The sequence below is a fragment of the Acinonyx jubatus genome, chromosome E4 (genome assembly GCF_027475565.1).
Source record: "Acinonyx jubatus isolate Ajub_Pintada_27869175 chromosome E4, VMU_Ajub_asm_v1.0, whole genome shotgun sequence".
Lineage (NCBI taxonomy): Eukaryota > Metazoa > Chordata > Mammalia > Carnivora > Felidae > Acinonyx > Acinonyx jubatus.
The window spans coordinates 33,930,968-34,216,135 of NC_069395.1; the positions used below are offsets into that span (position 1 = coordinate 33,930,968).

The following is a 285,168-nucleotide window of genomic DNA, read 5'->3' on the forward strand; positions in this document are numbered from 1 at the left end:
CAAGGCAAATAAGCCAGTCTCCCTGGCAGCGCAGCGCTACTGTCTTTTGCTGGTGGTGCCCTCTGCTGGCCACTGCCAGAATTTCAACACCACATCTTCCACCTCTCCACCAGGAACGAGCTTTCCAGGCTTTGTGCCTATGCCCTGTGCGAAATGTTTTGTTAACATGGTCTCATTCAATTTTTGCAACAATCACTGGATGACAAGACTGAGCTTCAGTGAGTTTAAGTGCAGGCCCAACCTCTTAACCACTGGACTCTCCTGAGTTAGCAGGCTAGGCCTTGAGTAGCTCGTTCTCCAGCTCTGGGCCCAGGGAGGAGTACAAATCTGCTCTGTGATTAACGACCATGCTCCACAGCCTTAATGGGCTTATTTGGAAGTGCCCCTTAGACTCCAGCTTAAACCTAGCAATCTCTCAAGTGCAAGTCCTTTGAGGGTGCACTGGGTCTTTGAAATGTATAGTATTTATTCTACGATCTCGTCGTGGCCCCTGTGCATTCAAATACTGGAAGTTACACCAGCTCTTCTTTCTTTCTCACCTCATACCCAGGAAAATCTGTTGGCCTCACCTTCAAAATATATCCAGAATCCGGCTTCTTGTTTTTGTTGAATATTTATTTTTGAGAGAGAGAGAGGGAGCGTGCCCGTGCGTGCGTGCGTGCACGCGGGTGGGAGAGAGGCAGAGAGAGAGTGGGGAACAGAGGAGCTGAAGCAGGTTCCGTGCTGACAGCAGACAGCCTGATGCGGAGCTCGAACTCGCAAACCATGAGATCATGACCTGAGCCAAAGTGGGCCGCTTAACCGACTGAGCCACCCAGGCGGCCCGATCCAGCTTCTTTTTAACCGCTTCCACCATTACCATCTTGGTCTAAGGCCTGCCATTGCTTACTGGTGTTATGGCGACAGCCTCCTGATGGACTTCTATAGCAGTCAGAACGAGTCTATGAGGACACAAACCTGAGTGCGTTCTTTCTCCTTCTCATTCCAGGTAAAAGTCAAATGGTCTCCCAGTGATCTATAGAGCCCTACAAGGCTTGGTATCTGGCCATAGTTTCCACCTCTCTCCTGCCCTTCCCTTTTGCTCACTCTGCTCCAGCCGATGGGCCTCTGTGGAATTCCTTGAATATGTGAGCCAAGCTCAGCCTCTGAGCCCTTGCACTGGCCGATCCCTTTGTCTGGAATGCCCTTCCCCCAGATATCCTCATAACTTGCTTCCACACCCCCTTCGCACTTGGCTCAAATGCCACCAACTTAGTGAAGCCCACTTTGATCACCATATTTAAGATGGCCACCTCCCACACCTCCCTGCCAATCTTCCTTCCCTGTTTTGCTTTCCTCCATCCATTTCTAGTATGTTCTATAACGTACTTACTTAGTATGTTTATTGTTTATCTCTCCACTCGAATGCAAGTTTCCTGAGGGCAAGTGTTCGGTTGTTGGCATCTGCCCGTTTCCAAGCCATCTGGAGAGTGTCTGGCATGCTGTAGGTGCTTAACAAATACTTGTTAAATGCACAATGTTGCTTTCTTGTCCCCAGTGGGTGGAAGACAGAGTCACCAACTGTCCTGGTTTGCCCAGTACTGACCTGGGTTTAGCACTGGAAGTCCAGCATCTTGGAAAACCCCTTAGTCCCGGGCGAATAGGGACAGTTGGTCCCCTGGATGACAGGCAAGGAGAGTATCAAGAAGAAGGGACAGCTGTCCCCAGGAGCCAGTCAGGCCTTCCCCCCGCCTGGGAGTCTGGAGGGGGCGCCTGTCCTCACCACATCACTGGAGGATGGCTCTGTCTCAGAAAAAGCCTTTAGAGTTATTGAAATTGCAGCTTATTAAGAAGAAGAAAGTGAGTTTCTATTTCCCTGTAAGTGGCACAGGAGTAGAAAAACGATAGTGTAATGATGTTCCAGTGGAACAATTATTTTCCTGAGACGGAGGAACATAAAATATCACTTTGATTACACTCTCTGCCTTCTTACCCCACGCCCTCCGGCTGAGTTCAGTGGCCAATAAATCTTCCTCGAGCCTCCCTGACCTGTGGTTGCCGCCTCCTCAGGGACTCGCTGGCTGGCTCGGTCCTCGCTTTCCCCACCGACCCCTGCTTCTCCTGACTGTGCTTTAGGGTGATTGATCGGGGCCAGAGCCGAGGGCAGAGGTGAAGGGAGACTGAGGCAGAGGAAACGGGGGGCAGCTGGGACGCTCAGGACATGACCTTGAACCAGAGATGAAGGCTTGCCCTGGGGCAGGGCAGGGGCTGTGGCAGAGAAATGGAGAGAGGAGCGGAGATGAGAAAGCGCTTTTAAAGTCCTCCTTGTTAGGATTGTGCGGGAATGCAGGCAACGGAGAAAGTTGGGTCAGAGGTGAGGGTGGGTCTGGACGAGCAGAAACCACAGGTGGGCTCGTCCGTGCGGCCAGCTCGGGAGGTGTACGTGCAGACCTTTCTCCCTCTTTCTACAAAGTCTCAGTATTTACTCGCGTTGTTTGGTCCCTGAGTCTGCCTGACTGAGTCCGCTTGCGTGGCCATGGCGGAACACCCCAGACTGGGGGCTGAAATAACACACTTGTATTTCTCACAGTTCTGGACGCTGGAAGTCTGAGATCAAAGTGCCGGTGAGAGCCCTTCCTGGCTTCCAGATGGCCTTCTTGCTGTGTCCTCACAAGGGAGAGGGGTGGAGGGGAAGGAGAGGGAACGTGTGTTCTGGTGTCTCTTCCTCTTCTTATAAATGCACCAACCCTGTTGGATTAGGGCATCCCGCCCATGACCTCATTTAACCTTTATCACCTCCTCACAGCCCGGTCTCCAAATACAGTCACATTTGGAGTGAGGGCTTCAACACACGAATTTGGGAGGTGTGGAAGGGACAGAAGAATACACACGTTCAGGGTACAACATTACCTTGGGTGATTTCCTCTTGGCTCCCGGGTTGTCACACGCTTTCAGCCTGAGGATTATATCTTGTCCCCAGATATTTAAAGCAGTGGTTCTCAAAGCGTGGTCCTTGTACCAACAACATCAGCATCCCCTGGGAACTACCCAGAAATACAGATTCTCAGCGCTCCCCCCACCCCTAGACCTCCTGAATCAAGGACTCCAGCATTCTGTGTGTGTGTGTGTTTAAATGTTTATTTTTCAGAGAGAGAGACGGAGTGTGAGTGGGAAAGGGGCAGAGAGAGAGAGAGGAAGAACAGATAGAATCCAAAGCAGTCTCCAGGTTCTTAGCTGCCAGCACAGAGCCCATCACAGGGCTCGAACTCACGAACCACGAGATCATGACCTGAGCCGAAGCCGGACGCTTAACGGGCTGAGCCACCCAGGCGCCCTCCGCAGTCTGTGTTTTAACAAGCCCTCTGCGCAATTCCGTGCAAGGCAGAGTTGGAGAACAGTGTAGGACCCTGTAGCCAGGATCACAAGTTGGTTCTCTGCCCCTGGCCAGGCCTCTTTTATCACCCGTATTTCTGGACCTAAGCCGGACCCTCATCAGGGCGTCCACGACCCACGTCTGATCTCGGCCAGGTACCCTCGCTGCTGGCGGAGCCTTGCCTAACCTGTGTTTTGATCTCCTTCCCTAGCACCCAGGTCTTGTACATCACTGGGTCCTTGTTTTAATTTCTGTCCCTGAACTTAGATGCTCAAGCCAGGGCCCTCCTACTGACTTCCAGGCCTTACTGCTGGCTTTTACTCCTGCTTTTCCTGACTTATTCTGAGTATGGCCTCCTGGGAGTTGTCCACCTGGGACTTCCTTCCTCTGTGTTTCCTGAAGACCTGGGCCGAGAGCTGCTGCCATCCCCTCCACACACCCCCCCCTCCCCCCCCCCCCCGCCCCCCGGCATCCACACCAGCCCCAGGCCTCACAGGGCTGGCTCACCCCCGGGGCAGTCCTGGCCGCAAGTCCACTCACCTCTTACCTGCCCGCCAGCTGCATTATTCTTCTGGGCTGGATCATGTCGTGGGCCGGGACGGGCCCCAGGTTGTTCCCGGGGTGATGCTGGCACTGGGAATGCAGCATTGCGCAACTCCACGTTGCTGTGGCCACGGAGGGGTGGGCCGAGGTATTGGCCGGGCTCCCAAGTCCTTAGGAGTAAGGACAGGTGGTGGGGTTTTATTTCATTGTCATCAATTATAGGGGTCCTTCAGCAATTGCTGGCTGGGAATGAGAGGGATGAAGAAGCCTATGGTTTTTGTCCTAATTTGTTTGGTTTGGGGCTGGACCCCAAGCTCGGGAACCACAGTAATTAGCCCAGCTGCAGAATTGGGCAAATGTAGCACACGGCTGTCGCTGCTCCAAGGGGCGGGGCTGGCACCAGACCCCTTGGCTCTGACAAGGCCTTTTGTCAGCTGGGGGTGGGCTGTGATTGCAGCAGCGGATGTGGAGGGGGCCGGGGCTCTGCGTTCCCAGCCTCCCCTCCCTGCTCCCTCTCCCCCACCCCTTTTGGCTTGTGGAGCCGGCCCCCCCCCTTTGCTGAGTCTGGGGGTGGGGATTAGGGAGGGAGACGACCTGGTGTTGGGGGGCAGAGGAGAAGGGGCGGCCCAGCCTCTGAGCATCATGGAGGCTCATTTGATGGAGGAGTTGGCATCTGGCGCTGGATGAGCAGGAGAGAGCTCAGAGAAGGGGCATTGCAGCCACGTGCACATGGAGACCGTACAGAGGCCCGGAGCTCTGGGAGACGGTGTCTGCAACTTGCCGAGGCAACCAGAAGGGCCAAAAGATAGCTCGCCATGCAGAGCCCTGGTGGGAGAAGGGGAGGCAAGAGTCAGAGAAGCGAGGGGGGTGCTGGGCTACGGAGAGGGGCTCCATGTCAAGCACTGGCAGGGCTGGGCCAGGGAGCTCCCATCGTGGAGACTGTCACTTTCACCCAGAAGCGCATTCACGTGGCCTGTCCACGCGCCTACGGGCTGTTGGGAGATGTGTTCACTGACACGCATCCCTCGGCTTTCCTGGAGCCCCAGGGCCTCTGGTGAGGCTTCCCCCCACCCTGGCTTTCCTTCTGTCCCCCCGAAGTCCTACTCGACAGGCCACATCCTCAGCTTTCCAGCGTGAACGGTTAACGCCTTCAGGCTCTTGACCTCTGTGTGCTGCAGAGTGTCCAGAAGCTGTGACCTTACGCTGACTCCCGTTCTTTGCCTTTAATTGTAGAAGGAGATAAGAGCGGGAGGGATTTAGGGCGGAGACATTGGGAAGAAAGTCTTACTCATAAAAGTAGGTGAGGAATGGAAAAAATGGGGGTTATCTCAACAGTCGACTCCAGAGCTGTGATAGCTGACCTCTCCAGAGGCTGTGGAGGAGGCCAGCAACCAGAGACGTCTCGGGTTCTCTGAGCAGACTTAAAGCCAGATGCCTACCTGGGAGCTAAAGACTCACCAGCTGCCATTTTCGTCCGTAGCTGAGTTGTCTTCCTTGTAGTATGCCCGGAGGGTCAGCCCTCCTAGTACCACAAGCGAGCGCAGTGCCATTAAGAGAGGAGTAGGGGAGAGCGGACGCTCGGCCTCTGCTTATCTTTGGCCAGATGCCCCTCGACCTCGCCCATGTAGAGTTCTCTTGGACCTACCTCCTTCCTTTGTCAGCAAGACTGGAGGACATAGCCTTTCACAAACCCATGGCAAATGACAGCCGTTGGCTTCTTCTCTTGCTCTTGCTGCTCCCAAAGATTCTGGGTGGGCAAGGAAGAGGCAGGGAAAGGATGAAAAGGCCCATATCCTGAGAGATGGTCAGTGTAGGGAAAAGCCAAGGGAGAAATGAGGTGAGTTAGGGTGGGAGCCCAACGCTAGGTTTTAGGGATTGTGGCCCAAAGCCAGGGCCCAGGTTTGGGGTGAGAAAAGTTTGGAGGGGCATTTTCCTCAGGCTGGGTCCCCTATAGATGGGCTACAAACCAGAAGGCTGCTGTGCTGGTGGGGTGGCCTCGATATGTCTGTCGGTACAGTTTCATCCTAAGGGCCTGATGTCCTCCTTGTGAGCCTCATTGTCCTGCCTCTATTTCTGTTTCCCCTCCAGAGTGAACTTTGGTTGAGTAGCAGTGATGTCCATTTTGCTCATCCTTGTGTCCTCTGGGCCTAGAACTTAGCAGGAAGTCCCTAACATTGGTTACATGAATTTGCCCATGAGAGAGAGAGATGGCTGCTGGGCCCGGAGCTGGGCGTGGTGGCATTCAGACATTTCTGCTGTGGGCTCTCCCATCTAGTTTCCTTCTCTTCTTGTACGTCCTCCCTTCTTCATACTCTAGTGCTGTCAGCTTTTCTTTTCTCATTTTCTCTGTATCCTCTCCATAAACTTGACCCGGTCCCTGGCTGTTATAACCATATGGGCAGATGTATTTGCAGTGTGCCTTCTCAATAGGGACTTCCCTGAAAGCCCAGTCCCCGTGTGAAAACATGGAGCCAGGGTCCCACTGTGCACTCCTCTCAGGGTCCTTCCAAGGATCCACCTGTCACTTCTCTCTCCAAGGCATTCGGATGAGTCACACTTCATCCAGCCGGGCTGGGCAGGCCCAGAATATGACTTGGTTAGGTTTCTCTGACCACACGTCATATCCCAAGGTCCCACTCGACCTGTTGGTGTCACACTCCTTTAGAAGAGCGGAAGCCTTTCACGCACCACCATCAGAAATAGACTTCGTCCTCCCGATGCAACTGACTAGGTATTGGAGCTCGGCTCCCAGAAAATTTATCAATCAAGGCAGCACTGTGAGAAAATACAGACAATTAGAGGTTAGTGCCTTTTAGAGAAGACGCTAATTTGTAGCACAGACAATAGGAATTTTTGAGGAGGGATCTACGCGATGAGAAGGCAAGTGTCAGAATGACGTCAATGAGTTGGGCAAAAGTCGACTTCCAGAGAATATCTGGAAATCACTAAATAGTTACCTTAGCTGTCTATACCTTCTATCTCAACATCTGCTGCCATGGAAAACAATAACCAATATGGATGATGAAGAAGCCAGAAATTTTGCGATGTTCTCATCCATCAAAGAAATTGCTCCACATGCTGGTGTCCAGCCCGTAATGTCCCTTTAAATGAACCAGGCTTGGGAATCTTTATGATGGCCCTCAGAGGTCCCTGCCTCTTGGTTTTCACCTGCTTGTATAATCCCTTCCCCTTTGGCATGGGCTGGATTCTTGATTTGCCTCTAATGAATAGAACATGTCACTTCCAAGATTAGGTTATAAAAAGACTGTGATCTTCATCTTGGGGGTTTGCTGTTTCCTAATTTAATCTCTCGGTTTCTGGTTTCTGTCTCTCTCTCTTTCTCCAGTCATCAGCGACCATGTTTTGCGGATGCTTAGGCAGCCTATGGAGAGGCCCATGGGAGGAGGAATTGAGGCCTGCCAGCAACCACAGGAGGGAGCTTAGAAGTGGATCCTCCCCACTGTCCTAAGAAAGCCTTTAGAGGAAGCCACAGTTCGGGTCTTCAGCTTGACTCCAACCTCATAAGAGGCTTTGAACCCCAGTCATCTGGCTAAGACATGCTCGGATTCATGATGCACAGAAACTCTGAGATAGCAAATGTTTGCTGTTTTAGGCTACTGAGTTTTGGGGTTTCTTGTTACACGGAGCGATAGATAACTAATAAAGCTGTATATCACCAATCCTTGATCTCGGGGATTCCTTCAGACTCCCTCTTTCACCACTGTCTCCACTCACCATTCTCTAGCACCTTGACTCTAGCTCCCTAACCCCCTAACCTCTCATTTTGACCCTTTCTGTCTTTGGCCTCTTGCCTGGCTTCTTGGGTTGATGGTCAGGTCTTGGCCTTATCATGTAGCTTTGACCTTGGTTCTTCTCCAGACACAGCGTTGAGGATCTGCCTTCTGGCACCATGCTTTATAATCTTGTGTAAGAAACTATAAACTCCTAAACTCTGCTCTGGCCAGGCTCACCTCTCACCTGCTCCAGGTCTGTGCAGAAGCAGGATCAGAAAACCAGCTTGACTTAGTAGAACAGGAGAGCTTAACCAGACACTCTGGAAAGATTTTCAGTGAAGGCTGAAACAACCTTCTTATCATGAGAAAATCCATACATCGTAGCCCTTCGTCCCCATTCTGCTAGCGTTCTCAATCCGGACTTTCCTGCATTTGTTAGCTGATGGATGGCAAATGACTGGTCCATTGCTTTGTAAAAACAAGATGTTGTTTTCAGATATTTATCTTTCCCCCCTCTCCCTCCCTCCTCCGCTTCCCCTGAAAAGCTTTCATTTGTTAAGTCTAGTCGGTATTTCATTCATTATTATTATTATCTTTGAAATTTAGACGTTAAAATGATCGGGTGTGGGTTCCATTATGGGGCTCTGGTGACTTAGGGTAAATATGTAAATATGCTCTGAGACTGAGAGAGTCTGTGGCTACTTTTTCTCAGTCACCCTGCTTTCATGATAGCTCAGGCCTCAGAGTGAACCCACGGGTGACTCAACGTTGGGTACAGAACCAGAATTTGATCCACATCCACTGGATTGCCTATGATAGATACTAGTGATTCAAAATAAATTCGACGTGGGGTGCCTGGGTGGCTCAGTCCGTTGAGCATCCAACTCTTGATTTCAGCTCACGTCGTGATCTCATAGTTCTTGGGATCAAGCCCTGTGCTGATGGCACAGAACCTGCTTGAGATTCTCTCTCTCTGCTCCCCCCCCCCCCACACACTGAGTCTCTCTCTCTCTCTCTCAAAATAACATTTAACATTAAAAAAATAATAAATTTGACATTTCTGTGGGGGTTGGGGAACACCTAGCCTAGGTTGGAAGTTCCTCACCTCTTGTCATCAAGGACATAGTATACTAATAGATAGAAATGCCTGGTAACAAGACGTAAGTGCCTTGCCCAGAGAAGATGCATGGTGTTTGATGAGAGGGTGAACAAAGATTGTTAAAGCCCACTGAGGACTTGTCTGGCCCCTCTTCCCACTCCCCCTGGATGATTTCATCTGTGGCTACACAGGAACCGAATGCGCCTTATGTCTTTCACTCAGAGCAGCTTCTCATCCTCTCTTTCCCATCTTCTAGCATCCCTCCACGTTGCTCAAGCCAGAAAACCGGGGTCGGATGTGACTCCTCCCACTTCCTGATGCAGCCCCCGTGTTCAGTCGCTGACCACATCCCTGTTGAATGGAGCCGCTCCTGTCCCTCCTGCACTGTCCCTAACTGGTCCTTTGCTTCCAGGATAGACTGTAGCCAGGTAATCTCCACATTCCTGCCAGAGACATGAACACAAAACGCAGTTCTGTTCACAGCACTTTCTGTTTAAAATGATTCAAAGATGTTTCAGTTGCCCTTGGGTAAGCTGTGCCCAAGCTCTGAGGAGAGGCAGCAAGGCCTCACCTGATGTGATCTGGCCCTGCTTCTCTCTTCAGCCTTACCCGGTTTTTCATTACACGCCTTGAATGTTATCTTCCAGGCGCAGCTCCTCCCTCACGCCTTTGGACACGGGATTTCCTGGCCTGGGTATCTCCTCTCCCTTGTCTCGCTACTTGGCCTGGGTTTCTTCCAAGCTCAGCTTAGATGCCGTGTCCCCCGAGGAATCTCCGCTATCCTCCAAGTCTGGGTTGGCTATTTCTTGGTGTGGTCCTACGGCACCCTCTGCTTTCTCCGCCATCACGAACGCCTGCTCTCCTCCCCAGCGCGGGGCCAGCCACGTGGCCCGGGCCTCAGACAATGCCTGGTCCACAGCACAGGACTAATCAACAAGTCGCGGGGCCACAAAGGAATGTGCCAGACCTACCGAGGGCAAGTTTTCCACCTTCCAGGTACGGATACATTGTGAAAAACCTCCACCCGCCCCACCCAGCCAGCCAGGAAAATCAGCTCCTGTAACGTGACGAGTGCCAGCCTCCGGGTCCTGAATCCCGCTCTGCCTCTTCTCAGGGGAAGTTACTGAACATCGAAGCCTCGGTTGGCTCAACTGGGAAGCAGGAACCATGACAAAACCCAGACAGGGCTGGTGGGAGGAGCACACAGGCAGTGTATGCCAAGGTGCCCAGCTCGGTAAGTGCCTGGTGAGAACGGAGTCCTCCCCTCTGTTCCCGTAGGAGCCTGCACCCAGGGCAATGAACTTGTGCTTTCAAGAGCAAGGCTGACAGAGCAGACTTGATAAGCAGCCTGGTTGTCGGATATGATAATAACAGTCTCATTTATTAATATAAAGGCCCGCTAATAGAGGCGGCACTTTTAATTAGCCAACACGGCCACGATATTAATTTTTATCCACAGTTATTTAAGTCCGGGAGCCTTCCTCCCCTCTTCTATTAGCACTTAGCTGCAGGGCGATTGAGAACATTTGTAATTGGATTTCTGTGCAGGACTTAATTATAAGGAGACAATAAAGCCCCTGAAATGCGCAGGTTCTACCCTGCTAACTATTATTTTCCAGAGACACGCTCAGGCCAATGAATGCACAGATTTATCTAAATTATAATTTTTAAACTTAACAAAGCTTTCCTCTCCCCGCCCCCCCAGGACCGAGAGGAATCTGCCGGGAGTACAGATTTGCAGGGAGGAGGGCACAGAGGCGGCATGCTTCATTCCTGTAATCAAGTGCCTCGCTCCATGGGCCACTGAGCGGCTTCCCCGGGCCCCTCGGGATCTCAGAAGTGTATTTTCTTCCCTTGGCCAAATGGCTTATTAATAGAATTGGCTTATTTATATCTCACCCAGAAAATCCCAAAGTGATACACCAACAGGGAGATATCGAGCCAATTAGTTGTGGGACTTGTTGTCGTGGGGGGAAATCTAGTTATTAATTTACTGCCCTTCACCAGCGGCAGAATCGATTCGCAGGAAACCAAAAGGCAAAGAAGAAGAAGAGGAGGAAAGCCACGTGTTTCGGACCATCTGGGAAAACTCAAAGAGACGAGGCGAAACCATCTATACCTTCAGCAAAGCTCTCTCACTGCAGGCAAGCAGGGAGCCGGGGGCCCCGCGTGTGGTCAGCTCGGTGCGGGGTGAGCACTGGGGTCTGAAGAGCGTCCGCTGGGAGGGCCTGTCACTCACGTGAGTGCATTTGCTTCTCGCAACACTCCGCGAAATGGGTTGATTTCCCGCACTTCACAGAAGAAACGCCCGTTCGCTCACTCATTCGTTCAGGAGGAATCCCGAATCTTTGGAGATACAATAGCGGACAGGAAAGAGCCTGCCTCCCTGGAGCGTACTTTTGGGTTCAGATGGCGAGCTGCCCAAGGTCATCAGCCAGCATTTGTACGTAGGTAGTAGGACTGAGATTATAGGTTCTGCCAAGGGCAAAGTCTGAAGCATTACTTTGCCTTCTCCTGGGGGCTGGGTCCCGTGGGTAGCTTGGCTGACCACAAAGCAGACTGTGTGAGGGTCTATCTGTCCTCCTAACGTCAGAGGAGGAACAGAGGTCACCAAGGAGTGCAGTTTAGGACCTGGAAGAAGAGAGTCTGCTGGGAGGAGGGTCTGGGAGTACCTTCTGCTACCCTACGAGAGGGGAAGATGAGTCCAGAAATACAGTACTTTCTTTAAAAGAAAATGAAAACCAGGGCATCTGGGTGGCTCAGTTGGTTGAGCATTCGACTCCGGCTCAGGTCATGATCTTGCGGTTCGTGGGTTCGAGCCCCACGTCGGGCTGTGTGCTGACAGCTCGGAGCCTGGAGCCTGCTTCCGATTCTGTGTCTCCCTCTCTCTCTCTCTGCCCCTCCCCCGCTCACACTCTGTCTCTCTCTCTCAAAAATAAATAAACATTAAAAAAAATTTTTTTACGGGGCACCTGGGTGGCTCAGTCAGTTAAGCGGCAGACTTCGGCTCAGGTCATGATCTCACGGTCCGTGGGTTTGAGCCCCGCGTCGGGCTCTGTGCTGACAGCTCAGAGCCTGGAGCCTGTTTCAGATTCTGTGTCTCCCTCTCTCTGACCCTCCCCCGTTCATGCTCTGTCTCTCTCTGTCTCAAAAATAAATAAATGTTAAAAAAAAAAATTAAAAAAAAATTTTTTTAAGCGACAATCATCATTAGGCTTGTAGAAACTGTTCAGATCACATTGTAACATATTATGAACACTTTTCCAAATCATAAAAACATTTTTGTGGCTATAATTTTATTTTATTTTGATTTTTTTAGTGTTTATTATTTTTGAGAGACAGAGACAGAACATGAGCGGGGGAGGAGCAGACAGAGAAAGGGAGGCACAGAATCCAAAGCAGGCTCCAGGCTCTGAGCTGTCAGCACAGAGCCTGATGCGGGGCTTGAACTCACAGACTGTGAGATCATGACCTGAGTGGAAGTTGGATGCTTAACCAACTGAGCCACCCAGGCACCCCTAATTTTATTTTAATTAATTAAAAAAATTTTTATGTTTATTTAGTTTTTGAGAGAGAAAGACAGAGTGCAAGCGGGAGAGGGGCAAAAAGAGAGGGAGACACAGAATGTGAAGCAGGCTCCAGGCTCCGAGCTGTCAGCACAGAGCCTGATGCGGGGCTCGAACTCATGAACCATGAGATCATGACCTGAGCCAAAGTCGGATCCTTAACCGACTGAGCCACCCAGGAGTCCCTATTTTAATTAAAAATAAATATGCTTATTTATTTATTTTGAGAGAGAGAGTGTGAGCAGGAGAAGGGCAGAGAGAGAAGGAGAGAATCCCTGGCGGGCTCCACATTGTCAGCGCAGGCCTGATGAGGGGCTACATCTCTCCAACCGTGAGATCATGACCTGATCCGAAATCAAGAGTTAGACGCTTAACCGACTGAGCCACCCAGGTGCCCCCGTGGCTGTAGTTTTAAACGATAATATAATATTCCATCTTGCAGGTACACTATAATTTATTTAACTTTCCACAACTTGTGAATATCCAAACCTCGGTGAATATTTGTTTGTATTTATTATTACAAATAAAAGAGATGAACACGGATATGTGTGTCCTTATGTTTTACTTGCTCGAAATTGAATAACAGAATTATTCCAATAAAATTAGAGTAAAATATTCCAATAAAATGGAAATATTGCAACAACGAGAATGAATATTTTAAAGACCCTTGAGGCTTATTATATTGCATTATATTGCATTCCAGAAACATTGTATGAATTTCTACAGTGCTAGCAAAGTGTGAGAGGACCTATCGTTGCAACCGTGGCTTCCTCGATACTCTGCATCGACTTTTACAAGTATTTGCTAATCTGGTAGGGCAAAAAAAAAAAAAAAAAATGTATTTCATTACTGTGTTTTCTTCCTGTGTATTGATTGCCAGTGAGGCTCAACGTTTCTTTGTGTGCTTAACCATTATTTGTGTATCTTCTGCAAACAGCCTATTCTTGTTCTTTGCACATTTTTCTGGGGTTTAGTGGTTTTTGTCACGTATAAATGCTACTTTATATTTTAAGAACATTAATTTTTTGATGTTTTTGTTGCAGACATTTTTCTCAGGTTGATTTTGCTGTTTATTTTTATTTTCTATGATTTTTTTATAGAGATGGTTTGAATTTTTATGCAGCCAAATATATCTGGGTTTTTTTTCCTTTGTGATTTCTCCAATTGCTTTTGTGCTTAGAAATTCCATCTCCACACTGAGATAGAAATAGTAATCTATATTTTATTCTAAGTATTTTATGGTTTTATTTTATTTACCCTTAACCCTTTAATTCATCTGACATTTATTTTGTTCTATCTTGTGTGATAAGGGTTTAAATAGATTTCCCCCCTAAATAGTTAACCATTAATCCCAGCATCATGTATTAAAGAATGTTTTCTTTCCCCATTGGCTTGGATGCCACCTTTGTCACATGTTGAATTTTTTTTTTTTTTAATATACAGTTCACTGTTCTGAGCTGTCTTATTCTGTTCAGTTAGTTCTTCCATTATAATCACACTGTTTTAATTATTGCATCTTTATACATTCACATATTTTAAAATATGACATATTTGTATATGAAATGTAGCATTTTATGATCTGGTGGAACAAATCTCCCACAATTACTCTGTTGAAAAAAAAAAATTGGCGTTTCCTGCTCATTTTCCAGATGAATTTTAGAATCATGCTGTCTAGCTCCAGAAAAAAAAAAAAAAATCCCATTTGGGACTTGGAAAGGGATTAGATTCAACATATATCTCAATTCATGAACTGTTTGCATCTTTGTACTATTCAGTCTTGCCGTTCGGGAAAATGACATGTTCTGTTTCCCCCTCCCCGCCTCCCCCCCCCACCCCCACCCCCCGCTTTTCTTTGTTTTTGCAGGTTTAACTCTTTGATCTGAGTGAGATTTTAGTGTATACTGTGAGATGAAGATCAAAACTGATTCCTTTTCAAATAGCCAATTTCCCACAAGCCCAGCATTTGCTTCACTCACACTTTCTCCAGTGAATTGCAAAGCTCTGTTCTCATTTATTAAGTCCTTAAATATATATTAGGGTCTGTTTCGAAGCTGCCTAATCCCGTTGATCTGTCTGTTCTTGGGCTAATGCCACACCATTTTGATTCTTGTCTGGTCTTTCCCAGGACGAGTTGGAAACGCTACCACCTTCCAGATGGCTCTTGGAGTCTCCTCCCGCTTCTCCCAAACCAGGATTCATTTCCTGAATACAGAGAGTCAGCCCCTTGATCTGGGCCTCTGGTCAGAAGCTTTTCAGTGCCCAGGGGACTGGGATGGGGCAGTTTGAGGCCAGGTTTTTGGTTTTTAGTTGAGAAAACACTGAGGACGGTGATGACCGAGGCCTGATCCCTGCTTCTGTCCTTCCCACAGTTCAGCTCGGCCAGATGTCGGCTGTGGGGGAGTTCCAGTCTCCAGGGCGGACGAGGGAGAAAGAAGGGCCAGAACGTTGCAGGGAGGCGGTGCGAGTTAATACTGCCACAGGAGAGCCCTCCTCATTCCTCAAGGGCCTGCTATGTGCCCGGCCTGGGCTGAGGACATTACATACGCTTGTCTAATTTTTCTCCAGAGCACCACATTTTCTACATTAGAAGTTGGGCTCTGGGGGAGTGAGAAACTCCTCACGTCACCCAGCTACTAAGTGGCAGAGCCTATGTTTCGCCCCCATCGTGCCTACTTCCTGTGCTGTGGTTGACTCAGCAGAGCTAGACTCTTCTGACTGGGGAACGTTATCACCTGGAGAAAATGGTTGAGGCTACCTTGAGCTTCGAGGGGTCTCTAACACAGGGGGTCACGGTGATAGAATCTGGTCATGCGAGGTCCAGGCGTTTGAAGTTGGTCACCTGAGTGCAGACTCAATGGTCACCTCTCCATCCAGGCTAGTGGGGTCACCTTAGGGTCCATGGCATTCGCAGCCACGGCAGAAGCTGTACTTCCGGTCCTGCCCTCCCCCCCCCCCCCCTTAACAGCCAGGCAGGCAAGTTTGCCTTTTCAGCTGCTGACTTCTAAGACTCAGTGTGTGTAGGGCAGAGCCTGTGTGCCCACTGAGGGTGGGAAGCAGAGGTCTGGGGCATGGGGACAAAGCTGGGAGAAGGGGGTGGGGTGGGGGAGCAGAGAACCTGTTGCTTACCAGAGGGTTCTGGGGCCCCGATCACATTCTGTCCGAACCAGTGGCTGAGGTGGCTAAAATTTAAGAATAGCAAGCATTCATTCTTTTAATCTGTATAAATAAAAGACTATAATCTAAACTTGCCTCTAACCTTGGTCAACACGGTCACTTTACCACTCGCGCGGTCAGTACTCGCTTGTCCCCGCGGAACCTCCCCTTTTCCACTTCCATGCACCGATCCAAGTATCGATATATTTCCCCCATTTAGTTTATTATGGCCTGTCGCATTCCAGCATGCCAACGATCCATATTTTAGCAAAACATATTTCAAATGCTGTCTGGAATAGGCAATGCATGAACAGACGTAGTGTTCATGATAGTGAAGGGTCTGGTCACAAGGAGATAAAACACATTTGCTTCGTGGGGGATTTCACCTTTCGGGGGGCATGGGGAATGTCATAACGCAGATTATTATTCTGAAGACCTTCCTCTGAAGCGGGCAGAGCTCTGGGCTAGGAGTCTAGGTACCTAGGTTCTGAGCCTGGCCTTTTCTGGTATTTACTTTGTGCATCTTTCATACTTTCTTCCCCCGGTTCTCAGATTTTACTTGTTCCCTTGTGGCACTCACAGCAATCAAGAAGCCACAGAGACGGAAGCACATTACAGATGACTTCGTCGAATCCTCTTGTTTTACAGATGAGACAAAATGAGCCCAGAAGGTCAAGTGACTTGCTCAAGATCACAGAGTCAGCCATGGGCCTTGCAGATGCACCCCCGCCAGCCTCGAGGCTCTGGGAACCACGTCAGAGACGGAAGGCTTGGCACCGCCTTGAAGAAAGACCCTTCATTATTACTCACGCCAGCTCTCCGCACCCGCCCCCCGGGGAACCTTTGGAGTGTTTTTCCATCTGAGCTGTTGGCATGTACCTCCTGGACTTCTGTCTCTTGTTCTGGACACCCCGTGGGGCTGACTTGACCAGACTTGATGGAAAAGGAGACAAGGGCCATGAGGTTTCCACCTGAGCCCCGGGGCTCCCTTGTTTCCTTACAGGACCCCCACCCCCCCTCGTCTCACGGCTCTTGTCTTTTCCATCCGTATGAGCCGTCCTCCAGGCTGCTTTTGGAACAGCCCAAAGCAGCCGCAGCATTGCTATTCTGCACTGGCAGAGCCTGTGAACTATTTGGCTTGTCATAATTATCTCACCATCTTGCTATATTTCTATCTCGGTTCACAGAAAGCTCAAAGTGAACAAAGACACAGGCACAGCGGGCGAGGGGGACGGGGACAGGGTGGGGTTGGATCAGAAAATTGACAGCTAGGAAGTCTCGGGTTCTGGTGGAGCCTCCCCTAGGGAAACTGTTCTGCTGTGTGGAAGGGACCGGAACGAGGCCCTAGGAGCAGGTCTCGTCCATGTAATGTGTTCATAGAACAAGACCAAGTCAGTGATGCTGCTGAACCAGCGATAGGGCGGCTCCATCCAGAAAGGAGTGAGACCAGGTCAAGGCTGAGGAGGAGGGAAGCATGGCCGTCGGTGGTAGGTGGGTCCGTGTCCCTTTCCATCGCCTACAGGGACCAAAAGAAGGAGCCCCTGAAAGGAGACGTGGGCATCCTGGGAGGAGTGAAGGTGGGGCACCGAGAGAATAGAGAAGCACATCACAGCTTTCCAAGTTCAGAATTTTCTAAAGACTGAGATCAGAGAACATCAGAGGAGGTTTCCTCAAAGGGGATGTTTTGGACGAGAGCTCTCTGAGCTGGGCACTCTGTCCACTGTCCTCCTGGCTCTTTTTTGTGTCTCAGATAAAATGCGGTTTTAGTTCAGGGCAAAGACACACGGGGGGGGGGGGGGGGGAAGGGTAACGGGAGCAGAAGCATAGGGGGCGGGCAGTGGTGACGGGCAGGCTGGGCTGGTGGGAGGGGACTGGAGTCCAGCCTCCCCAACACTGAGTGCAGGGCTATGTTCTGATTCCTTCCTGCCCAGGGTTCCTTAAGATGGCGACATGGAGGCATTGTCCCTGGAGGTTTCTCATTGCCTGGGTGGACAGAGAGGCGGAAGGGGGATAAAAAGAAAAGGGAAGTGCCTCGTTTAGTGCCCCCCGTGGCCACCCGCCATCACACATGTTCCTGTGTGTCTTTCTGGTCCTTTCTCTCTTGGTTTTAGAGGAGGAACTTGGCCGGCTCCTCTGTCTCATTACCAGCTGTCCTGTTTGCAGGTCAGCTCTGGTTGGGAGCCTGGCTCTCGCCAGCACAGTCCCCATGCATTCTTAAGACCCTCTCAGCTCTTCACCAGATGAAAACAGGCAGGGTTTACAAGAGAACAGACCGGGGGCCAGTAACGGTTAAATAAATCTCAAAACCCTTCCTCGTGGGTCTTCATTCAAGTGTAAACAGATTGGTTGCAGCAACCTCGGAGTCCACGTCTCTCCTTCTTCCTCCTCGGGTGGTGCCTCAGGGTCTCTCTCAACCTCCCCCCACACCCAGAACCACCCTCCCCCCCCAGGCCTCTCCCTTGTTCTCTCTCCCTTGCTAAAGATTCCTCGTTCAGCAGGAATCTTGTTGGTTCTCCGGAGATAGGAAACAAGTGGCCCAGGACTCAGTGACTTTTGTTTCTTTGCTCAGAAGGCTTAAGGGACTCTGCCCCTGTGCTCTATGGACCACTTCCTGACACGGGGACACTGCTGAGGATTTGGAGAAAAGAGCCGAGGCTGGATTCGGGGACGTGGATGCTTGCCCATGGAAGCTCTTGCAGGAATGCAGAATTCCCCTCCTGGGGGGCTGGAAGTCTATCAAAAGCAACTTCATCCTTCACTCTCAACTCTGGAGTTGCTCCAAGCCCCTTGGACTGTTGTCTCTTGGCTATTCCAGCTTTACCCTATCTGAAATCACTATTTCCATGTTGGCTCCGTATTTGGCCCTTGCTCTCCTCGCAGTTCCTTGGATCTGAGGTTGAGGTTTGAATTTGGATTCTGCTTTGATCTTTGGCACTTCCCTCTACCTGGTCGACACCTCGGTTGTGGGTCAGAGGCACCTCTGTCTGGTAGGGAGGAGGGTGGCCCCTTGGTGGTCACCTTCTTCCTTGGAGTCCTTACAGTTTGCTCAGGGGGCAATTCAGGGTGCGACGTGGGAGGCGGAGGTGGGGGGAGACCTGGGGCAGGAAGGGGAGGTGCAGGGGGGTGGGGCTTGGCTCCCCGTCTCTATCTCCACCAGGGCCACTCCACTTGGATCTGGATTCTGTATGAGCCTTTCTTTGGTAAAAAGTTGAAAACGACTGATCTTTTCTAAGCCCCTTCAATTTATAAAGGAGAAAGCTGAGATGGAACAAAGGCAAAGGATTTGTCAAGGTCACCCAAGTGAGTTAGCGGTGGATTAGGGCTTCAGGAGGGGACAGGCCCAGTGGCTGGGGTGGACTCCTGAGCACGCTGACTCGGTGGCCTGACCCACCCTTCCAGAAGTCTTGTGGGTTGCTGTGGGTTGCCCTTGCTTGGCTGGCACAGGACTGAGGACCCAGAAAACTTGAGTGCTGTTGTCACAGGCTGTCTCTGGGAGCGCTCTGTGCTGGAACAGATGAGGCCCATTTAATAAACCCTGAAGACCACTGATGCCACAGCTTGTGAAGACCTGGGGTCAAGTCCCAAGGATGCCTCAGCGCGATTCTGGATTTGTTATGTATTCTCTCTGAGCCTCCATTTAGCTCGCCCGTGTGTGCACATCTCCTCCCCTTGTACCTTACCTTACCTCATTCAACAAGGTTGACGAAGAACTCGGGACCCCAACACTGGGGGAACTGGCCGAGAGGAGTGACGACGTCTGCTTCTGTTCTCTGTCTGTGTCCTTACCCTCCTTACAGGGACACCGAGTTGCGATGGAGGCTAAGAGCTGCCTCTAACGTAAAAGAAGAGGAGGAGAGTTCCTGTAGTTCCCGAAGCTCGAGGTTTGCTGTTGTCAGCTGGGATTTAGCTCCCATTGTGGTTTGGGGCCCTTTAGAATCACTGTGGGTCGTCCTGGGTGGGGGTGGAGGCAGACTGTGGCAGCGCACGGATGGAGGGCTCCCTTCCTACCCTCCCGGGCCCGCCCCCTCGGGTTCCCCTCCCGGGGAGCTGGGGGTGTTTCGGACCCACCAGAGCGCCAGGCTCAGCTTTTCTAAAATGCATCCTCAGAGTCAGGGGCACTTGAGGTGACAGCCAGCAACTGAGAAGTTGAGCCAAATGAAGATGGGGAGCCAAAGGAAAGATGAGACTCGGAAGACGGACCTGGAATCACGGAATTCCGCACTACTCTTGGGGATTAAACAACTAACTTTTTTGGTACTAGTTCCTGGGGTATGCTTCTTGGTGGGGCTCTTATAAATGGACTAGGATGACGGACATTTATGAGCATTCAGGAGAAAAGCCAGAAAACGGAATGGTTTCTGGCTTTTCCCACTTTCTATTGTTCCCTGTGATGACTCAGAGAGTCAGCCCCTCTTCCCCAGTCTGGAGTTGGAACCCTCACCGTCCCTTTGCCAGGCTTGGCCTCGAGGTCACTGCCAACCTCGTTGACGTTCGTCCCTTTTCTTCTGTGCTTTGCCAGCAACGATTGGGATTTTTCAAAAGCAGTTTATACCAGGAAATTAAGAGTGAAAGAAATCAGATTAAAAAAAAAAAAAGCATCACGTTGTAAAATAGTGGACGTCGGGGGCTTGGGGAGAGGAGCACAGGGAGTTATTGTTTAATGGATACAGAGTGTTGCAAGATGAAACGAGTTCTAGAGATGGATGGAGGTGATAGAAGCACAACAATGTAAATGTACTTAATGTGCCTGAACTGTACGCTTAACAATGGTTAAGATGGTACATTTTCCGTTATGTATATTTCACCACAATTTAAAAGAAAAAAAAAAAGCATCCAAGTAGATGGATTTAGAGATTCCCTTACACGGAGTTTCGCCTCAGTGTTTGACAGGAAGTGGTTTTTTCCTCATTGTGATGGTTAATTTAACGGAGCAGCTCAGCTAGACTATGGTGCCCACTTGTGCGGTCAAACACCAGTCCCAATGTTGCTGCAAAGGTTCTTTTCAGGGGCGCCTGGGCGGCTCAGTTGGTCAAGTGTCCAACCCTTGATTTCCACTCAGGTCTTGACCTCATGGTCGTGAGATCGAGCCCTGCGGCAGGCTCTGCGCTGGGCGTGAAGCCTGCTTAAGACCCTGTCTCCCTCTCTCTCTCTCTCTCTGTGCCTTCCCTACTTGCTTGCATGTGCGTTCGTGTTCTCTCCTTGTCTCTCAAAACAAGGGGGGTAGTTTTTAGATGTGAGTAGGATTTATAAACAGTAGACTTTGAATAAAGCAGATTGCCCTTCACAGTATGGGGAGGACTCATCTAACAGCTGAACGCCTTAAGAGTCACAGTGAGGTTCCCAAAGAAGAATAAATTCTGCCTCCAGACAGCGTCTGGGCTCGAGACTGCAACATCAGCTCTTGCCCGCATTGCCAGCCGGCCTGCCCTGCAGACTTCAGACTCGCGTGTGAACCAGTTCCAGAAAGTCTCTGTCGATCTACCCTCCTCCCCACATACATCCCTATGCATACACGCCAATGCCTGGACCCGCACCGTATTGCTCTGTTGGTTCTCGTTCTCTGGGAAACCGTGACTCATACACTTACCTGGATCCAACTGGGGAGGGAGGTGTCCAGACTTGTCCCTGATGGGAGATAGGAAAAGCACCCCTCCCAGGTCTGGTGAGCACTTCATGTCTTCTCCTACTCTGCTGCCCTGGCTTCTCGCTGGGAATCGGCCCTCCTGGGATCTATGTCCGCTGCCTCTAGCCTATGTGCCCTTCTCTGGGCCTGTGGGCCTGACCTGCCCCTTGGCTCTCTGGGTGAAGGCTCATCTTTCCTACTAGACCCCAAATACTTTTTGGACCCGGGCCCTCCTCAAGCTCTCAGGAAGCCACCTACTGACTCTGGAACCTGCTGGACTCTGTCCGTAGCTTGAGTACATGGGGGTTGGCTGGAGTCACTTCTCTCTGCTACTTTCTATCTGCTTTTAGCAGATTTCCTGGCTGCTTCATGGCTGTTTTTGCCTTTGGGTAAAGCCTTGATTCATCTCCCATTTTCCTTGGTCAGCATCCATGCCTAGGCTCCTAAAGGCCTAACTCTCAGGCTCCAGTTGCCTTTGTGAAACGTATGAGCATTAATTCAGTTTCTTCCTACAGCCAGAGACTCTCCTTTCCTCCTGCCTGTAGGTCCTACTGGACGGCCTACAAAAGAAGGATGGACGCTTAATACTTTCCCTCCTTTATCTATAATAGCATCTATGGAGTCCATTATATACATTATCTTACTTAAGCCATTCAAAAGCCCTATTTAATATATAGTATCCCCATTTTATAGATTGGAGAATTGATACACAGGTTCTGCAGCTTGTCCCAGATCACACAGCACGGGAGGGGAATTCAACCCCAGGCAATCTGAATCCAAGTCCTATGCTCTTAGCCCGGGATAGATCCGGGAACTCTCTCTCGAAAGGAGAAAAGGGAAAAGAAAGGAGAGAAGAATGAGGAATAAGGATAGATAAGACCGAGATAAAGCAGGATCAGGAGTAGGATGAATATCACAATCGCATATGCATCGCAAGGTCCTGAATGTGGGCCACGAGTTTGGCTCCAAGCTTCTAGCAGCCAAATAAGGCGGGAGCCTCCTCTGTGTTTCCGCTCGCTCGCTGAGCCGAGAGGTGTGATCGGCTCATGGTGTCATTGTTGATCAGGCACAGATTGCCAGCAGTCCCTACTTCCCCGGGTGCTCTCGAGTGGCTTATGGATCGCACAGGGGTTTCCTCAGTTGAGGGGCCCAGCTCTCTGATCATCCCATGGCTGTAGTTCGGTGAAATTCTTTTGCACTTATAGTGAAAATGGTATGTCATTCCCACTAAGAAAAGGGAGGGGTCCTTCTCTCTTAGAATAATGATTCGGTATTGACATTAGACTGTACGTTCTGGGAAAGTTGCAACTTAAAAGCTTAGCTTTCTTTTCCCGTCTACACGTCTGACAGTGCCTAATCCAGTGTCGTGCTCCCTGCGAGTGATGAATAGACAGAGGCTGTATTGAACAAATACGGATGTTAGCGAAGGCTGACGAGTGCTCCCACAGCACCTGCTTGTGACAAGAGGGAGGACTCGTTTCTGGGGAAGACTTCCGAGTATTAAATGGTCTAGAGCTAACGAAAGGCAGCGTAGTGCTGTGGAAAGAACATGCAGTCCGAACTCTGCAGTCGCTGTGTGACCTTCAGCAAATCCCTTAACCTGTCTGAGCATCAGACTACAAAAATGGAACACGCCTACCATAGGAGGAGATGTTCTAGTACCTGGAATACGGTAGGTGGTCCCCAAACCGTATTTGTTCAATCATTCATTCTTTCCGAACATTCTTACTGGCATCTGCCGTGGGCTGGACCCTCACCGTGCTCTGTCCTGGGCCTATGACAGAGAGTGGGACAGACAGACACCTGTAGATTCCCTGTCGCTTCCTTCCCTGACAGGCACCTGTAGGTTCCCTCCTCCCCCATCTCTTCCTTCCCTGAGGAAGGTAGTTCCTGCAGCAGATATTTAATAATAGAGGTGCCTGAAGTCCAAGTTGCTGAGGGAAGAGACGGGGAGGCGCAAGAAGATTGGGGAAACAGAGAAATGGCCCCCTCCATCGAATCCACGAGGCCCAGTGTCCCAGTGCAGCCGACCCCATCTGACTGCCCCTGCCCCACATGGGCACAGGCCATGGGGCCCACCAGGGCCGCATGAAATGATTGCACCTTTCCCCCTGTGGTGGAACAGAGGGCCTCCAGTGCTCTAGGCCTGCGTTTAAAACAGAAGCGGAGGATGCTTTATGTTGGTTTCTGCACTCACCAACAGAACCCTCTGTGCAGTGGAAAACAGTGTCCTAATTATACACAGGCCCCAGCACTGTGCTCTTCTCCAGGCTCTTCAGGGTGTTGTGTTTGCATTTCCTCACCCTCGGGACGACCATTTGCATCTCTCCTGTCTCTCAGGGAACAGTGTGTGTGTGTGTGTGTGTGTGTGTGTGTGCGCGCGTGTGTGTCCCCACGTGCATGCGCACAAACCTCATAAACTCGGACGCTGCGGAGAAAGGACTGAAAACTCGTAGCAGAGATTCTCCCTTTGAATCCATGACAAGTCTATAACCCCAGCAGGCACTGTATTTAGGTCCATGCACCTATTTATATGACTTGGTGCTTTGAGTCCCAGGCCCCATTCACCCACGTGTTGGCATCCGCATGAGACGAGGCTGTATTTGAGAGCAGGGTCCGTGTCTCCGCTGTCAGGCTGGAGGCGCCTTGAAGGCAGGGGCTGTCTCCCCCCCAGCAGATTGGAGGCCCGCTAAGGGCAGGGCTGCACCTCATCCTTCAGAAGCCTCTACTCTTGACGGGAGCTCAAGCCTGTGTGCCCGGAAAAGAGTTCTGACCTCAACATCGTAAAGAGAGCCCTCAGTGGTTTCCTGGCACACAGTTTTCTGAGATGTCAGATTGACAGTCTCTTGGGCTAACTTCATCTCCTCCTTTTACCTGCCGAGAGTGGACATTTCGGGGTACCAGAGAGAGAAAGAGAAAAACGGAAGCACAGAAGAGAGGAAGGGGTGTGGCATCCTCAGGTCAACCCATCAACTCCCTACCTCTCAGGCTATTTGACTGGACTCCCCATCAGCCCAACTGATCCCGGGGGCCAGGGCCCACCCTCTCCCTCCCCTCCCACACCCTGCCCGTGCTGGATCTAAAGGCACACACTTTCTGGCATCATTCCCTGATTTATTCTTAATCTCTTAACTGAAAATGAAAGGAAAACCACAAAAACACCCTTCTCGTGGTGTGGCCAAGACATTCCTTTTTCAGAATCCTTGCGCTTTTCACCCCCCTAGAAGGTTGATGAGGGGAAAAGGATCATATGTTCTTCATTTATGATTCCCACCCCACCGTGCCACGATGCCATACATCACGCTCAATAAATGTTTTGTACATATGAATGAATGTAAATTTCAGGAAGGACTAGGGATGGATCTCCTCATTCTCCTGAGACCTCATTCTTCCCTGGCAAATGGTCTCAACCCAAAGTGTCTGCACCATCTGTCTTTTGTTGGAAAAAAAACCCTGTATTCTGGGGTCTTGGGGCTAGGGGGCAGTGTTCACCTATTGGTACAGGCTGGAGCAGAGTGTGTGTGTGTGTGTGTGTGTGTGTGTGTGTTGATGATGATGACTGGACATTACTAAGCTCTGGTTCCAGAGAGAATTCTAGAAGTCCGTTAAAACAACTTAGCTCATCTTCCCATGAGTAACTTGCTTCTTGTATATGCCTGTGAAATGTTATTCGGCGTCTATGTGGCTGAACAACCAGGTTTATTTGAAGATAGAAGGTGGTTTTTTTTTTTTTATCCAGTAAACTTTATTTATATATAACAACAGTACAAATGGTGTCCTTGGCTTGCAAAATAGGAGTGTTTCGTATTTACAATAGGTACACAATAATATATTAGAATAACCAAAAAAAACCCCATTTTATTGGAACATTTTAAATACTTAATTTTCTTACAGTTTTTTTTTCCACAACACCTGTAAAAACAACAAAACCAGACAACTATCATTGTATTTTCTTAAAAATATATATAATACAGATTCCAGTGTGTCAAGAAGAGTGAGTTTGGGTAGGAGAAGTTGGGGGGAGAGGCAGGTGGGCTCGGGTCCCTAGTTTCGTGGGCTTGTCCAGACTTGCTAATGTCTGCCCTGTATGGAGGGGGACCACGTTCCACTATGTTCTCCACTTGAAATGTCAACATAGAGGGCAAATAAAGCCAAAGGCAGGGCCTTGACTGATGTCCAAAGGTGCCTCCCATCTTCCTGGAGGCTAGACAGGAGGAGTAAGCTTCACAGCCGAAAGAACAGAGCCCCGTCTGAAGGTGGAGCCCTGTTACAGCGAGGAGAAGGAGACAGACATCCACGAGAAGCCCAGAATCTCCAGTCTGCTTGTTGGGCTGGGGCCCTGTTTGACAAGCAGTGATCTCGATCAGTCAGCAACTAGGGCATCCCTGATACCAAGAGTGAAACTTTCATTCATGGTAACACTGAGGCCCGGGTGCTAAAACTTCCTCCTCTGGGGAAACCAGGAGAAAGTCAGGAGACCGAGAAGAGAGACTCTGGAGTTATGAAGGGGATCCTGCCATTTTTTCAAAGCTTGTTCCAGAGACAAGGCCCTGAACTTCATCTCCCCATCTTCCCGCGAGATCTGCTGCCACAGCCCTGTAACGATGAGGCTGTTTTGCATTTTCTCACCGCTCCCCTTCCCCCTGCCCCAAGAGCCTCGGCTCTTTCCCGTCAGTAGCCAGGCTCCAGGCACCTCAGATGCAGCACAGTGTGCCTGGGGGAAAAAATGGCCTCCCCCAGGGCGGCTGCTGGCCCAGTGTTTACCTGCTGCAGGTTAATGGGGGCCTGTGTGGCAACTGGGATGCACCTGGAGATTTCTCAGCCAGAGGCTTTCAGACATTCTCTTTTTGTTCTGCCCGGATCATTTTTAGTCCAGCACACCCATCCATCGCTTCTGCTTCATGCTCAGCAGGGCCAGAGGCCTTGAACGCTATTTCTTGTCCCCATTTGGTGGAAATGAAGAAAGGTCAGGAGCTCAAGCAGCAGGGGACGCGCCACCAGAAGGGACAGCGGCAGGAGAAATGATAGAGCCTCTCCCTGCACAAGGAATGTCCCCAGAATAAGGTAAGGCAGCTGGGTTGGTCCACTTTCTTCCTTCTTCCGGTCCCTTTTCTGCACAACTCATGCCCTCTGCAGGTGGTGGGGGAGAATCTACCTACTAAGTTGGTGGCAGGGACCAGTAGCCTGGAGAGTGTAAATCTGCTGGAAGGTCCTTCTTGGTCTTGTTCGTGGCTGTGTTTCAGCACCCAGAACAGTGCCTAGCAGATAGCTGCAGTGTATGAAGGTTCCCTGAATGGACGAATGTAGGAACCAGTCCCCACCCTGCAGCGAGGTTAACAGCTGATTCACACTTTGAATGACTGAGCTCTGCAAGGAAGGGGAGCTCTCTGCAGCGGTGGATCAGAAATGATTTGAGAGCTGTGCTGCGGGCAGAGGCAGCAGACCAGGTGAAGTGACCTGCTCCACCAAAATGGACATCTCGCCCATCTTCGTCTTGTCTGTTAGCACCTTCTGTCTTGCCAAGCACATTGCTGGGGGCCTTTTCCAGAGAACTGTCGCTGGTGCAGATTAACGAAACACAACGAAGCTGGGCTGGTTTTTGAGAGGCATTGCCCTTCCTGCCTCCCTCCAAGATGGCTGGCTTCGTGGGGGTGGGGGCTGTGACTTTTTCCTTACATGAGCTCCAAATAGCTCCAAATCGGATAATAGGGAGGAGAGAGGCCAATCGACTCCCCGTTCTCCCCATCCTACAGGCACGGACTCCATCGGTTCTTGGTGACCCAAAGCCAAGAGCTGGTGGAGGAGGGACAGAGGGGAAGCTGGAGAAGGGCCAAGGCTTGACAAGTGTGCACCCTCACGGCCTGACTTGAGTCGCACGGAGTTGTCCTTTCTTGAATTCCTTCCTCAGAGACACCCCTGTGCCACTTCCTTTGCCGTCCCCACATGCCCCACCCTCTTACGGAATCCTGAGGAATGTGGCCAGACCATTCACGCCAGCTCTGGTTCCTCTCCTCTCCACTCTCCAGTTGGCTTATCCCCCATCCTTCTCCCCACTCTCCAAACACCTTCAAGGAACAGCCCCAGGGCAGCAAATAGTCACCCAAAGTAGCTCCTGGTTGACACTCGGGTGTGCACCCGAGATGCATAGAGGTAAGTGTTGGTTGAGAAGCTGTTGAAACGTCAAACTTCCTTTTCCTTCTTGGTGGAACAAAACCCCGGATGCTGGTCCGTGCAGGGGCGTGATCAGAAAACCTTCACTCGGAGCTCACATGTAACAGGAGGGCGGGCTGGGATTTTTCTGTGGGTGGGATCAAGTCCCCGGCTCACATGCCTCTTGCTCACATCCTCTCTCCTTTCATCGCCCTAAATCACAGGCTCCAAGCTGAGAAGCTTTGGGTGCTATGAAGAGCAAACACTTTGGCTTAGTGCGGAAGGCCAGTCATTAGTATTTCTTTCAGGCTATTAATAGGGTCCAGAGAAACTTTAGCAGAAGTGGATTATCGGAAGAAAGTGGGCTTGGCATGGCTGGTTGTGAATTATAATGAAAAGAGCGAGTTTCCTGAGTATTTTGCTGAAGGCTTTTCTCTTTCCCTCTGTCAGCTGCATTCATTCAGGCAAGAAACTGGAGCTGAGGAGCCCGGGCGATGTCTGCTGTGTGGTTAGCACGGCACTCCACAGCCACACGCCGGGGACGGAAGCCAGCCCGCAGAGCTCCCCCTCCCCCAGTCCTTTCCTGGGAATCCAGTGTGGTCAGCAGAGCCTTTGGAAATTGGAATTGTTTGGAGGTAAATCATGGCACAGAGAAGCTGGGGCCCAGAGTTAATTACAGAGGAAATGACCCTGGTCTGGTCTCTGTGGGGCTGCCTGGTCCAGTTTCTCAGCACCGCGGGCCCTTGTAGAAAGTAGGAAGGGAGCGGTGGTCCTCTCCTGCCTGCCTCCTTCCCACCCCTTGGCCTTTCTCTCGCCCTCCTTCTCCTTCCCTCTGATGCTCTGACAGAGAAGCTGGAGCTGCCTGCTTGGATCCTTGCCAGTGTGGGAGGCCTGGAAACTCTGGTGGCTGTCCCGGTCACCTAGGTCTTGCCACCAACAGAGCCATGACTCCCGCTGGCTTTCGTGGCGCCTTTGGACCCGGGTGTGGAGCTTTGGTCTCTTGGTTTAGAAACTACACTCAGGAGAGTGGGTCATCCATGGTTTTAGGTGTCAGCAGAAGAGAGTGAGAAAGAAAGGAGCCCAGTGAGAAGCCACCCACTCGTCCTTGAAACTCATGAGGACAGGAGAGGCAGAGAGAGAGGCAGGAGACAGTAACGTGGGGATGCTACAGTCATTTCTACTGAGGCCAGGGCTCAGCCGACCAGGAGCTCCCACACAGGAGCGGAGGGCCGTCTCCCCTCTGCAGGCACAAGAAAACGATAGAAAGCGTCACAATCAACACGGCAGCATCTTTAACCTACGCTCTTCAAGTATTGCTTGCTGTAAACAGTGTTTGATGTTTGCTTTCTCTCGAATTGCCAAGAAACCACGGGCAGACTGGAGTGCAATCTAAAGCCAGATACCCATGTCGCCCAGTCAGCTCCCAGATGGAATCTCCCGGGGGGGGGGGGGGGGGCACACACCTCCAGGCCCTTTCCCCAGGGTGCCCGGTTCAGGACCGTGACTGATGTAGGGCAAAGCTGCCCGGTGTCCGCAGGGAGGCCAGGCGTCGGGTCTGGGAGAGGCCCGGCTCTCCGCCGCGTCTCCTAGTAACTTTACAGGCATCCAAAGGGAAAAGTACCAAAGGTCAGCTCCTCGCTTCTTGAGGTTTGAGATGAAACAAGAGGAAAACGAACACAAAAGCAGTAGCAAAAAAGCACTGGTAACTCTATGGACACAGAGCTCCTCTCCAGGGATGAGAGCCCACGGGGATGTGGTAGGTAAAGCTCTGCACCCAGCCAGCCGGGCTGAGCCCCCTCCACGGCGCTGCCGTCTGCACCGCGCTCTGTAGCTCCCATGCTCCTGTGGCTGCCGGGGTAATTCCAGGTTTTCCTGGCCTCTGTTTCGGTGAAGCGTTCGGGGTGAACTTGTGCTCGTTCTTCTCCTCCTCCCCATTTTCTCGTAATTTCCAGGGGAAGGGAATGATCGTTTTGCCTCCAGTTTCTCTCAGGTTCTCTTTGCAGGCTTTTTCTGGCATGTGGGAAGAGGAGTCACTCGAGGAAGGGGGGAGGGAAGAAGGAAGGGGGGCAGAAATCAGAATGAAACAGAAGTTGGACGGGATTAACAGGGAGGCTTTTTGTTTTATTTCTGTGTTTTTTTTTTCCTTTTCTTAAAAAAAATTAAATAAAGTTCTCATTATTTCCCCAATATACATCAAATGAGTTTTCATGCAAAGCAGCAGTCACAGAGGCAGAACTGTCCCCAGTTCGTGCCTCTCGGCTTGAAGAACCGCCTTCTCTGGGCCCCTGCTTCTCTCTGGTTCTCACTGTGGAGGGACGGCGCCCATGGTCTCTCCCTGCGGGAACCGGCTGTGACGAGACGTGGCTGGCGTGGGGAGAGGGGCCCTCCCCTCTCCCCGTGATGGGGTCTCAGGGGACACCAAGCTCTGGGGTCTGATCCCCTTCACTTGTCCTTCTTCTGAGACTCGCAGGGTGACGGCTTGCATGGGTCCCTCTTCCCGGGAACGTGAGGCTCCGTCTCTCAGCTCTCAATGGACAGGGACATGGCATTTATGAGCTGTTCTACCTTGTACGCCAGCCGCTGTCGCCGGGCTTGCTCGTCCTGCTCTAGGGCCCCGAGGAGCTGAGGAACAAAAACAGAGGTGGGGGAGACTTCAGAACTCAGTTTAAAAGAAGCCATGTGCTGAGTCTTTCGTCCTTCTTTCTGCCTTTCCATCCCGCCCTAAGGAGCATGACCTGAAATCATGTGAATGATTAACTGAGTGTATATATGTACGTGGATATATCTTTAAAATTTTTTTTTAACGTTTACTCATTTTTGAGAGAGAGACGGACAGAGCACAAGCGGGGGAGGGGCAGGGAGAGAGGGAGACGCAGAACCCGAAGCAGGCTCCAGGCTCTGAGCTGTCGGCACAGAGCCCGACACGGGGCTCGAACCCATGAACCGCGAGATCATGACCTGAGCTGAAGTCGGACGCTTAACCGACTTAAAACAACATATTTAAAACAATATCTGGCAAGGGTGCCCGGGTGGCTCAGTCGGTTAAGCGTCCGACTTCAGCTCAGGTCATGATCTCGCGGTTCGTGGGTTCGAGCCCCGTGTCGGGCTCTGTGCCGACAGCTCAGAGAACCGACTTAAAACAACATATTTAAAACAATATCTGGCAAGGGTGCCCGGGTGGCTCAGTCGGTTAAGCGTCCGACTTCAGCTCAGGTCATGATCTCGCGGTTCGTGGGTTCGAGCCCCGTGTCGGGCTCTGTGCCGACAGCTCAGAGCCTGGAGCCTGCTTCGGGTTCTGCGTCTCCCTCTCTCCCTGCCCCTCCCCCGCTTGTGCTCTGTCTCTCTCTGTCTCTCAACAATGAATAAATGTAAAAAAAAATTTTTTTAAAGAAATAAAACAATATTTGGCATATACGACGAAGTGCTAAGTATTAGCTATTATCATTATCATTATTATTATTACTAATGCTAATTTCAGGTACAGTGTCAATGCAGGTCTTGTAAATCCTCTGAAGCTGTCTTATTCAACCTGTCCTCATGTTAAGGTCTACCTGCGTACCTAAAATGTAACTGACGGATGTGCCCAAGTGCAAAGAATAGTCTGATTCACTGTTTAAGAAAGAATGAAATTAATTGTCCAACACTTTGAAAGGAAAAATAATTACATCATCAAAGTCTTGTTTATTATGTTGCCAAAGGGTGAAAGACAATGGAATGTGTAAGAAAGCACTGGATGAGTTGGAGACGATAAGGCTACCTTCTAAGGGAATGGTAATGATTTTTGAGCTCATGGGTTTTTGATTCCATGAGTGTTTTCTCTAAATTACCCTCTGTCACTGTTACTTAGAGGCTGGACCAGGCGTTCTGTTTAACTGCCTTTCTGGCTGCGTGTCAGTCTCTGTCCCCTCCAGGGCCCTGCCTTACCTCTTCGCTATATTTGCTGACGTAGGAGTAGATCTCATTGAGGGCACTCAACATGTTGAACTCCACAGCATGCAGACGGGACTGCTCAGCGAGGTAGGCGTTCATGTCCTGGTCACTGATGGCGGGGAGCTTGGCAATGTCTGCATAGTATCTGCCATAGAGAGGACAGACTCCGTAACGGGGACCTGGCACACATTTGCCTACACTACTCCGACCTCGGGCCCCTCGAGAGCACTGGATGTCCCCAGTTACTCCTGCCTCCAATGTCTCTTTCGACGTGTTTTCCTCTGGCCTCTTGCCTCAAGCTAAGGGCGAGGCCTGGAGACTGTTGCTCAGGAGGCCAGACTCCATCTAGCTCTGAGCTCCCACTATAGTGTCCCCCCGCCCCAGAATGCACAAAAGCCCAGACTCTGACCAGACTCCAACCAGACTCCTTGTATTCCAATCCCAGCTCTACTACCTGCTAGCTGGGTGACCTTGGGCAAGTTACTAAGCCTCTCTGTACCTCAATTTCCTCATTAGTCAAATGGCGATGACAACAATACTTACTTTGCCACTCTGTTGGATATTATAATGAGAGGACACATAAAAAATCTTTATCACAGGAATGGTTGCTTAGCATGTGCTCAATAACAGGTAATCAGAACGATAATGGTCTGAGCTCCAAGGGCACAGGGCTTCCCCTCCTTCCTCTACCCAGAAAGCTTGGACAAGGGGGAAGGAGGGGAACCTGAGATCCGAAGGTACCTCAAACACGGTTGTGAGTCCTCAGTGAAGCCCACAGCGTGGGGAATGGAGCAGACAGGCAGGGGTGTGGGCCTGTCCCAGGGAAGCTACTGACCTCTCCACCCAGCTCTTGTAGCTGGGGATGTCCTTGGCATAGAGCAGCTTGTTAGAGGGGGAGTCCTTGCCCAGCCGGTGCTCTGACGTGGAGCAGGAGTCCATGAAAGTCTGGGCCACCACGGACAGGCAGGCGTCCGTGATGCTGCCCTTGTGGATGTCGAATACAAACTGGGGGTTCTTGATCACGTTCACCCAGAAGCGCAGAGGGAGGCTGTGGGTAAAGGCAGAAGGGACCCTGAGGGCCGAGCCTCCGCCGCGCCCCTGGTGTCGTCCACTAACACTCCTCTCCTCCTTCTACAAGTGAAACCTCTCTCGCCCAAGGGCAAGGGAATGTAATCACAGAGGACTGGGCCAGCCAGGGCTGCTAATTTAGCCTGATTCTTGACCCTGGGAGAAGCGGAGAGGCGCCATCGTACCCTAACAGGGGGGCCAACCCTGATCCCTACCGAGAGGTAGACAGACGGAGGTGGGTTCTGTTCCCTCCCGGCAGCCTTTGCCAAAGGCTCCCAGGCCCCCAGGGAAGCCTAAGTACAGAGAACTGCACAGTTTTCTCAGAGCTTCGAACAAAGCCCCCAGACTCCTGGAGTCCCTTTACACAGTGCCATGGCCGTTATCCGGAAGGACGCAGCCAGCAGCCCCAGGCGCTGCCTCGGAGCCCCACAAAGGGCGCCACCTGCGCTCCCGCCCAGCCTGGCCCCCTGCGCCACTTCCCAGGGCAGGCCAGGCCCGGTGGGTGGGGCTGAGGAGTGGGCCCCCCAGGGGGCGCCTCTTTCAGGGCTCTCCCCGGGGCTCTCCTCTATCTGGGCAGGGGCAGAGGGAGGAGAGGAGGCCATTGTGGGCATGCTGGGAACGACTCAGTGTAGCTCAGCGTTTTCCCACCCCAAGAGGAACTGATCAGTCGTTAGGAGTGTTCCTTCTGCGGCTTGGGAAGTTACAGTCAGAGGAGAATGAGTTTTCTCTGCTCCTGAGGCCATAAGGAGGAAAAGCCCATTTACTCCCCTTCAAAATCAGAACAGCTGCTGTTTCTGTGCCTTTTCCAGCTTCGTCTTCTCTTCCAGCTGCCCGCAGGGCCTTAACTCCCGGGCTCCTGTGTGAGTGAGCTTTGTTCCCGGGCTTGTCCTTCTGGCCTGAGATGGCGGTCCAGAAATCCAGCCTACCTTTCTTCTCTCCTTCATCTTCTCTTGACCCTCAAGTGCCCCAGACTTTCCCAAACGCCTCAGTCATGCCAAGTCTTGGGAAGGGCAACTTTGCCCACTCCAAACACTTCCATTACGATTTCTGCTTATCTTCCAAAGGACGACAGGATCAGACACTGTCCTGTAGCCAGGAGAAGCTGCCTCGGCTGAGAGGTGACTCATCTGTTCCACTCTCCCCTCCTCTGGCAGCTCTGGGGAGCATCTAATATTCTTTCCTCGGACATTAGCTGTTTGAGGTCTGGAGAAGGGGACTCTTTCTGCCACAACCCCAGGGCAGGGCATTTCTATGACGGGGGCCTGTTTGGCAACAGAAGGCAGAGAGATGGGGATAATCCAGAACTTTCTCTTCATTTCCCTGAAACCGCAGCACTGGGCTGGGGAGTCTTCCAAAGCAAAGGAGACAGGCAGGGCTCTGCCCCCGGGAATCCAGACGAAAGGCCTGCCCTGCTGAGGCGTGCCGTGGGCTTCTCCCCCGCGACCACCGGCCACCGGAATCTCCCCATTTCACTATCCTGTGATCAAAGCTGCGGGCTCCAGAGGGCCAGCAACCACAGCATCTCGGAGAAGAAAGGATTATATGGGATGGGGGTTGGTTTTTTCCAAAGTGTTTTGCCGGTTGCTAGGATTTTTGATTCCCAAATAACAGCCGGGGCCCATCTGTGTCGGCTCTGTTTTCTGAGGAGATCGCTGACTCCAGACAGCTGTGCGGGCTGCCTGCCCAACCCACATGCCTGGACCTCCGCTCTCCCCTCTCCGTGCTCTTTCCTGGAGGAAGGTTTTTGAGTCCGGCTCTTGGCCAGGCCCCGTCTGACCTGAGAGCCAGTCCTTAGCTTGGCTGGCGATGCGGGTCTAAAACCGAGGAGAGAAAAGTCCTTTGCCAGGGGCCTGCTGGAGCCGCTTGTCCCACCGCGGTCTGGCTGCCGAGGTTACCTTAGGGAAGAGTCACGCCTGTAGGACATCCTGCCCGCTGCTTCCTGAAAGCCATGGCGCCGGGGTAATAACTTGGCCTTAAGGGATCAAGTTTGCAACGACATCCTCCCGGTTGGTGGGCTCAAATCTATAGCAGGTGCAAGCTCTCTCCCCGGGGTCTATGTTCAGTTCAGGGCTTCCCCGTCTTCAGGAAGGGCCGTGGGTTCTGCCCCCCTCAGAATGCCTGACGCTGACTGGCTCTGTAGCTGTGCAGCTCGGTCCAAAGGTGGCTCCTTATGTAGGTTCCTCCAGCATCCTTTCTTGAGAACCAGAGGTCTCAGGGTCAGGGAGGAAGTGCTCCCTGGGAAAGGATCTCCACCTGAAAGGGCAGAGCTCAAGCACGCGTCCTGGTGCCGGGCCCTAAGCCAGGCAGGCCCCACTGGGCGCTGGCAGCCCGGGGAACGTGTTGGGGATGCAGAGCATATGTGCGCTATTTGTTCTAGGAACCTCAGAGTACCCGGCCCCGCGAGGAACGGGCTCCCCGCATCTCCCGGGTCCGGGCCGGTCCCACCTCCCACACCTCGCGGCCTCGCCAGGCCGCAGCTCCCCCTGGGCCCCCCGAGGGGTTACCAGTTGCTTTTCCAGGTGTGCCGCACATCTGTGTCATGGATGCCGTGTCTGTCCGCCTGCTCATCCAGGAAGTCAAACATGTACTTGATGGCCAGGGGGAGGGCGCTGCCCCGGTGCACAGTGCTGAACAAGGTCTCAAACAAGTCGTCCACGAACTTCTGCAGGGTGCCCTGGGGGAGGGACGGTGGGAGAGTATGAAGGGGAGGGTGGGGGTGCAGGCAGCAGACGGGCAGACCAGATGGTGCCTTGGACTGATCCCGCCTTGGAAATTTGTCTGCGGCACCAGGCTGCGCAGACCGTGTGGTGGGGGGTGGGGAGGGAGGGGGCTGCGGGGGTGTCGGGGAGGGGGGAGGGGCTGGAGAGGCTACAGATTCCTGGGAAGAACCTCTCCTCCAACTGGCAGCCACATGGCACATGTATGCTTGTGTCTGTGCCGAGCGGGCGTAGGCACAGGGTGTTGGGACGGGAAGACCGTGAGTGCTTGGAGCCCAGGCTGCCCACAGGGGATGGTGGGTGCACGCTGGGATGAGAGGGTGTCTGTGGAACAGCCTGGAGGACGATGAGCCTCCTGGCAGGACGGCAACGGGTCTGACTGAAAGGAGTGAGGAGGTTTGTGGTATCAGTGGCCTGGGATCAGTGGTGTCTGGGAGTGGGTGCTGCGGGTACAAGGGTCCAGATCCAAGGACAGCCAGGCCCAGCCTTGACCCACGGGGCCCTGGAGGATCTCTGGGCAGGGACAAGGCCGGGCCTGCATCCCACAGTTGACAGGTTCAAGGAACACTTCTGATGGTTAGGTAAATGTCCAACCTTTTTTCTGGTGTCCTGTGTTCGTCTCTTATCAGCATATTAGCAAAAGCAAAATTTGAGACACGTGGTCTGAGGGTGTATTTCTATGTCATCTTTGGGAGCAAGTCTGAGAGCTGCAATCTGGATGCCACTGCGTCAGAATTTCAGCGGCATTTCTGTGGGGTCTGTGGTGGAGAGCATTTGAAATCTGACCTGTGCTGGCAAATATGAGCCACATAATTGCCATCCTTACAGGCGTATTTGTTCTCTGCGAGGGAAGCTGGAAGACGGCTTTTAGATCACAGCTTCCAGCACCGTGGCCCCCTCACTTCCATCAGCACTCGGGGGCAGGTGGGATGGGATGGGGAAGGGGGAGGCTTCTCTCCAATTATTGGCAGGTCCAGGCCTTTATGCTTTCCCTCCCGATGTGGCCAGAAAGCGGGTAGAAAAGGCAGTGGTGGTGGAGGCTGGCATATCCAGCTGACATCGATAAGAAAACCCTAACATTTTCCTAAAAGGTACAGGCACCCAGAGCCGAGAGAGCAGTTCCTTTGCAGAGTAATGGTGGTCTTGATGGGCCAGGGGCAATGATATTGTTGCAACCGTTGCCAAAGGGTAGGGGAAAAACAGCAGTGGCCCGATCCTCTGGAAAGCCTGCTCTGGGACCTGGGTCTGATTGTCTGAATGGGTCCCCTTAAAGCACAGACTCCATGAAAGTCTTCTTACGCTGGTGGGCGGGTGGGGTGGGCAGGACATACCACTCTAAGGAGCCCTCCCGGGTTGGGGAGAGCAGGAGTTACCTTGGTGGCCAGTAGCCGGGTCAAGTAGATCTCAGACACCATCTTGCTGCCCCGGTCACCCTCCTTCTGGTCCCCATGGTCATGGTTCTTCACCAGATGCCACACCTTAACCCCACTCTCCAGGTCTGGGGTGATCATAGGGGCTCGGGACCGCAGGCTGTCGGGACTGCCGGTGTACCTGAAGGAGGAGTCTGAGGAGAAGGGGGCAGTGGAGGCCCATGAGACACTGATTTCGCCATGCTTGCTTGTAGAATCCTTCTAGAATCTCTGCCCACCTACTGCACTCACTCAGAAGAAACTACTTGCGATTGGACGGGGACCCTTGGGACTTCATATTTGGTGGGTTATTGTAGGGATCCTTGGTTGGCATGATGACAGAGGAGACTGAAACCCTTTCTTTTAAAATAAAATTCAGGGGCACCTGGGTGGCTCAGTAGGTTAAGCATCCGACTCTTGATTTCGGCTCAAGTCATGATTTCATAGTTTCATGAGTTCAAGCCCTGCATCAGGCTCATCATTGACAGCTTGGGATTCATTCTCTCCCTCTCTGTTCCTCCCCGACTCGTGCACGCTTGTGTGTGTGTGTGCACGTGTGCACATGTGCGTGCGCGCTCTCTCTCAAAATAAACTTTTAAAAAATTTTTAAAAATTAAATAAAAACTTAAAACAAATTCAAAATAAAAAGGAGTTTGGAAATTCTGTGAGTTGGAGACAGCCTTGCAAATATGGGAGCTCTCCTCCCCTGATGCTTGCACGGCAAAGAATAATCAACAGGTAATATGTCAGCCGAATATTTTCATAGGGGCTTTGATTAAAACTCTGGGTGCTAAGAAGCTGTAACTTATAATGCTCCCTCTTGGGAGTCAATGGGTCCTTCTTACTTGGCACCTAGAATATGGGATTGCCTAAGCCATTTTTGGAGCCACTGGGCTCGGTCCTTGAGCTGGAAAACCCAAAGCCTTCCTGCATATACAAAGCCAGAAGAAATGGAGCAAGAGAGGGTGAAGCAAGGTAACCTCATGGCCCAGCAGGCACTGGGGGCCCTTGTGCCCTCGGGGGTGGATAGGCCAGGATGGTCAATTACTTGCCAAATTGGGACCCTTTTGAGAGTAAAGGGGGGCTAGTAATAACTCAGCCAGGACAACAGGTACAAATTGGGACTGGACCAAGGACTGGCATGTGGGAAACACCACCCAGGAGCCTCCCTGATTCTGGGCCCCTCAACCTCCTTCAGCAGGTGCAGGCTGTCAAAGGAAGGGCACGTGGTGCGCCAACTCCCACAGCTCTGAGGACGCAGCCGTGCCGGGAATGACTGCACTAGGGGGGAGGGAAAGAAATGAGCGAACGTCCTTGACTGGACAAGGGCAGCTGCGAGGGCCGCCTGCTCGTCCAAAGGGCTGGTGAGAGGTCCGTGGTAGATCACAGAAGCCGCCTCCAGGCTGCCCAGGCTGCCTTTCCAGGTCCTCACCGTATCTGCTGATGGATGTGCGCGAGATGCTGGCAGACGCAGGGATGTTGTAGGAGGAGGTCTGTTTGGGGACCAGAGCCACCACCGATCTGTCTGACACCTGAGAAGGGTAGGAAAGGTAGAGTGTGGTTGAACCGGTAAAGCGAATTATCAAGTACTTCTAGAAGGTAACGAAGGAGGTGTGGGGTAGAGCACAAGGAGTTCAGGAATATTGAAGATACCATGGTTGCTACTCGCCAATACGTCCAACACGGTAGTTGTTCGCCACCTGTGCTAATCGCGCACTTGAACTTCAGTTAGTCCGAAGGGAGATACATTGTAAGTGTCTAAACTATAACACGAGCTATTATGCTATAAACGCATAATATACACTGCGTTTCAGTAGCTTAGCATGAATGAAAGAACACAAATTATCTCATTAATAATTTTCATATTGATTCCATGTTGAAATCATATTTATCTTAGAATCTATTAGGTTAGAGAAGATATATTGTTAACATCAATTTCATCGGCTCATTTCTAATTTTTAAACATGGCTAGTAAAAAGTTTTAATTTACACATGTGGCTGGCATTATGTTTCTATTGGACAGCCTGGGCTAGACTCAAGCCTCCCTTCAACGCCGTGAGTTCGCACGATCAATACCATTTTACAGATGAGGAAATTGAAGCATAGAGGGGCTAAGCAATGTCTTCAAAGCCACACAATGAATGAATACATGGTACAGCCCATCTTTGTAGCCAGGTCTGTCAGGCTCCAGAGCACATGTTCTCCTCGTTATATCCTAATTTGGGATTTCATTTCAAGTCACACTGGTCTGCAGCCCATTTTCCCTTTTGGCTCTGATTTCTTTTCTGGCCAGGGTCCTATAATGCCCGGGCCACTTTGAGGGGTTCCACCAACAGGGCAACTGCTCTCGGGGAGGCAGAGAGAAAGACGGCTTGTCGCTCTGTCCTCTGTGAGGGTACCCAGGCTCAGCACCCGGCCTGGAGGGAAAGGGCTGATAAATGACAAGCCATATTGAAGACATTTGGGGCCATTTTGATTTAAGATTACCCTCCATCCAATAAAAACGGAGAACCCCCAGAATTGTGGCGATCCAATTAAACCCCTAACGCAGAGGGAATAAAACAGCTATAATAATGTTATGGGCCATAAAACATTCCTATTAAACCATTTTTTATTTTAACAATTTTTATGAACTTTATAAGTTTGATTTATAGCTGCACCAGTCGTAAAACCATCTTTCTGGGTCTTAAATTGTCAGTCCCTCTCTCCCACCAAAAAAGAATTAAATGTTGGGAAGTCAAACTATAAATGAACATTAGTGCTAACGAGATTCCCTGATAGCCGGTTTTAGTAGTGGTGTTTAATTTTACCCTCCCTATAAATCTGCGGGAACCCAGGAAGTTTTTTAACATCTCTTTGTTAATTAAGATTATGCAGATTTTCTCCTGGAGGGACTTCCAGGACCTTTGACTCCAGGGAGAGTAACAAGGGGGCGATGCTTTGACTTGATGGCATAAAGCTGAAGGGCCCTTTGCTCTTTACGGCATCTGGAAAGTTCCAGTGCCCCGTTAACTCCCCAGGCGGGGTGGCTCCCTGGACTGCCAGTGGTCTGCACCATCAGTACCGGGTCTGGAACTGAGGGGAACCTCTCCACCTCTGTCCTTCAGGAACTCTCCTTGCAACTGGCAGTCTAGAAACGATACTCTGAAAGCCTGGCAGGGGCAGGGGTTTCTACTCCCAGGAAGAACAGATGATGCTCTCCATGTGTGGTTTGTTGTCACCTAAAGGAAGATTCACAAGGTGACGCGAATGACCACAGTTCAATTCAGTTCCAGGTCTCGTCACTAAATCTCTCTCGTCTTCAGTGCTCGGTCGTTCTTTCTCTTGACTGACAGGCGGTGCAAATCCACGGTCAAAATGCTTGGCTGGGTCCGACCTCGGCTCTGCCATTTACTAGCTACGTGACATCAGGAAAGTCGGTTCACCTCTCCGTGTCTCTGTCGTCTCATTTGTCGATGGGGATACTAATGGCATGTAGGTGTATCATGAGGATTAAAGGGGTCAGGACACATAAAGGCCGACAGCAGTGCCTGGCACCCAGTGGGCACTCGGTAAGTATCGGCATTAGTGTGGTTATTATGGGCATCACCATCATCATCACAGTCTCCCAAAGGGAAGAATGATGGCTGGTGTTTCTCATCACTCTGGGCCAGCATGTGGGAAGTACCTTGCACTCGGCAAAGCTCAGTAAATATTTGAGGAACGAATGAATACATGAATGATAAATGACATCGGGGAATTGGAAGTGCTTTGTATGATGAGCACTGTAAGAACAGAACATTCCATTCTGATTGGAAGCCTTAGGACGGACGGCTCAGTAACAACCGTCAGGGCATCACAGACAGAAAAGAAAGGGCTCACTCCTGCCCTTGAGAAACTGATGATTTGAAGGCACAATGCTATTCTCTTTTGCGCTTTCTTGTGCCGTTATAACCAGCTCATTGCAAGTGCTCTACAGGACGCATCGGCACCGTGTGAGCGGGATGGGGGCGGAATCAACAGGGAATGGCTCTAAGTCTACCTCCCGTGTCCCTCACCCGTTATTTCTAATTCTTCCAACCACCCTCACAAGCCCTGGCTGTCATCTTCATTTTACAGATGGGGAGCCCAGGTTCTGAGAGGTGAAAGTCACACACCACCAGTGAGTGCAGAAGCGGGGGTTTTAATACAGCTTGAAAAGCCTTTACTCTTCTCAGACACCACACTTCCTCTGTCTGGGGCTGGGTGTGGTCAGGGACCCGGCACAGCTTACGCAGACCAGTAAGGCAGATGGAGCCTGCAGAGGAGCGTTTCTGGGGCTGCCCCCAGTGTCCCCCACTAGCTTCCTTTGTGCTTCGGAGCCTCCCAGCCAGCTCCTATTGGCCTTCAGGACCCCCAGTGGCCTGGCTGATGGCAACCCGGTGCCTGCCAGTCCCTCCGCACCCTCCCTGTGCGCGGCGTGGACCTGGGAGGATGCTATTAATCAGGCAATCCCTTAGGGTCTCACAGCCTGCGGCGCTTCCTCTGGTTGGTTTAATTTCCCTCGGTGTCTCTCATTTCCAGCTTCTATTTCAGTATTTTTCCTGAGTCCCAACCAGCCTACCTGTGCTTAATCTTACAGAGACTCCCAGCCACGAGAGCAGTCGTTACAATGGGAGGGAAGGGGAGGCAGGAATAGATACTCCTGGATCTTTTGTTCTTTTGCCGGAATTTTTTTTTTTTTTTTTGACTGTTCATTCATTCAGTGCATCTGCCTCTGTGCTGAACACTTTACTGCACTGAACCGACTTCACACAACTTTATGGGGCGGGGATCACTTTGAACTCCATTTTACAGATGAGAAAGAAGAGAACTTAAGTAATTTCCCCAAGGACACCAGCTAGTAAGTGGCAGAATGCAAGACCCGGAAGACAAGTCTACCCAATTTCTTGCTCCGTGGCAAGTGAGACGTGTAAGCTGCGTTGATGAGATGCTGAGGACAGAAAGCAGCAGGTACCCACGGTCAGTGTCCTTTCAGAGGACTTCACAATATGCCATTTTTTCGGTGGAGGTAGAGACACACAGAATAGAAATGCCTAGCCTCACCCAGACCACTTAAGTCAGTTTCTTGGGGCGGGGTCGGGGCACTCGTCTTTTTGAGAAGTTTCCCTAATGATTCTCATAGGTAGTCATGGCTGAAAATCTCTGTTTTATACTCAGAGGGGAGGAGGAAGGGGTAGATGAGAAAATCTCTTCTAGGCTTCTGAGGGCCTGAGAGCAAACCCTGGAGTGAAAGGAACGTTTTGGGGAGTCAAAGGTCGCGGCTCAAAGCCCCTGCCCTCACCTGATAATGCATCAGCGTGTTCAGCCGCTTCCAATCGCCCTCGATCTTGGTGGTGATGTCTTCGTCTTGCAGCACGACCCGGGCGATCCGGCCTTGACGCCACTCTGGGGAGAGGGGGTGGTGTAAGTGAGGGGGCGGGGGGGGGGGGGGCTATGAACCAAGGTCACCCAGTCCTGCCTCCTCTAGGGGCCTGGCAACCCCAGCTGGTGCCACTCATAGTGCTTCGAGACTTCAAGGGCCCCATGGGGTCAAGGCAGCTGGGGAGAAGTGTGGACTTCACCAGAGGTGGCCACATCAGAGCAAGCAGTGCCCTGGGAGAAGTATTTCCTACGGCCCCTTGCCTGGGGCAGGACTGTCCCCAGGAGGGGCCTATGCAGGACACGGCTTCTCATTTTCTCACCTCATTCCATGCCATGGCCCAAAGGCCCTCCTGGAAGCCACTTTCTACCCCTTGCCCACACACTCCAAGCCCAGGCCTCCTACCCAAGTCCATGTCAACAGCCCTTGGCCGTTGGGAGTAGGGCACGTTCTTATAGACGGCATCGAGGATCTTCTCCTTGACCTGCGTGATGGTGTCACAGTTTAGCACCTTCACTGGGATCTCGGGACTGTTCTCGTTGTCGGGGTTGACGCAGTTCAGGATCTACAAGTGACGACGGAGGGGGAGCAGGATAGGAGTTCAAGGGACAGCTTGAAGGAGTGGGAGGAAGCCCTTGGACTACTCCCCTTTTAAGACGTACCCTCCCTACAAGAGAAATGTCCATGCCTCGGGTTCTCTCGCCTTCCTGCCATCTGCCAAATGATAACCTGAGCCATGCCTACCCTGCCCTTCTCAAAGAATTGGGACTCCACTTTCTAGTTCCTGGTTGGCTTAGGAGCCACTGTAATCCCGGAACGAGGCGTCCTAGGGGTTCAGAGATGGCTCCAGGTGTATCCAGGGCTGGCCACCCACCTCCCAAAGCCTCTATATTAGGAATTAGCAATTTCATATTCTTCCCCATAATGCTAATTTCCCCATACCTAATGGAGGGGGTCTCACCCCACCCCCACCATATCATCTAGGGTAAACTGAGACAGACAGGGCTCTTTAGGCCCACCAGCTGAGATGGGGAGGGGAAACAAAAGCATTTCTGCCACACTCTTGGAACACTTGGCACGCCCCTTAGACTTGCCCCCAGGCCATATCCTAGCCTCTTTATTGATTGGCTTTGTGCTTGGAGAGCAGAGGATGGATCTGAGACAGGAGGTTTGCTGTGTCCCCTAAGTTTCCAGCCTCCTCACCAGGGTCTTGTACTCGATCTGCTGCCGGATGAGCTTGTCCTCGCTCAAGGAGTAGCGGGCCTCACCCGTGATGGCGTCGATGGGACCCTTCTCCATCTGCTGCTTGATGGCGCAGTAGAGCATGAACAGTGGCTCTCCCGCACACTCCTGTGGACACAGGCAAGGGCATGGGCTGTGCCGGGGCACCAGTCTCCTCCTCTCCCTCTCCCGGCCATGTTCCCAGGCCTGCTTTGCTTTGGAGCACCCCCGCCAGGCAGGTTCCTACTCCTGAGGGGTCCCCCTGCAAGCCCCGATGGCCAGGCTTGGAGCAGCCCCCCTCCCATCTTACTCTCAGCTCTAGGTCCCAGCTCGCTCCCAATCTCACCTTCAGGAACTTGTGCAGGAGGAAGGCAAACCAATTGGTCAGCATCTTCTCGGCCACAGACTCTGTCCTGGGGAGGGAGAAGGGGTGAGGGGCAGTCCTTTGTGGAGGGGGTCTCGAGAGGGGGGTCGTCTGGCTTGTACGCACCGTGGCCCAAGAGAACAACAGGGCATCAAAGCATGCAGGGCTGGGAGCCAGGACACCAGAGCGAGAAGTGTGACCTCAGGCCAGAGGCTTCTTCTTTCTGGGCCACAATTCCCTGTGGAACTGGCACTACGGGTCTGCATAGGAAGGTGCCAGGTACCCCTTTCCACAGGGCTATCAATGACCAGTTCTCCTTACTTCCTGCTGGCCTGAGGATGATCAACTGAGTTTCTCTGTCCCTCTGGGATTCCTTGCATGCCTAAATACTCCATTTTCATACCCCAAAGGCCCCTGGTACCTGCCCCTCCAGCCACTCAGAATCAGACTGCCTGTATTCCAAGTCTGACTCTGCCACGGACTGCCTGCGTGACCTCGGGCAAGTCATTTCCCCGGGCAAGTCATTTCTGCAGTCTCTGGGTTCGTTTTCCCCATCTTTGAATAGGGACCATGATAATATCTATCCCACAGGGCTGTTATCAGGATTGAATGAGTTAAGTATGTAAAGCGCTAAGAATAGCACCTGGCACCCGTGAGCACTGTTCCGTAAGTATTAGCTGTCGTTACTGCTATCGCGTGGGCTTGTGGATCCCAGCCACTCAAGTGGAGAGCGGTGTGCATGAGTGTTCAGCGCACAGGGGATCTGCTTTTGCAAGCACCGCCCCTCCCCATCCCCCAACCTGGGCTGCAGATCTGGGGACTGGGGGAAGGAACAAAGCGGCTGTAACAGACCCTCCGTGATGGGGATGGGGATGCCGAGGGGTATTTTAACACCCTACATGTAGTGCAAATTATACCCTCTGGCTGCGGTAAATCCCAGGCATTTGCCAGGGCTGCTCTGCAATCTGGGCCTAGGAGAGAGTGACAATGGCAGAAGAAATTGTAGCTTTGTCCCCTGGCCCCTCCCAGCACCCTCTCCCTGCATTGTGCCTGAGATTAGCTCTAATTTAAATACAACAGTTCTTAATGAGAGTTTCTAATGCTCAGATTGGCAGGATGGGGGTTCAGAACTCATAAAACAAAGCCATTCCTCCTCCCTCCTCACCCCACGTGGGTTCTGGAAGCCTGCGACCTGGCTGGGAGCAGGCTAAAGAGGAGGGTGGGGAAATGGAGATGGTGCATTCCAACCTCTGCTGCCAGAGGGGCTCAGGAGTTCTGCTCTGCTCCCTGGGGCCTCCAGGGAGGGTGGCCTTGGGGGATGGATGCCAAGGTCTCCAGCCCTCTCTCCTGCCAGTAAAAATGGCAAGGGCGGAGGGAGCCTGTGGTGGCTGCTGGTGATTCGGATCCTGGGAACTGGGCGCGGAAGGGAAAGGCTGCAGCAAATCTCCAGCCAGCCTCTGTCCCACAGAACCTTCGGGGAGGATGGAACGGTTCCCTAAGTGCGCTGTCCAATATGGTGGCCAGCATGCGGTGACTGAGCCCTTGGCATGTGGCTAGCGCGACGGAGGAACGGAATTTCACGTTTTAGTTCATTTTAATTCACAGTCACGTGTGGCTACCACACTGGACAGTGCAGCTCTAGAGGCACAAGGAGGGACAGAGACTGGGAGACAGTGTTACCGATGCCATTTTGTCAGTGAGGAAGATAAACAGCAGAGAGGCCGCGTCATGGGCCCGGGACCACACCGCTAGCAGGTGGCAGGGCCGGGATTCGAGCCGGGGTTCGAGCCGAGCTCTGAGCCGAGGTCCGGGCTCCTCCTTCACACTTAGCAGGTGCAGACACAGCCTCCCGGGGCCACGGGGAGATCAGACTCTGCGCCGCGAGAGGCGTGGACACAGGCCACTGCGCGTGGGTGTCATGTCTGCGATAGGGAGCCTGTCATGCTGCTCTAGCAGGGCCCGTGAGCCCGCTGCGACCCCGGCCCCCCTCCCCGCCCCCTGCCGCGGGGCGCACCTGCGGAGGAGCAGCTTGGGGTGGTTCTTGTTCTCCAGATTCTTCTCGATGAGGTCGGACAGCAGCTGCTTGAGGACGTCCGTGGCGTACTCCAGGCGGCCCTGCAGGCCGGTCATGATGAGCGAGGCCACGTTGCCGCGGTCGCGCATGGAGAAGCTGCGCTGTAGCTCCAGGGTGCGGATGAAGGTCAGCAGGAACACCTTGTTGTTGATGAGCTGGGCGAAGAGCTTCAGGGCCTTCTCCACGTGCTGCTGCCCATTTCCCTGCACCTGGGGTGGACGGGACGGGCGCCCCCTCAGAGGACAGGCTTCCGGCCTCCTAGCCCGGCCTCTCCCCGAGGGTCTGGCGTGGCGATAGCTGTAGGACTCTGTCCATGACGCCTACAGCCACCCCGCCCCATCTCCCGCACCTGCGATGGGGTAGGAATGGCTGGGCTCTGAGGTCCACCATCTACCCTGGCCGCCCCCTCAGTTGTGGGGGTTGGCTCCAGGCAGAGCCCTCGCAGGGGATGCCGTCCGTCCGCCTGTCCCAGGGGTACCACAGGAGATACTCCATCAGACTTGCTTGGTTTGCTAGTCTCCCTTTAATCCTCTCTGCCCTGATTTATTATCTTTGGCAAAACAAACCAACAAATGAGCAAACAAACTTCATAGAATCGTAGGTCTTTCCTTAAGCCCCCTTAAATCCATTTGAGAATGTGGCAGAATCGTAGTTAATTAATTTAGTCATTAATTAAAAAATGACAATCAGCCTTTCCCTGGAATCATCCTAAAGAGCCTGGGTGCCCCCCCCCCCACCTTGGCCGTGATCTGCCTGATGAGAAACATCCCTGTGGGGGTGATGCTGTTGTAAGCCGTTTCTCCTCCTTACTCCTGACCTTTCTCTGAGCTATTGGGCCCCATCTGCATTTCCCAGGTCCTGCGTTCCTGCCGGGTGGCTTGGGGAGAGAGGCAGGCCCTACCTCCAGCTCCCGCAGCACGGGATGGTCCTCGATGCCGGGGAACAGGACTCGCATAGCATAGGTACGATAATCCAGGTAGGGGATTCCAGAGCGGTCCAGGTCGCTGGTCAGCTCATTGATGTCTGTCTGGAGCTCAGCAAAGGCTATGAAAATGCAGGGAGACAGGGAGGCTCAGGAGAGCGACCAGGGCAGGGGAGGGGAAAGGCGGGAGAAGACGTTTGTGAAGGCCTGGGGTGTGGAGACAAGGAGGGTTGTTGGGCTGCATCTCCAGAAGGTGTGAGGTATCTCCGGGCCTCCCTTCTTAGGTGGTAGGCACGTGGGCGATTTCTGTATCATTTCCTCCTGTCTGCCAATGCCTAATTTTGCCTTTTCTTTCTGCGTATTACAAGTGTAGTTAAAACAAAGAAAAGGGAAGAACACCATGACTAGTATCATGCATGGGGCTGCAGGTTCTCGAAACAGCGGAGAGGCAGCGGCCAAGGGGATGAAGCCAAGCGCAGAACAGGCAGCCTCCCTCCCCTTTTCTTCCAAGCAAGAGAATAATGAATCAAGATGCAAAGACCTTGGACAAAAATGAACATGAAAACCACCATGAGATCTCGCCCATTAGGGTGGCTATTATAGAAAAATGGACAACAGTGAGTTTTGACGGGGATGTGGAAAAACTGGAACCCTGTGCTGACAGCTCAGAGCCTGGAACCTACTTCAGATGCAGTGTCTCCCCCCTCTCTCTGCCCCTCCCCTGCTCACGCTCTGTCCCTCAAAAATGAATAAATGTTAAAAAAATTAAAAAAAAAAAGGAAAGAGATTCTGACACTTGCAACCACATGGATGCCACAGCACGGATTATGCTTAATGAAGTAAACCAGACGCAAAGAACAAATACCGTGTGATTCCATTTATATGAGAGTCCTAGAGAAGTCAAATTCATAGAAACAAAGTAGAATGGTGGCTGACAGCAGCCAGTGGGGAGGGGCCATGGTTACTGTTTAATGAATACAGAGTTTCAGCTGGGGAAGAAGAGAAAGTTCTGGAATGGCGGTTGTGGTTCCATAACAATGTGAATGTACTTAATGCTACCTAGCTGGAAGGAAGAGCCCTAGGGTGTGGAGACAGTGAGGGTTAAAATGGCAGATTTTATGTGATGTTATGTGTACTTTAACACACACACACACACACACACACACACACACACACAGGGAACTAAGAACACCAAAGCCAGCCTTGCAGCGCCCCAGCCATCAGGCCCTCAGCTGACAGGGGAGCGTTCCTTTGGTGGCAGGTCTGTCTGCCTGATGCCCTTCTCCTCGCCCTTCCCCTGCCCTGGCACCGGAGAAGCCATTCCCCACGTCGCCCCAGCCCAGCCGTGCCCTTTAACCCAGCAGAGAGGGCTTGTTCCTGATCCTGATGTTTGTAGCAAAGGGAGAAATGTTTTGATTCTTAATTGCAATGTTTACCCAGAGAGCCCGGTGGGTCCTCAGCCCGAGGGGACACCAGATATATGTGTCACCTCGAGGCTGTGGTTGCGTGGGAGATGGAAGGAAGCAATCGCTACTCCCACGTGTGTCCACGGCCGAGGACACCAGCGAGTGGTGGCCTTCAGAGCGCTCGGCCTGTGGCACGGGTAGAAAACAAGCCCTGGGGGAGGGGAGGGGATAAGGCCGGAGACAGGTGAAGAGCTTCCTTGCCTCTCCTGCTGTTGCTGCCTCCACACGCTCTGAGAGCAACTATGCAAGAAACAGGAGCCGGATTCCCATCTGGGGGACCTATAGCAACTGAAAGCCGAGCCTGGGAGGCTCTGACTGTGGGGAGACCGAGGCCCCGAAAGGGAGAGAAAGGCTCCCAGACTGGGAGATGAGTCAGGGCTCAGGAAGGCCAGGAACAAGATGGTCAGACCTGGGGCCTCGCCCTGGGCATTCTTAATGGGACTTCTCTAATGCTAAAAGCAAAGTAAGTTTCTGGGAAAACAGGCTGAGGGTGGGAGGGATGGAAACAGCGATAAGAGCAGTTTCCCGGGAGGCAGTAAAGGACTGGTGACGAAAGATGGGGCCAGGAAGCGAGACAGTGCCTCCACCTACCTTCCTTACACTCCAGGGCCACGCGGGACTCCAGGTTGTCCATCTGCATCTGGAGCCTCTTGAGAGTGAGGTCGTTTTCTCGAGACTTCCGCTTGTAGGCAATGAGGACGATGATGACGATGATGAGCAGGAGGCTGCCGCCCGCCGCGATGCTCACAATGGCTGGCAGGGTCAGCAAGCTGTCTGAGATGACACTCACCGAGCCAGGAGAGAACACCATCCCGCCCACGTGAACCTGTGCATTGCACACACACAGACGCTGTAGAGCCCTGGCATGCCATCGATCCTTATGTTTCAGAAAGGGCAATGAGTGACCACGGCCACACAGTACAGACTTGGACATGAAACAACTTCCTGCTTATCGTCTCCCTTTCCTTTCTTGGGTTCTCAACTTCTACCCATCTCAATGTAGAACATGATGAAGAGGGGCTATGGAGGAAGTAGACGGGACAGCCTCATTTTATGACAGATCATGCATGCACGGCGAGGAGGTGGGGGGAGTCATAAAAGGAAGCGGGTTCACTCACCATGACTTTGTGCTGCCCCGTGAGGTTGGGAGGCTCGCAGAGGAGCTGTGTCTCCGACACAGTGACAGCACACGGGGTCTCTCCAATCAGCACGGTGTAGTTGAGTTTGGCACCTCCAGAGGCAGGAGGGCAGAGGTTTTTGCCCTGGGGAGAACAGTAATCTTACAAGAAACAATTGACGCAGGGACGCAGAAGTTAACTGCCTAAAAAAGAGATGAAAGCCGTGGGGGAAGGGCAGCCGTGCAAAAACCAATAGACGACTCCGTGCAGGGTTTCTGGGGAAAACTTCAAACAGCCCCAATTTCCAGAGAAAGAGAGAGAAAATGCGGGGAGGAGAGAAAGCAAGGGAGGAAGGGATGGGAAGAAGACTGGAAGGAGAGACAGACTCCAAACCAGGGAGCATTTGGAGGAGAGCACGTGGGATATAAAGGAAAGTAACAAAACAGGTGGACGAATCGTTCTGGGGCACCGTGACCCCTCGGAATAGGCACACGGGCTACGGTGGCCACGGGAGCGGTCAATGAAAGGAAGTGTTTGCTTCCAAGGCGCTGCCGAATTTTGGCGTCCCAAAGCTCACAAGAACAAACAGCAACATTGTAAAGTGTTCCTTGAGAATCCCAAGGGCCAGATATATGGCTGGATGGGTCAATATCTATAAACAAGCTCCCTTTTCAGGGAGATGGCAGCTTTGCGAGGCTGTGAGCACAGAGAGGCGAACAGGAAAGGCCGGGAGTGAGGGGGGCTGTCACCATCACGGCACGGGCCAGGCACTGCTCTCTGCCCATCCTACCTTCAGAATGATGGGGGATCCTGGCTTTTGATCCAACACTCCGGTAGGACTGAGCAGTTCGAAGGTTGGGTTGGGGTAGTAGATGAACTTGGTGTCGTTGTAAATGAGCAAGGACTGGACGTTATTAAAGACGAATCCAAACTCATCTGGCCGTTCCACAGTGTCCAGGCCGGGCCGGTAGTCCGTGGTCAGAGAGGGTGCCAGGCAGGTTAGGGTGGTGGTGTTCACAACTTTACAAACCTGGGAGGGCCAGAGTGCAGCATTTAAATGCAGATCGAGTGAGAGGTGGGGGGGGGGGTCACACTACCACCTCCCGCCCTCTCTTTGCTTTGGCTTGTCACCCCCTGATTACTTGGTTGTCTTCATTAGATGGTGAGCCCCTTGAGAAAAAGGACTGTGAAATTTGGGAGACTGGGGCACACATGTTAACCTCATTCATTCATTCACCAACGTCGTTTGACCGCCTGTTCTGTGTCAGCCGCTATGCTAGCAGCTGGGGCCATTTAGTGACACTGTCATCGTCTGGAGGAGGAGACAAATGACCAAACACGCATTATAACATAGTCCCAGACGGGGACCGGACTGCAGTAGGGGTTTGAGCACCGCTAAATACATGAGTGCCTGTGTGAAAGGCCCAGTGGGCAAGGACCAGGCAGGGTAGGAGGGTGTGTGTGTGAGACAGAGTGCATGGCCGTGGCCTGAGGATGACTCAGGGACACTTTTCCTTGCACAAAAGGAGTGAAATGTAACCTGAAGAACGAGCAGGACTCTCCTAGACAAGGAGGGGGAGGGGTGGGGGCAACGAGTCCCAGGCAGAAGGAAGGGCAGCAAAGGCCTGGGGAGGAGGGAGTTTGAGGACAAAGCAGGACAGCAGTGTAGACAGGGTGTGTATGTGTTGGGGAGCAGGGAGTAGCATGAGATGAGCACTCTGCCAGCACATAGTAGGTGTTCAGTTAATGTTTACTGAATACACTGATGAGTAAAAAGAATCCTTCAAGTCTTGAAGCATTCTGTTCAGGATCTCTCTCTTCTGCAGCCAGGCGCCCCCTCACTCTGCACAAGGGAGTAGCCCGCGTACGGATACTGAGGTCATAATGTCCTTCCTTTTTGGGTAGACCCTGGTGTCTGTACTAAAATCCTAGCTGAGCTGGCCTCGACTTAGCGTGAGCGGCGCCATTCCCTTCTCTGGTGGTTTAGTTCCAGGGCTGTCCAGGGCGGTGGCCGGACCGAAGAAACCGCCACAGGACCCTGCGTGGCATGTGGACAAAACCCGATTCCCACGCGCTCTCCTCCTGGCTTGCGCTCAGCACGGTCCTGGTTGGGGCTCTGGGTGTCCCAGCAACAGCCAAGGGCATCTGGGAGAGCTCAGCCTGCTCAAGTACACGCTGTCCTGTCAGGTTCACATGTGTTGTGAGTCTGGCCAACATACACACACACACACACACACACACACACACACACACGAGCTTCGTGTTCCGAAAACAAGACCCCGTGTGAAATCGCAGAGAAGCTGACCCTGGCACAGAGATTATGTCAGGCCCCCAAGTCCAAGTGTTAACCCCCACTTTCCAGAGGGAGTTTAAGAGTTTCACTAGAACAGCCTGCTGAGGGCTGCATGCCCGGGCGGGGGAGGGCTCCCTAGACCAGACTCCTCTCTGAATAAGCAAATCACTCCCAAACAAGCAGGCTCTGTTCGTTAACTGCCCGGTGCTGCATCGGCACTTTATTTGCCAAAATTCCTGGGGGTTTTGCGGCCTTTGCCTTGGCCCTTCTCACGTCTCACTGGGGATGCTTCAAAATCCAGAGGCAAGAGGTAGACCCAGTGGGCTGAAGACGTGCCTGTGGGGGCGGGGGGCAGAGTTCTTCTGTCCCCACCGCTCTTGACAGAGAGCTCCCGACAGTAAAGGCAGGGGGCAGAGGTCACCACCTTCCCGTTGTGGAGCCAGGCTTGATGAAGAGACCACATCCAGGTGGCTCCTCCAGGCCTGTCTGTCTGCAGGCTCCAGGCAGGTCACTACTGAGCCTGAGGACCCCCAGCTCTCAACAGGGAGGAACCATCACTTAACTCCTTGAAACACGGAGGGCACAGTGGGTGGGCTGGGGAGCTGCTGGGGAGATTCCTGCCCAGGGTTGCAAGACCTTAGCCTTTGCAGATGGATGTCAGGTATAGGGAAGGCCTTTCCAGACCAGTCTTCTCTTCAAATGGCTTCGTGGGGACTAAGGCCGCAGGCTTTGGAGGTTAACCTCGTCAGTCACATACTTACTCTGTACTGCCTTAACCATGTCTTTTACTTCCTGTACTTCTACTGCTGTGACATCTGGGGCCTTACGACCTGGAGGGGTCCCCCTCCCAGGACCAGCCAGTGCCTAGAGACCGCAAACAACCTGCCTGCTAGAGCATGCTGTTGTGATGCAAACCAATCAGTCCGGAGCCCAGACCCCGGACTGCCTCCTTTTCCACACTCTGAGCACCCATCCACCATCCCTAATCATACCAGGCCGGGCACCGGACAATCAGGAACAGCCCCCGTGCCCCAGAGGCCGCTAAAACGATTCGGACTGGGCACTCCTAAGCCTGTTTACCTTGCCTTCATGCTTCCTTCCTGCAGAAGCCATAATAAAGGCTCTCGCCACAGTGCCCTTTCCTCCCTCTGCTTCCAGACACCCCCCCCCCCGCCCCCGCCGCCGGCTGCTTCCCCCTTGGTGTGGAAGCCCCCTTCCCTTGGGGTCTGTGAGTATAACAAACTATCTTTCCAATGACAGTTGCCTCCTGTGCTGTTGGCCTTGACATACCTGAGTAATAGTGAAACCTTCATTTCAAAACACGTACCTAATTTATTTAGGGGTTTTATCCTTCCTGAGTGTCAGGCCACTGTTCCCATTTCCACCCCTCATTTTCCTTCCTTCCACTTAGTCCTTGGAGTTTGACAAGGTGGTCTGTGAGCTACTGGGAACACTGGCTTCAGTCTGGAAGTGGAGTGGGAGCATAGGTCTTTTTACCCCCGGATCAGGCTCTCCACTTGGGATAAGGAGGCACGTGCTCTCCTGGCCCAAAGAGCTGTGACCAGGGTGGAAACTAAAGGTGTGATACGGGTGTCCCTGCATGTCTGCTATGATGGAACGTCATAACCAGATCACCAGCATCTCACGGGGTCTGGTAATGAAGAGTCCAGGTTTTGGGGGGATCTAGTTGCTTCTGCCTCCAGCTACCCTCGTGGCTGGGGGCAAGCCGTTACTCCTTTCTGGCATTAGTTTCCTCAGCTATACAACGAGGGGGGGGGGGACCAGATGATCCCTGTAACTTTTCCAGAACTTGCCTTCAAATGCTGTGTCATTTTGTGCCTTTCTGTGTTTCCTAAGGAAGCTTCCAGCATGCGGGGGGTCTGTCAGGGATAAAAGGGTAGGCACAGTACCATCTTTCCTGTCTTTATCACAGCTACTCAATCCCCTGAGGTCAAAGCAGCAATAATAGCAATTATATGAAAAATAACGGCCATAATAGCATCTCCTGGACTATAATTACGAATACAGCAGTGTTTCAGAGAATACCGGCTAACAAGACTGAGGGGGAAGCCACCAGAACTAACTAAAAAATGTGTAATGACATCTCAGACATTCTACTTTTATGATAGGGAACTTCTTTAAAAACCACAAACGTCCGTAGAGAAAAAAAATTAAGTTACATGGCTCCGCACCGAGGAGTAAAGTAAAATGTTCGACTGATCACCTTCGCAGCCGGGGTAGGACTAGCTGCTCGCAGTGACTGCCGTTTCTCAAGCGCTAACCTAGTGCCCGCCAAGGGCTTTGTGTTACAGATCTGCGAGGAGAGTCTTATCGTCAGCGTTTACACAGTCAGAGAATAGTGGATAACAGAGGTTAAACGACTTGATCGTGGTCGTACGACTAATGGAGGGCAGCGTCCTGCTTCCAATTCAGATGTGTCTGCCTCTGGAGCCAGCATTTCTTCACCCTTCCACACTGCTTCTTACGGGACCTCAAAGCAAACATAGCATGAAACCAGGAGCCCTTCTGTGCTCTCTCTTAAGCTCAGAAGCCAGGACATTTATATACTCGCCCTCTGACGAGAAATGATTATGCTGTAATTGCAAGAGTCCTTGGAAGGTTCAGGTGTTTGGGGCCATGATTCCAAGCTCAGGGTCTTGAACTAACTTTCTTCCCCCATAGACGGCTGCTCCAGTGCACCTGGTTGGAAGAGGGAGCTAACACGGACCTCATCACATTGCAAACCCAGACGCAGAGCTGTGGTTATAGGGAGGGCCAGGCGGACCAGCGGTTACTCACATTGACAGACTCCTTGCCATTAAACTTGACTCGGACCCTTGGCTCCTGAATGACATCCAGGTTGAAGCCTGTGATGGTCAGGGGTGTGTGGCCACTGGGAACAAGCAGAGGCTGGGTTAGGTTAAAAGCCCTCTCAAACGGCTACCACCTCGACCCCGGCCCCCTCACAAGACAGGGGTTCTGTCAGGTGGCAGCTGGGCGTTATCCGTCCCACCTCTGCCTCACCTGGCAATGCTCCACTCCGGCTCAATGCGCTGCACCCGGGGGTCATCTATGTACTCGAACTGCAGGTTGTTATCCACGCGGGCTCGGTCGACACTCACGGAAACGGGGACTGGGCCCAGTCCGTTGGATGACGGGGGTGAGACACACACGATCTCGTTCATTGACCGCCTGACAGGGAGACAGCAAGAGGGTTGTAAAGAAAGGCATTGGCAATGAGGAGAGCTCTCTGGCTTCAGAGGCGATTTTCCTCAGTCTGAGGGTATGTATGGCCCACGAAATGCTCTGTTCCTTCATACTCTACACAACGGAACATATCCCTTATCGGTGTATATCAGTGCCTCTTTTTACTGGAGATCCGACTCTGGTTGGACGAGGGAGGGAACACGTTGAAGAAGGGGACTGGAGAATGTGGGGCAGGGGTCAGGGCTTTGTGGGCTTTGGGTGATCTTTTCTGGATTTTTCTAGAATAGGCTAGTTAGCCAGTGCCTAGAGTCTGGTCAGTCATTCAGTAAGTATTCACTGAGCACCTACTATGCAGAGAAGGGAACACAGTCCTTGCCCTTAGGGAGTTTATAACCGGAGGAGGAGATGATTGGCTGATACTGAGCACGTTGGGTTCTCACCCATGGATTCTCTCAGGATTCTCTATATCCCCAAGGCCTCATCGGAGTATCCGGCAAATAGCAGCTGTTCAGGTTTTCATGCACAAGAGATGCCCTGAGGATAAGTCTGTGTGCTTGCTGAGGACTGAGGTCATGTAGTCTCCATGTTTCTCGAGTCCCCATAGTGGGGACCTAATGAATGCTGGGTCCTGATGGTGACTGGAGAGTTTCTGGGAACTTCCCCATCAGCAGCTCTCACGGCCCTTGTTCTCATTATTTTTAGAAGTATCTAGCCCCTAGATATATTGACTAAGTGGTCTATATTGCTATAAACTGAGTAGTGGGATGGATTGCTCACAGGGACTGGAATGGTGTTTGGGCCCAGGACGTGGCCCACACCGTGGGAGTAAAGGGGCAGGCACCTGTGTGAACACGCCCAGAACAGGCGCGCACACGCCTCACACGTACAGCCTTCCAGTGCTCCTTTGAGCCCATCTCACCCATAGAACTCGCAGGTCTGGTTGCCCAGATATACAGCCACGCTGCTGCCTGCCCCGAGGTAATGGCCTGTGATGGTTACCATGGTGCCTCCCGATTCTGGTCCTCGGATGGGGTTGAGCGACAGCACGGAAGGGTTCTTTGGAAAAAAAACAGAGAAACGGTCACACTCAGGTTTGGGCCAAAGGGACAGACCCACGATGGACGTAACGACCAAAGGAGGAGCTGTGTCCCTGCTCAGAGTGCAGGTACTTTTTCTGCCCTTTCTCAATCTCTTCTCCTGGAGCTGAGGCCCTTTCTAAGAAGAGGCTCTTGGCATGTCCAGGGAAGGCAGACGGACCGAGCTTTAGAATTAATTAACTCCCTGGGGAGTCTCATGCTCATAACACCAATGGGAAGGCAGAGGTAACACCGACTAATCTATCAATTAGTTTACAAATTGAGAGCAATTTGAAAATGCTTCTCTATCTAGAGCCTGTACTGATTTTTTTTGGCACAAAATCGATTAGGTTGAATAAAGCATCCTTGTCTGGATTGGGCCACTAAGGGGCCAAAGTCCTCCATTAATGGCCCTTGCACATGTCCTGTCCCTTCCTAAGCACATGAGGGGCACGGCCGGGGGCCTGTCAGTGTTAGATACAGCTTCCCCGCCACCTTCATCAGGAGGATGTCCTATCGATGGCCAGCACATTTTAGTCAACTCCCTAAGCTGTAAAATAAAATCCGAAGCTTGAAAGAAATGTCATGTGGCCTACGGTGCATCCGGCGGCTGACCTAAATAAGAAAGGAATTGCTCCTGTCTGGAAGGCCAGGCTGGGGGAGTGGGAAGTGCTTTTAACTGAACAACTATACCTGCATGAATTCTAGACCGCATTAGCCGGTCACTGTCCATTGGCCCCGAAGCAAGCTTCTAGATCACTCTGGGCTTTTGTTTGCTCCAATGTCAAGAGAGAGGAGGGCGGGCTAAATGATCTCTAAAGCCTCTCCCATCTGGGACATTCTACGGTTTTCTCTCCCCTCCCCCCTCCCCCGTCTTTCTGTGTTTGCTGCTCACAGGAGACCCTGTCTGTCCTGCGTTGAAGATAGGGGAAGCCGGTGGCAGGCAGACAATGGTACTCTCCAATCTGAGGAAAAGACGACTATGAGAAACGGACAGAGATGCCAAGATAAGAAGGCAGAGCCTGGAAAACCTAAAACAAGCAGTAAAATGCTTTAGAGAGAATAAAATGTTGTGGTCTAATGATTTTTTCAAAACTCTTAGCAAGGCTGGTTTGACCCCATCTGCTGGTGTTAACACTTTTTAATGAAGAACTCAATGTGGCAATATAGAAAAGTGTCAGCAAAGGGACTCCAGAGCCCCAGAAGCAAGTTATTGATTCAGCAGGAAGGTAGCCCCAGCAGATTCCAAGGCCCCAGAAGCACGCTATCGATTCAGCAGGAATACAGTGCCGGCCTTCGAGAAAGTTGTCGTGATTCTACTACCCGCCGCCCGAGCGCGAAGAGATGTCTTCAGCTGTGAGTGTGCATCAGTGTGCCTAACCACACCATCACACGGAGCAACTCACTCAGTACCCCCTGCTCCCATGGTCCTGCCACAGACACTTGTCTCTGCAGGATTTGAAGTGACTTCTCTAAACTCCCACTCGAGATAGCTTTGGCAGAAAACAAAGCATGTGGATAAATATAGACCTTTTTAATTAGGTCCCTCAGGGGATCTGTCCTCATTAGGCTGGAATGAGACTAAGATATCACACTGGCAGGACAAAGGGTGGCCCCCTCCCTCCCTTACGCGCAGGATCCACTTTCTAAGAAAGACCTGATCTTGCCTTATTTAGAATTCTGGCCCGTGACTCTCTGAGACTCTAATAGCATCGTCAGTCACACATCCATCCTACCCCCGGCTTGAGGGGGGTGTGGGGCCTTTGTGGGAGAAGCCTAGAACAGGCTGGGAGCCCCGTAGCCCACAATACTCACCACAAAGGTGTACTGTTGATGGGACTTGGTCATGAACTCTGGCTTACACTCGCCAATGCATAGGCGTACAGGCCCGGAGGTGGTTCCCACGAGGGCATGGCCCATCTCACAGACGATCCTGAGGAGAGAGCAAATCTTCCCGTGAGAGGCCTGGCCACAGCCCACATCCCTGCCTATACTTCTCATCTTACCTCCCCCGTGCCCCCCACACCCCCACCCCCGTCCCAACGAATGACTCATCACACACTTGCACTGGTGCTGTACCAAGACTCAGCTTGCTCACCCATCTAGCTGTGTGACCTCGGGTAAAGTGCTTTCCCTTTCTGGGCTTCAGCCTCTCAACTGTACAGTGAGAAGCCGAATGAGATCACCTCTAAAGTTCGGAGTGCCTCCAAATGCTATGCTGCTTAATTCTCGGAATCGACCTGCATTCCCAGTGCCTCTGAGGTGCCTAGCACAGGGTAGTTACCCAGTATTTGTGGGAAAAAACCCAATGTCCAACAGAGAGACCCAGGGGCAGTAATTTCGCGTTCCTTCCTGTGTGACAAGCCAAAATGGCAACTCGCCCTAAAGGAGTGAGTGAGGGCCTGTCTGCCAAGGTGACTCAACAGTGGTTTGTTTCCTACAGTGAGGTTTAAAAAGGGAATAGATAATCTGACGAGATAGTGAACGCCCAAAGCAGGAGCTCCCGGCCAAAGGGAGGAGCGAAGTCCCTCGGCAGCAGAAGGGGTGGATGGCGGATGAGTTCATTAGGACAGCAGTTGACAGTGGAGTCCCACTTAATCAAAGTCTGAGCGCCCTAAGCTGGTGGGCGAGGCAGCGAACCAGCCGTGGGGTTGGAAGTCACGTCTCACATTAAGAGGCTGGGTAGCTGGAGGCAAGAGGGGGATACAGTGTTTTCTCTCATGAAGTGCAGATCAATACCCCCAGTGATGACCTCCCTGGTGCCTGAGATCAGTTACAACAAGCACATTTAGACACTGGTTGCCTTGGCCACAGCAGCCTTCTCGAAAGGGCGGGCAGCTGGAGGATACGGGAGAGACTGAAGAAATCAGGTTCTCGGGGGGCTCTCTCGCTTGGAATTAGAAGGCACGGGGTCCCATGAGGCTCCGCAAAAGAGAACCCAAGGACGGAAGAAAGGACTTTCGATTCCTTCCAACACTGCACAAGAGTTCGGAGCAGTCTGGTGCCCCCGGTAGGTTTGCTTAGCGGGGAGGCAGGAAAACAGACCCCGGTGCACTCATCCCCAGCATTACGCCGGCACCATGGGGGTAGATCCGCGTCTAGCTGGGAGGCGCTTATCGCCACGGCTTCTCCAGGAAGGAAGGTAACTAAACAGAGATTTCATTTCGATGTAATAAAACTTGCATTAAACAAACACACCACACGCTCGCACACACGGCATGCCACAGATCTCCACCTCCTTCATAACAGTTAATCCCAAATAAGTACTTTAACTCCTGGTGAATATTTACTTAACATGCAATAACTGTCTTATCACGTTTAGCATATTAGATTCAACAAGAAAGTACTGAATGCGCATGGAAGGGTAGTCTCCCTTCCCTTCCTCCATGAATAAATAAATTAATTACGAACCCAGAGTAAAGCTGATAGGGATGATCAATTAGTATTTTACACAGAACTGTCTTCTTAAACCTCATTAGCAGAGCATTTGAGAAGCTTAATTTAAGGTACTGTGTGTGGTTATTTTCAGGCAGCTACCTGCTCGGAGTAACAAATCTCTCATCCTGTTTCCTGGGCCCTAGTGCCTGCACCTGTTTGGGGTCCCTGCCGTCCTGCAAACCATATGCCCTGTACTCCTGAGACGCTTCAGAGGAGAATCTGTCATCCATTGCAGGAGAAGAGGAGGACAAAGAAGAAGGGGGAGCAGATAAATCTCTTTCCTTCTCTCGTCTCTCCCTCACCACCCCCTGGACACTCTGTGCTACAGTCATCCTCCAGAAGAAAGGAGGAAGAAGAGATCATGGTAGGCTTGATATCACGGAGGGAGGAAATATGACAACCTGTGAAAGCCATGGGCATACTTTTTCCTCCTGGATCCAGGGGTCTGTGCAGGAGAGGAGAAGGCCTAGAATGGCCCATTCAGCTGTCTCTGTAGGGTGTGAACAATGGCCTAGAACCCTTTGGTGCACCGTCTTTTCTAGAACATTTCCTTATGTCCCAAAACATAAGCTTTACATATCAGGGACCTGGGAGAAGGGGGACAGATGTGAGAAGAGTACTGCCCAAGTGTCCAAGGCTGAGTGCCCGCGGTTGGCCCTGAATGCCCCACCGCGAAGGGCATGATGCAAGGGGGGCAGGGGTAGGCTGCAGCAAGGTGCCAGAGCACTACCCTGGGTTCCCTTCCTTGGCACTGTGACTGATGCCTCTCCCCACCCATGGAATGAGGTTCACCTTCACCTGTGAGTGGGAAGCAGGCAGGGGGAAGCTGTGGGCTGTAGCAAAGGGTTTGGGGTGGTAGGGAAGAACTGGGAGAGAATCCTAAGGAATTGAGAAGCACGCGGAAGAACCCCAATGACCTCTCACTCTCCTTCCTTTTATTCCCGGTCCACCCCCCTCCCCCGCCCCGTGCGTGCTCGCACTGAAGGTTGGAATATACAGAATACAATTGTATCATTTGTTCTCTGAGCTCAGGGAGAGAGGAAGGTAAGGAAGAAGCAGGGGAGGCTGCGGGGAGTAAAAAGGGTTATACTGAGGAATGATGGTCGGGCCATGGCAGATTGGGTACCTTAATAATAAATAAGAGCTACAATTTACTGAGCTGTGATCACAGCAGGCACGGTACAAGATAGGCTCTCGTGTCATCTCGAGCTCCCCTGCAGGGCGGTCCTATTAGCTCCATTTTATGGGCAATGAAACCAAGGCTCAGAGATGCCACGTGACTTGTCCACGGCCACAGCGGCAGAGCCACGGTTCAAATCCAGGTCAACCTGACTCCAAAGCTTGAGCCTTTGACCATTCTGGTCTACTGAATGCAGAATTAATGGAACGCTTTCTATGTATTTTGGGGAGGGGACAGGGTGGACGTGGCAGCAATGTCGGGGTGCAGTTGAGGTTGCTGGGGTGTCGGGAGGTGCCCCCTACCTTCCCGGGTGTCGATGACCACAGGCAGCAGTGTGTGCACCACTTCCTCCTTCAAGCCTTACGAGTTGGCAAAGTTCCTGTGGTTCGATTTCTGGGGGCCTCCTGCCTTCCTGGCCTCCTCCTGGTGTCTCTGGTGGCTCTAGGATCCCCAGTATATCACAAGGAGACGACAGCTGGGGGTGCCGACATTTTTCCCTTGCAAAATGAGGGGCCTGACTAAACAACTATCCACGTTCAACATTTGGAGGTTCGACTCCTCCCTGGTTGACAGGGAGCTTCTGGGGACACATTAGTGACACCGACAGGCTTTCTAACGGCGGGAAGTGCGGTTCCCTGGGGCATACAGTTTCCTCCTCTGACATCCTAAGGATGTCTATTTCTCCATTTCTCTATTCCCCGGATGAGACTTTTGAGAATCTGGGAGCAAAGTGATTTGCCCCAAGTCACCCGGTTCCCCAATAGCTGAGCTCCTGGCACCCAGCCCGGTGTCCTCATCCCCCACACAGTACCGCCTCCCACAGACCGGCAGGGATGTCACCTTTCTCCGCACGAGGGTGCACCCCTGGGGGGTGGGGAGCTTCGGCCCCCACCTGAGTCTTATCACCCAGGAAACATCCTGTGATGGAATCATCCGGCCCTCCACAGACCGGTGGGGTGCTAATTGCAAGACTAAGCGGGGCCTTTTAACCAACATTAACCTAATTGCTGAGTGATAGATGGTGTGGCACAAGCATATGGCGGGCCATTACCGTGCCCGCTAACCCTGCCCGCACCCGGGACACTGCACTGGCCCGTGTAGCCAAATTCATCTCTCCCGGACATCTGTAATGATCATGCCTGCTGCTGTCTGCCCGGGCGGGAGGCTTTAATGATGCTGAAAACTCTGAAGCCTCGAGAGTGGTAAGGAGCCTGGGGAGGCTGGAAACCAGGGCTGTACCAACTGAGGTGTGGAGGGCCTGCTCCCTCCTGCCCACACCGCGCCCCACACGAAGGCAGCGTTGGTTTTCTGGGGTGCCGGGCCACCAACCTCGACCGGTCACCTCCCCGGGCTCCCTGCATAGCCTCACTTGTGGATTCTACGGGCGCTTTCCCCCCCGGCCCTGGGTGAGGGTGGTGCATTTGATTCCAAAGATAGAATACTTCCTCACATTCCTATGGTACATCGCAGTCTCCATTTTCTCATCTTACTGAATTTCCCCCCAAAACCCGTACCGTAGGAATCACGATTTCCATGAGGTTGACGAAGGTCAGAGAGACTGACAGTCTGCTAAGGCCTCAGGGCTGGTCAGTAGAGCAGGCAGGACTAGAACACGTTTGAATTCCAAATCTCATGAGCTCTCCGTGTCCAGCTGCCCAAGAGTTTGCACTTCTCAGCTCAAAGCCATACCCAGTGGTCCCCCAAACCCTTTCCTTTGGAGTCCTGTGGCATCTCACCAAGTTGGAGACTTGACTTCTGTCCGGAGGCCCAGGGCAGGTCCTTAAAGCCAAGGTGGATTCGGGGTAGGTGGCACCGAGGGTCTCGCCCAGCCTGGCAGGGCTCTGACCCGGAAGGACTCCACAGACTGTCCCGCCTCCTGCCCCAGATGCGTCCACCCCCCCTCTGGCCCCACAGGCTCTGTAGTTTCCCTCTTCTCTCCCTCATCTCTTTCCTGTAGCCCCAGCCAGTCCTCCCTCCAAGATTCAGCCCTTGCAGGGAGAAGGTTGTCAGGGGAGGAGCCGGTCTGAAGGATTAGAACGGCTCCTTCTCCCCCGAGGTAGTGAGCGGACATCAATGGGGTCCTCAAAGCTGGGAAGTCACTCCTCTGACTCTGACCCTGCTCTGGGCCCACACCGGAATCGTGGCCCCTGACCCCGGAGGATCATGACATTTTCAGGCCATTCGTGTCCGGGAGTCTTGCCCTATCCTCTTATGAGACAGGGAGACCTGGAGTGGAAGTCAGGAGACTCGGGTTCCAGCTCTGCCTTGGCCACTTGTGCACTGAGTGAACTGGGGAAGTCATTTCACTTCCCCAAGCCTTTTGCCTTCTCCTGCTTTGTAAAGGGAGATAACAGTCTCCACCTCTGAGTCCTTTCCAATTAAAAATGAGAAAATGGATGAGAAGGGGCAAGGGCTGACAGAAGAGAAAGTGATGTCATTTTTCTGGTGGTTACTAAAGGCTGGGTCTGGGCAGGTCAGGGGGAGGGCCTGGGGCTGCGGGGGGGTGGAGCTAGGGCAGAGAAGCCCCTCCCACAAGCCCTGCTCTGGGGCCCCCCCTCACACTCCTCCCCCTCGCACAGCACAGCTGTGTTCCCAGCAGGACTAGGGAGACTTGACCCCACTTTACATGACAAATCATCCAGAATGATCTCCTTTCCGTCTCTCTTTGGGATTGGGGTGGGGGGAGCATCCCTCCTTCCAGGCTCCTGCCCCCAGTTTTGTGCCCATCTCCTGCCCACCAACTCCACAGCGGTCACCACTGCCAAAGGAACACCCCAAATTGCAACATATGTCACTCCTGGAGCCCCGTTCGCCTGTCCGCGGCTACATGCCTATTTTCTAATTTCCAGCTGACATTTCCCTTAGTGAAATAAATGAATTTGCTCCGGCGGAGGCCCTGCTCGGATTAAGCTGCTGTCAGAGCCCCATGAGCCAAACAAATTGTTGCCCGCAGCCCACTGTGCGGGATGCATTCCAATGGGGGCTGGCAGCGGAGGGGCCGGGGAGACCGAGGAGGAACCTGGGCTGGCTGGGAACGTGGCTCGGTGGCCAGGGCAGGTGAAGACTGAATGAGAGACAGTGTTGTGCTGGGAGTTCTGATGCCACAGGAGCCAGGGGACAGGGAATCACACACACAGGAGCCTTTGAAAGTGGAGGTGGGGTAGAAGAGGGCCCAGGGAAGGCTTTTGGGGGCAGGGTCCACGGGAGCAGAGGGGTGGGAGGGAATCCTGGAGAAATCCCAGAAAAGGGAAAGGGGCAGCCCCTACCCTGAAGCTCCATGGGAAAAGGGCGGGCCAGAGCGGGCTGGACTCACTGCTCAGCGATGATGTAATCCCCCGGCAGGGGGGTGCAGGGCACCCCAGCCACCTGCACGTGGTGGGCGATCTCAGAGAAGTCCAGGCCCAGGTTCACGCCATGGATGGTCACTCGCGTCCCTCCTTCAGGTGGTCCAGACACCGTCAAAATCTGCGGGAGGGAAATGGGTCACAAACCTGCTGGGCCACAGAGGCAGAGACAGCCGTGCCCTGTCCTTCCGCGAGGGAGGCGGGGGGACTTCACGCACACCTGGAACGTGGGTGCACACGGCATGTTTTCTCCACTTTATAGCCTCTCTAGGGTCCTGACATCATTTCACATGACTCCCTCAGTTCTTCAGGTCATTAATTCTTTCAAGCATTCATTTATTTAAAAACAACAACAACAACAACAACAAAGATCAGAAAGCACTGGACCTGAGACAGAAAATCCTTGTTGGGAGATGTGCTGCCTGAATGTGATCAAGTCACAGTTGCCCTAAGTCTCAGTTCTTCTTAGTTGTGAAGGGCGGGGTAGTGGCACGGATCATCATCTCTGCCAGCCTCGCTCTGGAGCACCAAACGGGGCATGTTTGTGAGCTTTTTGTAAACCAGGGAGGGCTTTGTAATTGTCACGTGCTATTACTGCCACTCCTACAGGCTTGACACCATAGGGGTGATGGTGAATACCCAGGACATCAGGAAACTTGCCCTCCAGGAACTTCTGGTCCAGGAGGAAGAGATAAAAAGGGAACCATACCTAATGCTCCCTGATGCAGGGCACGCACACAGTGGTAAGGTAGATTTGGAGGGAAGCTGTGGGAGTCCAGAGGAGTCCAAGATTAGGTGCTGCTTCAGGGGTAAGATTCAAGATGGAAAGTGTGTTGGACATGGGCTGCAAAAACACAGCCCAGGATGCATGGCAGAACCATGAAAAAGATTACTCTGGATCTCCCAAATTTTCCTGGCTTCTCATTAACGAGGATCATGTATCTAGTTATTCATTTCCTAATTCAGTCACCAAATGCTGTCTCATTTTGCTCGGGCCCAACGGGCAAAGGAACAGCAGAATCAGGCTCTCCCAAGGTGTAAACTTCTCTCTGGGATTAGATCAGGCTCTTGGAAAAATGCCGCTCTTTGGGACAGAACAGATAGATCCCAGCGAGTAAGTTTATCCTTTGTGGTCCACAGTTATCTGAAGTAGGAGGAAATTAGAAGTGAACTCAATCACTGGAAGCAGGCTCAGAGTATCTTATACGCAGATTCTCGTACAACTTATACATACAGTTATAAAAAAGTCCAAGGCTCTTTTCACTACACCGTAAGAAAGGCAAGACAGGGAGGGAAGGCGAGAGGGAAGGGTGGGTTGGTCAAGGCCAAGAGTCCACCAGAATCTCCCAGATGGAGCGTCTGGGCAGAGTTGCAGCCCGGGACCTTCTGTGCTTGAGCCCCACTGGGAGCCTCCCATTAAACCCTGTTCATGCTGGTGGGGCACCCAGTGGAGCCAGTGTGCCCTGGGGCAGAGATGACAAGTCAATACAGTGAAATGCTATAAAAGGTTCTGGAGACTTTTCCCTCCTCTCTGTTCCCCAAAGGGGCACTGCGCTCTTCCTGCGAAGTGGGAACCATGAGTTGTACAGCCATCTTGGCCGTGAATCCCCAGGTGACAGTGGGCAGAGAAGACACGATCGTGGGTAGGAGGACTGGAACAGGCCTCCCTCTCTGCCAGGCCCACTCCTGGGCTCTTGGGAAGTCGGCTGCACAGTCAGGATTCGAACTCAGACTTCCTGACCCCCACCCTCTTCTTCAGTTCTTATATGGTGGAGCCTCCTTCCCTCCCTGGGGGGAGGAACTCTCTCATCGGAGGGCCCATTTCACCCAAGTCACCTTGTCTGAGGCTCTCACTCCCTTTTCTGGGAATAAAATATCCCACCTTAGGAATAAAAATAAACAAGATTCATGAAACGAATCAAGGGTGGGATAGTGGAGGCAGCTCAGAGGCATCTCTGTGTGTTGGGCGTGAGTGCGGGGAAGCAGAACAATTTGGAGAGAGAGAAGCTGGCAGGAGGAACAGGTAGCCCCACAGCTTTCCTGTCCCTGGGGATTCTGAAATTAACCAGAACCGGATCTTGGCTGTTGCACCCTCCCCCGGTGCCGTTTCCTCTGCAACCTGGGCCTCCCGGGCTCTGTGAGATGGACCCTTGTTAATGAGGACCAGGGAAGGGGATGTTTCCACGCCCCTGCAGGAGACATCAGTAGGAAAGAATTTGCTTTGAGCAAATCTGACTGCCCGGTTTCTCCTTTGATCCACTTGAATGAGCCCCACTGGCCCCTCTCACCCCTCCCCCAGCCACATGGAGGACAAGAACCCACCTACCAAAAGTAACTGGCAAAACTGTGGGGATTGGTTTGCGCTCCTTCCCCCACTCTTATTTTTAAAAATACATTCTTTTGCTCGCTGCAGTTAATTACAACCTTTCAGAAAAACTGTGAAACGAAATCTTTCTGGAAAAGCTAAAAATATTTCCATCTTGCAGGTAGTGCGTGGGGATTGGATTGTGGATAGTTGGCGGCATTGGCAGCTTCTGCGAGGCCGCTTTCTTCAGCTGGTAAGTCGCTGCAGTGTCCCCTTCTGACATTCAAGGGCTGGGGTCCGAGACATGACCAGGGTCACTTGGAGGGGTTTGCAGGATCCATTTGCCAATACAGAGGTGCTCAGAGGCATATGCCAGCTTATATTGTTTAGAGATGAAAGATTATTATTATTGTTATTATTTTTTTTTGTTATTAGCAAGTGTTATAATCTTGGCATGAAGACGCATGCCAAAGAGATAGCTAGTCTGGGGTGTGGAGACACCAGCCTGATCACTTTTAAGCTAGCTTACCAGCTGCTGGGATCCGAACGTGGAGAATCAGAGTCCTCCTAGGTCATTGGCAAATACCTGGGGAATACTGGGTCCCCGGGGTCTTCTTTCCCACATAGCTAGCATATGCTATGCGCCATGCTGCCAGCACCTGGGGCAGGTGGCAAAGAAGTTAGGGGTCAAGGCTCTAAGTAAGCACCCCGTTCTAGGACTTACAAGGGACATAGCTTATATCTTCCTTGCTTCGAACAAAACTGATGTGTTAAAGTCAGGATTTTCCAAACATAGATGAGGTGGTGAGCATTTGATTTGCAAAAGGATTCCCAAGGTCTCCATTAGGGATGACTTTCAAAATCTATATCGTTGGCACAGACCTCTCTCCTGAGCTCCATATCCATATATCCATTTGCTACTGGACATCTCTACTTCCCCATGTGTGTCCCTCAGGCACCTCAAATTTCACCATGTCTAAAAATGAACTCTTAATTTTTCCTCCTTCCACCCCCAACCTGATTATCCTCACAGATTCTCTTTCAAGGTTAATGGAATCACTGTGCACCCAGCCAGGAACCTTCCAAGTGGTTTCAACGGATTCCTTTCCCTCCCCTACCACGTACAATAAATAACAGTCACCAGGCACTATGAGATCTTACTCCCTGGCATCTTTTGAATCTGTGCCCCACTCTGTCTTCCTGAGTCGGTGTTGAGCACAGCTCCCCGACTTCCCACTCACGCTAACGGCGAGGGTTTCCATGTTCTCCCATTAGATCGAACTTCCTCTTACCACCAGGTGACCTTCACGAACACATACTTGGGCAGGTTACTAGTTGCTTGCTTTGAAAACCTGTAATGGCTCTGACCACTGTTAAGGCAAAGTCCCTAATTCCTGGCTTGGCACTTGTCCTTAAAGGTTTTTTTTTTTTTTTTTTTTAATATATATTTTTTAATGTTTACTTTTGAGAGAGAGAGAGAGAGAGAGAGGATCCAAAGCAGGCTCCAGGTTCTGAGCTGTCTGAGCAGAGTCTGAACTCATGAACCACAAGATCGTGACCTAGCCAGAGTCACATGCTTAACTGATTGAGCCACCCAGGTGGCCCTGTCCTTCAGGTTCTGATCTTCATTAATTCTTCAGTCACATCTGCTCTCTTATACTATGTCCATGTTCTACCCAGACACCAGTGGTTCCTGTCCATGCAATGCACTTCAGAAATCTCCGTGCCTTTGCACCTCACTTGCTCTCCCCCAGCTTAAAATCAGAGTGAGTCAAGGTGGAGGTCTGGGCTCAGGGCATAAAGGCGCAGAGAAAGGTATCCTGTAGGAAACGTGCCCTAACACCCGAGGGCTTTGAGGAGACTCTGAGAATGAGTACAAGGGCCTTGATGTCTGTGTGGTGGTCTGGGGTGGTAAAAACCCAGGCATCCTATTTTCCTCGTTTTTCCCAGGACCAAGTATTGGGGAGAAGCTACAGAGGGGAGGCTTGGTGGAAAATGACGTATTCTCCAGAGAGAACGTGAACAAGAACTTTTAAGATACCACTTCAGGGGCGTGGGGGAGAGGGGAAAAACGGGGGATGGGCTTTGAGGAGGGCATCTGTGGGGATGAGCACTGGTGTGGTATGGAAGCCAATTTGACAATAAATTATATGAAAAAAATATGTACCACTTTGGACCAGGCAACGGGGTCCCAAGTCTACCCTGGAGATTGCCCACAAAGGCTCTCTCTCCCAAGCAGCGTTAGATTGCAGAATGGTCAGTGTAGCATCTGCAGAGCTCGATTCTCTTGGGAGAATGACACGGGTCTATAATGAGGCAGGTTGGTGGAGTCCTCTGCTGGCAGAACTACAAGGAAGGCCTCCCAGATCAGGCAGTAGTGGGGCTCCAGCAGAGGTGAGGGTGAAAAGGCAGGGCAGGAGTTAGATAGATCCCCCCACTGACAGAGGGGAATCAAGACAGGGCTGGGATGGTGACCAGATCCACAGGTCTTGGCTTCTGGTCTCAGATGGCTCTTGGGCTGCTGGCTACTGTGGGGCAGGGAAGACAGCCCATCTGAGACTTGGGTAGTGTCTGTGCAGGGAGAGAGTAAGACAGACTAGAATTTGAATTTTCCCTCTGACGGGCATGAGCTATGTGACCTTCAATCTCCATGTCCTTATCAGAAAACAGATAACAATGCTCCACCTCACAGGGATGTTCTGAAGGTTAAGGAAGACAACATCTGGAAAATCCCTAATATGACGGTGGTTTTAGAGGGCGGGTCTTGACAATTGCAATTTCCTCCCTGGTGTTCCCCCTGCACCTGTGCCTTCCCAGATCACAAAAACATGGGATTGGTGGTGTTGGTAGGGAGCTTAGAGATGATGGGAATCTTTTCTGTTCCTCTGGAAGGAGGCCAAAGGGACCTGGGAGCTTAGATGCTGGAGTGATGGGGGTAGAGAGAGCTGCCCGTGGGCTGACAGCAGAGAGCCTGAGCTTGTCCATGCTGCTGAGGACAGGACCTTGGCTTTGGTGGACTCTGGGCCCTGCACAGAAGCTGACTCTGAGCCAGACATCACCCTTTCACCCAGAATAAATTGGGGGAGGACACAGGCCCTGTCTGGAATGGTCTTCATTCTTTCTTCCCTCTCTCTTTGCCATTTCTTTTTCCCCTGGCAATCAGCCATTCTGGGGTAGGCACAGCATTTCACAGTGAACTCAGTGAATTCTTCCAGGAAAGTAATTCTGAATGAGACACCCACACAAACAAATGGTTTGACAGTCTGGGATGTGTACGAGTGTGTGTGAGTGTGGGTAGTGAGGGTGTGGAGAGATGGGGAGAGGAGCTGGGAACCTGTAAAATCAGCTGGGATCTTGCGATATGGACCACTTCAATCCCATGCTTTCCAACCCATATTATACCGTGGACCGGAAATCTGGCTTCTTGCCTGTGGACCTCAGAAGTAGGTGATGAGGTAAAGATGTGCCCAGAAGCAAGTTGCTCTTGCTGGGTGGGGGTGAAGGGGGTTCTCTCACCCCTATGTTCTGTGCCGACTCCCACTGTGCACTCCTCCCCGCCTACTCCCCAGAACTCCAGTTCTCTTAGGTATCTCGTATGCTCCCGGGGACAGCTAAGGATCCCCAAGCCCATAGGGTCTAAAGGCGATGTTCCATTCCCCCTGCCGGTCCAGCAAGTCCACTGACAAATGCTTACCTCTCCTGCAAGGCTCTGCTAAAAGATGCGCCCCTGGGATGCTTCCTCGGACCCCCTCGGGCAGATTCAGTAGCACCTTCTCCTACACTCCCTAGGCCCTTTGTGAACACGCCCAAGAAGGTAATGGCCCCGCCGGGCTGTAAGCTGCTTCTTTTCTCAATGAGACAGTAACTATCTTGGGACAGAGACAGTCTCACTTTTGCTTAGCAACCTGACACTTAGCACACGGCCTGCAACATGGCAGCCTTCGGTAAATATCCCCCGTTCTCTGTTACTGGGAAACGCTGGTCCCACCAGATTGTAGAACAAACTGTGTTCTATAATGACAGCTGGAAGAATGGAGGTGTCTGTGCGGCTTGGGAGTGATGTAGTATTGTAACGGAATCTCGAGAAGTCCTTCCTGCAATCTCTCTTCCTTCAATTTAAGCCAATTTCTGGTGTGATTCCTCATTGAGTGGAGGACTGAACAGCTGCCTCCTCATCAGACATCTTTCAGATACTGAAGACAGCAATTAAGTCACCCCTGGCCTGTGCTTCTGTAATTCTGTTAGCCCTTTGTTGGAAGATCTTGTTTTCTAAACCCTTTGATCATTTCAGCTGCTTTCCTTTGGACCCTTGGACGTCCAGGCATCCTCTGAGAGTGTAACGACCCAAAGTAGGCTTGTGGCTTGAGCAAAGGCCTGCCGGGTGTGTAGTAAGGAGGGCCTGCGCAGGTGACTTCCCTCCGCTTGTCACATACACCATTAACCAGGCCAGCCCTGGGCAAATCCCAGAGGGAGGGGAAACCTTGGTCTCTTTCCCAGGTGTCTTTTCTGTTCCCCCTCCCTGGGGTCCCTTCCCCTATTTTAGGTACCTCTCACCCTGCTAGTCTCTTCTCCCTAAAGAAACCTTCATTTGCATCTTAATGGGAACTTAAGTTGTGTTATTACCTTGCCTTAAGAGTACTGGCCTTTTAGCCCATTGTAGAATGAGAAGTTTGTCTATGCACAGCATTCAGAAGGAGAATGTGGGAAAGGTGTTTGAGCACAAGGCTCGGTCCAGCAGCCTTACACGGTGCCCCGGAAGCAGTCCCCGACTGTGCCTGGGTATACAGGTGACTGATCCACATCTAAGCCAAGTACTCTACCCGCTGATCGCAAGCCAGGATGAGCAGGCAGTGGGATGTGGGATGTGGCTGGCGTGTGCTCATCGCAGGGGGCTTCCCAGTCTCCCGCTGGGCCCTCTCAAAGCCTCCCAGCACCTCTTGTTGGGGAGCCACCTCCGCACCCACCCAGACCCCACCTGCCAGCCGCACAGCCCGACTGAGCCCCACTGAGCTCCAGAGCACCCCAGCCGAATCTGGGCTCCTGCCAGACTGCGACATGTTTGTTTTCCACCGTGGGTGCCGTGACCTGGAAAGCAGCCGCCGCGACGCTCCCCTTGCCCTGATTCTCACAGCCACTAATTGAAGGTTCGGAGGGAACTGTGCCACAAAGCCGCCCAAGGGCGACGGCAGATGCAGCCGATTAATTACAGCTGGGGAGCTCCGAGGGGCTGCGCCGGGGAGCGGAGAGCGAGGTGCCCCAGGCCTCAGGGCTTGGCAGCCCGGGGAGTGCTGCCGGGGCCACTCCGGAGGGCGGAGCTGGGAGCTCCTGCGGGCTAGGGGTTCGAGGGGTGACAGGATGACCCCTTCTTGGCGGGAGCCTCACAAGGCCCGGCTTCCACCCGAGAGAACCCGTCTTCCTCGGCTCGGATCTCCTGCCTGATAGACATGCGGAGCGAAGGCAGAAGCTGAACGTGGGCTCCTGGTTATTGGAGATTCTGATAATGATGGCCGCCGTCCTTTATTTCATTTCCTTTGTCATCGCATATTCTTACATCGCTTCATTTATTAAGTGCTTATCATGAGCCAGGACGGGTGCCCAGGGCTTTACATATTTTATCCCACTTAGGGCTCCAAACAAGCTGAGAGGGAGGTCCTTTTTACAGATGGGGACTAGTATCCAGAGAGGTTGAGTAACTTGCTCAAGGTTACACAGTGAGTGGTAGAGCCCACCGGGTCCAGCTAACCTGTGCTTTCGGCTTCTACGCGACACGGCCTGAGTTGACCATCCTCTTGTCCGGGAAGAGACCCCTGGGTCATCAGGCGTGGGCACTCATGCCCTAGCCTGCTCGTGGGTTTCCCTCTGCTGAGGTCCCCCAGCCCCTCCCCCTTGGCTCAGGCCAGAGCTTGCTGCTTTCCAAGAAGCTCTGCCCCTGGCTCTGCTGGTCACTGCCTTGTCTCGGAGCTTCTGGGAGCTTCCCCCTCGCTCTTCTCTGTCCCTGCCCCTGCTGGTCACTGCCTTGTCTCGGAGCTTCTGGGAGCTTCCCCCTCCCTCTTCTCTGTCCCTGCCCCTGCGAATGTGCACACGCCCCCTTGGGCCCTGCCCCTTCGTCACCTTGCCCCGGGCCCATTCACGTTCAGCCTCTCCACATGATACCAGGCATGGGGACCACTGGCTTTCTTCCCATCTCTGCAGCAGGCTGGATAAAGAGCTGGGTGCCAGCCCCTTTCCCCCCTCCAGCCCCGTGGACCGAGAGTTCTGTTTTCCTAAGTGAGCCCAGGAAAAAGAGTATACGGGTCACACGTGGGGCCTCTAGAGCCAAGTAGGTGAGGGTTAACTGCTGGTTCTAGAACTTTGTAGCAGTGTGACTTTGCTAAAGTTGTCACCCCTCACAGTGCCTTGGTTTCCTCATCTGTAAAATGGGGCTAAAGCTCCTACCTTATAGGTTGTCATAAGGTCTACACGAGATAACGTAAGGTGCTAAGTGCAGTTCTGAGCGCCAGATAAGCGTTCAGTGAAAGTTAGCTATTATTTTTCTTATTGCTATTTTATGATGAAGAAATCTGGGCAGAAGCCAGGCTAGCTGGAGTCCAGAGAAGTGGCTGGTTGCTGTAGAGGTGGCCCAGCATGGTGTCGGCTGCCTCTCCCCTGGGCCAGTCCAGTGCTTTGCAGGTTTCCGGTAGGCTGTCAGCACCCTAGACTGGGTCCTTAAGAGGACATGGGAGAGAGTGACATCAGAATCTCCCAGAGCAGCCCGGGGGGCGGGGTCCCAGAGAAGTTGCTCCAGGAAGGACCTCCCCCAACTGACGGACCTGCTTTGTATTAAAAGCTCCTGTGTCTGAGATGGGGATCAAGAGGGTTCTGCCCCAAGTGGCCCCCTAATCAGGACAAGCCAGTGAGGACACGTCAGGGGTATATAGACAGCTAATCCTCTCCTGGCTAATCCACTTTACTCCTTTCCTGTTGCTTAGAGTTTTCCTGACTTTCGAGGGCAGCGGGGCCAACTTTGTGCCTGCAGATTTTGATGGCCTCTGGGCTCTTGGCCAGAGACACCTGGAAGCTGGATTCAAGACGGCAAATCGTCACATCCTTTTCCAACTTCGGTGTGTGTGAGTGTGTGTGCGTAAGCACGCGTGTGCATGTGAGTGTGCACACTCTTCACGGTAGGCCAGAGCCCAGCTGATAGCTCTGAGTCTCTGGCCTCGGTGGCACCAGCTCTTCTACCCGGCGCGAATCCTTGCTGGCTCTGTCTTAGCTGATAGTACATTCAAAACCTAATTGTTATCTCAGCAGAGTAACTCCATTATTCATCCTGACACCGTCCCCCGTTAGCTGTTTGTTGCAGTGATGTTATATTAATGAGGCCTGCAAATAAATGAACGGGGAGATCAGAGCGCTGACTCGTTTCTCAGGAAAGCTGGCTGACGTATTTATTTATTTGTTAGGAACTTGGCAGCGACTCTTCCTGGCCCTGGGCAGGTGGCTTTTGGCCTTTCCTGCAGAGATTTGGTGCAGCCTTACAGATAAATGCTTATAAATGTCCAACTCCCTGAACAACTTCACAAATGCATTCACAACAGAGAGTCCACGGTGGGGGTGGGGAGAAATCTACTTTAAATTATTTGGGCCAATGGAGAACAGAAGGAACGCAAGAACAATGGATCATCTCAGACAAATATTGTCTCAACTATTACTTAGGTTTGGTTTTAGAGAGGATGTACATGGTTTTCTACATTCGCTTTTCTTTCCCAGGTACACACACCTAAGACAGTGTTAAAGAGAATTTGTCCTCCCTGAGCGTGAGCCAGTGAGGGGACTGGGTACGCCAGTGACACGGAAAAATTCACAAAGTAAAATCTACGATGTGGTCAGTGGAGAGATGACTGCAAAAGCAGCATCCCTACAGCCTGGCACCAGTGTGCCCTTACGGGGCGACGCGGCAGGTGACTTCAGACACACACAGGGATATTCTCTGGTACCCAGACGGTGACGGGTTCCTGGTCAATCCCTGAGGACCCCAACACTGGAGATGGGTCCCTGGCGTTTCAAGCCAGCTTTGTTTATTCTTCACCGTGATCTCTACTGTCACCCGCAGGTGCGAGCCACCTGGCCTCCATCCTCTGGGCTCTCATCCAGCTGAGATGCTTGGAAAGAAAGAACCACCAGGCTCGGTAATTTCCTGCTTTCATCTCAGCCACCATCCCGCTGACAGGCACCATCAGAAACCAATGAAATCAAGTCTGATAACTCTCATAAACATACACAGTTAAAGTCACATCCATCCCGTACAGGTAAGAAGGAGTCACCCTAAGTTTAAACACAGCCCAAAATGCACTTCCTGCCCCCTCACCACTCATAGGATCAAGTGTAGACCTAATTATGTGTAGGAAGACAGGTTATTTTAAGGCTCAACACAAAGGGTAGCCAGTGCTCCCAGCTTTTCTGGCATCTCCTGAGGCCTTCCAAGAGAATTCCAAGATATTTTTGGTACACTTGGGGTGGAGTGAGGTGGAAGAGTGTATAGCCAGGGAAGATCCCTTTATCCCTCTGACCAAGACAGGCGGTATGTGTGGTGGGGAAAGTCTGCATTCTGGAGTCGGAAGGTCCTGGTTTTGAGTTTGCTTTGCCACTAACCAAATGGGTGACTTTGGGCAAATTATTTACTTCCCTAAGCACTGTTTCCTCAACTCTTAAATGAAAATAATTGTAGGATCAGTTGATACGCAAAGGTCCTGGGGCACAGTCGAGGCTGGCTGTTATTATTAATACTCCCAGAACTAGGATATGGATCATCTGTTCGGGTCCCTGGCCTGAGGTAAGTGTCCTCATTAGCTGTCAAGACCTTGATCCCCGGTGCTACCCTCTTTCGAAACGGGAGACAAAAGCAAAGGGTGTAGATTAGAACTTTCTGTCTTAGGCCCTTTGGAGGAAGCAGAGTGGCCTGCAGGACAAGCAGATGCCAGCCTCTTCCAGGTGGCCCATGTTCAGGGATAGGCTGGGGCTTTGCAGCGAGAGGCTGCAGCCCCTGCCTCCCCTCCCAGACCTCGCCTATCCATGCGATAACTTCCAAGGCCAGCACAGCACATGGTATTCAGTAGTCGCTCATCACATGAGGATTTATTTACTGCAATGCTCTGTTATGTGTTGAATTTTACCCTCCTCAAATTCAAGTGAAAACCCTAATTCCTGTTACCTCAGGAAGTGACGTATTTGGAGACAGGTACTTTCCAGAGGCAATCGGGTTCAAATGAGGTCACTAGTGTGGGCCCTAATCCAATATGGCTGAAATCCTTATTTAAACAAATAAAAAAAAAAATAGAGACAGACACCAAGAAGGAATGTCATGAGAAGATGCAAGCAGAGATGTAGACGATGTGTCTACAGGCCAAGAACACCACAAGCCCCCAGAAGCTAGGGGAGGGGGCACGGAGCAGATTTTCCTCACGGCCCTGAGAGGGAACCCACCTCCAGCACCTGGACCCGGGACTCCAGCCTCCAGAACCGTGACACAATTCGTTTCTGCTGTTGAAGCCACCCAGTTGGGGGTGCTCTGTCCCCGCGGCCCTCGCCGACCAACGTACCCACTTGGAGTGGAGACCTCTGTCACCTGAGCTCTAGATCCCCTTGAACCTTCCTAAATTTTTCTTCCCAATTACATACTCGGTCTCTTTCCCCTTTCTGCCCAATTCTCCCCTTCGCAGCTTCTCCGAAAATGCTTCTTCTGAGCCTTCCTTTCTAGGGGGTGGCTTGCGATGTCCTCCCCTTTGGGGTCCTGGCAGGTCTGGAGGCGCAGCAACGGGGTGGGCCAGGCATGTCGTGGGCTTTCCCTAACCTCTGCGCGTCTCCTGTTCCTGGGGTTGAACAGGTGACATGTGCACAGACGCCAGGATGACGGTGAGGACGAGAGCAGCTTGGGATGCCTCCCACGGGGGACAGCATCATTATCACACCACGGGCTGACTGGGAAGGAGCAGACGCTGGGTCCTGAGGGGGTCTCTAACCTGAAGTTTATGTAAACTGGTAAATTCGGGAGGCTGTAAGACTTGTCCTACATGAAGCTGTCACAGGAGACGGGTCTCTCGGGGTGGGCTTGGTTGCCATGGACACAGTTGGGTAAGAAAGGGTTAAGGAGGAACACAGCGGTCCGGTCCGCTCAACTCAGCTGGAGCCCACTCCTTTTCCTAAAGCAGGACTCACTTGAGGTCATCTCATTGATTTCCAGGCCCCTGAACAGGGCAGTGCCCGTTCGGGTCCCCACTGGTTTCCAGCATTGGGAATTCTGCTGTCTCCAACAGACACACAAGGCCGTCCTAGAATCCTTCCCCTTTTCACCCCTCCAGAAGGATCTTCGTCGTAAATGGCTCTTGCACGTGGGCCTGCACATTGGCAGGCACACATTTGCAAGGACACACATTTGCAAGGCAACGGCCAGAGACAAGGGGGGAGGAACATATAGAAGGGCCTGGGTCTCACAGAATACGGATTATTAAGAGATTAAAAGATTAAAAGATCTGTGCCAATGTCAAGGAAGTAGCCCAGGAAGCTACGGTAAGGAAAAGGAGCTGATTGTTCTTCAAAGTTACTTTTAGCAAAGGATACCTTTTTGGTAAGAGATGCCACAGACACATGAGGCTGCCTTTTTCCCATTACTGGTGACATTATCTTTGATCACCTCGTATAGGTAGTGTCTACCAGCTTTCTTCTCTGTAAAGTTACTATTTTTTCTTGTTGTAATTAGTACATACCTTGGGAGGCGATGGCTCAAGACGGCCGACATCCTATTTTTCACCCTACTTTCATTCACCAATTCATTGGCCTTTTTTCCTGAAATAATTATTACTGTGAATTTGCCAACTGATGATTTTCTATTTCCCTAAGTCCTTTTACATGTTTCAGTTAGACTTCTAATAAGAAGAGTTTCCTTTCTCCCCCGTTAATTGTTTATTTATATCAATAAGGACCATAGATTCTGATTTTATTCTATTGCTAAAGTCAACTAGTATCATTATGTATTTTCTTGCACAGACGGGCCCAGATTTGGCCCCTGGGGCCAAATCAAGTTGGTTCCTGTGCCCTTTTGACATGTATTCCACATTTTTTTTTTTTTAGTACTCCTTACCAACAGTATATACCCTAAATTAAATCATAAGGAGACATTAACCATACCCAAATTGAGGGATATTCTACAAAACAATTGTCCCGTACTCGTCAACAGTATCAAGGTCATGAAAGACAAAGAAAGACTGAGAATTAGAGCACTAAGGAAACATGATAACAGAATGTCACATGTGACCCTGGATTGGATCCTGGACAATCAGTGGGGCAACTGGCAAAATGTAAATCAGGCATGTATATTACATGGCATTATTGTATGAATGTTAATTTCCTGATTTGGATAATTGCACTGCGGTTATGTAAGATGTTAATTTTGGAGAATCTGGGTGAAGGGTATATGAAAGTTCTTTGGACTATTTTTGTACCTTTTTATAAGTCTAAAATTATTTCAAAACTGAAAAGTTAAGAAAAAATTGAAGATGACTTTTACAGGGGAAGGAGGGTAGGCTGAGGGAAGGAGACACAAAATGAAAGAAAATATTCCTGATAATAGTGAATACGATATTCCAGGCCTGGATCCTCCCTGCTACATGTCCCGTCCAGAATGATGTCCCCCTGCGTGGCTTGAGACACAGCAGGGATCTGTCTCTCCTTTTCCCCAAAGAGTATCTTTCATTTCTCTATAGCCTCTGTTTGAAAAAAACGCCAACAGGAGACCCCACTGCTTGGGGCCTCCAACTCCTGCTGTTACGTTCACTGGGAAAATCAATTACAGCCTAATTACCTCAGGGGGTTAATTAGCATCATGTAGCTTGGGTGTCCTCTGTGAAGGGAGCAGCCCGTCAGTCCCCGGTCAGTGAGCAGGGGCAGCACCGAGGCAGAGATTTCCCAGGGAGAAGCCTGCCTCAGGGCTGGGAAGGCGCCCCTGCCAGTCGGGGAGTAGACGGGACGGCAGCAGCCAGGGTTAGCGGAGGTGAGAGGTGCTGATGGAAGCAAGTCCCTGCCTAATTTAAGCTCCCCTGTACCACAGGCGCAGAGACGCAGAGACGCAGAGACCGACAACGGCAGCTGCAAGATTTACAGGGCGGAACATGTTCTCAGGCCAGCAGTTGCTGGAAATCACTAGAATCAGGGAGAAGGCAAGGAGCCCTGAGCAGCTCACGGAGCCGGCTATCTGAGGGCAGAGGCTGGGGCACCACCAACCAGAAGTTCCTATAAGCCCTTGCCCAGCGAGGTAAGGACACGGGATGGAGCCAGTGGGCACTATCACGGTCGTGCCCAAGACAGAAACAAAACTGAGGAAGCCCGATGCTCGACGACAGCGTCTACACCGTCATAGCATCTTCCCACCAGGATGACTGAGAACCTAGGTGGTGCCAGACACAGTGCTGTGCTTTCCCTGGGGCACGCCGCCACGTGGGTGGATGGCATCTGCCTGGTCTACGTCAGCTAGGAAGGAAGGTTGGCTCTCAAGGAAGAGGACACCTTGCTTCCTGTTCCACATCACTTGGGCAAATCAGAGACTTTACAAATGGCTCTATAAGGAAATAAATCTGGACTTAGATACTGGCTCTGCCACTTATCTGGGGCAACCACTCTACTCCTCTGAGCCTCATTCTCTTCATCTGTAAAATGGAGGTGAGACTATATGCCTCCCATGGTAGTCACGGGATTAAACGAGACAGCCCCTAGCACCCTAAAGAAACACTCCATCTTCAACCATCTGTAGGTTAGCAACACTCATTTGATCTTGAGGGGTGTCCTTCTACTGATCTGGAGTTTCAACATGGTCGCAGGGATGAGCCAGGAACTGCACAATACCCCGTGACATAGGCGAGGACCCAAGGTGCTTTCTGCGGCTAATAAGGAAAACGAGCCGGGAAAAAGGGCAGTGAATCCCACTCAGGGAAGAGGCAGGAAAGGAGCAGCCTGTCGCTGCTTTCTTAAATGAGCAGACCACAGTGCTACCTGCCCAGGCCTTCTTCACTCCTCATCACCATAAGGAATGTGCAATAAGTTTCAAACCACGAGTGACAGTCGGTGAATAGGGAGCCGCGAAGAGTGATGAACGCGTAATGCACCCAAAGTTAAATACAACTGTTCCTCTCCCAGGCCATTCAAACCCCGAGCAGCTGCATTTTCATCCGCATCATCTATTCATCTTCCTTCGCAATTCGCTATTCAGGAAGCATCATTTTTTTCCCCCCAGGATAATTAATTACCTATTTCCTTCCATTAAAATGCACAAACAAATCGGGACAGGGAGTAAATCCTGGGAAACGGCACCGTGGCCAATGTAGCGCCTGCCTTGACTTTCTTCTTCCGTGTTCAACTTTGCAACTCTGAGCTAATTGCAGCTCCCCAAATCGCATTTCTGCTGAGAAGAGCTAACCCTGCTCTCTAAAACGTGCACCCATCAGGCAGCCAATTTCCCGTCCCCACCTGGCTCTGCCCGCCTGGCAGTGGGGGCTGGGCTGGCTCTGCCTCCCTTGTGTGCACGTGCACACGACGTGCACGCACATTCAGGCACTGGCCCGAGGACACACATCCAGAGGCTTGTCATTTGGGCCTGGACACGGGCCATCGTGGCGCTCAAGAGAGGCTTCCCACATTAAGTGCTCTACACTTACAATTCTTCCATTTGAACTCCTCTCCCGCTACCCCCCACCCCCACCCCCACCCCGGGCCGGCGCCTGGCCATCCCTCCCAGCTCTGGGAACTTGCTGGACTCACCTCGGTGATTTGGGGGTTGGAGCACTTGACGTTGTGGCTGGACCAGTCGAGCCAGGGGCTGGAGAGGCTGGCGCAGTGGGGCTGGAGGGTGCACCTGCGCTCGCCGCTGCACCAGCCGCACTCGAACTTCCGGTCGGCCTTCAGGCAGAGGCCGCAGCTCTCCCGCTGGGCCGCACACTTGTAGAGGTGGACTGTCAAGACAGGGGGTGACACGACGGGATTCGGGAGTGCTCTCACAGCCGGGCCTCTTCTTGGAGGCAAGACAGAAACCGCCCCCCAGCACAGATAACACCAACGATCACCATTATCATCGAAAGAATCACTGATGGCAGATTAATACTAAACGGAGCCTCATAGTGGCTGAAAGGGACTATAGAAAATGTTATTTAAGAGTTCTGGCTCCGAACCGAATTGTGTCAGGGCTTTGATCGTGGCGTCACCACATTCCGTGACACAACATAAACTCCTTGAACCTTGTCCACTTAATGTGTGATGGGGGTGGGGGGTGATCGTTGCTTTTTTGTGAGGTTTGACTGGGGTGCTGTGTATTAAGTGCTTGGCACAGCGCCTTCACATACCTGATGTGGCACATACACTTATTCTTTCTTCTGTGAAAGTCACACTACATTCTTATGCACAGTCTTTCTTCCTCACGTGTGGCCCTCATCACAACAGGTAAGGACTCATTTCCCCATTTCAGATACAAACGAAGCTCCAAGAGGTATATCATGACTCTCGAAGCTTCCTAAGATTAGTGTCCCAAGCTGGGGTTCTGATATTCCAACTCTGTGGGCGGCTGGACTATAGAGCCTGAGAAGAGAGAGGCATCCCGCCCATACTCTGGGACCTGGCTGGTCTGGGAGAGAGGTCAGCCTGGCTTCAAGGAAGACCGGGGGGCCTGCAAAGTACAGGCAGAACTGACGAGGAGAGAAAGTCCACCCAGTCCTGTTCCTGGTCCCCAGAGAGGACAACCTGGCTGCATAACAGGTCACTTTGGGAATCTGCAGACCTTCTGCCTTTGCTTTTGTCTCTTACTGATTTAGAAGCCCTTGGACCAGCCAGTCAGCAGAAATGTGTTTTGGGAGCCTGGGGCTCAGCTGTTGCCTGCTGATGTTTTGAATTCAGAATCTTGAGTAGAATGCTCAGAGACTCATTTTCAACGCTCCTGGTCAAGCAGACATAAGCTTTCAGGACTGGGGCTTGAGTGCCTGTGTTGGAGGTCAGGTTCAGGCCCCAGGAGAGGGGCATTTTTTACTCCTCTAGTCCTCATCTCCCTCTGCGATACCAGCTGTGGGGAATACATTCAAACATCCTCATGCCCGCGGCTTCTTACGGTAAAGTGCGGGGAACAGGACTCTTCAAGTGAACCACGACGTGGTGAGCATTTATTAACGTGCACAAATGGTCCACATCTAACACCTCATTTGGTCTTCATGATGACCCCAGAAGGAGGGCATCCCTTCCTGCCTTTCCCAGATGAGGAAATTGGGATCAAGGCAGGGACAGTAAATAGTCTGAGTTCATCCCTCACTAAGTGAAAACGCCAGGAGTTTGAATCCCACTTTCTTGGATTCTAGAACCCAAGTCTGTATACACCATGGCCTTCTCCACCCAACATGGTGCACAGCTTCCAGAAACACTGGGCTCTAGGAGGGATGAACGTGGAGATGGCAGTGCCCGCACACTCCCAAGTTGTTGAGTGCCACCAGGGGGGGTTCTGATGAGAGAGCTTGGATGTGGCTGTTTTCTTCTAAGCTCCAGGTGCAAAGCCAACCTCTGGGAACTAAGCCCGGATCCTCAGCAGGGAGAATGTCTATCTCTCAGCAGTGAGGAAATTTGGCCTGGGTATTGAGAAGTAGAACAGAAATCTCCCTGGTTCCATTTCTTTCTCCCAGCCAAAGTGGTATCGATTTCCATGACAGCCTGTGGGTGGGGGCCTCTGGTGGCCCTGGTTCCCTCTCTGCACCCATGGGCGACCGTCAGGCTGACGGAGAAGCTGGGGCAGCCCTAGCTACTTGAAGTGCAGTGAGACGTGGCTCATGGTAAGGGAGAGGGGTCTCGGGGGGAGAAGGCTTCACGCCCTACGGTGGTCTGAACCACTGGAAGGACAGTGGTCTGTCTGGTCGAGCACGGGCACTCTGAGATTGGACAGCCTCGCTTTGGATCCTGGCTCTAACTTTCTGATTCAGCCTATTTTTTTTTTTCTTTCCTTTTTCCGTTTTACGGAGGTATAACTGACAAAGAGAAATCGTAAGATATTTAAAGTTATTATACCATACCGTAATGATTGGAAACACATATACATAGTGAAAGGGATCCTCCTACCTAGCTAATTAGCATACCCATCACCCTACACATACATAGAGAGCAATTACAAATATGTATTTAGGTTTTACTCTCTTAGCAAATTGCAATTATACAAAGCATTGCTCTCAGCTACAGACACCGTGGTTTCCACTAGGTTCCTCAGACTTTGATCACCTTAGAGCTGAAAGTCTGCACCCTTTTACCAACTTCTTTATTTCCTCCCCGCCCCCGGCAACCCCTTTCCTACCCTCTGCGTGAATTCGACTTTTTTTTTTTTTTTTTTTTTTTTTTAAGATTTCACTTATTTGTCTTAACAGTCTGGAATGCTTTGTGAATTTTCCCGTCATCCTGCTCAGGGGCCGTGCTACTCTGCGCACCTGTCCGATTTCAGTATATGTGCTGCCGAGGCGAGCACTTTGGTCCATTTCTTAGCCTCTTTGGGTCTCAAGTTTCCTTATCTGTAAAATGAGATTCATACTAGTACAAACATCTCAGGGCTGTTACGATTAAGGGAAATAATCCCCCCCAATCGCGTAGTGGATGCCTCCCCACCGCAAGTGCTCACAATATCGGAGTCGCCTTTGTCACTCTTGAGAGCAGGGTGGCATGTTGATATTTGCCGTGTGGCGGGTACGGCTGGCTACCTGACACACGGGAGGAGCCGCCCATGAGTTTATAGGGCCATAAATAAGGGTGGTCCTCATGGAGTGTCCTTCTCAAGTCAGCCCAGCTCCGCCCTGAGCTTCCTGGCACTGTCCCCCCTACCCACCTCAGGACCAGGGGAGCAGCCTTAGAAACCTTTGTGCAGCGAAGGACCAAGGACAGGGGAACCAGACCCGAATTGGAAACAGAATCTCTATTTCTCTGGAAACTGGCAGGACATTCCTGCTTGCTGCTCTCCTAGGTCAGGTTCTACAGACACTTCAAAGTCTCTGGGAGCCGAAGAGAAAAATGCGATGAGCCGGCAGCTGCCTGGCGTATGCTCTGGTTGTAATAAAACAGGGTTCCCAACAGGACTCCTTTGATGGCTCCAAATGTTGCTTTAGGATCCTCTGAAGAGTTCCGCTGACAGAGGGAGTGTATTATTCATGGCACCTCGGCTGGCTGGCTCTGATCCCTCCAGCCCCGGTCTTTCCCGGGGTCACGAAAAGATCAAAAAACTCTGCCCGGAAGTAGCCGCTCACCTTTCAGGTCCTGCGGGTTGTCGATGATGAAATTGCCATTCCACACGACGGCGAAGTCCACAGCCAGGTTGCTGATGTCCATCCCGTCGTACTGGTACTGCGGGGAGAGGGGCAGAGGGCACATGGCTTGTGAGGTTCCCTATCACACGGGGTTGCTGGCATCTCGGGGGACCAGGACTATGGCAAGAAAGAAACCAGGGATTCTGGCTCCCTCTGGGCTGAGGAAGGAGCAAAGGGAGAATCAGGGGAACCCCTTCTGCCGCTCGAATTATCCCTATGGCGCCCTCCCCGACTCCCAGTCACTAATGCCAACAGGATCCAGCCCAAACCCCTTAGTTTGGTGTTCGGTGCCCCCTGTAATCCAAATGCAAGCTTACTTCTCTTCCACTGCCCTCCTGCAGAAATCTTTGATGCCTGTCTCCAAACACACCTGCCCCGGCACCTCTCTGGCTCTTTTCAGTTCACATCTTGTGAAGAATGCCTCTCTCTCCCTACAGCCTCCACCCTTCAACTTGCCTGTATTCTTCGGGTCCAGCCCACACTTGCCTTCCCCAGGTGTTTGCTCTGACATCCCTGCCGGCCCTTCCCCACCCTCTCTGTCCCCTGCCATTGCCAGTCCCTGTCTCTGTCTTCCCAAGAGCTTGTCTGCCTCTTCACATACAAGTCCGGTCTCTGCAGCAAGTTCACATACTGCTCTGCGAACCCCACCAGAGTCCTGAGGAAGCATGTGCACAACAGACAGGGGTGCAGCGGTGGAGGGGGGCTGGGCACCGCAGGGTCTCCTGGCTGCACTTGAGCTTTATTTCGGCCAACAGCCCACCAGGGAAGGTGCTCAGAGCTTCTGGTCACAGATCTGATCAGCCCGACCATTAAAGGCTCAAGCTGTAGCCAGGGGTCCGCTCTGTCTCCCATGCTGGTCCCACAGGGGACTTGTAAGCCCTTCACACGCTTCAGAAATTGGCCCTCTGGTGGCCCAGCCCCTGCCTCTAGGTGAAGAAGACCTCTGGGAATCCCCTTCAGAGACCCGCCCAGCCCTGGCCACTCGGGGCATGTCATGTTACTGTCCGCCCTCTTGACCCCGGCCCTTCCTGCCACCTTCCTCCCTTTGTCCTGTTGCATTTTTTTTTTTTCCTCATCCCACCTTCCCCTTGCACTTGGCGGCCTTCCACCGATTACAAATTCTATCAAGCGCCTGTGACCTGGGAATCTGACAGCCGCCTGATAAGAAGCCCAGATTCTCTTTATCTCTCCCAGGCGAATTAGCTTCCCTCAACACCTTTGTCACATCGCCCCCCCCCCCCCATCTCCAGCTGACCCCCCATAGTCAGAGACAGGAGTTGGCAGATAAAAAGATCTTCTCTGGGCTAGTATTATAATTAAACACCTCGTGCTATCTGTCTGGCATGCAGGATTGGTTTAACCCTTGCTGCTCTGAAGTTCACCGCTCTCTCCTCCCCTCCCCCCCCTCCCCTCGCGCCATTCTATTTCTGCTGAGCTCCTGGCCCAGTTTCCTCTGGGTTATTTCTAAGTGGGGAAGGGGGTTTGCGGTGGAGTCCACCGGCTTTGGCTGAAAGTTCACTGAAGGCCCAGAGGTCTCCTTAAACTCAGAAAGGACACAAAGCTCTCAACTTACGCCATTAGGGCCGGCACAGAACCCCACCTCCTCTGTCACCATGACCCTGCCCTGCTCTGGTTGAGGGGCGCTAAATGCTTGCACACTCCTCTGTTCCTGGGGCCAGCCTGTGGACCCGGAAGGTTTCTGGGAAAGGGGGAGGGTGAGGCCTCGGCATGGGTGTGAGAGAAAGGCCTGCTCCAGGCGGGGCCCGAGCACGAGTCCTCTTACCGAACTGTTCTGGCACTGGACGCTGGAGCTGTTGAAGCGCAGGGCGGGGACCCGGTGGACCGCCCCCTGGATGTTGAGGACACATTCATAGCCTCGCTGGCCCGACTGCGGCTGGGGCAGGTTTCGAGCCTTAAGCGTGATTGGCTTTACCTCCCCGACTGGTATCAGGATTTCCTCTGTGGGCACCAGCTGGGGACAGTCCTGGGGAGCAAGCAGAGAGGTCCCGTCTGTCCTGGCTGACACCCTTCTACTCACCTGAGCCGGGGCAAGGGACGGGACCCGGATGCCCAACCAGACCCTCTCGTGGCCGGGTGGGCTGCCCGCGAGACGGCTGTACCTCATCTCAAGGGTATGGGGAGTCAGCAGGGAAAATAAAATCTATCTCTTAGCTCCTGGGGCTTTGATATTGTCATTCCCCAGCCCACAAGTTGTCCCGGATCTGGTGTGCATGTTACAATTTAGGAATTAATTTCCAAGCGCCGGTGTGGCAGGCTGTGGATTTTATCTCCTGCCACAGAGGATAAAAGAGGCCCCTGTGTGTCCCTGTCCCCAACCTGGAACCCCCACCTCCCGGTTTCATCCTTTCCCGGGCTCCTGTCCCTCATGCATTGTCCGGCCCGAGGCATTCTGTTATCGGCAGCCTCAGCTTCTCGGCTCCGACTGAGTCGGCCTTTCCAGGAGGGGGACCAACCCTCCTGGCAATGCTCTAAACACTTGCTCTGGCTTTTTATCTCATTTCATTACCAGGCCCTGCGTGAAAGCCATGTTGCTTCGGAAAACAAAACCGAAAAAAGAAAGTCTTGGTGGGGAGGGGCTGTGGGAAGGACCATGAGAGACCACGGAAGTGGGAAAGCAGGATCCATTTTCCTGAGCTTTACGGCTAGGTGTTGCTTCTCGCCTGAAGGTCACACTGTCACCTTCCCACAGTTCGGACCCCTTGCCCACTCTCTCCCTCTTGAGGAAGACAGAGCCCAGCAGTCTCTGGCAGGGAGGACGGTGAGGGCCCAGTCACCTCCACATGCAATCACTTCCTGTTTCCAGGGACCAACCAGGGAAATTCTTGAAGAAGCACCTGGTTCCCCACCCCCTTCCCCTCTACAGTGCTTCTCAGAGGGAGCATTTGGGAACACGTGGGGGTTGATGGAGCTCTCCCGCCAAGGGTGCCATTGGCATTTAGTGCCCTGCTCAGAACTGCCTGCAAGGTGTGGGACAGAAAAAGTGTCCCCGTCCCGTTGCTAGAGGCTATTCCTAGTAGGAAGCCTTTCTTTACACAGGCAGTGTTGAGCAATGGACCGTTCAGCTATGGGATTGGAAGGCCTGCTAGACCACAGATGGGGCTGAGGCATGCTTCGCTTCTCAGGGCCTCAGGTACAAGCCCTCTCCACCTGGCCTCTGCCTCCTTCTTACCCTGTAAGAAGGTCCTCGTGCATCCTGCTCCAGTCACATGAGACTTCAGATGAGCTTTGAGAGACAGTGTCCCTGACTCATGGGCCTCTGGTCCTTTGAAGATGCTTTTCTCTCCATTAGAACCACTCACTACCACCTCCTGGCCCTCTTTGTCCTCCCGGACCTCGCCTCAGCCTTTCTGTAGCTGAATGCCTCTTAAGTAGCCTTCAAGTTCAGCTCCGCAGCTCCTTTTCTGGAAAGCTGTCCCTGACCCTTTCCCTGCCCTGGCCTTCTGGGTGGGTTACGAGTAGGCTCCCATGATGGAGTTTTGCCCTCAGAATTGCAACATCTTGTTAACTTGTATTCCTCCCTGGTGTGTGAGCCCTGAGGGGATCAGACTACATTTTACTCGCCTCAGATGATAAGATCTCAAACGTTTCTTTCTACCTCCAGCTTCCTAGATTCTTCAGAGATGAGGGGAAAGCCTTGCCTTCTGAACACCAAGAGACCTGAGAAGGAGTTTGATTCCTAAAGCTTGGGTTAGACATGGCTGCCGTTTCTGGAGTCACATGATTACTAAGTGGACATGTCCAAATCTAGTAAGGAGTCCTCAGAATTTATGAAAAGCTGGGGCAATTTTCCACAGACACTTCTCTGGGAGGACCTGGATGAACTTCTGGGGTCACTGGTGCCCTCCCTCACCTGTAGGCTAACTGCACGTGGGGACGCCAAGCGGGCGAGGTTGCTACAAGAGACAGGATCATAAGGCAAGCCCAGAGCAGATGGGTCCCTGTCGAGAAGCCAGTCAGTCAAGCTGCCAACTCATAAACTTGCTCTTTACTGCACTTTCACTTTCACGCCCTGAGGGCATTCTTGACAGAGTCTTTCATATATTTATAGCCAAGAAAAAAAAATGAACACCACTCTAGGGAAATCCAGGCATCCCCTGGAAAAGGAGATACTTCTTGGTGGCTAACAAATCCCTGTCACGTCTAATAAATTAGAATTTTAATTTAGACTAGAAAAAAGGCTGAGGCATAATGAGGTGTGTGTGTGTGTGGGGGGGGGGTGTGGGTGTGTGTGTATCTGTGACAGAGAATGAGCTCAGAGAACAAATTCAAATTTCACCAGCAAGGTCTTAAAGATGTGTTTTTGGAAGTAGAATGTCTTGGGTTAGTAAACAAGATTGTAGAATTCTTTTAACTTTGACAAATATGCACATATATAATATACGTATTTATAGACACGTTTATTGTATTGTATACATATTTACATATAATATACACACACATGGGTGGGCACCTCCTCATCTTTTTTTGTCTGGGCTAAGTCTGGTCCAACCTGGAGGTTGGAGAATCTTTTTTATTTTTGTGTTAAAATTTTTTTAATGTTTATTTTTGAGAGAGAGAGAGAGAGAGAAAGTGTGCATGCGTCGCAGGTGGGGGAGGGGCAGAGAGAGAAAGGGACACAGAATCCAACTCAGCTCCAGGCTCTGAGCCATCAGCACAGAGCCCCACTCGGGGCTGGAACTCACTAGCTATGAGACCACGACCTGAGCCAAAGTCAGGCACTTAACTGACTGAGCCACCCAGGCGCCCCTGGAGTTGGAGAATCTTAAGAAGACACTTTATGAGTACTCTTGGGAGTTTTTTGTTTGTTTGTTTCTTTTTTAAAGGGATTCTAAAATTTACAGAAGATACCCAGGGTCTGCTGTTTCAGACCTTCTGGGAGTAAATTTAAAGACAATGATTAGGGGCTTCCCAAATGCCTATACAGGTTCCAAAACTGCCTCAGTAGAAAACAGATGTCTTATCTTTTGTTTGTTTTTGGCTATTTCCCTGAGGCCAGACAGAGTGGGATTCTTTCTCTTATTCTCTAGGGCAAAGGAAAAAAAAAGGGGTTGGGACCAGGTTATACTCTTTTCTTCTTGGAAAAACAAGGGTAGATGCAGAACCCTTGGGTTATGAATGGCTCTGGTGAATGTATTAATGAGGAAGCAGCGAGTCCTGGGTAGCAATGGCAGTAGGGAAGGCTGATGGCAGGTGTGGGAAAGCCAGCAGCCCAGAAAACCGCCAAGTTGTGGGAACTTCAAGGGCTCTGGGCCTTGGGGAAGGCGATGGGTTTCATCAGATACAATGAGGCCACGTCTATCCTGATTGCTTCTGTGAGCATGCGCGTGCACGCACACACGCGTGCACACACACACACACACACACACACACACACTTCCTGTCCTAAGAAGAGAGCACATCATCACATTATTCCTTTTCTGCAGGGTGTTACTACTGTTGTCAGTGTTGTTAAAATGCCCATTGCTACTGCTGGTCCCCACTGTCGTTAGGTCATCTTACTCCTCTGTCTCTCAGCCAACTGGCAACAGGATCACCTCCTTGGCAGCAATTTGAGTTTCTGTCAGGATGAATAGATGTCCTCTTTGGGAACATCCCAAGGGTGGGGGTAGGCGGGGGAGGAGGAGCCATGGCTACGTAGGACCCTGGCGTGGGAGCCCCGTGAGCCTTGCCGCCGCATCGCCCCCTCTGTTTAGCTGTGCTTCTCCGGCTTGGGGCGCGGGGGACCCTTCGGCCCTCGGAAACGACTTCTCCCATGTGGAAATGGCATTATCTTCACCCACTGGACTTCAAAGAGAGAGAGCAGCCAGTATCCCGGGAAGCTAATCGGATTTATTTGGTTCTATCTTTCCCCGGGGACAGGGCGTAAAGAAGATATTTATGTATCTACATCTCACTAGGCCTGGTTTAGCCGTGGAGAGAGATGAGCTTTTAAAGCTGAAAGCCATACATACTCCTGCGCATACCTGCTTGCTAACACCATGTCACAGCTTGATCCAGCCCAGGGAGGCAGAGATTTGGGGGGCCCCATCAGAGATCGACTGTGCTCTGAGCAGTGGGAAGGTCTGGCTCATAACCTTAAAAGAGCTCAAGAGACTGAATTTCAGTGCGACTGAAATTCAGCTTCCTCATCGATAAAATGGGGCCAGTCATACCCAACAACCCTCGACTGCATGAAAGAGGCATATGACCATACGTTGTAGGGGCGCCTGGGTGGCTCAGTTGGTTAAATGTCCGACTTCGGCTCAGGTCATGATCTCACCATTCGTGAGTTCGAGCCCCGCGTCGGGCTCTGTGCTGACAGCTCAGAGCCTGGAGCCTGCTTCAGATTCTGTGTCTCCCTCTCTCTCTGCCCTCCCCCGCTCATGCTTTCTCTCTCTCTCAAAAATAAACATTAAAAATTTTTAAAAATTAAAAAAAAAGAAAGTATGTTGTAAACAGCAATAAACTGGATTAACACCATTAATACTACTGCTTATTTCTTGTGTGTGTGTGTGTGTGTGTGTGTGTGTTGTGTATGTAAATGCAGTATCAGAGGACTTCAACTTATCCAGGGTCAACTTGGGGACATACATTCTGAGTCATGGCGTCTGCATTTATCTGATGATCTTAAGACAATTGTTTAATTTATCTAAACCTCAGTTTATTAATCTGTAATAGAATCCATTTCATAGAGTAGTTTAAATGAGAATATATGTGTGTGTGTGTGTGTGTGTATACATTTTTTTTTTTTTTAATTAGGTACTTTATTGTCAAGCCTAAGTGTGGACTTGGTCCCTCAGACCTCTGGAAACAGCAGGCAGATTGACCTCACGTGCTGGCTGGCTGTGTATCTGGAAGTGGGACTACTGACCCATCCTCCATGGGTAGTTTCTCCATCTGTGAAGGTGGATTTGCACCAGCTGCACACCCTGAACCCTCATGACCAAACAGCACAAAGCCAAATGGGGATCCTGCCGGCAAGTGTGGCCATGGAGACAAGGAAGCTAACCGGCTCTGGTTTTCTGCAGAAAGCATGCTGTACTCAGCTCTTTTGGATGCCTGAGTTCTCTGTAGCCTTGGGCAAAAACCCCTAAATTTTTAGCATCTTGGTTACTACATATGTCAAATATGAATTATGTGACACCACAGGTCTGTTTCAAGAATCAATTGAGATGCTGTATGTCAGTGACTCTCAATCTTTAGACTCATTGGGGAGGGGGCCCAAGAAATTGAATTTCTAACAAGCACTCAGGTGCGGTTGCTGCTGCTGGCCCCCTGCGCTGACATAGACGCTTTGAGACCTCTTGTCACAAGTGAGAGAGTTACAAACGTGTGTACATTAATGTTGCTCTCTAGATCAATGGAGCTAATTGGTTAGATATTGTTTCTAGGAAGTACACAGACAAAAGTTTGATTTTTGGATTCACCGTTAGGGGGCTCTTACTGGAAGTATAAAAGAGATATTCTAGGGCTCTCAAAGAGGCAGTTCATGGATTTCCAGTCCCCAGAACAATCTAACGACGTCCGACTGGACTCTTAATACAGCAAGGAACACCGCCCCGCACCCCCCCCAAGCTGGATACGTGCATCTTAGCTGTCCTCTGCATTTTCAGGAGTGGAATTCTCCAGAAGCAGAGCTTTGGACAGAAAAGAGTAGGGCCTGGGAGCTAGTTGTTGGGAAGAGATGTGTGAATGGCTGTGGCCAAGAGCCTCAGCAGTATTTAAGGCAGCTGAGGAAGTGGCCCTCACAAGCTTCCTGGGAACCCACACCGCTCATCTTTCCTGAGTGAAGTTAGGAGCCGGCTGCAGACCAGGCTTCCATCACCGGGCCTCCAGATGGCCGATCCCAGGGCCCACGTCAGGGGCTGACGCACATCAGCAGTAAGAGAATGGCAGCCCATTCCCATCCCACTAAGCAGAGGTGGGAGGTGAGGAAGGGACAAAGGGCACCTCTTCCCCGGAAGCCACAGACATTCGGGAAAGTGACACTGAAAGGCGGTGGGAAGTCTTTGGGTTCGCCCCCAGGGTTCTTTGAATATTAACTCACTCCTGAGTTGCCTGGTGGCACCCTCTTCTCTCAGGTCCAGCTTTCTGGAACATCGGAGTCTCTCCCCCGTGGCTGAGAGGGAACCGTGTTCCAGTGACTTCTAAAGGGCATGAGGGAGGCCGGCATGTTTCCAATTAGCCTTCTGGCTTCCACACCCCGGCAGAGTTTATTTGTCTTGGTCCTTAAGCCATTCCCCCTGCCCTTATTCCAGCTGCAGGCCGCTTTCAGGCTTGGCTTTGGGTTTCTCTCAGCCCGAGGGGGAGCCCCTGGGAGACAATGAAGCAGCTGCTCTCTCTTGTCTAGACCTGCACTTCACTCTCTCTCTCTCTCTCTCTCTCTCTCTCTCTCTTTCTCTCTCTGTGTTTTGTGGTCTGCCTCGCCTTTTTTTTATTAAGGAACTCAGAAGCGTAGAAGCGGCCCATATGAAGGTCAGTTTCCGAGACCCTTTATCACCATCTCCGCACTGCCAGGCCTTTGCCTCTGAGCAGCCCCGTCTGTGGTTTCTGCCGTTCCTGGTCTGCCCCGCCTCCCTTCGCCATTCTTTGGCTGAATCCCAAGCTGGGGGACCACCCTCCACTCCGTACCCTCGGCCCTTGGGCCGCTTCCTCTGAATGAGAAGATTGGCCTGAAAGCAGTTCCATACTCTTGCAGAATCCCAGGGCTGGGATTAATTTCCAGTGTCCACTAAGACCAGATTAGTGCTTTCGGGTCAGATACATCAAAGCACACCAACTGGCTGCGGGGAGATCTTTTTCTGAAAGGTTTTCAGGGCACTAGATAACTGGTTCCAGCACGCTAGGGGCACCAGCGGATGGCCTGTCTTCAATACCACCTGTGGACACCCTCTATGTTTCTCTCTTTCAAGACCGGCAAATTCCATTTTTCCGGCTGAATAGAACACATATTATTTCAGACACTGAGCGGAATTCACGGCCATGGGTGTGCGTGTTTGAGAAACGGGTCAAGGCCTACTATTATTTAATTTGTTTAGCTTTTTGAGGTATAATTGACAAATAACATGGCAAGACATGTAAACGTATATGTCATGACGATCTGATATGTGTACATTGAGTCTGACTTTCTTATGTTTATTCAGAGAAGCAACTAGCACTGTGGTCAAGACTCGGAGACACGTAAGACTCTATTTCTTGACATCTTGGACACGTAGATCCAAGGAACCCTTCCTATCAATGACATTTGGGCAAAGCGGTCATTCCTTCCTTCCTTCTTTCACCCATGCATTCTGCAAACATTCCCTGAAGAAGACTGAGGATTTAAGATTAATACAGCCCTTGCCTTCAGGGAGCTTCTAGTCTAGTGCAGGAGGGCCATGTGTATAGAAAGAGTATAGTAGAGTATGAAAGTGCTACACTGTCCCTTATTGACATTTGCAGGTTTTCTAAACGGTGGAAGAAGAGGGGAATTGCACATGTATACACACACGTGCGATTTGCATGAATACTAGGTCTTTATAGTCATTCAAACCCAACCAGCTGTCAACGTCCAAGTCAATGTCAGTGAATAACTGGATGTGATATTCACGGAAAGACAGGCAATTTGATATTTCACTGTGTGAATAACAAAGGTAAGTCGGGCTCTAGGGATGGAACACTGCCTGTATGATAAACTGGACTTTTAGCAAGGCCTGGTTCTTTCCACCAGCTGAATTTCCTTCTCTTTCTATAAGGCCACCCACCCAGTCATACATCAGAGTCAAAGAATCATTGAAACTTAGACTTGGAAGAGAGGTTGGCATGAAAGAATGGTTGAGAGTGAATGTTCTATTGAGATGGACTATGTCTGCAGCCAAGCAAAGGGCTTAGACTCAAAGAATAAATGCCATTCACTGCACTCTTCTGGACAATGGAGTCTGGTTGGTCGGATATGTCCCCTTAGCTTTCAGTCTCAACCCTCAGTTCCCCTCAAGCCTTTGAACGTAAAGAATCTTAAGAGTCTAGAAGACACAGCCTATTTCTCGGCCTCTGGGGTATTTTCTGCCACTTTTTTTTTTTTTTGAGTTTTATAATAACGTGGTTTTCTAACATGTCGAATCTCCAGGAAGAAGACCAAGATGGGTCAGGGCAAGGAGACGGCCAAGCCATTGGACTGCCCATCTGAAAAGGGAGGGCCACTCAGCTTTACTGGGAACATCACATGCCAAAGCAAGCCTTGCTTACCTCTGAAATGTTGATCCGGCCCTCCTGGAAGGAGCAGGTGGTGGGGTCATGAGTGCAGAGGTTCCGGTACTTGCACCAATGACAGCGGAAGGCGCTGTTGACACAAGACAGGCACCTGCAAGGATGGAGAAAGTAAGGGGCAAAGAGAAGGGATCGGACAGGGAAGGTAAGGGTTCCAGGTAGCCCATGGGTCATGATGGAAGGCTGTTCTCCTAGTCTGTCTCTCAGGAGGGTTGATTTGTGGGGGCATCCTCCAGCACTGAGAACTGTGCATTCTCCCTTGAAGACGTTGATAGGAGCAGAAAATTGGAAGGAAAAAAGGAATCCAAAGTGGAAATAACATAACTTATGAAGCAATGATGTGCTAGAACTGGCCTGCATTAGCTCATGACAGCTGGTTATTTACATTTTCATGAATTTTGCAAGTGGGTTGGCATCATGTTAGTAGCTTGAAACCAGCCATGGGCAGAGTATTTACACCGTAGACATCGGAAAATGCTACATACTGGGTCCCCCCCGCCCCCCGATTGCTAGCAGTGAAACATTTATCAGCCTACCACCACTTATAAGAGAACAGCTTATAATACAGAAAAGCACCGGGATAGAAACTGGGCAGATAGGATTCCAGTGTTGCCACTGCCACTGGGGTCACCTTGAGTAAGTCACTTCACTTTATGCACTGGAATTTCTTCATCCATCTGTCATAAAACTTTCCTGTCTGCTCCACAGGGCTGTTTAGCATCAAACAAGATAATGTGTAGGAAATGGTTTTGAAAGGTACAATGTTAAATGTGAGTGTTATTTTCAAATGCGTAAATTACCTGTGCTTTTAAGCTCTTAAGTCACTTTCGAGTGTTAACAACTAGTTCAGTCACCTGTGTTTCCGGGCTTTGGGGGAGTTGACGATATTAGGTGGTAATTTTGTACCACTCTCCAAGTAGCCAGGCATAGGTGTGTGGCCATATGTGTGTGGCTCATCAATTTCTTGCCAGGGTGAGCCCTTCTTTCCTCTGGTTTCACCTGAGGCTGTGTGTATCATGCTGGCTGTGTGTGACCCGCCCATTACAAAGGAGTCGGGTTTTGTAGGGGGAGGGGTTGGTCTTCCTGCTCCTTGTCAGCTCCCCTGGTCTACCCTTCCACAACTAGACCAACCTGGAAGGGACACCGCTGGGTCTGCAATCTGGCGCCACCTGGTGGGTGCTCTCTTTAGATTTGGGCCGATGGGTGTCCGTCCAAGGGGTGACTGGCTAATATGCCACCCTATTGTGGGTGCATTAGCCCAATGACACCTCATCTTCTCCGTGCCGATCAGTTTCATCCCCTTCTGGAAATGCCCAAAGCTATTTTGTTTCTGAGCTTAGGCCAGATTGGCCGGTTCTTGCTAACGTGCTATGCTTCAGCAAGTAAATAATGAAAATGGACAGAGAATGATGAGAGGGGTTGCAGGCTCCTCTACTTGTGATTTTGTGATCCTTGCTGTAGCCTTTATCCCCTGGGGGCCTTAGTTTACCATATTAAAGGCAGAGGGTTGAACTTGATTCTGTGACTTTTTGCTACGAATGCCGGGAGCAGAGAAGGGTAAGACACATAGTGTTTGGGGTAAAATGGAATCTTTGCTGTCCAGGAGATCTGCTTTTTTCTTTTTCTTTTTCTTTCTTTTCTTTTTTTTTTTCTTTTTTTGGCTAAAACTTGCTGCCTATGACTGCATTTCTGTTGCCATAGCAATGCAAAGTGGTGACATCACAGCAAACAGCCATGGAAATGAGGGTGCTTCTCACAAACAATGAATTCCATCACCGCTGTGTTGGAGTTTGAGAAGGCGGTTGGGAGTTTCTTTCTCCAAGATGCTTGCATTTCCCCTCCAAACTGGGTTAGCTGGGATTGGGACACAGTGGTCAGTGGGCGACTGTTCTTCAGCTTCAATACTTACTGCCCTGCGCCCCCCCTCCCCCCCGCCCCAGGCCATTTTTACCACTTGTCCTGTCGATCTCGGCACAGCTATTGATTGACTTGTCCCAATGGGACTCAGCTGCGTCTCCTTCCTTAACTACTGCAGGGACCCTAAAACTCCAAGTAGATGATTCTCATCATCAAAATCAAGATCAGAGGAGGGGAGAGACTAAGGAGGACTGGCTCATTTGTCTATGTTAATGGCTAATGATCCCTTTTGGGCTTAGCCTCAAACAGGCCCTCTTCCCATGTGGACTGCTGAACTCCTCATGTCCACTGCTGGGACCCCACAGACTTGACACCTTGGAGTTACATAGACCTCAGGTTGTTCCTGTTCTGGGGAATGGAAAAGAGGGTCCATGGAATATTCCCAATTATTGCTCTGCTTGGTATGGAATTGTTGCTTGATCTCTCTCTTTGTGGAATGGCCATGGTCACTGGTCCAGTGGCCTTTACGTGGCCCTATTATAGAGACCTGTTTCCCTCTTTTTAAATTAAGTAGCATACAAGTTCCCAGTTTGTATGGAAGGAGCCTCAGTTTTTCTTCCAGAGAAGATTGTTAGAAGCTAAATATGGGTCTTTCTTCCTGCACAGCTGCAGAATCTCATACCTTGTGGGCACCCACTGCTGGAGATAGCTGGTGAGGTCAGCTGGGCTCTGTCAAGCCCTTCTGGAGGCTGCTGGTTTGGTCTCTACCCTCTACCCTCTCCTCTTTAAAAAGTTGAAGGCTAGGGGTGCCTGGGTGGCTCAGTTGGTTAAGCGTCTGACTTTGGCTCAGGTCATGATCTCACAGTCCATGAGTTTGAGCCCCACGTCAGGCTGCTGTGCCGACAGCTCAGGGCCTGGAGCCTGCTTCAGAGTCTGTGTCCCCCTCTTTCTCTCTGCACCTCCTCCACTCGCATTCGATCTCTCTCTCAAAAAATAAGTAAACATTAAAACAATTTAAAAATTTGAAGGCTGGATTTGGACCACAGTGGAGTTAAAGTCTCCTCTCCCCTCCCAGCCTGGGGTCATTACATCACATCCTTCTCTAGGGGTAGCTGTGTGCGTAGCTGCCTCTTAATGAGTCCCTCTCGACTTGGTCGTGGAGGATGTGTCTAAACTCCATTCACTGTCCATCTCCGCGCTCAAAGCTACCACCCGCTGGTCTGAAATAGAGAAATTTTCTTACGATCCTTGGGCCATGACCACTGCCTTCACTTCACACTTTGTTCTTACTGTCCTGGCTTGAGAACTGGGGGAAGGGTGGTTGGAGAGCCAGGCAAGGGGGTCTGCATGAGATCAGAGGCCGTAGAGAGTGAATGCCATTCCATTGACTCTCACTGAATGAGGCAGACAGAACTGAGGGCCTGGGGGGAGACTGGGAGGTGAATACAACCCGGTTCGAGCTTGGAGAAACGCCACACCCACAGCCAGGCCCAGAGTAAGACTCCCTCCCGGTAAGTACTTACAGTTGGTGGGCGCTGCAGTTGTAGAACTTGAACTCAGTGCTGACAAACATCTTCCCTGTCTCCTTGGATCTCAGCTGCAGCTCTAGCCCAAACCAGTCTGGGGGGGGAGGGGAGGGAGAAAGGAGAGGGTAGCAATCTGGGGGCCCAGTGGAGAATCTGGGTATAATCCATTAAGCCACTGCAGGGCTCTCTTGGGGCACGACGCTGCCTGAGTTGTCTTTGGTCCCAAGAGAGTCCCTTTGGTCCTGCTGAGACACCCATCACGGAGGCCCAGACTGCCCCACACCCCTTCTTAGGGAAAACAGAATGAATCCGATCCCACAGAACCCCTTGCTTTTGCTGAGGCATGTTCAGTTACTGAAAGCCTTTCAGAAATATTAGGCCAGAGCCCCTCAAGCCCCCAGTGCCATGGGGAGAACCCCGCTGAAAATCACTGGCTGCAGCCCTCGGAGGGAAGTCTGGGAACACTCTCGGCACACTGTGCAGACTTAGCCCAAATGGGAGCAGGGGATTTCCTTCTTCCGGAATTTCACTTCGGGGCATGAGAAGCAGCTTTCAAACTCAAACGAGTTATATCATAAGCCCGTATTAGGGTCTGCAATATGAAGACGTGGTCAGGCAACTTTTGTGCTGGTACTCACCACCCCCCATCCCCTGTGCTCTGTACTCTTGGCCGTTCTGGTAAGGGCAGTCCCTGGCATGTGACTCTCATGGCACACGCTTCTTACCTTGATCCAGAGGGATGACAGGGACATCCTTGGGCCCCGGTGAGATGCAGATGACCTGGCTCCCAGACACCTGTCCGTCCACCTCTGTCAGGTTCCCAAAGGCACAGGAGATGCCCGCAGACAGGTCTGGAGCATCACTCACAACCAGGCTGAGCTGTGGGAGGAGCAAAGAGGCCGAGGATCAAAGAGATGATGCTGCAGGAAGAGACCCAGGGGCTCAGGAGACCTGGCCCTGCCGTGGCCGGGTGCTCACTAATCTCCCCAGACCTCATCTGTTAAGGCAAGACACTGGTCCAGGTGATCATCCGGCTTTGACACGGAACAGTTACAGCAGCCCTGACAGCAGCCAGTGGTCTTTATTAACATCATTATTAGTTTATTTTTCAATCTTGCCCCGCATCAGAAAGGACTGAGTGAGGGGCACTGGAGGGAAAGTTGCCGCAGCCCATCTCGGACCCTCATCATTCTGACATGAAACCATGAAACTGGAAAGCAGGTCATGAGCTGAGCCCTTAACAAACAAGTCTTAACGCTGGCTTACCAATCTGGAGGTTTACCACGTTAGGGGAAGACAGCCTAGCTGTTATTCAGGGGCTGCTTATCAGGTCGGTGGGTGTCCTAGGAGCTTCTGCTTCTCTGTACCCCCCTACCCTGGGTGCTCTGCTCACGGACAGCACCCCTCGAGTAGGGCAGTGGCTCCACAGGGAGCTGTGGGGGTCAGAGAAAGCAAGGGACTCGGACACCAGCCTCTCGGAGGATGTCTGCTGCTGTCTACGGGTTCCAATGATCTAGGCCAGCACCTCCCAGCCTTTGCAAGTTTGAGCCCTCCTCGGAAGGGTAACAATTCCTCAGACTGCCAGAAATGAGTTTGTTCTCAATGACCACAATAGAACATCTAAGCCGTATTTGAAACAACAGGTGAAGGATCTGAAGACCGGCTTCCTCTAGCAACAGGGAGTGACCACAAGGGTTCATGGGGACAATACCCCCACCACCCCCGCGGTGGCCTCCAAGTTGGGAGCCACTAGGTAGGTCTCCCTTTGTCTTCCTACCAACACCTGGCTGCATTTATTTGCAGTGGTTTCTTAGCACAATGAGTGTCACCTAGCCTCTCCAGGCATTTGTTTGCTGCTGAATCTCTGCCCCAGTTTCGTTTCCATGGGGCCAGGGACTTAGGTACAAACGCCCCTATTTGTTCCCTCAGCTCCATGGGAGCCAAAACCTCCTGGTGGGGATGAATGAACAGAAATCTTGGAAGGTTCATTAACTAATTAACATCCGTAAACGCTCATAAAACCTTCAGAAGGAAATGATCGTGCAGGGCCTGAGGACATGAAATATTTTGGGTTGTACCTCGACAGGTGGTTAAGGGCTATTTTATTCTCTTTAATATTCTCTTTAAGTGCATACTGGCTGTGAATTAAGTCTCAGTCTCTTTGTCTCTGTCTCTCCTCTCTCTCTCTCTCTCTCTCTCACACACACACACACACACACACACACACACAACTCTAAGGTCTCTGTGAAAAAATGGTAGGTGGAGGAATGTAAATACAGCCTACAGTGAAGAAAAATGCGTTATTTTGTATTGGGTTGCGCCATATCATAGCTGTTACTAAACGCAACATCTAGATTTACAAAACAGATCAACGGGTGATGAGTTTGCAGGGAGTGTGGAGAGGGGCTGTGCCCTTTACATTAAGAGTTATCATAGGGTTTCTCCAAACACAAAGTTTCCTTGGAGCCTTTAAAGTGTGCTCCAGTCACAGACACACGTGCAAGTGTTAAAGGAACACACGCACACACGGAGGGGCGCTCTGTGCCTGTCCCCTCCACGAGCTCCCTAGGTAGGATGAATTACTTACCAGGCGGCTGTGTTCAGACACTGAGATGCTGCTGGGATGCACCTCGAGGCTCATGCACTGGCTGATGCTGGCGGCAAATCGATTAGGTTCCCAGGCCCGCTGGCACTTGTCCCTGCGGGAGCACCTGCCGTACACACAGATTCACGAGACGTCAGGCCACGGAGACCCATCTGTTTGGTTCCACTGTCCCCTGGGGGGTTGTAAGAGGGGTTTGCTGCTCTGAGGCTTGTGGCTTGTCTTCTCATTATGCTTTTCACTTACCCCAGAGGGCTTGGGTGACTCCCAGATGGTCCTGATGGCAGTTAAACACAGACTAAGAGGAAGTGGGATTAACTCTCGATACAGGAGGTACAATTTTGGCATAAAGAATAGCTCCTGACAGATAGTATCTTTATAGGATGTTCGGTGAGCAACGGTGGGACATTTGGGGAATGTGAGAATTAGTGCACAAGAGGCTGAGGATATGAGCTTTGGAGCCAGTTTGCCTGGATTCTACCCCCTCCCCCCACCAACCCATCAACTGCATACTAGCTGTGTCCCTTTGGGCAAGTTACTTAGTCTCTCCGAGCCTCAGTTTCCTCAACTATAAAATGGTGAGGATAGTGACATTACCCTACCTCATAGGGCTAGTGTAAGGATTAAATCAGTTAGTGCTTAGAAAATGGGTTTTAGGCCCTTATGATAATAATAATGATGACGACTCTTCGTGTTATTATTCTACTCCAAAAAAATGGAAAAATCTGGACAAGTCTTAGCTGTATCGGGCGGTGCACATGTGATCTTGGGGCTGGATTAATGGCTCTCTGAAGGCAGGGACCATGTTTTATTCATTGAGGTATTCTACCTGTCACATGGTATATTTTAAATAAATATTTGCGGTGTGCAATAATGCCTGGAGACAGAGAGACAGGCCAGCAGTCTCAGCCAGGGCTGCCTCTGTCAGAAAGCCGTGTGGCCATTTCTCCCGACAGCTTCATCCCTGGCTGGAGGCTCTCTGCCCAGTGTGGCAGGTGGGCATGGTGACGCCTGCACGCAGGAGCGTCGGGCTGTCACCTGTGTCACATGGGAACACGCTGTAGGGCCCGGTGCTTCTCCAACCAAGTAGCCACCGAGATACAACAAGATGCCACAATCCCACAATCCGGCAGTGATTCCCACCAAACTCCCCGCCCCCGCCCAAGCCCCTCCCCTCTTCCTTTCCAGGCACATAATGGATCTAAATATGAATGCTGTCAAAGAAAAGAATTATTGAGGTTTAAGTGAATCCTTAAGATAGCTCTAAAGTGAGCTCTTGACTGGAGCCTTTATCTCATTGACTCACTGAAATGGCTCTTTTTTATCATACTATTTATGGCAACAGCCCTAACAGAGATAAATAGCCTTGGAGACAATAACAGACTTGCAAGAGCAAGGCATACAGAAGAGACTGGAAGGTTTCAAATCCCCCCAGACCCAGAGCCTCTTCAGCAATCTCCCTCGGCCTCTGCCTCCGTTAAAGTCCAGCGGGTGGGCCTGGGAACTAGAATGGGCCCATCGTCTGCTTCCCTTTACCTAGGCCGGCCGCCAGTGGCAGGTGGGAGGGCACTGTGGGGGGCGTGGGTGACCGTGAGAAAGACCTAAGGGGAGAAAGCTCTGGAAAGAAACAGGAAGAAGCTTGTTCCGGAGTGCTCCTGGGAGGCAGAGGTGCCGGAAGAAGAGATGTGCCCATAGTGGGGAGGGACTGATTGTCTGCCACAGGTAGAGGACAGAGGAAATCACAGGCAATCCTGATGTGGCTTGGCCCTTCTAGAAGCCACAGCCTACCCAGACAGGAGGATGACAGGGGTGGTGTGAGGCCACCGGGAGACTCAGGCACTGTGGTAGATCAGTGGCCTCCGGCACAGGCTGGGGAGCACGGTTGTCCGTGCTGTTGAATAAATGATGATCCCCCATCTGTAAGGGGTGTGTTCCGTGTGACAAGTGCACCGGCACAGAAGCGGGGAGGGCCAGGCAGGGAGCAGGGTGCGGATGGTGTGGCTGCACGCCCACAGCACAGGGAGAGGACAGGTAGTCTAGGACACTTCCACAGAGCGGGGGCAGCTGGCAGGTTCTCCGGAGGAATCAACCCTGCTGGTGGGAGATTCAGCTGGCTGGCCGCTCGGCCTCACGGAGGGGAAACAGTTTTAGCCGCCTTTGCCACTCCTGGGGCGTCGGAATCTGTACCACTTGTCTGACCTGAATGGTGACTCCCTCACTGCCTGGGTCCTGGTGAGAGCATCGTGTGAGTGTGTGTGCGTGTGTGTTAGCGCATGCGCGCAAAACTTCTGGAGGAGTCTCTTACCTCCAAACCCAAGCAGGGAACCCGGTATTTGTGGGCTCAAATCCAGTCCGGATTTTGCATCTGTGAGGCGCCCGCTTCCCTCCCTCCCTCCATAGCCCTCGCAACACCTGCTGCAGAGGCTGGAAGCCAAGAGCTATTGTGCAGGACCCTGAACTCTGGCCCCCCGCCTCCGCCTCCACCCCAAACCCGGCACATTTCATGGAGATGCTTTGCTGGCTGGCACGAAGCCACAGAGCTTCCAGCTCCATTGGGGAACAGAATTCCTGGCCAGCTCCCGCCTTTGGGTTGTCACCCTATTCCCTTCCTGGGGGCTCTTGGAATTAGGAAGTTTAAGTGTGATTTTGCATTTCTATGGAGCTGGGATTCTACCTGCAGGGATGCGTCTGAATAGGGGTGTGAGGCAAGTTAGAGTGAGGTGCAGACTTCTCAAAATCTTGAATTAATGAGGCCAGAAGGGTCCTCCCAAAGGTTCAGAGCTCATGATAACTATTTTGATTCGGAGAGCCTGTTCTGGGCTTCCGTACTTCCAAAACATTTATTATTTCATTGAATCCTCACGGTTTACCTTCCAGGTAGGCATTATCCCTATTCAGCGACAGGAAAGTGGAGGCCCAGGGCGGTCAGTACACCATGCACAGACACACAGCGGCTCGCTGGAGTCCGGGTTCCCCCACCCTAGCGCACTGCTATCTGCACGCTGACGGCAAGAGGCACCTCGTTCAGGGTGCACCGAAGAGGTTCTTGGGGGTTCTCCACCCGCCCTCGTGAGTTTTGCCCGTACCACTACCCTTCCCTGTGTTGACAAGGTGCAGCTTCAGAGAAGCCAGGAGGGCAGAACTCGGACATGAAAGCTAGGCAGAGGCACTAACACTGGGAAGGAAGGACCCCCCGCCCTTGGCCTCTCTTCCTGCTCTGCAACCTCGATGAGAATTACTGGAAATTCCCCTCTCCCTGCGCAAGCCACTGTCACAGCCTCATCAACCCTCCCAGGAAAGCACCTGGTGGTCTACACCCCGGGCCCTTTTTCAGAACGCTCCCCAACTTACATGTTGTGCAAAGCACACCAGCCACAGTGAGGGTCCCCCGAGCTCAGACACTCCCCACAGGTCGTGTACTGTTCACAGGATTCCACAGGGACCCTGGTGATCTGCCAGAGGGACGAAAGAGAGCACGGTTAGATCAGGTAGGGATGACACCTACCCACACCTGCAAGGTCACTGCCCCGAAAGAGGTGACGCTAGGGGATAAATCGATGGCCGTTCTGTGTTCTCATCTGTGTGCCTGGTGCGGGGTGGGCGGGGGGTGGGGGGGGGGCATGTGTTTCTGGGGTGGAAGACGCAAGGCTGCTTCTTGCCATCGCCAGAGGCAGAAGCAAATCATCCTGCGTCCTTCTGCCTGCCGCCCAAGTCCGTGCGGGAAATGGGCTTGCGGTAAGTGCTGAAAATGGTTAACTCTGCTGAAAGCCTATTGAGTGCCACCAACTTGTCTCTGAAGGGCTTTCAGCTGGGCTTGGGCTGAGACATCCTGCCTGCACAGAAAAATTTATAAAGGGAGAGAAGGAGAAACTTTTCCTATCAAATAATATTCATTGCATGGCAGTCTCTTTACAGCCAACCAAACATACCACCTGGATCCAATTATCCCATTCTCTGATGTCTGCATTCAGTTTTTCTAGTAAATCTCCCATCCTTTGAAAAGTCTGGCTACATGGGAACATCCACGGAGATGAGCTGCCTGCCTGATTCCGCCTTGCTGGGGAAAGTGACAATTTACCGACCAAGCCCCTGTCCCCCCACTCCAAGGGTGTAGCCCCGCGAACTCCTGCCAGCTTCCCCAACAGGGACTTGAGCCAGGCCTGTTTGGACCGGACACCTCCACCTGTCCAGCGTGTGTGACATTCAGGCCAGGTAAGGGGGCCAGAGGACAGAGTCTTCCATTTGTCACGCTAGGTACCACCACTGGCTGGGGCAGCAGGGCTGCTGGGCTGCGAAAACCACTGGCCGGGCTGGGGATGGGTTGTCCTCTGTCGGGGTACAGAGGTCCCCCCCACCGGATGCGTGACCTCAAGTACAAATGCGAGCCAGTGTCCTATCGCATGGTGCTCTGCCTCTGGCAGAGGGACAGAGGATCTGCGAAGGCACTTTCACAGCATCATCCTGAGAGGCTTGGGATACTTCTAACGTGCTTATCTAGCAAATGTTTATCAGATGTCATTAGAGGGAGGCTCGGATGCCGGGTGAGAGAGAAGTGCCAGCCATCAGAGCATAGATCCTGCCCCGCAGAGCTCAAGTCCAGGGGGAGCGTGTCACTGCAAAGATGGAGCTCCTCACATGGGACGGGGGTGAACTTATAGGCGGGGTGCAGGGTGCAACCTGTTTGGAGAAGGGGCCACTGGGATAAGCGGGAGTCAGGGTAGTAGTGGGCCCACGCACAGACCCAGAAGGGCAGCGCGAGAAGTGATCATCACGAGCAAAAGTAATCGTGGGTAAGCTCAGCATAACTCAAGGGTGTACCCCGGATGGGCCGGGATGAGATGCAAGGAGGGGTGCACTCGGGGGTCAGACGATGAAGGGTCTCGTGCACCAGCCCCTGGGGGCCAGACGATGAAGGGTCTCATGCACCAGCCCTCAGGAAGCATCCTTTCTATGTTGGGTGTCCCTCCTTCCTACACCTCATAACACCTAAGAGTCACATGACAAGGCTTTCCTAGAAGTGAGTGGAATAATCAGCTCTAAACATTCCTAACCTCCTTTTAGTAACAAAAATATAGAGGGGCGCCTGGGAGGCTCAGGCTATTAGGTGTCCGACTCTTGGTTTTGGCTCAGATCATGATCTTGTGGTCCGTGGGTTCGAGCCCCGCAGCTGCTTGGGATTCTCGGTCCCTCTTTCTCTGCCCCTCCCCCATCATGCTTGTGCGCTCTCCCTCAAGATAAATAAATAAACTTAAAAAAAAAAAAAAAAAGAGGGGCACCTGGGTGGCGCAGTCGGTTGAGCGTCCGACTTCAGCCAGGTCACAATCTCGCGGTCCGTGAGTTCGAGCCCCGCATCGGGCTCTGGGCTGATGGCTCAGAGCCTGGAGCCTGTTTCCGATTCTGTGTCTCCCTCTCTCTCTGCCCCTCCCCCGTTCATGCTCTGTCTCTCTCTGTCCCAAAAATAAATAAAACGTTGAAAAAAAAAATTAAAAAAAAAAAAAGAAGAAATGCAGGAAGGATAATCGTAAAGCCTTGCAATTCAGTTGAAAACACCGGTACTGTAAGTGGAGGCTGGTCTGAAATAGCTCCTGTGTACCCGACCTGAGGGTTTGCATCGACTCGATGCCCAGCGTGCCCTGACGGGGTGATATAAGAGCTCAAGGGGCTAATTTGCTCATGGGCTGCAGAAATAATGTCAGGATGGAGGCAGGCCACCCCACTCTGGGGACTTCCCAGCTCAGGCCTCTGCTCCAAGAGCGGCGTTGTTCAACCGGGTAGATCCTTCCCGGAAGAGTGGTTAGGATGTGGTCTGATCTAGATGCAGCATCCAAGGTACAGCTTATGGATCTGGGATGTTTATTTAGAGGTGGCCGTGGAGGCGGTTTCCCAACGTTCGGAGGGCGGCGCTGTGGCCGCAGGACGACTCATGGGTAAGAAGTTTCAGGAAAGCCCAACCTAGGAAAGTCAAGGTTGTCCAATAACACAAAGCCCTCACTTCCGGAAGGGACTCCCGTCACTGGGATGCGTAAGCAGAGTCGAGGTGACAGGTGTCTGGAAGGCTGTGAAAGCCATTGCTGCCCTCCCTCCGAGGGAGGCCGCATTTGTCCTTCGATTCTGATGTTTGGGATTTGATTTCCCACGGTTTACCTAACTCCTCCCCGAGACTGTTAGGATTTCTGCCCTGAACGACTTGGTACAGTTAAAAGCGAATATCCAGCCATTGCCACCAGTCACTGGCATCACATTGCCTTAAGAAGCAACCCTTCCCCCCTGACTCATGGCCTGTGATTCCTACAAGGAGCACCTTTCTGGAAGGTACCTGCCAAGCACTCTCCTAGTGTGCCTCTCCTGGGCCTGAGGCTCTCAGCCCTTCAGGATATCTGTGACCCCACTGCCGGGGATGGCTTCCGCCCGCCCCCTCCAGCCCTCCCTCTGAGGCCTGAGCGCAGCAACCCAGCGCCCAGCCTCCCTTTCTTGGGTTTCGGGATCCGCGTGAGTGATGTCTGCATCTGGCTGGAAATTAAAACAACTGTCTGCATTGCATTCGGCCCGTCTGTCAAAACACAGCCCGGCTCTCAGCAGCTGGGAAAGGGGGCCCTGAATGGGAGCAGTGTCCCCAGCAACAAAGCCCACTTTCACGCCAAGTGCCACGGAGATAGTGAGAACCCTGTTCTTCTCCAAACATGAAACCAAGAGCACAACTATTTTTCCTGTTTCCTGGGCCCTCCTGGTGGGAATTTCTCTCTTTTTTTGTAATGCACTGAGTGGAAGAGAGAAGTGAAACAGGAAACTTACGGGGGGGGGGGGGCGGTTTAAGACTCGAATGATGCCCTCCTCAAAGATGTAATAGCCATGCACAAACCAGAAGCCAGAAATGTCACAGGGACCGGGAGGAGACCCTCAACGTGACATGTTTCTGTGGGTTCTCTGTCTTTGCTACGTTCATGTGCTTCTATATTCATTCATCAACCGATACTCACGGACCACATCCTACATACAGGCCAGCACTAGGCACTTCAGGGTAATGAAAACAACAGCCGCAGTAAAACACAGCCATCACCTTCAAGTTGCAAACAGACTAGCAATAAAACAAGCAAACAAACAAACAAACCCCAAGAAAGTGATGTGTGTTCTAAGAGAGGCATTGCAAGAGAGCTGAGGGAATTCAGAGCAAAGAGAAAATACTTTTACGTCTTCTGGGTCCAATGCGATAGCCACTCTCTCTTGTGGCTATAAGCATCTGAAATGTGGCTAGTTCAAACCGAGATGTGCTATCACGACACAATAAACCCTGCGTTTTGAGGATTTTTGTATGGAAAAAAAAAAAGGAAAATATCACATTAATAATTTTTTATTGAGACGTTAAAAAAATGAAAAATTTCAAATATTGGGTTAAATAAAATCGATTATTAATGTCACTTCTTTCCCTCTTACTTTTAAAAATATAGCTACTAGGGGCGCCTGGGTGGGTCAGTCGGTTAGGCATCCGACTTCGGCTCAGGTCATGATCTCGCGGTTCATGGGTTGGAGCCCCGCGTCGGCCTCTGTGCTGACAGCTCAGAGCCTGGAGCCTGCTTTGGATTCTGGATCTCCTTCTCTCTCTGGCCCTCCCCCACTCCTGCTCTGTTTCTCTCTCTCTCTCAAAACATAAATAAACATTAAAAAATTAAAAAAAATACATAGCTGCTAGAAAAGTTAAAATTGTTCACAGAGCTTGCACTTGTGGCTTGTGTTTTATTTCTATGGGATGGTGCTGCTCTAGAAGGGGGTCCCAAGCAGGCTTTGTGAGAAACAAGGCACGTGCCCGGGTCCTGAAGGGTGACTAACATAGACGCAGATGAAGAACGTTCCAGGCGGGAAGACCCCTGTGCAAAGGGGAAGCAGAGTTTCTTCAGAAAACCTTGTGTGAGAGCAAGGGAGCACTGGGTAGAAATCTGGAAGGGCAGGTGTGGGTTCAGCTGGAAAGGAGGGAGAAGACCACAGAACTGGGGACATATGAAGTCTCTGAGCTCTCCAGCCTGCCACCTCTCAGCCAGGAGAACATCCTCCAGAAAGAGGCGGCCCTGGACCTCTCTCAAGGAGCAATGACTCTCGATGCGGGGTCCTGGACCCAGCAGTGCTGGCATGACCTGTGAGCTTAGGAGACAAGAAGATCCAGAACCCGCTGAGTCAGAAACTCTGGGATGGGGCCTGAGAAATGGTTCTGACAAGCTCTCCCACTGGTTCTTCTGTCCTAGAGACTGCGAGCCACTGATACGGATAACCTCGCTCCTTGGGGGAGGCTTTTGAAACGTCAGGTCCCAGGGCCTGGAAGAAATGGGTTAGAACTCTGCCTTGGGGCTGTGGAAGGGAAGAGGCCCGATTGAGGGGGAGGGGGAGAGGGGGCTGGGGGAGAGGGCACTGCTTTGCGTCCAGGGATCAATTGCCCCTAAGAATTTACTCTGAGTCTATAGAAGCCCCAAAGGACCAAGGTTGAATCCCTGATGTCTGGGTGCCTCACCCTGCCTCCCAGGTGACAGGCACCCTGCTCTGGGACCTGGTGGCTGGGGTGGGTGGGGCAGGAAGGGGTGGGGCTGGGAGTTGTTTCTGGAAGCTTTAAGAAGGAGGGACAGCTTTCTCCTGGAGAGCGTCCACTGAGTCAGGAGGCACTTTATCAGGACTGACTCAGAGTTTAATGGGACACTCTGTGATGCTTTAATTAGTGTTTGTTTATTATGATTGCATTTTAATTATGCCTGAGGCTCCCCCGCCCCTTTCGCTGAGTGCTGGGATCCCAGGGTAGCTGGGCTGGGCGGTGAGTGTGGCAAGGAGAAGCCTACAGTCGGGAGAACGCCCTTCCTCTGACCCCTCCACCGCCTTCTCCCAGCGAACCCAGAGCTGCTTCGGACCCATTCCGCCCTCACACTCCGCGTTCTTTTCTGCTTGATCTTATGTCTTGTAATTATACCTCTAATGAACATAACTGTCCTATTAAGTCATTTACTTAAGAAATACTCTTAATTAAAGGTGACTCATACTGCGTTCTTGGCTTCTCTGGCCCTGGGGCCCTGTATCTCTAGTGCCTTCCATGGCCTGATTCAGTGGGATTGGAGCACTCGGTGGGAAGGGGTCACCGGGGATGTGCAGAGTTTGGGGTGGCTCCCCTCACTCTCCCTCTTTCCAGCACAGTGTGTAGTCCACAAGTTGGGAGGCCCTGTGAGGGACATGATATCAGATTATTACTGGCTGTGGGGACAAGTCACTGAGAAAATGGTGGGAACCAGCCTCATTCTTGAAGATCTTGAAGAACATGGCAGACCTGTGGGGCCTGGACCACCCAAGGTGAGGCCAGGAAGGCCTCTGAGGCCCTGGACAGTGACTTCCTCAGGTGCAAACACATCATCACTCTTCAGTGACAAGTGTTCTCCAATGGCGGACAGAGGAATAAGAGCCCTTTGCCAAGCGAGCTTGGGGACAGAGAAACCATGTTTCTGCCATCCTGTGTGGACACCTGGAAAGAGCTACATGGTTCTGAGAACCCAGATGGGTCTACTGGAGAAGGACCTGACTCAAAGGAGCACAAGACATAGGATTTTGACAACGGATTGTGCCTGGGTCCCTGTGGTCCTTAAACATTTACCGAGCACTGTGCTGACAGGTCAGAGCCTGGTGCCTGCTTTGGATTCTGTGTCTCCCTCTCTCTCTGCCCCTCCCCGACTTGTGTTCTCTCACTCTCTCTCTCTGTCTCTCAAAAATAAACAAATAACCTTAAAAATTAAAAAAAAAAAAATAAGTGAACTCTGTTGGGCACTGGGGCTCTATAATCTTTGCCTTCCTGGAGCTCTTGGGTTTGTTTGAGGACAAACCAAGGAAACAGATAATCTCAATACAATGGGATAGATGTCACAATAAAGGTATAATCAAGACACAGTCATTGCTCAAAGGCCAGAGAGCAGAGGTCCGCCTCAGGGGCCATGGCGTCCAAGAGGCTTCCAGGATTCTTCTGCAATCGTGCGCAAGAGACCCAGACAGCAGGAGGAAGTAAGAAGCTGTTCTCCAGGCCGGGGGAGCCCCTCAGAGAATGAGCATTTAATCCCCTGCCCTCCTGGAATCTGCTGCCCCCTGCCAGATGGTACACCTGTCCCCACACGTGTCCCCAGCCTCCTGACACAAGGAAAGAAACAGAGGCCTTCTCAGTGGCCCGGAGCCAGGTGGCGGGGGTGGGAGGTGACGCGGCCTGGCTGGAGCATGCAGTTGGCCTCATCCACAGCCTCCTGGTCCCCAGGGCCTGGCCAAGCGCACAGCGCAGCTGCTGAAGCACAGCTGCCTCCCTGAGCCTCATTCTTTCCTTTGCGCCTTCTCTCGGTGGTCCCACCAGCCGACCCTCTCTCCCCTTCCAGTTAGTAGGGTCTCAGACCCACCTTCTCCTTTCCCACCAATCAAAGCTGTTTTCCAGCAAAGAGCTGAGGCTCTTTTACATCCACAGCTGCAGGCAGGCTGAGGAGAGCCCCGGCCAGGCCTGGGGTGTGGACCCAGATCCCTGGTGCTGTCCCCACAGTACCCGGGGGAGGGTTCCAGCTTTTCAGAGTGCTTTCACACACTTGATCTCACTTGATCTGCACAACTCCCCAGGGAGGAAGCCAGGTTAGGCATTGTTATGTATTATGATTTCCATTTGATCCACCAGGAAATAGAGGCCCCCGGAGGGCTGGCTTAGCCCTGGGCTGGGTCTTGCAGTGACTGGCAAAGTGGCCAACTGGAGAGTCCGCCATTGCCAGAGTTGGGGGACGTACCGTATGGGACCTTTTCCTAAGCTTTTTTTTTTTTTTTAGATATTTATTTATTTATTTTTGAGGGGGGGGGGGAGAGAGAGAGAGAGAGAGAGAGAGAATGAGTGGGTGAGGGGCAGAGAGAGAAAGAGGGAGACAGAGGATCTGAAGCAGGCACCGCACTCTCAGCAGCCAGCCTGACGTGGGGCTCAAACTCACGAACGGGGAGATCATGACCTGAGCCTAAGTTGGACACCTAACTGACTGAACCACCGAGGCTCCCCTGTAAGGGATCCTTTTGAGGATGAGGAGGGACGGCAGGTTCTGGGGGCGTTCCAACAGATGACGTTTGAGGTGAGGTCAGAGCAGGGTTCAGGAGGCAGGAAGCAAAGCCGGGGGCAGGTGGGCCTTTGCTTCTCTGTCCCCACAGTTCTTCGTAGCTTGCTGGCACCCCTAGTTGTTCACTGGTGGATGTATGGGTGGTGGGGGGGGGGGAGTCTCTCTTCACAGGCTTTCCCCAAATCCCAGCAGCCCTGGGGCCACGGGTATAATCAGTCTTGGGAGGCCTGAGTGCTTGGGGCTCTGTCCTTCCCTTCATTCCAGATGGGGCCAGGGTTCAGAGACTTCACAGGGAGAGGGACATGGGCAGCCGGTCAGAGAGGCCTAACCCAGTGGCCAGCCCAAGCCACAGCGGACCCTCCAGGGACAAGATGGGCTGCACTGGCTCCTAACAGCCTCCTATCACCCACGGTTCTGTACGTTTCCACGGAAAAACACAAGTTGTGTCTCCTGTCCTTTACAGGTAAAAAGAGCTAATTGTCGACTGAATGCCTGAAACCTCATCTTCATCGAAAACTCCCTACTGCGAGTGGGTGGGGGCAGAGGCAGGGGATCCCCTCCTTGGATCTGCTCCCCAAGGATGGAGGGGTGAGGAAGTGATAGGGACTGAGGTCTCCTGCTGATGGCTGGCAGGCTCCTGGCTGGCATCACCCTGCTCTGAGCCGGGAAGTTGGCTGAGCTTGTGGAACAGAATGAAGCAGCAGGAATAATAATAATGATGGCTTTCATTTATCCAGTGCCTAGTGCATGCCAGGCACTTTGGGTAGATTATCTCATTTAATCCTATGCCAGCTTTGCAAGCAAGGTGTTCTTAGGCTCACTTTACTTATTAGAAAACAGTCTCAGGTTAAATAACCTGCCCAAGGTCACGTGCCCTGCAGGTAGCAGAAACAGAACTGGAGTCCAGGTTCGTCTGAGTCCCGGGCTGAGGTAGTAAGGTCGAGAGAGGCAGCACGGAAGACGAAGCACCTCCCCCCCACCTCCTGAAGTTGCCCCAAGAGCTGGCAGTCAGGGGCCCCTTTCGTTGTCCTAGAAATCAGGTGCCAGCCGCAGTGCCTAGCCATGCCCTTGGACACTGCAATTGCAGACAGCCCCCGACTTACAATGGTTCGACTTGAGATTTTTTGACTTTAAGATGGTGTGAAAGCGATACGCGTTCAGCAGAACCCGTATTTGGAATTTGGAATTTGGATCTTTTCCCAGGCTAGCAATATGTGGTACGATGCTCTCTCCTGATGCCCCGCAGTGGCAGCGAGCACAGCGCCCAGCCAGCTACGTGATCCTGAGGGTAAACACCCGACATATTTAGAACCATTCTGTACCCACACAACCATGCTGTTTTTTTTTTTATTTAAAAAAAATTTTTTTAATCTTTATTTATTTTTGAGAAAGAGAGACAGAGCGCAAGTGGGGGAGGAATAGAGAGAAAGGGAGACACAGAATCTGAAGCAGGCTCCAGGCTCCGAGCTATGAGCCCAAAGCCCGATGCGGGCTGGAGCTCACAAAGCATGAGATCGTGACCTGAGCCGAAGTCGGACGCTCAACCAACTGAGCCACCCAGGCGCCCCACAACTGTGCTGTTTTTGACTTTCAGTACAATATTCGATCAATTGCATGAGCTATGCGACACTTTATTGGGAAATAGGCTTCGTGTTCGATGCTTTTGCCCAACTGTAGGCTAACGTAAGTGTTCTGAGCATGTTTAACGTAGGCTAGGCTGAGCTACGACGTTCGCTAGGTTAGGTGTATTAAATGCATTTCAAGTTAGATGGGTTTACCAGGACGTAACCCCCTCCTAAGACCAGGAAGATGTGTGCATTCACCCACATGACCACTGCATGCCTCATAGCTCATTTTACTCTCCTGTTTACTAGCAACAGTTCAGATGGTGAATCTGGAACTACCAGATGCAACAAAAGTTCGTCAGAGATCGAACAGAGAAAAGATCGTCAGAGAGTCAAAAGGAAGAGAAGCTGGTGAAGGTTGAGGATCCCCTGCTAGATTTTTCTTTAGGCTGGACAGGACCAGCACAGTAATGGACGGGGTTCTGAAGGGCTTGCGCATTTTCCATCCCCAGCCTCCTAGGAATGTCCCGGAGCCCCTCAGCACAGCCCTCCCCACGGAGGTGTCAGGGGCTCTTCAAGCCTCCATTCTCTGACTTTTAAAATGGAGACAACAATACCTGCTCTTCAGGGAGCATAGCGCCTCTGAGCTCACGTTTTCAGCTTTGATCATTCCTACGAATCAACTCGCCAGTAGTTAATGTGAAGCACTCACTATGGTTTGTTCTGAGTGTTAGATCCGGTTTTTTAAAAATCAATAGCCACGTATGAGACCTCCTTGAATCCTTATAAAGTAAACACCAGCCCAGCCTCCTGCCTGTGCTCTGAGCTGTGAACAGTCACGTGATCAATATCATTAAGAAAAAGGAGGCACCACCCCCAGAAAACCAGCTAGAGGTTCCGGAGCCTGTGATTGCAACTAAAGCCACACGGAACCTTCTGGCCACGAGCTGACCCTGGGGCTATCTCCTAAGAGCTCCTGACACTCTGGAGACCTCGGGCGGAGTGGAGTTCAAAGAGAAAATCTATTTTTAATGACTTGGGGGAGAAGAGTGGAGTGGCTGAGTAATTCGGAGTAATTAAAGCTATCTATCACTCAGAGAGTGGAATCCAAAGTTGGTTGAACTTTTCAATGACAGTTTTTCTCTCCTCATTCATAAAACTCAGCAGAGACCTATGCGGGAGACAAAGGGGAAAGGGTGGTGGGAAAAGAAACTTCTGGCCCCTAACAGTGACGACATTTATCCTTTTGAAGAACACTAAAGCAACGGCCTCTTGCCTTCTCCTGGATCCTTTTTTTTTTTTCTTTTTCCAGGTAGAGGCCATATTTTGTGCCAGCTAAGAAGGCGTTCTCTGAAGAAGACAGTCCACAGTTTCAAAGCCAGTGCCTATGCTTATCGGCTGTATGACATTAAGTTGTCAGCTCTCCTTATGCCTCCGTATTCTCCTCTGTAAGATGGTGACAATAGTGATATCAACTTCACAAGGTTGTTTGGGGGTTTCTGCAACACCTGTATACAAAGAGCCTTGCACACAGTCGGTGCTAAATAGTGGTAGTTATCATGCTCTGTCTTTATTTGCAGACCCCACTGAAGGTGGCAGTGTTCGCACGGGAAAGCTGCAAAGGACGGGCACCCAGGCTCCGCACTCCTGTGCTGAGTGACCTTGAGCAAGCCACCTCGCCTCTTCGGGCTGAGACTGCTGGTCTGTCATACGGGGAGAATTATGTCTGCCCTTTGCAGGAAGAGCAGTGCAGCCACTCAAACTATTGTCCTTAGGAATGACAGAATCCCTACCTGAGGCCAAAGTGCACTGAGACTCACGTTCCTCTGCTGAAAGAAGTCAAATCAAGCTTAGTCTCCTAAGGATCAAGGTAAAACACTGGCAAAAAAAAAAAAAAAAAAAAGTACAAAGAGGGCAGGAAACTCAATGGGCAAAGTAGGTATTCCAGACGCCATACCATATTTTCTCAGGTAGGAGCTCTGGGCCAGAAATATGAGGGGAGTGGACGTAGGGCCTTTCTAGTTCTTATTTTCGGAAGGATCTACAAAGAGGCAGAGATGTAGAGACTATGTTGTCTCCATGACAACCGTGGGTTTATTCCGTTAGGGAAAGCAGGTGGGATAGGAAATACGGGACGAGTGGGTTGGAGAAATGGGGCCTAAGAAATAACTTTAACAGATAACCCCCCTGGGATCCAGATGCCTGGTATTACCCAGGTCCCACAGAGTTCCCCATGGAGTCAACATCAACTGCTCTACTCCAAGAGGGGAAAGGTGATGAGGGCAAGGGAATGGGGTAACGAGGCAGGGATGCCATGGCATTCACCCATTCCTGTCCATCCATTTCACATTTCCACCTGCCCAGGTGGTTCCACTGAGGCCCCTGGATGCACAGAGCCCAAGAATAAGCTTACCACATGGAACCTGATTTTAACTAAGAGCTGGGCATCTGCCTTAGGGCCTCTAGGTTCCAGGCCCTCCAGTTCTGCTCCCCCTGCCTTCCAGTTACCCGCAGAGCAAGACCAGAGGGTCTGGGGCACCAGTTAATTCCAAATTCTCTTTGAAGCCTCTATGGTGCATAAGCTTGGGAATGTGAGATTTGGGGTGGGAATCATCAGGGCCCAAGAAGAGGCTGGTCAGGACTGGGAGTAAGAATACCTTTGCAGTCATCTGGGTAAAGGGTGGGGCCTACCTTTAGTGTTTTTTGGGGATGAGGACTCAGAGAATCTTTTTTTTTTTTTAAATATTTATTTTTGAGACAGAGAGAGACAGGGCATGAACGGGGGAGGGTCAGAGAGAGGGAGACACAGAATCCGAAGCAGGCTCCAGGCTCTGAGCTGTCAGCACAGAGCCTGACGTGGGCCTCGACCTCACAGACTGTGGGATCATGACCTGAGCTGAAGTCGGATGTTTAACCGACTGAGCTACCCAGGCGCCCCTCGGAGAATCCTTCTATAAGAGGGAAGGTGGAGCCTTTAGGACATCACTGCTCCTGAAGGGGATCATAAGAATGAAATATTAGCTCTATGGTTGACATGTGGTAGAGCTACAAGAGCAAAGAGGAAGGGAAAATCACAGAGGGTTTCCAGGAGGCAGTGTTTTATAATGATGGCCTCAGTGAAAAAACCTAAAGAATACCAAAAAATTTAAAAATAAATAAATAAATAAAAAACAACAAGAAAAATTGCCTCTTGGATGAAGTTTATAGTCCAAATGCCCCCCCCCCCCCCCCCCCACCGTGTTTGTGTCTTTTAACCTCTGCCCTCACCAGGTTGACATTTCCACTCCAGGCTCCCTCTGTCAGTATCAATGCCCACTCCCGCTAGGGCGGCCTCTCATGCTCTGGTCCCCCCTCCTCCTTAACTTTGCTTATACATTCCTGCTAATCAGAATGTCCTCCCCTCTTCTGATCACGCACAAATCCCCGGGCTTCCCCTCCTCCGTGCAGCCTTCCCAGATCAACCTCTATGATGTCTCTTTCCGAATTTAGAATCTGACTACCTGCCCAGTTGGCAGGACTCTAATACACTTTGTAAACTCTTCTTAGGACTCTATCTTTTTAGGTTACTCATACGGTTCTGCTGTTTACTTCCTCGTATGAGATATCCCTCTACGCTCCAACTTCAGTTTCTTACACAGAATAGGTCTATAAATACCTGCTGAGAAGCTAATCACACTTGCCCAGTGATCCAGGTTTTATTTTAAGCTTCTTAAGCAAATGTACTAAGAACTATGCGAAGGTTCTCTAGGTGTGGCTGACGCCCCTGGCATTCTGCTGGGATCCATTAGGTGATGTGAAGGGTTTTTTTGGTTTTTTTTTCATTTTCTTTTTAAATAGACTTAATGTTTATAACCCAGCAGAAGTGCATGGTGTCCTGGAAAGGACATGACTGTTAAAGTTAGAAGAACTTGGTTCGGCCTCACCACATACTCAGCTGTGCTGGGTGAACCTCTTAAACTCTCTGAGCCTCAGTTTCCACATTTGTAAGTATTATCAGATATCAAAGCACCAAGGTCCCATGAACGCTGTAGGCTCACTAAGGTGGCTGACTATCACACAATTTTTCAGAGTTAAGTCTCAAGATTCTTCTGGCCTTCATCCTGGGTCCTGGTCTCAGATCAAAGAAATACAAGAGTCAAGGGATGAAAAGGAGGAGACATTGTGAGACTTTGGAGGAAGCCCTTGGCATCCTTTAACAGGACCCTTACGAGGAAAGCTTGAGATGCATGCCCCAGACTGTAGGGGACAGAGTGGACAGGGAATCCAGAGAGTCAGCTGGTGAACTCTTGGGAGGCAGAATGAAGGCAGGACCTTGGGGAGTCCTTGAGCACCCTCACCCTGGTGACAGTGGTAGGCCGAGGATGTGCAAATGCTTCCTTGCACCAAATCCAGATGTGGTCACCTCGGGAAGGAGAGCTGGCCTGGAAACATTTTGTGACCTGTCCAAGTGAAACCCCTGGAGCTGAGCTCTATGTGGAGTGAAGTGCTGGGAAATCAGGGCTGAGAGGAGAGGGCAGGAAACACTGCCCAACTGCCCGAGCTTCAGCCAGAGGAGCTCAGCAGGGGGTGTCCAAGGGCCCATGAAGGACCCAGCCTCAAAAAAGTCAGAAGCATTGGCCAGCCCTGAGAGCAGGAGGCTATCTTGTGACAATTCTAGTTCAAGTGCGAAAGGGTCTCTCTGACCCTTCCTCTCTGCTTCCTCGAAGGGTTCAGTAACAACAGCTCTGCTAGGGAGCAGAAACCCCCCTCCCACCCCTTGTGGCTCCCCATGGAGAGAGTCCACGAGGCCCAGGCCACGGGATGGGGGAGATCTGAGCTTTGGTCAAGGCCAGAATTTTCTTCTGGTCTGGAACTGGACATTATAACTCTGAATTAAGACTGTGTTTGAGACCCGAAGGCCTTGGTATTAATATCCAAGAGTGAGCTGATGAGCTGTGCAGGTATCGGACAGAGGCGAAGGGACCGCAGGAGACAGAAAAAGCAGTGGGATTTGGTACCATCCCCCAACGCACTGGGGGACACCAGAATGGGAAGGACCACATCCCCGTCTCACCTGTCTTGGTGACAGTCACATGAAGTGAGAGCCACAGCACAGCCTGGTTCAGGACCAGGCTTATTATACACATCCGGGGAGAATTCCTTGTGTTACTTCTTCTTTTTTTTTTTTTTTTTTAATTTCTTTAACTTAAAAAAAATCTATTATTTAGAGATAGAGCATGAGCATGGGAGGAGCAGAGAGAGGGGGAGACACAGAATCTGAAGCAGGCTCCAGGCTTTGAGCTGTCAGCACAGAGCTTGACGCAGGGCTCGAACCCACAAACCATGAGACTCGTGACCTGAGCCGAAGCCGGATGCTTAGCCACCCAGGCGCCCCTTCTGTGTGTTACTTCTGGGGACAAACTGATACGTTCCCGATAACGTGATGTGAAATAAAGAGAAGGCTCAGGGCGTCAACTCTCAGGTGGTTCCGCTGACCAGACGTTCTGTCTGAAACCCTGGTGTCCTTCCAGGAAGTATACAGAAGGCGTGCCTTCTCTTTTTCAAGTCAAGTGGCTTGTGAGTCAACAGAATTTGAAAACTGCCCCACTGGGATGCCTCAGGAGACGCAAGTAAAGTCACTGAATGTGACATCCCAAGCTGGTCTAATGAAGATAAGGGTGTTGCCAGGAGCTGGCTCCCGGTGAGAAGCCCTCTGGGTGCCCCTGTGTCCCTGCTCCCCCAGGCCACAGCTCAATCAATGGGGATTACCGCTCTGAACCTCCCCCCAGCACCCTGCCTGGAGGGTGGTGGCGGGGAATGTTTGAATCTGTACTTTCCGCCCTGCTTTCCATTCCTGGCCTCCTTCAGTGGCTGCCTCAGATGTAACCAATGTCACGGAGCCGCTGGGGATAGAGAGGGGTGGAGGAGAACTTGAGGAAACGGATGAGAAACAAAAGATTCTTTCCCCCCGCCTTTTTTTTTTTTAACAGGTGCTTAGGAAATGAATTAGAGCAAATAATCACCAAGTTGTCTGAGTCTCTATTTTATTGGGTGCATGCCGGGTCTGCTGGAAAAAAAAAAGGGGGGGGGGAATTTTAAATAATTTTGGAGTTATAACTGATGTAATTAGGTGCTCAGTGAACACTTAGCATCGAGCTGTGCTTATTAAAATTACTGTTTTAATCAGAACATTGCTGGAGAATCATTAATAATACAATGGCTTGATTCCCTGGAACTCTAATTAGACCTGGACTTTTAACCACCTGAGCGTAATCTGGCTCCGTCTGGATGCGCACCACGGGTGATGCATTATCATTTCAGGGCATGTGGGGACGGAGCATCAATACTGCCATTTAGCGACTGCCTGAATGCTTTATTTTGGAGTGTGAGAGTATGTTGAGGAGGCTCAGAGGCACCGATGCTGAAAAGCTGGAGATGGAAGTGAAGGGGGTCAGCCAAGGGCTCAGGGTTGGAGGTCTTCAGGAAGGAAAGGCAGGAGATACTTGTCCTGCCGCAGGACATGCCTTATACATCGTTCCGCAGGGGGAGCAAGCAAGCCATAATGTCACAGACTCAGCTAAGGGCCGTTTCCCTTTCCTGTTTCCCGGGATGCTCTCTCTGCCTGTCATCCAAACCGAACGCGGGTCCAGACAGGTACAGCTCTAGTCCCAGGCCAAGCCACGGTTATCAGAAATCCGATCGATCTTTCACTAAGGGATAACTAAAAGTTAATCTGGTGAAGGGTTGGGACCACTTCTTAAGTTTTCCCCAAACCCAGAGCTCTGGGTCACCCTAGAGAGAGACAGTGAGATGGGCTGAGCTTTTCCAGAACTTTCCAGTCCTTACGGACATTTCGTGGTTAACTAGGTCCAAAGCTTGGAGGGAGGCTAGGGGGATGTGTTTGTGTCCCCTGAGCCGTTTGGCTGAGCTGGTGTTTGGGGAGCGGGATCACCGCCCCGGCTCTGAGTACAGAGCTTTGGTTTCTCCTTAGCGGGCGGCTCAGTTGTGTCAACATTGATTTGGCCCCCACTGGGGGCAGAGTCCTTGGATAGATGTCACAGGGGTGGCTGAGAGCAAAGGAAATGGAAACACGCTCTCTGCCCTCCTAGAGCTTGCTAGCTAGTTGGAAGGACATAACAAGGATGTGAAAACAAGATTTAGGACACTTAAAAGGCAGATACTGAGAAGGGAAAATTAAGCTGGAGTGGGGCAAGGGCACTCAGAGTTAAGTGGTGATCAGAACACGACGGGATTCATCAGAAAGGGGGTAAAGGCCTTCCGGAGGAGGACGTGGGGCCAGGAAGGGGAGGCAGCCTTCTCCGTGCCCTCATTAGCATTCTTCTGGCTGCTACTGGAGGCCTTGAGACCACAGGCTTGAACTCTCTGAAGCTCCCTCTCTGGGCCATCTCTAGCCAGGTCAGCACAGTTTGTGCAACTGGAAAAAGGCGCCCCCTCTAGGCGCATGATTGCTGAGATGAGTGAGGACTCCTTTTCAGCCTCCACTTGCTGCTCAGTCAGATGCCTTTGTGGAGTACACAACCTGAACCATCATATCTGGCGGCCATGATCCCCAAAGTCTCTAGGGGAATAGAGAGTTGAAATGGATAGTGTGTCTACCGGTGTTTCAGCCTAGCTGAGCTAGAGATAGAATATTTTTTTAATGCTTAGTTTTTTATTTGGAGAGAGGGAGAGAGAGAGAGAGGGAGGCAGAGGGAGAAGGAGCGCGTGCGCAGGGGAGGGGTGCAGGGAGAAGGAGAGAGAGGGAATCCCAAGCAGGCTCCTCACTGTTAGCGCAGAGCCCGATGAGGGGCTTGATTCCATGAACCGTGAGATCACGACCTGATCTAGAACCAAGAGTCGGATGCTTAACCGACCGAGCCACCAGGTGCCAGAGACAGAATATTTTCAAGTGGTGAACCCAGTGCCTCTTATAAGCCCCGTCGGAGCTCGGTGCTCAAGAATTCCCGTACTTCTGAAAAAGAGTGCTATGACACGCTCACGTGCCCCATCGCCCCACGGACTCGTGTTCTCACGCAAACACACTCGTGAACACAAACACACGTGCGTTCCACACCAACACACTGACCCCCCCCCACACACACTTCACACATACTCCCTCCCCATGCTCACGCTGACATTCCGTAAACACGTTCGTGTCACACACACTCACAACGTGCTGACGTTCCTACCACGCTCACTGCCCCCCCCCCCCCGCCCCACCCCTGCACGCAGCTGTGGGTGGGGAGAGCCGTCAGGAGCCGTCTCCTTCGGGTGTATAGTGAAGAGGGATTAGGGCTGCCCAAGATTAAACAGAGGAGTTAAAAATGACAAACGGACTTCTAAACAGGATTAGAGTCTTAATGAAAACCATAATGAATAGAAGCGCCACACAGATACCATCCATTAATGGCCGTAAATATCAGACCAACAGATGAGATTTCAGATACTGGAGTTCTGAACCCCATCAAATTACTTCTATTGTAATTCATCAATAAATAACCAAGCCCAGCCTCATATGTGAGGTCTTATCGTGCTTCAAAGAATAGACTCTGAGGCCGGACAGACCCGGGCTTGAATTCTGGCTTCGCTCCCGACAGGCGTGGGCATATGCTACTCTGCTTATGTGAGCCTCAGTTTCTTCATCTATAAAATGTGGATAATTATCCCCCTTAACAGGGACGTTGTAGAGATTAAATCAAGTCCCGCACAGCTCTGATAATAACTTAGAATAATATTAATAATTTATTATTACAGTTAGGATGAATTTTCGCCGTTATCTCTCGTTCCCTCCCCTCCTCAGCCTCCTGGGGTCAAGGAGAGCCAATTGGCTGGTGCGGGAGGGAGAAAAGGAAAAGGGAGAAGGGAGGGAGAAAGAATAGGAAGAGCAGGAAACTGAGGCAGGAACAGAGCAGGGAGAAGACAGGAAAAGGACAAGAAAATGAAGGGAGGAGGGCACATCTTCCGGATGCTACAGCCTGGCACGACCCCGGGTGGGCTGACCCTGCCCTCCAGGGGGAAGGTGAGGTTATGGAGTGGCCACACTGGTCCTGCCTTCCTAATATTTTTTGAATTAACCGCTTCATCGAGATAGAATTCACTTCTCATAAAATTCACCCACGCGAGGTGTACCATTCAACGGTTTTCAGCATAGTCACGGAATGGCACAACCATTACCACAGTCAGTTTCAGAACATTTTCATCCCCTCCAAAAAGAAAGCCCACACCCATTAGCAGTCCCTCCCCCTGCCCCTCTCTCCCACCCCCTGAGGATGGCTCCAGCCCTAGGCGACCACTAGTGGACTTTCTGTCTCTGTGCCTTTGCCTGTTCTGGGTATTTCATATAAATAGAAACATACAATATGAGGCCTTTTGTGGCTGGCTTCTTTCACTTAGTATAATGTTTTCGAGGTTCATCCGTGTTGTAGCATATATTAGTAACTTAATTTTTTTTAGTGCTTATTTATTTTTGAGAGAGAGAGACAGAGTGCAAGCGGGGGGGGGGGGGGGCAGAGAGAGAGGGAGACATGGAATCCGAAGCAGGCTCCAGGCTCTGAGCTGTCAGCCCAGAGCCCTACGCGGGGCTCGAACCCACGAACCGTGAGACCATGACCTGAGCTAAAGTCGGAAGCTTAACCAACTGAGCCACCCAGGCGCCCCAGGAGCCCCTTAAATTTCTTCATTCAAAGCCAAAAAGGTGAAGGAAGACAGCTTAATATACCCACACATAAGCAAGTGTTATAATGGAAACTGGCCAACTGTTCACCCTGAGAAATCTCACTGAATCAAGGTTAGTCACTAAGTTAGTTATAGACTTAGAGGTCAGTCGGTTGGAACCTTCGTTTTTACCATTGGGGAAACCAAAGCGTAGGGAAATGATAACGTTTTTCGAACGTGTGCCTTTTGTACCCTCCATATGCTTCTCACGAACAAAGGAAAACAAAGTAAGCTCCAATTGTAAGAGTCTCTTGTCTATGGTTTTATGATTTAGATTTAATGTTAAGAGGCAAATGAGAGTCTCTTGGTATTCTGCCCATATGTCTCTCTCTTATCTCTTAAAAGTGACAATTCCCAACTCTATTTTTACAATGTAAAAGGATGACTCTCCTCTAATGGTTATCTGTCATTGTTTGTGTTTAAAGTAATTTTATATGTTAAGACTGTAGCCTTAGGATGCAGGAAAGCGACACCCGTGGGCCGACGGCAGTCCCTGAGGTAGGAGGGGCTTGTAAGCTGGAGTGAAAAGGACGAGGCTAGTCACTGGACTCAGGAGATGTCAATCACCTTTGTTCTGTCACTGAAGGGAGCTGTGTCCCCGAGGGCAGCCATTCTGAGAGTTTCAGGAATGACAGGGCCGTCTCTATTCCATCTGGCTGCCCCTAGAGACAGAGAGTATTTAAAGACTAAACTGCGTGTGTGGCTGGCTTCACTCTCCGTGCTGGTGCGTATCACCATTACCCCACGGCCACTAGATGTTAGTCTAGGGCCACAGGTAAAGAAACTGAACTTCACGCAAGATGGAAGCTGACGCACCACTGACTGATACTTACGCTTTAGGCACGCCCAACGACAGAGGCTTTCCTTCCTACAAATTCCAGTACTGATCTAGCTTGAATCGCAGGGACAGGAAATCGTCCACAGGCAGGCCCAGACAGTGCTACGAGCTACCGTGTCTTCGTTGTATTTTTATTTTTTTTTTAGTTTATGTATTTATGTTGAGAGAGAGCAGACCCGAGCAAGTGGGGGGAGAAGCAGAGAGAGAGGAAGACAGAGAATCCCAAGCAGACTTCATACTGTTAGCGCAGAGCCCGACGCGGGGCTCAGACTCCCGAGCTGTGAGATCATGACCTGAGCGGAAATCAAGAGTCGGACGCTTAACCGACTGAGCCACCCAGGTGCCCCATACAGTGTCTTTAGATGCCAGGCATGGAGGCCGTGGTGGCAGCCACAGCTGGAGAATCAGGGAAGGACTCACATAATGAGGAATGCCCTCGAAGTTCAGGTATGATTGCTGGTCACTTCCTATTGGGGCTGTTCAAAAAGTGATCGAGATGTCCAGTGATCTCAATGGGTACTGTGAGAGTCGCAGAACTCATTTTTAGAACTAAATTCATTTTAAAATGGAACAATAACTATACCAAATGGCCTGTTGTATGGGGCCCTAGTTCATGAAATAAAACGACACAATGTTGCCACTCTAGAAAGGTCAGGCATTGTTTATTAACAATGCCCAAAGAATCTCATTAAATCCGGGAGCGTGAGGACAGAACAAACTAATGTCATACATGTGAAGTGATCTGCATACCAAGCAGGACCGCCCTGGGACCAGATCAGCAGTTTAGCTCTCCCGTGGGTCCTGTTCAGAGGACCCCACGTTCCTTGGAGGGGTGCCGTCCCGAGCTTAGCATCGGTCTTCGTCCCGTCTAGCACCAAAGAGACCCCGGGCAGATGCGTCCACCCAGCGTTCCTTCCTCTATTGCAGTCTACTTCTCAGTGCATTGCAAACAAACGGGTGATCCCAGGTGAGGGAAATGGGATTCTGCAAAAAGTGAGGCGGCTAGAATTTTCTCCATTAATCTGGGCATGCTCCAATTTGCACTAGGAGCATACATTTGCATGCTGAATTCCAGAGGCCCTAAGTCTAAGAATATTAGATAAAATAAAATTAATTCTTGTAATCCTCTGTGATCATAGTCAAACCCAATATTCTCAGCCTGGGCCACGGAATAGGTTCGCCTGCCCGCTTTCCTCCTTGCTTTCCTATTAAAATTATCTTCTCAAACGCCGTTTGAGTGTGGGCTGTAGTCGATGCCGGGAGGGGACAGGGTGCCTGTGACCTGCATCCGGTCTCCTAGAAGCCTAGAGCCTAATGGGGGAGACGGTGGACATTTAGCAGACACATCATTTTTACCACAAAGTTAAAGAAGCTCAGAGAGAGCTGAATTCGTTCTGACTGCAGTGAACTGGGATGGATTTGAGTTCTTTGGGGGGCATAAGGAACAAGGACACACGGAGGTGGCAGCAAGGGGACACTCTTACCTTTCTATAAGTTCAAAACACCTGCACGGTTCTTTAGCCTCTAGTCTGTTTCTCCTTCATCTGGGGAGGTTGTTAATGAGAGACACAGCTCCTCGAGACGAGATGGCTGAAGGCTGAGCCTGGCAGGCCTCAGAGGCTTGGGAAAGGCCCACGACTATGGATCATTGCGGGATGGGCCAGACAGTGAGCGCGGCCGGGCCACGGCAGAGAGCAGGATGCCAGCTTAGCCTGGCTTCCTGCAGAAATCTGCTGGGCCTCAGGAAGCGATCTCGATCCAGGTGGTGGCTTGGCTTTTTTTCTGGCTCCTCTATGAGCTTAGGCTTTGCCTGTGGTTCTGGAGATGGCATCAATCACGGGATACGTGGGCCTGCTTGTCGTGGAGCAATCAGACAGACTCCCTGCGCACCAGTCGCTAGTGGTTAGTGAGCTAACGACTGCACAGTACTGTCAGGGTTCGACCAGGACAATTGAAGATCTTTTTAAAAAGCTACTGTTTATTGAATGTTTGCTGTGCATCAGGTACCGTGCTCAGGGTTCTCTGTATATCGCCAATTTAATCCCTGCCACCACCTGATAACGTAGAGTCTATCATTATTGACAATTTATCTAAGAGGAAACCAAGGGCTTAGATTAGATAATTTGGCAAAGGTCAATTCAGTGAGAGGTGGGGCCGGGATTCCAGATGTGCTTAACAGAGCCCGCCCTTCCCCCATGTCCCTGGGCCTCCCACCAGCCAGCGGGTACCTGCCCTGCCTTCCTGGGGAGCCCTAGGCTCGGCTTTGACTTTCTCCTCTGCTACTCCCCTCCCCTCCCCACCTCCAGAGTGCTCCTGGAAGGAAGCTCATGAGAAGGCATGCAGGCACACTGTGTCCTGGGCCCAGGGACAGGTGACCTTTCCAATTCAGCACCTTTATAAATCTTACCTAATGAAGTTAAGGGGAAAAAAGAATTAATGAATAAATGAAGGTTAAATCACTCCCTGCAGAAAATTGATGCTGACGGCGAGGGCCAAGAAGAGAGCTTGGAAAGCAGGGAGCTGACTTGCACAAGAGGCTTTTAAAATTCCTTTCCCCAAATTCGAGAGAGATGTACGGCCGCCCAAGTCTGAGAGGGGCAGGGAAGGCTCTGGGTCATCCAAGGCAGGCGGTCTGAAGGCGATGGGGTAAGAAAGCCATACTCTACCTTGGGTAATTTTTTTCTGGAAGCCAGTATGTGTGACACACATATGTGTGATTGTGCACCACATGCGCGCGCGCGCACACACACACACACACACTGTTCACACAGTTAACTCCTGCAGCTAATCAAGGCACGGGTTGGGTAGTGTGGGTCTGCCCAGCTCACTCTTGGCCTCCGGGAACCTCTGGGGATTGTCTTCTTGTAAGTACCCACTTGTTAGCCATCTCGGTCTCCCTGTCACCACCCTCAACTGCCACCACCATGTCCCCGGGGCTGCACACCGCAGCCCGATTGGCTCGGGGTTGGGGGGGGGGGTGGCATAGGTGAATGCGTGGCTGGGCCAAGGGAGAGAGAAGAAACAAGAGTAGACATAGCTGCCGGCCAGCATAGGCCAGAGGGTCAGAAGAGGTGCAAGGAAAAGGGGGGAGGGGTTTTGAGGAAATGGATGACGGAGGAGATGCGTGGTAGAGGTCAAAGTGCAAAATCTGGGTGAGGGCCTGGGCGAAGCATACGCTCTTCTAGGCAGTGCTGCGACGTACGGAGTCATCCTCGGGCAGGTCACTTGCTGGCCTAAACTGACCTCAGTTTGGCTCTTCGGTGAAATGGGAATGAAGAGGAAGCCCGCAGAAGACGTTCAATGGCAAAAAAAAAAAAAAAATCCTCCCTGGCGGAAGCATCGGGCGGAAAAGATCAATACTTCCGGTTTTCCTCTTGTCTGTGCCCACAGGTTTTTAAGAATCTGATCATGAAGACAGGGAGGCTCAGAGGGACCAGCCGAGCGTGCCCACCCTGCAGCGGGATGGGGCGCGGGAGGCAGGAAGCCAGCGCTGGGCTGGCGGAGGGTGGGGATGTGGAGGGTGGGCTGGAGGGGGGAGGCAGAGAGACCTGCGCTGACTGGATCAACCAGTAAATAAAAGGTCACAGTGATTTTTCCAGGCACCCAGGGAGAAGCAGACAGAGAGCTCTGCTGATGGCGGGCGCTGACAACTGGCAAATGAGCCTCTGCAGCTATCTGTTTCCCTTCCTTATTCTCGTCTCACAAGACAGAGGCTAGAAATAGACGCAACTGGCAGATGACTTAAGGATGAAAAATGAGCAACATGTTAGTTAGGGGGGTCTCCGTGGCAGTGAACCAGGGAGCTCACGAGTGAACCAGAGAGAAGGACGAGGGCTTAGCTGGGGCTGATTCCAGGGTTGGGCTCTTGCTCTGTCCCAGGCACTTTGCAGGGATCATTTATGCTCAGCAACCCTATAAGGCCGGTATTGTTATTATCCCCACTTCACAGAGGAGAAGACTGAGGCTTACGGAGAAGAAGCCAGGCCCTACCGAAGAGTGGGAGAGCCCAGATTTGAACACGGGCCTAACTGCCCCCAAACGTGAGCTCTGCACACTATCCTACAATGTCTCCTTTGTACACCTTCTCTCTTTTCCTGTCTCCCGTCTTCCCTGCCTGTCTCTTCCCATCCCGTGACAAGTGTTTGTTGAGCACCCACCAGGGCCAACCACTGCAATATCTCCTGGGGACACAGAAGCAGCCGGGAGGGCAAGGTCTCTGCTACCAAAAGATGTGGTTGGAATGGCCGAGTGAACGAATGGGACCGGGCACACGAGCTCCCTTTTCCCCTTCCCTGAACCTGAAATGAGCAGGGGGTGTCCTCACCGTACAGGGAAGCAGCTGTCCTGAGGGGCGGGGGGCGGGGGGGTTGGCGTGATTACAGAGGGCTTTTGGTGGGAGACCGTGACCCGTGCTGGCGTCCTTTTTCTTGACTGTGCCTCTTAGATCCATGACCTGCTGGGGGGGTGGGGGGAGGGGGGCGCTGCCAGGGAAGGCAAAAACACCGGAAGCTTGCTGCATGATCGTCTTCTCCCAGGTTCTCTGGTTCAATGGTAGGGGCTGAAGGAGCCTGAAGCACCTTCTGTTTGGGCCGAGGCTCCTTTCGTCTTGGTAAGGGAAGGTGGGTTGAGTCCACCTGCAGTCTGCTCACTGCCTGTGTGCTGTGGATATTCTCCGAGGCCAGGTACCTCTCCACCCTTGCCTTCTGCTCCAACAGTACCAAATCTAGGGAAAAGCTCCCCTGCTTTTCATGATTCACCTAGAGCAACACCTCCTCCGGGAAGCCTTCCCTGACTGACAGACTCTGTTGGGTAGCACCCCCTCATGCATTCCCAGCGCCCTGCAAACTGTCTCACAATACTCTTTTCCTGGTGTATGTGTGATTTTGTCAGGAAGGGCTCTGTGCTCACAATAGGTCCTCAAGGGTTGTTTGATAGATCGCCTGGAAGCTGAGTGGTTAACGAAGACATTGTTCTCAGCTCCGTTCACTTTTCTCTTTCCAATCTTCCTTCCGCCCGACTCTCATCTCTGCCCATCTCCCTCCACTCATTAAACATTACTTGAGGGACAGAGGCTGAACCCAGACTGTTTGCTGAGCCACCAACAGCTGATGACACAGGCAGTTCTGCCTCCACCTGGTGCAAATTTCAAACCCCAGGCTGTCTGCAGAAGGGGGGGGGGGTGGGAATAACCAGGAGGGGGAGTGAGACAGGTCGCTCTGTGCAGAGAGGCAAAGGCCCCGGGGCATTTAACTGTGGGGCACGCAACCCACGAGGTGGGGACTGTGACTGACGTTGCGTCCCTGAGCCGGACGGGGTCCAGAAGGCTCAGAGGGCAAGCCTGAGGCGCTGGAACACAGACTGGCTTTCCCTTCAGCGAGCACAGTCCTGGCCTGGCGTCTGAAAGTGCCGTGCTGGGGTGGATGTGCTTGCACACTCAAAGAACACACAGGAATGCTTGCTCTTGTGGGCCTCATCCTCCACGAACGCTGTTGTCACACGCACGCACACTCCCAGACCCGGGCCAGCCACTGTCCCACACAGGTGTGCGGCCAAAAGGATGTGCGAAATGTCGTGGTTGCGGGGGACGTTCAAATAAATTTTATCGATGGGGAAACTGAGGCTCCACGTGGCCTTAACTCGGACTCCAGCGAGCGGTGAGGCTCCAGGGGGTGACGGAAGGCAGAATCCTAGCTTACCACTCCCCTTGTCATTCTCCTGTCACCCGTCACCCTTCCCCCCCCACCTCCTTAGCAGCTCACCACTGAATTCTCAACTTCGTCCCTAGGACCAGCCCCTGAGAGAACAGCTGTCTGACAGGCAGCGTGTGTGACTGGTTGGCCAGAACCCCCGGGCGTTGAGGAAAGCCCCCCCCGCCCCCCCATAAGCCATAAGCCTGCACAGCTGCTCACTTCTGGCTGAGGAATGCAGGGGCCATTGTCTGGAGAAAGCAACTTGTGGTCAGCTTCCGGTCTCATGGGAGCCCTGTGTTCATGGAACCTCTCCTGGGTAAGAGGCCCAAGCCCTCTGTACGAGGAACCAGCTCCTTCCCCTTCCCGCCTGGGCACCCAGGACCCTGGCCTGCAGAGGAAGCAGCTTCATCAAGTGGCCTCAATGCCCAGCACCCACCTCCTACCCTCTCTTGCCGGGGAGTGGCGTGGGGGGGGTGGCGTGGAGAATGGGGGGTGCACCCCAGAACTTCAAACCGCGCTCCTTGTAGGGTTCACCGCCTTCCCCTGTCCTCCCTCCCCCCGCCCCCTCCCCCACGCCTGGTACAACTCTTGGCATCTCCGAAGCTGTATCTTCACATCACAAGCAACTGTCCTAGTCATCGGCGGATGGAAATAACTTTTCACGACGGCTCCTCTGATGTTGCCATCTTTTGTGTTGATCAAAACAACAAAACGAATCAGACCCTCGGCGTTTGATTGAAGCCTAATTGGAAATCCAAAGTGGCACTAAATGTTATGGTCTAAATAAAACACATTCAATTACAGAAACTCAACATGGGGAGCATGAGGGAGAGCTCCGTGGAGGAGCTAAGGAGCAGGCTGCAGAGTTCTGGGGCGTCAGTCACAGCGGGGCCGGAGAGATCTGGAGGCGGCAAACGCAGAAGGCTTTCTAGAACCCTCCAACCCCCATTTAGGGCCGTGACTGCAGCCGTTCCTGTTTGCCTGGTTCACACAGGAGTTGCACAGAGAGGCTGAATCGGGGCCTACCTGTGTCCCGTTCCTGCCCTCCTTGCAGAGACGGGCCAGCTGTGGATGGGGGGTAGAGAGGGTGCAGGGGAGTCATGACGTCACCTGCTCGGCCTCCAGGATGGTGGGGTGAGGGCACACAGGCCTGCGTCTCCACCCCAGCCCTGCCTCCTGAGAGTGTTATGAGGCCCTCGCTCAGGTCACTTCACCTTGCTGAGCCTTGCTTGCGCGTCAAGTAGGGGAGATAAGACCTCTCAAGCTTGTTGTAAGGAGTCGAGAGGCTGCTTGGGAAGCACCTGGCCCACTGCACAGGCTAAACGGCAGCAGTAGTAGTTTCCTTTCCTCCATCCACTCTGACGACCGGAGCCCCTCCTGTGACTGTGCACCTAAGGCCCAGGGGAGTGCTCGCTTTCGTTTATTGTTTTTTGTTTTAAACAAAACAGTGGTGGTGGGGAGGCATCTGGGTGGCTCAGTCGGTTGGGTGTCCGACTTCAGCTCAGGTCATGATCTCCCAGTTTGTGGGTTTGAGCCCCGCGTCGGGCTCTGTGCTGACAGCTCAGAGCCTGGAGCCTGCTTCAGATTTTGTGTCTCCCTCTCTCTCTCTCTGCCCCTCCCCTGCTCATGCTCTGTCTTTCTCTGTCTCTCAATAATAAATAAACATTTAAAAAATTTTTTAAACAAAACAGAGCACTGCTCCAGTCTCCTTGGGGGTGTCAAACTAGGACCTGTGAGTCTGTGCTGGTCTCCTGGAGCCCTGAAAGCCGCTGCTGAGCCCTTTCCTAAATTCGGAGCCAGGTGGAGAGCCGGCAGGAAGGGAGGTGCCCTCTGCGAACACGCGGCAGCCAGGGGGCGCTGTCTCGAGAAGCCGGAAGTGTGGATTTGGCTTCCGAAGGCTGGGTGGAGTGCACACTCTGCCCGTTTCCCAGCTTGGTGGCTCTGGGCAAATTCCTTAGCCAGACTGAATTTCAGTCTTCCTGTCTCCAAAAGAGGCAAGGACAATACTACTTCTCCCATGGCATTGTTGGATTAGCCGAGGACGTGTTCGTCAACTAACATAAGAAAAACCGAACCTAAATGTTAGCTAGATTTCAACACATCTTAAATAAAGTAGAGCTGAGAGGCAGGGCGAGGTGGTTAAGTCTCTTTTTTAGGTGCGGCTACGTGCGGAGAGTGATCTGCAGGGCTTGGCCTGGTGATTATGCATGGGGCACAACCAGAAAACTACAATTACGACTACCAACATTTATTAAGCATGTATAACATGCGCCAGATACTTTTCAGATGCTTTTTAGGTATTCATTCATTTGATTTCATCCTCAGGCAGATGCTGTAATTGTGCCCATTTTCCAGATGAGAAAACTGAAGCACCGAGAGGTAAAGCAACTTGTCCGAGGTCACACAGCAGTAAGTAGCAGAGCCAGGATTTGAACGTAGGCAGGCAGGCAGAGTTTAGAGCCCACACTCTTCACGGGGTCAGGAAACTGCCCATCACAGTCACTATCTGCTTCCTCACATCCTGGTTTGGCAGACCTTCCCCTCTCCAGAGCTGCTTCCCCCTCAGGTCTCCTGTCCTCACGCATAAAATAAAAGGCTGCGCCTCACTAGATAATCTCTGAGCCCCTCACCAGATAAGCTCCGAATTGCTGCGTCAGAGAGAGAATGAGTCCTCCGTCTGAGTGACCCCAAGAATGGAAGGACGAGGACAGGTCTCTCCCTGGTCGGTGTGACTTACTTGGGTCACGGAGCACACGGTAGGTCTCTGTGACGGCACTGTTCACTTTATATTGTAATTTATCTATCCATCACTCTTCCCCACCAGAATGAGACCTCCCTGAGGGCAGGGATTCGATTTTATTTATTGCTACACAAAAGCACACTCAACGGTGCTGCTGCTAAACATTGGAAAGAGCAGAAAGAAGTCAAGAAGGTACCAATGTGCAGACAGCCGGGTTTATAACATTTTGCTGGAATATTACTTAGAGAGACTGCCCTGCCTAGATCTGCATATGCAAATGACTTGTCAGTGGACAGCTCTATGCATTATACATGGTAGACACTTAACGGTCTGGTGAGTGAATGAGTCCATGTATGCAAATGATATGCAAATCTTTCCCTATTTTAATTTGACCCTTGGGAACATCTTCAGTGACTCTCTTGGGCCCAGGTTGTTTTTAATTTTTTTTTTTTTTAACTGCAAGTGTTTAAAGACAACCAGTTTCCTTTCTTGCCTGTGCGGAGCGAGGCTGTTCTCAAGTTGGGGAAAGAATGCCGGGCTGGACCAGGTTAATATTCTGCTTTTCCTGGTAAGTCAGGGGAAGACGTCGGCAAGTGACTCCCCTCTCGGGGCATCTGTTTCTTCACCTCTAGAAAAAAGGGAGTGGGTTTCCTGCTGGTGTGGAGACACTATGATTTCCCATCTCTCAGTCACAGGAACATCATTCTGGGCAGTCAGAGCGTCAGTGTTCACACGACCTGCCTAGAAAGAGAAATCGAGTCCCTCGCCAAGGATTAGAGAAAGTCTCCAGCCCCCCTGCCCATTTAGAGAAATGAGTTTTTTTGGCACCAGTCCTTCCAGCCTGGGCATTGTGTTCAATCATTTCTTTCCAAACCAAAGGATTTTAAAATAAGAGGCTGGAGTTTTCTCTCTTAAATACAACAAGCCAAGCGTCTGATTAATAGGGTGGGTTTGCATTTCTTTTCTCTCATGTGAAAATATTTATTAGAAAAATGCTCCAGTGAGAATATTAATAGCCAGGGAATCAGGTCTGTGTCAGCCTCTTTGTTCCCTGACTTTTGAAATGGGGGATGTGGGGAGGGGGGAAGAAAGAAAGAAAATCAAAACCCAGGCTTGGGGTGGTCACCCTTCCCCGCACCCCCTCCCGCTTGGGGAAAGGCACTGATATGAGCAGCTTAGCTCCTGGGCCACACTGGGGTCCCAGGCCCTTAACCAGAAACACATGTGCATCAAAGGCTTGGATTGAAAGTGACACATTTGAAAACAAAAGTGCAGCCGAAATTCGCTTATCCTCACTTTCCTAATCCGCAAACTCTGTAATTCTCCCCGAAGCCCCTCAGGCCTTGCTGCAGCCCGGGCCTCCTCACATCCTCTCCTCCCCCACGGCTGGGCCCAGGCCTCCCGCCCCAGCAGAGGGAGGGCTCCAGTCACTGAGACCCAGAGCGCCTTGTACAAATACACCTTGGCACGCTCTGCCCGCGCCCTGGGAAGCCTTATCGCCTGGACTAAACAAATGTGCACAATCAAAATAATAGTCTGAGATGTCAAAATAAATGAGCAGGGAACATCTGGAAGTGTGGTTCCCCACATTTTTTTTTTTTTCTTCCTTTGCCTTCCTCAAGTCTTTAGCTGCCTTAGGGGTTTGGCAGCTCACTGGCTTTAGCCACAGGTAGGAGACTTACTATTGCTTCTGAGTCACAATAGGCCCTTTGAAAATGCTCATTTTGGGGGCTAGGTCCAGGTTTGCAGTAGATAGGCCCTCCCCCAAACCAAGGAAACCAAAATGAGCTCTCGGGCGAAGCTGGCTATATACTCCCGGATGGCGCGCTAGAGGGTCTGGTCTGTCTTCCCACCTGTCTTCCCCACCCAGCACATCTTCAACCAAGGCAGGGGACTGAGGGCCTGGGAAGGGGTCCCTCCTGCCCGTGAGACACTCAGAGAAGGATGGCCTCACAATCCTTCCAGATGACTTTTCTTTCTTTTTCTTTTTTTAAGTTTACTTCTTTATTTTGAGAGAGGGAGGGTACACAGGCAAGGGAGGGGCAGAGAGAGAGAGAGAGAGAGGGAGAGAGAGAGAGAATCCCAAGCAGGTTCAGCACGGTCAGCACAGAACCTGACACAGGGCTCGAACCCATGAACTGATCCGAACTCAGATCATGACCTGAGCCGAAACCAAGAGCTGGACCCCAACCCACGGAGCCACCCAGGCACCCCATGAGTTTTGTTTCTATTAACTCCAGGCAAAAGTTTTTCTCGTTCCAACTCTCTTAATGTACTTACGGAGGGCAGTAGTTAAAAAGTCAGTTTCCTGCATGTATCCACCGGGTAAATCACCACTGCCCTGCATAGCAAAAGTGGGGCACCTCGGAGGCCCGCCTTCTCAGTGGGCTGATGCAATATTGCCACAGAGACATTGCGAGGGGCATCCCTTTAAAATTGTGTGCCACCTACTAGGTATGTATCCAAAGGATACAAAAATACTGATTTGAAGGGGCATATGCACCCCAGTGTTTATAGCAGCGCTACCGACAATAGCCAAAGAATGGAGAGAGCCCAAATGTCCGTCGACTGATGAATGGATAAAGAAGATGTGGTATATATATTCAATGGAATATTATTCAGTGCTCAAAAGGAATGAAATCTTACCATTTGCAACTACGTGGATGGAACTGGAGTGTGTTAGGCTAAGCGAAGTAAGTCAGAGAAAGACAGATTATCATACGATTTCACTCACTTTGCGGAGGTTGGGAAACAGGATGGATGAACAGAGGGGAAGGGAAGCAGATGGAAGAGGAAGACACAGGGGGAGACAAACCATCAAAGACTCCTGAATACAGAGAACAGACTGGTGATTGCTGGTGGGGTGCTGGGTGGGGGATGGGCTGAATGGGAGCTAGGCATTGTGGGAGGGGACACCTGTTGGCATGAACACTGGGTGTTGGGTGTGGGTGATGAATCACTAGATTCTATTCCTGAAATCGTTATTGCACTGTATGGTAACTAACTTGGATTTAAATTACAAAAAAAAAGAAAGAAAGAAAGAAAGAAAGACGTGGGGTACCTATATAGCTCAGTCAGTTAAGCGTCTGACTTCGGCTCAGGTCACTGTCTCACGGTCCGTGAGTTCGAGCCCCACATCGGGCTCTGTGCTGACAGCTCAGAGCCTGGAGCCTACTTCAAGTTCTGTGTCTCCCTCTCTCTTCACTCCTCCCCCGCGTGCACTCGGTCTCTCTCTCTCTCTTTCAAAAATATATAAACGTTAACAAATTTTTTTTAAATAAAAAAGAAAATAAATAAATAAAATTGTGTGCCACTGTCTGGGCAATTTCCTGGCAATGTGATCCTGTTCCTCATGGATTCCCTCAAAGGCTTCCCGGATGCACTGTCAGAGCCCACACTGGATGTGGGCTTCATTTAGGACTTATGCAACTTTTACCAAATCAGTTGTAGGCTTAAAAGCTACCGGAACTTCCCCGTGAGTTTTGGGAAATCAAGCCAGTTTCGATGACTCTGACACTGAAGGGGCAGGTACCCTGCTCAGATGCCTTCTGGACCTCCGAGTTCTCGTGTGGGGTTATGATGGGTGAGCCCCGAGGTCCTTCCCAGCTCGGAGGTTCTGCGCTTCCATGATCCTGAAGGGTCAGGAAACCACGTATTTATCTTCCCTGAGCCTTGTCTCTCCACATGTGCTCATGGGCGTCCCAAATCAGAATCACCCGAGGTGACTGGCAGTGGAGAGGTAAAGAGGCAGGCAGAAGAGACAACCTTGTGACTTCTGAGGCGATGTCATTAAAAGGCAATAGTTCTACCTCATTTGTGGGAATCCTCACTCTTCGAGCCCTCAGCTGCCATGTTTGCCAGGATCTGCCTTGTTCCAGAAGTCCGGCTCTCCTGCGGTCACCGTGCTGTGGGCGAGCCCGTGTCACATGGGTAGGCCTTCTCCTAGGCACTCTGATCACTAGGCACTCTGGGGCACTAGCCCCAGCTGGGCCCGGTCTTCTAGTTCCCAGACAGACAGAAGCTTCTAGATGATTCTAGTCCTTAGACTTCTAAGCGCCCCAAGTCATTTGTGTTGTAAAGAAAAGAAAAGCCCTCTTCAGTGCACCATGGCTGGAACCCTGACTTACATAGTTTGTGAACATAACAAAATGGTTGTTTTATGCCCCAGAATTTTGACACAGTTTATTATGTAGCAGTAAGTGACCAGAATGGTATGCCAACTATAGACAAACGTTGAGGGCATTTTTGCCCTCAAAACTGGGATCCGAGTGCCCGCTCCTTGGAGAACAGCAGCCCTATCTTTTGGGACCTGGTTTCCTTACCTGGAAAGGCCAGAAATGAAAAGCCCCATGGGTAGCCCCTTTCTGGCTACGTGTCCACACATGCAGCCAGACAAGACCCTGAGGGCTTGGGGCCTGACCCCCCTTCTCTCCACAGATGCTTGCAATACTGGCCTCCTGGGCCTCACATATGGGCCCAGGGCTGCCTCAGCCTGTATCAAGGGCAGCGGGACTGTTTAGTCTGCTGGGCACATTCCTGGATTTTTAAAATAAATAGCAGATTATGAGCAACTTAGCCTGATGCTGTCATTCGGCCAGGCCAGAGGCTTTGGAAGCGTCCCTTGGGAAGGAGCAGCAGGAATGACAGGTTGGGGTCAAACACTCGGGAACTCTGTCCCAGCCATAATTTAAGTGGAGAGGCTTCTAGCCATTTCTGGGGTGCAAAAGAACTTCTGACACGACCGATGGCAGCAATGATGATAACAATCACACCTCACGCTGAAAGCACTGTGTGTCAGACGCAACAGTTACCATTATTAGGCCCGTTATACAGACGAAGAAACTGAGGTTTAGTGACGTGCGATAACTTTCTCAAAGCCGGACGTCTAGCACATGGCTATGGGTTAAATGGAGCTCCGTCTGACTCTCATGCTCCAGCTCTTAACCATTATGCTATCTTGCCTTTCCAGGCCTCGAAATAGAGAGCGGCATCCCATGCCCCCACCCGCCCCCCAAACACACGTGCACGCCCCTGTCACCAGCCTTTCTGCTGTTCCCAAGGCCCTTTCCAGCCTGCACGGAGCCATTCTCCACTGTGACTCCCTTTTTCTATTTCACCCTTCGCTGGATCATTTTATGCCTCTATTCCCTCTGCTAATTCAAACTAATTAAAGTATAAAATAGAATAATTGCTTCCATCCCCATACTCCTTCCCATCCATGTTGAGTACAGAGTTATATTCTTTATCGGGGAGTGGCCAACCTGACAAGTTGGGTGGAAACGGGGGCTATCAAGTTTCTTTTCATCTTCTCGCTCAGTTTTGCACTTGGCTCGCAGCCTGATTTTCCCTGGACCTGCTGTCTGACTTCCATTAGACACTGAGGATACGGGAGAACTTGTATTCACACCCATAGCATCTGTCGATTTGCTGTTGAGGAAGCAGGGGCGGACTTTCTAGGGAAGAGCCAGGCATCCTGTCCGCGGGGCCCCCGGGCAATTAGCAGGATTGGGGAATCAGTTCCCAAATGCTCCCCTGGGACTGGCCGGCCCTAGATCTATTAACAGTACGTTAACATCGGCTTGTTAGGCGGTGGCACTAGGACCCAACACTTCTTACTAGTCCTAGTTCTTAATTAGGTGTAATTAACCGAGAGAGGGGGAGGGAGGGAGAAAGAACGAGCTGGACTGGATTGTTCTCGCTCTGTAGGGAGATGTAAACCTCCCTTAGCAGAACTTGAGACCAGAGACTTGGTTCTCCACTGACGTGGTGCTGAAGATACAACAGGTGCCATGTTTTGGGGGAACAGGAGGGGGACACAGAGACAAGAGGTGGGGAGGAGGGGAAGGCGCGGATGACAGCAGGTTGCTCAGAGGTTTATTATAAGGTGAACGGGAAGCCCCCGTCCCACGATGTCTTATAAAGGTCTTCGGACTTTTAGGGAATGCCGAAGTCTTAAATCACGGCCTCGAAACAGGAATATACTTCTCCATAGCCAGCCAGCATTTCTAGCCTCTCCGCAGCGTTCATCTTTTGGGGAAGGCGTTCACATGGGCACCCACAGCCTCATAAAACTCTGGTTCCAAAAGCTTTTACATTTGGTCTAACCTCAGGCCTGTCTCTCTACTGTCCTTTTGGTGTCGCCTTCTAGAGGTGTTGAAGAGTCTCCATCCCAAGACCTCAGCCAAGCCTCTTTAACATGAAAGGGGCTCTGGATTAGATCTGTTAATTGTATCTTTGAAGGGGAGCAAACGGAATCCCTAGGAACTTAAGAGTCTAGTCCACCCAGCTCGTTAGAGGTGGGTCAGGACCGGAACACAGGCTTGTTGGCTCCGCCTGGGGACCACCGGTGGTGCCACACGGCCACCTCACTTCCTCTTAATCATCACTCACAGTCACCACCCTCCAGAGCCGGAATCATGAGGGCCTGAGAGCTGGAAGGGGCCATATAGAAAGTCAATGACAAGGGGTCATTGCACACGAGGCAGTAGGAAGGAAACTCCCCTCTGCTGAGCGGAGTGTCTATCGAGCCTCACGTCGACTCTTGTGGGGCACACTGAGGTGAAGTGACCGGTGTAAGGCCATGTGGCTATGAAATATTGAGACGGGATCCAAATCAGAGTTTCGGACTGCAGAGACAACCCTGTGATCTCGTTCGACTCCTCCATTTCATGAGGGGGGGGAACCAGACGTGCGAGGGGGTCACGCCTCCAGATACAGCAACCGCTGGACTAGAACCCACGCCATCCGACTTCATCTTTGTTGGCTGTTCTCTTGCCTCACATTAAATTATTATTATATTTTTAATTTATTTATCTATTTTGAGAGAGACAGAGATAGCGCAAGTGGGGGGAGGGGCAGAAAGAGAGGGAAAGAGAGAGAATTCCAAGCAGCTTCCGCACTGTCAGCACAGAGCCCGATGCGGGGCTCGAACCCACAAAGTTGTGAGATCATGAGCTGAGCCAAAACCAAGAGTTGGACGCTTAACTCACTGAGCCACCCAGGCGCTGCCATTAAACTGTTTCTTAAATGACGTCTGAGGGGCACCTGGGTGGCTTAGTCGGTTAAGTGTCCGACTCCTGATCGCCGCTCAGGTCATGATCTCGCGGTTCGTGAGTTCAAACCCTGCGTAGAGCCCGCTTGGGCTTCTGTCTCTTGTTCTCTCTGCCCTTCCCCCGTGCTCTCTCAAAATAAATAAGTAAATAAATAACCTTAAAAAAAAAAAAGACTTCCGAGCTGTCTCTGAATATTCTGTACTCATAGTTGCTCGGCCTCAGACAGATGGGCCCCCTGAGCTGTTCTCGGACCTCATTCCTGGACCCAGCCCCAGGTGAAATCACCTAGCTACCTACTTCTACACGGTTTACAGCTCTCAGGGTGACAGGTCTCAGAGTGCTACCACAAATCCCCCTTAGACTCTGCCCACTGATCACAGCTCCACCTGGCATAGGGAGCTCTCCGGACTAATATCTCACCGGACTGGAGACAGCCCCGTGGCTTCGAACCCAAACTCTTCCTGTATCCGCTCGGTGTGACTCGCTACCACGGAACCCCTCTGTTTGGTGAGGTTGTAGCAAGAACTGGGCGGCTGTGGCCGAAGATGAGGACGAAGGAGAGGATATTTATAAATAAGCCATGTGGACACTTAGTTGAGCCAGTGCTGATGCTTTTGGAGGTGACACAGGATAAAATCTCAGGAGGACACCATAGCCCCTGAAGGCCACTCACCAGCCTCCGGCTCTGGCTCATGCCCTCTCCTCTGACCACATTTTGAATGCAATTTCAGAAAGCATCCCATTTGAGAAACAGATATGCAGCCAAAATACGAGCCTTGGCATCTTCTTTGTTCCAGTAAGGTTGCATTGGTTCCTTCTATGCGCTCTCTATGCTTTTCCACTGCACTGCCTTAGGGACCCAGGAAGGAGCTTCTACCCAGAGCTACCTGCCTGGTCCTTAGCCCTACACAATGCCTTCTGCAAATACCACATATATCATGGGTCTATTTGATTCCTCCGACCATCACTTTATCCACCCATCTATACTGCCACTGACCGATCCATCTGTCCCTCTGATTATTTTCCTGCCAAAGTGTCCAGAATGGTGTTCATCAAATGTTAACATGGTGTTACAAACTGGGCAGTCCCATCTGGGAACTCGTTGCTATTTTCTTTTCTGTATATATTGTTTGAATTTGCACAGGGGGCAGCTACTGTTTTTGCTTAAGAAACAACCTTGTATCTACAAGTAAAGAACAGGAAGAAAAGGCAGAACATTTGTAGACTTCAATGGGATGTTCTAGATAACTGGCTACGTGTCTCCTTCCCTTTTTCTCCCCCGTCCCTTGTTAGACTGTAAGCAATGTGAGGGCAGCGGCCGAGGCCCATTCATTTTGAGGTTTTCCCAGCACACTGTTCCCAACCGATATGTCCCCAGTAACGGGTTTTGTTAGGGCTCGTGGACAGTTTTAGTAGAATGAGACATCAGCGTTTATTTCCAAGACTACTCTACCACTCTAGGTTAGGCAAAGCCTCCTCTAGCTCCACCAAGTTCCCATCTGCACCTGTTTATGCCTCAGCCGCAGGGGCCACATGAAAGGAGGTGAAAAGACAGGTGGGTTCAGGAGGACCTGGATGCAATGCATGCAATCTGCATATGATTTGTGGCATTTATTCCCAAGAAGCAATTTTTGGGTTAGAGCTGCATCACTGCTTCCCTTATGCTGTCCATGTGCCCATTTTGTCTCTTCCTTCCTCCCTCCATTCCTCCCTCACCCCCGGATTCAGAATTCCTACATTCGAACAGAAAGGAGGAAAAGACAACGCTGGGAGAGGGGGTGCTCCTCAAGGACCCCTGGAAGCTTGGCCGATTATTTTGGGAATGACAACCCCTCAAGAGCTGGAAGGCACCTTGTGAAAGCTCGCTGGTCCTCCAGCCCAGCATCTTTTTCTTGCCTAAATCAGGGGCGTCAGCCAAGGCAGGTGCACAATACTTTTTCTGCTCTTCAGCCTTTACCTTACTTGTCGTGTTCAGGTCAATGCCAAGACCACTGCTCCTGCTGAACACCTGTACACCCACTGCCATAAACGAATGGAAGTAACCAGCCTTTCCCAAGAGTTTTGCTTTGCTTCCTGCGTCTGCATTGATTTGGGAATCCCAAATCCACCTTCTACCCTGTGTCCCTTGCCCATCACCACGGCTCTCCTGAATTTACCTTCTCTCTGCCCACACGTACTCAGAGCAAATACAATCCGGGGGGAATAATGCTCCATCGGAGAAGGTGGGGAACCTACTCGATCGTTAGCCCGCAGAGGGTGGAAGTCTATTTCTCAGGCAGACTTTGGCTTCCCAGAGCTGGCCAGCTTCTACTGGCATCAGTCTGTGACTCAGGCCAAGATTTTTATCTCCTTCTGGGGCCCTATCTTGGGTCTGTCTCTCCCAGGATCAGGCCCAGCCAGGAGGCCTGGATTATTTACACTTCTTTGGCTCCCTTGAGCAGCAGACTCTGTGGGCCCGGGAGCTGTAAATCTACTGCTTAATCACACCAAGCTGCTCCAAGCAGTCTGGCCCATTCTTGCGGGGCTGTTCATCACGCACCGAGACAGGGGCTGTGGCCTAGAGAGAAGCCTCCGGGAAGTGGCTGGCCCCAGCTGCTTCTCTCTGGCTCCCCGCAAAAGCCTCCAAGGACTCTGCCTCTCCCAGGACCCCCGAGCAGCAAGCCCAGACAGAGGGCTCCCTGGTTAGATGAAACAGCTTTTGAACAAAGGTCAGGCCACAGGTTATCAGTCGCTCCTGGGCTTTGGAAAGAAGGGCTGGGTGTCAGCACTTACCTGTCTCTCAGACATGATGTACAGGTAACGCTGGTCAATGGAGAAGGCCATGTCCCGGAGGATGGGGCTCCCGTCTTTGAGCACAGAGACCATCTCATACTGGACCCCTCCATGGGGGGGACCATCGGCTCGAATCTACGAGAGAAATAATGCATCCTCAGCATCTGTACTCAGCGGTCCCCTACGGGACTAGAGCAGGTCGCTTTACAGAAGATATTTCCCGGCCCCCTCCCTGCCCCCGGTTGTGACTCTGAACCAGACCAGGCTTCAGAGAAGGTAGAGGTGCTTCTCTGTTCAAACAGCCCGGCTTTCCCCGAGAGAAATACTTTCCCAAGTGGTTTGAGTGGACCACGTCTGGGAATTCTGACGGTGGGTTTATTTGCATGTGCATATGTGCCAGTAGGAGCGATTCTGAATATCCCAATGTGGTTATTTCTGCGTGTGTCTACAGATATTTATAGCACTGATGGGTGTGCGTGTGCTGCCACACCCTTATTGGTGTTTGGGGTAAGAGAGTCAACACCTGTTCACAGTGTTTCTGCCTCAGGCACGTAAGGAAGAACGGTAAAACAATCATATAAACTATCAAAAAGCTGGTCCTCAAGAGATGCAAGAGTTTAGGATCTCGGGAAGGTCTTCCTTCCCCCAAACATATCCCCTGCTTGTGTGCAAATTCACCCCGTGATTTGGGGGAACCAGGAATCCGGGCTCAGACTGTCAGAGCCCAGCTCTAGATAGTAAGTCAGAAAGGACTCGGATACCGTCTAGTCCACGGCTTCTCAGCCCTGCCTGCACACCAGAATTGTCTGGGGAGTTTTAAAAGATACGAATGCCAGGGCAGGATGCATTAATCAGAACCTCCGCGAGTGGGGCCTGGGCATCTTCGTCGGGATTCAAAGCTCCCCCAGGCGAATCTGACGAACAGCCAGGGTCTAGAAGCCCTGATGTCGTCTACTGGTTTTCAAGCCGGCATGCTTTGAGAATCACCTGGGGGGCTGCATGGCTGAGCCGCCCCCAGAGTTTCGGATTCAGTGGAAATGAGGCCTGAGGTTTTTTTCACTTCTCATAAATTCCCAGGTGATGTGGGTGCGGCTGGCCTGGGGGTTCGCGAGGGATAGTCTAAGTTCTGTGCAGAATTCTGAGACTCGGTAGAAGATGGTCTCTGAGGTCATATAAAAAAGCTCGTGTCCAGGAGTCCTCAGTGTGAATATGTTCCTGCATTTCAGATTTCTTGTTCTCAACACAGCAGCTGCCTATTTTTAAAAAAATGTTTATTTATTTTGAGAGAGAGAGAGAGAGAGAGAGAGAGGGCGCTTGTGTGAGCGCATGAGTGGGGGAGGGGTAGAGAGAGGGGAAGAGGGAGAATCCCAAGCAGGCTCCGAGCTGCTCACGAACCATGAGATCATGAACTGAGACGAAATCAAGAGGCAGATGCTTAACCGACTGAGCCACCCAGGCGCCCCAGCAGCTGACTGTTGACCAATAATCCCTACCTTGGCTTGTTTTCTCTGTCTCTCTGCCCATCGAAACCCCGACTAGCTCGAGCCCTGCCTCGTTCGTGAAGCCTTCCTTGATCTCCCCTCCACACTAATTACTCATCACCCTGATGCCTTTTTTTTTTTTTTTTTTGCCACTACACATTTTGTCTTAGGATTATAATCAATTGATTTGTTCACTGCATATGGACTGGCTAACATGTATTGACTACCTACTCATTGCTTCACATGTGCCTAAACCTGTCAACATTTTGAAGGCAGGGATGTGTCCTCTCTTTCTCTAAGAACGCTCTGAGCACTAGATTGGGGCTGGGAACATAGCTGGTGATGGATAAAAGGGGATGCTTGAGAAATACTTTTGAAAGGACGTGAAGCAGGTGATAAAGGACTGTGGCCTCTAGCACCAAATCAAAGTGAGGTCAAAAGGCATTTTCTCTGTAAGGTTTTAAGATTCAGGCTTCCCCTCCACATTCCATCTGGTTTTTCTCTTGTACTCGTAACCATGCCCTTCCTTCTGCCCATCTCTCCCACGGCACCAGGAGCTCCTAAAGACAAGGACCACGACTTTTTCATCCCAAGGGCCAAGTTTGGTGCCTGACACCACAATAAACTCTCCTTTGCCCTTTTTTCTGCCTTGCTCGTGGCTTCCTGCGTCCAGAGCTGGGGCATGTGCAACTGTCACTAAAGCCCCTCCTTCCACGAGAGGGGCTTGGGGGTCATTGAATTCACTCTCATAGACTGGAGGAGGACTCTGGGGTCAGCAATGAGGTCACGAGGCTGAGGTGACCACCCTCTACCCCAGTGCAAATCTCATAGTGGATTCAGTCAGAGGGAAGGGTCTCTTTCTGGGCAAATGGCCCACAGTGAAAAAGGTTCCCCTTGGTATCTGAAGCAGCATTCTCTGTTAAATGGACAGATCTGAAATTTCCTCGAGATCCTTCCAGGAATGTAGTAGCTTTTAGTCACAACAGTACTCAGGCTATTCCAGAAAGTAAAGAGAAGATGTGATAGTTGTGACTTCTGGCTGGCTTGACCTCAGTTTTCTGTCTCCATCATACAGGGAGCTCAGGCCCTGTTTGTTTGAAGGGCCAATGGCCCAGGGGTTGTCACCACCCTCCCTATGATAGCTGCTCCTCTCCAGGGAGATTTAAGTCTCCTCAAGGTGCCGGCTCATTCCCGGGAGCTGTGGAACCAGTACCCTCCTCCCTCAGGCCTGGTCCAGGATCTCTCCCTGCCTGGGGAGGCTAGTTAACCTTCCGCCAGCTGGGGCAGCCTCCTTCCTGTGAGCCTGGGCACCTGCCTGCAATCCCGGCAGGGCCTGCACACAAAGTCAGAAGGAGGAACGCCACACGTCTGGCCTTCCCCCCTGTGGTCCCTGGGACTAGATGGTACCCATGGCCGGGTGGGAGCTGGAACTGAGCCAAAGACAACTTATCATCACACACTCTGCTGCATCCCAGTTAGGACCAATCCCAGCCGTTAACTGTCTCCTGAATCAGAGATCTAAGCAGTTTTTTTTTTTTTTCTTTTTTCCATCTGCAACTCCAATCTTTTCGTAAAGCAGTTGAAGCCAGAATCAAACCTACATAACTCTGAAACGTCAAAGCCAAAAGCAAACCAGAACAGAAAATGTTCTTGGTGCTGAACCTGAACTAAGCTATCCTATTTCATTCAGTCGAGATCCCTGGAGGGAAGAGCACTATTGCCCAAGAAGTCGGTGTCTCCCCACTTATTCCCTCACCCCATGCTATCTGCCTCGGGCTTGCTACCCACCGAGATACCTACAGGAGGGCAGAGAAGGTGGAGAATGGGGCCAGGAGGCCAGGGGGTCACAGGGCTCGGGGTGAGGATAGGGGCAGGCAGGCAGGTGGCAGAGGAGAGAACTTTCCCCTCCCTAACGCCCCGTGCTCCCTTCTGGGCAACGCACCGAAGCGGACAGAGTGTAGGCCTGGGATGCAGGGTTCCTGGGTTTCTCTTGTGACTCTGCTCAGGCCTGGGCTTGACTTCTGCCTAATGGTACAATTTGAGTCTAGGTACCTCACCTGAGCCTCGGGTTTCCTTTCTGGGTAACAGGCAGAGGCGGTCTGCTCAGTGCCTGCCACAGGACAATCACGGTAGAAAGTGCTGGAACTGTAAGGACGTTGGAGCCCCCCTCCCCTAAGCTCTTGGGTTCCAGGCACACAGCTAGCCAGCGGCAGAACCGGGGCTCCAACTGGCTGCAGCTGGGGTGAGCCAGAGGAGAGCACCAGGCCGATGCAGACAACGCCCCACGACTACTGATGGGGGGACGAGGTCCCTGCTGCAGTTCAGGCACACGATTTCCCGGACTGCTCTGCTTTGGATCGGAAGTTCTGAGTTCAAGGTTGTCTCTGTCCTCGCCAGACACAGGATGGTAGTGGTGAGACGACCGTCAGGGAGTCCCGAACAAAGGTGGGATTTTCAAATCTGCCTACGCGAGTCTAGCCTGTGGTGTCCCAGACTAACTCCACTGCTGTGACACCGTTTTCAACTTTGAAGCTTGTGTCCCCGGGGCCAGGTTTCAGTGACCACAAGGACAACAACAGACCGAAACAGGTCACAAACCAGCCCAAGGGAAGGGCGTTGCCAGCCCAAAATGCACAGGGCCCGGGACACCCATTCAGGTGGGTGAGGAGGTGGGGCAGAGGAGGGAGGTGCCGCATGCGGGGCAAGCGAGTCACTCGACTCTGTCCTTCTAGTTGGGCTCCCCCTCTCCTGAGAGGGCTAGGCCTCAGTGGACCAGGGGCGCCGGGGTGGCTCTGTCAGTTAAGCATCCGACTTCAGCTCAGGTCATGATCTCAGTCCGTGAGTTTGAGCCCCGTGTCGGGCTCTGTGTTGACAGCTCAGAGCCTGGAGCCTGCTTCGGATTCTGGGTCTCCCTCTCTCTCTGCCCCTCCCCTGCTTGCACGCATTCACTCTCTCTCTCTCTCTCTCTCTCTCAAAATAAACACTAAAAAAAAAAAAAAAAAAAAAAAAAAAAAAAAAAAAAAGAAAGCCAGTCTGCTTCAGAGGAGGAAGACTGTATTTACTGAGACCAACCAAAGACAAAATGTGCCCATACTGTCGGAGAAGGGGATTTAGGTAGTTCTAGTAAGAACTCCTGCCATGCAGAGCCCCGACTGTAGAAAGAGTGGCCACAGGACACTCCAACCTCAGGACGATTTTGCTTCATGGTTCAGTATGGCCCTGCTTGAAGGCGGTAGCATAGACATGGTGAATTTTCAGAAGGCCCCGTTGGCCTCGAGAACTGAATAGTTAGTATCTACCCTGCCATCACTTGCCCCATGTGCTCAGTGCTGTTGAAAGTACTTAACAAAAATCAACTCTCTTCTCCTTACAGGAACCCCCTGAGGTAAATGTTATTGTTATTCCATTTTACAGATAAGAAATTTGAGGCCTGGGAGAACCGGGCGGCTCGCCCGAGATCACACAGCTGAAGGGTGGCAGAGCTGGGATTCCCACACAGAGCCCGATTTCTCGGACGCTCCGTGACCCCCTGAAGAGAGGCTAATGACAGGCACACAGAGCTGTTCACGGCCGCCAAGACCCGAACAGGTGGGAAGACGGAAAGTCCAAGTTCTGTCCTCACCCGCTCTTCCTCTTCCGGACCCTAAGGCCCAAGTGGGGCAGTCACCCACTTCCGGGAGTCAACAATCAACAGAACTTAATTTTGAGGGACCTTGGTTGTGGGGGGGGGCAGTCCGTTTATCAGGGTGGGCTCTGGGACAGGAGGATGTGAGGTGGAATCAGGGGAGAGTGACTGCCTGGTCCTCTAGGTGGGAGGGGCCTCTGTGAGAGGAGAGGGAAATAGTAATCCTATTAGCACCTTCCTTTAAACCACAGCGAGGCCTGTGCAGAAATTAATGACCGCCTCTTTACTTGAACATCCAATTCAAATCAGCATATCCAGTTCCAATTAACTAGCTTTTACCTGTAGGCCCCTCCAAACCCTTTTTTCTCGTGCATCAATTTCTATCGTTAGTCCTAAATCATGGAGCCCTAGCTTGGGATCTGTCACTCTTAAGAGCACTTTATTTGTAGTCCTAGTAGTATAAGAGGTAATAGATTGTATACATGTATGTATTCTGGCAAGAGCCACTGGAATCGGGAATCTTCTTTTTCTGGGGCCTCGCAGTGGGAAACAGATTGGTTTTGAGAGCCATCGCCATGCAGGGGGAGTTCATGTCTGGAGGGTTGGGACCTAATCCCAACGTTCTCATTAATTGGCTCTGTGACTGCAGGCAAGTCATTTCCCTTGTTTGTGCAGTGGTTTCTGTAGCTGCCAAATAAGGTGGGAACTCCTGTCCTTATGAGCACAGAAGGGATGGAGAATACAATGAGTTATTAGCTATATGAATTTGTCCCGTCCAATATCCGTTTATTACATGCCTGCCATGAGCCAGGCCCACGCTTCGCGTCGGGGACACCGAGGGAAAGGGTCCCCCGAGGAAGCCCGAGGAGGAGCTGGGAATTGATAAGCCATCCGGTCTCCACAAACACGCGGGCTGCCCCTTGTGGCAGAGCTTGCATGGAGATCCCAGGGAGGCCCACACGGAGGTGGGGCCCGAGGGAGGCCCAGAGAGGGAGGCTTCCCGGGGAAGGTGATGCCTAAATGGACAGACAGGCGTGGAAATGTGAGTTCTCTGGCTAACTCAGAGTGTGACGTCAGTAGACGAGTGTGATTGTTATGTCTGAGCCTGGATTTCTTGGTCTCTCAGGCCTGAGCGCTTGGAGAGGATAAGACTTCTGATGTGCCTTTATTGAGGGCTCGACAAGAATTTCAGTAGGTCTGGTCACTTTATGTCCTAAAATTCACTTTGGAAGAGGCCTTTATTACCTGATTTTATCTGTGCCCCGGGACTCAGGGCTCCCGTGCTATATAAACGTGTGTGCGTGTGTGTTTGCACGTGCATGTGCCCGTGCACGCGCGCACACACGTAGACTTTTACAGGGGGGAAAGGTGAGGCGGGGCTGGTGCTGCTCAGACTGATCTTGGGGTGAGTTAGTGAACGAGCGTATCCACAGTGTGCATTTAGTGCTGCGCGGGAGAGGGTTCAAGCTGGAGTTTATTTTTGTAGAGCTTCATGACCCAAATTATTTATAGATTGAAGTCTTTGGTAAATTCAGCCTCTGAGATTCTTCTTCCCTCTTTCCTGCTTATATACATGCACACGCGCGTGCACACACACGCACGTGCACACACGCCTTCCAGGGCGCTTCTGTCTCCCTCTCTGCCAGAGCTGTGCAAGTGTTAACTAACCATCCAGAGTCACAGCCCAGCAGGCTGAGGATCCCCGGAGGACAGATGGGAGCCTGGCCCTAAATGCTTGGACAGTTGGAGAGGGACACAGGAGCTGGGAAAACTGAGGCTGTGGGCTGCAATAAAGCAGGAGAGCAGAGGAAGAGGGGAGACAAGGCCAAGGATCCCTCCCATCCCTGAAAAGGAAGGAGGTCACTGAGATATGCTAACCTTTGAGAATTTTGCCCCCGTCAGTGCATGTGCATAGACACACGCCCACACACACGCACACACGTGCACACACACACACACACACACACTCACACAGCCTCCCACACATATGCAGATGTTTCCAGCATTGGTCCCCAGTGAGTTGTCGGTCAATCACTGGGGCTTTGACACTGGAGATTGACATTTCCATGTACAATTATTTCTATTTCTGTGCATGTTAGGAATCTGCCCTAGATATTAAACTAGGGGGTGGATGAGCTAGCACAGGGGTTCACGCGGCTTGAGGCTCCTGCATTTCTTCCTCATGGAAAGCTAAGCCATGGAGGGCTTTCTCCTGGAATGTGAGGAGGGGGTCCCAGGAGAAACCATTGGTTCTCTGGACTTCTGCATCTTCGAACAGTGAGAATTAAGAGCCTGGCTTATGATAAATGATGGAGTGAATATTTCTTGAGCACTTGCTATAAGTAAAGTGTTCAAAGATGAGGTTGAGGAGGTTGGCTGGAGTGAGGGCCTTTCTTCCCCCAAATTGTGGCTTCCTTGTGCCTCATCAGCCAGGGGTAGATGGCCAGGTGACCAGTGATCCATGCGGCTCGCAGAACTGAGAGGAGCTGCCTCTGTTCCAGACCTTCCTGTGGTTCATAACCAACTGCATTTCACAAGGGCACCGGCTTCCCTCTTCCAGGGGCCTCTCCCTTTATGACTCAGCAGAGAGTGACATGGAGATCTAGAAGCCAAAGAATCCAGTCTCTTGGTTCTAACTTTGTCAGGGGGAGTTCTGAGCTGCCAGGCCCAGGATGGGGCAAGAGCTCATAGAGGTGAATACACTGGGCAGTTCAGGGCACGGGGCGCTGGCCTTGGACCAGCCCCACCTTTCAACCCTGCTTCAGCTCTGAAACGTGGGCCAGGCAGGAGGACCCAGGAACCAGATGAAGTTGTCGGGGGCAGCGGAAGCATTGGATTGTTCTGGGAAACAATAAGATAAACACTGGCGAGGGCCAACAGCAGCATTAAGTGGCCTCAGATGAAATGACATCACATAGCAGCAAAGCAGTAATTCACAGGGAGCACACGGAGTTGGTGGGGGGGGGTAGCATTGAAGGGTGGGGGGAAGAATCAATAAGGAATAATGAGCAACCTCTGTGAAAGAGAAATCTCCATTTACCCAAAGTTCTAGCGACTTGGGGCTCTCAGGATCTCCATTCAAGTCACCGTACACACGTTCCTTGCCTGGGGACCCCAGCCTGTTTCAGGATAGCAACTAACCTCTTAGGCTGTCTGGACTGGAATGACTTAGAAGCACCCCTGAGGGCCCACGTGGAGGGTGGTGCGGGCTTCCTCACCAAGCTCTGGAACCGGGTTTGGTGACAATCAGGCACAGGGACACCCAGGTTAAGTACTTGGGAAATGCTCAGCCCCACCCCACTGGGACTGGACACACCTGGCTCTGGAATCCCACATCTCCCTCTACCAATGTAGTTCAATGTATTTATCCAGCGTCCATGGAACGTGCCAGCCAGCGTGCAAAAGGTTGGAGACGTAAACACGAACGATCTTGAAAACTATGAGGCTGGCCTCCCCATTTCACAGAATCAGAAACGTTACGAGTCTAGAACAAGTTAGTGGCAGAGCTGAGCTCAAAGCTGAGTCTGCTTGACTCCAAAGCCTGTACTCTGTCTCTTTCATTCAGTTCCCTCTGGGGCCTCGCTCTTCCCTAAGTCAAACAAGAGGACAATGCCTGCCCTGGTACTAAAAATTACATCCCAAAAGTGCTCGCTGCCCCTGGAGATAAGTCCTGGGGAACAAAATAGATCATATAGCTGTCTCCTCCAGGGTGACAAAGAAGGCCACCTGCAGTCTGGAAAAAGAGCAAAGGGTGGGGCGCTTAAGAGGGTTATTACCCTCTTTAATTAACTCATTCCTTTCAATGGCCTAAAATTGCCCTGCATTTTATAATCTGGAACAGTAATCTCTTGCTTTCATTAACACCGAGGGTGACATTTCAAGCTGCAAGGATGGGAAGGGAGGTCTAGACTTGTGAGTGCGGCTATCTGACACTGGGCTCGCGCCTAAACGCAGAAGGCTTCCTGAGCTTTTAAAAGGAAGAGTCATTTAGAAAATGCATGTGGCCCGCGTACACGCTGGTGCAGAAAGTGTGCAGTAACGGGGAGGAATGAGGAGCCCACGCATGTCACTGTATTTCTCTTCCCTTTGCCAACGGGCAAGGTCTGAGTCTTTATTGCCTCTTATCTGTGCTACTGCAATAACCTGAGAAATCTCCCTGCCTCCAGCATATTCCTGCTCTAATCTGTTCTACCAATACCGCCAGATTAATCTTCTTAAAACACTTATTTGATCCTGCCTTTTCTGTATGCAAAATCCTTAAGTTTCAGGTGTTTGTAATTTTCTTTCTCTTGCTTATCTCACTCCTAATTTTTTTTTTTTTACGATGAACACAGACTACTTTTGGAATATGAAAAAAGCGCAAATCATCGCCTGCACCCATGCACGTACGCACAAGGCACGTTTGATTGCCCCCCACCGAAAGTTTAGAAAAGTTCACAGCCCTTAACTGTCATTCAGGGGTCTAGCTCACATGGCCTTATCCCCATTTTCCAATTATGTCTCCGGGTTTTTGGTCTTCGTGCCTTTGCTTGGCAATTTATTGTCCTTCCCAGATCCTGACCATCCTTCAGGGCCCAATCCAAATGCCACCTCCTCTAAGAAGCCCATCCTGAGCTCCCCTTTGAACTCCCATGGTCCCTGGCACGTCGCTTGGCAGTTACTTGTGAACACACGCGGTTATGGTTCCTAAGGTTGTAAGTTTCTAGAAAACAGGCACTGGTACAGCTTCCTACGCCTTCTTGCATTCAGTACTACTGACACATAGTAGGGCTTCAATCACACCCGCGATGGGATGAATGAATCCCTGTTACTGAAACTGGGTAGGAACAGAACACTAGGCATAGGCACAGCTCACGTGGATGTAACCCCCGTCATTGTTAGACGTTGTGCTCAGGGGGCTCTCTCCACACTCTCTCATTAATTCTTCACAACAATCCTATTATTCCTCCGGTATCGAGGAAGAAACAGAGGCACAGAGGCGGGAGGGAATCTCAGTGTCACGTAGCTGGTGGGCAGAAGAGCCACGATCTCACCTCTGAGAGGCCTTCACGTTTCTAGGCCCCTGTTTTCCCATCTCTGGAAAATAACGAGGAGAGAAAGAGAGACTCTTGCTTTACACATCCTCCCTCTGCCCTCCGCCCAATCTTCTGGAACCTGACGCATAAACACGTTGGACACATCTGCTTGTGTTGACACGATCTTTCTGGCTCCCCATTGGGCTGCTAAGAGCTCTTGGGAGGAAAGCGCTACAACCTTTCAAGGTGCTGCTACGGAAAGGACGCAGGGTGGCTACTCTGGAGCTCAGCTGGCTCAACAGCAGGTAGAAAGCAAGGGTTAAAGTTGCAGTGGTGGGCTCAGAGTTGGGGGCCGAGAAATAGCGGAGGAGGAGGAGGGAAGTGAGGCCAGAAGGCCTCCACCCCCACCCCCCCCTGGAATCCTGAGACAGCAGAGCAGGTACCCCTGTGCTAGGCATGTCTGAGTTCCCCGCAGAGCCCAAGGGCAGGACAGACAGCTGGGGGAAGGTCTGGCTCTTTTAAAAGATTCTGTTTGACTAGCTGTCTTCTTCACACCTTTCCCCATCCCCCCCCCTCCCAGGAGAGGGACTTTAATAATGAGCTGCTTCATGACAACAGACCCCTAATTAATTCATTGCTATTCTTCTGGGGCCAGATCATTCTAATCAAGGTGGGGAGGGGTGGGGGCTGCCTCCGACTCCAGCTCCGCTCCCTGACATCGCTGCCCCGAGGTCCTTCCCGGTCACCTTGTTCCCTTTAACCGGACACCTGCTTCTCCTCAATGCCCGGCCCCTCCTTGCGCGGACGCCCCGCAGCTGCCGGGCACCGTGCCAGCGCGCAGACCCCGCTGGGGGCCGGCTAAGAGGGCACAGCTGGTGCCAGGGTCTCACTGGGGAGGGGGAAGGAGGGAAGAGGCGCCCGGTCTTGGGAGGAGCGAACTTTGTACTGCCTTGCTCTGAGCATCAGCAGAGTACCCAGTGGACCCGGGGTCAGCAGAGTCCTTCTCCGCCTTCTGTCCTTCTCCGCCCTCCCCGCCTCCTCCGCGGCCCAGGGTGCCCTGTGTGCTGCCGGACTGGGGACAGCCGACATCACCTCCTCCAGGGAGCGGCGGCATTTCAAGCAGCGGATGGAATTCTTTGCAGGAGGCTGTGGGCGGACGACTGCAACCAAGACCGACGGCAACTACTCTGGGGGCATTTGGGAACAAAACAACCTTACTCCCCGCCCCCACCATAAAGCCAGATCACACGTGGAGATGATGGAAATGAGAGAGCACATGGGTCTGGTCTCCAGCAGCCTCTTAGGTTTCGCGGTTTCCCTTCTCGGTCTTTCAAGCCCCACACTTGGACCTTCCCTGCTGATAGGTGTTGACTGTCCAGTCGGGGCTGGCGTCCTAACTCGCTGGGGGGGAGGTCACGGCGGGGGGGGGGGGGGCACTCAGCCAAGGGAGTTAATTCGCACTTTCCTCATCTGCAAAACTGGTAGGAACAGTACTGCCTAGTGACGAGGCTGGAGGCGCCGTGGGGACAGATTAGATAAGGGATGTGAGAGCATCTGGGACACCGAAAAGGGCTGCAGGGAGGTGAGGACTTTTTGATGGATTTTCTTTTGATCCGTAGACTTGGGTGGGACCAGGCTGAGGAGGAAAATTGGGCAGGGAGGAAATTCTTCAAGCGCCTACTGGGGTAAGGGCTCACCACCCCCCTTCTGTCCTTTCCAAGGGAGCAGGCTAGGGGGGAGGAGGAGGAGGGGGTGGGGAGGACGAAGGTGGGGCAGGAGGAGGAGAGGGAGGAGAAGAGAAAGGAGGAGGGCAAGGAAGAGGAGGGGGAGGGGAAGGAAGAGGGGGAGGAGGAGGAGAAGAGGAGAGGAGGAAGGGCGAAGGGGGAGGAAGAAAGGGAGGAGGAGGGGGATGAGGGGGAGGAGGAGCAGAAGGAAGTGGGGGAAGAGGAAGGGAAAGAGGAGGAAGAGGGGGAGAGGAGGAAGGGAGGAGAAGGAGGATGAGGAAGGGGTGGGGGGAGGGAGGAGGGGTAGAAGGAGGAGAGGGAGGAGGAGGAGGAGAGGAAGGAAGAGGACAGGGAAAAGGAGGGGGAGGGGAAGGAGGAGGGGGAGGGGAAGGAGGAGGGGGAGGAGGGAGTGGGGGAGGGAGGAGGGTTAAGAGGAGGACAGGGAAGAGGAGGAGGAGGGGAAGGAGGAGGAGAAGAGGAAAGGAGGAAGGAGGAAGGGAGGAAGGGGGAGGAAGGAAGGAGGAGGGGGAGGAAGAGGGGGAGGGGAAGAAGGGAGGAGAAGCAGGATGAGGAGGGGGTGGGGGGGAGGGAGGAGGGGTAGGAGAAGAAGAGGGAGGAGAAGAGAAAGGAGGAGGGCAGGGAAGAGGAGGGGGAGGGGAAGGAAGAGGGAGGGGGGAGGAGAAGAGGAGAGGAGGAAGGAGGAAGGGGGGAGGAAGAAAGGGAGGAGGAGAGGGACGAGGGGGAGGAGGAGCAGAAGGAAGTGGGGGAGGAGGAAGGGAAAGAGGAGGAAGAGGGGGAGGGGAGGAAGGGAGGAGGGGAGGAGGAAGAGAGGGAAGAGGAGAGGAAGGAAGAGGACAGGGAAAAGGAGGGGGAAAGGAAGGAGGAGGGGTAGGGGGAAGGGAAGGAGGAGGGGGAGGGGAAGGAGGAGCGGGGAGGAGAGGGAGGAGGGGGAGGGAGGAGGGGAAAAAGAGAGGAGAAGGGGGGAGGAGGAGGAAGAGGAAGACAAGGGGGAGGAGGGGGAGGGGAGGAGAAGGAGGATGAGGAGGAGGCGGTGGGGGAGGAGAGAGGAGGGGAGGAGAAGGAGAGGGAGGAGGAGAGGAGGGAGCAGCAGGAGCACGGAGCAGGAGCCCTGTGCATCATGGGAGCCTGTGGCCGGCTTTGAAGGCAGCCTGTGAGCGAGGAAGGATGGTTTTGCTAGGGTCTCCACAGGACCTGCGCTGGGGACAGAGGGCTGAGGCCACTGGGGCCAAAGGGATGGTAGTTTTCTGATGCAAACCCTTTTTACTCGGTGCGAAGGAGAAAAGTGAGGGGGAGGCTCCAGGCTTTTCCCCACAGAGAGAAGGCCGCTGGGGCAGAACTACCCACTTCTAATCGGCTCCTTACAAAGAGCTGGAAGGAGCTACAGCTTAGCTTTTGTACAGAGTACTAAAGCATCCCCCTCTTCTGCCCCTCCCACACCCCCACTCCTCTCTATTTTTTTCTCTTAAAAGAGCGCTCCACCTCTCCAGGGACTGGAAGCATTAACTGAACAGCACTTCGCGTCTCATAGCTTTTGACAATTTGGCAGTGAGCTGGAAAGCACAGAGAAACTGCAACGCAGCGGGCAGGAGAGAGGGTGGGCGAGAGGGGTGTGTCCGAAGGCCTGGCCTGGTGTGGTCCTGGACCCTGGATTGATACCTGGAAGCCCTTTACCTGCCTCTCTCTTCCCCGCCCCTGCTCCGTGGCTCGGGGGAGTTCTGGGTCCCCAGCTGCCAGGGAGGTGTGATGGGGCGAGTGGGGAGCTTCCCACGGCTTCCTAGCCTCACCCCCTTTTGCCATCACCTAGAGGCTGCTGGGGGTGAGCTGACATCCAGTCGGGACCAGGGAGGACTTCAGGAGCGGAAGGAGTTAATGCTCCTCATTCTACTTGAGCCCTGAGGTTCCCCATGACAAGCAGAGGAGGGGCACCTGAGGGCTGAGGTTTGAGTTGACTGGAGGGCCGGGCAAGGAAGGAAGGACACACCTAAACAGTGACCGTACAAGGTCCCAAAACCCAACCCTGGGCATTTCCAAAGAGGTTAAAGGAAGAGAGAAAAGAGGGTCACGGATTTCCCAGTCAAGCTGTAGCCGAAGCAGGGCAAAGAGAGGGAGAATTCTGGGGCCTCCTGAGAAGGAACCCGGGTTGGAGCATAGGCAGAATTGGCTTCGGACAGTCCCACCCATTAGGAAGCCGATGGTTCCGAGGGAGTTTCTCAGAAGGGCCCGTGGGTCCCCAGGCACCCTGGCAGGGATCAGAGAACTCCTTGTCTTCTCCTGGTCTTGCTCATGGCTCCTCTCCCCACACCAGGAATGTAGCCTTCTTTAGTAATTCTAGAATGGAGTAGAGTTACCACGTACTGCACGTACTGAGCACATACTCCATGTTGAGCAGGGCACCAGGCGCCTTACAGAAAATATCTAATTTCATCTCCACAACCCATCTCACCGATGAGGAAACTGGGGCTCAGAGAGGTTAGGTAGCTTGCCTTAGATCACAATAAGTGGTAGAGAGAGATCTGAGCCTGGGCCACTTTGATTACACAATCTTTTATTAAGCCACATGCTTCCTGAAAATGCACTCACCTTTGTCTTGTGTGTGATGTTACCATCTTCCTGTCTATCATTTTAATGCTCTTATTCTGCTGTCTGAGCCCTTGTACAAGTGCCAACAAAAATTATAAATTCCCAGATGTAGAAGCTGAATCTCTACAGTTCATTTTATTCAACTTTTAGCAGAGTGCCAAGCACAGTGGGGTGCTTAAAAAATTGCATTCTATCCTTGAATCAAGTTGCAGCATTAGAGAGCCACAACCTTGGACTACAAAAGCTTAACCAGCAAGCTTCACTTTCCCAAATGGCCTTATCTACTTGCTTTTTCTTGTTGGTTCCTCCATGAGAGGAATTCATGGGATATTGATTGTTACATGCATGTTGCAGCCTTAGCACATTAGCGGGAGTTAATGCCTGAAATTGTCATATAAAAGACACTTCTGATTTTGATGTCAAACTTCTGTCCTGGTTTATGTACCTGGTCTCACATGATAAATCATTTATAGACGGTAATGCCTGGGAATCGTCTCTCCCGAAAAATAGGTTTACTTCTTTCTATCTGAGGGGAAGGATTTCTAGTTCATCCCGTTTCCCTTTTTGATTTGGCTACCAGGATCCTCAGGCCAAATCTGGTGCTGGGTCCTGTTGCTTATATTTGCTTTATGGTTAGCCCACTTATTTCCACTCCCCTCACATGATGTGGATTTTTCTGGTTCCATGCTAGTTTTCATTACATATGTTTGCCGAGTTTTTGATTGTAAGTTACCTAATTCCTCATTTGGAAAGAAGAGGGATGGGAATACATACAAATAGTTGTACTCACACACTCACACGCTCTGTTTACACTTTATACGTTTGCACTCTGTTGTTCGTTGCCGCGATACGTTCTCAGTCTCTGCACTGTGTGCTCATCACACAGTGCCCTCTGAGGAGGAGTAGGAGTTGTGCCCTCTGAGCGAGGGCCTGGACCACTCCTACGATGGTTTAAGGACAGGTGACGTCACATGGGAGGAGAGGGAAGAGGTAGGGAGATACCACTAAAAACCCAGAGACTGATTTGAAGTTGCACGATGCCATGCTACTTACAATGGGTCTTGCCCACAGCAACGTCCTCTATTTGCAAAATGGAAGAATGAGAAAATAAATGAGCGAGTGCATGTTTCTGAGCCAGGAGATTCTCTCGCGTAGGAGAGAAGGCAAGGACTGTGTGGCAGAAGGCCCCATCTTCGGGCCACAGGAGAAACTCAAGACCACTAGGAGCCCAGTGGAGTCCGGGCTCCCCATCCCATTCTTGCCCCTGGCCAGGCCAAGAGCATTCGTCACCTGCACTGCGTGTGGCAAAGCTGGGTCAGTGCTGGACATCAGGAGAAGGCGAGTGGGAAGAAGGCAAGGAGGGGGGTAAGAGGGAAACCTCTTTTTGCGGTTTTCTGTTTTTCCGCCGTGAACGGGAAAGCGGCCCACAGCGACGGTGGAGAGAGAAACGGTGGTCTCTAAACGCATCTGCCTGTCTGTCTGTCTGCCCTGGCAATCTCCTTGCACCTCTAATCTTCTAGTCTCCTAGTCTCCTAGTCTCTCGTCTCCTTCTCCTGCTCTTCCTTGGGTCTCTCCAGTTTCTGCTCATCTGTTATCTCTGTCTTTCTCTGTGCTGTCTCCCTGCCTTTCCAGTTCTCTTTGGCATATGTGTGCGCACGTGAACACATACACGTCCCTCTCCCGGATCCCCAGGAAAGAAGCCCTTGCCTCCTTCCACCCCTCATCTCACAGACTCCGGAGACAGTCAGGAACAGAAGACGCCAGCCCGGAGCACAGGACACTCCCACCTCCCTAGCTGACCTGTGTCCAAACTTAGATTCCAGTTCTAATCCCGGTGGCCTTGCCAACATCAGTTGGGCTAATTTTTCCTGTAATTAGAAGGGAACCCCCCCCCCCCCAACTCCATCTCTAATCCCAGATAATTAGCTGTCTGATTGCCAGTGCGGGGCAGGAAACCTGGTGTTTGGAGAGGGAGTTTGGACAGACAGATTAGGCAAACACCATGCAGGAAGCTGCAGCGGGAGACAGGCTGTTCGCAAAATTTGTTGTCGAAAGAGATCTGTGGTGGGGATGGGGCCTGTCTCCCGCCTGGCCATCGGAGCTGCCTCTGACCCTATCAGGTCCTCCGACAGACGGGCACCTTTCCTCAGCCTGCAGGCTCCTCCCTACAGCAGGTCATCAGGTCGAGGGGATTCCCAGGGAAGGTATCCCTCCTGCTCCTGGGGGGGAGTGCATGTCTCTGTGTGAGGGAGGGAGGGGCAGCCCCACAGGTGTCCACCCTCACACGCTGGATGGGTGACGAGACCGTCGGGACTCCCTGACCCAGGGAGTAGGAGAGATGCCAGGCAAATGGAGAAGTAAGTCCCTTCCCTCTCTTCCAGGCTTTGGGGAGGACTCCTGAGGCAGGGGATGGGGGCCCTGGGGTCCGATTTTCCCAGCTGAGGCTGGCACCTGATGCAGGCAGCCAGCACTGCATTATCATCGCTCTGCGGAGAATGTGCCCTGGTAAGGACATTTCATGTTTGTGTCTGTCACCTACATTTTCCTTCTGCGACCCTCATGACCAGCCGGCGGGGGTGGGTATCCTATGACAGAAGAAAAACCTCAGAGTCCCTGAGAAAGCAAATGACTCCCTCAAGGTCACCAAGCAAACCACCGTGGCACTGCCGAGGGAAAGGTCCAAGGACGCGGCCGGTCATCTCCCTGGCCTTTGCACGACCCCACGTCCTCCAGCTCTGAGATCCTTCTGTTGTGAGTTTGGGCATTTAGGCTACTGGGATGATGGAGGATTTGGGACGCCAATATCCAGGGAGATTCAGGGCTCTGACAGCCGAGGGCGGGTCGACTCCTCCAGCAAGATTCTGAAAGGCGGGCGCTACCTAAATGTTCATTCAGACTTTCTCCTGCCATGGAAGGGGGCTGGCATTCTCAGGCCCCCTGCATAACCCTCGTGTGGCCACAACTCTGAGGCTCCTTCCCTTTTCTTCTGCACCACTCCGAGCCATAAGACTAGCTCACTCTGGTTCCAAGAGCAAAGAGCAGGAGTGGAAGCCGGGTCTGGAGTGTGGGGGACCCGTGCTTTCAGAGCCCAAAGGGAGCAGCAGGGGCCTGTGGGCTGGCACCTGGGGGATTTGCCCAGCCTGCTGGTGGAGGCGCCTGGCCCTGCTTCCCCACCGTGGCCCCTCCGAGGAGCTCCGGGTGTGGGGGAGGGAGGCAATCCATGGATGGATTCCAGATGGGCTAGATCAGGTTTGCCCGGAGTCGACACTGAGGCTCCTCTGGTCTCAGCAGCCCCTTCAGCTCTGATTCGGCCGCATGGCAAAAGCCTGCTGTGGAATGTCAGTGAAACCCAACCGGCCTCTCCCCCTGGCTGCCCCCTCACTCCCTCTGCCCCAGAGATAGCGCCGGTTTCTTCCTGGTCCCTTCTCTCCTTCCTTAGTACACTCCCCCGCGCCCAGAAGTAGAGAGGGTGAGAGCTGGGGATGTGGCTGACGGCTGGGCCCCCAGTTTGAGATCTTTGACCGATTCTCCCCCGAGAAGGAGGAGGCCTGTAAGGCTCTGGGTTCAAGTTCTGGATATTTGAGAACAAGGTGCCTACACGGGGAGCCCGGGAGGTAGAGGGCAGGGACCCCTTGGGTCCCTCTGATTGTCAGATCGGTCTAGTTGGCTCTGATCCAGCCATGGGAGGGGAGAAAGGAAAACTCAGAACGAGACAGCCAGATACGGGATATCACCACGGCAGCACACCATGGCCTGGCTTCCAGAATAGCATCTCCTTCAACCCAACGGGCTGGAGGACAGGGAAGCTGTCTTTATCCCTGTCCTACAGATGAATATACGGAAGCTCTGGGAGGTTTGGAGCAAAAATGTATTTTTGGTCTCTTGAATCTGGCCACAAAGAAGTATTTTTGACGAGGGTGCTTATGCTTTGGGGATTCAGGAACAAATATAACATAGAGATCCTGCCTTAGAAGCCAGTGCTGTTTTCCTTATGTCACATAATTAATAGATTAATTATTCTCATAGAGGGCCCTCAGGGTCTCATAATATAATAGACTTTCACACGTCCTCACCCATTCACTGTGGTTTAAACAAGAAGATCAGGTTCATGTCTGCCTTGCAGAGAGAAGAAGGAAATACTGCAAATCGAATGAGGGGATTACATCAGGATTTCCCGTCTGATGAAATGCACCTCAGTTTCCCTTTTGGGGTCAAGGGTCCGCTCCGCGGTGATTTGACTTTGAAGTTTCTAGAACCTTCCATGTTAGCCTCCTCCACCCGGGGCTGGCACTCCTCTTCTCTCAGGTCTGCCTTGGGTCGTTTGTTAATGACTGGCAGGCTGGAGGTGATCTGCCCTGTCAGGGTTGATTAGTTGGGCTGAAATTTGCATTTTGCTTCCCAAAACCAGTTTGGGATCAGGCTGGCAGAAAGCAGCAGGGGCTCCGGCTTCAATAGAGAATGCCCCTGAGGCCAGGCATTTGAATTAACCACAGAAGCCTTTTCTCCCCTCTCCCTCCACTTCCTCAAGCCCCTTCCTCACCTCTCCCCTCACACCAGAAGGCTGGTTAACTGCGGCAAAGGGCTCTCTGAACATCCTTGCAGAAGAAAGGCCTTTTTTTTTTTTGCTGCTTCAAAGAAGCTGCGAAGCTCCCTCCAGCCTCTCTGGAGAATCGGGGAGGGAACAGGCTGCCTCAAAATGCCATTAAAACATCTCTCACATTAAAAACAGGCCCGGAATGTGAAAACTTCACGAGAGAGTGGCTCGGTGAAACACGAATGGTGGTCTCCCACGCCCTGACAGTGTGGACAGGTGTCAGAGGCGCTGGCCTCCGCTCGGGTCCCTGGCTCTGTCCTGGGACATGAGGCGTCCTTGGGCAAGACAGCCTGTCTGAGTTCCAGGCTTGCTCTTTCTAACCATAAATAAATAAATAAATAAATAAATAAATAAATAAATAAAACCGTTCTCTTTCTCCCCCCCTCCCCAATTTCGGGGTGGGGGGAGCGGCCCTGTTATTCTCAGAGATAACAGTCTTGGTTCTCATCGCACGCCATGCCATCTTCCCAGCCTCCCTCGCCTGCCCTTCCTCTCCCCAGTCCTGGTGCTATTTTAAGTTGAGGCTCCCAGCCAAAATCTGTACTTTATTAATTACGCGTCAACTACTCTGTGTAATGTTTAATGCGTTTTCCAGATTGTATCAGATCCACAGTGAAGGGAGGAATCTGCAAGAGGCCTGGGTGCCTGGCAGGGTGGGCTCTGGGAGGGGGCGGGGACCAGGGGCTGGCCAGCCTGGGTCTGCTGGACTTGGCCGCCCCTCCTCTTTGCCCTTGGAGTCTCTGTTAGGACCAGTCCGACTCAGGGCTCTCTATCTGAACAGCACACAGCACCCTGAGAGGACGTTGGGAAAACCGGCCTCGTTAGGAGGGGTCAGGGCGGAGGACAACTGAGATTCATTTGCAGGGTGGACGGAGGGCTGGCGGGGGCCATTTGAACGTGTGGCTCAGTGATCTGCCCAGCCAAGGCTGGAGACGACATTGACCATCTGTTCTTCTCTCAAGAGAAGACAGAAATAGCATTTGTATTGGAGCAAGAAAGAGCGGAGTTAGACCCAGGCGGTGGCATTCCTGACCCCTGGGTTTCTAGCACTCTTGTTGACCAGCTACCTTGATTCGCCCACCTCCTCCAGCTCATTTGGGCCTCAGTTTGCTGGTCTGTAAAACTAGCGTTTGCTCAAGATGACCTCCGGGGTCCTTTCTAGATTTTCTCTCTGGGGAGACGTTATGAGAGATTACAGGGAGAAGCAGAATCTCTGGGGGGAGTACGTTTTACACATAAGAACAATTAAATGCCCACAACGGCCCTGTGACACAGGGTCTAGGTTCTATACTCTGAGCCCTGTATTGCTGATGAGGAAAGTAAGGCATGGAGAGGTTCAGTTCCTTCTCTGAAGTCACACTGCCAGCAAAAGCACAGACCCGATTTTGAACCCAGCTAGCTCCAATCCAAAGTCTGTGACACTCACCCCTCTGCACACTGCCTCGGGGAAAGGACCTTAAGTGGTTTACATATAAAGCTCGTTCTGCCAAGCGATGTCACCAATGATAAGGATTCAGCTGACTGGGCAAATCCAGGAAGGTTCACTGAGGAGGTGGGATCTGAGTGGGGCCTCATGAACAGCTTGAGCCAAGGCACAGGCATGGACTGAGAAGGGGCACCTAGGGAAGAGAAGGGAACAGGCAAAGCTAGAACCAAGGGTGTGAGTGTAGCCGAGGTGGAATGGGGAAGGGACGTGGGAAGAGCAGAAGCGTCCCTGGTGGTGGGGTGACAGGACCTTGCTCAGCAGCCTGGGCTATATCCTAAAAGCTGGGGGGAGCCTTTCAGGAGGGGAAAGAATGTGATCACTAACTCGGGGAGCGGGGAGGGAGCAGAAGCAGGCACCCTTCCCCACCCCCAATGGCCCTGGATCCCTGGTGACAGGGTCTCACCTGCTTACGGGACCTTGTACATCTCTTTAAACTGGTCACCACTGTAACAAGCAGTTACTGCTGGCGTCCCTTTCTCCATCAGCCCACGCTGTGGGCAGTCCTGTGCCCCCGTGCCGGTACTTACGCTCAGTAAGTACCTGCTCCGTGAACGGAGCTCTGCCTCTGGGCCGGATACCCTTCTCCCACCCTTGGACATCAGCACCGAGGCTTCTCATGGTCATTTCCCCAGGGTCTGTGCCTCCCTGTGGAGCGCAGGGCGGGGATGTATTCACGTGTTCACCTGTCCACTCTCCCCACGCTGATGGGTTCTGACACCTCTGTGCAGTGCTGCTGGGTGGCAATAATGAACAGTTTAGCATGGAAATTGGCCTTAGCAGGAGGGGGCTGGCGTGCACGTGTGCGACAGAGCATTTGGCTAGGGGACACCTTCAGACCCGCAGAGCTCTAGTTGAAGAGATCTTTAGGGCTTTCGTGCCCCGGTCAGCCCCTCCAGCCAGTCCACACGTGTCTCTTCTGTGCTCCCCCAAACTCTACGGCCTCATCGCTCCCTGAGTCCCCGTTCCCTCTGCCTCCGGCTCGGAAGGTAAGAGGGCGAGTAGGTCTTTCTTTCCCTCCCTCCCACAAGTTTGCCACCAGTTTCCTCCCGGTGGTGTCTTTCTTTGAGGTCCACTTGCACACATTTTCTAAGAAATGCTTTCTTTCCAAATCCTTGTGGGATTCTGAGAAAAAGGGGAAGAGGAGAGCATCTGATCTTTGCGCTCAGGGGTGAGATAATCCACTAGTGTCCTCACCAAGCCAGGGCAGGAACCGTCCTCTGCAGACTCCTGGGCAGGGGCACGGCAAACGCCTTTCAGGGTCCAGCTGGAGCCTCCTTCACCCTGGCTCCAGACCAGCCAGCCTCACCCTCCGATCGAGTGTCTGGGTGGGGGGGAGCTCCTCCGGACGTATTTAGCAGGCACTGCCTAACGCTAGCGGCACTAATGGATTCTGTTATCTCGCCAGGACCCTTGTCTGCAGATGGGCGAAGCAGAAGGAGGTGGCAGGTTAAAAATACTCTGTTAGCAAAGAGGCTTAGGTGGGGGCCCTGCCATGACAATTATAGTGATGGGACGCCTCTGGGACAGGAAGTCAGGAATGGAACCAAAGGTGCTAGACCCTCGGCTTCTCTCCTGCCTCCAACTTGAATTTGCCATCACTTTGCATTTGAACTTGCAAAGGAGTGTGGAGAGGGAGGGATTCCTTTTGCCTGTTTTATAAGGGCCTGGGTAGCCGCGTATCAGGTGGCACAACTTGCCTGGGCCTCTCTGCCCGGGGAGGTGGATACCCAGGTTCTGATTCATTTTATAGCGTACATTCTCTTACCCAAGAAAAGGAACCAAGTTCTGGATGGATGGGAATAATAATACCCTACATTTATAGAAGGTTTTTATTGCTTCTGAAGTGTTTCTACATGCAGTACCTCACTGCCGCCATGTAACATGCCTGCGAGGTGAGAATTATTATCCTAATTCGATATATGGGGAAACAAGGCTCTGAGTGTTTATGAGACTTGCCCAAGGTCACATATTTAGGAAGTGGGAGAGTGTGTACTCCGGTGAGGGTTTTCTGATCTCCTGTCCAGGGCTCGTCTTGCATTCTTTATTCTCTCAACATTTTGCTCCCCCTCATCTTCCTACAAGGGAGAACCCCCTGGGTCTATCCCCAACAACCTAGGGCAACTCCTCACTCAATTATACTTGTCTTTAAAGCCCACGGGCCCAGCTGCCTCTACGGGGTCCAGGCTGGTCTAGCACTAGGCTGGCCTTGGGGCCACATGACCTCACTCCCTCAGGACCCAGATGGAAGCTTGTGGCTGCAGCACCCCAAAATCGACAGGAGCCCCGAGCTTCCGGGTGAAACTTCACCTTCTATGTGGGCCAGGGGATCTGGGTCTCATTTTTGGACTAAAGAGAACAAATTTCCTACAACATTCATCAGCAAGCTGATTCAGTGCTTACTATATTCTTCCTTCCTGTTCAGAAAGCCTCCCCTAAGGCTTAATTTCCTGCTACAGCTGAGGACTATTTATTCTGTGCAGATAAACAGAGGGTTACTTCCCATACGAGGCAGGACCAGTCTCCAATGGCCCAAAGAGAGAGGACGCTGAGAAGGGACCCCCATCCCTCCACCCCAGGTAAGAGCACATTACCTTTCTTGTAGTACGGCAAGAAATCATGGTGTGACAACAGTAGGGCAAGAAATCAACCCAAAATAGGAAGATTTTGGAGAAGAGGAAAAAGAAATCTCAACTGACTGGGAACTCCCCCAGAGACACGGGACTCACCTGGTTCCACCCCCAGCCCCACCTCCTAAGGTGAGTTCTCAGCCTCAGGTAGCTGCCCGAGGAGTTGATACGAGGCTGATTGGAAGTAACACAGACAGGCATTCAGAGTGGCCTGAACCCTCAACAGGCTCTGCCCACTGATGTGGGAGCAGGGATTCCAGAAGACAAAAGGACATGATCACCGACCTCAGGGAGGTCCTGAAGAGCTGTGGAGGACGGAATGCATCAGTTCAGATGCTGTCGAATGCCCACGGTGCTGAGCCTGGTGCTAGGCACGGGGAGTTGGCTGTGATCAGGGCCTCGGCCCTGAGGAAGCCATACAGAAAATTTCGAGGCTTAATGACAAGTGCCTGTAGACTGATTTGGAAATTGTTCCGGAGAGTTCAAAAGAATGAGAGATAAAGTCCATGGGGCAGGGGGCGAGGAAAGGAAAATCAACAAATGTGCAAAGCGGTGCAGTAATGAGATTTGCAAAGAACACAAAATGAGGGCGTTATGCATTGACATGATAATTAACCACAGGCAGGAAGGAGGCCGGGAACGGGGAGGAGAGTGGGGGACACACATGTGGGCAGGAACTGAGGGGGAAAGGGTCTCTCTCCTGGCAGTTCTCATGGATGGGCTCCTAACCTCTGGCTTCCGTCCCTCACACCTCACCAGGCACCCTCACAGCACCCCTTCTTCCCAGGCCCCAAGCCACTCTCAATCCCAGGCGAGAGGATTCTGTGCAACTCAGCACCTGATTCTGCACCTGCGGCTACAGCGGGAGAGAGTGTTCCCGAAATAGAGCGCGGGGCTCGGGGCTATGCTGGCATGTCAGCAAGTTGACTTGCAGAGTCTCTAGGTCCTGGAGACCGGCACCAACAGACAAAGGGAATCCACTTGTAACTTCCAAGCTCCACCTGCCTATGTCGGTGCCAAGTTACTACCCCCTTCGCCCAGTAAATCTTGGACCACAGCTCCTAGCGGGGGCTGCCCTGACTGCTGAGAATTTCATACAGCATCTGGAAGAAAAGGGCTCTGAGGGAGAGAGGAACGGGAAGGGAGAGGAGACCCCAGGAAAATACCTGGTGTCCTGTCTCCCGCAGCCTTCTCATGGCAACGGGAGCAGCTAACGCATTAATTAACTAAGTAGTTTTGAATGGACTCCATTGCAACTCATTGTCTGCAGCCGCCATTCCCTGGAGGGGCCGTAATATACCCAGCACACGCTACGTAATTAAATATCAACACATGTGTCCCCCGCCCAGTGCTGGGATGCGTATTTGCTTGTGTTAATGAGAACGTGAACGGCCTGACGGACGAGAGGCCCATCGAGGTAGGAGGGGTGAGGCACACGTCAGCTGAAGATGAGGTGCTTAAGTCCAGCCCCCCTCTCTTCCTGCTTCCCCACCACCTGCTCCTCACATCCTGCCCCTGGAAGGGCATCTCAGGAGCCCTGGTGGAAGCTCTTGGCCAAAGCACCGTCAGCCTCCCGCCTTGTAACGGAGTCGGCCACAGCAGCCTGCCCAGGGTGCATAATGACTATGTTTCTGCTTAATACAAATTGTGGTTATTTAGCAGCTCAAATACCAATTCCCTACTGAGCTCCCCGTCGTCGAAACCCCCCCCCCCCCATACACACACAGACACAAACGCCAGCGCCTGCGTGCTGCCCCTGCCTCCACTCTGCCCCCCTGAATCCATCCAGATGATCACCCTCTGGCTTTGGGGACCCGGTGTTGTTATCACTGAGATGGGTGACAAAGCAGACCTGCGATAGGACACAGCCCGGTGGACCTGGAAGGGCAGGGCGTTAGAGTCCGAAGGCTTGGGTTCAAATCCTGATGGGGCTACTTCCTGGCTGTGCAACACTGGGCAAGTGACCTAAACCTCTGGGCCTTTGGTTTTGTTATAAGGAAAGCAGGCACAGTGACACCTACATCTGGATGGGGAGTGGGGGCACCTGGCCGGAGGAGGGGGATGAGCTACAGGGATGGGACGATGCCTTCCGCTCAGATTCCAGTTCGGGGCATACTCACTGGAATTTTCAACAGGTCCCTAGAAGGCAACGGGATCTTCTCTGCTTTGCTCACTGGTGTATCCCCAACCCTTAGAAGAGTGACCGACATGTAGCAGATGTTCAGGAAATACTTGAAAGATATAATTTCTCTTATTTAATCTTCATACCAATCCTGTGCAATGGGTGTAAATGCCACATCTTGCAGAAGAATAAACAGGCTCAGAGAGGTTGAATGCCTTCCTCAAAGCCCAACAGCTAGCCTGGGGTTAATCACTCAGGTGTCTGATTCAAGGGCTCTTTCTGGTGCCTTCAGCAGGCTCTACGTGCTTGGGGCACTTCTCATCTTATGATAAAAGGAAACTAAAGGCCGAAAGAAGATGAAGTGCGTGTGAGTTTTCTAAGAATGACAGACACTGCTCCTGAGGGCTAACGGGCCCAACACAGTCTCAGTTGGCCGTCTGTGGCCAGGTTATATCATCCCGGTAAGTCCCGGTTTCAACCAGGACATAGGCCATGGAAAGAGGACTTTGCAGCAGGTGCGAGAAGTGGGACCTCGGTGAGGCAGAAGGCTGGGCTCCTCGGGTTCCAGGACCCTAGACTGTACCCTCATATTCACTTCAAAAGACCCCGGGGTCCTTGGGCAGTTTTCTACTGGGCAGAGCTGACTGTGAGCCCACTTTTGCACTCTTCAGAGTGAATTCCCGGGAGAGAGACAGAGAGAGAGAAAGAGTTCTGATTGTCCTCACTCAGGTCTGTCGATGCTTCCAGACCAAGTTATTGGACTTGGAACACCAGTGCTGGGGTGAAGACCCACCCCTCCCTGTACTGTGTGCCCCATTGCTGCAGAGAGCCAGAGGAAAGAAGACGCTGACCTTTGGGAGTCACAGCAGACGGAGTGACAGGCCACACGCTCCAGACCCAGACGTGACACATACTAAAAAGCTGATAAACGAGTGCAGATTAATGGAGTGACGACAAGACCCAGGGAAAGTTCAGATGGGTTACACATGATTGGCCAAGCCGTGGACCATCAGCCATGAGGCTGCTGGAACTTGGACTCATCGTGAATATTTCTCTGTCTCCCACAGTGGACTAGATGTTGCAGGGGCCCAGCCCCAGGGCAGACTGTGCCCCATCCAAAAGTCTATTTTGGGTGCACGTGGCCCTATCTGGATATAAGCCGTGCCGCCTCTCCTGGAGTGGTGCCTCTCTCCTGTACGCTCCAGAGTGACCCCAGCCTTGGGGAGCTGGGAGTACCAGGGAGTCAGAGAGACTCAGACCTGAACTTGGAGGTGACACTGGGGATCACAGGTGCAGAATCTGGAGAAGCCCCCCGGGGTGGGGGACGGAAGACAGATTCGGGGCAGTGCTTGGGGGGATGGGGGTGGGGGAAGAACAGACAGCAGGCTCAACAGGTGAGAAAGGGGACTTCAGTCAGCAGAAGAGAACAAACCCCACAGGTCTAAGAATAGCGGACTCTAGTTCCGGTCTCGGGCACAAATCAGTTGTGGCTTTGAGCAAGTCACTTCTGTTTTATGGTCTTGACTTTCTTTACCTGTTCCCCACCCACCAAATAAAGGGCTTAGGTTGGATACACTTTAAAAACCTTTACTATTTGAAAAAAAAGATATTAAATTCCAGGCTTATTACTCCCTCCCCAAATGTCTGGACTTTTCTGGTCCCCGCCAACCGCGGAAACCAGGATCTCCAAGGACTTTGGCAGTGAGGTATGGGGTGCCCTGTGCATCCCTCATTAGATATTCACCGTCTCCTCTCACTCCCCAGCCCCCCTTCACTTCCCCATATGCAGATGGCTTTGTTTTCCAAACCTGATAGATGCTGACAGGTATATTGTCTCAGCATCACCAGACTGCCAGAGGCTGCTTAAGTCAAATGATTTTCTTTCCCCTAATAACTTGGAGGATTTTTTTTCCTCTTAAAAGGCAAAAAAAAAAAAAAAAAAAAAAAAAATAGAGGTCTTTTTTTAAAAATGCCTTTTTTTTTACCTTAAAGAGACAGAGTGTCATTTATCTTCCTCTTTAGCCCAAAGTCAAATGAAAGGAACGTTAAACAAAGACCAGCCTGCCTTGGAGCAGTCATTTGTGACTGGAGGCTGGGGAGAATGGGATGGGCCTTGGGGACCATCTCCAGAGACTGGTGATTGACAGGCTGAGGGGAAGCGGGGGCGGGTGGGATCTGAACCACAGCCAGGGGGAGAGGCCCAGCCACCCACAGAGGCAGGGGAACAGGAGGCCCTGTGGGGCTGGATGCCTGCCAGATGGGGGGTAAGAGGCTGGCTAGCAGGCCAGAGTTATCTGTGGGGGTGCTCATAAAGGGGCCAGTTCAGCCAAGCACAAGAAGACGGGATGAATCTGGTGGACAAATTCAAATAGCCTTCGCAACAGGATTCCGTGATCCCACAATTGTTTGGGCCTTTGGAAGAGACCTCACGCTGGCGAAAATTGCCTTCTACCCTCTAACCCGTACTGCTTTTGATGAACCATTAACCGTGATTGGGCGATCCACCAACCAACAAGTCCTTTAAGCTACGATACACATCCTCTCAGGATGAAGATAAATAAAATGCAGTCCTTGTTCTAGGGAATCCCAGGATCTAATAAAGAGGACAAGACAGGGAAAGAAAAATAACAGGGAGCAATGCTAGTGAGCAAGGGCCTGATACAGATGGTGGTCCTGCCAGGAATTCAGGGCTCGGGTGGGGCTGGGGAGGGAGGACTTCCTGGAGGGAGTGTCACTCTCAGTGCTGCTGAGCTGAGTGATACCATCTCATCAAGGGTTGCAATGTGACTGCAAGATGGGACAAGGGGACACAGATTAAAGGTAAGTGGATCGGTTTGCTTCGCACTTGACAAACTCGGAAAGAGGCAGAGGCAAACTGTCCCTATCAGAGAACAGCATTTGCTGCTGCAGCCTAAAGCACTAGTAAGATTTCAGTATCTGGGGAATGGGGTGGGGGGCTTTCAGACATAATGGCAATCGTGCTCATAATCATAGTTAACTCCAACTGAATGCTTACTATGGCCAAATGCTATTGTAAATATTCTATATGCACCATCTCATTTAGTCTTCAAAATAAAATTATGAAGGCTAGTCCCTGCTTTAGAGGTAAGGGAACTGAAGCACCAAGAGTTTAAGAAACCTGCTTAAATTACCTAATCGACTCTCTAAACATTAATTTCTTTATTAAATGAGGATAATCGTTTCTACCTATAGGATTGTGTGTGGGGATCAAATAAGAAACTGCAGGGTGCCTGGGTGGCTCAGTCAGTGGGTTTGAGCCCCACGTCGGGCTCTGCACTAACAGCTCCGAGCCTGGAGCCTGCTTCGGATTCTGTGTGTGTGTGTGTGTGTGTGTGTGTGTGTGTGCCCCTCCTCAGTTTGTGCTCTCTCTCTCTCTTTCTCTCTCACACATAAATAAATACACATTTAAAAACAAATACGTAATTAAGAAACGGCATGGGAAGCATTTAGCATAGTGCCTGGCACATAGTAGGTGCTCAGTTAACATTAGCATCGTGAAGCGTGGCTCTGAGAAAGAGATTCACATTAGGCTTCCAGACCTATGTGAAAGCCCCTGTTTCGGGTCTCTTAACTCACAGAGTAACATTTCTGAGCTGGGGGAAGTATAATGGGAAAGGTAGGTGGGATCACATTAGTAAATGCCTGGGATGCTCGCATTTTGCCTTGGGAAAGGGACTGCTCTGTTCTACTTCTAGCTCTTTATTTTGCCACTGCCTTAAAAACAACTCCTAAGTACCTGCAATTTACTGCTGTCCCATCTTCTTCCATTTCTGATGCTTCCACCTGCTAGATATGCCTACAGCACTGCCCACGTCTGCAGGTGACACGCAGGGCTCACAGGAGCCTGATCTCAGCAAGGGCAGGCTGAGCAGAGCACGTGCCCTGACCCTGATCTCACTGCTGGAGAGCTAGGCCTCTGAGGTTTGGGGTGGTAACCGTCCCAAAGAAGCTGTCTTCTCTTTCTAAAAGATTCTGGAGGCAGAGAGGGCTGACCGCAGAGTACCCCCCAGAAAGTACCAGGTCCACTGCTTCTCTGTACAGAAGGGAGGGCTGGCTGGACTCTGGCCTCACCTGGCAATCACCTTGAACCTGAACAAAGCTGTTCTTTGTGTTCAGGGGACACTTTCTGAAGCAGGGGAGGAGAAAGGGGTAACTGAGTTGCTCTGGGGCTGGCTGGCGGACAGAAGATGGGTCCCTCTAACACCTCCTGAAGAATGTGGCCAATCAGCCCAATGCCATGGAAAGAAACCCCAGGAGAGAGGAGATCAGGAGCCGGGTGACCCTGAGTAGGTCCCTGCCCTCTCTGGGCCAGAGCTGCCTCCATGGCACATCTGAAGGCAGAGGAGGGCAGTGGCTGAGAGCGAAGCTCGGAGTCCTGCTCACTCAGTTTGACTCCTGGCTGTAGCGCGATGTTGCTGTGCCACTTGGGGCCAAGCAGTTAACCTCCACGAGCTGAATTTCCTCGTTCGTAAAATGGGCTGGTGCAGGATTACGAATCCGTGCCCGACTCTTAGAGCCTGACCTGCCACAGGAAGCGTTCGATGTGTTTCCCAGCACTGCCGTCCCACTATCACCAAACAAGCGTGTCGGGCCAGCGAGCCCTTCTAAGGGTTTTACCAAGCCTGTGCTGCTATTTCCCCGCACTGTGGGCACCTTTCGGATTCAGACTTAACTAGCATTTGCTGAGTGCTTATTACATGTGACTATCTTACGGTATTTAATCTTCCAGCAAGTCCTACGAGTCCGATGTTATGACGCTCGTTAGAAAATGAGAAGAGCAAAGCTCAGAGTGTGTAAGCGAAGTTCTCAAGGTCACACAGCTAGCACATGGCAAAGCCAGGATCCACGCACAGCCCTGCCCGGCCCTCTTGCCACTCTAGTCGGGCGTCTGCCGTGGGAAAAAAGGACCAGTGCTTTGGTACTAAGCCGCCAAGTCTGGCCAAGATTTCGGGCCAAGGCTCTGGCTCCGGGCAGACCCAGCTCTGGACCCGGTGTGTATGCGGAACCCATCTCAAGGGCGGGCAGGGGATTTGCCAATAAAAATGTTACCAGCTGAACTAGCATGAGCCAGCCATATTTGGGCTGAGGTGGAGGGGAAGTCAAATTAACCCTGTCATCACAGGCCTGACCCGCGGGGGGATGGGCAGCTCTGAGCCAGCCAGAATTGCTCTCAGCCACATCTGCTGCCCCAGTCTGCTGGACTTACGTTTCCTCCGTCCCGCCTGGGAATGCTACACGGGCTCCGGGGTGCCAAATGTGATGCGTGTAGGGACACCTAGACGCAGGCACATAGCCCCACCAGGGACAGAATTAGGGGCCCAAGGACGCAGATGGTTGGAAAGAAGAGAAGTTAGCGAAATATGTGGATCTTCTTCCTCATGCTGAGCCCCCTCCAACGAGGGTACTGGGGTCAGAGGCCAGAGTCTCCAGTCCTGCCGAGACTGGTCTCTGCAAATCTGTCTGGGGCTTGCATGGAAACGGAGGGGCCTAGCCCACAGTCTGGTCTTGGCTTCTGTCAGTGAGAGGGGCTTCCAAATGCAGGAAGGAGGGCCTCACAGCCTATGGTTGTGGGAGGGGGGGCTGTGGGAATGGGGCGAGAAGGGACAACTCTTCGGAGAGCCCGTGGTCTTGTTCTATTCTTACAGGGCAGCTGGGGGAAGCAGGGAGGAGCACGGAAGGCAGAGTCATAAGGAGACACAGCGGGTGAGGGTGGGAGGACATCACAGCTGCTGAGGGAAGGGAGAGGACACTGTCAAAATCTCTGGAGGGTCATCAGCCAGATGTGGAGGCCATATGGAGGAGAAGAGGTGGGCATGGGGGAGAAGAGGACAAAATAGGAGGGGGAGGGCTAAGAAGGGCATCAGAGGCACGTCGAGAAAGGGCTCACCTGAACCGGCCCCGAGACACCATCAGAGTGAGAAGCGGTTAGCACGCCAGGACCACAGGGCTGGCCTGACGCTCTGCTGAACGCTCTGCCCACTTCCGGTGCTGGAAGTTTCCCCCGTGACTCGCGCCCCACAGTACGACCCCCACTGTGCACCAGCCCTCCTGCCTCCTCTCCTCCTATAGACCCTCAAGTTTGCTGCTGCCAAGTGACAACATTCCCAAGACTGCAACGGCGGACTCGGGAGAAATCTCCCCAAGGAAATCAGCAGGTATCTCCTGGTCTCCTTCGATGTCTCTGGGATGTAAGGACAATTGGATCTGGCCCCTGCTGATCTGACACCTCCCTGGTGCCGCGAGCTCTCTGGCCAGGCCCGGCCAATCGCTCTCTCTGGGGGGAGCTGGGGCAGCTGGGAGCCAGCTGTGGTTGGAACCCTGCACGCTGGCAGGTCTGTGGGAGCTCCCAGACCCTGCAGGAAACAGAACTCGATAGCACATCGACTAGCCCTGCAGCGGTGAGCAAACTGGCTGATCCAGCAGAAATCGTCGGGCGGAGGCATATGACGAGTGATGCAGAACATCTGGAGACCCTTCACCTGAAGAGGCCTCAGAAGCTAGACTGAGGGAGAATGCAAAGGAAGGCTAAGCGGGGGAGCACGGGTGGGGGATGGACGGGGAGGGATACGCTAGGTCAGGAACAGTGGGGGTGGTGTTCCACTCAGGTCCACTCATCCCAGCTCAGCACCTGACAGTGAAATGTGGACTCACGTATGGGCTATAACCAGCTGCTGGGCAAGTGGAGCCATTCGTTTTGGGAGGAGGTCCGTCCTTCCCGCCCCACTCGATTCCTCTAGGGCTGCCGTTCTCTGAAGGGGAGACAAAAGCTCCAGCATGCAAGTAGGAAAGGATAGAAGCTTCCCGGCCTGCGGGAAGACACAGAAGTAAAATGACCTCTGAAAGGTCCTACTAGGGTGGACGAGGCCTAACTTTGTTCGTACCCCTTCAAATTCTAGGCAACCTCGCAAGCTCTGTGTACTGCTTGGTCCTGTCCTCTGCTGGAAGGTCCCGGACCAGCTGCCGCCACACCAGTAGTCAACTGTTCTCCTGGGGAAAGGACTGGAAATCTGGAAAGGTTGGCCACAGTCCGAGTGGAGGGGAGGGAGCTACAACCTGAGGCCCCAGGGGCAAGGGTCAGGCTGGAGAAAGGATATAAGAAAGGCAGGCTTCTTAAGAAAGCACCAGAAAAGACCTGACAGCCCAAGACGGAAGACCCTAGAGTTCAAAAGATAGTTAAAAGATACGTAGGGACTCATCAGGATGCTTATAGGGTTGGACGTGGGTTGGCCTCCCATTGAGTGGTATCTTGGGGTTTTGTCTGAAGTGAATTGATGGATGGCTCAATTCCATTTCTGTCTCAAGCAACCAGCCTGACGTACCTTCCTTCCACCTCTGGTGCTTCACAGCTTACAAAATGCTTTCAAAGCACAAAATATCTGCTGAATAAATGGGGAAAGACTCATTGCCATTTAACAGGGGAGGAAATGAAGGTGGAAGGGTGTTGCTCCTGGCATTAGTTTCCATTCGCGTTTACAATCCGATGATGAGTCAGGTTAGAGGGACCTGGAAAAGCCTTTCAAATGCAGTGAAGGCGGGGCACGTGGGTGGCTCGGTTGGTTAAGCATCCAACCCTTGACTTCAGCTCAGGTCGTGATCTCACGTGACGAGAGACGGAACGGAGCCCCACGTTGGGCTCTACACTGATAGTGCAAAGCCTGCTTGGGATCCTCTCTCTGCCCCTCCCTTGCTGTCTCTCTCTCTCTCTCTCTCTCTGTCTCTCAAAATAAAATAAACAATAAAAAAGAAAAAGAAATGCAGTGGGGGTGAGCACTGCCGAGGGGGTCCAAATGGCCTGTAATTAACTCTGGGACCCATCCAGTTCCATGGGTGTGGGTAGGGCTATGACCACTGTAGTTCTTGTAGTCCCCATGTATCCAAGCATTCCCTTACTTGCCGGAGCAAGAGGCTTGGTCAACCCATACATGGGCTTTGAGGCTATATAACAACATGACTTGGGGTCACAGAGGATAAGAACCAGAGATAATGAGCGAGAAGGACAGAATTAGGTTGTTACCAGTCGTAAAAGCCTTGAGAAAAATGGGAAATAGAACTAGAAAAAAACCCCAAAGGGAGAAACAGAGTCAAGGGGTGCTGTCTAGACAGAAGGAGCCAAGGAAAGAGTGATCTTTTTCAGGGGAAGTAAGTGACTGAAGAAGCGGGGGTGGGGTGGGGTGGGGATTAGCTATTGGTGTGTCTGGAGCGTAGCCCATGCTGGATCAAAGGCTAAACTTCGGAGTTGGAGTTTCACAGTTACACATCCGATTATGTCCCTGACTTGCTCAAAGACCTTAAAGAGCTCCCCGTCGGTTACCGAAGTCCAACCCTCATGCCTGCCATTCCAGATCGCTTACCACCTGGCCCTTGCGTGCCACTGCAGCGGCTGGTCCTCTCCACCTCCTCCCTTCCTCCTGGAGCCCTGGGTTCCTGGGGCGTCACCCCACTCACAGGCTCCGTGCCTGCTGTAGTCGTGCACGCGGTGTCTGCTGCTGAAGAGCAGCCTTTAGGAAAACTCCTTCTTGTATTTATAACCTGAGCTTGAATGCCTGCTCTTTTTTTGATGCCTTCTCCAACTTTTCCAGGCACAGTCAGTTGTTCTTTCTGCTTTCGGCCCTCAGCACGTGCTCTCCTAGGACATTCCATTTGTTACAACGCGGCAAAACGTGACTGGCATTTTTGTATTTTTCCCACCTAACCCACTCAGGGTCCAGCACAGTGCCTAACTCATAACTGATGTGCAGGGAGTCGAGGACGGCTTAGGAGGACAGATTCCAGAACCAACCTGCCTGATGTGAATCCCCGCTCAGCCCCTGATTAACTGCATAACCTTTGCTTCTCCCAGGCTTCGTTGCTTCATCGGTAAGACGGGGCTAATAATTACGGATACCTCATAGCATCATTATGAGGATTAAAAGAGCTAATATATGCAAAGCTCCAGGACACTGGCATTTAGTAAGCGCTACATAAGTGTTTACGATAATAATGATTATCTTTTGAATGAATGAAGCAACAACATGGAATTAGCAAGCTGGTCACATTTTTCCTTAGTGAACTCAGGAGAACTCAGAAAGAGTATGATTTGATGTGGGGGTGAAAGTAACATTCTGATGAAGTGAAATAGCGCGTGACAGCCAGCAAGAGCCTACTCAGTGGGCCACAGAGCTAGGCCATTGGTTCTCCTAAGTGTGGTCTCCAGACCAGCCGCATCAGCCCCACCTGGAACTTAGTAGAAATGCACATCCTCGGGCCCCACCCCAGCCCCGGGCTATGCAGTGTGTATCCTAACGAGCTCTCAGTAATTCTGATGAGCTCTCCAGTTTGAGACCCACTGGGCCACACTTGTCCATCCCTTATTTGTTACCTGGGCGTAGTGTGTGTGCTGAGCTATTTAAAACAAGCTTGGGGTTTTAGCAAGTATCAGGGAGGACCGGAGCCGGTATCGGGGGGAAAACAGTCGTGCTGACTGTGTGCACTGAATCTGGCACGGTCTCCGCCGTGTAGTAGGAGCTCACCAAGTGTCACCCCATATCTTCTTTCCTCCTCTTCCTACCAGAGGGATGAAAGAGAAGATCTCTGCTCCCAGGGCACCGCTTCTGGAGGAGAAGCCCCGAGCTCTTTGTAGTAGAGGGGAGGGCAGAGGCGACAGCACGGAATTGTGGGAGGCTTGCTTTGAGAATCAGCGCACGCGTTGAGCACTCTGGGTACCTGTCCTCTCATGGGCGTGGGGACAGTGCACACGGGGACACTGTCACTCTCTAATGAGCCTGAGGCTCAGCTAGAGGAACAGGTGGGGAAGAAAGAGGGAAGAGAGCTTGGCGGGGACCCAGTGTTCCTGACAAAGGTTTACTCAGTGAGTCAGGCTGGCTTCAGCCTCCCCCTGAGGAAGGCCTAAAATACCAAGTGAAGGAACAAATCTTCAGGGGGTGGGCAAGGGGGTGTTGCCTGCCTCTGCCTTCTCTCCAAGGGGTCCTTATGCTCGAGAGCGAGCAGCGCTGTCTTACCTCACGCTGCACCTGGGCCCTCCGCCCCCTGGCTGGGAACCCAGCTTGGAGGGTAGTGAATGAGGCACAAGGCAGACACCTGCATCCATGAGGATGGGAGGAGAGGGGGCGTTCAGGTGGCTCACCCCTTCAACATACCCAATTTAGGAAGATTTAGGGCAGTGGTTTTCAAGGTGTGGTCCCCAGAACAAGAGCATCAGCGTCATCTGGGAACTTGCAAAATCAACATCTGAGAAGAACACATTTTTAGGCTGGTCCCATGTCCATTAAATCTGAAACTCTGGGGGTAGGGTCCAGCAATCTGGACCATCACAAGGTCTCCAGGGGATTTGGACGCAGGCCCAAGCTTGAAAACCACCGGTTTTAGGGCAAGGGTTGAAGTCTTGTCCTTGTCTCTAAGAAGAGGGACAGGTGCCACCCCCATGCCCTGGCATCTAACCCTGCCCCACCGTGCCCCCTCAAGGGTGAAGACGTGTTGGGCAGGGGCCAGAGAGCGTCCATGGTGACAGGACAGGAGGCGAGGCCCTGTGGGTGGTAAGGGGGAGAAGGAGAGAGGCGGGGAGGCTGCCACAGCTCATTTTCTCTTAACATGAACACTCAGAGGGGGCCTAAGCCTCCCCGCCATTGAAACTGGTAAATTACAGGATGATGATGGCGATATTACCAATAATGATGATAATAGCACCAATAACGTGAGGTCAGACAGGCACTTTCCCGGCTTCGGTCAAGGGGTAGAGTTGTGGCTTTGGTGCATTTGCTGCTGCTTTAGAGGAAAACCTGGATCCCAGCCAGCTCTATCTCCATGGGTGGGGGTGCCGCCAGGGGCTCCTAGCCCAGGGCCCTCCCTCCCTTCCGCCGGCCCCTCCCTGTGGTCAGTCAACTTGCCCCTCCTGGAATGGGGGTCAGCCCTGAGTCGGGGCAGGTGCAGGGCTGGGCAGGCAGCCAAAGGGTAGGCAGTGCCCGCCTTCTACGCCTGAAAGATCATCCTGGGGCTATTCAGTTTGCAGACCAGGTGCCAGCCCAGGAGGCCAGGAGATAGCCAGAGGTAGGTTATCTACCACGAGGCTCACCCTGGATGCCGCCCACACTGAGAAGGTGAGGGCGCTGGGGCCCGGCTGGCCTCCATGCCTCTCGGGGAAGCCACACAGAGAAACCAGATGCAGAAACCACGTGTGTTGGGGTAGGAGGCTTCAGCAAATCCGTGAGTGCTTTTGAGCTGGAGTCTCCCCTTTGAGATCATCTCCTCCCTCCCTTGCTCAGAGAAACAAGGCAGAGTGGAGATTCAGAATCTCAAGGAGAGAAAAGGTCATCTGGTAGCATTCTCCTTCCACATCAGCCCCCGCCACCCATGCAACCCATCTTTCTTATTCTTCAAGATTTCCCAGGATGAAATATTTCCCCAAATGCTACAGCGTTTCTAGGAGGATCAAAGGGAACAACCAAATACCCAAGCCCTCCGTCTCTTCCCTCTTGCTGCCTGCCGCCCCACCCCCACGCTGGGCTTCAAACACAGGAGGAAATTAGCACAAGGCCCCCTGTCATCGCAAGCAGTGACTTGTGAACATGTGCTTGGGTTGTTTCTCCTGCACTACAAGAGGTTTGGGGCAGCTCACTGGGGGCTTGTTTTTTTTTTTTTTTTTAAAGAACCGGGTGTATGTTAAAGTCATTAAGGTTTGAAAAGGGGGTGGAGGGGAGGGGAGTAAAGGCCATTATATGGGAAGAGAAGAAAAATGACCTGTCTTCAGGCTGTCAACAGAGGAAACGCCTCCGCACCAGGGGCTGGGGTCGGGGGGCCTGAGCGGGCACCTCTGTGCCTGGACAGCTGGGAGCAGGGTGAGAGGAAAGGGCTCATTGCTCAGTCTGTGCCTTGGCCATAGCGGCCTGGGAGTGGACCGTCACCGTGCACGTGTCAGAGAGCCACCAACACGGAAGAGAGCTGGGAGACAGCACAGAACAAAAAAAGAGCTAACACGGATCGTGCATTTCCTATGTGTCGGGCCCTGCACAGGCCTCTACCTTCCAGTGAATCCCCATTTTGCAGAGGAGGCCACGGAGAGTCCCGGTGGCTAAGTGCCCTGCCCGAAGTTACACGGTTAGCAAGTGGCGGACAGAACACGGAAACACGCCGTGCAGCACCGTGGCCCAAATCTTTGGAGACTTGCTCCAGGGAAGACCCGCTCATTGTCTGGGGTTGCTCCCGCCCCTATTTGCGGCCACTGCCCCTCACCCCAAAGTGGCCACGGGCGGCTGGGGCAGAAGACACCTCAGCTGGGATGTGGACAGGAGAGCGGAGGCAGCAGGGGAAAGAATGCAGCTGCTGCGGCCCGGCCCTGATCGGGTGACGCTCTTGGTGTCTCCCTCCTGCCCAGGTTTGAGAAGGGACGACGGGGGCTCGCTCTTCTCGAACGCCAAACTCCCAGCCTTCCACCCCCAGCCTCAAGCTCAGCACTCACTCCGCAGGGAGACTCTATCCTCCAGACCCGAGCCTACGACCTCCTCTTTCCTTTTAGACCTTAATGGACCTGTGCAGGAGGCGGAAATGCGCATGTGTGGTGCTCTGGAACAAGATGGCACCCCGGAGGGCAATGAGGCGGCATCACAGAAGCTCCCTCCTGCCTGGGGCGCTGGGGAGCCCTTCTGTTCCGAGGGCAGAGCAGCCCCTTCAAAGAGAGGCTGTGGCCTTCCCAGGCACTTTGGTCACCTCCCCAGCTGAGAAGAGGCGTAGCGGGAGGGGCACCAGGTAAGGCTGTGGCTGTCACCGCACCCACCCAGGTCGTTGGACCCTGAGGCAGGGAGTCCCTGTTGCCCAGAGCACACGCTCCAAATGACCGCTCAAGTGACAGGTTTTGCTTTCCTTGTTGGGGAAGTTCTGGAAGGATGAAAGCCTGATCCCACTGGCTGCTCCACAGGCCTCCTTTGCCAAAACATACTGTGAAACGACCCCTGACCTCCACCTCATACTTTCTCTGCTCCACCTCTCGGCAGCCCTGCTTGCTCCTCTCGTCCCCAGAGAGGGTTAGACAGCTCAGTAATTTAGGAATCACTAGCAGGAGAGGTGCAGAGGTCAGAAGTCAGTGAGGGGCTGGGGGGGGGGGAGTCACCCCCGCTCTCTGGCAAGACCTCCCCCCCACCCAGAGCCCATCTTTTGCCACCATCTGCAGACCAGGCCCCCGCAGGGCTGGGAAGGTAGGGACCAGGGCTGGTGCTGGGGCCGGGCAGCGCTGGTGTAGATACGCGGAGAACATGTGTTTTTTAATCACGCCCTGAAAAATAACTCAAGGTGCAAACATACACCTCCCATTTTCTTCTTCGGAAACTTTGCTGGGAAAGGAAAGGCTAGATGCCCCTGAGAAGCCAGCTGATGTAGGAAGTTCCTTCCGTGATCTCACTTGAGCGCCTTGTGCTCTCACTGCTACGCAAACAGAAGCCCATTTACCTGGTCTGTGTCCTTCTTTCCAGGGCCTGTTCAGTCCAGCTCAGCACTTAGCTCAGCTCCAAATGCCATGAAAGGCCTGACCCCTTCAGGGAGAGGAGATGCTCGCTCAGGTCTCTTCCTTGAGTGATCGGGACCAGCAGAAAACCATGAGAGGGTTCTACTGCATTTCCATGGCTACTAAAAGTGCTTTGCTCAGCCCACAGGAGTGGGCAGTTTGGGAAATTCCATTCAGGGAAGGTTAGCTCTAGAAGGGTCTTGTAGTGCGGCCTTCTCATTTTGCAGAGGGGGAGGGAAACCCACCGTCCTCTGCTGGTTGGTAGCAGAAACGAGAGCTTTTCTGCTGTCGCCTGCAGTTGTGAGACAAGAAAGGGGCTCGAAGCCCTGGCTCAGGCTAAGCACAGCTGCGCAGGGGGCTTGCATCCAGTGGGGCGGGGTTCTTGCCCACCCCGGGGGGGGCAGCTCAGCTGTCTCTCGGGGTGGGGGGGGGACCTGCTGCTGGGCCACCTTGTGAATTCATAGAACTTCACAGGGCGGTCACCTCCCTGGCCAGGGGAGCCCACGGAGGCCGAGGGGCTGGGATCAGAAGCGACACTTCCCCCCTACCAGGCTTTCACCACATGTGGAATCCAGCCGGGGCTGCCAACATCCCGGCCCAGAAAGAGAGCCTTTCCTAGCTTCCTCCTCTGTACCTGGAGGAAATGGGAAGGCTGAGGTCGGGGAGGAGGGAAGAATTTCCTCAGTCTAGCACAGGGAGTGAAAGCTCTTCTGGGGCTCCCTTCCCCTCCAGGGGTGAGGTCAGAAGAATAAAGGTCACAGATGGATTTGCCATTGGACGAGAGAGGCACATGTGTTCCTGTGTGCAGGGGGAGAAGGGGAGTGGGCACCAGGGTCTGATGACTCAGACGGGGTAGAAGCCACTGATGGCTTATAAAGCAGACAAGGTTCATCCCGGATCCGGAGGCAGGGCAGTGAAGCCCTATGAAGTCACTTTCTTGAATGTCACTAACACTTCCTTTCACCCTCCTTCTGCCTTCCTGTCTCTTTCTTCCTCTGTCCCCCTTAACCTTCCGCGGCAGGGGACAGGGAGCAGAGGGAGCCGGAATAAGAGGTCTGCAGGGCCTCTTTGACTCTGCTGACCATCAGCGGCCATGAGCTGCTGCTGACAGATGAGAAATGAAATGGCAGAGACGGAGGGAGGGCAGATGTCCGCAGCTGCATCATGCGCCGCCCCCTGGTCCCAGGCCGCCGGTGGGGGCAGCCGGGCCAGGTGGGGTGGGCGGAGGTGTAAGCATGTCACAACTCTTCTGTTCGTTTGCCAACCTGTATGCTTTCTTTAGACCTTGAGTCTCTTTGCTAGTAGGCTGCCTGTCAATTTGCCTGGGGAGCTACAGCCAAATGGGTTTTGCAATCATATCTTGCCTCCCATCCCCACCTCCTGCTGCAGACACAAGCACGGTACACCCAGGGCACTCCGCGATAAGGTGGGTGTAGCGTCAGTAGCCTGCCTGACTTACTCATCGCACCCCGGGCCTCCACTGGGGTGGGTGTGGGTAGGGACGGGGACGGAGGGGCACAGACTGGGGATGAGGCAAGTGGTTACGCTTCAGTCAATTTTGAAAGCTGTTGACATGTTACAGATGGAATGAGAGATGCAGAGCCAGATCCCGGGCACGCCCAGCTAGACCTGCCACCAGCTCACTCATGGGTCCAGCTGCTCTCCCTACTTCGAGAGGTCCCCTGGCGGGCAGAGAAGTCAGGGAGAGCACCTGCACGCACACACACGTACACACCACACACAGGTCCCTGAGCCGCATATGCATGCGTGGGCACACACGTGTCTCTCTCTCTCTCTCTCTCTCTCACACACACACACACACACACACACACACCCCACATAGCTCCAGGGAGATTCTGGAAAGGATCTTTGGCCCATTCTCAGTAAGCCTCAGCTGTTCCTCCAAGCTCCGGGGGGAGGTGGGGGGGGGGGACAGCAGATGGTTCCAGCTAAGCAGGCAAGTCTCCCAATGCCTCTAAAATCAGGGTCTGGGCCCCTCCAAGGCCAACAGTCCAATTAAGCTTTGCTCCCACAGGTGGAAAGCAAATGACTTTGGAGCCATTCCTTCCCTTCTTTCGGGCATCAAACCTTCAGGCCTCACCCCCTCCCCCTCGGCATCCCTGCAATTTCCCATATGGACTCCTTGCCTCCCACACTCCGCTCTGAAGATTAGGTTACTCAGGGATCACAGACCCCTAGAAAGATTTCCTTCCAAGATGTCCTCTGGACCGCAGGGACCTGCCTGAATCGTTCAAAGGAAAACTCGGGGCTCACAGGCTTGGCTCCTACTGGGAAGCTTCTCTCTGTCCTGGAGGGGGCTCCTGGGGACAAAAGCCAAAGATCCCTGAACTTCCATGATATGCTCCCGTTTCCTCCTCTCAAGGGCTTGGAAAAGCTGCAGGGAGATCCTGGTGCCGTACTCTCCCTTCCTGAGGCCCCTTCCTCCTCCGTGCAGAGCTAATGGGCATGACTGGCATAAATATATCCATACATCCCTCTATAAATATACACATCTTTAGCTATATATATCTTTTCTTCTAAAGACTTGGCAAGAATTCCCTAGAAGCCTTTTCCATGACACAATAGAAAACCAGCCGAGTCATCGGTTTGATGGTTCCCACAAATACAGCTTCGGGTTGACCTTTGCAAAGCTCCTTTGAACTCTGCTTCCAGAAACCGAACCCCTCCAGCCCTCACCAGGCTCCAAGCCCCTGGCAACCACAAAATACAGCTCAGTTTCCTGAAGCTGCCACTTTATTCCTCATTGGCCCTCTGTCTAAAAGAAAAAAAAAATCCATTGCTTTTGACCTATCATCTTAAAAAAAAAAAAAATAATAGGCTTAGTATCTGAGCTCCAGCTGGCAGAAGGAGGGAATTAGTTGGGCGGCAGGATCCCATGGCACCGAGGGATGCTGTGGGTAAGGATGGGGTGCTGGCGGTTTCCAAGTGGGCTAGTCCCCCGTGGGCAGGATGGCGGGGCCCACTGAAGGCCTCTATCAAGGCTTAGCAAGCCCTGGGGCAGTGAGCAGAGACGTGATGGGTCTCCCTGTGATGGCTTCTTGAATGAACAGGAGAAACTCCAGGGTATGAGAACAGAGCTGGCAAAGCCACTCAAGTAATGACTTTCTAAGGCGGTTATCATTAGGCACAGGTTCTGAGAACCTTCTCTAAATCAGCCTGCATCAGCATTTGTTGGAAGGAGGCCCAGGAAGGGAGGAGAGAAAGACTGGCTCTTCCATTTCTTTTCCCCCTCCACTATTATACCTTCGGTGGGTGGAGACAGCCCCTGCCTGCGGCTTCTCTTTGAGGTAGGAAGATGCCAGCCACATGTTGACACAGTATTTAGTCCTGAAATGGGTTTTCTTTTCTTGATTTTCAAAGTAGGGTTTGGAAGATGGGATTCGTAAGTAGAATGCGGAAAGTGCAAAGGAGAATCGGCAGAGAAATGCAGGATAAAGGCAATTTGGCAAAAACCGAAAAAAAAAAAAAACCCTTTGAACCCACAGTTATACCTCCTGTAGCCTTTCTTGTTTGGTATTTTTTTTTTTTTTAAGTTGGGTTGTTATCTTTGCAAGGGAGAATGCCGGCAGGTGTTGCTGGCAGCTGTTTAATGACAATGTCAAGAACGTCTTTCGGGAAGGTAGGCTTTGGAGGCAGGGGGCGGTGATGGGAGAAAATGGGGTGGGAGTAGGTGGCCCCACATCTGCAGAGAGGTAGCTGCTCTGAGAATTGCAACGTGATTTCGTGCAAAATTCTTCCTGTAGGAAGGGGGAGGGACAAGAGACCTATTTTTCTGGTGTTTTGTGGACCTAAGAATTTTCGGCGGGAAGTCATGGCAGCTCGCTGTGTCTTTGGGCAGCTATCTTAGCTCCTCTACTCAGCATCTGCCACTTTCTCCTTTATTGTTAGTGACCGTCATGAGGATTAAATAAAAGGGCCCGGAGTCCCTCGGAGACGGATCCCAGCAGACCCCAGGCGTGATTAGCCCTGCAATTATTCCACATCTGGAAAAGGTAATAGCTCCCAGACTGGCAGGGGCGTGTCGGAGGCCAGCCACAGGAAGATGTTTTCCGTTACCTAGCTGATCTCTGCTCCGTGGTGTGTAAGAGGCTGGATTTGGAAGGCAGTCGGGCAGCAGCCACAGAGCCTTAACAAGGATCGCATTCCTCAGAAACACCCGAGGTCGGACATCCTTTTCTGCTCTGTACTTACGGCTGAGTTCCCTCTAGCTGACTTTATGCAGGCAAACCTGAAAGCCTCGCCAATCAAACACCTTCCCTGGAAGAGACCACCACAGCTGGAACCGTGGGAAGAGGTCTTCGGGGTACCCTCCCCTCCCCGGACTGTTGCTACCCTTCCTGTTGGGACAATGACCAACATTTTGTAAAAGTTCCTTGTGTCCCCCCCCCCCTCCCCCGCCCCCCCCCCCCCCCCCCCGCAGGGCATTACCGGGTCACATACTTTTGGTATATAACCTGGGGCTGTCAGGTTCTCTCTCTAGGGACTTGCTCATTCTATGTTTTTGTTTTTGTTTTTAATGGGCGGTGGCATTTTAACCTGCCGTCACATGGGTAACCTATGAAATCGATGGGGAGAAGGGGGTAGGCTTTGGGACAGCAGTTCAAGCATGTTGCTATAATTGCCCTGCTTCCAGGACATATGGTCAGGGTACGGCGGTGATCAGCAACAGAAATGTGTCTTGAGGGTCTGGGGCAACTAATCACATGGGGAGGGAAGGGTGGAGAGCACCGACCCCTTATATCTGGACAGCGGGCTACAGTTTTCCAGACGCTTTCACCCCTACTATGTCTCACTAAATCTGCCCCTTAACCCTGTGAGGCAGAAACCAGAATTATCAATGTCTCTTTTATAGGTAAGGGACCAGGGTGACTTCTCCAAGGTCAATGGCTGTACAGCCAGGGCTAGAGCCCAGGCCACTTGATTTCTGGACTCCTTTTCCCCAGCTCCACATTGCTTCATGGCTGCTGCTGCATAGCCAGAATCTTTGAGAGAAGAATGTGCAATGTCCTGTCTTTAGGGGAAGTGGGAAGGGGGGCAAACACGGCCCATGCCTTCCAAAAGATTGTAGTAGGTACCTGAGGAAAGGGCCCTTGTCCTCTGGTCCTTTACGTCTCCCATGGCCCATAACTCACAGTCTTCCAAATATATTGTTTGAATGGCCACTTTAGGTTAGGATGTAAGGAAAGGCACAACAAGGGACCCAAGACATCATGGGGGGTCGGGGCGGTGGTGGTGAGAACTTTGTGTCACAAAACTAGGGTTTACGTCTAGGCTTCAAGATTTTCCAACTGAGATAATCTATTGGGAATGTCGTCTGCCCCATCTTCAAAATGGAGATAAGAATGCCCGCCTCTTGAACTGCCGTCAGAACTGACTGAGACGAGAAATGCAAAAGTAGACTGCACACGGTGGGGCATTAAGTTGGATCTTCCTGACCTTGAGGCTCAGGAGGTCACACGGGCAAGACAGCAGAGAAATAAGGAAGTCCCTCCTCCGAGGCTCCTTAGAGCAATGCACATGGCCTCCTGCCCCAGATGGGTTGCGTGCAGTGTGCCCAGGATGGGAGGGTGGGCTATGTTGGGGGGGGGGGCGGGGGCGAAGGGTCTGTTGCATAGTAGGCTTTCAATGAATGAGTATCCATTCTAAAAACTCCTCTGTCGTGAGAAGCACTAGCAGCAGAGCAAAAGGACAGTGGTGAGGGGAGGGCAACAAGGAGGACATTTTGAGGATCCCTCCCAGCCTCGGAGCCTTCAATGATTTCATGTCTCAAATGACACGTCTTCTGAAAGGCTCAACTGCCACCACTGCTTCACGCTTCCATGCCATTCTTTGGGTTTCTGCTGAATCGATGGGAAACATGTCTGACTCGTATTCACATGAGCACGTCGGGGCGGGGGGGGGGGGGGCTGCGGGTGGTGACTGTGGTCTCTGTCAGCTGACTCACCACAGAGAGAGGGCAGGACATCGGTCTTGCGGTTGATTCAGGTGCCTGGGACGACCTACACACAGGACTCCTGAGGAAACCCGCGCAGACAGGGAAGCCCACCAGGAGGGTACACGGACTATCCCTTCTCATCTGTCGGAGCCCCTGGAAAGAGCCAAGCCGGGGCTGATGTGCACATTGCCTAGCGTTTCCCAGTACCCGCTCTTTGCCCAGCACCACACTAAATGATGACCATACCTGACCTCATTTAATTTTCAAAGCGCCCTTCGACGTAGGGATCATCAATCTCGTTTTGCAGGGGAAGAAACCAAAGCTCAAGGAGGCGAATTCCTCCAAAAGCGTCTACCTAGCAGGCAGATGCAATCTGAAACAAGATGGTCGGACTCGAGAGTCCAAATTCTTGCCATCACACACGCTGCCCCTGTCCAAACAGCTCACGAGTCAGGAGCTACCAACAAATCCCACACCTCCTATGGGACGGGACGCACTAAATCAGCTCGAGGAGAAGCCGGAGGCTGGCAGCGAGCAGATCTTTATCAAGACACTTCAGGAGTAGGAGAAATATTTCCACCCTCTTCCCAGCCAAAGGGTTGGCTGTGTTTGTGAGACGAGAAACACTTTGTGGGGAGGAGCAGGAGGGTGCAATCTCCAGCTAAAATCACCACCCACACCAAAATAAACCTGAAGGCAAACGGGGACCTCCAGGATGTTGTTCCATTGTTGATGTGTGCGTATGTGAGTGCGTGTGGGGGAGAGGGAAAGAAGGAGGTGGGAAAGGGAAAGTATTATCTTTTTTTCAGAAGCAATGGCATTTATCAACCATACTCTCCTCCCCAAACGTAGGCTTCTGCCTCACTCACTTATTTCATGTTTTCTCCTTCCTGACCTTGTGCAGACAGCTATCGCATGGTTTGCAATGAGCACAGACTTTGGGGCAACTTTGGGGCCAGCCCCCCCGGGTTTGGCCTGCTGAGTTGTCCAGTAAGTATTACATGAATGAATGGGGAAATAAGTTAACCTCCCTGCGATTTAGTTTTCTCACCTGGCAAGATCCATAGTCACGGCACCTGTGATGCAGGACAGTGAAGAGGAGTAAACGAGGAGAAGTGTTTAGCACAGTGGTCGGCACGAGAGGTATTTGTGGCCCCGATCGGAGTTTCTCAACCTCAGTACGCCTGACATTCGGGGGCAGGATGATGCTTTGTTGCGCGGGCTGTTTTGCGCACGTGCGAGATGTTCAGCGGCATCCCTGCCCTCTCTCCACTAGATGCCCGTAGCATCTCCTGCCCCAGACCTAAGACTCAAAAATGTCTCCAGACCTCGCCAAATGCCCACAGAATCACCCCAGTGGAGAAATACTGGCTTCAGGGAATATTACCACCACGTAAGGTATTTGAAAGCATACGGTAGGCACTGACAAGCAATGGTCACTGTTTTGAATGGGGGAGTGAACGTGTGAATGAACACACCGCATCTTCAAAGCCTTGGCAGGAACACAGTCTCCTTAGTTCTGTCCTGTTGAAGGTTGATGGGATCACAGAGAGGTCCGATGGGCACCCACTGCCCCCCTTACGGGTGTCTCTGTCGCCAGCGGTCTTTTGGTGCAGACCTGGAACCTGCCAGGACCGGCCGGTGGAGCACCGACAGGAGGGAGGTTTTTGAGCTAGGTGAGGCTGAAGGAATTTTCCCCTCTGGGAAAGGCCAGTCCCAAAGGGGTTCTCCTGCAGCAACAATGGCTTGAATTTCTGTGTATGGGTTGTGACGGCTGGAATCACACGCACTTCCCAGAGGACCTCATCCTTTGCCGCAGCCAGCCACAGACGTCGGGAGGAGCCCCTAGGTCCTAACTTACTTGGTGGCGTGGCTCACACCCATAAGCCCCTTTGACTCACTTCGAGAAGATGCCTTCATACTGGAACAGAGAGATGATCCAGGTCTTAGGATTTCTTCCTTCCCTCCGCCTCCCCATTCCTTCCTTTTCCTTTCTTCCTTTTTAAACATTTACCGAATGTCCGTTACATTAATTGGTACTATAGGCACAGAGATGATAAATGCAGCCTCTGTCCTAAAACTGCTGAGGGACAGGGAAAGGAAAAAGGGCGATGACAATACATATAACAATAATAGGACAGACCTACTGAGCACTGATCCTACTGTGGACACTGATCTGTGTGCTTTACATGTATTCACTCATTTCCATGTCCCTCACAACAAGCCTGGGAGGCAGAAACTATTATCATTTCCAGTATGCAGATGGGGAGTCAGGCACAGAGAAGTGAAGTGACTCTTACTTACTACGTCACCATACACGAATGGGCACAGTCAGGAGTGGACTCCAGGATATTTTGGCTCTCGGGTCTGGACTCTTCTTAACTACTACTTAGCCCAGCATTTCATCGTCTGTCATTTGAACCTGTTTTTCTTCAGCAGCAACAAAAAAATCAGGCTCATAACCCTGACATATGTAAAAACAGAGGAGAGCAAGATGCTTTGATTAAAAAAGGGTGGAAATGGGGGATTGGGTCACTCTAGGGCTCAGAGGCACACTGTTTAAAAGCCATTAGATAAGGAGTCTTAACATTTTAGTTTCGTATTTTTAGCTTTGAGAATCTGATGCAAGCAATGGGGTGTCCACATAAAAATTATAGATATGTCAATGTTTATGTAGCATTTTTTCTTTCTTTCTTTCTTTCTTTCTTTCTTTCTTTCTTTCTTTCTTTCTTTCTTTCTTTTTTTTTTTTTTTGATATATCATGGCCCCCTGAGTCCTGAAACACAGGTTGAAAATGCTGTGCATTCAACTTCTGCCGTATCTTCGTATCGGGTCTCCCTCCCTCTGTGTCGCAAAGGGGAGATCTAAGATGGGGGGGGGGTCACAGTACAGTGAATAGTGAAACCCAGACAGTCCTGGAATATTGCTTCATTTGCTCAGAAAGAGCAGAGGCCCCGGGTTCAAGCACAACCTTCCATGACAAGGGTGTTAACACTGCCCCCACCCAGCCCGAGGGGAACTGGCTGTCAAAAATGATCTGTGCCTCAGTTTCCACACTAGCCTCATGCTAGTGAGCTTCCATATCTAGGCAATGATTAGAAAAGACCAAGGATGGGCATCTAGGTTCCAATGTGAGTGTCACTGCTGGGTGATGCTGGGTAAATCACTTGACCCCTCTGGGCCAGTTTCTTCATCCCTAAAATCAACAACCAGTGGCTTGTTAGGATTACTGGATGAGCTCAGTCAGCATGGGCACTAAACACGTTTAAGGGTGTTGTTATTATCGTGGCATGCAGAGACGACAGGAGATTCATACTAAGAGAGGTACCTTCTGGACTGGGAACCAGAGACGATCATGGAGACCACTTTTACTTAAAAGGGACACATTCAGGCCCGAGATATGCAATGATTCGCCCAGTCACCCATCGAAGAGTTTTTGAAGTTGCGGGGGGAGCTCAGAGCTTAAGGGCGCTTAGCTCTGGACAATCCTAGCAACATCCAGTGGCTCTGGATCCATCTGCTCCCTCGTCTATGGCTCCTATCCTTCAGCTAAGGACAGCCTCTGGGAATAGCCTCTTGCTAAGGTTGTGCTCAGGTTGGAGGTGCAAATCAACTTCCAAATTCTCAGTGACGGGGAAACGAGAAGGCTCTTGATTGGGTCTGCCTGCTGTTAATGAGCTGATCGGGGGGGTGGAGGGGGGCGGGGAGGAAACAAGTGAAAATGAACAATCACTACCCAGAGTCACCAGAGTGCTCTGTGCAGCCCGCCCGACGTATGTGTTTTATGCAGTGCTCAGGCTGCCGGTGCCTGGGGCCCGCAGGCAGGTTTACGAGATTAAAGCCCAGTGCCCAATAAATAATTTAGCAGCTTACTGCAAAAAAACATACACGCAGTATAATAGCTACTATCTCCAGCAGTCTGATGTGTACATACATTTTAAACGCACATCACTTTCATCTACGTGTTTCCACTTGATGTGGAGTCCAAAACCAAATAAGGAGGAGAACAAGAACATCACCTCCACCCTCTGTCTACGTCCTGCCCCTAAGACGGGGTTGATGAGAAAGAAAACCATTCAAGGCGCTAATAATTCCGGGCCTTGCCAGCTTTTCTTCTCCACATCCTACCCCCCTCTTATCTTTGCTTTATTCTTTGCTTTCAGTTGCTGTTTGTGTGTGTAGGAAGAATCGCAATCTCTACTAGACCAATTATTCATTCAGAATTTGGTTTTCTTCTCCCAGGGGTGCCTTTTATGGAGCAAAGCTGGCTCCAGGTGCTGTCTCCTGCAGCGTCACAAGTGACTTGCTGGTGGGTGCAGCTCAAAGCTGAAATAGATAAATATCACTGCCATGGCCACCTGGCTGAAGTTTTAATGAGCTAGAAGTAGTGGTGACTGATTGGTCAAGAGTTGGTCTTGGGCATGAAAAAGGAAAGAGTATTAGAGGAGGAAGAGGTTGGGATGAGTGTCATGGGGAGAGAGGGTGGGAGAAGGCAAGAGAAACTTGCAGGGAGTTGCTCCAAGATCCAGAAGCATCTACGGGAGATGAGTGGCACAAAGTAATCTATGTAGCAACAGGAACAGGCAGGAGAGAATGACGCCAAAGGGAAGGATCCTCTTCTCACTGGAAAGTTCACTGGTTCTGATCACAGTTAGGGGACCAGTGGCCTCAGTGGGGGGGACAGGCATGAGCGAGAGTGGTAGGATGGCCCTCTAACTTTCGTGGAAATCTGGGAGACATCCCATTTCCACACCAGCCCCTTGGCTCTCCTTCTGTGGGTGGCATCTACCCCAGAACCCCTGGCCACTGGCCTTGTACACACAGCACCAAGCTCACCCCAGCCCCCCCCCCCTACTTTTGCACCTCCTTGGCCTTGGATGCATTTACTGCCACTGGCTGTGGTTTATCTCCCGTTGTTTATGGCCTGGGACAGGCTGCCTACAAATAGCTCCCCAAAGAGTGGGGAAATGCAGGCGTCTGCCATTCTGTGAAGCTCTTTCCAGAAATGAAAAGGACAGTCATAAAATGTTGCACGGGGGGGTGGAGGGTGGGTAACATGCATCATAAAAAGCGTAATGGACTAATGCTAATACACAGACTGGCTGCAGCCCAGGGGCGTCTGCTGAGCTCAGACATAAATATTGGGGAGGCACCAAGGAGACAGATTTTTTGTTTCTTTGATTTGATGGTAGGGGGAGGTTGGGCATATTTTTTCCTCTGTTTCTCTGACTGTGGCCATTCCTCTGGGAATACCATCAGTCTGTCCGAGACTGAAGCTACTTTGTTTTATGGCTTCCAGAGTACCTCCTGGAAAGACTGGAGGTGCAGGAGGATCTGTGGGTGCATGGTATTGCCTCCTCGGGTGAGCCAATTTTGGGTCTTGTTCGCATGAGCCAAGACCTTGCAAGTGACAAGACAACCGAACGCGGTGAGTATAATTATGTTGAATGCGTGCTTGAAGGCATATATGAGTAACCATGTACTTCTGCAACCTCAGGCTAATTTCCAATATTAAGGGACTGAAATTCTGTGATTAATGTTCTCTACCTAGTGGAAAAAAAAGCAACTGCAACTCCAACAATAGCCCGGGAAGAATCTCCATCCCCTCTCAACTTCGGGTATGAAGAGTAGAACACTTGTTGGTTACTTACTGAAAAGTTCAGGTACTCGAGGGTTCAACCACACACACTGTTTTCTAGGGGTTCATATGAAAAAGTACCTGCATCTCTGGTTAAGGTTGGCCGTTGGCCAATGGCTGGCTATCCACACATTTGCCTGTAAGCATGCACCTGCACGGAGTGGTCAGTCATACAGTGGATATGTGCTGCAGAAGGCAGAAAGGAATACAAATCCTGTGTAAAAAGAGCCTCTATTCTAGGTGACGTTCAGATGGTCTCAGCCCTTTCCCCACAGCCTCCAAGTACTCTGTGAGTAGTGTGGGAGCCGTCGGCCCTGACCTCAAGGATGGGTTCAGTCCAGCCAAGAGCCTGGACTACTGGGGAGTAAGAGCAACCAGCAGAAGCCACGGTACCTACAGAGGGGCAAGAATTCCCTGTTGAGCCTTTCAGTGTGCGGTGAGATGACCGAGGACATGTGGAACTCATGTTCCAGCACACCATCTGTTTTGGAGGAATTGATTTCCCATGTGCTGTCCCTGAGCAGGGGAGGAAGATAAAGTGGCATTCTTTCGAAGCCATCGTCCTCCGTACCTGGGTCTCTGTGACAGGAGACAGAGAAGAGGGAAGTGGGGAATGTTCTTAGGTGCAAAAGACCTGTGATAAGCAATTCAGATACTTTTTGAACCTTATTATCACCTTTATGAAGCAGACAGTATGATCATCACCTTCAACTCCCAGTTTCCAAGAGGTTCAGGAACGTAGCCAGGGTCATATGCTTTATAAATACTAGGGTTAAGACTTGAACTCAAACCAATGTGTTCTCATGATGACTTAAAAATATGAAAGGACACAAATCAATAAATGATGATTTGGAGGAAAAATTATTTTCAGTCTGAAGGTCAAAAGAGCAGGGACTAATGCATCCCTTATGTCAACTGGTGCATATTATTATTCCAAGTGATAAGGGGGGGGTGGGGGTCACCACATGTGCTATTGTTAGCAAAGGGTTAGCGAAGCCTTGTGTGCATGAGGAATCACTCAGACTGAGGGTGAATGGGGTACTGAACCGGGGGACTGCTGAGAATCACAGACAGGACGCCCCAGTAGACAAACGTGCTACAAATTTACCTAGAAAAGCATCTCATCATGAGAAAGAGCTCTTTCTTTCCTACCATGTGGTGGGTTCTTTTACCTGTGAGGTTAACCAGGGCTCTGTGGTCCAGAGAACTCTCTGGGTAAGGGGCCTCGGAATCAGTTGTGAGTGGGGATCTTGCCCAATCAGCTGCCTAGAAATGAGGCCCAACGGGGCCTATCCATAGGGGCTCGGCCCCTTTCAACCAAGCTTAGAGCATAAAGAAACATTCTTCTTCCCTCAGTTGACTCATAGCCATGTTAAAGTCTGAAAAAGAAGCACCACAGTATCCAGTCTCTTAGCCTAAGCTGCCTTGTAACAAATTGGGGATTCTCAATTAGACTTTGGGAAGACCTTCCTGAGTGAACTATCCGAAGACTTGACCATGAGCAACCACCATTGGCTCTGGAATATCCATTCCTAAAGACTTTACAGAACTGAAGACCCACCTAATTGCTGCCCACAGCATTGGGCAGGAGACAACCTTTCCTCCAGCCTCACCTTTGCTTGCTGGTATTTCAGTAAAGGCCCAATACAAATATAGAATGTATAATTTTCACATCATTCTTGGCAAATCCCAGGTGCGCCCCATTAGCAGAGTTCCAAGGATGCCATTTTCTATCAAGAAAAAGACATGCGGCATCGTAGTGCTTAGCTCAGGGCCCTATTAATAGCAATCCTAATTATATGGCTGCAAATTTAATTCATAGCAATGATTAGTGTCAGAATCAAAGGCATCAGGCATCAATATTGATGGAATTGCATAAGCCCCATAAACAGAGAACAAGCGTTCGGGCCCATCCCCTAGCTGTTAACTATTGCATTAATGTCTCTTCCAATTTTGCCAGATCAAAATGACTCCATTTTTCGGTGTTCTCCTACTACCCCCCCAGGAACCTTTGCCCTGCCAGCTCTGAATGGGTATGACTGGCACACAAAAGATCCCAGACAGCATCTTTGAAGAAGAGCCCCGGGGCTCCCAGGGACGCACGGGTGATGGGCTGAGGCCCCACGCTTTACACGGCAGCTCTTGGCCTTGTCAGCCACACTCCTTTGTCTTCCCTTCAGAAGGCTCCCGGCAAACAATGATGCCTGGAGAAAGGGGAGTCAGCTGGGGACTGCGTGTGGCACAAAAGCCTGCCACCCCATCCATTGTGGCCCAGGCTGAGATGGGTGGGGAGGGGGAGGAGGAGGCCTGAGGGGGTGATACAAGGCAGCGTGTGCCGAGGTGACAGCTGCCGTGTCCCGGGTTTCCAGGGCACTTTTGCTCGAAGGAGTGTAAAAGCATTGGCCCTTCCGCTCTTCTCTCGTGCATCTTCTCGCATCGCTCTGAAGGGCAGGTGGTAGGTTACAGATGGACCAACGGGCTCGAAGAGAAGACCGACAGGGTGCTAAAGCTAGGGGTTAACAAGGCACGGGTCTGGAGCCAGATCTGGACTCACATTCCAGCTGTCCGCTAAGTAGCAATGTGACTAAGTAGCAATGTAACTCTGTTGGGCCTCAGTGTGTTCATACGGAAAACAGACAGAATATTCAACCTTCTCTTACTACGGTACTAAGAGGCTTAACTGAAAAAAAAAAAACAAAAAACAAACAACACTTAGCTCAGTGCTTAGCACATAGTAAGCGCTAAAGTGATAACAGAACCTGCCCCCCCACCCCCCAATAAAAATCCCACCAAAAACGTGGCATGTCTAGAGAGGACCAGCATGTAAGATTTGAGACTCCCAATTCAGTGTTGTTCTGATATGTCAGAACATCTCAGCCCCAAGGCAAGCATTTTGTGGTTAAGTATACCTCCTTGCTGGCCAGGCTCAGCTAAGGTCCCCAAGGCAGTGGAATGAGGGCTCCTGGATGCTGGTCACCGCCCCTCCCCTCTCCCAAGTCAGGCCTGGGGCAGAGAGCGCAGCTAGACTCTTGTCCCCAAGAGAATGACCCCATGGGTTCTGCTCAGGGAATGCTTGCATGGCAGGGAAAGGCGGAGGTTAATCTGAGGTTTCGTGCAGAGGGAATATTCTTCCACATGATAGAAAGAGAAAAGACCACAAATTGAAACTGAAGTCCCTGGATTTGAGTCTTGCCTCTGATGCTAAGAACCTGAGTGATTTTGAGCGGATCATGTCACTTTTCTGGGCATCAGCTGTCTCATCTATAAAACATAACAATAGCTATCTCACCCACCCGAAGTCTGGAGGCTGGACCAGTCTCTGAGGTCCTTTCCAGCTATAAAATCAGGGCAAGATTCTTACCTTGCATGAGGGAGTCCACCTTCTCCCTGGGGGCCCTGCCCCCTGCTGGGGCCCAACTCCTCCGCCCCTCCCCCTCCCAGGGGCTGCTGTTCTCACCCACCCCTGAACTGTAAAGGTGAGAATCCCCAATTTGTTACTAAAGCCTGTCTTTCCAGGTGAAATGGGGACACCTAGCTGGTGGCAGTAACCTTCAATTTAGAAAACCACAACATGGTACAGGAGTGGAGGCTGATCAGGACAAGCAGAGACACGCACTCCTGAGGTTCTGTCCTACCTTGGAGCCTACAGACCTTTCTAGAGGCCATGCTAGGAGGGGCATGGAATTCTAGGAAGGGCCTCAAAGGACAGAAACTGAGATCGACCTTCACCCCCTTGCGTCTCCATGTATTTCCTGGCTTTTCTCAGCACACGATAGAAGGACCCAGGGTAAGAAGGCAACCAGAGTTTAAGCAGCTGCAAGAGTTCAACTTCCTCATCTTGGACTGTGGAAGTGACCTAGGTATATGCTGGGCCCACCTCCATGTGAAGTATTTGTAGCCCCGATTCCGGTTCCCACATCTTCCCTTGATTGACCCCATGACCCCGAGCAAGCCCTTAACCTCTCTGAATTTCCATATCATCATCTGCGACAGCGCAGAGAAATATCCCGACCCTTCCTGTTCATCACAAAATGTTACGGGATTAATGAGCTAACAGAATCCAAGGGGCCCTGGGCCCTGGAAGAAAAGCATGGTAATAGCACAGAAGTAGTAGCAGGAACACCCGTGTGAGTCACATTCATAGCAATAGCAGCAGCAATGGCTGCTATTAAGCACCTACTATGCATCGATAGTATGCATTAGTAAGCATACTAATTCGATTAAGCACCTACTATGCATCGGGCTCCGTAATCAGTACTTTACGTCTGTCATCTCTGATATGCAGAGACATCTTGCAAGACAGCATCAGTGGACCAGTTGAGGAAACTAGGCGCCCCCCGCCCCTCCCAACTCCATAGTTAATCTGAGGCAGGGCGTACAGCACTAGGATATTGTGGTCCGCTTGGGAGCATGCAAAGGACAGAGAATGGCTCTGTTCTGGTTAACTCTGCAAAGGGGCAAGAGCAACCAGCCGCTTCCCCCGGCCCCGCCCTGGGGCGGGGTCAGTTCATATTGTTTGGTGAAACTCTCGGAAAGCTCTCACTGGTGACTAATGCAGCTGGGTGCCAATGTCCAACAGGATTAGATTAGTTTGGCTCAGCTGGTCTAGTCTTCTAAATATTTTTTCCCATGACTCAGGGCTGGGAGGAAGGGGGCAGGATTCTCTTCCTCTATCTGACCTTGCAAACATGTCACTAAAAAAGGAGGCTGATGTGACAGCGCCACTCCCCCCAAGGGAGTCAGACGAGAAGTGGGATTTGGGGGAAGCCTCAAAGATGTTCGTAACAATAACGCAAAGCACGGTTATGCCAAGGACTATAGTTTAAACGCTTTTTCATACACGATTTCGCACAGTCCTTCGGACGACTACGCAAAGTGTTTCTTACTACCCCCACTCCACAGAAGAAATAAATTGAGGCTCGCAAGTTAAGTAACACCAGTAGTGATATTTAAGAGCAAATATTCTCGGAGAGCCTGGGTGGCTCAGTCGGTCAAGTGTCCAACTTCGGCTCAGGTCATGATCTCGTAATTCATGGGTTCAAACACCCTGTCCAGCTCTGTGCTGACAGCCGGAGCCAGGAGCCTGCTTAGAATTCTGTGTCTCCCTCTCTCTCTCTCTCTCTCTCTCTCTCTGCCCCTCCCCTGCTTGTGCTCTCTCTGCCTCTTTCTCTCTCTCTCTCAAAAATAAACAACAAAAAAAGAGCAAATATGCTCAAACCTGGCACGGTGCTATACACGGATTAATTCGTTATGCTCTATTTTGTTCTACTGGCACTTTTTCTCTTCCTAACATACTATATATTGTGCTTACTTTTTAATTAATTAATTAATTTATTTTTGGTCTGTCTTCCGACAGTAAGATATAGACTTCAACAGGACAGACATTTCTGACACTTTTGTCCACAACTGCAGACCCGGAAAATGGCACATAGTAGGTACTCGCTCATTTATAGTTCAGGAATGAATCATTTCACTTCGTCCCCATCAGACTCTCACAAGGCAAGTACTGTCACTGCTCACACTTTACATGAGGACACTGAAGCTAAGGTCAGGACTATAGCCCACAAGCTCATACGCTCCTCCTATGCAAATCGGTTTCTAACCTGCAGGCAGAACAGACCAGATGGTCCCTGGAGGTCCCTTCCAACCCTGAGATACACGTCCCATGTCCTGTATCGAAGGGCAGGCAAGGCTCAGTGGCCTCAAAGGATGCGCTTTGTATTTTCCTAAAGATGAGAGCTCTGCCCCTTAGCACATTGGCCCCTTAAATTTTCGGTGGAAACTATGTGGGTCACCTGGATTCTGTGAGCTTGAATCATTTCCCCTTCCCCCACCTCGGCCCTGAAACACAGTTTCCTGTGTTTCACCTGTCCTGAGATAAAGCCTTGAGCTCCAGGGGCCCACTCTCGGATTGCCAAGCAGCCTGCTGAACACACAGCCTGATGCCTGCTCCAGGGACGGGCCAGGACTCAAGCATACATTGGAGCTGCACAAAAGGAGCACAACATAAATGAATCTATAGCTTCTCCCCTTTCAGAATGGCTCCGGGAGATCTGGACTTCCTTCCCCGGGGTCAGCTGGGGCTCTGGATAGGAACCCACGCCCCCTCTCTCTCCACCTGTCATGGTCAAGCGGAGGGATGCGGTGGCCCGGGGTGGGGGGGTGGGGGGATTCTGTAAAAATATGCCTCCTTCCGGGTGCCGACCAAGCTGTCGTTCCCAGCTTTCAGAAGACCGGTTCTTGGGACCCAAGAGGCCTATAAAACAACAAAACAAACAGCGCGCTTGGCGGTGGGAGCCTGGGCAGGGAGCCAAACTCATTACCAGGGATGGGGTGGTGAGCTCAGAGCCACTACCCCGGCTCTTCCACACAGGCTCTGGGGATGTGGGCGAGGATGTCTGCTCCACTCTACCCCAGCCCCCAGCACTGCTGAGATGCCCGAGGAGGAGTAGGGCATCGGGTTAGCCGTCACGAGGGCCAGGAGAGCCGCGGTCTCCCAGAACTGGACCCGCAGCCCTGGTTGTTTACTTGATCCGGGGTTCACACTGAGAAAGGAGTGAATCATTTCCACTCAGAGGAACGAGTGGCTATTGTTTGGTGGGGCTGGCACAGACAGAAAGGCATGTTTCTCAGCTTTTCATCCAATTTGGCCCTCTGTCCACCAAGACGACTCCACCCCATGACGAAGCCAAGTAACAGGTTCGGAACTTCTGCGTGTTTGGGGAGGATGTGTAAGTGCCAATGTCAAGATTGCCAACGGAGGGGCCGTAGAACCTTGGGTGGGATACTTAATATCTCCGTGGCTCAGTTTTCCACATCTGCAAAATGGGGCAGAGATGTAGGGGTCCATGGCCACACGCAATTGAAGTATTTTCAGACGAAAAGCAGAAGAGTATCTTGTAACTAATCAGTGTTATCAAAAAACTGAGCAGTCACCCTGGAGCTTAGGAACGTTATTACTTTGGTGCTCTCGATGGATTCTCTCCAGCGCCTAAGCCGCTCCTGCAAAGGAGCTCCAGTTTTCCTGGCTTTGCTGAGCAAACCGTTTGTGAAATTGGAAAAAGAAGAATGGGATCGGGACGCCGGGGCTTCCTGTGGGCTGCGGACTGGAGACCTTGGGTTGGTTGGTATGTCCCTTAGGGAAAGACAGAATTTTCCTCAAGAATTTCTCAGGCATTTCCGCGGCCATGCTGGTTAGCTAATGGGAAAGGAGGTGGTGCCAGAAGAGGCCAGGGCTCTCCCCAGAACCTGAAGAGGGCTAAGTCTCTGTGGATTTCTAAAGCCGTCCAAGAATCCTATAAACAGAGGGCTGGCAGGATGGGGGCAGGGCAGTGGTTACCTGGGCCTTTGCACCTGCTCCCTGCTGTCAGCAAACCCACATCTGATCCAAAGGAGGCAGATGGCTGGCCATGCTATTCTGGGCATCTCCAGGCAACAGTATAAACACGGTCCCCTTCTTCCACCCCGGTCACCGTCTCTGAGAGTACCGCCCACCCTCGTCCACATGTCCTTTTCAGACTCTTTTCCCTGTTACCCACCAGCAGCTCTCCCGTTTCTTGACTCCTCATCCCGCCCCCCAGGCCGCCACCCCGCCCCCTGACATATCCACCAGAGCATAGCTTCCTTCCCTTGCAAACCGGCCACATCAACAGCAGTCACTCTTGGCATCTGGTTCTATCCCAATCGGTGCAAATGGGGGTCCGGCATGCAGGCGGTTCCCAATACACGGGAGCTAAATTTAATGAGCACCTAATGTGTGAGAGATGTTGGATCTGACCACGGGAAAGGGTGACGTAAACGTGAAAAAGAGGGTCCCTGTCCTTCAGGGTCTGTGAATCTCAAGATAAGTGGACACATTAGTGGCTGCTCCCATGTCGGATGCCGTCAGAGCAAAATTACATGCTGTGAGGGGTCTGAGGAGGGTGCTATCCACAGTGCTTGAAGGGGCAGGGTAAAGGACATTTCACCAGCCCCTGAGCAGCAGGGGAGCTTTCCAGTGGGGACAGAGAACAGACAGCCAACGATGCCCGCTGCCGTGTAAGGCCCCGGGGCTGAGGGGCTAAGGGAGGCCCGCAGGGACCTAAAGCTGGGACTGAGGCAGGGAGCCAAGGAACCAGGACTCTGCTCTGAACCTGGAGAGAGTCCTCCCTCCCACGTCCTGGTAGCTTTGGTCTCCTCAGCCTACCTCCTGCCCTCCTATGCCCCAGGACTTAGGCTCGAACCGCCTCCTGGGCTCCTCCCTTCCAGCTGGGAAGTCCTAATCAATGAGTTTGCACTTCTGTGGCCGCTATGCCTCTTCCATCTGCTTCGACATTAGCTCCCTGCCTCCCTTCTCAGTCTAGACTCTCAGCCTGCCCTTAGCCTGGGGGTGGAGGTGTCATCACAGTCTGCTGTGTCCCCCATCTCCCCAACCCCCGCCCCGCAGAACATTCCTGCCTTCCCCTCCCCTACATCTCGCCCCAGGCCTGCCCTGCCCTGTCTGTGCCCAGCACCTCTTCCTGGATGCTGAGGGCTTTCTGCTATATTCTGGGAGCAAGCTGAACCCAACCTGTGACTTCAAAGCCCACACCCAGGGTGCCTTGGCTTCCCTCTCCTTGTGCTTCCTCTCTGCCACAGCCTGCCCTTCTACTGAGGGAGTCCGTGGAATAGTCGTGGCATAAAGATCACGTGGTGGGTGCAGGAGCCCCTCTACAGCATCCCTGGTCGGTGGCTGTCCAGCCTCTGCTTAAATATTTCCACTGCTTGGGGCGCTGGTTGGTTGGTTGGTTGGTTGGTTGGTTAAGCAACCGACTTCGTCTCGGGTCACGATCTCACGGTGCGTGGGTTCGAACCCCGCGTCGGGCTCTGTGCTGGCAGCTCGGAGCCTGGAGCCTGCTTCGGATTCTGTGTCTCCCTCTCTCTCTGCCCCTCCCCGGCTTGTGCTCTGCCTCTCTCTCTCTCTCTTGAAAATAAATAAAACATTAAAAAAAATATATCTCCACTGACTAGGAGCTCATTCCCTCTTGAGTCAATTCTTTCCATGCTGGGACAGTTTTGGCTACCAGAAACTTCCTCTTTATAATAAGCGCAAATGTGCTTTATTATAACTCCTGCCCGTTGGTTCTATTCTGCCCTCTGGAGCCACACCAAGTCAGTCTAATTCACTTTCCACAGCTTAATGGCTAAGCACGCAAACTGGGAAACCAGATGAAGGTTTGAATCCCGGCTCTGCCATTTACTAGCTCTGGGGCCTCAGATGAATGCCTTTACCTTGCTTGGACTCTATTTCTTCATCTGTAAAATGGAGGTGATAACAGCACCTACCACATAGAGTCATGTCAACATTAAGTGAGTTAATAGATATAAAACTCTCAGAATAACACCTGACACATAAGTGCTCAGTAAATTATATTATCTGAAGAAAGCTGTTTTGCTTCCTGTTTCACTCTTCTTTCCTTGAGTTATTATCCTCTTAAGAATATTCTTCGCATAGCCTAAGTCCAGCATGTCTCATGACCTGGAAATTCTTCTCCCGTTAGCGCGGTGAAGACTAATTAACATCAGGAAAGCTGCATCACACGGTTGGCTCCCTTGACCTTGGAGTCAGCAAAACTCCCAAGATCCTTTTCACTTGGTCTTCTCAGGGCCAGACGCTCACAGCGCTCTGCCTTGACTTTCCCCTTACCAATCTCCCAAACCCCTCTGTGCCCTCTAGATCTTCCATGCACCGTTTTGCACCTTCTCGGGGCGGCACCCCAGGTCTAGCATGCCCTTCTCTCTCACCCATTAGTCAATTCATTCGTTTTCTGTCCTGTTCGGTCTTTAAGCAAATTCTGCTATTCCTCCTCTTCAGTAAAGGCTTCAAGGTGGGTCACACTTCCGTGGTTGGTTTCTCTGCCATTGTTCCATCCCTGGGGTGAGTCACGGCCTGTCTTATCACCTGTGATGCACTGACCCTTAGCCTAGGCCGGTATTGCACACCTTGGTTTTGAGGTCTCCTCCTTATTCTGCCTGTTCTGTCCACGTGTTTGTGACTCAGAAGGCAGGGGCCTAGTCTGGGATGCTCCGAGTCTAGCGGAGGACAGTACATGAGCAAGCATGTGACAGCACATAAGAGCACCTCATGGTCATGCCCCTTCTAGTGAGTCTCCACTTCCTCCACACGTCCCCACACGGGGACATCCTGTTCCTATGGCTGCACTGGATGAGGGCAGTCCGACGGTCTGACAGATGCCTGGTCAGGCAGGGAAGAAGTGAGCGGTTCTGACGCACCCTGCTTCTCTCCCCTCTCCACGCTCTTAGCTCGTTTCTTTTTTTCTTTATTTTCCTTCCTGTGTTGAAAGAGCTATGGGGTTTGGGCCATGGTAGAGTTTCCTGGGGACATTCCACAAATTCCTCATGGGCTGTTGCTCTGGAGAGAGTGAGGGCAAGTGGGTGGGTAAATGGGAGGCCAGTGGGAGCCAGGGTGTAAGTATCAGGTGCCTCAAAGGAGTGTGGGTGGAAAGGAAGGGCGGGCTGCACAGGAGAAGGAGGGGTGTTATGAGCTCATAGAAACAGCCAAAGAAAGGCCAAGTGAAGGCTGAGAGGAGCAGCCAACTTGCAGGTTGGGACAAGCCGTGGGCAGCCACGCCCCTAGCCTTGCCCTTGAACCCGCTGACTTGCCTCCGTGGCGACTCGTCTGCCGAGATTCCAACAAGGCCAAGAGAACTTGGCTAACTTGGGTGTGTGGCTTGGAAAGCTGCCCCAAGCAGCCCCCCGTGTGTGCTGCACAAGACGTACAGAGATAGGGGAAGGTCGGCACAAGGATTGCTTTGCGTCTGGCTGGATCGTTCTTGCTTCATTCGGCCCTCGTCCGCCCGTTCGGCAAATGTCCATTCCTTAACTCTGACCCGGGACTGTCGAGAATGGAAGCACTGGTCCCTGGCTGACCCTCCTCAACAAGCCTGGGCCTGAAGGTTGTTCTCATCCTCCCTCCCCGTGCTCTGTGGCTGCTTCTTTAAGTAAAAGGGGGTGCCAAGTGGAGTGTCAGGGCAAGAAGCAACTTGTCCTGGTCTCTATGCTTGGGCAACTCACTGGTTTTCTCTGGGCCTCAGTGTTTCTGCCGAGCTATGTGCGTACTGGGCCGGATGATATGCCAGATGTCTTAGAATGGTTCTATTTTCCAAAAGCACTTACAGGGCCTCTCCTCTGTGTAAACACTTGGTGCAAGAACTGGGCAGAAGGAGGTAAATAAACACGAATAGAGCATGACCCCTGGCTTGCACAGAACTTTCAAGAGAATAAAGGAGACCAACAGTCACACAAACGATCCAGAACAGGGAGGGAAGGCACCGGAAGAACAGGGGAGGAAACGGAACACCAGCCTGCGTGTGGGTGCCGCTGGCCCCCAGGAAACCTTTGTGCGACTTAGAAAAAGGCGGTCTCTGTGGGCAGATGACTTTGTAAGAGGAGCTCCTCTGGGTGGATCTTTAGACCTGAGGGTGCACGGCTTGACAGAGAGACTTCAGGCTGCATTTCAACTCCCTGTAGGCTCCTTGGCCCCACGCTCCCAAGCAAGGTACTCTCCACCTGGCTGAACAGGTAGATGACCCTGCAGGGAAGTCGCCAGCCTCAGAGGTCCACAGTCAACGCTGCCCAATGGAATATGCCACTTTTAAATCTCGGTAGAGCCTCCTCAGGCAACTCCCCGCTCCCCCCATTCTGGGACGGCAAGGGGGGGAACCACACCCCTACTCTCTTCCCTGTGCCTAGAGGGCAAGCCAAGGTCCACAGTCCCAGGCAGAGTAGGGGCACAGGACAGAAACAAGTGACAGCCTCTCCACAGAGCGAGAAAAGGGTTAAAGGGCCTCAGGATCAGGCGAACCAGAAGAGGTCTGGAAAGTTCAGCACCTCCACACAAACCTAGACCTGTTTTTCTCACCTCCTCTGAGCTCAGCACAAGCAGAAGGCGGAAATCCTCCCTCAGGTTCCCTCCCTGCCACCCTCCTTCCACATTCCCCAAAGACATCTCTCTCCCTAGGCTCTAAATGGATTCGGGGGAAAGGGCCGCAGGGGTGACGTCAACATCAAAGCGTGCGATGCGGTGAGGTCTTGCACCCACAGGTGGCGGGACTGGGGAAAGGTGGCAGAAGGGTAAGCTTGGGAAAAGGGGATTAGCTGGGACCGGAAAGAATGTGGCTGCTGTAATCCCACATAATGAACCAGACGGTGCTTCGTCTCTGCACCCTAAGCACTAGACAAGCAGGCACAAGCTGCTGGTTTCAGCCTTCCGTGCTGCCGGCCCCAGCCAGCCAGTGCCCTCCAGCTGGCAGAGGGGCCCAGGGCAGGCATGAGATAAGATGTCGACTTCCTCCTGGCAGCTCAAGCCCGGAGCGGGGGGTGGAAGGGCGGGGAAGAGTCTGTGATCGTGGGAAGAGGAAAGGCAAGAGAGCGGTAAGCCACCCAGCCACCCCAGGCCCTCATCAAAGCAGCACGATCCTTTGCCTGGGTCCTTGGATGTGGGACCCATGACCTGCTTCAACCAGGACGCAACAAAGACTTCTGACCAGTACAATCAACTCTATAAACCGTGGGAAGGGATGCGTGAGGTGGGCGATTCAAAATACAGATGGCCAAAGCATCGGTTCTACTTGATTTGGAGATAAAGGATGATTCTATTTCCCTCCCTTCGGGTGATGTGCCTTCCTAATCCCGTGAAGTTTGGGCAGTACTGAAATATGCTCACGTTCCCTAGACACTCACTCACTAATGACTGGGAGAAGCAGCTAGAAGAGAAGCCACAAAATTAACCCCTACCTACTCACCCCCATGCTAACCCCCCTGCCCAAGAAAGGGAAGAGTTGCCTGTGTCAAATGTCCACCAACAGCAAGCTTCCAGAAGGGGCTCTCCGCTAAGGAGCTGAACGGCATTGCAGTGTCTGGGTTCACAGACTCTTACCTTTTTCAGCTTGCCACTCTTCGTCCCCACAAAAACCACGCTGTAGCCATTGTAAACGTAGGAGGCCACTGAGGTCATGCGGTCCCGGCTGGTGGTATACAGGGTCAGTCCCTCCACTGGAGTCGAGCCTCCGAGAGGCTGGTTGATGTCCAGTCCACAGAAGTTGTCATCAATGGGGACGGGCTGGAGGGAAGGGAGGGAATTGGGGTGAGTGACAGCAGAAGTACGGCAGAGTCCCTATACGAGCCCGCACCCAACCACCAGCCCTAGGGCACAAGGCCTCAGAGAGGTACAGACGTGGGGTTCAGGAACCTAACATACGCCTCAAACAAAAGCATCTCACCAACTGACTCACAAATCCCACGTTGGCTCCTGCGAAACCAGAGAGAAGGATCCGTAGCCTTTATCACACTATATTGTAGCCACCCACCTACCCTTCTGCTGAGAGATCCAGGGGCAACTAGGAAAGCTGATTTCGGGCACTCATTTTCTGATCATTTTAATGTCCCTGCGGACCATACCATTGTATAGGGATCCTGCTCTTTAGACAGAGGAGATTCAGTCTGGAGGCAGCGTCGTAGGATTTCTACCAACTGGAGAGGGGTTCTTGTTTGTGTCTTGGGCTGCAAGGTCTCCCTTTAGGCATAAGGAATTTTAAGCCATTCAATCATTCACCCCATGCTATACTGGGGATAGAACGAAAAGGGTCATCAAACACGGGACAGGCCCTTATACTTTGGCAAAGTTACTTAAGTCACATAGACCTCAGTTTCCTCATTTGTGATACTACTTGACCATTTTTCTGAGGAGCAAACGAAATAACCTGTGCAGCAGAGATTTTGTTAAATTATACAATTTCTACTGTTGTACATGATAGGTTTTCAATAATGTTCATGTAGATATAAATAAAAGATAATTCTACAGGTGATATTCTTCCCATTACCAGGTTTTTGAAGGGACTGGTGGTGTGCCTGTATAAAGAGTGTCTTTCAGGAGTGCCTGCACCGGTCAGTTGGGTAAGCATCCAACTCTTGATTTGGGCTCAGGTCATGATCTCTCAGTTCATGGGTTCGAGCCCCACATTAGGCTCTGCAGTGCAGAGCCTGCTTGGGATTCTTTCTTTCCTTTCTCTCTGCCCCTCCCCTGTTTGTGTGCACACACATACTGTCTCTCTCTCTCTCTCTCTCTCTCTCTCTCTCTCTCTCTCTCTGTCTCAAAATAAATAAACATTAGGGGTGTCTGGGTGGCTCAGTCGGTTGAGCGTCCAACTTCGGCTCAGGTCATGATCTCACGGTCCGTGGGTTCGAGCCCCACGTCAGGCTCTGTGCTGACAGTTCGGAGCCTGGAGCCTGCTTTGGATTATGTGTCTCCCTCTTTCTCTGCCCCTTCCCCAATCATGCTCTGTCTCTCTCTGTCTCTCAAGAAACGAAAATAAAACGTTAAAAAAATTAAAAATAAATAAATGAATAAATTTTTTTTTTTAAAAAAGAGTGTATTTCGGTGGACACTAGAGCATCTATGAAAGACGATCACCCTGAGTAAATGAAAGAATAGCTTAACCCAAAGGGGGAAGACCTGAATTCTAGCCTCTGCCCTGCTGCTAAGTGGCTGTGTAAACTTGCAACAGTCATATCCTCTTCGGGGGCTGGGAACACGGGATATTAAGTGGATTATTTCTAAGATCGCATTCAGTTAACAAAAAAGACCATGCTCCTGGAGGAAGGGGGCTGCCAAAGGGTTTGTCCTGCCTGCACAGCACCTAGCCTGGGGCTGGGCCAGGAGGGGCCTCCGAGGCATCCCGGTTGACGCACAACCAAGAATCCCACGGGCAGAGGCTGCAGACTTTGGGCCAGAAAGAGCCCAGAGTCTTGCAGCAGCTGTTCCTTCTGGGTCTGAACAGGTATTCCGGAGGGGGGAAGGAAATGACTACTGTGGGAAACATAGAAAGCATGAGGGAGAAACCTGCAAACTGTCTCCGGCTTCCTCCTCTCACCCTTCCCAGGGAACAGCAGGCTGGTGCATCACTCACTGACAGTCTATTTCCTTGGAATAATTGGTTTAGGAGCTGGGGCATGTGATGGCTAAAATAGGGACTTCCCTTCCATTCCCTTCTCGGATCCAACGGGAATAGAGACTCATGCCTTGTGATTCCTTGGTGTTCTGTAGAGGGCTGATACTGGTAGGAGGAGCTGCCCTTGTGTGTGTGTGTGTGTGTGTGTGTGTGTGTGTGTGTGTGCGCATTCTTTAGGAAAGAGACTGATATTCTGGTTAAGGATGACCTTGAACAACTCTAAATAATGGGGAGACCCACACAGCAGAAGGGATAAGTTCCTCGAGAAGGGAGCAAAGCGGTGGCCTGCTGGACAGCTCATGAGGGATGACTGTGTGCGTGTCTAACTACAGTGGCATCCCGCTGGTGGCTTAAAATCAGCTGTGGTGGGAGTATTTGCACCAGGAAAATTGGCTAATGCTTCTAATTAAGTGTCCCCAACCCACCCGGACTGCCTGAAGAGAACCAGCCATTTAATATTTATGAGCATATCACTAGACTGAATGATGGAAATGTCTAGTTCCCTAGAAAGTCAGGTTGCAGGAATCAGTTACCACTTTTTAGGTTTTCCACTTTCCTTTCTCATCCCTACACCATAGGCAGCAGGTACCCTGGTAAGACACAAGAAATCTACATTGTGGTCCTGTTTCTACCACTAATTAGCCATGTGACTTTGGTATGTCATGGGCCCTCTCTGAGCCTCAGTTTTCTCATCTATAAAGTGAAAGTATTAGACCAGGTGATGGTCAAGCTTTCTTTAGTCCTGAAAGTTCTTGATTCAAGGCTTTAGCTTCCTTTCCACAAAAGGGCTGGTAAGGCTGCAGAGTCTGGGCACAGGCATAGCCCAAGCCAGTTTCTGAGTAATGATGACAGAAGCAAAAAACCTTGCCAGTGATTGTGGATTTCTCTTTATTGTTCCTGATTCTAGAATCTCCAGAACTGTAAGGGAAATGGTTTTTTGAGTGTTTGTTTTTGTTTTTTGGGTTTTTTTTTTTCCTGAGCCCCTGGAGTTGGCTGGTATTTCTTTCTCTCTTCTCTAAATTGTCAGGTGTTTCCAGACATCGGAAGCCCCTTTATCTTTGCCCAAATGGTGACAGCTTGAACTACGGCTTTCCTTAGCAGCAGCATGGCTAAACAGAAAGAGCTTGGACTCAGAAGTCATATGGGCTGAACTGAACTCAAACCCCTGCTTGGTCATTTATAGCTGTGTCGATTTAAGCAATTGACTTCATCTTTGTGAGCCTTTGTTTTTCCATCTGCTAAAGGGGGGGTGATCCTCTTTGCTTCATAGGGTTATACTGAGGATCAAATGAGATCAAATGAGATGACACTTAAATTGCCCAGCTCAGTCTTCAGTATGTAGCTTCCACTCAATGAGTGACAGCCCTCTTCCTTATCCTTTTTGTAGGGGCAAAGCTCAAGTCCTTCATCTGAGAGCTCCATGCTAGTCCAGAGACTATGTTAAAATTAATCCCTGGGACCACAGCTTCTCTCACCAATCCTTAACCCTCTCCAAGGCCACCAAAGATCTCTGGATGCCCAGGTCTGGGACTCCTTAGATGATAAGGATTTTAAGTGGCTCATCTTACAGCTTCCCTGCCCACCATGCTGTAAAGTTTGCACCAGATGAGTGTGATTTTCAGGGGTGGGGCAGGGGGGCTGATGAAGGGCTGTTCTTTGAGGCCCTGGTCCCGCCTACTGTCACCTCTCTCCCAGTGCCTTTGCTGCTCTTTGGTCACTAGCCTGGGCTTGTCTCTCTGCAAGCCACTGGAGCCAGAGAAGGGTGGTGGCTTCCTCTTCCCTCTGGCTCAGAAGCAGGCAGGAATCAGCGGTTTCCTCCTGACAAGGCCCCCTCTGGGCAATGGGAACCAGGCAGGACTCTGCAAAGGGGGTTAACCCTTGCATTCCCTTTCCGCTTTTTCTCACTGGCTGGGGACCCTAGGTTACAGAATTTCAGGGCCGTAAAGAACTCTGGAGATTATCCAATTCACCGTCCCCATTTAATAAAAGTGCAATAACAGCAAATAACTGTTTCTTTGTTATTATGGTTAATATTAATAATTATAACTTCCATTTACTGAATGCTTATTAAGTGTCAAGGATTGCACTCAGGATTTTACGAACATTTTCTATTTGACCTCCATAATAATCATACATGAGGGTATTATTAGCTCTATATTAAAGATGAAAAAATTACAGCTCAGACCAGGTACACAGCTTGCCCAAAGTGATACAGTTTTGAGTGGCAGAACTGATTTTTAAGTACAAATCCGTTGGACTTCAAAGTCTATTGTCCTAACCACTATCCTATCATACCAAGCGAATGACGCTGTGAATAGAAGCATAGACTAGGCATGACCTGTCTTCTTGCTTTAAGAAGTGACTTTTGGTCCTAACAGTAGGCTCCCTCGATTTAGGATACTCAGAGGGCCATATGGGCCCCTTGGTCTCAGATATTTTCCCCAGGCTGCAGATCCAGAGTCTACAGCACTTTGCACAGAAATCTATCTTAGCACTTGTCACACATCACAATAGTTAACTAATAATGGTAAACCTAACCTGGCCCTAATCTTTGTGATGTATTATCTCATCTGATCAGCCCATGAGGCAGGCGGTATGAGCCCCATTTCGCAGATGATAATGTAGAGATGTTAAATTACTTCCGAAGCGAGGAAGTGGCACAGATAGAATCTGAACTGTGATCTTTGTCTCTGAAGTCCAAACTCGTAGCCACTATCTCCCTCTCTTTGTCGCTCCCTTTCTCTCTCTCTCTCTCCCACTAGATCATGAGATATTGTACGAGTAGTTATCACATTGTTTTATGTCTGCATCCCCAGTGGCCAGGACAGTGCTAGGCACTCGGAACATCTTCAATACCCTCTTATTAAATGGTTGGATGGATGGATGGATGGATGGGTGATGGATGGGTAGAGAGGATGAATGGAAGGATGGAGAGAGGGATGAATGGATGGATGGATAGATGGGTGGATGGGTGGGTGCTGAATGGATGGAGGGAGGAATGGGTAGGCAGATGGATGATGGATGGATGGATGGATCACGGTGGTGACCGCTTAGATGGCATCTTGACCCTCTGTCAGGACAGTGTTTGCCACTGATGTTTTTACCTATGCTGTCCTCAGGTCTGGATCCTGAGCCTCCCTTACTCGCTTCTTTTCCCTTTGTCCAGACTCCTGATTCTTCTTCCCCAGTCTTCAATCTACCAGTCAAGCTTGACTCCTTTCCTGCTCCTCTAACTTACATATCCATTTGCCTCCTCGGCTCCCTCACTTGTCTTCCCAGTGGCCCACAGAGCCCTGCATGTGGACGATCTGGTCCCCGTCACCACTGACCGGCCTCATCCCCTACCACTCTTTCTCCCGAATGCTCTCTACTGCTCCTCACACACTCCCAGCATGCCTTGAATTCTTTGTTCTTGCTGCTCCTTCTCTGGAATGTTTTCCCTAGATATCAACATGACTCACTTCCTTACCTTCCTCAGTCTGCTCAAATGCCACTTTTCCAATGAATCAACCTTTTTGGGTATTGCCTCTCTCTCTTCCCTACTTTATTTTTCTCAACAGTAATTACTGACCTCTGACAGACGACACACCTTATGTATTTATTTATTTCGCTGCGCTAATGAAAGATCCATGAAGGCAGGGAACTTTGCTGTCTGGCTCACCGCTGAAGCCTGCAGTGCCTACAACGGTGTGCCAGGTGTGATGCAGGCACTATACACACACACACACACTCATACATATGTGTATGTATGTGTATATATATATATATACACACACACACACACACACACACATATATAAACACACACATATATATGTATATATACATATACACACATACATATATAGATATACACACATATATATACACATACATATATATGTATATATACATATATATACACATACATATATATACACACACACATATATATACACACATATACACACACATATATGTACATATACATATACACACATACATATATACACACACATATACACACATATGTACACACATATATATGTACATATACATATACACACATACATATATATACACACACATATACACACACATATATACACATATATATGTACATATACATATACACATACATATATACACACACATATATGTACACATACATATACACACATACATATATAGACATACACACATACACACACATATGTACATATACATATACACATACATGTATAGATATACACACATGTATATACACACATATACACACACATATATACACACATATGTATGTACATATACATATACACACATACATATATAGATATACACACACATATATATACACACACATATATACACACACACATATATATACACACATGTGTATGTACATATACATATACACACATACATATATAGATATACACACACATATATACACACACACACATATACACACACATATATGTACATATACATATACACACATACATATATATAAACATATATACATACATATACATATACACACATACACACACATATATATGGACATATACATATACACACATACATATATATATATATATATATATATATATATATACACACACACACACACATATATACATATGAATCATAATGACTCAATGGGATCAACAAACATGCCCCAAGTGTCTGGTATAGGTCAGACTCCGTGTTACCGGTCACAACCAGATAACAGGAACACGAAAACCTCTCTCATTTCAGACTCCTGCTGGATACAGCAGGGTGTGCAACGGCGCGCCGGCAGGAAAGAGGCTGCCGGGACCACGGATGGGGACGAGAGTGAGGCGAGCGCCTCCTTACCGCCTTGGTGCACTGGACATCCTTCCCCAGCAGCCAGTTGAGCTCCAGGTTGCCCTCGCCCTGGTAGCAGGACTGCAAGCGCTCCTTGATCTGCAGGTTGATGGCCCGGATGGGGAAGGCACAGAGGGCAGAGTCGTCGGGCGGGTGGTGATACTGCTTCTGGCCTTTGGAGAAGATGGCAAAGAGCACGTCATCCTGGCCGCTGATGTTGAAGGCCTGGGCCAGGGACTCCCCGGGCTTGGCGAGGTAAGCGGCCTGCAGGAGGCGGTACTCAACCCCGGCCCGCGTGCAGCCGAAGGGCAGGGACACGTAGGAGTGGAACTTGGGGTCGTCCTTGCAGAGGCGCACGATGCGGGACGTGTAGAACAGGTCCCCTGCCGAGTTGATGGCCACGCCCTCGGGGGTCTCGGGCTGCACCGTGAGGAAGTAGACGAAGCCCCCGCTGGCGAAGCCGTAGATGTAGAAGATGTCGAAGTGGGAGACCAGGGCCAGGGTGTCGGAGGGGATCTTGATGAGGGAGGAGACGAAGTCGCTGTGCAGCTCGTAGTCGAGCATGGCAGAGGACTCAGGGTCACGGGGCAGCTTCCTGCTGGACAGGGTCGGGAAGTAATCCTGCTTGCCGTCCACGGCCGTGCCGATGAACAGCTTGCCGTCCTCGCCATCGGAGCGCACGATCACGCCGTACATCGTGCCCGTCTTGTTGACGCTGGACAGGTAGTGCTCCTTCTTGTGCGAGGGCTCCACCAGGATGAAGAGGTCGTCCAGCCGCAGCAGCTTGCACACGCCCTGGTAGAGGCTCCCGCAGGCCAGCAGGCGGTTCTCCGAGTAGTCGATGATCAGCAGCTTGTTGACGTTGTTGGTGAGGGTCAGCACCTCGCTGCAGGGCTGCACGATGAGGGGCGGGTAACAGGACTTGTTGTCCTCTTCCGGCCCCGTCTTGTGAGCCACCTGGATGGTCAGGTTGCCCGTCAGCTTGTACACCCGGTTGATGGCCCCCACGTACACCGCGCCCGTGCCTCGGTGGACGGTCAGGTGGTTGAAGGTCCAGTCCCGGTTCTCCGAGTGGAAGGTGCTGAACTGAGGCATGCCGGCCGCCCCGGGGGCTAGCAGCACCCAGACCACAGAGAGCAGGACCACAGACCAGCGGTCAACCTCTGCAGCCCGTGGCCAGGGCCTCCTCTGTTCCATTCTGAGTGGGGCGGGGACGAGGACACAGATCCTCTGGGTTCTCATCTACTCCACCTTCCCGGCCGGCCCTCACATGATTCTGGAAAACACAAGGCAGGGTGGTCAGACTGAAAATAAATCCTGGGAAGAGGGAATAGGATGGCCTGACCCAGGGTCCCAATCCCGACTAGCTCTGAGTCTCTTCCTTCTGTATTTTGGTTTTTCTATTTTTAATATACTTTTCCCCCTCTTTGGGATGTTCAGGGAATCCTGTTATCTATTTTGGTCTCCAGCCTTTACGCTGTAAAGTACATTTTTTTTTTTTTTACTTTACAAAGCATCTCTATTTCTGTCTTCTTAAGACATCGTTTTTTATCTCAGAGAGGTTAAAAGACTGCTTAAGTTCACCCAGCCGGTCGATCCCAGCATCGGCACTAAGGCCGGTCTTCCCTACCCAGATGTCACGGCTGTCCTCTCCCTGTCGAGTGGAAATCTCGCCTGTTTTTTAAAAGCTTGTTTAGAAGACCCTCTTCCAGGCTCTCCAGGTCAACTACTCCCAGAGTCTGATACCGCAAATAAAATTCCTTCTTATTTCAGACTTCCAGCCCCTCACACGCTGCATTTCATTACCTTCTCATGCTCTGTGCTCTACAGGGAAATAGAAGAGGTGCTCATCCTGAAAAACTGCTTCCCACTGCCCCTCAGCCTCGTCCTCTCCAGAAAGAAGAAGCCCTGATGGTTAGCTGTTAGAACTTGTTAGAAAAATGAACCACACAGACACTGTCAGGACTGGGGTTTCCACATGGACCATTCGGGAGCCTGAGGAGCCCCAGGGAGCAGGGTGGATCCCCTCCACCCTGCTTTGGGATGGTGGGGGGGTGGCAGGGATGGGGGGGTGTCGTTCTGCCTCTCCGGTGAGCAGGTGGCCGGGTCGGGTAGAAATTACTTCAACTTCTGCTTCTCTGCAAGGGCAGCACGGGAGGAGGCAGGCCTCCTTGCAGAGGGGGACCGGCTACCTGAGTCCCGCGTTACCTGAGTTCTGGGTTTGGAAAATGTGGGCGCAAAGGGAGGCGAGTTGAGGATCAGCCTCATTCAGCCACTGCTGGGGCCCCGCGACTGTTTAAGGATTAGCGAAGTCAACGCCAGGCCTCAGCCTGTCCTGTCTGAAGCCCAGTTGCCCTCCTGTCCTGACTCCTTTGCTCCTTTTCCTCTGATCCCCAAGCTCTAAAGCTTTTTCTGTATTCTACGGAAGCTGCCCAGAAGGGCACGGTGGGGCTCCTGTGGAGAGCTTCTAGACTCCCGGGCAGAGGATGAGAGAGTAGAGCCTGTCCCATCTCTAAGCACCGTCTCTGACTTCTAGGGACAGGGACAGTGGCTGAAGCAGCAGGTGGCAGCAGCAGGAGGAGGCAGCGAGCTGTCTGGCAGACAAATCTGTTCTCCAGCTGGACAGACTGTCCAGCAACCTTCTCAGGCAAGTCCAGACGGAACTCTGGGCTCAGGGGGCGGCAGGAATGGAAACACCCGTACCAAGGATGGAGACTTTGCTCCAAGGCAGCTTAGGAGCATCACGTCCCCTTCGGCCCCCTTAATCTGGCCGGAACGGGTTAGAATCAGAACAGGCGCCACCTTGGAAATCCGCACAGCGTTCGCTCTGTATCTTTAGAAAGGCCCCTCCTCAAGGCCCAACAGCCACCATGGTGCCAGAGGGAGGCCCCACCTGACGGCCCTCTTCCAACCAGGCTCCACTGGGGTGCTCTGGGGTGACTCATGAGGCCCCAGGCTTCCTTGGAAAGAGGAAAGCAACAGCGGCATGAGGCCCAGGCTGACCTCAGCGACTTTGACACAGCCCTTCCGGCCCCACGCGCGCACCGGCAAAGCCTCCTGACAGACAGAGCTTTCGGTTTGAAAACCAGAGGTTATTTTTAGCTACGTCCTGGGGCCGGTAGCAGGACGTGAATTCCTCAAGAGGAGCTGTGGAAAGGAAATAACAGAATGCTCACGTTCTCCAGCCGGCCCCCGGGAACTACGAGAGACCATTCCGAGCATGTCCCCGTCTCTGGGTAGAAAAGCTCCTTTGGTTTCAGGCGGAGTGTGGTCTCCCACCAGGAGCTGTGAGGAGGGTGGTTATGTGTCACCACCCTGCACATGGGGTTTGGTCTTTTAGAAAGTGTGCTCTGAGACACCCGGGCACCGAGCTGGTGGACGTGATGCTCTTGCCTTCTCCACAACACGCCCGCACATACACGGTCAGCCCGTGGCTGGAGGAAGAAGGTTCTGGGAGCAGAGATAACTTCAAAGGACACGGTGTGAGGTTAAGATCAACCACCTCAGCCCCCTGCCCACTATCCACGTGAGGCAGTGTGAATAGGGAGTGGCTTTTGTTGTTAGGCAGACTTGGGGGACACATCTGGGCCCCGGGGCAAGCCAAGTCTCCCGTCTCTTTCTGGCAGACTGGGGGCGATTATAGAATCTATCTCTAAGGTTGTCATGAGAGTGAATGAGATGGCACGGGGACCTGTGAGCACGGCGCCCGGTGCACGGTGAATGCTCAACCGGTGTCAGCCGTGATTATTATCACGGAAGCCTCTCGAGGAGACTGTGTTTCAGGAATCCTGCCAGAGCTCTTGAGCTCCGTTATTTGTTCATATTCTTCCTTTCCATGAGAATAAACATTGCAGGTAGACCTCTGAACCCTGGCTCTCTCTGACCCGGTGAAGCCTGTATCATGGGAAGGGAATGGATCCACGGTGATCTTCTCTATCATACTATTGCACAAGTCCCAACATAGCTCTCTGCAGCCTGCAGGGAGGCTGGTGGAGGTGCAGAATCCTGGGAGCTATGAACTATGAATGGGAAAACTGGCCGATGCCTAGAAGGTATGAAGTCATGGGGCAGGAGGAAGAGCCAGGGATTCAAATCCTGCCTGTGTCACCCAGGAGTACTATGGCATTAATCTTGTTTGGCATCTCCCTGAGCCTGTTTCTTCATCTTAAAATAAAGGGGGCCTGAATTAACCAGTTTGTAAGATCTCTTCTTTCAGGTGAAGTGATACCTTGAGCTCCTTTCCTTTTGCTCCTAGAATGTTCAATTGAGACTGAGGTCCTTCCAGGCTCCCTGGTAAGGCTGCTTAGGCCAGGAGTTCTCACCAGACCACCACAGTGGGCTTTTCCCTCTCGTCCCTCAGTCAGCATCTGCTCTGGGACAGACGGCCCCTAGGGCCTGTGATCTGGCAGCCGTGGGCCCTGGTGAGCTGGGGTTAAGGGGAGGCACGATCTGCCGTGCAGGGCTGGCCAGGGGACGCTCACAGTCCACGTTGGGAATGTGGCTTTCACAAGGACAACAGACTTAACAGCCAAGTTGAGAGCTTCTGTCTCTCTATGCCAAGGCTGGTTATTACCAGGTAGCCATCCCAAAGCGGGGCCCCACTGGCAAGGATTGAGTCTCCTGTCTGAGTTCAGCGGAAAGCAGAACGGTTGTGCCTCTGGTGACGGGCAGTGTGCTCTAATGGTTAAATGCGTGAGCTCTGAACCCAAGATGCTTGGATTCAAACAGAGCTGACAGCTGTGTAAACCTGGTCAAGGTCCTCAGCCATTCTGTGATGCTATGTCACTATCTACATAACATGGGATTAGTAGCGGCATCTACCTCATCGGATTATTACGATGTAGTCAGTTAACACAGATAAAGCGCTTGGAATGACGTCCAGCCCGTTGGAAATGTTCGAGATACATCAGCCCATGCTATTAATAATTTATTTGTCAATATTTCCAGCTCTTCTTGAACGCCATCATTCCATGATCGGTCTTAGAATGAAGTTTCCATCCTCGGTTTGGTAGAAACCAGTGAGCATGTGCCCATGACTTGGGGACCCTAGCATTTCTTCCTAACCCCAATTGTCTGATGTCAACCTCGGGAGTTTTCTCTCCATGATGCCTCCTTCTTCCTGTCACCTCTCTCTCTCTCTCTCCCTCTCTCTCGGTGACTGTTTGTGAAGTCACCTTGCCACATGCATTCTCAAGAGGCGACACTTGCTTATTCTGTCTTCTCCCCAACCCTAGTCCCAATCAGGATGCGCGCTCTATCAGCCAAGCCCGCGGAGACACCTTACTCAGAGCACTCCTGACGCCAAGGAGAGGCACACTCGCCTCTTTGGGAAGCAAGTGCCACTAAATATTTTATTTGGAGGGCTTGATGACGCCCCCCCCGCCCCGATCAGGATTCAGGAGGCAGGTGTTGGTGACAGGCAGTCGAGGCATCTAATACCTCCCAGACCCGTTGCTGTCGGTGCCAAGGGCAAAGCAGGGAGGAGATGACAATCAGACACAACTGCACCAAGCAGGTGGCTCACACAGCCAGGATGGGGACAGAGAGAAGGTACACGTGGCAATGAAGGCCGTGCAGTCAGAGGAGTCAGCCGCTGTTCCCGGGCTGCCCTTCCAGCTCGTTCCTCGCCCGCGGCAGAGTGAAGTCCGTCCTCTCTGCCAGCTCTCCCTTCTGAGGAGGAGGGCCCGACACACAGGGAGCGGGGCCTGTGCTAAAGGGGATTGTAAGTTTGCTTCGATCCACTACTTTTCTTTCTTCTCCTTCTTCTTCTTTTTTAACAAAGAAACAAAAGCCCACGGAAAGAAGACAAATTGTCCACTGTGACCCCAGATGAGTCAGGGACAGGCTGGACCTGGTGACAAAAAGTCTAGTGCTTCCTCTGCTGCAGGTGAAAGGGTCCTGGGGGTCAGTTGTGTTCTGCCTGGAGACCGCCCAGTTTGGGGGAGAGAAGGTGACTCTGCTGGTGGCAGTCCCGTGAGGGGCCAGCCTGAGCCTAGCCTGGGCAAGGAGCGGGTACACGGGGCAGGCTCAAGGAGGCCAGGGATTGAGGGCCATGGGGGGTGAGAAAGCCACCGCCCATGGCTCCTCTCTGTGTCGGGGGAATGACCTCTTCTGACCTATTCTAAGCCTCGGCAGTCGTCCCATGCAGGAAGGGCACCCACATTGTGACTTGGGGGCTGTGGTATCCCATGCCACATCCCTCTGGGGGTTAGGCGACCTCACAGACGGGTCAGATGTAGTCTCAGCCCAGGAAGCCCCTTCTTCCCAAAGGGAACTGCAGCAGGAGAGACTGAAGTTAGATATTCAGGGGGACATCCCATCTGGAGAGGACTCCTGGGCTTCCTGCCAAGGAGCCTGGACTTTTCTAACAGTGAATTTTCCCCACCGCTGTCCAGGAATACGTTTACCCAGAGGCAGGGGACTGGTCCCAGTGACCTCAGAAGGCTCCTTTGGGTTTAAGACTTCTATGAATTCAGGTCTACGAAGATAAAAGGTCTACATGTGAGATTCTGGGGCCCTGGCTCGTTCCCTGTGGCGGAACGATCTTGAAGGACCCGTCATAATGTCATCTGCACAGTCATACATGCAAACATCCTGAGCGTCACTCTGTCTAACACGGACCTCGGAGGTAGTCCAGGCACGTTGGGTAGCACAAGGTGAGCGAGAGGGCGAGCGCAAAGGCCCCGGGTAATGCCGACAGCTGAAAGGCCTCAATTAGAGTAAAAGGAGCTATCTGGTATTTAAATAATTATTAGATTGAAGGAATAATCATGGGTTTGGGCTGATTTTTTCCCCACTGTCACCCTGATGGCGTCTATAATATTATTATTCAAATGCCCATGATTCTCATTGAGGAGAGACCCAGAGAGAGAGAGGAGAGAGTGGGGGAGGGGGCGGGAAACATGGAGGGGTGGGAGGGAGGCTCATTTAATCTCCATGTGACAGGGCTGCAGGAGGTACGATTAGTCTTTTTCTTATTTCAGCTGTCACTCATGCACAGACACCGAAGATTGTTATTAGCGTATTTTATGCACGCGATTTAAAGGGAAAAGGGGGGGGGGTTGTGGGGGAGAGGGAGAATTTCCTACAGAAAATAAAGGGACCAAAGGAACAATTTAGATGTCACTGCTATACCAGCTGCATTTGCTTCATTAATCGAATGTCATTTTTTCCCCAGACTCTGTGCTGTTATGTGAGGCAAAGTGGCTACATCTCGCCCCAGAGCGAGAGGAAGAAAGTGAGGGAGAAAACGGGCCTCTGCCTACATACCCTCCTGGCATCCTTCCCTGAGAAGGTGAAATCGATGATACTGTGGCCCTCCCCTGGGCGTGAAGACGACTTTTGGTGATGGTTTCTATCCAGCCACCTTCTCGCACTGTGAGAGGGGAGATGCCCTACCAGTCAGTGTGGGGGACTCCTGTCACAGGTGGGGAAGCCAGGGCCAACGTCCGAGAACCAAGGAGGAAGAGAAGGAAATCTGAGGAGGCTCTACCACTCCTCATCAGCGGTGCAAGAGGAACCCATATTCCGGGCAGTGAGGCAGTGAGGCTTGGTGACCAGAGCTGTGGGTGGTTCTCCGCTCTGGATCCCACATGACGACGTGATGGCCATGGACCCTACGTCTCAGATGTCACAGCGGGCAGAGGCAGAGTGATGGGGCAGAGTGCAGACCCTGGGGGTGCTGGCAAGAAAGGCGGGCAGGCAGGCGTCAGGGATTCAATCACGAACCCCCCAAATTTGTCTATCCAAGTCCTGACCTCCAGTTATGTGACTGTATTTGGAGACGGTGACTTTATAGACGTAATTAAATGAAAATGAGGTCATTAGGTTGGGCCCTAATCCAAATGCCTGGTGTCCTTACAGAAAGGGGAGACTTGGACACAGAGGCCGACAGGCACAGAGGAAGGATCGAGTGGAGACACACGGAGAGAAGACGGCCAGCGATAGGGCAGGGAGAACGTCCTGGAACAGACCCTTCCCTCATGGCCCTTGGAAGGAGCCAGCCTTGCAGACATCTTGCCTTGTGGCCTCCGGAACTGTGAGCCAACACATTTCTGCTGCTGCAGCCACCCAGTCCGGGGCACTTGGTCACAGCAGCCCTAGCCAGCGAACACAGCAGGGGGTGGATAAGATACTCTAACATCTTGGCTCAGGGGGGTCGTTCTTTTAAAGAAAATGGGCGTGCGTGCGCGCGTTTGCAGAAGCCATCGCAGGGCCGAGGCATCAGAGACATCGGGTTCTTCACATCTGTGTGGGAACTGAGGGCAGCAAGGGTGCACACCCTTTCACCCGGAGAACTCCTCCGCGCTGCCTTTCACTGCTGTTCACAGAACACCACCAGCGGGGGCAGAATCGGCATCTGCATGTCTCACCAGTCCGGCTCTTCCTGCAGCGTGTTTCCTCTCCCGTCTGCTTGCTCCCGCCGGGGACAGTTGGTATGTCACCTGCAGGCCCCCAAAGCCCTATGGGAGAAGCTGCGACTCCCTCCACCCCACCCCGGCTCTTCCTCCGGCCACTGCCTTTTCATACCAGGCGAGGGTTTTCTGTTGCCTTTTTTTTTTTTTTTTCCCAGCTCTCCCAGTGGGCTCTGATGGGGCCCTGGAAACCACACCAGCTCTCCCAGGGCCTTAGCAAAACATGCAGTGTTTGTCCTGTCCCCTCACAGGCTGTAAAAGCTTGGAGTTGTCTCCCTGAATTATGAAGGGTTCCAAAGACGCACACTCACTTGAGGGGTGGCGGAGGGGAGGGGGCCCGGCTCTTTTCTGGGGCACTGCCTGGCTGGCTTTGCAAAGTCAAAACAAGATTCATTACCCTGGGGCCGGGAGCAGGGAGATACACCGCCTGACCCCGCAGACCTGCCCCATATGTCATGGGCCTGTCAGAAAGCTCCCAGAATTCCCTTTATTATCTAAAGGTCGCCACCCGGGCAGCGCTGAGAGAGCCCATGGTCTAAACTAAACTACAGGAGCAATCAATTTCAAGCAGCTGCCTTCCCCGCCATCCCTTCCCCCTCCCCCTCCCCCTTCCGTGGGCTCTGCCCTCTTCAACCCCCTCTGGGGGATGGCCAGGGAGGAACACGCCTTGCCATGGCCACCTCACCCCTGGGCAGAAAGAATTTCTGCGAATTAGCAGGACTCTGAGCATCAGGCCCCGGAGCAAGACTGCCCTCTGCACTGCGTGGGGCCTAGAAAGGTCACCCCACTTTTCCCCTTACTCTAAGCCGGACCCTGCTTCAGCCATCGTAGAAGTGGGGTTACTGTTCTGGTCAATGTTATGGGCTTAAAGGATAGAAAAAGGACTTCTCAGGCTCCTTCCAAAGGCAGACTAGGCATAAAAGGGGGGCTACGGCTTTGCTAAGTCGAGTCAGATTCATACTAGGAGACTTCATAACCTGAGGGCCATGAGTTTCATAAAACAGCAAGTGCCATTTGTTTTCTATAACAATAATATAAAAGGGGGCTAACATTATTATTAGCGTTTATTACCCACTTGCTACGTGGCACCCTGTGCTAGATCCTTTCCATATGCGGTGGAGAATTCTGTGATTATCTTGTAAGATGGGTATTATCCTACCCATTTCACAGATGAAAAACCTGAATCTCAGGAAGGATGACTAACTAGGCCAGTGTCATTTTGCTAGGAAGCAGGACTTTCTGATGCCCATGTTGTCCTCACCCTTACACCCTGCCTACCTATTTAGATGTTACTTTTTTGACCAAATCCTCTTATCGCTGGTCTGGGAAAAAAAAAATCAGTAGAATGATCAGTAAGATCGGGCAAGTACTTTATTTTAAAGGTCAAAACCTGAGGCTCCCATTTTATTTCGGTAATGGAGCAGGCTGGGGTAGGGTGGCACGGGTCGAGATATCGGTTACAAGGTGGATTCTGGGGCTGTTTTGTGGCAAGAGGTTTGCTAGCTGGCGAACTCTCTTTTCAGGGGCATTTCAAATGACCTTTCCAAGAAGGCTGGAGATGTGTCTCCTACCTTCTCGTCCCATCCTTACTGTAGGCAGGAGAGCCACGAACTCTGAGGTTGAAATGGGGCAGGAGAGCAGGACACAGGGTAGAAAGTGCCTGACTAAATTGTTAAATAAATTACAGTTACTCCATATAATGGCATATTATGCTGCCATTAACCGTAATGTTTTCAAAGAATAATGACACAGCTCCGATTCACAGCAGTGGGAGGGAAAGGGAGAGAAAAGGAGAGGGAAGAAAAAAATCCAAACAAAACCCCAGGCATTCATCTCAGCTCTCAGGCAATGGATTGGCCCTCAATCCCACTTACTTTCTCCATAAATTGCCCAGTCGTTCTCCTCTTGAAGGAAAACTGTAATGGCCCACCCCCACCCTGCCCGAGTCCCCGGCACTTTCTGCTTCTCCTGCAGAAGCCCCTGCCTCTCTCCTCCCTGGTGGCTCCCAAGGCCGGCCACGGAAGTGCTCTAGAAACAAGGAGCTCTCCCCATCATTGCTGCTTCACCCTCACGGCAGGAAAAGGAGCCATTCGTGCCAGATCGAGATGCATTTTTTAATACTGTCCTTTCCCAAAACTCAGGCTTCCGCAAAGTTCGAGAGTGGGCCTCCTGACCAGCAAGCCTGGTGGCGTCTCCCCGAAAAAGGCACATGTAAGACTGTCCCGGAGACTATTTGCAGAGACGGACCCTGAAAGCCACTGGCAGCTAATTCAGCCACAGACACCCTGCCCAGTGTGCCTCGTGCCTCAAATTCCTTGTCTCACTTTGGCAGGCACATGGCCAGAGTGTGACATCCACCCATGGAAACCCCTTCGGTTGCCCAGAGGGGCTTGAGGCTGGACGGCCAAGCACCCAAGTTCAAGTTCTCCTCAAGCTGGCTCTTCTTTGTCCAGCTTCCCTTTCCACCTCTCCCAAAGGCACTCCACTCCCAACAAACTGGTTCACGTGTGGAGTCCCCAGGACACCTTGCAGAATTTCACCTCTGCAGCTGCCTCTACCTGTCTCCACTTTCTTCTTTGCCTATCCAAACCCCGTCCATCCTTCAAAGCTTCAGGAAACCTCTAGGACCTCCCTGCCCCAATCGCCTGTCTCTCCTCCAAAGTTATTCAGCAACTGTTGTTTTTAGCACACACTGCATTGCCAGGGTGGCTCTCTCGCTATGCGACTGTGTCCTATCCATCGAATCAGAGGCTCTTGGAGTGCAGGAATAATCCCTCATGCTCTTCAGCATCTCGTGCAGGGGTAGCAGGATGCCTTTCCCTCCGTTCTGTGCTCAGTCTGAATCATGGAGCGCAGGGGAGAGGGGAGACAGGGATGCCCCTTTGCTTTTCTCAGTGACTAGTCTGCGCTTAGACATGGTGTGGACTAACACACGGGGCTCAACCATTTGTCATAACGGGTGGAGGTAGTGAGGAAGGGAGCAAACTGTTCGGGAAGGACCCTGGCTGGTGTTCATCTCGAACCCGCTGGGGAAAGAGCAAGTGTCACTGGGAGGTGAATGAGGTGGGGAGAAGGATGAAGAAGGATCAGCTGGGGTGTGTGTGGGGGTGGGGGGGGGGCGCCAGCTCTGCCGGTGAAGAATGCACAGCACAGGATGCACAACTTTTCATGCAGGAAAAGTCTTGGCAAGAGGGCTCCAAAGCCACAACCTGCACAAGTTCACAGATCACATGACATGTCTCTAATAGTAAGCGGCCAACTGACAGCGAGAGGGATCAAGAGCAGAGTGGGGTGGGCTGCGATTCCCCTAGGGAGGCTTCAGAACAGGGTTCTTCCGTCAGGGGGTCAAGCTCACTGCAGTGCATGTAACCAGGCAGCAGGTGCAGAGAGGAGACCTGGGCTCGGGTCTCGCTCAACCACTTCCTAGTTCGGTGACCTTGAACATGTTATTTAACCTTTTGGAGCCTCCATCTGCTGAAGGACACCTCACAGGGTTGTTGGTGAGGCTCAAGGAGATTATGAATGTGAAAGCGTTCTGCTAACCCCACAAGCTTTGAATAAACATCAGTTACTCTGGTTTCCGTTTTTGGAGAAACACTGTGCAAGGACACCACCTGCTCGGCAGCAAGGGCTGCCCTGTGTGTGCTGGGGATGAAGGCTGGAGGCTCCGTTTCAGCCAGGGGATTCTTATGCCGCGGAAGCTCCTGAGGGTCCCGGCCTCTCAGGAGGAAGTGGGTGTCGCGGGTCCCTGTAGCCCTTCTCCCCAGTCCCCTGAGCCCCAGGCTTTCCACCTCAACCCCCACTTCCTCTCACCTTGAGGGTGATTTAAGGGCCACTTCTGCTGCTCTTGGTGATTCATCCAGGTGCCCTTGGCAGGAAAGAGGGAGGGAAGGAGGAGAGAGGAAAGCTGGCCCATAGGAGGAGGAGGAGGAGACGATGCTGAAGACAGTCCCTGAGCTGGAGCTCCGTGTTCTCCAGGCTCTTCCCAGACCGGCTCTGGCCAGCATGTAGGGTGAAAACTCCCCTCCCCGATCCTCCCCCGCATCTCCTCCTCTCCAGTGCTTTTCTGAACTGACAGCCCGCCTTCGAATACAAAGTTGTAACTCCTTTTTAAGGGGAAGCTTCTTAAGCAGGCTGGGTCCCCACCCTGTACCTTCCCACCTTCTGTTTCTATTATTTTCCTCTCTTTGTCTGAGACGCTGAGCTCCTGCAGAAAAGATCCTGAGCTGCCAGGCAGCCTCTCTTAAGTAACAGGCACATTCACACTCATGCACACGGAGCAGGGGGAAGTGCTCTGGAGCCGGATAAAAGGGAGCCATGTAGGGATGGGAGGTGGTTGGCATTCCCGAAAGAGATCTGTCTGCTTACGGGGCTTGTCTGAGCTGAGATGCACAAGCACGTGGTCTGCAGGACCCTTAACATCTGGAGTGGCATTAAGTCCCTTGATGAGTAGACAGGGGAAAAGAGAGACTTCCTGAGACCCTTGCAGTCCTATTAACTCGGGACATCGAGGACCCCCGCTCTAACTTTGAGGGAAAGTGAGGTGCACAATTATCAGAGAGGCTGACGCGGGGAGAAGAATGTGCTGGAGGGAAAGCAGGGGGAATGCAGGCTGGTGCAGCGCTGGGGGACCTGGGGCAGGAGATGAAAAGAACTCCCTGAGTGAGAATCTGGCCCGGATGATGAATGGGGTGTGAGAGAGGAGCCTGGAAAAGGGTAAACAGCCAGGAGGGAAGCAGGGGGGAGGGAGGGGTGAGGAGAAAGAATGTTGAGGTCAAAGAGCAGAGAAAATGCTCTTGGAGTGATTGATTCAAGATCCAACATGTTGCACACCCGGATGGGTGCACACGTGCACACGGGTGTGCTTGCGGGTGTGCTTGGCCACCGCCTCTCGTCGCGTGCCCCTGCCAAGGGGTGAGCAAGTCTGTTTCTCTACCAGACCCATCTTGTGCCCTCTGGAAATCCTTTCTTCTGCCATTTAGTTCTCAGGACCCGGTTCCCCCCTCCCCCATAATGCAAACAGCCATGTGTGCAGTGATTTGAGGGTTCATTGAGCATTTCCCATATGCTATGTCATTAACCTACCCCTCCCGCAGCCTGTGAGGGACAGCGGCCACAGCAGGACCCCCTCACAGGTGAGAAGACAGGTATATCTGGGGTGGAATATTTTGGCAAAGGTACTAGATGTGTTGAGGGGGGGACTTCGGGCTCCCGGGGTCAAACATGTCACCCTGCTGCCTGGGGTTGGAGGCAGGAGCCACCAGCTGAGATCTCCAAGGAGAGATCACCTGCTCCAGGGATCCCTCTCTGCCTCCAGGTGGGCAAGACTCTGGTCATCCTCAGGGATGTGCTGCGGAATGGGGGGTGGGGCATCAGGAGCCCAACTCACGCTTGAGTTCTTGGGGACCCACCCCCATGAAAGAGGAAAAGGCCTGGTGGGGGGCATCTGGCCATCCACACAAAGCCATTTGGCTCCCCCTCGGTCCTGGCTGGTGGGAAGGCACAGGGTAGAGAACCCCCAGGGCTGGTGCAGGTGGTGGCTGATGGCAAGGCTTTGTGAGGGGAGTAGCTGGGGGCCCCCTATCTGCTCGTAACTGTGGGGCAGAGAATTAGCTGCCACCTCCCCCTCTGAAGACCAGCATGTTTCCCGCGTCCCTGTAGCCAGCCCAAGGACAAAGGCATCTCCTGCCCCTGTGGGACTGCTCTCCCACCCACCCACCCTCTCCTAGGTCTCTCCCCTGGCCCTCTGCTGCTCTGCAATTCCCAGCCCTGGCAGATCACTGATTAATTCAGGGCTGTTTAATAACCCTTCCATTTCGATGAAACAAGCTGTCTTGTTTTCTTTATTTTTAACACAGACTTTCGTTTCTTCGCTAAGCATCGTACTGTCATTTAAATTTCTCTGTCTCCAACCAAGCTGATAATAGACTGGAGTGAGCAGCTGTTTCCGTCCCGCTTATGACAACGATTAGAAGTCGGAGCTGTGCAGGCAGAGAGCTGACCAAGACTCGCTTCCCACCGGTCTGCCCCTGCTTGGAGACGGAGTACTCATTTGAACGTGATTACGGAGAATTCTGGCTCCAGGGGAGACCAGGGCTTAGCCCAGCCTAGCCATCCCGGCACCCTGCTCTGAGGGGAGTCGTGGGGGCGAAGGAGTGAGAACCAGATTGATTTACTATGGAAGGAAGGCCAGCAGCTCCGGGTCGTTCTCACGAGCCCAAGCCAGGGCCAACAGTCAACTTCGCTTCCAATGGAGCCTCTTCCTCCATCGTATTTACTGAGCAGCAAACAGGGACTCCAGTGGGTGGGGATCTCAGCCGTCACCCATTATACCTTTCTGCTCCACAGAGGAATCCCTTCTGGAGACCTGGCTGTCACCTTCCAACCTCTGTTTAAATTCCCTAAATGAAGTAGGACTCATCCCCTCCCTCGGCGGCCCCTTCCGGGTCAGATGGCTCTGGTTAATCTCCCTCTCCGCCAATACTTACACTCAACCTGTCTGAGCGTCATTTATTTGCATCCCTCTGCCTCTCTTGCCATATTGCAAGCCTGTCAAGAGCCCGGACGGTGACATTCCTCCCATTACTCTTGGCACGTCGTAGATATTCAATAAATGCATGTTCAAATCAAATTAAATCATATTGCAATAACTTCAATCTCTGCAAGTAATGTACCTTTCTTCTACCTGGGCGGGCTTCTGGTGAAGCTTCCTGTCTTTCTCTAACCTGGACGGGCATTCTGCCTCTCCCTGTCCGGAGGTTCTGAATGGCTGCTTCCCGGCGCCAGGACCCTGCTTTTTCCTCCAGGCCCTGAGGGACTACACAGCTGGGGGAAAGCTTGGCCAAGAAAGCTGTGGGCATGCGGTGGGAGCCAATCAGGTGGCCTGGACCAGGGCCTCTGGATCCCAGCTCCCCCTGTGCGTTGGCCGTGGCTGCCTGAGAAAGCTCACAGGTGCAGGGTACACAAACTCTGGCCGGCCTGACGCTCCCCGGCCGCGTCCCAGCCAGCACAGTCTGCGGGCAGCTGCTTTGGTCATTGTCTCACCCTCTTCAAGTTGTCAATGCTGAGTCTATAGAGACTGAGACACAAACAGTGCCCACAGTGCCTCTCGGGGAGGGAGGGGCGGCTCGGCCTTGCCAGAGCCATTGACTGTGCAAATAGCAAGGCTTGTGGTGGATGGAAAAAAGCCGGTCGGAGCCACCGAAGAGAGGGGGGCCTTTCTACATACACCACATGGCGCAGCACCGCGGAGAGGTGGTCCGGGTGTCCTGGGGCCCGAGGACCAGCAGAGGAGGGCAGACATGGGTCCTCAGGGACTAGAGCTGCACCGTGAGGCACCTGCCCGCTCCCACCCAAGACAGAGTGGGGAGGTCGCAGGGCACAGCTGGGGACTGAGAGACGGGAAGAGAACGTGGCTAAGCGGGCAGTTCAAGAGTGCTGGAGTGGGCTGGGACAGAGGAGCCCCCACGAACGTGCAGGCCAGTGCAAGGCCACTCGCTGTGTGCCTCAGGGCAATCTACTCACCCAGTGTGGACTCGGGCATCACACCTATGACGTGAGCTTGGGTGAAAGCTATCAAATGCTCAGAAGGGTTTCTCAGGCATTCTACACAGAACACCCATTTCTATTGTCATTCAAGCTGTGTTCTCCAAAGTGATTTAGAGAAGAAAATCTAGGTGCTTTGTCGGATTCACTTTCCACAGCAGGCTCCTGGACAGGGCTGTCAACGCACAGGACCCTGTCCTCTTAGAGCCGTCTTCCTGTGCTCTGCGCTTCCAACGAGGGCCATGGCTTCTTGTGCCTCGGCTGGATGTAGGGGAGCTTCTTGGGCTAAGAAAAGACAGCCGATGTATCTCAGCAGACACCCTGCCGCTTTGTCCAGTGATCAGCACCAGCCAAGGATCTAATCCCTGAGGCTTATGGTCCAACTTGGGCTCTGGGTCCCTGCTCCCGCCAGGGTCCTTCATACTGAGTCTGTCCCACGACAGGACAGACTGTCCCTTGCATGCAGGAGAGATGTAAGCCTCATTGCAGGCAGGTGGCCAGGGGCCCGTGAGATCTCCCCTTGTCCTGCCATGGGAGGCTGACGCCCAGAAAAATGCCAACTTACCAGTTCTATGATACTATCACTCAGTTCTACTCTTAAAGCTGCAGGCACCAAAACCCCAGCAGTAGCAAATTCAGAATTCAAATTCCAGCCCCACTGGTTAAATGTTAACCATGAGCCATACACGTGGCTTGCCTGTCAGTTTCCAGTCTCCATTGAGTCTTTTAACTACTTTTATATAGAAGAACCTTTAGCATATACATTTTCTTTAAATAAAATCTTATTTTCTCAGAAAGTTCCAAACAAATTCAGAGAGAGAGAGAGGGAGGGAAGAAAAATGTCCCCAGCTTGGCTTTATTCCTGCTCTAAATTTTAGAATAGTTTTGCACATTTGCAACAACTGTCATTTTTCCAAATCCCCTCACCATCTTCCTATGCCTGGCTCCAGAAACAAAGGCAAATGGGGGTGCTTGGATAGTCATGAAAAGCGCTCATTTCCACCATACAAATGGAGAAACTGAGGTGCAGGGTAAGGGGCAGGAGCCAATTCTCCGAGAGTTTCCTGTGGCTCTCCTTGCCTCCCTCCTGTAATCAGAGAGCAAATGGTGGGTGGGCCCCAGTGGGCAGGTGAGAAATCTTACAGGAGGAGGGAAAAGTGACAAGTGTGAAGGAAGGCCCTTTGTTCCTGTGCATCAGGACCTTCTTCCGACACCAGATCCTTCCTGGCCATCTGTTCCGACACCCCTCTCGGTAGGGTCCAAACCTCCTATGCAAGGGTGCCAGGTGTGGCTTCCCCATGTCACGTGCAGTTCGCAACATTTTCCTCAGTGTCTCCCAGAGGGGTTCTCCGGCCCGGAGAAGTGAAGGGCTCCACACCCTGGGGGGTCACTCTTAGTGGGGTGGTGGGCTTGAATTTTGTTTACTTCTAGAGAAAACTCAGAGGAGTGTTTGCCCAACAGAAACCCCGGTGGTGTGTGGTTTAATTCCACAGGATGTCAAAGGACTTGTTGGGAAAGTCTAGGTGGCTGGGGTGAGGGTGGGGGTCAGCCTTGTCAGGTGACTGTGAAATCCTGACCGCCTCTCTCTTGGAACACGCTGCTACCCGCCAACACGGAGCAGAGACCAGGTAGGGCTCGCTGAGCCAGGAGAGGGTTCTCGGGTCTGGGGACAGGGAAGGAGCCTGGTCTTCCCGTCGGACTTTGACCAAGGCTCCTGCTGGGGACCCTGAAGTTGAGGAAGCAGGCTCTTCTCCCTCAGGTATCTCTGTTGCTCGGGAGAAAAAAAAAATGGGAAGCCTGGGGAGCAGTCAAGGGAGGTGGGAGGTCAGAGGCCAACGTAATATTTACCCAGCCCGGCCGAGGGCTTTCGCTTTTATGAAGCAGGAAACCACTTCAAAGCAGCAACATCCCCTCTTGTCACTTCTGTCTGCTCTCTGGTCCCCCTGCCTTTACAGGGCAGGCAGGCTTTTTTGTTTTTTGTGGGGTGTTTTGTTTTGTTTTGTTTTGACCTCCTTTTCCTCTCCTCCTGAATCTTCCCTCTCTCCCTTAACGGGAGGAACATCTGCTTTGCCTCCGGCTCAGAGAAGTTCAACGGCGTGTCCAGAGTTCCAGAGCAGTGACACTCGGGTTCCCCTGACATTCTCAGCCCGTCTTGTCCCTGGATTACTCGTTCACTCTGAGACTGAGCGGCCTACGACTTTGGGACATGGGGCAGGTACTGGGGTTAGTTCTGAAAACCCCCTTCCGCAAGCAGAGCTGAAGGTAGAAACTGATGACAGAAAAAGACCGCAGGCACTAGGGTCTAGTGGTTCTTTACATTTGGGGGGGCTGGGGGGGTTGGGGGGGCTGTCATAAACTCCTCTCTTCATACACACACACATCATATACACATACAAATATATATATATATATATATATATATATATATATATATATATGTTTACATATGCATTCCTAGATCAAAGGCCTCTTAGAACCCAAGTACGCCCCCTTGTTCCCTCCATCCCAGTACAGGGTCTGCCCACCCCAGATCTTACGCGAACAATTTTAAGGTGCAAGGAGACCACAACCTTCCAACACAGGACTGGATAAAGTTTTTACTTAGAGCCGAAATCTCCTTTTAACCACCTTTCATTTATCCTCCCTGATTTCTTTCTGGACAGAAACCTTAAAAGAGACGGGCTCTTCCTCCAGGTAGCCAACAGGCCAGAGATGGCTCTCTTGCCCAGCCGAGGTGGAGGGATAAAATCCGAGTTTTTTCCTCTGGGGTCTGATCCACTTAATGAGTTCATTCAGGCAAGAGTGGGCGAGGGAACAGCAGGATTCTGGACACTTACATGTGAATACCGATGAGTAATAACATTTCCTGATGAACCACAGCGGCATCATGCTGCCAGCTCTAGAGGCAGGAAAGGGCTGCAATTTGCATAGAATGCAAGGTGAAAACCCCTTGGGAGTGTGGGGCCTCCGAGATCAGGCTCTCGGATGTTGACTAACAGAAAACTACGGCGTTGTCAGTTTTAAAATCCGTGGAGGAGAATGAGGGGTAGTTCTGAGCAGCTGAGGAATGACAGAATGTCAGACAGTCATGCTTGACAGGAAACCACAGTTCTCAGGGACGTGAGTCTCTCCTGGAAATCTGCACCTTCCACGGACTGGAGCCAAAGCTTCCACCACGGGCGTCTGTGCCTTCACTTCCCCTGATGCGCCCTCCACCCCCGCCCCTGCCGCGCTCTTAACTCCATCCTGACTTATACTGAAGTTTCCTTGGAGGATACTTGGCTTATGTTAATTCCCCCTCCCTGCAGGATACTGTTTCTAGAAGGGAGGATCTATTACTTTTTCATACTTGATGGTACTACATTCCTACCACTGCACAAGTGACAGATTTCTATTTGTTTAAGCGTAAATGGATTCCAATTCCTGCTTTCGGTGTCCTCCTATTTGGTTCAGTGCAAGGGCGAGACCGATGGCATAACAATTCAAAAACCAAGGCTACAGTTGGAGGGGTTCTCCCGGGGTTCTCTCTCACCCCCCTCCCATCCCCCATCCCCAAACAAGCCAGAGGGAAGGGAGGGTGCTTAAACATAGGAAGAGATAACCTGGGAGGTGAGCTCCCTGACCACGCAGAAGAGTGCTGGAGGTACCTCTGTCCGAAGCCTCCTTCCTCTCTCCCTCTCTCTCTCTCTCTCTCTCTCTCTCTCTCTCTCTCTCTCACTCTTGCTCAGCTTCAGAGAGAATGTTGTTGTGGGGGGCACAGAGGAAAGAGGTTCATTCAAGGGCTAGTAATGCTGAGCCCCAGGATCCCTCCAACCCCTCCCTTCTCAAAGACAAGTTGAACTTTCCGAGGGCAACTCCATTGCCTTTTATCTCCCATACTGAAGGTAATTTTAGCCAAGGAAAAGCAGGATTAAACTTTCATAACCTGATACATTTATCTGGTTTTTCTTTTTTCTTTTCTCTCTCCTCCCTTCCCTCCCTCTGCTTTGACCCCAGGTAAACAGAAGCCAATGGGAAGCCCAGATGAAATATCAGAGGTATCAGATCTGAAGAGATGTTACTTCCTGGCCCTCTGCCCATCCTCCAACTTCAATATTTTTCCATACTCCTGTCAGACAGTTATTATCTCAAAGCCTCTGGACTCTGCTCCCTCTCCATATTGTCCTCTGCTGAAATGAAAGGGGGGGGGGAATTATAGTTCAGAGAAAGGTTCCCACCGAGAACATGAAGACCAAGTTTAAACCAGCGATACAACATTGACATGCGTTCAGTTCCTGAAAAGTCTTTTTAAAAAAAGTCTCCTCAAGGAGCAGCTTTGCCATCATCTGTAAGGATCTCGAAAATCCACATTTAGGGAGCTGGAAGAAGTATGGGGGGGGGGACTTTGGGAGGGGGGTGGGAAAGGCAGGTGAAGGCTTGGGCCAAGAACGTCTACTGCTGATAAAGAAAGGCAAGAGCCTCTTGTCGGGCAAGCCAGCAGACAGGACTGTCTGCTAACTTGAGAGGGCATCCCCTTCCCCTGCCACCCCCCACCCCCCGACACACCTTGTGGGCCAGATCTCTCCCTTGCTGCACACAGTGATGGGCCGCCTCCACGTAATGATGGTGGCCCAGAGGTCCCACTGGCAATAGGACCCTACCAGCTGTAGTCTCTGGGTAGTGACAGCTGGGAGTCTCTAATATATCTAATTTTTTCTTCTCAAAAAAAAAAAAAAGAAAGAAAGAAAAAGAAAGAAAAGAAAAAAGAAAGGCACAAAAACCACTATTTAGGGCCAAGCCTGGTTTTCAAGAGCCCCCTCTAGTGGATATAACCTGCTACTTCAGCTTCCCATGGCTGCCCAGACGGAGCCTCCCCTTGCCTGGGAAGACAGAAGAAATCCCTTCTGCCTGGACTGGAGGGGTCTTTCCCACTTGTTTTGTGTGTTTGCTCTCAGCTCTTGGTGCTCCATTCACACTGTCAGTCTCTCTGTCCTTACCTTCCTGTGCTGTCACCCTGCTTCTCTGTGTATCTGTGACTGTTTCTACACCAGGACTTGGGTCTGTTCCTGTGCACCTGACTCGTGGTCTGCGTGCTTGGTTCATCTGCTGTTTGTTTTGTTTGTTTGTTTGTTTGTTTTCCTGAAGTTCAAGACACCAGGTCTGATGAACTGGAAAAGCTCTGACGTGGCCTGGGATCAAATGGCCTACTCTAAGAGCCCACATAGGGACCCGCCAGCCAGATCCCAGAGGCACTAGGACAGTCCAGTGTTCCTGGAGAACTTGGACAGAAACTCCCCCCCGACCCCATGCCCCAAGCGAACTTGGGCGGCCCGGGTTGATACATATGCTTGAAACCTTGTATAACCCGAGTTTAGAGCTCTGGCTTTGGGGTCTTGAGCGTAACCAGTTGGCTCCCCTCCATCAGTTCGCCCCACCATCCCCCCTGCTTCCCGGTCACACACACGTGCTGCCACGCGAACAACAGGGGGATGCCTGGTGAAGGGACAGCTGGCAGGGGGTGGGCAGAGGGTGCCCTTGCCAGGGAAGAGGAGGGGAGAGGGTGGGCGGAGGCCAGGACTGTGCCTCCGGCTGGAGCAGGAAGAGGAGACAGAACAAATGTTCTGCTGAGCCAGAGGGGGTCACAGAACACCTGCCGGGCTCCTGGGCTTCTGAGACATATCCTTTCCCCCAAGCTGGAGATCTGGCCAGGGCAGGGCAGGGGGTTAATGGTTAACCAACCATAGGAGCAGGGAACTTCTGCACTGCTCAGGCCTGAGCCTTTTCATTCAGGTCTCACCCTCCCTTCCTCCTCTTCCTTGACACTCTTACCCGGTAGGGACCCTGCCCCCCAACAAAGAACTTTCTCGCCTCTATTTCTGCCCTCGAATTCCAGATGGAACAGTGCGGAGCTAGATAAAGAAGTTCCATATGCCCCAGTGCCAGGGAATGGGGCCCCAGAGAGCCCGAGGGCTAAGCCGAGGAGAAAAGGGGTGTCTCGTTCTTACCATCCACCCTTCCCAGGGTGCCTTGGAACTGGCCGTTTGACCCCGGGAAGAACTGTCTTTCTTTTTCTCCACAGGCCTCACCTTTAGAAATGACCAAAAAAGAAGTGGATGCACACCCAGCCTTCATTTACTCTAATCAGGCATGAAATCTTTGTAACTAAGTGAAAAAACTGTTTCCCATAAGGGAATCGGTTCCATTCATCATTGTTGGAACGGAGCATATGTGAAGGGGGAGAAACAGAATATTCACGTCTAATGAATTGATAATAGACTGCCCCTGGGTGAGGGTGGTAGTGATGGGGGTGGGTGTGCAGATAAGCTGCAAAACGACAGCACCTCAGAGCCTGTTTCCAGCAGTTTCCTGGGGACAGTCCTGAATTATTTGTAGTTAACAGACTGTAACACAATGCTCTCGTCTCTTTATGATCAGAATGGGGTGGGGGGGGGGTGGCTTGGCTTAGAGCTCCCTACCTCTCCACTTGCCATGATAGACGGAAGTATATCTATCGGGCCCCAGTCTGTGTGCGTGGAGACAGCTGTGTGGCAATGCAGAGAGACAGCTGGGGAGTGGGGGGGGGGGGAGGGGGAGGGCTGTGGTTGCTGGGGACAAGAATCGTCTGCCCCCACAACAAAGCTCATATTTTGGGGAGGCAGCTGTAGCAAAGGAGGCAGGCTAGAGACTATGCACCCCCAAATGGTGTAAATATTCCATAGTACCTGAGCTGGGGAGTTTAGCCTGCCGCCAGCCGGCACCTCGTCTATTTAACTGTGTCACCGGTTTCCCCTCCTGCTCGTGGGTTTCCTTGTAACATGCCCATGAAATAAAGATGAACGGACTCATCGCAAGTATTTGCAAATGGGAAAGGGGCCTACTGGAGAAAACCCTTTGAGGGTTTTCTTTTTAACCTCGTTTTAAGCACAGACTCCAGCCTAACAGACGGTGAACTTTTACATTCAGCACACCTACGGCTTTTGACGGTCAAGTGTGTTGGGGGGTGGATGGTTCCCAGATCTTTGGGGACAGGGATAGGTGCTCAGCCCAACTCTGAAAGGGGAGTCGCCAGCCTTGCACTGACATGGTTTCTTTTAGGGGACGGGTATGGGACAACACCCTTTGCTCTTCATGGGAGCTTGGGTTCAAAGGCCAACCAGCCCCTCTGCCCTGCTCAGGACTGTGGGATACCCCAATCCTCCTGTCCTGTTAAAGAGAAGGGTTTCGGGGGGACTCTCCAGCAGAGGAGACCTTCCGGTACTTTACCCCTTCGGATGCTGCTAATCCTCACCCCCAATGCACATTGCTCCACAAGTCATTTCCATTTAACTGCTTTGCAAGCCAATCTGCCCTGTCCTAATGCAATTTGCTGAGGACAGTGAGGGAGCAGAGAGGGCAGCCTGCAGTGCCCTCCCTTTATCAGCGGGTCCCTGAAGAGGGTCGCTGGGCGGACAGAGGGGAAAGGCTCTTTCAGGTAATGCAGGTGGAAGAAGGGACAAGAAAAACAACCTTGCTAAGGCATCTTGACAGATTGCTCTCAGTTTCCTTGGTTCCCTACCCCCTCTCCTCATTCCACTCCCCACCCCCCCTCCAGACCCCCCAGGCCAAGGAGGAGAGATCACAGGTAATTAGTTCAAACAGTGCTGTGCGAGGTGAAGGGGAAGTTAATGAATTCTCCTCTCTTGCCAGGAGGTCAGAGGAGAGAGGGCTGCTGCGAGCAACTCCAGGAGCTTTCCGGGGTGATTGCACAAAAGTTGTGCATTTCAATTAGGAATGGCTGAATTCCTCCAGCCACAGCTATCTCTTCCGGGGCTCTGTTGCTCTGTTGAAGGCCCCAGAATCCAAGGCCTGCCCAGAGGGAAGAATGAAGTTCCAAGGTCTGGGAAAGAAGCCCAGCAAGACAGGAGCCTGCTCCTGTGTGGGGAGGGGAGGGCTAAACCTGACTCCTAGTCCTAAAAGCCCAGCCCAGCCCAGCCCAGATACCTATCTTACTCAGCGGGTCATAGACCCTGTCCACCGTGCTTAGGAATAGCAGGAAGGGAATGAATGGATCTCACAATTTTTGTGGGTTCCTCTGATCTGCCAGGCCCCCAAGCCACTGCCGCGAGCTCCAGCTGGCAGCCCCCCGACTTCAAACTGGTCTTGTCCCTGCTATATCCCTTCCACAGGCGCTTCTGGCATGCCACTGTTACCCTAGGATCTTACATTCCTACAGGAGACCTGATCAGATTCCACTGCCCATTTCATGGGGCTCTCATTCCTAGCCTCTTAACTGACTTAACTGCTTCCAAGTCTTTTACCCACCCCATCCCCCATGATCTATCACTCAGAGCTGAGTTTGAGCAGGCAGCTCCTGCTAAAGCAAGGGTCATGCCAAACAGGTGGACATTTGCCACGGTCCTGGAATGGCAGTTTCTGGCGACTCTCTTCTTGCCCATCCAGACCACGAGTACCCTTTATAGAGACTACCTGTGGGATGGAGAAAGAGAGCTAGAATGTTCTAAGATCCCTACATCACTTGTGGGGTGGGGCAAGAAGGAACACTTGGAGGGAAATCTTTTCAAATGGTTTGTAAGGAGCTTTTCCCACCCTGGGCAAGCTCCTACCTCAGCCCCCAATCCTCGCGGGCTGCTCAAACCAGAGGATGGTGCCGACGGGTGCTTGACCACGAGGGAGCACGGAGAGGGTCATGGAGCACTTCTCCCCACTCAGTGCCTTGAAATCGCTCCCTGAACCTCGGGGACCCCGCGCACACGATGCATTCCCCTTCCATTCCCGAGTCCCCCCCGATCGGAAGGAACAGCCAGCGGCCGCCAGGGACTCCGGCACCAGAGTGAACGCCCCCAAATGGAGCGTTGGCCACAGTGGCCTCGGGCTCCCTTTGCTCCTGCCACCGAGGCCCGCTTTGGGCGCCAGCTCTCGGGACAGCCCCGCCGCCTCCGTGCTCCCGAAAGCCGCAGAGTGCCAGCAGGTGCGTGCCTGAGCCGCGCCGCGGAGCGCCCTCGCCGTCAGGAGCCGGTGGCCGGCGGGGAAGCCGGGGGCTGGAGGCGGCGGCTCCGAGTCCGCCCGCACCCGCGCGCACGCCGCGTTCCGGCCCGCGAAAGTGGCCGAGCCCGCGCGGGGACTCGCGCGCCGCAGCCGAGCCCCGGGGCTCGGGCCCGGGACCCCGACCAGGCAAGACGGCCGCGGCCGCGGCTCGCGCTCGGGGGAGAGGGGCTGAGGGCGCCGGCGACTCGGAGCGCCCGGCCCCAGGCGCCGCTTACCCAGCTCGGCGACGTCGGTCTGTCCTTCCGCTCTCGGCCCGTCCGCCTCGGCCGCCGGCTGCCGAGGGTGGCGCGCTGCCCCTTTCGCTGCCCGCAGCTCCCAATCACGGGGACGACCAAATCCACATGGAGTCCAAATTCATTAAAATCCACGTCCAGCCGCCAGCCACTTATCTGTATTCCTGAAGTGGCCCCTCGGTCTCCGGTCCGCGCGTCCCTCAGTCCCCCGTCGCCCCGCAGCAGCCCCGCGGCGCGCTGTCGCCGGCTCGCGGGGGGAACCCGGAGGCGCCGAGGGGGCGTGTGGGGGTGGCTGGCGGTGTCTCTCCTGGGGAAGCAGCAGAGCCCCGGCTGCCTTCAGATTTTTCCAGCGCGACTTTACGGGCTCCTCTGACATCAGCAAGCCCGGCGCTTCCTTCCCTTCTTGCTCCCCGGTTCGGTCACAGTCCCATTTCCTCCGGGAACCTGGATTTCTAGAGCTATTTCGGGGCTGGCTCGGCTCGCTCCGGCGCTCGCGCTCCCCACCGCTCCCCAGCTCGCGGGGTCTCTCTCCCGACCGCTCGCCCTCCCGGCTGACAAATTCCCAGCAACTGCGCTCGGCCACCCTCCCGCTCCAGTCTGGCGCGGACGCCGCTGCGCCCGGCAGCTCCGGCTCCCGCGGTGGCGGCGGCGGCGGCGGCGGCGGCGGCGGCGGCGGCGGCTGAGCCCTCAGCGCCGGCCTCCCTATATTACCATGCAGCTCATTATCATAGAGGCCGCGCGCGTTAACCCTCTCCCTGCCGGCCGCGCCCGCCGGGCCGGGGCCGCGCCCGCCGCTGGCACCGCCGCGCCCGCCAGCCCCCCGCCCCCCCCCCTCCCCTGCCCTCGCCCGCCGGGACTGCCTCCTCTTCCTCCAGCTGTCAACAAAGGAGAATCAGGTTTGGCGCGGGAGGCCTCCAGGCTGCCCGCCCTGTGCCCAGCTCAGCCCGGACCCGCCGGCCACCTTAAGTGGCCAAGGGGGCAAGGAAAATCTGCCAGGGCTTGGGGATTCGGGTGGAGGCCTTGAGAGCTCAGGTGGTTTAGCTCCGGATGCGAGGAGCTCAGGACTCAAGCAGAGTAGGTGAGGGCAGTGAGGATGTTCTTCCCCCCCCCCCCCCAGCATCACCTGTCACCCCCCCCCCCATCCTGCACACACACACACCCCGCTTCTTCATCTTTAATATAAGTGAGGGGTGAGTGGGGAGGAAAGGGCCTTGGCTAATGAGGTTGAGAAGAAGGTCTCGGAATTGGTGGGAGCAAATTTCCTCTGCTGGTGAATTTCAAAAAGCCAACGAGCTGTCAAATGAGGTTTGAAGTTGTTGTTATTAATTATTATTTTCATAATGCAAAGATGAGCCTTGCTCTGAAGCTCGAGCTTCCAGCTCTGTTAGGGATCCTGGGCATCTGGCATGCGTGGGTGGGTGGGGTGGGGGGGTGGGGGGACGGACCAGAGAGGCGCTTTCCAGATTCAGGCTCTGGGAGCTTGCCTGGTAGGGGAATCAGAGAGGTGGAGGTAAGATAACTTATTTTAATAACCTAAGGTGAGAGGTTTCTGGATTCCGGATGGCAATGCCTCGGTGCTTTTACGACTATTGATTCCGTGCCATATAGTCTCAGTAAGTCTGCAGGGCCTGGACTCTGCTTTCCAAAAGAGGCCTGCAAGCTGGATCCCAGTGAGTTCGCAGGATCTGCGTAGTCCCTGCTCCTCATTAGAGCACACTCGAGTTTACTCAACATGTTCAAGTATTCTGATAAGCTCCATCTACTGCCCTCTCGTGGCCACAGTCCTCAGTGGTATAAATAGGAAAAAAAAAAAATCACTCCCGGAAACCCTGGAGGGAAATCGCTTGAAATTCTCTGAGCAGGAGCTTAGAAAAAGGGGTTGGTGGTGGTTAGAAATTTAGACTCACAGGTGGTCGTGCAAATCGTCCATTCAACACAGTATAGGGTGTGTGTGCAGGAGTATTTAGACGTTACTTCATCTACAGAACTTAGCTAATGCTTCAAAAGTTCTTTCACCGTTGTAATTAGCTGAAATTTGTGTCCCTGTGACTTTCACCAGTGTCTCCTGGTTGTGTCCTGGGGAGCCACCCAGAATCTGTCTAAGCTGTTTTCCCTGATCCATACCTGCTTTTTTCTTTGAACTTCTTTAGCATTTATTGTTGGCACCCCTCCAGGCAATTATCATAAGTTACCCTGTATTATTATTTATTTCTCTTTATAAGTAGATCTTGTCTCCCCATCCAGACAGTCTGGTCTACCCTCTTATCTCTGAGCAGACTGTATGTAAACCACAATTTAGTAAAGAATATGATTTGAAGAAGATGGTGGAAGATTTTGGAGCAACATTTCTCCCATTTGTTGCATACATGGAACATCAGTCTGGCCACTACACCCAAGAGAGCCAGAGGTAGGGTTGAAAATATCCAGCTGATAAAGCTTGAGGCTGAAAATTAGGACCTTCTGGTTTTAAATCAAATGCTGTGTGACCCTGGAAGGGGTGGGGGGGGGGTCACATCTCTTCCCCATGCTTCAATTTAATCACATCTTGGGAAGATTAATATACAATTTAAATAATTGTTTAATACCATCTCCCCCATCCACAGTCCAGAAATAAATCCTAGAATGAAGAGTAAGAAAGAATAGAATGAAACAGACCCCTTCACTCACTCTATCCTTCATCCTTAGTCTCCCCTATGCTTCCCGAATGAAGACAGAGGAAGACAGAAAGAAGAGAGAGAGAAGACGGGTAGGAGAACACAGCGGGGGCAGCATGACACAACGTCACCAAGGTTCCTCATTGTCACTGGACTTGGTCTAAGATCTGAGTCCTGTGAGGTGATGGGAGTACTCGTGGTCAGCATAACAGAAGAACGCTAACCCGGTCCACTGGGCGGTGCCCTGGATGAAGCATACTTAACACTTCTGGGCCTCAGTATGTCCACCTGTAAGATGGGAATTTCTACCTTCAATCTTCAGATATTTGGTGGACTTAAAATAGATCCATGTAAAAGTGCCAGAAGAATTCATCGTATCATTAAATGGAAAGATTTGTTCATATTGTTAGTCCCAATAGGCTAGAACAAATATGGGTCTTATTAGTGAAGCACGTAATTATGACAATATATCTTGGGAATTAAAAAAAGAACAACTCGAGTTCAAGTTTGCATTTAAGTATAACACCCCATGCGGCAATGACAATATACATGAGCCTTTGGTCTTTAAAGGTGCTCCAGTAAGCACATCCCTTTGATCGCTGGGTATTCATTCATACATTCTACAAATACTATCTGTCAACAGTAAGTTTATGAGATTTCTTCCTTTAACGGAATTGTATACCGTACACGATGATCTCTTCCACACGTATTTTTTTTTTGTTTGTTTAAGAAATCGTGCTAATAATCGTGCTAATAGGTTCCATACCCTCAGATCTGTGTCTTTCAGGAACTCAAGTTTCCTGATATCTATCTGGCCCTTAATGTCTTCTTCCTCATCCTGTCCAGCCGATGTCAAACCCATAGCCCTTGGGGACTCGCAGAGCCTTTGCCAATGCCTTGTGGTCCACCCTTACTTCCACAAGGACGGATAGTCACAGCCTAGCACAGTTCCGGGCAAGTAGTGGGTGGTTAATAAATACTTAGCAAATGAATGGATGAATCGATGGATGGATGGATGGGCACCTGTTGGTCTTACGCCAAATTGTCATCTTTAGAAAATCCTTATAAGCTCAACAGGGTTCTCCTCCACCCTGACCCACCCACGCCTGCCATGGCCACAGTGCTCCTGGAAACTCACCCCTACAAAGTCATCTGTGGCTGCTGCATTATCATTCCAGGACCTAGGACTCTTCTTCTCTTGTCACTAGATGGGTGACTTGGGGAGGAGGATCAGATAAGTGGTAAAGGACCGGGCAACAGCATTCTAGAAATGGAGCTGAGTTTTCTCTGGGAGAAGTGAGTCAGTCTTTCTCCTGCAGAGGGCAAGTCTGGCTGAGCAGGCCTCCTCAGGCCCTTGAAGGCGGGCCGCCGACTTTGGGGAGAATGAACCCAAATGGGCCACCAGCCGATCCCCAGAGGGAGTCCTGTCTCTGCCGCAGCACCAGCTCCAGCCCCACAAATAGATGCCAGCGCGGTAGCCCCTCGAATCACGGGAGGTATTTTTGGTGCTGGAAGCCAGCCACACTTTGGCAGGCTTTCAGCATGAAGTCGGCTCCCTTTCAGAGGTGGGAGGGGGGTGGCAAGCCATCAGCGTTTTGCATGGGAACACTGCCCGCCAGTGTGTGTGCGCATATATTTAGGGTACCTTGAGTGTGATGGGGGCTGGGCCTGGGACGCTGTGTGACCGGAGGACCGGTGGTCAGAGGTCAGGGGCTCACGCTTGCCAACGGGTGACACTTGGGCGATGCGTGGTCTGTAACCAGGGTTGCACGTAGCTCCCAAAGTTGAGGTCCCCGATGCCGCCACCAACTCGAGCTGTCTCTACTCCAGCATCATCTTTCACCTGCCCTGACCCTGAGACTTCCCATTTCAAGGCAGGGACACGCTTCCCTTGTGGGGGGGCTGCTCTGTCTCCCACGCCGTGCTTCACCTTCGCTCGGCAGACGCTGTGGGGCAGCCACAGTGCAGAAGCAGCAGCCTCCTCTGCCCCCCACATTGTTGGGAACAAAGGGATTGGTCTGACGGGCCAAACCAGAGTGTGTGGGCCAAGTCCGTGAATGGAGGAGAGGCCGCCGGGGTGCCAGAGTGCTGAGCCCCGGGCTGGGCGGTGGGGACATGGGCCCAGGACGCAGCAGCAGGGCACCTGCTCCGGGATCCTCAGTACCATTCATAAAGATGTCACCCCCCTCTCGCCTCCCCTCTCATCTCTTCACAAATCCTGCTTTCCTGTGTACTTTAAACAGTAGCGAGCCTGTTAAGGCTCCAGATCAAACAAGGCAGGATTTCACTCTTTTTCTCGCTAAACCTCGCACAAGCTGGGCTTATGTCCTGTATACCTCGCCCTCTTTCCCTAAGCCCCCTCCCCAGCCCCACGCATCGAGTATGCTGCCCTGAGAGGAGAATATTCTCTGTGAGGCCCAACCAATTGCAGCCTACACCTACCTAATGATTCCCTGGAACAATCTGCAAGAATCCTGCGAATGGGCAAGGTAAGGGGTCAGGGCAGGAGTGTGGACCGCTGCTGGGCATCGAACGCGGAGGGTGAGGGCTGGGTGAGGTCCTCTGCTCATGACTTTGGCTGCTGCTCTGCGCCTGGCACTGAGAGTCTGACAAAGGGCCTTCCTCCTCTATTCTTTCTAAGAGATTCCAAAAAGAGGAGATACCGTCGATTGGGTCCCTTTCCTCATCTAGAAAGTGGAAACAATATCCCGTGCCTTGTCTCCTCTGCTTCACAAGAATCAAATAAGATACTGGCTGTGAATCCGAGAGAGTCATGCAAGCATATGGGGATGTTGTCTTAAAATCTAGAAGCTTCTTCCAGAGCCAAACTTACTTCTCCACTGCTGTTAACTGTAGTTCATTCTCTTGTTTGGTTTTCCAGGGAAAAGAACTGGGCTCCTTAGAAGTACCCTTTTGCTTACGGGGTGGCTGCATCGTCTCCCTATCACTTTGGGGCTCTTTCCCTCCCACGTTTCTGCTGGGAAATGCTACAGATCAAAAGAGACTCTCCCACTTACCTTCCCCCATGGAGTCACAAGACACACCCACATTGGAGTTGGCACTCACTGCCGGGCAGTGCACACACACCCACACCTTCCAGGCGGGCAGAGAAGAGCGGGAGTGGCCAGGGTGCCCCCGTGAACACTCCTCTACTGTGTAGGAATTAGAATGGCATGGACCCTGGTTGCCCGAGATGTATTACAAAGGTACGTTTTGGGGGGTCTTTCCCTGCTTGCTAGCCAGGAAGCCCCGCACTGCCCTCCCTGGCTTCGGTGGCCCAGGATGGTTCAGGTGCCAGTCGCTCTCAGAGCTTCGGCTCGAACTGAACTGGCCAGGCTCTGAGGGATTCAGTCTGATGGCGGCGGGCATGCCCGGGGCAGTGGGAGTGAGGCTGGATGAAGCCAGCGCAGTTGGTCCCTTTGAGATCCGAAACTCTCAGAACCGATAGCAAGTGATCATTTCACTCAGGTTTCTTTATTTAGATTAAATGATACCTTCCCTTGTTGCTTATGGTCACCCAAGTAGAATGGGAAGGGCCGGCTTGGGCGGGTGCCCGCCCTGTTCCCACCACGGTGCTTGGCAGAACACCCACGTGCGGCCTCATCCTCACAAATCTTTCCAGGTGAGTACTATCGGCCCATTTTACAGATGCAGAACCGGGTGACCTGCAAGTCAAGCCGCGGGTCCCGAGGCCACCCGGGTAGCACATGGTGTGATCAGAGCCTGAACCTCGGTTGGCCGGACACCCATCTTCTCCAGTTTTGTTGTCTGGCGAGGAGGCGAAGGTGACGAAGACGTGAGAGTCCGTACCTCCAAGGCCGGGAAGTGGGAGCCGCCGGGCTTCTTTGCGCCCAATGCCCTGCCCACCAGGGGCTGGGAGTCCCTGCAGCAGGGGGGAGCTCCTGCAGTTTCACGCTGAGTCACAGAAAGCTTCAGCCCGACTGAGGGTCAGGAGTGTCATTGTCTCTTGCACAGGAGAGCATGTTGTGGCTGTTCTCGTGATTAGTATAAACAATCATACTAATGAGCTCAATTCTTCCCCCATGTTCCAGGGTGTGTGTGTTTCACAATGAGAGCCGGCCCAGAGGAACCAAGTTGCCGGCACGTGCAAATCCCCGCTAGCTTCTGTCACCTCTGCCCTGCACAACACCACGTAGGTGGCCACGCCTGCCTTTCAAAGTAATGGGATAATCGGGTGCCACGGGTGTCGCCCCCACCCCTTAGAGAGGGCCTGCCAGACCGTCTTCGTGGGAACCCACAGGCAGCAGGGTGAGAAAAACACCGGTGTCTGCCTTCTCTTGATTGCACCTGTGCCCTACAAACCCCAACAGAATTGAACTTACATCTCTTCCTAATTAGGGGAGAAAGAAAGACAAGAATGATAGCAGAAGAATTTCTTCTCGCCTCTAGCGGCAGGCTCTTCAGGGACAGAACATTTTACTCTCCCTCCGTCTGCCCCCAGCCTCTGGCTTCTCTTTCCGGACTGGTATGTGGGGTCCCTAACATAGCGGCCAGCCCCGCCACGGGCCGGGAGCCCGGGTGTGCTAACGCTGGCCCTGGGGGCCTGTCTCTGGGTTGCTGTCAGGCAGGGCAGAGCAGCAGCTGGCAGGGGCAGTCTGGGAGGACTCAAGCCAGACATGCGGGGGGCTGCTCCAGGGCCCTGCAGGGGTGGGTAGGTGGGACCTCACCCGGAGAGGAGGCTGTCGGAGGGTCAGATGCGTTGCCCTGATGCAAAAATAAAGAAACCCACTGCTTAAGTGACTCCAATACCCTGCCAGCCAGGCGCAGATCCCAGTGCCTGCTTCAATGCCCGTAGATTTAGGACAGGGTGTGAACCATCGAGGTCTGAAAAGAAAAACCCAGAAGTGGCGCAAGCTCTTGGCCAGCATCCTCACCGACTTCACCAAACAGGGAACAGGCACTGGAATAAGACCCTTTAACATTGCTTCCTGTCTTCCGAGTTTTGAATTCCTAGCAGGAAAGACCCACGCTTGTTATTACCCCTTTTGTGAAACAGCCTCTCGCCGGATGTCCCAGGTAGAGTGTGACATGGGAAGGAAAGAAGGCAAGAGCAATGCTCTGTGTCTATCTTTCTCTTCTGACTTTCCTCCTCCTTCCCTCTGGGGTCACAGCACGGTTTTTGGTTTGTATTTGTTTAGGCTTTCTGAAATGGCTTCTATTTACGAGATCTAAATGAAAAGACTGTTATTTCCAGCAAAAGCCAGAGGTTGGAGCCCCCTCCCTCGGGAGTCAGGAGATCTGGGTTCCGATCCTGCCTCTGCCATTCCCCCCACCTTGCGTGAGTCCCCTCCCTCTCTGGCCCCGGTGCCCCCCTCCGGAAGAAGCAAGAATTAGACCTCATGCTCTCCCCTCTCCTAGCACAGCTGTACTGTCACTCCACCTCTCTCCCTGGAGAAGAGAGGAAGGATGGGGACACACAGAAAGCCCCCTTGTAATGGCTAAGAAAGCCCAGTGCCCAAAACATTGACGAGGGAGTGCAATACAGGGACAGAGCTGAGAAATAGGGTTTTGCCTTTGAATTGTCTCGAGTGCGATGATTTCTCTCTCCGCCTGCCTTTGATAAACTCTTCTGTTCGAGGCTCTGGTGTTATGAATCTTCCTGAGTCACGGGTGGCTCCAGCCCCTTCGATCCATTCAGCTGACAATATTTTCTGATGTTTCAAAGGTGGAGTAGGGGAGGATCGGGTATCATATATTCACCTTCTCTCTTCTTCCCCCAACCCCCTGGAGCTCCAGCCTCCTGTCTTACCCACGGGATTCCTATTTTGCATGGTTCTGCAAAGTCCTGGCTTCAGGGAGAGTCCCAGCCCAGGCTGTCGCCTGGGGTGAGGGAGCCCCAGGTCCTGGCCTCCTGGAGAAGCTGAGAGCAGAAAGCCTTCTTAGGTTTCGCGGGGAACATCACCCCCCCTGGTGGAGTGACGGGGAACTTTCCTGGCTTCCATAAAGCTGGGCAGCCTGGCGGAGGTACCTCGCTGCAGTTTTCAGTGTGGCTAATGATTATTACCCCGTATTAATCACGACAGGGGAAGACTTGCAGGCCGTTATTTTGAAATGATGGGCTCCAGTCAGTGACTACGTGTGACAGCAAAGGGGAAACATCAGCTCCGGGGAGCCCCCACGTAAATGGGGGGTTGAATGAAAGATCAGGAATAACAGAATGTACATTTAGTTCCATTTTCCTCCCTAAAAGGGCCCTGTCAGAGTAATTTCCCCTTCCGTGCACTATACGTTGCCATTATTTACAACATCTTGGGAGGATAAAACATAAAACAAAGCTGGACCCCCTCCTCATCGCCCATCCCCTCCCCCCTCCCCTCTCCCCCGTCCCCCCACCCCCGCCCCCCATCAATTGTGTCTCTTTCTGGAGTTTGGCAAACACAGCGACTTCCTCCTGCTGTGCTTTCAGTGGAGTTGAAATGAATGTGGCTCTAGCTATATTTTTTCCCTTAATCATTCTTTTTCTTTTTTGCTGGAGAGCATTTTCATGAAGCACAATCACAGAGGAACAGAATGTCCTGATGTTTGGGTGAACAGCATGCATTTCTTTCCTTTTCTCTTCCCTTGAATAAAAATAACACCCATAACCATAATATCAGACGATATGGAGGCCATCTTTCAAGGTGTTTCAGAGTCTTGCCCTACCCTCTGTGCACAACCTATTTCCAACTTCTCCTACCCACCGCTGCAGGCATTCGGGTTCTCCGTCAGTTCCTTGAAATCGCTAAGCTCATTTTATGCCCTGAACTTCTGCCTGTGTTGTTGTCGCTGCAGTCTGGAATGTGTCATTCCCCTTCATGTTCCCCCAGCCATCCAATGCCTCAGCAATCTCCAGGACCTTCTCAAGACCCATCTCCTTTACAATCTCTTTGCCAACCTTTGCTAAGGGCACTTTATGCTCATACAAAGCATAAGAATTTGCAATCTTGTTCCTACGTTCTGAAAGCTTGGTATAGAAAAGCCACTTAATCAATGTTTGCTGAATTCCTTCCCTAATGGATCTTCCTTTTTTTTTTTTTTAACCCACTTTAGAGATGTTAAAGGTAACCTTATCTCAGAGAGGTTAAGTAATGCGTCAATCACATGTCTGGGTAGTGGCAAAGGAGATACTAGAACTCAGATGTTTTAATTCCGGGTCCTGGGTCCTTTCCTGTTCTGCTGTGCTGCATTTCTGTTGCAAAATCCTCTCTGATCTCTCCTGGTATGAATCTGTGTGCTTAACTTCAGCATTTGGTTTTTCTCATCGGATTGCAAATTCCTTCCGGGCAAGGAACGAGCTATATGTTTCTCTTGTGTCTTACCCTGGAGGTGAAAGTTCTTTACCATCTGTAACCACTTCACCCCAAATTTTCTTCAGTCTGCCCAAAGCCAAACGTTGGAAGATCTTGGTTCTGATGCTGGGGTTTCCTGTGTACATGGATTGACAAACATCCTCATGGATGTTCCTCTATAAGGCTTACCCCAAGAGCCATCCAGCACTGCCCCACTGACCTGGGACTTCACAGAGCATGATGACACAGGAAATGTCAGGAGGCCCAAGGTCTCCTCCTTTGAGGCGTTGGAGATGCCTTTAGTTTCACTGTTACCTGTTCTACCATCAGGGATGGCCACCAACACCTCTAGCCTTATTTGTTGTAATGCTTATTTATTTTTGAGAGAGAGAGAGAGAGAGAGAGAGAGAGAGAGAGAGAGAGCATGAGTGAGGAAGGGGCAGAGAGAAAGGAAGACACAGAATCTGAAGCAGGCTCCAGGCTCTGAGCTCCGAGCTGTCAGCACAAAGCCTGATGTTGGGCTCGAACTCACGGACCACGAGATCATGACCTGAGCTCAAGTCAGACACTTAACTGAGTGAGCCACCCAGGCGCCCTTACCTCTAGCCTTATTTAAACAAAGTACCATCCTCTCTTCCTTCTTGACTGATGTGCTCAGGAAAAAACCTGATAGAAGACCATGCTAAATTACTTTGCAATTTCTATATCCACCTCATCCCAGGACTTGAGAATCACCTCTGTGCTTTTGATGAGTTTCAAAGTCAAACTAAGGCTCACTTGTCTTACCGCAATAATATTTAACAGTTAATATCAATAATTAATATAATAATATGTATCACCAGTTACCCTGGGCAAAGTTTTCATGTACGTTAGAAGCAGGTAGATACATACCAAAAAGATTGCCAGGTTCAATTGCAGTTGCTAAGAGTATTGATTTCAGAGTGAGTTTGATTCCTGGCTGCTCTGGTACTGATTCCTCTGCGGTCTCAGCCAAATTACTTAACTTCTTGCTAACTTCAGTCTCCCCCAGTGGTAAAGCAGGAAAAGAATGTGAACATCATGGTGTCGTCATGAGCGTGAAACGAGAGTCTTGTAAACCACAGTGTCTGGCACAAGCAAAAGTGCTATTTAGAGGGCAGTTACTCTGACAGCCCCTGTCTGTCACTCACTGGTGGCGTGGCCTTGGGGAAGTCAGGTGGCCTCTTTTTCCTCCTCTGCAAAGTGGGCAGCATTGCATCCTGATACGTTTTGGTCTTCAGAAGAACATAAAAAGAGAGGACGTTGGGTAATTGTCCCTGCTTTCAAATGAAACACTGAGGTTTAGGAGATTAAGTGCCTTGCCCAAGGGGATGCAACTGAGAAATGGAGAAGCCAGGATCAAAACCAGGTCTCCTGAGTCTAGCCCCATGCACTGTTCATGGCGTTGCATGGGTTGTCCTTCAAGTCTCTGGATGGTTCTATTTCCTTTGAACATATTCCATCCTTACTTTTGGCCACGGTCTCCCACTGGTGTCTGCCTCTTAAGGGCACTGGCATTGCCTTAGAACGACCTGTCTTGGGTAACTCTGTCTAGGAGAACACAGTGACCTTGAGGCTGAGCCCACTGTGCTTTATGACCCTATCTCCCCCTCCCTGCATCGCCCAGAGAGATTTTGCCTCTAATGGCATTAGTGTGTGTCGTCTGCGATGTTGATTGGATTATCTTAATTGTTTGGGAATGAATGGCGCTCCTGAGTCAGGAATCCCAGTTGACAGCCCTGGGGACCGGGGTCTGGTTCCCTTCCCCTAGAGCAAGCACAAAGTACGCCGTTGTTTCCCACTTTCATGGACGACGAGGAGGAGGAAGGGAGCGGCTGTGCAAGAGAATTTCATAGCATGACAAAACCGTACCCTTTTCTGGGGAGAGGCGAGTCCAGTTGGCGCTTTCTGTACGGGACCACGGTGGCTTTCACACTTCCCCACCTGTCATCTGCAGCCATGCTTCCTTCTCTCTTATGATCAGACCACATGGCAATCAGCCCAGAGTGATGCTGCCTTATCACCTCCCAACAAAGAAACCCTCACAAATTTTGGACCATAGCTATTGCAGTGGAAAGAGACCCTCCGGGCCATTTGGTCTTACCCTGTGTTAATTTCCTAAGATTTTCAGAACAACCAACCAGGAGCTGGGTGACTGAAAACAACAATTTCTTCTCTCACAGCGCTGGAGGCTAAAAGTTGGAAATCTGGGGTCGGCAGAGCCCTGTTCTGTCTGAAGTCTCCCGGGAAGAAGACTCCCTTGCTTCTGCCAGCTCCTGGTTGTGCCCCCTTAGTCTGTAGCTGCATCATGCCAATTTCTGTCTCTGTCTTCACATAACCATCTTTTCTCCGTGCAAGTGCGTGTGTGTGCATGTGTGTGTTCACATGGCCTCCTTAGAAGGATGCCACTCATTGGATTTGGGGCCGCCCTAGTCCAGTATGACCTCGTTTGAACTTGACTACAGCTGCAAAGATCTTATTTGCAAACAAAGTCTTGGCCACGCAGGTGGTCATTCTTTATCTCGTTGGGTCCATCTAATGATAAGGCATTTACCATCTTATAAATTTTAAGAGGCCTAGAATATATTACTAATACTCTTGGCACCTGTTATAGTTTTATAGTACTTGTAGCCTGAAAGATTCTTAAATTCTAGCCTAAATTTTCCCTTTGAACCTTAATCCAGTGCAAGCGATGATTTCTCTGAAAGGCTTGGGCAGAAAGCTTTTCTCTACCACTGACCTCTTTTCCAAAGGCAATATGTGAACAGCCGGGAGGCTCCCATCCCACGTCACAGTTTTGTGTGCGTCCCAGTGAGAGAAAGAGACCCAGAATAATCACAAAAAAATACTCCCGATTAGCATCCCTATAGGACTCTTGCCTTCAAAGCCCTTCTGCCCCCTTCTCTGGCACACATTCAAGTTCACCAGCATGCTTGTCCACCCCCTCTGGTTTCCTTCATCCCCCATAACCTCATTCTTGTCGACTGAATAAATTTTTTGCCTTGCCTCACACTGTAGAAGCCAGAGGGGCCAGAGCGAGCCCTGGATAGTACATGGAGACGGGCGATTGTATCCGTGCTGTGTGCATGTGTGTGCATGTGTGCGTGCGTGTTTGCACGTGCATGTGCGCACGCACGCGTGTGTGTGTGTGCACGTATTGCCCGTGATTGAAAAGAATTTGTTGGGTTTAACGGATGTATTCGATTACCATGATGACTGCCTCCCTGGAACTTTCCCAAACAGCCAGATGTACCAAGCGGACCCCCTCCAGTTTCTGCCTTTGGTTCAAACTGCGGGCTGGGGACAGGGAATAGTGAGGGTTACGTAGGCTGGCACAATGGAAGAAAACCTTAAGCCTTGCTTCTATAGAGCTCAGCTGCCAGCTCCTTCCACGCAGGACACCAATTAGGCTATCTCTGGCCTAGAGAGCCCTGGGGATAGAAGTGACAAAGCAGACCTGGAGAAAGTGGCCCCCTGCCCCTGGCCAGCCCACGCACCCACCGCTAGATGATCAAGGAAAATCAAACGGGAGAGCTCATTTAAACTTATTGAAAGAGGACGGGATTTTCTCAGCCTACCTGCTTCCTCCTCTCAGCCCACGTTGGTTGTCACTCTCTAGACACGGGCCTGGCAATGGCTTTTGTCACTGGAGCTTAGACAAGTGGGCCAGGGTCTGATTCTTGCCTTCTTCATAGTTGCAGACATGTGACACTAGGCCATGTGGCTGAACGAGATGTCAGCGACTCTGACACAGCTTCGTTCATACCACCGGGCACCCAAGCTTGTACTGTTAGCGGTGATGGCCAGAGAGCAGATGAGAACGGAGATGCCGCCTGGGAACGAAAAAGCCTGATCTGCCAGGAAGGCAGGAAACTAGGATTCTAGGCCTAGCGCTGCCTTTAACTGCCTTTCTGACGCAGGCCACGGTTTTCTTACCTTAAGGATTGGACTAGATCCCTCAGATCCCCTCTGGCTCTCAAGTCCCGCCTGGGGATGGAAGTCCCCAGTGGAGGGATGAGAAGATTTGTGGCATCTCTGCCCTCGGGTAATCCTAGGATTGGGGGGGGGGGAAGCAGCTGTTTTGCTAATAGTGACAAGACCTCTGGGCCAGAAGATCACAAAGCCAGTCTCATCCTAAGTGTTGACAAACTGAGTGACCTTCAAAAGTAATTAACCTTTAGATGCAACCAATTCTCTTTTGAAGGCGTGAACCCACCCTCCAATCTCCTTCAGGTTTTCTCTGAATAAAATCAAGGTAAATGAAATGACTTGCTAAGTTTTCTTTTCGGCCTTACCAACGCAGAATTGCACCATCTCAAACGGCGGAGGAAAGGATCTGTGAAGAAACATCCCTTGTAAGCACTCGTATGTGCTCTACTGGGATATTTATGTAGAGGGGCATCTGGTCAATGGCTCCCCAACAGGCTGGATAACAGAATCATGGTGTGTTGTCTAATCCAGATTCCAGATTCTTGGTGATCGCTTTTGGAGACTCTTTTTTTTTTTTTTAATTTTTAAAAATATTTTTGAGGGGCGCCTGGGTGGCTCAGTCGGTTGAGCGTCCGACTTCAGCTCAGGTCATGATCTCACAGTTTGTGAGTTCAAGCCCCGCGTCGGGCTCTGGGCTGACGGCTCGGAGCCTGGAGCCCGCTTCCGATTCTGTGTCTCCCTCTCTCTCTGTCCCTCTCCCCCTCATGCTTTGTATCTTTCCCTCAAAAATAAATAAACATTAAACAAATTTCAAAAAATATTTATTTTTGAAAGAGAGAGATAATGCAAGCAGGGGAGCGGCAGAGAGAGGGACAGAGGATCCGAAGCGGGCTCTGTGCTGACAGTGGGGCTCGAACTCACGAACCATGACATCATAACCTGAACAGAAGTCAGACACTCAACCAACGGAGCCACCCAGGCGCCCCATTGGAGTTTCTGATCCAGTGGGTCTTGGGCACAACTTGACAATCTATACTTTAAAAAAAAACGGAAAAAGCGGAATGGGTAATTTGGGTGCTTATCCAGGGCTAATAGGCACTGATGTATGCATCCCGTCCAACAAATTTTCTTTAAGGCTGTGGCTGCATGGAATATTTAAAAAAAAAAATGCATAAGGCCTGCTCTGGCCTTGGCTTTCTAGGAAATCCTAGCAACTTTTGCTACCAAGGGAGGCAGACATAAATGCTATAAACTGTAATCAGGTAAAGCTCAGAATCAGAATAGAGAAATGAAGAATCAGAAAGGAGGCTAGCTGTAAACAATTAATGTGACCACACCGGTGTATTGTCAGGCAGGATATATTTCTGGCTGCAATCAATTTGATGAGTACTCTATTACGGCCTCTGGGGAATAATACTGGAGTGGAATCTAGAAAAATGAGGATACAAATGTATCTTTGTATTTGTTTAGATGAAAGTAATTATAGAAGGATAAACCGATAAAAGACAGATCGTAAAAATACCATGTTAACCTTTAGAGGGAAGGACAGAACAGAAGAGAGGAGGCCAAGGCAGGCACGAGGATTCTTCGAATAAACCATGTTTTATAGACTTGTCTTCAGAATTGTGTAAATATTTCTGCATAATTTTAAAACACAGAATATGAGAAAAGCAACCCCTGAAAATTTAGAAAGTAAAATGAAAGGAAAAAAAAAAAGAATTTAAATGTATATCCAGTTGGAGCATAACCACACCAAGGAAGCATTTCAAGTAACTTAACACACACACACACACACACACACACACACACACACACACGCATATATTTTTTGTATCCCTAGTGGGATATGCCCTAAGAACAAAAAGAACTACAAAATGAAAGAAACCCTTGAGCTGTTTTTAGCAACCATACTGTTGTTTTGGATTTGCAGGGTCCGTAAACCTGTACGTTGTATACACACATTGTTTTGTGTGTATGTGTTGGCATAAACACAATTACATGAATGTTATTGAGAACAGGGATTTTTATTAAGGGAGAAAGGACATACAGATGTGAGATGATTGAGGCGAAGAAACACCTGTGGCTCTGCATTTGTATCGGAAATGTTATTATGAGATCACAATCTATATTATCCTTTGAAAAATGCATGTTTACTGGCTCTCCGTATGGAAAAGACCTAAAAATAATGAACAGTTCAGTAGCCTGGAACAGCCCTGGCTCCCAGATTATATTTTCTAAATACCATTTTCTCTTAAAAGGGAACAAGATTTCTCAAAGAAAGGCCTAGTCCAGATCCAGCACGGGAAATATACAAGATGAGCTTGAAATATCTTGTTGTACCGGAAAGCAAGCTAAATATTAAACCCTACTAGTGTCATGCCAGGAGGACTCAGGATCCTACTAAATTAGATTCTCTCTGACTGGAGATGGGAGAGTTCAAGCACCGAATGGATAATAACTCCAAAAGACTGAAATTCACAACAAATATATTCACATTCGTGAGTTTATAAGGATACCTCTGTTGGTGATTGGAGGAACCACCTCATTATTTTTGAATTAATTAATAAAAGGGAAACAAATCAAGCATTTATCCTGCTTCTCATATGTAGTTTGCATTTCAGGTCTATGATGAGGGGAAGTGTCTCTTTATAAAAGTATTGCAGACAACAAACAAGGACACGTTGAGTTTTCAGCCCCTAATTGGGGTTTCCAGGTTTAGCAAATAAACAGATAGGGCTCCCAGTTAACTACACATTTCAGATGAACAACAAATAATTGCTTAGGATAGGTATATTTGGGATATACTTCCACTAAACACTAGTTTGCTGTTTATCTGAAATTGAAATGTACCTGGGAATCCTACATTTTATTTGCCAAGCTGACATTGAGTTAACAAATCTAGACGATGATCGTTGATACTCCTAACATCACAACAAAAGAACCAGCCAGACACTGCGAACCTCCTCATAGAAATACATACCGCGGCCCGTGAAGTAATTTTGTCAAATTATTGAACCTGAATCAATCAAGCCTGCAGATCTAACTATCAATTTACAGGAAATAGAGAGGGACAGAGGAACATGTTAAATGATATGCAATCAGCAAAATCCAGACTGTCAGAAACATTATATAGCAAATGATCTAATCTCAAGACTAAAAAGTTACAAGGGGAAAACAGTAGAAAGGAAAATTGAAGGGGAACCTGTAAATTAGAAGAGACTTAACGGACATATCAACTGATTGTAATGCGTGGACCTTTTTTCATACCATCTGCCACAGAGAAAGAGAAAGACAGAGACAGAGAGACAGAGACATAAAGATTGACTTTTAGCATTATAGAGTTATTTTCATATTTTGGGGGGAGCATGATAATGCCCTTATGGTTATTAATTTTTCAGAAAGTCCCCCTTTTTAGAGAGACACGCTGAAATAATTTAAGATTAAATATGATTCGCTTCAAAATAATTGGGTTGGGGGTGAGGTGGGTGGAGGGTACATAGAGCAAGAATGACTGTATTGGTTGTTATTGAATCTAGGTGAGGCATTCATTGGACTAGTTTGATACGTGAGTGTTTATTATACTGATATTTATGTTTTTGCATATACACAGAGTTATTTATAATAAAATGTGCTTTTTTTTAAAAAAAGAAACACATCTCTGTTGGTTGATTCAGTGGGACAGCAGGAGTCTAGGTGTGTCCCTATATGAATTCATTTTCATTTCACAAATACCACCCGAAGCGGGTATTATCTTTATCCCTGTTGTACAGATGAGGAACTGAGGCAAGGCAGGTCAGGGAGGTTGCCCAAGGTCCCCTAGGAGTAAGTGGTGGAACCAGGGATTGAACTCAGGGAGTTGAGCCCCAAGCATTCTGAGCCCATGATCTGATGCACTATGCAGCCCCTACACAGGCAGAGTGGTTCGGGTGCCTTGGTGTGTGGTTACTACTTGGGAGGATGAGGCCCTGTGCAGTCCTGCACGCCGAGCTGTGCTCTTGGCAGTGACTGTCCCGTCATTGGTGTGTGCTGTGCTGTGTGGGCCTTCTAGCCACATTCTAGGCACATGAGATGTGCCATCTGACTGCACGGGCTTTAAGGTCATGTCTCATTATGACCTTCTATGACTCCAGATAGTCTTCGTCCCTGCTGAAGTGACCGTCCTGAGTGTGATGTACTTCACCTCCAGGAGCTATGAAAGCAGCTAGAAGAGAAACCAAGAACCCAGGATAAGAAAGACAGCAGCAGGGCCGGGAACTCACAGAGGCTGAAATTCCTCCAACAGGGCCCATCTCTTCCTCACCTGGCCCCTCCCCTACAGAAGGCAGCGTGCCGATCACGTGCCCTCTGCTTTCCAGGTAAGACAATTGGTTCAAATATTTGCAAAATGTTTTCATCAGCTTCCGGGTACAAACACGGTTCCCTTTGCGAATACCTGCTCCACTCCCCAAGGAAATAATGCCACCAGCACTGTGATTTCCAACATTGCAAGCCCTCCAAGTCCTTCCCCAGATTCCACCAGACCTTCCCCAAATTGTACTCTTGCCAAGAGCTGGAATTCCAACGTCTCCCCTTGAAGAATGTAACCAAATTTCTTCCATACCCCAGCTCTTCCCTTTCATAGGAGCGCCCCCTGCTCTGTTGCCTCACAAACCTCTTTGAGTAGAAGGATTTGGGGGTCATGTTCAAAGGAACTGTTACAGGTGCATTGGCTTTATCAGTTTACAGGAAGGAAAGATGGGTTCATAGGCAAAGCTGGTTTTTTTCCCCCCTCAGATCGGGGACAATCTCATGGATTGGCTGACACACGTGTACTATTTTTTCATAACTCAGAACTATCTTTGGAACTGCCAAGAGTCAATTCCAACTCTCTGTTTGGATAAGATGGAGGTTTCAAAGGAAAGTTTTCCTTGGCAAAACGTATGTCTTGGCTCAAACAGTCCAATGATGAAAATACCCAAGACCAAAGGCAAGGCAGGGCTGCTTCCAATTACTGGGGTTGAGCTCGTTGGGAATAGGCCTCATGACATTCCTTGGATTGGGAGCAGACAGTATTTTGATTAGCAAGCCGGAGGAGAAAGAGAGAGAGAGACCATTTCTCTGCTGTTTGGTGGACTTTCCCAATTATGGGAAGGTAATTCAAGTCTTTGGTGATTTTGGAAGTCTTCCCATTGGAAAAGTCCTGTTGATTCTTGGTGTTTGGCTTATTCTGGAGCATCGAGCGTCCGGAGAGTTCTGGAGACAGCAAAATCTAAGTTGTTCGAGGACGAGAGAGGAATTCTGGGACGAGTGGCACTTCCAGATGTGTCGCCCGGGACTTGCCCGAATGCCTCAGAACCGAGCTCCGGATCCTCATGTGAATTGGACTCATTACCAACAAAAGAGGCACAGCCAGGGTTGCTGGCAGAGCAGGTCAAAAATCTCTCTAAGGCCAACAGCCCGAAGAAGCTTACGTCAAGTTAACAGAAAATGAACTCAGAAGGGCGGAAGGGTGGGGAAGAACGATAGATGGCTCTTTTTGGATGGCAAGCCCATAACTTCTTTGCGGGGCTTGGCTGATGATCCCCAGTCCCTGATAAGGAAGCTGATGCCGTTGGTCTGGACAACTCACTTCATACAGGTCAAAGAGGGTCCACCTTGCCTTTTGATCCTTGACACCACTCTGCGCTCCTTTCTGGATGTGACATTTGCTGAGGTATTTGGATAGGGATGAAATGAGGAAGCGTTGACTAAAATCAGTCATTCCCACGTTTTAGAGTTTTATTTTCTTTTCTTAATTTGCAAACAGCTGCGTGTGGCTCAACATGTGCCCTTGGGTGGCCCTCTTCCCACCCAGGCCCCCATCTCCTCCAAAATGTCACCGAACTCCCACACTGGTCTAGCCCTGGGGGTCTTCGCATTAGCATCTATTTGACCCTGGCCGGGCCTCAACCATCTCAGTTACAGAGAAGGGGTGCAGCTCCTTCCTGCTTTTCCCCGTAGGTGAAAATATGCCACATGAACAAATGAATGGTCATCTTGAGTAAAATCTAAGATACACCTTTGATAGATGCATACCTGTTAGAATACAATTCTCCTGGTCCGTTTGCAAATGGAGACATTTGGGTGAGTTGTCCTGACCATTTTGACACGGGCCATGAATGGCTGGGTTACCAGTTGGATCACCGTTCTCCACTCTTCCCTTGGGGCAGTGGCCGCTTAATCAACATCTCCAAGTGAAGGTCCCCTCACAGCCTCTGCCACCTAGATGAGAAGATGGAAGGGGCCTTCTGCTGGCCCCTCGCCCGAGACCAGCCTTTCACGTGGAGGGAGGTGTGGGAGGGCAGAGAATCACCAATGCCAAGTTGCTGGACTCCATATTATCATGGCAGCTGCATCCACAGCCCTCCCTCCCTCACTTACCTTCCCCAGCCTGCCTCGGGCTTTCTGCAGCACGGAGAGAATGTGTCTGTTAGGGATCAAACACTGGCAGGGTTGGGCAACTTCCAATTTCATTTCCTGAAAAAAGCACACAAAAAAGAGCCTTGTTGTGACAAAGCACTCTTCCTAGGACAGATCCGTAAGGCTGAGGTCCTACTGATACAGATGGGAGGCTGAGAGGGCAATGGGGCAGATTCTTCTCAACTCCAGTGTGAGGAGCCCACCCATCCCCGCAGCACTGTCCACTCCTTCCTCCCCGTCTCCCTCCCCTCAGACACAAGCTCAGAGGCCAAGGGCATCGTCCATACCTCTACCTTTCTCTTTACTCTTTTTCTCTAGGTTCCAGCTTCTCCAACTGTCCGCTTGACTGGGACTTGCTCTCCTCCACACTGAGGACTTAGTGAAGTTGATTTCCACATTTGGAATGTCCCTGCCATTCCATTCTGGAAAACCTGCCCTTCTCTGTTCAAAAATCTAGCCCTGTTTCCCTTCCTTCCGGAGCTTGCATCACTCTTGCACATCTGCACCCACTTTAGGGCTCCAGTTGTCACCGCATCATAAAATGTCAGAGCCGGGTGGCCTTAGAAATCTGTAAGACTGTCCCAGCTGTCTCATGTTCCTTTGGGGAAACTGAGGCCCAGCGTGGGGAAGGAACTTGTGCAATCATGAAACGAGAAACTGATAGAGCCCTGGTTACAATTCAGAGTGCACACCTCCTGGTCGAGGACACCGTATTCTGTATGAACCTGTCTTGCTGCTGCTTCTTCTTCTTTTTTTTCTTCATGCATTTGGCCACTTCCCCATTGGTCTCTAAACTTGCTGAGGGCAATCACCTCTCTTTCTCACTCGAGAGGCTTCGCGGTGACCCCACAGCCAATACCGCACACTGTGGGCACATGACATACTACATAATTTCATTCCACCTTCGCAAAGACACTCCCCAAGAGCAACAGCGCTATAATTGCTCCCCTGTGTCACGTGACGAAACTTCGGCGCAGGGAATTCAACGGCTTGTCTGAGGACATGCAGACTCGGCGGCTCACGTGGGAAAACAGAAGACGTCGGCGCAAAATCACCACGCAGGCAATGAAACTGATCGTTACCTAACAAGACCTGTAGCCAAGGGAACTCTGATGCTCAGAGAAGATGATGGTGTTCTCATGGTTCAGTGCCCTGTGCGACATTTCCCCGTGGCTCTCCGCTCGCTGGATGCCTGATTCTGTTGTTTGGTGCTTTAAAACCGGCAGTGCCCGGAGGCCTGGCTGGGTCAGGAATGGCTGGCCATTAGCCCTGATTATTTAAGCAAACTTGAATTCTTCTTTCCCAGTGCCCCTCCTCTCCCCCACCCGATACGCTTGCCGCGTGCAGACTGCGCGTGGGTTCCTAGGGGGATGCTGGGCTCCCAGACAGCGGGGCTTTTCTCCCCTCCCCCGCCCTCCTCCCCATTGGTGCTGGGGGGAAATGTAGTCACATTATTTGCATTTATCACGGAGAATATACCGCCTCGTCTGTAGCCTTTAGTCTGACTGAATTGCTTTTCTGCTTCATGAGACACACAGCGTGCCAGCCCAGCGCTCCCCTCTCCCCTTCACCAGCGTTGGCGTAACCCACTTTGCTCTCCATCGCATTTATCATATTGATCGTATAAGAAATAGATCATAAGCAGAATGAAATTACCGAATGCAATGATCTGGGGCATCCTATGGACCAGATCAATCTTGGGGCAGCCAGGAAAAAAAAGTCCCTTGCTGTGACGTTTTCCAAAGTTGATTTTCATTGCAAATAGAAATTTCCGTTGGCTGACGGACAAGAGAGAGACAGAGAGAGAGAGAGAGAGGCAAAATAGGAGCTTGATAAGGCCTCATAAGACTCGTTCATTAGGAAGGAGACTTCCTTAGCTGGAACTCACTTGAAATGGATGTTTGAGGCTCTAGCTGTAACAATATCTATTTTCCCCTGCCTATCTCCAGTTCTCCAAATTGTTCTACTTGTGTGTGTGTGTGTGTGTGTGTGTGTGTGTGTGTGTGTGTGTTTGGGGCGTGGGGGTGGTTACGAAAAAAGGTAACACTCTCGCTTATTCAGAAGACGGTTGAGGACCGTTTTCAATCTCCTATAAACGCCCGGCCTGAGCCCTGCTGGTCTTTGTCACCTTGGCCCCAGCAATGTCACTGGGAGGCTGGAGTTTTAACAGCACTGTTTGTACAGGACAGTGTGGGACTTGTTTATTAAGCTGTTTCTTGAAAACATAAGCTTGAAACCCCCATACCTCCCAGGACTGAGGCTCCAGACATGACCTCTGCCATAATGAGAACTTTCTCTGTGTCTGGAGACAAGGCTGGTGAGTTCAGCTGGGACTGGAAACCCAAGTGAACAAGGTCCCTGGCAGCCTGCCACCATCTCAGACTGCAGCAGAAACCCACAGTGGGAATGTGGTCCGAGGCCCCGCTCACCCCCTTCCCACTGTGAAATCCATCCCTAGACACTGAGACCCAGTGCTATTGGCTTTGGCAACATTCGTCATGCCAATAAACTCATTGAAATTGAAGAAACCAGAGGGGAGAAGGGGAGTAGAAAATAGAAGGGGGCGAGGAGGGAGAGAGGGAGGACAGTGTACAAAGAACAGCAGGGAAGAGGGGCTGCCCCCAAACCCTCCAGTGAGCTTAATGGGAGAGACGTCATGGATGCCAAATAGCTGGGTTCACGGAGAAGGGAAGGCACAGGCACGAACAGACCCCCTCCCAGCCCCTAAACCCGTCTCTGTCCGCTCCCTGAGTCTGCTGAAGCTTCCATGCCCAGAGAAACGTCTCTGGAAGCCTCCTCGTGACACAAATGGCCAAGCGAACGGATACGCGCACGTACACACACACTCCTCTATTAGTGAGATAACGGAAAGTGAAAACACACAAAATATACCCACCAGGACCATGGGGGAATACATCAGCCACTCCGAACATGTCTAAACCAGACGGACACCCAGGCTGGGTTGAACAGCTGAGCCCCCGGACAGAGCCAGGTTCCTCCTAGTGCCGTGGTCCCCCACCCCAAACCTGCTCTGGAGCTACGTTCCGCCCTGGGTATACTTCCTAGAGTTCCATAGTTTTTCAGAGTTACGGACACTCCTAGAATTCATCCAGGCTAGCTCAGTATTGTTTCTCCTGGATAGAGGGCTGTCTCTCCTCAGCGTAAAGACGTCCAGAAAGGGTGAAGGCCAGGTTTCACAGCCTGTGCGATCAGGGAAGCTCTCTCATTGGCTGATGCTGTAGCCTTGGCCGTTTTCCTCGTCTCTGCCATGATCGGGCGTCACTGCACAGTGCCGGTCCCTCAGAGCTCTGCCCGTACTTGGTCAGGAAAACTGCCGGGCTGCCCACTAGTATCTCCAGACAAGGCAACACCTCTTTCCATCACCTCTTCCTCAACCTGTCTAGTTCAAGGACTGTCTTCCCTTCCTGACAGCCCTGTTCTCTTCTTATGGCTCCTCTTCTTGCCTCTTGCTTGGGATGTTCTTCCATGGTTAGTAGAGAGCTCACTTGTCTGTCACCGACACCTGCCTTATTTCCCCACCTACCTTCCTGTCTGTTTTATAGATCAAAGATGAAAAAAAGGAGCATTTACTAGGTGAGGAGGGGGCAGAGGACCATCAGAGAAGATGGATCGTGATTTTAGGTTAGCCACAGTGAGGGCAGGAGAGAGAGAGAGAGAGCTATGACAGAGAGGAAGACCATCCCTCGCTATGACTGCGGCATCTGGTTGGAGTTTCGAAGATCTTCTTGGCTTTTTGAAAGCTGGGCTGCGTTTGGTTAGATCAGGTTTATAGAGGAGGGTGCTAGCATAACTAAGAACCACAGTCTGAATTGAGGAAGGGGCTGCTTACTTTTCAAAGAGAATTGATTTCATAAGCACCGATTATTGCTTTCTAATCAGTCGTCTTCTTCGTGTTGCTACTTGTCGCAAGACTGGTCAAAAACGTGGGTTTCTCGGGGCAACCTCATCCTGGTTACTGGCAAGCATGGAGAAGCAATGCCTTCTTCGCAAAGGGTGGGTTTGCAGATGCCATCATGCTACCGCGGGAGGGAAGCATCCCGTCCGTGACCTCGGGGGGAGTCAGAGAACATGTGTCATGGGTAAGAGGATAACTGTAGCGTTTGCTGGGTTTAAGCCAGCTGAGAAATTATGTGGGCTCGGAGACTAAATTACACACGGGGAAGGGGACAGGCATGTTCCCCAATGACTCCACGGGAAATTTTTTTTATCAGCTAGGGGTTAATTTGAAACAAAAGACTGATGCTGTGAGCATGAGATTCCCGCCCTGTCTTGGGCCTGATGGATCCATTCCTTTAATGAAATGCACACAGTTTATTTTACCAACTCTAATTACGCGAAGAATGAGTGTCAGGTTTCTTTATCCTTCTGCCGGCCCTGAATCCAGGCCAAGTTCACAAGACTTACGTGCACTGAGGCTAATGGAGCTTTTATTCCAATGAGTTGAGAGCCAACCCACCTTTGTAGAGAAAAGAATATTTAAAAAAAAAAAAGAGGAAAGAAATACTTAATGTTCGTCTAGCGAATGAAAAATTTCACAAGATAAATTAAAGTGTTTTCTGGCTGAATGGAGAAACCAGGGCAGGATGGTGGAGATAATTTTCCCAGGACTCAAAATGATTTATCTTATCTCTGTGTTCTTTAGACAAGAGGTTCCATTTATTTAGTCATTTATTTTATTAGTTTTCTGAAGATAGGCCCCCACCCCACCATACCCACCCCCCCCCCCCCCCCCAACGCAAGGACTCAGCATAGGGAACACGGGATTGGGAAAGGAGCCTGGGATCCAGCCTGCCATTCATTCTGCCCCTGATTCTTTCTTTTAACATAACACTTCAACACTCCAGACTATGGGCTGGAGAAACAGCAGAGCTCCGATGGAAAAGGTCCCCGTCCTCAGAAAACTACAATCAGCCAGGAGACAGACTGGTCATCAAGCAAGCATCATTCCCTGTGATAAGTGCTATGCTATCCGAACCCTCTCTGGCACCCACATACCCCAACCAAGAGATCCTCTGGTTGAATAGTTCTGGAAAGAGGTGAGTTTGCTCCCCAGGGGTCTTTTGACATTGCTGGTTGTCTCCCCGGGGGAGGGGGTGTTACTGGCACGCCGTGGCCAGAGGCCAGGGGATGCTGTGCAGCATCCTACAATCCACAGGAGAGCCCCCACAACAAAGAATCTTCCAGCCCCAAATGTCCGTAGTGCCACGGATGCAAACCTGTATTGTCCTGCCTCGCGCCAGTCCCGTGCTTGAACCAGGCCGAAACCCTCCTGCTTCTTTCAAATCCTCCTGTTTCACGCAGCTGCAATTTCCCTCTGGCCTGCTCTCCTAACTGGGGGTAGGACTGTACTTTGAAAGTAGCATTCGTGAGTGACATTCACTTTACGTTTCTGTGTCTTGCGGAGAGCATCTCAAACCCAGAGTGGCCTTGACGGAAACACATGATCCTGCCTCCGTGCCTCATACTCCTTTTGTTGTGGGACTTTCCTGCCACACGCGAAACTCCTCACTTGTAGAGTTCTTGGCAGTGGAAAGAGTTTGGGCCTAGGTTGGGTCCTTAAATAGTTTCCCTTTTGCATGCCCCAACCATTATCCTGAATGTTTGTAAAACGGCTGCCAAGGCTTTTTTCTTCAGATCTTCATGTAAAACTGTATGTTACGTACCATGGAGTTATTTTTGAGCAATTAAGGCTCCCCATGCCAGATTTTCTCATCATCTACCAAAGGCATAAAGAGGGGGCCTTGTGTCTGGCTTTCCCAGAGAAGCAGATGGCATTTCGGATACTGGCAGGAGACAGGTGTGAAGTTTCAGGGGCCGGAGGGCTTTGTCTGGCATACTATGCAAATTTGGCTACATTTTGCATCCTTCCCAGGAGCTACAACCAAATGGAGCCTGCTCTTAACATCCGTGTGTGGAGGGGACAGGGGAAGGGACAAGACATTGTGATGAAGGTGTGTGTATACGTGCAGGGGGGCGAGCAAGGCCATCTATGCACCTTGCGGATGAGAATAAAGCAACTTTTAGGCAGTAGGGAAAGCTGTTACTTTATCCTGGTCTAAATTGCTCAGAAAACCAGAGATGGATAAATCCCTCAGGGTGAGCTCTCTTGGAAGACAGTGTGTAATTTCCCTTTAACTTGATTAGCCTTTGAGCCTGCTCACCAAAGGCTACACTGGCCGGAGTTTTGTTACGTCCTGACGTGCAGAAATGAAGGCTCCTTAGCTTGCTTGCAGGAGGCCGAGACCTCTGAGCGACTAGCTTAGCTGCTGAGAGTCACGGAGAGGCCCAGCCGAGCCGTGCTGATGAATTCTTCCTGCACATAGACCGTAGGTTGGCCACACTTGCAATTAGTGATTTGTGTTCATTGGCTTATCCTGGATTCCATGTACCGTATCCCTCTTCAGTAAGGGCGCCGCGTGCAGGTGACCAAATGTAAAGATTTTTCGGGAACAGCTCCGATTTTGCATGCCTTTCCCCCCTTATATTTTCGAAAAGTACACGCATGCTTTGTCAAATCATACGTCCCCTTTTTATGTTTTTAACAAATATGTTCCCTGCACCTATCGGATGATTTATTTTGCCATGGAAACACCCCCTAGTCCCTGATAACCCAGAAACCAGCCTTGCTTCTGTTTACTTCACCGGTTCTTCCGGAGCTCCGCCCAAGCCTCCCAACCCTAAAGTTTCGGGCTGGACAATTTCAAAGCAACTGGCAACGTAGTATCAGTGTCACTTCTTCTTTCTTCAAAAAAGCAAGACTGACCGCACCACTCTCCATTCTGGCCTCTAATGATTAGGGTTTTGCTTGCTTTTCCTGGAGCGCCCTTCCATGCCAAGGATGGGTTGCTCATAACCCCCCACTAGGTAACATATGTTACGATTTGGGCTAGACGAAGGAAAAGAGGAAAAGGCTTGGCTGAGCGGAACTCTTTCCCCGTGGTTTGGTTAATACCATCAATTTTTAACGAAAATCACTGCACCTGACTGAAGAAGCGACACTTTCTTCTTGGGGGGCACTTTCAGCAAAGATGGAAAATACGTGCCACACATGAGAGGGGATGTACCAGATTTGCTTGGCCAGAGCCATCTGGGGACCTGGATACTGTTGGCAGAAGGGTCTGCACAGACAGGCCTGTTGGTCCCTCACCGAGGCCTCACACAGTCCCATCAGTGCACACCCGGGGCTCACCGGTCAGTGTTCAATGTCTAGTTGAGTACTTAGCATTGAAGGCCGAGAGATACCTGTACAAAGACCAGGTTCCAGGCACCCACACGGAGCATAGACCACAGAGGCGGCAAAGGCCGTCTCCATCTTTTAGGGATAGAATTAACACCATTGTCTGGGCAAGTGGTTATTTCCTGAGGTAAGGACATGGGTCTTAGGAAAGCCAGCAGACATAGGACTGGGTCAGTTCATTCCTCAGAAACCTTCAATGGTTCACTTTGCAGGCATCTTCCACTTACAACTCCTTGGCTTGGCGTTCATGACCCCGGAGGCTCTGATTCCCACATACTCTGGCAACACGGCTTCCCACCACGCTTACTAACTTGCTCCCTGGGGAGCAGCGTGAAAGTGTTCTCCATCCCCCAAGCTGTCCAGAATGCTCCCATTCTCTTAGAATCTTCTGCCCTCCATGATTTATTTCCTATTGAAGTTATCCTGTGCTTATCCCTGATACCAAGACTGGGAGCAGGGCTGGTGTGGGAGCAAATACGAAGGAGTCTGAGACAGTAAGAAAAATTAACAAGGTGCTACCGAGTGATTCAACCCGGGTTCTGTTCTACGTCTGTCGTGGTCATCCTTGTGTTTACTATCTCGAGTCCTCACCCCTTCCGCGTGAGTTAGGCTGCTTCAGTGGACCAGCCTCTTCCCCAGTTCCAAAGTGGGTTGGACCCTGAACCCATGGTCTTTGCTTTTTGGCTTTCTGGCTGACTTTGACTGTTCTTGGGAGACCATGGTCCTGTTTGAGTTCCTTTCCGGAATGGACGTCATGAGAACCCCCTGCCCATGAGAGGGACAGGGGTTCTGCATTGAACCCCTAAGTAACCACCCCCCATGCCGTCCTTCCAGGCCCAGCTTAACTCTCATTCTCTTTGGGTAGAATTAATTTCTCCCTTCCCTTAATCCCATAGCATTTCTATTACTTGTTATAGCTTCTCTAATTTTTTTTTTTATGGTTTTATATGGTTTTATTTGACTGAGAGCCCTTTCAGGGCAGGAGCCATGTCTACTTAGGTTGTATGTCCTGAACGTTGCTGGACACACAGGAGGCCCTAACACATTAGTTGAATGAGTTGAATTTAACTGATTTGTGCAGAGAACCGAGAAAGTTCCATTTCATGTCAATGTGATAGATATATATTTTTTTTAACAGAGAGAGAGAGAGAGAGAAAGAGAGAGAGCGAGAGAGCTATTAAGCAGGATCCACACCCAGTGCAGGGTCAGATCTCACAACCATGAGAACATGAACTGAGTTCAAGAATTGGATGCTTAACTGACTGAGCCACCCAGGCACCCCAAAACAAATCTTTTTTTTTCTTTTTTTAATTTGAGAGAGAGAGAGAGCACACACAGGGGAAAGGGGCAAATGGAGAGGGAGAGGGAGAGAGAGAGAGAGAGAGAGAGAGAGAGAGAGGGAGAGAATCTTAAGTAGACTCCATACTCAGTGCAGAGACTGACGCAAAGTTCGCTCCCATGACCCTGAGATCATGACCTGAGCAGAAATCAAGAGTCAGATGGACATCCAACCGACTGAGTCACCCAGGTGCCCCTTTTGTGATAGATCTTTGAGTTTGGTTCTAGGAGATGGTTCTACGCACCTGTGTGTACACATGGGACAGAGACCCCAATTGGACGAAGAATTTGGAACAAGGCTTTCTGGAGTTAGAACCAACTCTAACTGGTCCACTTTTCAGGGATCCTGGGGTTTTGCTTGTTCAAACAATTCTAGATTTAAGCATAAGCTTTTTCTCAGCTTAGCTGTTGCTTTCCTCCTAGGGGCCCCAGAGTCTGGTCACTCTTATCACAAACAGAGACTTCTCGGGACCTGCCACATCAAGGTGAAGACTGGAGGCATAGCTGAAACTCCTCCTGGCACCCCCCACCCCCTCTGTTCTCTTGGTAGATCTTTTCCCTTCCATTCTTGTGTCTCTGCCCCTATCAACTCATCTCTGAGTCGAGTTTCCCCAAAGACTCTTGGAACAGCAGTCCTGGGGGTCCCTGGGACTTTCAGTGCTGAAGTGGGCTGTGATTACACAGCATGTCTCTTCCTCACGGGCTCTGGAGGGGTCTGTGGGGCTGTGATATAGCACAAGTGTGCCAGGAGGTGGGGCGTGAATGTGGGCTCTGAAGGATGCCCCCTCATCTCTTGGGCACAATTACCATTCATTCAACATCTCAAAAATTACATACCTTCACTGAGAATTTTCGTATTAGGCACGGTGCTAAAATCTGGGGTAATAGGACGGAGTGAGATGCAACCCCTGTCCTGGAGGAGAACTTAGGGGGAGAGAAAGGCGCCGACAGCTAACCGTGGAGCTGTAGAGTAAGGGCAATAGTCAAGGTGTGGATCCAGAGCGCAGAGGAGGGAGGGAGATGGAACTTGGAACATTTGTTTGGAGTCAGAACCAAAATAAATTTGTTGCATGTCCGAAAATGGGGCAGCGCGGTGCGCAGTTAGGATGAAGAAAAGCATGTTGGTAGCTTGGAGAAGAGTCTATCTGCAGAAGCATTAACTGGGGAGCTGGAAAGCACTGAGTGCTGAGTGACCAAGTCAGGCAGCCGAGGTGGGAAGGCTGAGCCCTGGTTGCGTCGTCGAGGGCCTGGGTTCGAACGGAACTCTCCGCGTCCCAGCTGTGAGCCTTGTACCGGTTCCTTATATCTTCAGAACTTCAGTTACTGCTTTGCCAGCACGTGGACCATAATACCCACTCTACAGTGCTGACGTGGGGGTAAAATTAAGGACGTACGGGTGTAAAGGTACTTTAGAACCTATAAAGTGAGATGTGCATGGTAGGCATCATTTTTGTATCGCAGGAAGGGAGGGCAAAGAGCAAAACCGGTTTAAGTTTAAGGCAGGCGGGTCCTGCTGAGTGGGGAATGGCGAGTTCCACTGGGAGGGGTTTGTGATTAATGGGGATGCTGAAGTGTCACAGACGTAATGGGCCTGTGGTGTGTACCACGTAAATGCATCAGCCTCACCTCGGTCCGGGGCGCTCAGAGTTTCCATGCTATAAAGTTGGCAGTGTGGCCATTGACGGTTTAAAAATGGTTGCCCCGCTTGGAGATTGAGGGGCTGTTGAAATCTAAAGTATCATTTGATTTTTGCTGTCAGATGGAGTTAGACCAGGAGACATTTTCTGTAAAACACATGTCCAATCTGGGGATGGTTTGTCATCATTGTGGCTTGAGGTTTTTACATGTTTTGTGCTTGTCATATTGATGTACAAATTCCAGGCTCGTTCTGACATTCAGGACACGAAGAGGCGTAGTTGTGCGTCATACGCCTTATTAAACGTGTTTCCTGATGAAGCTGAGAGCTCGCTGCTACTGACTTAAATGTGTTCAGGTTTGCCTGGTCACAGGGAATGAAGACACATCCGGGAGTGTTGTTGCTTGGGGTCCCGGTGTACCTTCTGAGCCGACAAGGGTGCTGGCGGGGGGCTGTTGCCGGCCAGAGGGGTCCAGCATCCGAGCAGAACCAGGCGGCGCGCAACCCCAGGAGACCAGAGCCACAGAGTGGGGCCAAAAGTCCGAATTGCAGGCAAGTAGAGAAGCGGATTGAGGCGTTATGGTACCTGAAGCCTCCAATGGAAAATGCATCAGAAGGTTAAGAGGTAGGAAGATTCATTTCAAGTTTGGCTGCAGAGTGTGAAATATACAAAGGAAAATAGATACGAGGGGGGCAAGGGATTCAGGCTCTAAGGCGCACAGGAAGCATGGGGGGCTTGCTCTCCTTTGGAGCCACTGCACCTGCAGGCGTAGACCCGGCTACCTGGAATGCAGGCGGAGGTCGATCTAGTCCTAGAGAGTATTTGAAGTCTCTCCACTAACAGTACGTGCTTCCACTCAGCAGCAATTCAGCCCACATTTCTTGAGCATCGATTATGTGGAAGACATCATCCTAGACATTTGGGATACATCGATGACGAAGGAACTCAGAAATCCCAGCTGTCTTAAGTTAACATTCCAGCAGGGTATGAAGAGAAAGGGAAGTAAACAATAAACATAATAAACAACTAAAGTATGCAGTAGATTATAAAACAACCAGTGCTGTGGGAGAAGACAAGACAGTGCAGGGGAAAGGGGGTCGGGGTAGAGTGTGGAGGTGGGGACCGGATGCGGGTAGATAAAGTTTGCATTAGGAAACTTAGGGAAAGGGGAAGTTTCTTTTCAAGGTGGTGTTTGTGCAATGACTTGATGTAGCAAGGGAGTGAGCCAAGGAGATTTCCAGGAAAATATTGGTTGGGTCAGAAAAAAATAATCAGGACAAAGATCTAAGTGGGAGATCTGGTAAGCAGACCATCTGGACTAGAGGGGAGTGAGTGGGCACCCAAGAGGGCAAATCAGTAAGAAATAAGGTCAGAGAGGCTGGGGAAGGGGCAAATCGGTACACAGCTTCTAGGAAACTACAATAGGAATGTTGACTTTTACTGTGAGCATCCTTTGTCCCTAGGACAAACGTATACCTTGGGTGACCAATAGCTAATGATGAAAGCATTTGTTAAGAAATGTGTATCTTTGTTGATAGGATGGAACTGGAACATTCAGGGCCTCCTGACTGGGCTAAAATGATGAAGAGGAATGGAAAGGTAACCCTGGGATAGCTAAACACACACCCATGTAGTTCCCTTGCATTCATATCTCTGGAATGAATGTGTTGACGCCCCATTTAGATTTCTTTTCATTATTGATCCGCATCTGGCAGGGTCCCTGTCCATGGAACGTTACTGGTGTTGTCTTTCCTCCTCAGCTGTTCCCTTCTCTCCTCTCCCTTTCAGGTAGGGCAGTCACCCTGGAAGCGGAGGGGAGGAGAGATCAAGCACCAGAGGAGGGAACTGGCAACCAGCTTCGGCCAGCCACAGTGGTGGGGCAGGTCAACACCACTTGTGTCTTCCTCTGCCGGAGAGGAGCTCTCTCTGTACAGCAAGAGGGAAGAGACAGAGACCAATCAAGGCCTTTGGATCTGCTGTTTGCTTTCAAGGAGTTGTGTTTGGTAGCCTATCAGAAGATAGTTTCCTATTAGGGCTGGTCCAGGAGGACAGAAAATCAAACTTGGGTTGAAGGATTTGAAAGCTGGGGGGAAACTGAATCCCCAAGCGTTGTCGGCTGGACAGCTCATTCTTGACCCAAGTCTGGAAAAATGTTTGTCTTTTCAAAGAATGTTGGAAGCCTCTTGCTTTTCTTATCTAATGTTGTTTTAAGGGCAGAAAATGCCAACTGCATGCGTATCTTTAGGAAATTCTGGGAAATGAAATGGAATCCTCTAAGTCAAAGTTAATGGTTCCAAGTTGAGGCCCAGAGTTTTTCTGGGAAACCACCTTGTTCATGTCTATGATTAGGTAGGACTGAATCCATCCCAGGCTGGGGGGTGAGAGCTGTGTGTGTGTGTGTGTGTGTGTGTGTGTGTGCATTTATGTGTATTATAGTCATCTACCAACCTTCCATAGGCTTCCACTCTTGGAGGGCTTTCCTATACCCAGACAAATCTTCTCTTGCTTATAACACCTAGTAAGTACAGTTTCTATTGGAATAGATGCAAAACAGTGGTTTCAATCTTCCTTCAGATGGGCCCGGCTTCATTAGATGGAGTCGAGATAGACAACAGTCTACACGGTATTATCTGAGACACCCCTGATCCTGTGTATTTCCTCTATGACCTATTACAGTGCCCCAAATAGCATTACAAGCAATTCATTTCTTTGCTCATTGAAACCTCGTTAAGAGACAGGCTATTAAAATGTAAATATTCTCAGATAGAAAGCTTTAGGTAATGCCTTTTTGTTCTGTTATGACAGCTGGTTTGGGCGGATGAGATCCTTTAGGGAAAAACAATCTTTGAAACCTGATAGACCTGGATTAGAATCTTGGTTCCATCATTTAAGAGCTGTGTGACCTTGGCAACTTCTTTAACATCTCTGTTTTCTCTTCTGAAAAATAGGGGAGAATAATACCAGCTTCCAGTTTTGCCTGAAAATGAAATGAAGAAATGAGAATAAATCATTTTACACAGTGTTTGGGCATAATAAATATCAGGGTGCCTGGGTGGCTCAGTTGGTCAAGCGTCTGATTTTGGCTCAGGTCCATGAGTTCGAGCCCCGCATCTGGCTCTGTGCTGACAGCTCAGAGACTGGAGCCTGCTTCAGATTCTGTGCCTCCCGCTCTCTCTCTCTGACCCTCCCCCACTCACGCTCTGTCTCTTTCTCTTTTTCAAGAATAAATATTAAAAAAAGAAACATAATACATATCAACAGATGAGTTATGGTTAAGTGCATCAGGATGGAATTTAGGTTAATTGGAGATGGGACTACTGGGGGCAGCACAAAAGTCCCCAGGGAAGAAACGACCCCCCAAAAGCTTCATTTTGCTTCCATGACTGGCCCTCCCCAAGACCCCCTCTGCAAGCCATATGCAGGAAAATGAATGAGCAGAGAAGGAAAGGAAATGCTCAAGGTTTTCTTTCCTCTAAGTCCCTCAACAACTTCTCCTTGATCATTTCCATTTTTCCTCTCTCCCTACTTTGTCATGAATTTCTTTACCTACTACCCAGAGTACACTAAAGAGAGAAACTTGGCTTTTAGCGCGAGGATCCCGTCACGTGGACAGTGGGGCAACCAGATGCCATTCTGAGTGCTGCATCAGAGTGGGTGAGACTCGGGCATCATGGCCCTGGCACGGTCCAGACTCCATTGTGCCAAGGCTCATGCTGCGTGATCACACTGCTTCCTCTTCTGAAGTCTGCTGCATCCACAGATTTAGGAACCAGCTTGATGGAAGAGAGTGGGCACTGGGGAGTTTTGGAGCATGAATCCGTGCATGCCATCTGTGGCTAGCTTTATATAGTGCAGCAGAAAGGGACAGATCAGGATGGAATGGTTGGCTTTGTTTAACTTCAATGGGAGGGAGGGGGGCAGGAGGAGTGGGGATGCTAAAATTGCCTGGGAGTGGGAAATGATAATCCTTCCCCCCTCCCCCCTTTCTCCGCCGCTGTGTTGGGGCCTGAGTAACCTGTGGTTTCTCTGGAGAGGAAAACAGAGACAGTCACGTCTGGTGATCTGATGGTCATAGGAGATAGAGATGTTGGTTTGAACTTGTGGATTCTGAGACAATACAAGAGGTTGCTGTTATTGCTGGGTAAGAGAGAGAAAGATAAGAGGCAGGATGCTGCTGCTGGGGGTCATCAGTTCATCCTCTGTGTCCATGGGTATGAAACAGATCCAGACAGCTGGAGAACACTTGGGTGGAGATCTCTCTCCTTCATATACTGTAGGGAAAGGGCTGCAGTCTGTAGGGAAGCCTTTCGAGGGGATACAATTACTCGGTAGTCTTAGAATCATTAAATCCCAAACCCTCCCCAGAGTTGGTGGGGGGTTGGTCCACGGCAGAGGCCCCCTGGACTTCTGTCAAAGCTTAGAGCAGCTCATGGTAATGACATCTGAGTCTTTCAAGAACATGTGCTCTCTCTCAACAGATATGGAGTCAGAATTGCTGTTGGTAAACGATCCAGTGACGGCTTCTCTTGGGGATTATCCTGAAGCTGGAGGGTTCTCCTGGTCTCTACAAGGTAGCCTTTACCAGGATCTAGCATGCAGGGAAATAGACCTGGACTCGAAGAATTCAAAGTTTAATTTATTCTCAAAAGGGGATCAGTATATTCTTGCAACCTTCCAAACCTACTTTGAAAAGAAAGACATCGCATTAAAACTTAAAGGAGGGGGTTCCTGTTCTCTGTCACTGTTTCTAGAAAGGATGTTACGGATCTCTGGTTCTTTGGATGACAGCTTTCCTAATGTTTTTCGCCATTCCAGAAGGATTAGTGCATTTCTAAGCTCTGGCATGTGTCTCTTGTTTTAGTAGGTTTCCAAAAATGATGATTATACTCAAAGTGCAGCCCAACATCTGTGGCGATATTCAGTTTCTAGATCAGTATAGGTAAAATCATTCCCTCCTTCCCCACACTTGCTCCTTCTGAGACTATCAGCTTCTGCGCCTGGTGGCAAGGAGACCTGTGGTTCTACCCGGGAAGAGGAAATTATATCAGTTTGCAATGACTTCTCTCCGGGCCTTTGATAGGAACTCAAGGTCAGTCAGCGTGGAAAAAGAAGTCGGCATTAGCGTGAGAACATGCTCATGTCTCCGTGCCTTCAGATACTCTCCAGGTGATCTTGGCCTAGCCCCTTAATTTCTCTCGACCTCAATTTCCTTTTCTACAAAAACTACAAGAGCAAGTGCTGTAGCCACCTTGCAGGGCTACTGGGGACGAAAGGTAGGTGCTTCCCATAAACCTGGTTAGCGCACCAACTGAGACGGACACCGTGTGATTTGGGAGGCAGAGTGCTACGGTGCCCTGTGCATGGGTTTGGATTCAATTGTTCAGCCATAAATTTGGATCCCAGCTCTCCCCCACTTATTTGCCGTGGAAGCCGAGGACTTTGCCTACACCTCATTGTCTTTGGCTATAAAATGGGGATAATGATACACATGTTTCAGGATCGGTATGTGGGTGAATTGTGGTGACACGTGCCCTCAATGGTCGTTTATTTCCAGCACCGTCTTGTTTGTGCCTGTCACTTGACCTTGACTCCACTAACTCCTGAGACTGTAACTCACTCTGTTTGGTGCAGACTATTCAGTTCGGGTTTTTAAGGATACTCGATCAACATCTGCGGGGCGTTCAAGTGAGTTCTTCCTGTTCTCTTTTAATTTTTTTTTTTTAATGTTTGTGTTTGAAGGAGAGAGAGAGACAGAGCGTGAGCAGGGGAGGGGCAGAGAGAGAGGGAGGTGCAGAATCCGAAGCGGGCTCCAGACTCCGAGCTGTCTGCACGGAGCCCGATGCGGGGCTCGAACCCGCGAACGGTGAGATCACGACCTGAGCCGAAGGAGGACGCTCAATCGACTGAGCCGCCCAGGCGCCCCTTTCCTGTTCTCTTTTGGAAAGCACATTTCCTCGGACTCACTATTATTCCATAAGTCTAAATTCATAGACCTTATCCATCTCAGGGATCCCAAACTCACATGCTCAAAGAGTGAGGTCTATAATATTCAACAGTGTCCATCCGAAGGCTTTCAAATTAAAACGAAAAAAATAAAGACAACCAGAGACATACTTTGCGAGACAAGCAGCCTGACTTGGTTCCAGGGGGGCTAGTTTGAGACTCTTGCTTGATCAGTCTTTATCACGTAGGTTAACCCTGATGTTGGAGGGGATACAGAGTGATTGGCGTTCCTGTGCTCTATTGACAAACTTGTGATTCTGCATGGCCCTATCTTATAAAACTGACATTAGTCTGCAATGTTAAACATTCACTTTCTCTATCACTTTGCAACTGCACTGCTGTATAAACACCCAAGAGATACTTCTGTATATGGATACTAGGATATATGTATGAGAATATTCATAGCAGCCCTGTTCGGTAGCAAAAATGCAAATAACTCAGGTACCCGCTGACGGAGAAGTGGGTGAATAAAACTGTGGTAAAGTGGGTCACATCGGGAATAATATCTAGCAGACAAGAGGAATAAACCACCCCTCTGGGCAATAATAGGGATGAAGCTTAGTAGAAGAATATCACGTTTTATGAAGTAAGGCATAAACGATTTATGTAGCGCGATGCCCATTTTATATGGCTAAAAACTAAAACAAAAATATGCTTTTTAGCAATGTATATAAAAGAAAGCAGACGGTTTCCTTGAGCACGGTGTCGGGGCGTGGGATGGGGAGTAGATCCGTACAAGGTAATGGAAAGTGCTTTGTAAACGCTGGCGTGCAACATAAATGTAAGGAGTTGCTGTGATAAAGAGATCACTAACACTGATAGCTCGTTGCTAAGTTCCTGGGTTATTATTATGGGTTTGCACTGGGAGGAGCGTGTGTCTTTGGGCAATTTGCAATACCTGACTCCCTTCTTCCAACTTCTTGCCATTTTCTCCCCTTCACTCTGTGTTAGTGAGTATGTTGCCAGGGAACAGGCATATATACACTATCAACAAAAACAAAGGTCAACGTATAAAAGTAAACTTCACACGTAATTGCACATGCCCTTTTCCTACACACACACACACACACCCCCCTATGCCACAATGTCATGTGCCCCTAACCCAGCTAGACATGACTTCTGGATCCTCTGTTGGTTTGGGTTATTGATGACACTCTATTTCTCTAATAAAGCAGGTGATAATCAATTTCTGAGTAATGGTTGATTCTGCCCCCCCCCCCCCGCCGTTTTTTCTAGGTTGTAATTAAGTAGCCATGCAAATTGTTATATATAATACTACTAGAGGATAGGCGACTACTTAGGTGAGGGAGAGAGATGCTTCTTTACTATCGATTAGTTGTGTCTATCATGTGTCAGGCACTGTACCCAGGGCTGGAGATACGGCATGAACACGCCAGCCTCTGCCCTAGGGGGGGCTCACAGGCCGGCTGGCAAAGGGAGCCCTCCAAAGGTGGTGAAATATCCTGGCTAAGCAGTCTCCTCGGGGTCCTGCAAAGGAAACTCCCTGAGCCTGAAGGTGAGGAAAGGCATCCTGGAGGAGATGATCCCTGGCTCTGAAGGAACCGGAGTTGAGAAGCTGAAGAGCATGAACAGGCAATGAACAACACATTCAGAGCAGAGATGAAAAGAGAAAAGAAAGAGAGAGAGGATGGCTGCTGGGGGCCAATGGAAACTTCTGATGGATGGAAAGGATGGTGTGTGTGTTGGGGGGGGGGTGCGGTGGGAAGGGATGGAACCGGTGAAGAAGGCAGGAGCCAGTTAATGAAAGGCCTATGGATTTTATCCTAAAGTCAATGGGGAGCCATTTAAGGATTTAGCCAGGGGCATGACATAAGCAGATTTAAGTTTTAGAAACATCACCCTGGCAACAGTATTGAATCTTAGAGGAAAGGACCAGAGGCAGCAAGACCATTAGGCCATGGTTTCCCTATTCTTTCCAAAACGTTGTCACTCCTTTGAGTCAGGCAAGGAGGTTAACCAAAAGAGTCTATGGGAAGCCATCTTTTATTCCTTGCTTAAAATATCAGGTATGAGGCTGCCTGAGTAGCGGGGAGTGGAGCAGTGAAGTTCTATTTCGAGTCTTTCTCCTGCTTTGCTCTCTTGACAAGTTCTCCTTCTCTGGACCACAGCTTTCTCTTCCGTTAAATAAGGAAAGGCATTTGCGATGCTTCTTTCTTCTGGAAGGAATATTATGGCAGTTGCTCCTGAAGGTGTCTGAGTTTGTTAGAAAACGGAGCCACCCACATGCCATTTATTATTCATAGTTCGGAGAAACATTCAACATTGGACCAGGGGAGGGAGAACTTCCGGATGTGCATTAACTCCCCAAGCCCGGTCACAAAGTTCTCTTTCTGCCTCCCGACAGCCTCTGCTCCTGGCTCTGCAAACCGTGGGTCCCCAGTGCTTTGTGAAGTCATGTCTCTCTCTCTTTTTTTTTTTTAATGAGACTGATGGTTAATTAATGAAGCTTTGGCCTTACTAATAAAACAAGTTTGGGAAGAGATTATTCTGCTTCATGAGTCCCTGGAACACTAATCAGGGGACAAGAGCTTGAATTGGCTCTTTGGGTCTTTTTCTGATGTTTGAAAACAGCCCCTGACTGATCTTTTGCCCAAATGCCTGATTTTTTTTTTTTTTTTTTTTTTGAGGTTGGCCTCATTTACGGTGGTGGCTGTGGCATCCACAAATTTTCCTAGTCAAAGGGGACTTCCTGGTCACATCCAAGCCCACCAGATGTGATGGTAACCATGGAAACCAGACATCTCAGGGTGCTTCCCCAAATGATATTATGTGACACAAACTCCCATCTCTCTGGAATAGTTTAGACCAAGTTTCCATGGAAGCAGGAGAACAGAGAAGTTGACTCTGGATCATTCTGGTAGCCTAAGGATCCTTGTGTTGAATTCTTTGGAGCCAGAATAACAGAGTGATTGGTACCGAAGACTGGTTTTCAGAGAAAACACATCTAATATTTATGGAGTCATAACCATGTGCCAGGCACTGTTCTGAGCGATTTACTTCTATTAACTCATTCAATCCTTGTAACCACTGTATTATAATCTGCACTTCAACCCTGCATGAAACTGTCTCCTATCTAGAACCACAGGCCCAAGATTTTGAAATGACCTTAAGTGATCGCTTGCTCCAGACTCTGTCTCTAGGCAATTGAGGTTTTAATATATGTTTTCGACTTATTAAGCAACAGGGGCCCAAGGGGTTAAGAAAATTGTCCAAACACGGAGATGTTAAATACTTGGAGGGAAGGGAGCCCCCTTAAGGGATAGGAGAAGCTCCTCTCCTTGCTGGCTCTCTCCCTTTCCAGATGTGCCAAGCAAAACACGCCCTCCTGTTCTGTCTTTCCCAATCCTGCTTTCCCTCCACCTAGGAGTCTGCTTCATTTCCCCTGATTCTCCAAGGCAGGCCCAGATCTGGGTTTATATATATGTCTGTGTGTGTGTGTGTGTGTGTGTGTGTGTGTGTGTATTTAATGTTTATTTATTTTTGAGAGACAGAGAGAGTGAGAGAACATGAGTGGGGGAGGGGCAGAGAGTGAAGGAGACACAGAAACCGAAGCAGGCTCCAGGCTCCGAGCTGTCAGCACAGAGCCTGATGCGGGGCTTGAACCCACGAGCTGTGAGATCGTGACCTGAGCCGGAGTCAGATGTCCAACCAACTGAGCCACCCAGGTGCCCCTGGGCTTATATGTGTTTTAAAGAAAAGCTTTTAGAGACCTACGTGCCCTTCTATTTATGACTAATTGGTTTTGATGGGGACTCAAAGGATAATATTTCCAAGGATTCTTTCGCCCTACGACCTGGCCCCTATGAGCCTGCAGCCTGGCCTCGGCATGCCAGGCTCCAGTGGGAGGTCCTGCTTGGACAGGGCACTTGGAGGCACTGGGTACTGAGGGAACCCAAGTTACTGAATGCTGTTTCAGTTAAATTTCTACCACCCACCCTTCTATTTTTGCTGCAAATCAGAGATCAGTTTAGACATCTAGGATTCAGAGGTAGCTATTTTTTCTTTCTGTTAATTCAAGGCAGGTAAGGAACATCCTTTCTATCTAAAGACCGTGGCCAACCTGCCTCTGCTCTCCATGTCTTTCCCAGTCTAACCCCAGCTTTTCTTCAAACACACACACACACACACACACACACACACACACACACACACACACTGTGTGCTCACCCTGATCTCATGACCCATCCCTCACCCATGGGATAAAGTAAATCTAAAATGGCTGGCAGGCCATCGTCCAACATTCTGTGCCCCCCACTTTGCGTTGGCTTCCTCTATGTGCTGTTCTCTAAGCTACTCCAGAAGCTGATTGTGCCAAGAGGCCGCAGGTCCAGGTGAGGGGCCATCCAGGCTCTGGGTTCTCTCTCCTCCCTCCCGAGGTCCTCAGCATGAGAGAAGCACAGGAGAAACTCAGACTGGTGAACTGTGCTTCATACACGGGGCATCTCTGTTACACGAAGCTGAGCCCAATTCACAGAAACAAGCTTCAAGTACAGAAAAGTTGTCATCTTAGGGCACTGCTCCTCCCCACACCTGATCCTTGGTGGGTCCTGTCAGTTCTACCTCCAGAATAGCTCTTAAATCCACCTGCTTTTTTCCAGCCCCCCCCCCCCCCCCCCCCCCCGCCGCACCCCGTGCCCGCCTGAATCCACATCACCATCATTTCCCTGCTTGGACAACTGCAGTAGTCTTCTAGTTGGTCTTCCCACAGTCCTCTGGAACCCCGGCGATGCATTCTCCACACTGCAGCAAAGTGACCTTTTTCATAAAGGAAATCAGATCACTCCCCTGCTTAAAAAGCTTCACTTGCTCTTAAATGAAACCTACCTGCTTAGCGTGATGCTTTAAACCCTGCACCATGTGGCCCCGCCCTGGCTTCCTCTCTCCCATTTCTCTTGCCGCACGCTCTTCCCATTATGCACCAAGCATGGTGGTCTCCTGTGGGTCTTTGCACAGGCCAAACTTGCTCTGGTTTCAGAGGCCCTTGTTCTTGCTCTTCCTTCTTGCACTGCTGTCCCCTTGCCTGTTACAGGGTTTCCTATTCACCCTTTAGGCCTCAGATCCAATGTCACCTCACAATAGAAATCTTCCCTGACAACCAGGTCCAAAATAGTCCCATCTTGGGCCTCTTTCTATCAGATCATTCTGTGTGTGCCCTTCATAACATTTGTGCCCATCTGGAATTGTCTTGTTTAGGGGCGCCTGCGTGGCTCAGTCAGTAGAATCTCTAACTCTTGATTTTGGCTCACGTCATGATCCTAGGGTCATGGGATCGAGTCTCACGTTGGGCTCCATGCCGATCGAGGAGACTGCTTAAGATTCTCTCTCTCCCTCCATCTGCCTCTCACCCCTGCTTTTGCACTCTCTCTCTCTAAAAAAAATTGAATTGTCTTATTTAGCTATTCGTTTATCTATTGTTATCAGGTCCTTGATTATTTTCTATATCTGTAAATAAAATTAAGAAAGGCAGGTTAATATTTGGTTCCCTGCTAATCTTGTTAGGCTTGGAGTTTGGTAGGTATTCAGTAAATATTTGTTGAACGAATGAATGAATGAATGAACATTTTGACTCTGGACAAGTTGAAGTTCTCAAATTTTGGGGCATCTATTACACTCTGGGTCGTCTGTTATATTAGCCAAAAGGTTGCACAACTCTTTGGCACATGGAGACTGTGTGTGTGTGTGTGTGTGTGTGTGTGTGTGTGCACGTGAAGTTATATAGAGTCTGGAGATGCACTTACTCTGGTGTCTGTCCCTGCACCTCTGTCATTGTCCCCAGGCCCCTCACCACCTCCCTAACCTGTGGACTTGATTTCCTGCTTGATAACACTCCTTACAGGAAAAATGAATTTGTTTCTGACTCTAGCAATGAGCATGATTAATGTGTTCTCCTTTGAGTTCAGGACCTCAATTTAAATCCTTTCCTGTTCAACTCGATCAGGAAAGGTTGCATTCTGGATCTGTGCTGAAACAAATCCCTGCACTCACAAAGAGTCAATTATTTCTTACGCCTTGAGGTCTTCAAGCTGAACGGAGCATCCTCATGTAGTGCTGGGTCTGAGTCCACATAGTGGGAGGAGACCTTAAATTTGCTCTTCGTTCCCATTGCCATGGACGTCAAATAGATTTTTTTTCCCCGTCACAACTTGTCCATAGGTTGTGACTTTTTTTTCAAGCTGTCTCGTAGAGTTTGTTGGCACATGTAGCTGGCTTAGATGCTAAATATCTGGGTCAGAAACTACATAAAATTCAGAGAACCACCAGGTCTGTCATAGGCCATTCCAGTGAAATGTGAGCTCCGAGATTTAGTTCAATCTGCTAATCTGTACTCATGCCATGTGTTAGGTTAGAGTTAAGCTGCCTGGGTTTAGATCCCAGATGTGGCCTCTTGGGAAAATTACTTATTTCTCTGAAACTTAGTTTCTTCATCTGTAAAATGGGAATGATGACGGTAATTACCTCATAAGGTGACCACTAAGATTAAATGAGATAATAGGGCTCAAAGAAAGCTCTTAATATTTTTAGCTGTGATTGCCGTGGCTATGGAAGAGGATAGAATGAAAAGTCACCAGAAGTCACTCCATGAACTGGAAGCATGATGCTAGAATGTAAGCTCCCTTAAAGCAGAAATAGTCTGTCTTATTTCTTCACCTCAGTTTCCACATCTGAAAAATGGATATAAAAGCATTACCCCCACCTCAGTAGCTTTTTCTCATTCTTAAGGTACCCAATACATACAAAGTGCTCGGGATGGTACTCAGCACAAATTAATCGCTGAAAATATTATTATTATGGTTACCTCATTTTTGTTATTCTTTATTATTTTAGTAGCTATTTTAGGTTTTCCAGAAATTAGCACAGGGCTTAGAATCTTGGACCTCTCAATAAATTGACAACGGATAGGTAAATGAACCAGGAGAACCCAAGCCAGTTCCGTGGCCTTTCCTCCAGATCACACAGCCTCAGGCGTTCCAAGTTGCTATTCCCGTGGTGAAGTTAGCCTCACTCGGGTTTAAAATATGAATTAGCCACCCTGGACTTCCCAGGCATTTTCTCTGTGCCTGTTCTCTAGCTCAAAATCAAACCTGAATTTCTAGTGGCAGGATACTCGTGGCCATCCACTTTGCCAACTGTCTGCTGCCTTCTGGCTTCTTCCAGGAAATCCTACTCTCCATTCTCTTCTGTGCATTCGGTTAGCACTCTCAGTTAATTCTGATCCATAACTGTTATAAACTCCTGTCTCCTTTTCGTCTTTGATTTTCACCTCCATCTGGCTGATTCCATAGCCATGTGCTTCATCTCTCCCTTGGGTCCGGCTAGAGGGGAGGTGGGGGGTTTTGGTGGTGGTGGGGGAATGTTGAGACTATTCTAGCTAGCGCTGACCACACTCCAGCCTTCCCAGCCACTCTCCTGAACCTTGCCGTGTCCTCCGTGTGCCCTTACTGCTCTAACCATACACCCACTGACGTCACAATTTCACCCCTAGGCACCAGGCACACTTCGGACCCAAGTCCTTCCCACTCCCACGAGCCTAAATATCACTTTCCTCCCAAATTCACAATATGCCATGTGCACAGAAAAAGGCAATCCCCATCTGGCTCTGGGAAGTTTTTAGAGATTTTTCACTTAAAATATTTAATTGCTTAAAATCCCCATAATTCACAGCCACTTTGGAGAGGGGGAGAATTTTGCCATTTGGTTCTTTCAGTCTTTCTTATCTTCTACTTTTGCTATTCCAAGCGTGCTCGCAGGATCAGCAACAATGACGTCATCTGGGCGCTTGTTAGAATCGCGGCACCTCGGGCCTTACTCTAGACTTACTGAATTGGAATCTGCATGCTAACCAGACTTCGGCTGAGCCATAGGCACGTTCAAGTTCGCAACGTGCATCCACCTGCCTCAAACCTCACTGTGACGGAGATTCCCCAGGGTTCTTGTTCAAATGCAGATTTCTGGGTTCCACGACCAGAGAGTTGGCTCCGTAGGTCTGAGATGGCACCCAGAAATTTTCCTTTCATCCCACACCCTGCAGGTGGCTTGGATCCAGCTGAGGAGTACACCTGAAGAAACATCGCCCTAGTGTAAAAGCAACCTGTGTCTCGTGCCTAGCTTTTAGGATATTGTGAGCAAAGAGTAGGCACTCAATTAAATCTTTATTGCATTGAACTCAACTTCCCTCATTTATCCTTCCTTTTTTTCCCCTGAACTAACAAAGAGGATGTGAAGGCGGCCATTTTAGCATCCCGGGTGCTAGTTGAGTGTGTGAATCCTATATATCTCAATTAATGAGCTAAACTCCTAGGGTTTCCCTGAGGTCTTTATTAAACACCTGGTTTTGTATGGGTTCAGTGTTCTTCTGAGTTCCTCCTGTTTTCTGCCAGATAGATAATAATATCCAATAATATGACCAACTCCTTACCTTTCTTTCTTTCTATTCTTTTTCCCCCCGAAAGCCTACCACAAAACTTACAGGCATGAAGGGGCTTCTGCTTCAGATTCCCGGGTGTGGCTGACAGACTCCAGCGTGACACCCAAGTTCCCTGCCTCCTGGCATCCACACCCTTCCTTGTGCAGTTTCCTCAGCTTGAGGGACCTGTACCTTCCTGCTAACCAACGGAATGCGGCGAAGGGATGGGATGCCCCCTTTGTAATCACGAAGCACGTGACGTAATGACATCATCCTATATAAGACTCGGTCTCGATATCGCTTCTAGATGCTCTCCTTGCCAACAGCGACTACGCGGGCCTTGCTGAGGAAGGGCACGTGATGAAGAATGGTGGGTGGCCTTTAGGAATTGCCAGCACAAAATAGCAGCATGGGACAGAATGCTGCCCAAACCACATAGACCCTTCCTCAGCTGATGTCCAGGTGGGAACAGGGCCCTGGCCGACACCTTGAATGTGGCCATTCGAGACCTTGAGTCGAGGACCCAGCTGAGTCATGCCTGGATTCCTGACCCGCAGAACACGAGACGGTAATGTGTGTTGTTTCAGCTTATACTCTTGTGGTAACTGGTTCCACACCCATCGATCATGGATTCTTTGGTAATGGCCACTAAGTTGACCTGTGAGAAGACTGCTCAGTTGATGGGGTTGGCAGAAAAATGGCGACCAATAGGAGTGAAGCCGGCAGGATTCCTGTGACCTGTACCTGGTTCTCCTCTCCATGTTCTCACGAGATGAATGAGATTACGGTGGTCCATATAGACGTTCCCTTCACTTCTTCAGGGGCTATTTTGTCTGTCCTTGCACACTGCCTCAGTTTCCACCTCCAACAGTAATCAAACCTGATGTTTCCACTTGCATTAATAGAACCAAGGTAACAAGTGATGCATGACAACATTTAATTAATACCCGTAACCTGTTTAAAAAGACTGGGATAAAAACTGCTCTATAAGTGAAAAGTGGTTTTTTTTTTTTTTCAATTAATTTTTTCGCGTGGCACACATCATTTCTCTAAGCCTGTCAGATGTGTTAGTTTTCTTCTGAGATCTGCTGATTCAGGCTTTCTGGGAAAACCAAACAAAAGGAGATACACAGAGATGTAAATGCGTTTCCCATCCACGAAATGAATAGAGTTTAGAGCAAAGAGGTTATCTTTCTTAACCCCGTGAAGACCGCACCAGATGCAATCTCCCCCGGGCTGGGGATGCCAGACCCTTGTTCATGTGTATGTGTATGAGAGAAATCTTGATCAATAATTCATTCTGAGATGCTTCCTCTTTCTTGGTACTCCCCTTGCACACGCTTTCAAGAAAACTCCGCTCACTGTGGTATGTATATTTAATTGGTTCCAAGACGAGACTTGCTCACCTTGAAAGCAAGTGGCTTTCAGAAGTGAAGGTCAGAGGAGAGGGGACAGAGTAGGGTCTGTCTTTAGCTCCGCTTAGATTTGCCAGCACGGAAAGGATGAATGCCGCACGCGGCTCCTCTCTGCTAGGGCTCTGGAGCTGTGACCCGGCTTGACAAAAAATAAATTTGGAATCTGCTTTTCAAGTGGAAAAGGGTAAGCGTTGCATAATGCCGGGCGAAAGGCTTTGTCATGGGTATTTGAGGCCGGGGCAAGATTGCTCCTCTCCAATCTTTTGTCGTCATCTCCCCAGCAGATGAAGACCCCCAGAGTGGGTCCCCGCCTCCTCCCTGCACCTCTCCAGGATATTTTGCAATGAGGAGAGGAGACAGCTTAAAATTCAAGTCCTCCAAAAGGACTTGGGGACTTTTGGGGGTGGCATTTTATGTGACGGGTTACATTTTAATGATACACGGACACAAAGGGGGGCATTAGCTGGTAGGTTTGGGGAAGGAGCTACGGGGGAGGGTGAACAACTGACACATTCCTTCACATCCTCGCCTGCCTGAGCAATGTCTTCCAGCCGCGTCTGTCACCCACTTGTGGCCCAGATGCTGACTGTTCCCCTCCTAAGAGGCAAAGCAACCTCTGTTCTGACAGCATCTGCAACCGCAAGGGCACGCGGAACCCCCATTCCTCACTTTCAGACTCAGAGTTTCAGTTGAAACAAAGCAAAAATAAAGGCAGCACAAAGCAGCCACCCTCCCCTTCAAGGCCTTGGTCACAGCCTGGGCCCTCTGAGTGGCGAGGCTCTTGTAAAGCTGTAGGCCGGAGGGGAGAGGAGGAGATGTCAGGCAGAAAGAAAAAGCCTCCGTACGAGAATGTCCACTGCAAATTGTGGTCTGTGGATATAATAGCTACATCTTGTTCCCCAAATGACACATCTCAGATAAGAAGGAATTTGCAAGATGCCATGGAAATCTCTCCCTGTCCATCTTTCAGGTTGGAAAACGGAGTCTCCTTTTGCCACCTTTAAATTTTTCCCTCTATGATTTAAGAGTCTGTACCATGAGACGTTTTGCAACTTTTCTCAAAGAGTAATCAAGCACGTATTTAATGAGCATGATCTGCTTGTTTCCAGCTCTGCTAGGCGTTTTATACGAGAGAAACGCGTGGTCTGGCGTGCTCCCTGGGATCCGGGTCCTGCCCTGAAGCCTGGGAGTGCTGGGGACATTAGGTTCACACAAAGGAGATTAGGACGGCATCAGACAGAATGGAACGGAGACTAGGAAGGTGCTATAGTTTCTCAGTCTAATCATTTTAGAGGTTTAAGACGGCCAAGGGTAAGATTGCTGGAACGGTGATGGAAGCCATGTGGAGAGAAGATGTACACAGGTTAGTCCCCAAACTACTTCCTGGAGTGGAGCTAAAAGCTTGCTGGGGCTTTTCTGTATTCTGCCCCACCCCTCCCCGTCCCACCCTGGTCAAGAAAAAGGTGGGCAACCAGAGTAACTCTAGAAAGCATCCTTCTCCTAAACATTGAACGAATCCCCTCCCCTTCCCTCTTGTTTCCGTCCTCTCTCTCCCCACTCCGGCTGTCTGGGTGGTAAGTTGATCTTGGCTGGACTTGGTAAGGTGGGGAGAGGTGTGGTGAGTCTAGCGTTACAGAGAACTCAAGGTTAAGAATCACACAGTCTCTGTCTGAATGTGTCTCTGTCTCTAACCAGCTGCGTGATCCTGGACAAGTCCCTGAGCGACACCCTCTGGTCTTTTTTCCCTATGGAGGCCAGATGACTTTGAGTTACCCAGCCTCAGAGGCTTGCCAGCCCTCCCCTTATTACTGAAAATTAGCACCAGCCTTCTTTTTCTACTTAACTGGAGGAAGCCCCCTACCAGGCTGCCCTCTCCATATTTTTGAAGGGAGGTTTATCTGAGGAACGTTTGCGTATTCCGCAAACTCATCCTGGTTGATCCTCATCACAGACACCTCTATCTCGCTCTGGATCTCTGCTCTGTTGATTCTCCTTACCATCTTGTAAATGGTTTGTTTCCCCAGACTGCTCTCTCCCAGGCTGACGTGTAGAACAAAACTGAGGTTTGAGGGTAACAGAAGGAAATTACCACTAAGAATAGAAAATTTTAAAACAGGATACTAAGCAACTTGGCATCTATTGTTCATAGCACAGGATGCTTATTCTGGCATGCGTGCATGCTCTCTCTTTCTCTTTCTCTCTTCTGTGTCTTCCTTGTTACTGGGGCCAAGTACCTGCCTCCCACGCGAGTGCCTTTGTTCATATTCTCTCCTGGGTCTAGGCCTTTCCGACTTCTCTGAGGTTTCTGGGGAAAATGAATAAGAAATCGATTTCCCAATCACTGGCCCCCTGAAACATAATACTGATTTCCAGAAATAAAAATCTATCCACAGTGAAGGCAGAGCTTGACTTTTGTAGCACAGATTGAATTTTCCTTGTCCCAAGCATCTCCATTGGCTTCTCCTGCATAGATAACCGAAAGTTTCATAAAGTGTCTGCTTCTTATTAACAAGGAGCTCTCAGCGCCCAAATATGAATACGTAAATACCTAGTTTTTATCGAATATGAATCATTTCTTACATGATTGAAGTATTAATTTCTTCTGCTTCTGGCTATTCA

General features: G+C 51.3%; 1 protein-coding gene and 3 long non-coding RNA genes across 9 annotated transcripts; 1 reads left to right on the forward strand and 3 right to left on the reverse strand.

The window, feature by feature from the left end:
* Positions 1-661: 661 nt before the first annotated feature.
* LOC113603853 (uncharacterized) lies at positions 662-3,777 on the reverse strand. The gene is made up of 3 exons (XR_003425594.2): positions 1,373-3,777; positions 890-941; positions 662-778 (listed from the first exon to the last, which is right to left on the reverse strand). It is a non-coding gene; the product is annotated as an uncharacterized LOC113603853 (long non-coding RNA).
* Positions 3,778-3,870: 93 nt separating this feature from the next.
* LOC128313083 (uncharacterized) lies at positions 3,871-6,763 on the reverse strand. Its single transcript, XR_008293274.1, has 3 exons — positions 5,537-6,763; positions 5,000-5,116; positions 3,871-4,720 (listed from the first exon to the last, which is right to left on the reverse strand). It is a non-coding gene; the product is annotated as an uncharacterized LOC128313083 (long non-coding RNA).
* A 17,732-nt stretch (positions 6,764-24,495) lies between these two features.
* Positions 24,496-29,407, forward strand: LOC128313081 (uncharacterized). Of its 4 annotated transcripts, none has more exons than XR_008293270.1 (3): positions 24,767-25,668; positions 25,942-27,230; positions 27,685-29,407. It is a non-coding gene; the product is annotated as an uncharacterized LOC128313081 (long non-coding RNA). The 4 variants fall into 4 exon arrangements; XR_008293271.1 differs by having other exon boundaries at positions 24,769-25,668; positions 25,942-27,855; positions 28,068-29,407; XR_008293269.1 differs by having other exon boundaries at positions 24,835-25,668; positions 25,942-26,134; positions 26,979-29,407.
* Positions 29,321-236,266, reverse strand: PLXNA2 (plexin A2). Of its 3 annotated transcripts, XM_027074538.2 has the most exons (32): positions 236,127-236,266; positions 210,938-212,204; positions 204,028-204,210; positions 140,733-140,867; positions 102,650-102,750; positions 99,284-99,407; positions 97,422-97,575; positions 96,694-96,790; positions 93,293-93,407; positions 84,852-85,052; positions 83,009-83,105; positions 79,518-79,708; positions 63,397-63,548; positions 57,281-57,398; positions 55,309-55,445; positions 54,207-54,374; positions 53,982-54,075; positions 49,680-49,919; positions 48,890-49,033; positions 48,363-48,597; positions 46,285-46,427; positions 45,324-45,592; positions 43,292-43,358; positions 42,928-43,074; positions 42,130-42,289; positions 41,647-41,750; positions 37,777-37,876; positions 36,309-36,499; positions 34,723-34,892; positions 31,986-32,198; positions 31,145-31,295; positions 29,321-29,842 (listed from the first exon to the last, which is right to left on the reverse strand). In XM_027074538.2, the coding sequence occupies exons 2-32, from the start codon at positions 212,168-212,170 to the stop codon at positions 29,741-29,743; spliced, it is 5,736 nt and encodes a 1,911-aa protein (XP_026930339.1). In that variant the 5' UTR covers positions 212,171-212,204; positions 236,127-236,266; the 3' UTR covers positions 29,321-29,740. The 3 variants fall into 3 exon arrangements, with proteins under 3 accessions (XP_026930339.1, XP_026930342.1, XP_026930344.1); XM_027074541.2 differs by lacking the exons at positions 29,321-29,842; positions 31,145-31,295; positions 31,986-32,198; ... (15 more) ...; positions 57,281-57,398; positions 63,397-63,548 and adding an exon at positions 72,410-72,436; XM_027074543.2 differs by lacking the exons at positions 29,321-29,842; positions 31,145-31,295; positions 31,986-32,198; ... (24 more) ...; positions 102,650-102,750; positions 140,733-140,867 and adding an exon at positions 197,224-197,367.
* Positions 236,267-285,168: the final 48,902 nt, after the last annotated feature.

Excerpts from the sequence above, each read along its gene's own strand:
- PLXNA2 (XM_027074538.2), bottom strand. The coding sequence starts at position 212,170 with ATGAGAACCCAGAGGATCTGTGTCCTCGTCCCCGCCCCACTCAGAATG. Across the intron at positions 54,375-55,308 it reads CAGACCTGCGAGTTCTATGG|GCGGTCAATGAACGAGATCG; the intron begins GTGAGATGGGCT and ends TCTCCCTGTCAG. Across the intron at positions 32,199-34,722 it reads CACACCTGGAAAAGCAACTG|CCTCCCTCTGCGCTTCTGGG; the intron begins GTAACCCCTCGG and ends CTTTACCCACAG.